The sequence below is a fragment of the Blennius ocellaris genome (genome assembly GCF_963422515.1).
Source record: "Blennius ocellaris genome assembly, chromosome: 20".
In the NCBI taxonomy this organism is placed as follows: Eukaryota; Metazoa; Chordata; class Actinopteri; order Blenniiformes; family Blenniidae; genus Blennius; species Blennius ocellaris.
The window spans coordinates 15,618,800-15,873,499 of NC_137669.1; the positions used below are offsets into that span (position 1 = coordinate 15,618,800).

At 43.1% G+C, this 254,700-nt stretch overlaps 14 protein-coding genes across 16 annotated transcripts; 9 read left to right on the forward strand and 5 right to left on the reverse strand.

The window, feature by feature from the left end:
• The first annotated feature begins 1,178 nt into the window (after positions 1-1,178).
• On the forward strand, positions 1,179-3,849 carry LOC308144399 (receptor-transporting protein 4-like). Its single transcript, XM_080515509.1, has 3 exons — positions 1,179-1,257; positions 2,488-2,671; positions 2,953-3,849. The coding sequence occupies exons 1-3, from the start codon at positions 1,248-1,250 to the stop codon at positions 3,314-3,316; spliced, it is 558 nt and encodes a 185-aa protein (XP_080371635.1). The 5' UTR covers positions 1,179-1,247; the 3' UTR covers positions 3,317-3,849.
• Positions 3,850-5,303: 1,454 nt separating this feature from the next.
• LOC308145063 (ankyrin repeat and IBR domain-containing protein 1-like) lies at positions 5,304-24,036 on the forward strand. The gene is made up of 21 exons (XM_080516394.1): positions 5,304-5,457; positions 9,161-9,510; positions 12,580-12,751; positions 12,884-13,015; positions 13,237-13,428; positions 15,509-15,626; positions 15,761-15,981; positions 16,111-16,199; positions 16,286-16,430; positions 16,667-16,827; positions 17,112-17,200; positions 17,405-17,535; positions 17,630-17,764; positions 17,897-17,983; positions 18,085-18,151; positions 18,471-18,616; positions 18,789-18,967; positions 19,140-19,191; positions 19,362-19,418; positions 19,587-19,710; positions 20,009-24,036. The coding sequence occupies exons 2-21, from the start codon at positions 9,323-9,325 to the stop codon at positions 21,463-21,465; spliced, it is 3,942 nt and encodes a 1,313-aa protein (XP_080372520.1). The 5' UTR covers positions 5,304-5,457; positions 9,161-9,322; the 3' UTR covers positions 21,466-24,036.
• Positions 24,037-24,622: 586 nt separating this feature from the next.
• On the forward strand, positions 24,623-26,546 carry snrpd1 (small nuclear ribonucleoprotein D1 polypeptide). Its single transcript, XM_080516596.1, has 4 exons — positions 24,623-24,731; positions 25,286-25,362; positions 25,529-25,720; positions 26,207-26,546. The coding sequence occupies exons 1-4, from the start codon at positions 24,718-24,720 to the stop codon at positions 26,281-26,283; spliced, it is 360 nt and encodes a 119-aa protein (XP_080372722.1). The 5' UTR covers positions 24,623-24,717; the 3' UTR covers positions 26,284-26,546.
• A 1,736-nt stretch (positions 26,547-28,282) lies between these two features.
• Positions 28,283-30,802, forward strand: ggcta (gamma-glutamylcyclotransferase a). Its single transcript, XM_080516501.1, has 4 exons — positions 28,283-28,626; positions 30,088-30,233; positions 30,348-30,480; positions 30,579-30,802. The coding sequence occupies exons 1-4, from the start codon at positions 28,513-28,515 to the stop codon at positions 30,702-30,704; spliced, it is 519 nt and encodes a 172-aa protein (XP_080372627.1). The 5' UTR covers positions 28,283-28,512; the 3' UTR covers positions 30,705-30,802.
• Positions 30,803-32,776: 1,974 nt separating this feature from the next.
• adnp2b (ADNP homeobox 2b) lies at positions 32,777-39,203 on the reverse strand (the record flags this gene model as incomplete). Its single annotated transcript, XM_080515614.1, has 5 exons — positions 39,107-39,203; positions 38,087-38,208; positions 35,756-35,863; positions 33,644-35,629; positions 32,777-33,559 (listed from the first exon to the last, which is right to left on the reverse strand). The coding sequence occupies exons 2-5, from the start codon at positions 38,192-38,194 to the stop codon at positions 32,777-32,779; spliced, it is 2,985 nt and encodes a 994-aa protein (XP_080371740.1). The 5' UTR covers positions 38,195-38,208; positions 39,107-39,203.
• Positions 39,204-41,737: 2,534 nt separating this feature from the next.
• On the reverse strand, positions 41,738-48,027 carry azin1b (antizyme inhibitor 1b). The gene is made up of 11 exons (XM_080516196.1): positions 47,881-48,027; positions 46,545-46,688; positions 46,214-46,411; positions 45,903-46,076; positions 45,482-45,654; positions 45,174-45,387; positions 44,991-45,065; positions 44,723-44,888; positions 44,480-44,589; positions 43,373-43,590; positions 41,738-43,271 (listed from the first exon to the last, which is right to left on the reverse strand). Exons 3-11 carry the CDS (start codon positions 46,313-46,315, stop codon positions 43,196-43,198), a joined length of 1,308 nt encoding a protein of 435 aa, XP_080372322.1. The 5' UTR covers positions 46,316-46,411; positions 46,545-46,688; positions 47,881-48,027; the 3' UTR covers positions 41,738-43,195.
• A 4,088-nt stretch (positions 48,028-52,115) lies between these two features.
• atp6v1c1b (ATPase H+ transporting V1 subunit C1b) lies at positions 52,116-58,408 on the forward strand. Its single transcript, XM_080515780.1, has 13 exons — positions 52,116-52,253; positions 53,319-53,499; positions 53,607-53,674; positions 53,839-53,924; positions 54,013-54,107; positions 54,243-54,334; positions 54,621-54,719; positions 54,922-54,990; positions 56,179-56,271; positions 56,697-56,790; positions 56,884-56,981; positions 57,116-57,239; positions 57,454-58,408. Exons 2-13 carry the CDS (start codon positions 53,353-53,355, stop codon positions 57,550-57,552), a joined length of 1,164 nt encoding a protein of 387 aa, XP_080371906.1. The 5' UTR covers positions 52,116-52,253; positions 53,319-53,352; the 3' UTR covers positions 57,553-58,408.
• A 2,124-nt stretch (positions 58,409-60,532) lies between these two features.
• LOC308144481 (uncharacterized protein) lies at positions 60,533-63,172 on the forward strand. Of its 2 annotated transcripts, none has more exons than XM_080515603.1 (3): positions 60,533-60,774; positions 60,940-61,084; positions 62,836-63,172. In XM_080515603.1, the coding sequence occupies exons 1-3, from the start codon at positions 60,636-60,638 to the stop codon at positions 62,981-62,983; spliced, it is 432 nt and encodes a 143-aa protein (XP_080371729.1). In that variant the 5' UTR covers positions 60,533-60,635; the 3' UTR covers positions 62,984-63,172. The 2 variants fall into 2 exon arrangements, with proteins under 2 accessions (XP_080371729.1, XP_080371730.1); XM_080515604.1 differs by having other exon boundaries at positions 60,940-61,064.
• Positions 63,173-68,251: 5,079 nt separating this feature from the next.
• Positions 68,252-92,199, forward strand: spire1a (spire-type actin nucleation factor 1a). Of its 2 annotated transcripts, XM_080516300.1 has the most exons (18): positions 68,252-68,713; positions 72,675-72,706; positions 80,176-80,436; positions 82,219-82,344; positions 83,615-83,689; positions 83,782-83,946; positions 84,043-84,129; positions 84,609-84,738; positions 86,084-86,131; positions 86,299-86,453; positions 86,573-86,654; positions 86,751-86,893; positions 87,934-87,963; positions 88,700-88,837; positions 88,949-89,019; positions 89,942-89,969; positions 90,081-90,244; positions 90,337-92,199. In XM_080516300.1, the coding sequence occupies exons 1-18, from the start codon at positions 68,347-68,349 to the stop codon at positions 90,605-90,607; spliced, it is 2,373 nt and encodes a 790-aa protein (XP_080372426.1). In that variant the 5' UTR covers positions 68,252-68,346; the 3' UTR covers positions 90,608-92,199. The 2 variants fall into 2 exon arrangements, with proteins under 2 accessions (XP_080372426.1, XP_080372427.1); XM_080516301.1 differs by lacking the exon at positions 87,934-87,963.
• Positions 92,200-95,463: 3,264 nt separating this feature from the next.
• On the reverse strand, positions 95,464-97,533 carry klhl38a (kelch-like family member 38a; the record flags this gene model as incomplete). The annotated part of the gene is made up of 3 exons (XM_080515534.1): positions 95,464-95,851; positions 95,923-96,028; positions 96,178-97,533. The coding sequence occupies 3 exons, from the start codon at positions 97,531-97,533 to the stop codon at positions 95,562-95,564; spliced, it is 1,752 nt and encodes a 583-aa protein (XP_080371660.1). The 3' UTR covers positions 95,464-95,561.
• A 3,817-nt stretch (positions 97,534-101,350) lies between these two features.
• Positions 101,351-126,350, forward strand: fam91a1 (family with sequence similarity 91 member A1). The gene is made up of 24 exons (XM_080516554.1): positions 101,351-101,567; positions 102,523-102,607; positions 102,996-103,147; positions 104,488-104,545; positions 106,993-107,060; positions 107,610-107,723; positions 108,510-108,600; positions 110,036-110,098; positions 111,311-111,417; positions 111,577-111,615; positions 113,243-113,355; positions 113,967-114,076; positions 114,551-114,663; positions 114,877-114,963; positions 115,258-115,387; positions 117,874-118,022; positions 118,696-118,830; positions 120,046-120,159; positions 120,440-120,512; positions 121,571-121,717; positions 122,264-122,365; positions 122,523-122,646; positions 122,735-122,804; positions 124,072-126,350. Exons 1-24 carry the CDS (start codon positions 101,496-101,498, stop codon positions 124,255-124,257), a joined length of 2,502 nt encoding a protein of 833 aa, XP_080372680.1. The 5' UTR covers positions 101,351-101,495; the 3' UTR covers positions 124,258-126,350.
• Positions 126,351-129,499: 3,149 nt separating this feature from the next.
• lratd2a (LRAT domain containing 2a) lies at positions 129,500-130,324 on the forward strand (the record flags this gene model as incomplete). The annotated part of the gene is made up of 1 exon (XM_080516330.1): positions 129,500-130,324. One exon carries the CDS (start codon positions 129,500-129,502, stop codon positions 130,322-130,324), a length of 825 nt encoding a protein of 274 aa, XP_080372456.1.
• Positions 130,325-153,077: 22,753 nt separating this feature from the next.
• trib1 (tribbles pseudokinase 1) lies at positions 153,078-160,202 on the reverse strand. Its single transcript, XM_080515565.1, has 3 exons — positions 159,551-160,202; positions 158,461-158,753; positions 153,078-155,651 (listed from the first exon to the last, which is right to left on the reverse strand). Exons 1-3 carry the CDS (start codon positions 159,869-159,871, stop codon positions 155,177-155,179), a joined length of 1,089 nt encoding a protein of 362 aa, XP_080371691.1. The 5' UTR covers positions 159,872-160,202; the 3' UTR covers positions 153,078-155,176.
• A 34,327-nt stretch (positions 160,203-194,529) lies between these two features.
• On the reverse strand, positions 194,530-200,274 carry cibar1 (CBY1 interacting BAR domain containing 1). The gene is made up of 9 exons (XM_080515615.1): positions 200,137-200,274; positions 199,485-199,719; positions 199,301-199,369; positions 197,981-198,082; positions 197,725-197,775; positions 197,446-197,550; positions 197,148-197,261; positions 195,868-195,987; positions 194,530-194,943 (listed from the first exon to the last, which is right to left on the reverse strand). The coding sequence occupies exons 1-9, from the start codon at positions 200,163-200,165 to the stop codon at positions 194,818-194,820; spliced, it is 951 nt and encodes a 316-aa protein (XP_080371741.1). The 5' UTR covers positions 200,166-200,274; the 3' UTR covers positions 194,530-194,817.
• Positions 200,275-254,700: the final 54,426 nt, after the last annotated feature.

The window sequence follows — 254,700 nt, forward strand, 5'->3', positions numbered from 1 at the left end:
AAATGGGAATGTTTGAAATAACCTTCAACAGCGTCATATTTACTTTATATGTCAGGATGTCATTGTGTGCTTTCTTACTGTTTAAGCTGGGTTACAGGAAAAACCTGTGAGATTCAAGCCTGTTTTTCGATCGCAGTGGAACTAAAAACAACAAAGGGCTCAGAAATGTACTGTTGTGCAGGTGACCTTAACAACATGTCACCGGTGTGGTGAAAAGTCCCATTAACATGTGCTGTGAGTGTATTTCAGACTATTTTTGGATGCTTTTTTTTTTTCCAAAGTGTGACACAATTGGTGTGCTCTTTTGAAAATAATCTCTGTTACTTAAACCTTTGTCAGGTGACAGGGTGACATCAAACTTTCGGGCCTCATCCAGGCTGTACAGTTGATCTTTCGATTCATTGAGAGATCCATCAACATTTTCAGTAAACAACATGCACACATAAAAACCAGAACTTGAGTGATGCTGCTTTCTAATAACATATATTTCCATGTTAACAGGATTCACTAAAACACAGTAGTTGCAGTTTTCTCCGAAGAACTGATTGATCCACTCCTGGCAGACGTGACTGCGAGTTCACCTTTCAGTTTCCTCTTCTGAGAAGCAACACAATATTTACATATACTGCAGATAAAGAACTCAATATAGTGACGCAGTATCCCCCCTGTGACATGTGGGAATTCCTGAATGCTCCTGAAATGGCTTGTTTCCAGTGTGGAGCAGAGGATGTCCTTCCCCCTGGTGTTGAGAGTCGTGTGGTCCAGCAGCTGTGTGATGCTGCCCTCTACTGCACTGAAGCTGGAAACCAAACACAAGTACATGGCCAAGGTCGTCAAATCACTAGTGGGAAAATGTGAAATATAATAATAATAATAATAATAATATAATAATAATAATAATAATAATAATAATAATACATGCATACATAAATAAATAAATAATGATAATTTTGAAAAAGTTTGACAAAGTTGTGTTTCGGTTTTGGTTTTTTTCGAACATTTTAGTACTTCCACTGAAGATCAGGCGGCGTTGCGGGTGTTACATGCCTTTAATTGCGCAGTTGCATCATCTCTGCGTCACTGTTTACACCGTGGTCGAGCAGGAAAACGAAAACTGTGCTTAAGTTTCGTTTTCCAGATCTCCGGCTGATCAGCTGATGTCTCCCAATATAAAAAAGCGCAGCCGAGTCAGTCCATCACGCAGTTTTCCTGTCAAGCTCCTCCAGGACATCACACCACTCGGAACCATGGGCACAGGTAAAATACCACACAATACTTATATTTGCACGCTTTTTGTATCTATATAAAAGTCAAATGAGGTTTTTTTTCCTCATAGTTGCTGTTATTTACAGCATTCATTGCACTGCCACGTTAAAATAATCTTTTTTTTAAATAACTAATAACGGGGGGAGGGGGGGGGGGGTCTTTAGTACACCCACAACATGTTTTATTTTAAATTCTTACAATTCTATTGTTGTATTGTTATTTAATCTCCATGGTGATGTGACTCTGCATACAGTTTATTAACAGCACGGGGCATGTTTTTTAGAGATGGAACAAAGAGAGTATATATCAAAAGTAAAACAATTAATAAATCAACAAATTAATAAAAGCCTTGCTCGTTGAAAACCATGGTCGAGTTCTAACTCTTTACTTCCTGAATCATCTCTAGAAAGCAAGTAAACCTTCTCCCAAATGTACATTTGGCATCATCTTGACTGAACAACCTAAAGATCACTTATTTAGACAGGGGGGGGGGGGGGGGGGGGGGGGGGGTAATGAATGTGAATACTAATACTGTCGAAGCATCTAAACAGGAAATTGGAGCTTGCATAAAGCTGGCAGTCTCCCTGACTGTTTTTGTCTTTGCTCAGTAGCTCCTCCCAGCTACATTGAGAAATAAGACAAAGTCGAATAAGACAAAGAGATGAGTCTTAAGAAAAGGTTGTGCGAGTGCCTGGCATGAGGGCTAGGCCAATAAACATATTGACAATTCAAAAGCATTGTGGGGTTAAAGTATAGAACCAAATGACCATGTACATATAAAAGTCAAACTTCAATGACAGTCATGATTGTCAAACTTTTGCTATCTTAAGGATTTCTGAAAGTGGCATTTTATCTTTCCTGGATATGTTTTTTTTTGCCCTCCTATACACACACATATAAACATGTTATAATATTATGGTACAATAGTGCAGCGAGTTATCCATAAGCCGGATTAAATGTTGTTTGTGCCACACATCTCAAGATTTATCACATAGACTTCAATCATATTTTATTAGTTGGATTTTAGGTTTACAAACTATTATGTCAATTAGCTCTTTTCCACTTACTTTATTTCTTTGTTTCTTTGTTTTTTTACCAGGAGCACTCTTAATGGTTGATGGATATAGTTGTTTGTCTATAATTGGCTGATTAAGCACCTTATATTGGTCTAAAATTGTGACATACTGAATATTTCCCCTCAAATTCTAATCCCCACCCCAGCGACTCACACAGTTTGGACTCCTTCCCTGTGGATGGAAACCTTTAACGACCTTCTGGACGAAGACGAAGAGCTGGACTATGGAGACGTGTGGAATCTCAACTTCAACTACAGCCAGACAAACACAGTCACCAATCAGGAGAGGAAGAGAGGCTGGAAAATCTACAGTCCCTGCACCTTTGGAAAGTAGGTTTTGTTTTTTGTTTTTTATGTTCTCACAAAATCCTGCAGGTACAAACGTAAACTATCCAAGGTAATACTGATTTAACACATTTAATGAATGCGACAAACAAAATGAGCCAATGTTATGTGGCGACCGTGCAATTCATATGCTGTGTGATTGGATTCGTTACCAAGCGCGTTTGTGAGTCATCCTTTTCCAAGTATTTCGCGGGTTACGGGAATGACGACTGACCTGAAAATACCTCTCGGCAGTGGCTTACTCATCGTATGTCTCATTCCCTCAGGTTTCTGTGTGGAAACTGCCAGAATACCTGGTCTTCGGCTCGTGTGGTCGTACTGTTCCGCTACCGGCTGCTGAGCGGCAGGGGGACGGTGATCATGCGGCCTTTTGGCCAGTCTTGCCGACAGTGCCGTTGCGGCGATTTTTACCAGCCGGGCTTTTCCGAGGACACGGTGGAAACCATTTCCGAGGACACGGTGGAAACCACTCTGCTCAATCTGTGTTCCAAAATCCGGAAGAATTGCTACAACGACGAAGACGAAGATGACAACGACTCGCCAATCTGTGTCGCCGAAAGGAAGACCAAACCTCACGAGAAAGCTCTGTGTGAAGGATGCCGAATGGGCATTTGCTGTCAGGATGACTAGACGTGTCCGTGCGGATGGACACAGTATTCATTCTGCCCTGGTTGATTCCTCTGTCTGCTCTCAGCTGTTTCATGAGGTTTCATGTTAACATGGGGACCAGAACAGAGGTCCCAAAAAGGGAAACCATTCCAATTTGAGGTCGCCACAAAGTTAGGAATAGTTGAGCTTTGATGAAAAGGGAAACGTCTGTTTCCGAAAAGGCATATTTCCATGTTGTCATGCCTATTTTGTCCCGTGTGTGTTTGTGCATGTGTGTACAGGTGTGCACATGACATGGAATCACTGCATTTTGAGTAGTTAGTGACAGGATAACCTAGACATTCTTGTTCTGCATATTTTCTTTGATACAAAATATGAACTTGTACTGCATTTTATATTCCAAATAAGGTTTTACGTTTGACCAAGTTTATTTTGGAGATTATTTTTATTATTTGTTAGATTTGTTTGAGAGGCAGGCGATCTATTGAATGAAAAAAATGCATCTATTCACATGTATGATAACATTGACTTATCAATAAAGTTTTTTTTTTACATTTGTGTGAAACTTGTACTTGATTATTTATCAAAAATAATTTCACAGCATAAAAAAAAACACCCCACCAGAATAAACTTATTAGAGAGTTCAACGTTTCAACTTTTTCGTGTCATTGCAATTGAATTCATATATAAGCATCAATAACAACATAGTCTTCTCAAATAAAAAGGTACAGAGTGGTCTGAATGAGCATAAACTGTAAGCTTTATGAAAGAGGAAAGTTTAAAGCTTAACCTTGAAAGTACAGACTGTGTCAGCCTCCTTAACTGAAGGAGGAACTGGTTCCACATGGGAGGAGCCTGATGGCTGAAAACTCTGCCTCCTATTCTACTTTTAGAAAGCCTGGACACAATAAACCAGCACTCTGAACGAGGTGTTCAGCTGGGGTAATATGAAATGATAAGTTGAGATAAGATGGAGTCTGGTTGTTAAGCGCTTTATAGATTAATAGAAGAATTTTAAATTCTATTCTAGATTTAAAATGAAGACAATAAAGACAAGATTATATTGGAGAGCGGCAGATCGCTGCAGCATTCTGAATCAGCTGCAGACTTCTTAACAAGTTATTTGGACATCCTGGTAATAGGATATAACAAAAGTCACATCACCGAATTAACTAAATGCATGGATTAGTTTCTCAGTATCACTCTGTTTTAACATGTTCCTGATTTGGAGCAGGTGACAGAAAGCATACAGAATTGTTTATTGTGGGAGTGAAAGGATAAGTCCTTGTCATATGAACGTGAACATATTTTCTCAGAAATGTCACAATTTAAAAGGCTGTGACACCATGCTTGATCATGGACGCTGAATCCAAACAAGTGACATGTCGAATTTATTCAGCAGCAAAATGCAAAGCTGTTGCATAATTAATTGTAGACGCTCTTACAGACACCCAATGAGAAATGTATCCCACTTAGAGAAGTGCATTTAATCACTGACACTTTTCAAGAGATTTTGTATCATATATATTGCATCTGTGGATTTATCGGCCACTGACATTAAGAGAAATCATTAGAAATCATTGTGTCTCTCATAATGAGCTACATGAAAAGCCAGTTGACAGACATCCTCATTGGAGCAAAAGGAACAAGATCAGCACTTGACCTTTGACAGCATCTTACCCACAATTAGATATGATGGCTTGGAAGTTTATTCAAATGGTGGAAGTACTCGGCCGTGCCTCGTGATTTCAGTGACGGAGTGGATTACATGGAGTAAATTTTAAGTATGAGCAAAGTTAATAATGAAAAGAAAAATCCCCATTCGTATCCGACCAGGAGCGGCCGACCAATCAGAGCGGAGCTTTCAGTGTGACAGGTGGCTGTGCGCATGCGTGGTGCTCCGCTCTCCCTGGCAGAAACAACAACACGGCGCCGCGGAGCAGCAGCAGCAGCAGCAGCAGCAGCAAGCAGCAAGCAGCAAGCAGCAAGCGGCAGTCTGTCTCTCCCTCCGCTGTCAGCAGCATCATCAACCCCGCCGGGTCCCGTGGCACACAGGAGGATGGTCCAGCGGAGCGGCAGAGCGGAGATGCCCGTGACAGTCACACGATAATGCCCCTCGATGCGCGCGAGTTGGCCAGCGTACGACCAAGTGAGACGCCCGTGTGAGTAACAACAGCGGCGGCGGCGGGTTGGACGGTGTCCGGGAGTTGAAAGCTAGCGGCGCGCTAACGTTAACCCGAGAGAGCCGGAGACAGCTGGCTAGCTTCGGTATAACGGCAGCGGCGGCAGGCTGCTTTGGGGTGGTAACGGGTTTTTTTTTCTTTCTTCTTCTTCTTCTTCTTCTTCTTCTTCTTCTTGGTCTTTTCTTCTCCCGTCGGAGGCGCAGTCGGCACCGACGTTAAGACCCACGGAGGTAGTAACGGCGTTTTTTTTTTTTTTTTTGCCGTTTTTTTTAACGGCAGCCTCCCTCCGCCTCGCAGCCCGCTTCTCGGTCGGGGCAGTAATTCACACGGACCGTGTCAGTGTACTGGAACAAAGGAGCCGTAACCGAGGGGCCGCATGGACACAACACACAAAACATGCAGGCAGAAAGTCGCTGGCCGTTTGTTTCTGTGCTCCATTTCATGCTGACACACATCACGGGGGAACCACACGAGGTCTGACCTGGATATCTCGCGGATACACGGTGACCGAGCTAATTTTCGGTGAGCGTTGCCGCGGAGGAAGCGAGAGTCTCGAGCCGTGGACTCGTGTAAGTTTCAATGTTTTGTCTCGGGACCTGGGGGGGGGGGGGCACTTCTCGGGTCCCCCCCCCCCCCGGTCCCGACTGCGGTTTCGCACGCGAGCCACAGCCTCCACACGGAGGTCTTCCCGTCAGCTGACGGCAAGTTTTGATAAGTGCAAGCCTCCCTCTCTTCCACTGCGAGTTTTTCCTGTTTTGACAACATTGTTTACACCAACAGCGGTCCTCGCCGAAGGTTTCCGCTTGAGGTGCTGCCAGCTTCAACCCATTTTGTACTTTTAAGTCAAGTCGACAAACACCCTGATGTCGCCGAGGTGTGACAATCCATTATTTACGTTGTCAAAACATAACTTCTTCTCAAATGTAGTGTTACTGTTTCTCAATGGGTTTTCTGGAGTTTTGTTATTTTTTTTCTTTTCATGTCACCAAATATAGTCGGACAGGTATTTTGGAAGCCTTGTTCCACATTTCAGGTTCATATATATACACATGCAAAAATATGTTGGAAAGTTTAAATGTTAGTGCTCACACTGTCAACCACAACAAGAAAAGCCTGATTTTTTTATGTTTTGTTTTGTTTTGTTTTCTTACTGTGAGACTGCATGTCTGTGTGCCTGAGGGTTGTTGTTTTGTACTTGTTTGATCAATAGGTCACTCTAAAGTTCCCAAATTGTCTTTGGGTGATAAAGTTGTTAAATTAAATCACGCTCTGTGATGGACTGACAGCTGCTTTATACCATGTGCAGGTGGAGATCGTCTCCAGCCTCTGAGGCGACAGGTGTGGAGAACATTTATGTATCTGATGGATGGGGTTGGGGGGGGTGGATGTGTCAATATTGTTTTGCGTGCCATTGCAAATGTGGAAGGTAGTCCTAAGTGCTTCATCTTTAAATCAATAACCTGGTTCAACAGCATCACTTATCACATACTAAGACATGTGTGAAGTTGTCATAAGGAGCAGAAATGCGGACAAATGTGCCCAATGTGTTCATCTGGGAGGTAAAGTTATGGAGAAAACACTGCACAATGCAGTGCTATTTTCTCTTGCAGTCTCGTTAACATTTTTGAGCTATTCAGTGACTTTAGCAGCTTTATTTACACACTTACTGAGACACTGGCACATCACCAATATCAGGAAATATGTAATTAGCCTGTATTGTACTGTTTTATGTACAGGCTATAAAAAAGTATCAAAGTGTGGTTATTTATATATTCTTTTTTTTACTAGTGTAGGATATGTTTGAGTGTTTTTCTTAAATTAAATTTACGTCAATCATTCAATTGTCATTTAAATGTATTTTCACGTCAAGTATTCCACCATACATTGAAATATTGCGCGTAAAGCAAGTTTTTCTTGTTGTGTAAGTGTGCGCACAGCGTTTGACATGCAACAGTGTCTTCAGTTCCTGGCAGCAGCGATCATCAGACAAGATTCATGTGTTTGGGATTATTGAGCTCATGAGTCATTAAGTCACAATTATCACATTGCCTGAAATGGAGAGGGGCCATATGGTACGTGCCCTGAGCTACGAGTGTAACCTAATCGAGTTGATTTCCAAACACAATTCATGAACGTACCAGCATTCCTGGCTGGATTGTGAGACTCAACAGGATGAGCGTCCAGTTAGCAAGCGGTGGAATACTTCCTATGCCTCAATTCCGCCCGGCCCCGGGAATGCCGAGTACGCCGTGGGATTTTTTTGTAATCGTGGATAATTGCCGTGTCACTGCAGAGTGCAAACAACAGGATTTGTGATCCCTGGGATTCCACCGTTCCTTCGTGTTTGGACTCCCTGTCCATGTAAAGTATAGAAGAGACAGAGATATACAGAGGAGTGAAGTGAACTGGAAGTAAACCAGTGTGCACAAAACGGAGCCAAGCAGACAGACTGACCTATTAACTGTAGTCCCCACACACACACACACACACACACACACAAAACCACCTCCACTTTGCCTCCAGAAATATACAAATATACTCGCTCACCATCCGAGCTCCTGCGTGCCTCGCAAGTGCACAACTTGCAAGTCGTGTGCTATTGTTTGTCTTTGTGTGAGGCCCTTATGGCTCAGTCTGTCAGTGGGTATTTTCCCTGTCTGTGTCGCTGTCTGTCACCTCCATAGAAAAGGGAGGCAGAAGAGGGGAGGCAGCCAGCAACGTTATTCAAATGTTCCGGAGGCCGGCCAGCCAGTGGCCAACTGTAGCCGGGCTAAAAGGGGCCCTTTGTGAGGGCCAGACAGATGGCCATAGAATGAAGACTGTAATGATACCCTCAGCAGCCCAACACACAGACGCATGCGCTCATTACGCACTCCACTCATTATAGGATGAAATGGTGTGTGCGTTAAAGACAGACCAAACCATATCCGTGTTTGCGAGCAATAAGACGGAGCGGGGAGGGCGAGGTTGGGAAGACCAGGAAGGAAATGAGGCAGAAAGCATTGATAAAGATAGTGATTAAGTACAATATGTGACAAGAAACAGGGTGGTGTTTTTTTGTTTTTTTTTCTTTCCTCATATCTGTGCCTTTCCACCACACACTGTTATTACTTTTGCTTTGCTTGTTATGTTATTATTGGTGGTGTTAGAAATGCTTCTTCTGCCAGTAAAAAAAACTACAATTGTAAAGGATACTAAGATCATGATTTTGATAAGTTGCGACGGTGCACACTCTTCAGATCCCTGATAATTAGAAAGACCTATGAATGCCGTAAAACATGTAAATTCTTCACAGGCTCAACCAAACGGAGCTCGCCGTGGCCGGCTGTGGACATATCGACTGTGCCTTTCAACAACTGACAAGCAAATCAATTATTTGGTTATCATTAACCTTCCTCATTTGTCCGCCCTCTTTATACTTATCTTTGTTTTGAGCAGCTCTGTTTTCTATTTCCGGTAAGATAACATCCTCGCAGCGGCACATCAGCTGATCGATGGATGGAGCGATTGATTGAGTCTCTGCCCCACAGTCTTTCTACACGCTCCTTTCCTTCTCCCGGCTTCTGCCTTGCTATTTGTCCTTTCCTTTTTTTTTTCGAACCGCCACTTTATTTGCACTCATTCGAGATGTCAGACGTTGCCTTCCTTCAACCCGTGTTTCTCTCCTTTCTGCTCTTTTCAGGGCAGGAAAACGCTGAGCCATGTTGCTGTAAGTTGTGACCAGTGGTGAACGGGGGAGGAGGAAGAGGAGGAGGTGGAGGAGGAAGCGAGACGTTGTAGGCAGGCAGGCAGACGGGAGTCTGTCTCGGCACCCTTCAGGTGACCCAATACTGAACCTGCCGCGATGGGAAACACGGCCACCAAGTTCCGCAAGGCGCTGGTGAGCGGCGACGAGGCCCTGGCCTGGCAGCTGTATGAGGGGAACCCTCAGTTCAGGGACGGCCTGGATCCCAACGCTTCATATGGAGAGCAGTACCAGCACAACACACCCCTGCACTACGTCTGTCGCTACGCCATGACGCGTCTGCTCAGGTAAACCTCCCGTTCCGCGGTCTAAAGTTAGACGACTTTTCAAAATCTGCAGTATATTGAATTGAATTGCATTTTAAAGGGCATATATGGCAGTGAAGCTAAAATGTTTTCGCACAACGGGTCCAGGTAGTTTGACGTGCGTCCGCTCGACATCATTCATTTCAAAGTTGAGTCGAGATGCTGTTAATAGCACGTTTGTTTTGACGCAGAGTTGCAGCGCAAAGAGATAAAAGGGAAAGATTTCCAAGCAGCACATGTTTAAAAAGCAGCTGACACCGTCAGTCTCAGCCACTGAAGGTGATAAACGTCTGTGAGTAAGCAAGCGATAAAAGTCGCATCAGTTGTTTGTCAAACATATTGAATTCCTGTATCTGTTTCCACAATAAAAGAACTGTGATACACAGTCCAGTGAGCCGGCTTGGGGCTGATCTGTAAAATGATCCGTGACGTTTTGAGATTTGTTACACCGCAGACGTCCTGGCTTATTATGCAAATGATGTTACAAGGGTTGAGAATCGGCCGTCACCTATGAGGAACCGTGGAAATGAAATGTAATTAGACCTTTGACAACAGTGGTTTCATAGGATTTGAAGCTGCAAACCAAAACCTCAAAAGTGACCAAGACTATGGGGCCCTAAGGGCGAAGGTTCCCGGTTCGAGTTGCAAGTCGGCGTGATGTTTTCCCTCTCGCTGTCCAGTCATTTCAGGCCAATCGGGGGGACTCTAAATTGCTGGATGGTGCAAATGTGATTACCGGGCTCCTGGTGATTTACAACATGCACACAACCTTGAAACAGGTGCGCTGAGACAGACGAGCAGACTCACAGGGACACATGCTTTGGGCCGTAAAGAAGGAAAACTACAAAGACGAGTGACTTTAGTCCTTCAAAACCATGAAGAAAGGGGTCAAAGTATAAAACATATGCTGAGCCAGACACCACTGTCTGTTTTTTTCTTTTCTTTTTCTTTTTTTTTTTTAACCCTTCTGCAGAGATAATCAGGCGACTGGTCATGATGACCAAGATCCAGTGACTCAATAGCTGTCCTCATCTCCTCCTCCTCCTCCTCACACTCTTCCTCTCTCTTACCCTTTCTTTCCATGATTACAGGGTGGGGGGGTTGGGGGGTGGTGGAAGGTGGGGTCAGAGGAAGCTGCGTTTGAAAAGGCCAGTCAATTATCTGTGCATCTGCATGTGTGCACACGGGCATGTGTATTCGGAGAAGGAAAAACTGTGACTCCACAACTGCTTAATGTGTCCGAGTCCGAGAATATAACGCAATGAATCAATTGGTGTGCTATTTGTGTTCATTCCTGCTAACCTATAATGGGCCATCGAGGCGTGCTGAACGCGGCGCTCTGCCGCTGATAACTATCAGAGGAAATGCTTCTTTGTTCCAGACGTTTTTGTTGGACAGAAGCGAGCAGAGAGAGGGAGACGGCCGAGAAGTCTCAGACAAAATAGAGACTCGGAGAGGACAGGCGTGGGCTGGTGCATGCAGAGTCTGCTTGGGATTATTTTTAACACGGTATCTACTATGTGTGTATTTGCTCTCCTCCGGTCTTTTCAGTGGGTCGGATTGGCTGGGGGAAACTTTTAAGATCACCAGGAGAATCCATTAGAGAAGAGGATGGGTGTAGTAGTCCAGGAAGTGGAAGCTTTCCTCTCCAGTAACTTTGCAGATTGTCTTGGAGATATGTACATAACAGCTCCGACTGGGTGACTTCGCAGGAACGATTTATTTTCTATGGTTTGAGAAAGTAAATGAAGCAACGTTTGCTTTTGGTCCCCCCCTCCCATTCAGGAACTTGGCAAGCTCTTCCTTCTCGTTTTCTTTTGGACTATCGCTTGTCTTCAAGCCGATTTCCTTTTGGGTCACACATAACATGCTAATTAAAAATTTCAGTGTCAACAGTCCGGTTTTAACTCTTCCCCCCGAGGTTTTCCTGCACTGCTTTGGCGCTCCACTGCAAGCAGCTCAACATGTGACCCCCCCCCCCCCCCCCCCCCCCCCCCCCCGTTGTTTCTCATGGACTGATATTGGGGCCATTCATTCTGAACATGGGCCTTTGTGCGTGCATATGTGTGTAAGGGTGGGGGCACAGGGTTGGAGTTGAGGGGGAATAATTAGTGATTATTGCTGTGTGGGTGAATTGGCAGTGCACTGTCATTAGAGGGGAGCTGCAGGGACTCGTAGCTGACAGGATAAGAGGGTCAAAAGTGGGAGAATGGGCTGAAGGCTGCACACTAAGGAAACATTCAGACTGATTCAATGGTGGCTACTGCTGAATCCAGAGCGCACCAGGTTTTACATAATATTTCAACCACTGTGTAAACCACTGGAAATCCTCTGACATCCTATTATTTTCTGCTATTATTGAATTTGCTTTAGAGAAAATGTCCTTTTCAAACGCAACTCTCCTGGTGGTGTAGTGCTGAACCAAAAGAAGCAGGGTTTTCTTTCTGAGTCATATTTATCATACAGCTGCTGTAGGAGCGTGTGCAGGGGGGGGAAAAAAGAAGCGCTGGTGGTTTTTGACGAAATGGTAATGCACAAAGGCAGACGAATGCAGCTTGCGGTGCTAAATGAATGAGTGCAATGGTAATCAGTAAATGGAGGATTTGACTGACAAACAGCAGAATAAAAACTATTTACTAAACAGGACTGCAGCCACGGCCTGGCACTAAGAGCAACTGGTGCATTCATCAGTCACTGTGTGTATGCGTGTACGCACACACCTGTCAGCCAGCATGTCCATTATCTCCGAGATGTTAAACAGGAATAGTCAATATTCTGCCATCTTGCTTCCAGTTCCTCTCCTACCAAGCGCTGCCTATTTCTGTCCATAACAGATTCTTTGATTTCAACGCATCCTATGTACTTTCTTCCTCTTCGTCTGAGGTCTGCGTCTGCTTCACTTTTATCTGCTCCTTTCCCTTCCACATTTCTTTAAAGTCTTCTTTCCGTGACAGTCAGATTGTTTCTTCTTTTTACACTTTATGTCCAAACATCCCTGCGATGATTTCCTTTTTATTTCATCTCGCTATTCTCTCTCTTGCATTTATATAGGTCCTTCCTGTTCAGCAAAGAGGGAAACCCCAACAAGCGAAACGTGCACAACGAGACATGCCTCCATGTGCTCTGCCAAGGTCCCCAGATCCTGCTGCTGCCGGAGGGAGCGCTGTCCCCCCGACTGGCCCGCCCTCAGAGGGACGAGCAGCGGCGGGCAGACTGCCTGCAGGTGCAAACACCGTGTTCACACTGGAGGAACAGTGTCTCTGAATGAAGTGATTACGTTCCACAAAACTCACATCCAAATCAATATGTGTGCACATATTTGCATGCCCTTCCCCCCCCTCCCTCCCTCAATCAGATGATCCTGAGTTGGACCGGAGCCAGGCTGGAGGGAGGCCAGTACGAGAAGGCCAACGTTAACGCCACCGACAACCACCACAGCGCCTGCCTGCACTACGCTGCTGCCGCGGGCATGAAGAGCTGCGTGGAGGTGAGGCGGAGTCTGCGTGGCTTGTCTCTACCGCGCGGAATAGATTTGTCAAAGACGACGTGTTTACAGCCAGTAAAATGTTCACACAGCTTTACAGGAACATCTGCTTTGCATCAGGTCAAAGGACCTTACCTAAGCTTCAATTTCTTTCATCTGTTCTTCTATGCTCCCCCCCCCACCCCTGTTCATATTGTTGTGTTTTCTGTCCTCCCTCCGTCAAGCTGCTGATCCAGAGCGAGGCGGACCTCTTTGTGGAGGACGAGGACAAGTTGACGCCATGCGACCACGCCGAGAGGCACCACCACACCGAGCTGGCCCTCAGCCTGGAGTCACAGATGGTTTTCTCCTCCTTCTCATCTCAGCAGTCCAACTCAGACACACACGGCGAAACCAACCTGCTGCAATACAAAGAGGTGTGAGCACAGTTCCCGTGTCTGTGGGGTCCAGTTTGGCTTGGGTTATTTTTAAGCTTTGTGGTCGCCGCTCTGTCTTCAAACCTTCCACTCCGAAACCGCTACATCAAATAAATGAATCCTGGTCATTTGGTTTGCAGGATACAGCCTTTTTCAGCTCAACTGGGACTAGATTAGGATCCAAAAGTTCAATGACTGCAGATAAAGGGAATTGGCCATTTGTTTTTTTTTTACTTTTTTTTGAAACGTCAAGTGGATTCAACCAACAACAAATTATTTTCAATTTAGAAAAGTAATACATTTTAAATACATTTTCTGCTGCACCAGAAATCCCGGATAAATCATGGTCCATTGTTGAACCATCTCAAGTGTAAGGGTTCACTTCTCTTTCTTTGTTGGTCTGAGCAAAACAAAAAGCTTACCTAGATATTTGCTCTTTCGCCGAAGATGCCGTGCAGTGAGTCTGAAGCAGGTTGTTCCAGGCCAATGTTCTCGTTAAGAGGATTTTTTTTTTAGTAACTCCATCTGCTGGGAGACAAATTTGTTTACCTTTTCAGCCAGTGAACCATTCCTCTCTTGGGAAGGTTTCCTTGTGATAACAAACAAATTATATCTTACAATTGATGTCTCCTTTAAGTTGGGCTTCATACTGATTTTTCTTACATCACTCGGACTACATTGAAAAGTCTCTGCTTCTGTTGGTGTCCTCCCCACCTTTTCTGTTAACTCTTCTGATATGTGGCTCAAATAATTCAGAAACACTGATTTTGGAAATTCGTATTTTGTCACTCCCCCTTATGGAAACGGCCAAATTCACTCATCTGTTGCTTAATTTCAATAAGTGCTCTGCTTGATTTGGATTTGGATGGGGGTCTGTTTTGGTCAAAAAATTTTTTTTTTTAATTTACTTGAACTTTATTTCATTATCCTGATTAGGTTTTAATTTTGAAACAGAGTTCTGCTTAATTTGACATCTACATTTGTTCTCTTCAAACCTAGCTTTGGTAACCTCGGATTAGAGCTAATCTTGGCTGAATATTAATCAATCCAGCCTTAAAAGATGTTAATCCGCTTAACTTCTCATGGACAAGTCATGTGCGAAAATCATTGGCTTGCATTTTACAACGGAATTGTGATCAAGTCACACTGTTGTCCACAACTATGTTAAGTCATGGAAGAAAATTGGATGGAAATGCTTTCACAAGACGCCCATAAATTCACTTTTTATGACGGCGCAAGATCACGAGGTCAGAGTGCGAGCTGCCAGTACACCGAGGGCTTTATCATAACAAACGGATCAGCTGCAGTGTCAGTAATTTGAAATTCTCTCACTCGTGTTGACCAGTGAAGGATTTAGGTTTGCTGAGTTCAGCCAACCGCTAATGTTTAGGTGTTTACTGACGTGTTCTCTTAAGTAGCAGCTATTTGAGGACATATAATCTACCATATGTGTCCTATTGTCTTTGAGCAAACTGTGACGACACGGGAGTTTGACCGGCCCACAGAGTGGCTGCCAAATGTTTGATGTGACTATTGAACTTGCAGTGCAAACGATGGAGCACTACGGCTGGCTTTCACATGTTTCATCTTCTCATCAAAGTTGCGTCTGTGTCTTCAGGATCACACTGTTCGGCGGTGCCTTAAAGTATAGTAGTGTGTGTGTGTGTGAGTGAGGGTGTGTATGTGGGTGTGTCTGTGTGTACAGACACACACCTCACGTCAAGTTAAACCGAGGACACAGACCAGCCATGTATCCGCAGCTGCTGCCAGCTGATAGCAGTTTGATCTTTCTTCCCGCAGCCAAATCCATGCTAATGCATAATCTGTCGTTCCCACCACAACCCCCCCCTCCCTGCAATCACTGCCCCACATCCAAGTTCTTTTCATTTTTCCTCGCATTATCCATTTAACTTCCTCAATTGCATTTCTATCTCTCCTTCTTGTTTTTGCTTTAATACGGCCTTGTTTTTTTTCCCTCCCGTTTCATCAATGTCATGTCACCCCCCCCTCACTCATTTGTCCTTCTCGCTTTTCAAATGTATTATTTCTTCTCAATGTTGCTCTTTCTCTATCTTTTCAGCCTTATGAAGGGTTGAAGCTTCAGGATCTGCGTCGGCTGAAGGACATGCTGATTGTCGAGACGGCAGACATGCTGCAAGCTCCTCTCTTCACTGCTGAGGCCCTGCTGCGAGCACACGGTGCATGTTTGTCTATTAGAGAAAGCCGGCTTTCGCTGATGACCTTTTAGCAAAAAAATCACAGCACCATGGCTCCAGTATTTTTTAGGGGAATTAGATTTAATTAGAACCATTGTTTAACTCGCCTCTCACAGACTGGGACAGGGAAAAGCTGCTCGAAGCCTGGATGTCAGATGCTGAAGGCTGCTGCCAGCGCTCCGGTGTCACCATGCCCACGCCGCCGCCCAGTGGCTACAATGCCTGGGACACGCTGCCCTCCCCCCGGACTCCCAGAACCCCTCGCTCGCCCCTGACACTCACCCTCACCTCCCCTACCGACAGCTGCCTCACACCTGGAGAGGAGGGCCTGGCGACGGTGAGCAGTGGTGGACAGAGTGCAACTTGTTGTTTTTTTGCCTCCATTAAAAAAAAAAAAAAAGAACATGACAGTTTTACTGGTATCGTGCTGTTAACATTGTGGGTTCACGTCTGTCGTCTCTTGCAGTGCGGAATCTGTCTCTGCTCTATCTCGGTTTTTGAAGACCCCGTGGACATGTCTTGTGGCCACGAGTTCTGCAGAGCCTGCTGGGAGGGGTGAGACTTTCACTGAATGAGTGTCGGTGTTCCGATATGTGGCCGGTGAGCAGATCTACTTCAGTGTGTGTTTGTGTTCTCTTTAGGTTCCTAAATGTAAAGATTCAAGAAGGCGACGCTCACAACATCTTCTGTCCAGCTTACGAGTGCTACCAGCTGGTGCCCGTGCACGTGATCGAGAGTGTGGTTTCCAGAGAGATGGACCAGCGATATCTCCAGTTTGATATTAAGGTAGGCCCACATTTAGATTTCATGCAAGTTGTATTTAGCACTTTTTCATCCGAACATCCAACTAAAAAGTTGCATTCTGTTTCTTTGTCTGTGCTCTTTGTTTTCCTCCGTGTCATTTATTCTGTTGGGGGTTTTTTATTTCTTTTCTTTTCATTGTTTTTCTTTCTTCTTGGTTTTCACCTCTTCTATTGACATGCTCAGTCTGCTCCCTGACATTTCTGTGTGTCCTCTTCCAGGCATTTGTAGAGAACAATCCGGCAATCCGGTGGTGTCCTGCGGCGCGTTGCGAGCGGGCGGTGAGGCTCACTCGGCCGGGTCCCGGGGACAATGACCCTCACAGTTTCCCCCTGCTGCCGTCCCCAGCCGTCGACTGTGGCAAAGGCCACCTGTTCTGCTGGTACACTTCCATCTGTTACTCTTTACATTAAATGATGTCTTTACTGACAGTGACGTGGAGAGGAGCAAATATATCCCTGCTCCATATACTTTGTTTTCTGCAAAAACAACAGTATGATTTGTTTCTGAAGCTTTGTCATCAGTGCGTTTCTACACTTTTTCTTTTTTCTTTCCAACACTTTTGCCTGTTTTTCTCAGGATTAATGTCTGTTGTTGTGCCGTTTCTGTGTCCTTGTGAGTATTTTACTATACCCAGTCCTCTTTTATCCTCCTCTCGGTCTCCAGGGAGTGCCTTGGCGAGGCCCATGAGCCGTGTGATTGTCAGATATGGAGGAACTGGCTCCAGAAAGTCACAGAGATGAAGCCTGAGGAGTGTAAGCCTGTCCTGTTGAGTTTGGATTTCTTGGATTTTCTTGGAGCTGGCAGTTGATGGCAGCTGTCAGGACTTCCCACCAGGATATGTCTATTATATTTTTATAACCTTATGGACAGGTGGTTGGGACATTGCTATTTGCCAAATGCAGGAAGGGTTGTTACTCATGTGTGGACTTGCCTCTGCCTGCGTGCTCTCTCCACAGTGGCAGGTGTGAGCGAGGCTTACGAGGATGCTGCTAACTGCTTATGGCTGCTGACCAACTCCAAACCATGTGCCAACTGCAAGTCTCCCATTCAGAAGAACGAGGGCTGCAACCACATGCAGTGTGCCAAGGTGCTCGCAATCACCTCAGTGTGCTGTGTCATCTCGAATAAAGGCATTGGATAAGTGCAGGATATTTGAAAGCACCGCCTCTCTCCCTCTGCAGTGCAAGTACGACTTCTGTTGGATCTGTCTGGAAGAGTGGAAGAAGCACAGCTCGTCAACAGGAGGCTACTATCGCTGTACTCGCTACGAGGTCATCCAACAGCTCGAGGAGCAATCCAAGGAGATGACCGTAGAGGTAGAAACTTGGACACGAAGTATTCACTCAAATCATCACCTGGAATTGTTTATCTGCATGAGTGACTCTGTCACATAAGACATTGATGGAGCATTCAGTGATTTGTATGAAGGAGTTTGATTTTTGTTACAGGCGGAAAAGAAGCACAAAAGTTTCCAAGAGTTGGATCGTTTCATGCACTATTACACTCGCTTCAAGAACCATGAACACAGTTACAAGGTAGCGCAGTCAACAATGACACATTTTTTATAAAGCGCGAGACGAGTGTCCTGAATACCAGCCTGTCGCTTATTCGCGTGATGTCTTCCCTGTGTGCTTAGTTGGAGCAGCGACTACTAAAAACTGCTAAAGAGAAGATGGAGCAGCTGTGCCGAGCTTTTATTTGCCGTGAGTGTCTCGCACAAGTAAAAAGAAATTCCATCCAAATGAAGCGGTATGCTTCCCTGCTGCAAATTACTACTTAGTACTACTACTAAGTAGAGCTTCCTGTCTTCTAAACATCGAGTCTCAACAGTCGTTTGTTTTGGTCCCTTTAATTGAATCATGTCCACATTGCAGTGTTTAATTAATAATTGTTTGAGTTGAACATATAAATACAAAAAAAACCAAGAAACTGTTCCAGACAATTAATAAAAAAACACAAAGCAGCCAAAAAAATAATTTATATTGTCAATGTGTGTTTAATGTTGCATGTTTTTTGCTGCAGGTGAAGGAAGCCCACCGGACACACGATTCATTGAGGACGGTGTGTCTGAGCTGCTGAAGACGCGGCGCGTGCTGAAGTGCTCTTACCCATACGGCTTCTTTCTGCAGCCAGGCAGCACACAGAAAGAGATATTTGAGCTAATGCAGGTGAGCTGCTTCCTCTCTGCCAAGCATGTGAGTCTAATGGCAATAAAGCCCATGTTTTTTGTTTCTTTTCCCCTCCACTCTTGCTTTTAATCCCTCGTTTGGGTCAAACCATCGTTGAAATCCGTTCTAAAAGCCAGTGTCCTGACACTAGGTCGTCTTTGTGTCTTCTCAGACTGATCTGGAGATGGTGGTGGAGGATTTGGCCCAGAAGGTGAACAGGCCGTACCTGAGGACGCCGTGCCACAAGATCATCAGTGCAGCTCGCCTGGTGCAGCAGAAGAGGCAGGAGTTTCTGGCGTCGGTGGCGCGGGGCGTCGCTCCAAATGACTCGCCTGAGCTTCCCCGCCGGAAGTAAATGCAAACACACATGCACACGCACCCCGAGTTAACCTCCGTACAGAGGCTTTGCTAGAAACCCCCGAGTACAAATGAGTTGTAAACTCTAATCCATCATTGAATATTAAACTTTTCTTTTTTTTTCACCGATTTGACACTATAATAAAAATGCTTTTGTTTATTTCAGTTATCCTGGAGGCTCATGGGATTGGGAATACCTTGGCTTTGCCTCCCCTGAGGTAAACTCATTTCATCACATCACACAGTGAAACACTGACTCTTGCGCTCTGCCGAGCTTTTTTATTTCAATTTTATTTGTGCATAGTCGATGCTCCTTCCTAAATCTGTGTGTGTATGAGGTGGTATCAATGCATGAGCAGCAGCTGACAGTTTGCTTATGTGTGTTAAGATGGGAAGTCGTCACTCTGTGCTGGGAGCCGGAGATCAAAGAGAGAGACAGTCGCAGGTAATGCACCGTTGTTTCTTGGCACATGGTACTCAAGCATGGGCTAAATTCTGATTAATTTGCCTGAGATTGTGAAGCTGCACGATTCAGTGGAGTTGCAAAAAAAAAAAAAAAAAAACTGCTTGGGAGTCGAGCCGGTCGTGACCTACCTCCAACGTCTTGTTGCAGGATTATGCTGACATCCAGTACCGGCGCAGACACAGGCCACGGCGCAGGGGAGACATGCTGAGTCTGCACAACCTCCGGAGCAGCAGCAACACGCCAGAAACCAGCAGGAGGAGTGACAACTCAGGTCTGGAAAACACTTCACCAACACTCTTTTATTGCTCATCTATCCTCCAACTTTGTCTGTTTATTGGTACACCCCGCTCTTCTACTTGCACAGACTCTGCAGTTTTCCTCTGCCTCTGATATTTCTATCCATTCATAAATTAGAGCGCAGTAGACGGCCGGCGAACGGCATTTTGACTTTTACTGCTCCATCCATCTGGTCCGGTCGAACGCAAACTGAGGCATTGATCACTGGGATCAATCTGTAATCAAGCCACACAAAACCGCTCCTTGTTTTAATGTGACATTTTGTGTTTCAGAGGGCACAGAGCGGCCTGAAGGTCGCAGAAGAGCGCTGGGCTCACTGGATGAAGATGATCCCAACATCCTCCTCGCCATCCAGCTGTCGCTCCAGGAGTCCCGCAGAGAGCGAAGCCTGGAGGGAGGCCTGGAGCTGGACCGCGGGCCGGACCGACCGGACAGGAGGCCCGGCTCCGCAGGGGACCTGGTTGACGCTGCACTGCGCTCTCTGAGCACAGAGGGCGCGCCAGGAGCCAGAGGCTCGTCTTTCCCTCCTTCCCTCTTGGATCCCCCTCGCCCCCCGAACAGGACAGACTCCACCTCGCAGCCATCCATATCCAACTCCCTCCCGCTGCCTCCCCCGCCTCCCTCCCTCAGTGCAGAGCTGCTGGAGCTGGGAGACAGCCTTATGAAACTGGGAAGCATAACCGCTCCTTACGACCTGGACACACACACCCAGGAGCAGCTGTGTTCCCACCACACGTACAGCCACGGCACCCACGCCGCTCCTTTCGCCACCGAACCCGCTTACAGCCATAGACCAGACCAGAGCTCGCTGGCGGCGCCCTACATGCTCGATCACATTGCGATCACGAACGCTGGTTATGACAACAAAGAGCAGAGTTATTGCCACCCCGGTGCTTATTTAGCCGAGGCTGAACACAGTGCCTCCTGCACAGCCGAGCGCACTCAACCCGCCGCTCACGCCACCTCGTACTCGCGGGAGCAGGCGGCCGCGTACAGCGGCTCCCCGAAGCCAGACACGTCCTACACCCCCTGCCCAGAACACAACAACTCCTACACCGCAGAGCGTCCCGCCACCTACGCTCTTGAGCGGCCCCCGAAGGCAGACCTCCAGCCCCCCGCCCAATTGTGCCTCCCGTCTCCCGAGCCGGAGCCCGAGCTGCTGCTTTCGCCGGTGATCCCCCCGGGGGGCCCGTTCACCCCCAGCGACCCCCAGAGTCTGGAGGCCTTGGACCCCACCGCCAGTGCTCAGCTGCTGGACAACATCATGGCCTGGTTCAACAACAACATCAACCCCCAGAACAACCCCCAGAGTCTGGCTCTCATCCCCTCGCCCCCCACCACCGAAACGGACTCCTCCCCCGACACGCACACCGAAACCGAGAGCGAGAGCCAGGCCTCCCGGGAGGTGACCCCCGCCCCCGTCTGGCAGCCCCTGGAGGGCGAGCCCGAGGCGGAAAGCGAGGCGGACGGCCCCGCGGGGCCCGAGGCCGTCAAGTCCTGTCGACCCTGCACCCTGGAGCTGGACAACAGAGACGCTGGAGGAGACTGCGCGAACGCCGGGTGTGTGGCCGACCTGTCGCTGGACGAAGCGCGCACACACCCGGGCTCGCAACGCGAAAACTGTCCCGCACACACTGCCTCTGCTGCAGAGACGGACTCGGACCTGGTCCTCCAGTTAGAGGAGGACCGGTCGCCGGAGGAGTGGGAGGAGCAGGAACACCTGGTGTGACGAGAGGCGAGAGTCTAAACAGTGAGAGTAGAAAGGGCAGGTGAGTGTTTACTGTGTGTATTATACTGTATTTAGAGAGTTCATACAGCTCTACTGACTTGGTCCATTCAAGATGATGTCATACACATTCAGAGGTTTTTTTTGGGGGGTTGTTTTTTTTTTTTTTTTTTTTACTGCATTCTGTCTGCTCAAAGAACGGACGGAAACAAGCGGGAGTTTGACATCACGAATGGAAGGCTACTGATCCCACCACACATGAAAAGCTTGACGGTTTTCTTTTTCTCTACGTTATTTATTCCCCTGGAGCTCGTCTGTGTCTCGTTCGTTTGTTCAGGGTGAAGTTTTGGTGCTTTTCATGCTGAGATCCAAACTTGCCTCATACAACCAAGACTTGATTACCACACGGACCCAACCACAAGCCTGTCTGCGCCTCCAAGAGCCAAATCCGACGAGAGCAGGGACCTTGGAGCCCGTCTTAGCGTGCTGTACAATCAGAGGGCCTAATTCACATTGTTTGGACCTTCATGCACACGGTGCCTGTTTTTGTTAGTGCCAACACACTACTGATATTTCCTCCGGTGTAGGAAGCAAAGAGAGAAGCAAACACTGGCCTGCTGTAATGTACTTAAAGCGATCAGCCCCCCCCCCCTGCACATCAAGGTCAAAGGTCAGTCACGGGTGCAGAACCGCACCTTTCAAAACCAGTCGAGGCGGAGCGTCCTGCTCAAAAGCAGCTCTTTAACACCATGTGCTTGTTTTCAGGTGATTGAACCAGCTGCTTTCAGACATTCTCTCACCGTCGGAGACGAGTTTCCTCGCCGTCGTCTGCGCGGTGCCGTGCTTTAACTTTGGCTCGCCGTTTCGATTCCGTTCTGCAAAGCTCCTCGCACGAAACGCTCCGCTCTGACTCTCGGAGCGACGTCTCACAGAGTGCCCAAAATATAAGCGGCTTCCGAGTGAGATGACGACGCGACGCTTCGCACAGAGACCGATAATTCTCACGTGGCGCGAAACCGTCAACCAAATCATCAAAAGAAATCTTGCAAAACATGCGAAGTGTCAGACGTTAATGTCCTTGTATTTGAGGATCGCTTCACAGAAGCGAAGTAAGGAACTATTTATGCCTCTATTGGAAACACGTTTCATGGTTTGAACCACAGGGGAGATATTGTAAACATCTTCAAGTAGCAGACAATAGATATGTTGTAATCTTTAAAATGGGGGGGGAAACTTGCAAACACACATTAAACTGATTGTGTGTATTCAGTGAGGAACGGTGAGACCCGAGTGTGTGCGAGCTGTTTGAGATTTGCACACTGAATCTGAGCCAAAGCAAATATTTCTTTAAAAATTGCTGTAAATGAAAACAAATTTAAACGGTTTGATCAAACCTATTCCACTACTGCTAGCTCCGACAGCGTGCCGTCATCGAAGGGACTCGAGTTGTGTTTGTAACTGTAATTTATCCCCTTTTTATTCATTTCTTGCTTATTATAGACGGTTTTACTTCCACTTGAGACCGGAGCTGTTGGGTCTGTGTGCCTTTTTTGTTAATTTGCTGTTTATTTGTCGATATTTATTTGTGTCACTGCTTTTGAAACACGCTACAGAGGGGGGGCGACGGAGAACACAACACTCTTTGACACTGAATTTCATTTGTAAGAATTCTTCAGCTGTACCTCACTTCACGTTCTCCCCAGAGAGGCAGGTGCCACAGGCTTAAGCTCGTTCAGCTCGATCAGAAACGGCTCTGAAGGAAATTAATTCACTTTATCTGACATGAGATTTCATATGAGACCCTTCGAAATGTGACTTCTGGGTTTGTTGTTCAGGCTCTTTTCTTTAACACTTTTATCGCCCTACTATAACGTTTACAAGGGAATCGAACACTGCCTGCTGTGATGAGAAGTGATTCAGTGCTTTGGGCTCTGGGATGATTAGAAATGGCGGGTTTTCATGTAAAAGCGACTTGTATTATTTTTAAAAATATTTCCTTTCAGTTCCAGATCTGTTGTATGTTTTGAGTTGGAGGTTTGACACATTGTGAGAGATGGGGGGGGCACTCAAACAATAACGACACATTTTCGTCTGTGCATTGAACAAGAAACTGTGAATGTGCTGAGTCATAAAAATTTCAAGAAGCCAACTGACACTCGTAACATGAAATTGTTCCCTGAAGCTGATTTCCAGGCCTGCACTGAATCGACAGTCTTTATTTTGCACAAGTGTGGTGTGGTTCATGTGTTGCACTGATCCAGTGCTACGAGATATGAAGGACGGACACATTGATTTCTTTTTAAAATTCCTTTCTCTTTGTATTCTGTAAGATTGGATTAATGGTGTTGAATAATTTGCTCTTTTTTTTATATATATATATTACTTCAACATTTATTGTTTGTAATTTAATTCTCCCACAAACGACAATTTCAGAATTTCATAAAAGGAGAAATTGCACTCTCATAGATTATACTTGATACATTCCCAGCTGGTCAAAAGAAAGGTTTGATGTGTGGCCAAACTTATAAATGAAAGTGCAAAGTTTACTCTCAATAAAAAAACAAGCTGAAAGTGTGTCGCTGTGAGGTTTGTTTTATTGCTCTGATTCCAAACCTTCTTTCAGGAAATGAGAAGACGGAGCCTCTGTTGCCTTCTTTGCTGGATCAATATCACTTGCAGAGCATCATGAACGGATGGATAATGAGGATTCACTGTCACTGTTGATGTACCTTCCAGTCTGTCATTCATACAACACACGAACACTCTTTATCACTGGGATTAAAACAATCTCTAAATGCACTGATTTAACAAAACAACCTGGTTCTAGTTTTTCTTCTTCTAAAGTGAGATTAGTTCAGGCAGAACTATTTCATACTATGGAAACCAACAGTCTAGAATCTCTGGAAATGTATGTCTTTGCTTATTAATTCCCTATTCATGTGGGAAGATTTCCCTCTTGTTCTCTGATCAAAATAACATCTAGAAATCGAAAAATTCAGTATATCTGCATGAGTAGTGACTGTTTAATTACAGACCATAACTATTATTAGTATTATTTTCATTAAAAAAGGAAAAAAAAACATGTTCCTCCTTTACCTGTAGGGGGCGATGTTGTCACATTGTGGAGTTTCTTCTGCCTCGTCGCTCTCTTGATGACGTCAGAAGAACGCGCTCTTTACGTAGCGGCAGTGATCACTCCGTCGCTATAATTTTTTCTCCTCGGTGAAGGATTTGAAACTATCATCCGTCACCATCATGAAACTAGTCCGGTAAGTGGCTGCGGGACGTCCCGGTGTACCGGCTGTGTCGATGGCGGAGGGTTAGACGTGTGTGAAACGGGCGGATGGAGGTGGATGTTGACGAGGCGGGAAGCCGCCCGGAATGAATGGGCTGTCCCGGGTTCACGGACTCGGGAGTCTCTGGCTCTCACGACTCCACATGCTGTTTTCCATGTTCGGTGTTTCATTATGTTATAATTCCATCACTCTGCCGCTGTTTACTGCGTCTTAACGCTTTGAAAACAGGTTTCAGTCAGTCGTGTGTCCACAATGGCCGCCGGCCTCTTCACCGCCTCCTGCAAGACTTTTTTAACATTTATGTTCAAATGCAAGCTTCACAAACGGAGTGATTATTCTCCGTGCACGCGACATTTCCGTTAAAGTTGAAGCGAACGGTCTCGTTTTGTTGTTTATTCCCCAGCAGATCAATTTTATGTCAGGAGGTGGACCAGGAAGCTAACTGGCTAACAAAGCTAGCCTCTGCTGTGCTCAGTGTTTGAGTTGCTTCGCTCCTTCTAAAAAGTGCTGTTCAATCCATCCTGCAGGTTTTTGATGAAACTCAGCCATGAGACAGTCACGATTGAACTGAAAAATGGCACCCAGGTCCACGGCACCATCACAGGTAAGATCCAGGGTATATTATTGTTATTCACAGTGTTAACAGGAAGTTTTATCTTGTATAGGTCGCTCCAAACAACAGAATGATAACACGAGAGACTCAACCCTTCTCAGGCTCAAACATTATTGTGAAACTACCGAGATTTATCGTCGTTTCTCCTCTCCTGCAGGTGTCGATGTCAGCATGAACACTCACCTGAAGGCGGTAAAGATGACCCTGAAGAACAGGGAGCCCACTCAGCTGGAGTCCCTGAGTATCCGTGGGAACAACATCCGGTACTTCATCCTGCCCGACAGCCTCCCGCTGGACACGCTGCTCGTCGACATCGAGCCAAAGATCAAGTCCAAGAAGAGGGAAGCCGGTGAGGAAGATTCAAAGATCAATACATTTGCTGCACCTGTTGAAATTTTCAAAGCTTTTTTTTTTTTCCCCATTTGAGCCTAAATATGAACTACAGTGTGGTTTCTGATGTATCAAACGCAATTTGGGATGATTCTAAGGTTTTCATCTCTCGGCCCTGCGCATGTAATATAGCATCCTATTTTGGACATTGCTCGCTGAAGTTTAAACGATATACCCAGGGCTTCCAGACTGACATTTTTACTGCCACTGACGATAACATCCAGACGAGATCTGTCTTTAGAAAAGAAACTTTCGCTAACGTGTGGTGGGCTGGAGGTGGTTTCAGGTTTTAATTTTAACTACGTGTTCACGTTTGACGTCATCAGAGACGAAGGAGATTGTTCTACAGACACACATTGAAAGTGGCAAAAATAAATGATTGGTGTTGTTAGTTATTGAACATGTTTGGTTAAATGTGCTGACTGACTGGTGGGTCTCTCTCCAGTGGCTGGCCGGGGACGGGGCAGAGGACGTGGACGCGGCAGAGGGAGGGGACGAGGCCGGGGCGGCCCCAGGAGATGATCTCCAGGCCGTCTGCAGCTTCTCATCATCCATCCCGCTGTTTGTACAGGATTTTCTTTTCTATTGTCTGGGAGGAAACGACTTGTTAATTTCAGTGTGTTTGTTCTGTATCTTTAGTTTTAGTTTTTTTTTTTTTCTTATTTTGTACATTAAAGTGTTCCTGAAGAGGATGAAACTTCTCCTGAGTGTTATTTAGTTTCCACGATTGGTCGAGTTTCTACACTTAGTTTGATACGAACCTAAATAAAAGTCTTTGCGTTGAAGTTGTTTTTTAACTGGATTATCTTGTCTCAACATCGTCTCATGCTTTACTTCCAATTCAATGAAACATCTATAGAGAACAAATGTTCACCTGCATCATAATGGTAACTCAAAACCCCTGCAAAGGTTCCCTTCGCCTTTAAATGGTCTCATTGACACCGTCCAGACTAACCCTTACCCACATTGTCAAATGTACCAAAAGCAGGTTCAATGACCGTGGTGTTACTGCACTTCATTGGCCAGCAAGCTGGCCTGACCTGAACCTCCTAGAGCATCTGTGGTCTGTTGTCAAGAGGAAGGTGAGAGACACCAGACCAAACAATGTAGACGAGCTGAAGGCAGCGATCAAAAAGCAACCTGGGCTTCCAAGTGCAGCTGAGCAGTGCCACAAGTTGATCGCCTCCACATCACAGAGCATCGATGCAGCAAGTCGTGCAAAAAGAGGCTCAACCAAGTATTGGGTGCATAGAAATGCACGTACTTTTCATGATCACCAACCTCACTGAGAGCAGGGCTGTTTATTTGAGCACCTGAGTAAAATAACAAAAACCAGAATGTGTTTTGACCATCAAAATCTGGAGGGACTTGAGGCTGGAGGTTCCACACACAGATTCTCTGTTTACTGGCTGCAATTCCAGCTGTGTTTGGGTTCATTTGGAGTGTTTTAATTCATAATTACCTGCTTTTAAGGTCATTGTAGTCCAACAGTCACTGGTCACAATGCTGAGATTTACATCAAGCGATGACAACCTCCCACCACAACTTAAGAATGTTTAACACCAAAGCATTAAGCCACATCAAAGAATGAAAGGGTGCAAAGCATTCAGGTGGTCATACTTTTTTTAAAAATTTGGAACATTTAGCCTCATGTAGACAATTCACTTTTTTTTTTTAAATTGTAGTTATTTTACCATTTGGCTCAACAAGTTGTTTTTTTCTCTCTTCACAATGTCCTCCATGGCAGCTGACACCACTGGTCTATGTGTCTCTGACAATGTATTGTTTGACACTGCTGAAGCAGTGAAAAGGTGTTATAAAAAGTGAAAAACATTTCCCACAAAGAATAATGCTTAAACTACAGCTGCATCTTGACAAATTACAATATACCGTTTCAAAACTGTAACATGCTTCTGTTTTTTCCACATCTATCACACAAATGGCAGAATATTTCATCGGAGCTGTCATTTTTTCCCCATTTTATTTTAAACCAGATACAAGTTTTTATTTTCTTTCAGTTTTATTGTGGATATAGAAATAATTGTAAACTTTTGTATAAAAATTGAATGAATGAATATTGTTTGCTTATGTGGTTTTCCTTACATTAATACACATCACACAAGTGCGTGTATATGTGTGTGTGTACAGTATTTCTGCCTGCTCAGTAAAACGGCTTTATTCGGTCTGTAAATTCCCGGATGTTGAGCGGCTCACCAGTGTTTTGGGTTAACTGGTTTCCCCGTTAACAGGTGACCGACTTCCTTTAGCGTCACAAGCATAGATATTGACTCTTCAAAGGTAAGACAATTCGAAAATGTGTTGTGAATGCGATTAAATGACGTTTGACGGGACAGCTGTGGATTCCATGTCGAGTTTTTGAGGGTTTTTAACATCTACTGTTAATAGCAGCAACGACTACGCTTCAGGAAGTCGGTCACCAGGTAACACGAGAACCAATTAATTCAAAACTCCCAGAAACAAACAAAAAAAACCCCAGTAATATTTACAGTCACTGAGTCATTATTTTCGCAGGCCACCCTATCGCTACTCGGAGACTAAATATATAAAATCATAGTGGTGAAATTTCGTAATATAATCCGTTACGCATTGGTTGCGCGTTGACTGACGTGGTCTCCAAAGCGTCGACCTCCGGCAGCAGAACAACCGCCAGGTTCAGTCGCGTGTCTGCCTGCCGAGAGGAGCCCACAGGAGCCGCCAGGAGCCCACAAGAGTCCACAGGAACCCGCCAACATGTCGGTGGCCGCCGGCTGCTTCTTGTATTTCGCCTTTGGAAGTAACCTCCTGAAGGAGAGGCTGCAGCTTGCGAACCCTTCAGCGGAGTTCCGCACCACGGGCCGGCTCAAGGTTTGAACCCGCTCCGTTCACACCGGACCTTGTTGAGGCGTTCACGGAAATAGTCGTGGAGCGTCAGCAAGTGTTTTAATAAATTGTACATTTATGAGTCAATTAGACTCATTGGCTTTGACAGCAATTGACTGCAATTAAAATACATTTGTCCCACCTTTACGCAGTCACGCCTGGCTGTTGGGGGAAATACTCGTTACAAGCTCGTATTAAAATACATTTTCAACGATACATTTAAACGACTTCATATTAATTTCTTTTTAATTTGATTTTTAACCGTCCCTGGTTGCTGTAGCAACCACGAGGTTGATTATCAGTTTATTTATTTCCAACAATTCATGTGTTGCAACTAAATCTTTGATCCCAGATTCTGCTTCTCATGTAGTTTATAGCAGGAATAATCCTTGATAACTGAATATATTTTATTTACATATACCACATTATTAGGTTGCATGTAAACTCATAGTTGGGTCATGAAATTGATTTCACCTACTGTAATCATTGTGAGGGCCAAAAACATGTGATCGACACTGAGAGGTAGTTAGAGGAACAATAATAATAATAATCCCCATGCAGTGTTATTTATTCACGTTTTGGCTCTACCAACTACTGTATATGAAAATAAGTTTGACCAACTAACTTTGATCACATTTTGTGTGTTTTTTCATGATAAATCAACAGCAATGCTCAATAATCCACATTGAAGTTCAATTGGAAGTTGTTACTCATTTGCTTGTGCCTCTGTTGTAAAAAAAATATGGTGATATTTGCTTAAGCCTTCCCTCTGCTTTTGTCATGGCATGACCTTTAGTCTCACATAACCACCACTGTTCAGTTTATTGGGTCACCCTTAAATCATTGGATATGATGCAGCGCTAAAGCTATGCTATCAAGTCTGCTTTTGCAAAGGTAATACTGTTTTTGCTTGAGAGCTTCAGATTAAAAAAATAAGCATATCATTTGGTGAAATGGTATCCACTGATCTGTAATGGCAGTACTGTACAAAGGCCAGAATAATTTGTCCTTATTGAAAATGAATATGTGATTTTGTTTTCTTGCATCAGTGCAATAGTGCAACTCCACACAACCACGTTAAGATTGTACAGCTGCGTATTCCAGTGCACTCTGGGTCTTTGAAACCATGGAAAACACGAGTAAAAGCACCTTAACTTTGCCAATTTGCATAATATTATTCTTTTTAATCTGTTCACACACATACGCGCGTCGCTGCCTATATTTCGCTGAGCCAGCTGTAACAACAGGGTCCGAGCGTAACAGCGGTCCGACTGTGCAGCAAGCAAACATGTCCCACCGGGGACGCGACTGAACTCCCAAACAGCTCGTCACTGTGAAAGAGAAGGCATTTCGTTTTTTGTTAAACATTCACAATGACTTGTTGTTGTACACGCTTTTGTCCCGTTAATCTATCACTACCCTACCTGTGTGTGCGTGCGTGTGTAGGACTACAAGCTCAATTTTGGACTTTGGGAGCAACAAGTGGAAAATGCCTGGCACGGCGGCGTGGCCACGATTGAACCCTCTCCAGGTGCCGAGGTGTGGGGGGTGATCTGGACCATGAGCAACGACAACCTCCCAAGTCTGGACAAGTGAGACACGGACACACACACACGGTGATGTTTAGCCATGTTGAAGTTAATGCGTGCCATTTTTAACCAGCATTGTTTGTGTGTGTGTGTGTGTGTGTGTGTGTGTACACGCAGCCAGGAGGGGGTGGACATGGGGCAGTACTCTCCTCTGGAGGTCTCGGTGGAGACAGACGAAGGACCGTTGATCTGCAGGACGTATCAGATGAACAATTTCCACGCCTGTCCTCCGTCTCCTCAGTACAAACAGGTGTGCACATGCAAACATGCAAACACACACACGGATCCTAAGATGAGATAGTTAAAAAAAACAACAACAATTGTCTCTGTGCCATGTTTTTTTGTAAGGTGGTGTGTTCGGGTGCAGAGCAGAACGGACTCCCGGAGGAATACCTGAAGAGCCTGGAGGCCGTTAAGACCAACAACTACACCGGCCCCTCCGTGCTCGACCAAATCAGAGCAGCCAATCAGTAGAGATCAACACTACGTTCAAGGCCATGCCGTGATTTCTCTGCTAGAAAAAAAACCAAACGCTCATTTGATATCGGACCAAAAAAAAAAAATCTTCAAAACTTCTCAGAACTCTTCTTTTGCAACATAAGTTCCACAGCAGTGCGACACACTGAACCGACCACTTTCAGAGGAGCAGCTTGTCGAGTCTTGACTTGTACCTTTAATGTGTGAAAATGACTCAAATAGAACAGTGAAACAGTATGAAGGTGGTTCGGGTGTCAGGCATTCTCAAACCCGAGGAAGTTCTGGCCGAATTTCCAAGAAATTTGGAATCTCATAACCTAACTTTTATTGTGACTTTATGAGCAGGTAGAAAAATCAAACCCCTCCGAGATCCTCGAACTGAGTTTTTAGAAACTTCCTGTGATGTAGGAAACAGTGAACATGAAGTAAGTAGAAAGTGATTTTTCTACTGATATTTGACTTATTTTAAGCACATACATTATCTGGTCCAAAGATCTGACTTAAAAGTTTGAAAAAAAACAACAAATGAGAACAAAAATGAATAACAAGCATGCAAATGCAGAACCTGATAATCTTTTGGCTTAAATAGTCACTTCAGCCTGTTTTTCCTGCTTGTATTAATTGTATTTAATACTGTTTGATGGTAATGTTACATCATAATGAAACCGGTTACATGTGGTCACACTGGACTGCCTCATATGAAGACACTGGCAACTCTCTGTGGTCACATCTTAATAACGCATGCAAAACACACACCATCTGTAACAAACTATACTTGGAAAGCAAAGTGTCTGCAGCAGGTGGATGCATGCCGACGTGCAGGAGTTCTCCAGGTAATATTAAAAACACCCTTAAGACATTATTACACTCGCCAGCCTTTTTATTGAACCGCCTTTATTATGACTTTGACCAGTAAATGTTGTGCTCTGGGATTGAAGAGACAAGAGTGGGCTGAAGTTTTCATTTACAGATTAATGAAATGTACATTAGAATCCTTTCAGGCAACTTAATTAAAAGTTAACAGTTTTTATTACAAAATAAAAATAAAAATGGATCATTTATGTAAAAGGACACCACTTTTTTAATTTTTTTTTTACAACACAGTGGCCTTGGACAGGATGAAAGTTTCTCCTCCCTCCCCTCCTCTCTCTCTCCCAAACATCTTTTATACTCTAGGAATTATAGAAAATACAAGTACAGTACAAAAAAACCAGCTGTCAGGAGAGCAGAAGCTATATTGGGTACACCCAGGAACATGTTTCAACATCTGTTAAATCTCTATGTTAAATAACCACAGGTCTATGCAAACGTGTTGACGTCACAATGGCACAAATTATAATTTCATCAGATAATGAAACTGAAGGCTCATGCAAGCAACATGGTCCGTAACTGGCTACTCGACAACCGGACGACCCAGACGTTTGTACATTCTTCAGATTTTGGCTTTGAAAGTGGAAGATGAACATTCATCTCAGTAAAGCAAGAAAGAAAACGCCCCCCTTTTACCTGCAGAAGTGAGTTGAAAGGGTAAATAGTTTTAATGTTCAAAGTTATATGAAACAAATAAAAAATCCCACACCAACATTGACGTACGGAAGGTGTGCGCAAAACAAACTTGATTAAATCTAAAGGGGAGCTCGTCTATAATCTCATCTGAATGAACGTCTGTGCTGGAAAGAGAGTTTGTACAAAAAAGGTTTAAATTAAAAAAGGAGAAAAAAAAAGGTGCAAAAAGCAGCTATGTGAGCAAAATATTGTGGCAGTTAATGTCTGTAATATGATGAATAGATTGTGTTTAGTTAAATACTGTTATACAGTCTGCATCACAATATTTCCTCTGCATCGTCTTTCAAAAGGAGCAACGAGAACGTGGCTTTGAGTTACTGTTAGGAATCGAGATATGGATCACCGACAACATACCGAGTTCAAACAAAACGCTAATAGGGAAGGCTACATCAACAAACTGCCCTCAGTTACTTTAAGTTGTTATGAAGTACGTAATTTAACGCGTCAACACAAAAGGCCATCGTTACCCAACAGTTTGAAGCCACTCGGGCTAATTTGTCGATTTAAGAGTCCACCTCCATCGGCTCCACATCCGTGGTTTTGTCGTTCCCGCTTTCATCCATCGGCTCCGGTCCGTCCCGGTTCCCTCTCTGTGGCAGGGCGCCGGCAGGAGGCGGGTCTGGAGCGTCGGCCGCGGGCGTCCGGGACGAATCCACAGCCGGCGGCTCTGCGATCTCCACGGGCTGCTGCACCGGGATGAGGAGGTTGTGCTTTACTTGGCTCAGGGCGGCCATGTTGAAGCCCAGCAGAATGGCCGACGTGCTCTTCTTCAGGCTCTTGATACATTTGATGCGCTTCTTGCTGAACAGCGCCACCACCTCCGCCTTGGTGAGGGACAGCCTCTTGCACAGCTCTTCGGTCTCGGCTTTGGTCGCGTACGGGTTCACGTTGAAGTACTTGGATATGAATTGTTTGCGCTCGTCGGTGCAGCGCCGGTCCACCGGCATGGGCTCCAGTAGCAGCTTGACGGCCGGGTCGCTCGGAGCCTCGGGCTCCGGCGCCGGCACCGGCGCCGGCAGGAGCTTCTCGTGCACTTGCCTCCGTCGCACGGCTGCCCGCTCCTCCCGCTCCCGCTTGTTGGTCTCCATCACCTCCCTCCACGCCGCCTCCAGCCTCTTCTTGGAGAGCAGCTCTGCTTCGCTTTCCTGACGTTGCGGTTTGGGCGCGGCGGGGACCGCGCGGACCGGGGCCAGCGTCTGTTTCATGGCCAGCCCCGGTGGCATCTGGAGAAAGTAGAGTCCGGAAGCTTGGCCGGCTTGTTTGGGCAGCGAAATCAGCTGCGGCTGCTGCTGCTGTTGTTGCTGCTGCTGTTGCTGTTGTTGTTGTTGTTGTTGTTGCTGCTGCTGCTGCTGCTGCTGCTGCTGCAGCACAGCGGTCGGCTTGGGTGCAGGTTGTGGCTGTTTGGGCGAGCAGCGGCACCGCTGAATGTGGAGCATGACGGCCTGCTGCGTCACCTTCCCCGTGTACACGCCGTTGCAGTAGATGCACTTGAAGGCCTCCGTTTTGAGGATGGCGTGAATGGTGGGCGCCACAAAGTGCTTCTGCTTGAGATGCTGGAGGTGGTCGGGCTCGTGGTGGAACTTCTCATCGCAGAAGGGACAGTAGGAGCTGTTGATTTTAGCGGGCGCCGGGCAGATTTCCGGCTGGCTGCTGGGCTGCAGCTTGAAGAAGATCAAGTCCAGGGAGTTCGTGACGAGGGCGAGGTTGACCTCCGTGTCGCCCAGGACCTCTTTGGGCGCGGTGGTGTGGACGTCGAAGTAAGGGAAGAGGATGCCCCCGGCTCCTTTAGAGTACACCCTGTACTTCTGCCTCAGGAAGTCACAGTAAGCCTTGCTGGCGGGATTGTGCTGCCTCACGTGCTCCACAAGCTGTTTGATTGAGAAGAACAGTGCCGAGCAGTACAGACAATTCAGGCCGTGCAGCAGGTGCTGGAAGACGCTCTTCTCGGACAAGAGGATTTTGCACGTTAGACATTTAACGGTTTTGTCGGGCATCTTCTTCAGGAACGCCGCCCGCGCCGCCACGCTCTCCGACTGGGCCGTGCTGGATTTAGTCTGGTGGGCGACCTCCGTGTGCATGTCGAAAACGTTGGAGGGGAACAGTTCGTTGCAGAGCGGGCAGGTGATCCATTTCTTAGTTTGCGGGTTGGAGCTGCTCATCTGCTCAACAGTCTTGGGAAGGGTGTTTGTGCTCTGGGGCATTGCTACTTGCAGAGGAGCAAAAGTGTAGGTGGGCATGCCGTTCACCCTGTTGCCGGTCGGGATCAAGTGATTTAGTAGAGACTGTGATGTCAGCATTGTGCCTTTCAGTGCGCTTTGGTTTGTTGCTGTGTTTTGTGGGACGGCAGGGGGCTTAGGTACGGTCCCGTGTCCGGCTGCCACGCTGGCCTGCACTGCGGATGGGAAAACGATCTGCTGCGCGTGACTCGCCTGTGGCTGAGGAGTCAACGTCACCGGCGCCTGTTTCAGAGACACGTTGGACACCGACGGCAGCTGGACCATCGAGGTTCCTTGGGGTAAAGCACTTCGGAGGGCTATCGTCGCCCCGGGCTGGAGCAGACCTTTAGCCTCGGCGCTAGCGAGCTGCACGAGCGCAGACGCTTGAGGGGGCAGAAATGCCTGGTTAGTTCCAGGGGCGCAGATCAGAGTGGCATTGTTTCCGGCCCCTTGGAGCTGCTGCACAGCCAAGACGGTGCCGGTGGGCTGGCCATTACTCGGCAAGACCAGAGACTTGCTGTTGAACAGTGGAGGTTGCTGTGGTTTCGGAGCGATGCTGGGGAACGCCACAAACATGCCAGTCCCATTGGGAGTCGGTTTGATGGTGAAGGCCTTGTTCTCATAAATCAAACTCTGCACCTGCGTGCTGACCGAGTAGTGCGCCGGCTCCATCAGCAAGTGGTGCAACATTTGGTCGAGCGTTCCGGCGTTGACCTTACACGCCTTGCAGCAGTAGACCTTCACAGTCGAGGCTCCCTGAATCTGCAACCTGTAGCCGATGTATTGCTCCGCCACATTGTCCAGGTGCTTCAGGATTATGTGTTTCTTCATCGCGAAGATGGACGCCACGGGAAAGCCACACTTCCGACAGTGGTACCTCTCGTTCCCGCGGTGGACCGTGGGCGCCGCCGGCACTTCCCTCGGCGGCTGCGGGAGGGTGCCGATTTTGCCGTGGAAGATCAGCATGTGTTTCTTGACGGCCTTGGGGTGGCCGATGAACAGGCACTGAGAGCAGGTCGCCAGCGCACAGTACGCCTGGATGTAGCCATGGCAGCGGGACACGTGGCTCCGGAAGTTGTAGATGTTCTGTGACGAATACTTGCACACGTTGCAGCACAGGGATTGAGAGCGATAAGGCCACTGAATGGAAAGGAAAAAAATTATAATTTAATCCTGTGTTTGTGTTTTTATGTTGACCAATAAGTGAGTGCCGCCTTGTAAAGGAGATTAAAACTGATTGAGCGGAGTTGTGTAAAACATATTCACCTTCTTCTGCTGCCGGCCATTGAATCCCCCTGTGAAATCATACCACTCAGTCTCCTGGAAGGCCTCTTCATCATCGTCAGAGTTGTTCTCAGTGTTTTCGTTGAGATCCTGCACAGACACAATCGTTATAAGACACTCATTCAAGTTTGGTGGCGATATATTTAAATCCTTCACACGCAGTCAAAGCAGCTATTGTCCGTGAGCCATCTGGTTCCCAACTTGTTGCTCCAAGGGGGTGTGTTGGAAAAAACATCGTCTTAGCAAGACCGGGGGCTGTTTTAGAGACTTCCCAATGTGCCGATCTTTATCTTCTGTTTGTTTACCGCACCGAATGAAGTTGAGAATCGATTCAAGAAAAATATTTATCATGGAAGAACTTTAGACAGGGACGATAAAAGCTTCAAGATTTACATTTTTTTTTTCCCCTAACACAATGAGAAGATTTCAAAATGTACTTTATTTTCCCCACTATTGCGTGAAACGACCATCTAGATCCCTGTGGGTGATCTATAATTCATTTTTCACAGTCAACTCGATATAAATAGGGGGAATTTATTTCCATGATGGACCAGAGCAAAGTAACATCCTTTTTATTATCTTGTCTTTTCTTTATCAACGTCTCAGTTAATCAATTAGTTGTTTGGTCTTTGAAGTGTTAAAATGCTGACCAACATTTCCCGAAGCTCGGAAAAATTCCTTTAAATATCTTACTTGGGCCTGAACATCAGCCCGCAACCCGAAAGTTCAGTTTTGTTTTATGAAAGGCGTGAAAAAAAAAAAAAAAATTTTTTTCACATTCAGAAATACTGATGAGTAGGTGTATAAAACGATTCGCTTTCAAAAGTGTTAGTCAAGAGATCAGTGATCTGATTTTACCTAAATTGCAAATGAGTGGAATAATAAACCAGCTCATTGAAAATGTGGAGACAACTTTTTAATGGCTCGCAAATCGCTTCAGGATCTATTCTGGTCCCGTCAGTACGAGCAGGTGAAGTGGCAGTAACCGTTGGTCTGAACTCTCTCGTCTCCTTCCTCCCTCCCTCCCTCTCTCTCTACCTCCCTCCCTCTCTCTCTACCTCCCTCCCTCTCTCTCTCTCCCACACAACAGATCAGAGGAAGGAAAGCGGTTGAGCAGTCGAGGCTGGGGGCGGAGCCAACGTCCGAAACCCTCGCCGCTCCGCCCCACCCCCCGACTGTGCACATGTTCTTTACCCAGAATGCATTTGGGAGACAAAAATGGCCGTTGGTGAAAATCCCATGTTGTCAACTGCTTTTGAGCATAAAAAGAATCTACTTCTGCGACATCATTTATTTCACATTAAAGTCTTAGGACATAAATGATTGAAGTTAGTAACCACAATGTAACAATGACTATGATATTTAGTGCCGACTCATGCTTCTTTTAGAAATCCATATGCAGGCCAATAGGCCTTTGTTCAAGTAATATTGTCGACTTTGTTCTTCTTGGACGAACAGCACATCCACTAGGAAAACAACACTTTTCTGCCTTTGATTCAAGTTTAAAGCCAAAACCTACTCAGCAAAGCTAAGAAATAAATACGTTTTCCACTATTTAGTCACTTGAATAGTTACCACATTCCATCATAAGGTCGGATCATGTTGCAAGGATTGATTGAATATCTAAATAATTAATGTGCTTATAATAAAACACTTGATATGAGAGGACAATAGAGAACCAAAAAGAAAACACTTTACTAATCCCAGAGGAAAATTCTTAAAATCAGGACATTTTGGCCGATAAGACCACACACAAAAGGTTTGAAATAAATTAAACTATACATCCCTGCTTATAAATGGATCGTGCATGCGAGCACGGTATGACAAACTGAGGGCGAATTATGGGGTGACATCATGTAGTACAACCCCACCTGTTGCCATAACAACTGAGAAGAAAAAGCCGAACAGCTTTCATCTACAAGTCGGCCATGGATTAAAATGATCGTATCAGACATAAACATGGATCATATTTTCACAAACTATCACGCTTTTCATGTGAAACACTGAACTGCAGTATGGATGTCAAGACGAAACACAGCCGACGTTTTACAGTTCCTATTTTATTGTATTTAGGAGCTAAAATGCTTTTCAGATAGTTGGGTATTAGATGCCAAGATTCTAATGACTGTGTATATAACAAGCTTAAGAGTAATATTTCTCTGAAGTAGACACATGGCATCAATCACTTATTGACTATTTTAAAACATCTGGCAAAATTATGAACATCTAAAGCAACCTGCTGTTTTGAAAGGCATTTAATAAAGTATTTCTATTTTATTCTATTTGTGAACCACTTTAGAAGATGAACCATACCTTCAGCAGGCTTTGACAGTCTTCCAAGCCGATCTCACTTAAGATACTTTTGACCGCCTTGCGGGCCTTCCGGATCTTCTCGATATTCCCAACTGGAAGCTGATACATGTTTCCACCAAGGCCTTTAGAAGGAAGAAAGGTTTCATTTGTGAGGCGTTGTTTGACACAGAGCGATATCAACATAAAAGAAATACGTGAACTCCATATATTGAGAACTGCATATACTGGCAATGAAAGTAAAACCTCAATAAAAACTGCGTATTTATACAGATTAAGTGATGCTTAATTCATTGAAGTTGCTCAGAGACAAGCATAAATTACAGAACCTGTTGGTTTTTCAGGACAAAGCACCTGTATTAAATACATATTAAACCAGCTTTTGACTAACAATTAAGCAGCTTGTAGATGGAACTGCAAAAGAAGCCAGAATAAACACAATGCAACCCGGTCCTAAGGCATTCAGGGGTTAGTTACTACACCTAATTTTAGTCTTGCATCTGAATTTAAATTAGTAGACATTTCCCAAATCCTCCCAGATGCAAACGTGAAATCACAGATGATGAAAACTGTCACGAGAATAAAGAATCAAATATATGCATCAACAATATGAACTTTACGTTGTTTTGAACAAATCAATGTCATGACGCACGTGGCTGGTCGGTAAACCAACGCGCCTTTATTAACACTTTGTAGGGAATGTGTGAGATGTAAACCCTTACACACACACTGATCATGGATATTACATGTGGACGAGCGGTGTTGATAAAAGCGGTGCAACAGCTGACTTGTATCTGAATACACGCGTCCTCCTACTGGATGTGTGTGATTTTATTTGATCCGTCTCCTCCTCTCTCTCTCACACACACGCACACACACACACACACACCACAGACAGTCTACAGACACACTAAAGTCATGGAGAAGCCACAGGCAGCAGCAGCAGCAGCAGCCCGGGTCACCGGGCGCGAGCCGGCCCCGCAGCGCATCTCCACTCAGCCTCCTCCTCGCGCTCGTATTTACCTCGTCCAAATTTCAGCACAGATTAACGTTAGTTGTCGCTGTGCCACCTCCGATACAGCTTCCCACTTCCACCGGCCCGCAGCTCCGTGTGTGTGTGTGTGTGTGTGTATCAGTGAGCTGCGTCCGCCGCCGCCGCGCCGCTCATCCGACCAGCATCCTCCGTCCTCGCGCACCGCCGCCACAACACCGCAAAACACACGCGAAAGGCGCCGCGTGAAGGAGCCCCCAAAATCCGCGGATAAGTTATTTTGGGTACGCTTTTGTCCCTTTCTTCCCCCCGATGAGGAGAAAAATGGCGCTGTAGTCCAGGATGTGACGTCGACTGCCTCATTTGCATACCTCTCAAACTGACCAATGGGGGACTTCTCCTCCTTAAACCTGAATAACTTTTTATTCGCCCCTAAACGCTGCCTGAGTCCCCCCCAGTTTGCCCAGGTGATGCCTGCCAGGGTCAAGTTTGGGGGTTTCATGCAACACCTGGGCTGTCAGGTGAATACTTTGAAATACACAGCAAATGGCTAGGTAGGGGGCGTGGCCACGTCCTCCCCCCACCGGCTGTCACGTGGTACATGGCTGGGGCTAGCCAATAAGCTGTCGAGAAAATGAGCTAAATGGGTGGTCCCTGGGTTGTGACGTCATATCATGCAACTTTTTTCAACCAATTATAGTGAGCCCATATTTGTTTGGGAGGGAGTGAATCTGATTGGTCACATAGTTAATTGGTTCCTGCGCTTTTTGAGTGCAAAGCACAACCATGGCTAGCTACCACTGCAGAGAAACCTACACTCTGCGAAAATTAACATTTACTTTCACGCAATACATACGTGTGTGAATGTCAAACGTTTTTTTTCGTGTTAGTCACACGAACTTCGAAGTGGCAAATTTTTTCACATTTGAGTCGGTATAAACAGTTTGACTTGAAACAAAATTCATAATCAACTTGAAAATGCGACAGTGCTACACCCTTGTTGACCTTTAACCCACAGTGTATTGTGCGAGCGATTATCTGACACTATCAACTCAGATGTGGCTTCGTTCTTTCCTCAGTGGTCACCACAGGTCGCCGACCTTTTCTCGACTGATGTGCGGCGAGCAGTTTGACACCGGACTGATGAGGTCACATTTACCACCAGCTTTTGCAAAGCACTACAATTTGATTTTCTGAGCAAACAGTACCTGGAGCCACAGAGCCACCAAATGATGATTGCACTGCAGCGGATTTTACACTGCAGCATTCCTTATTGAGGCAGACCTCAAAGGCGAGACTGACGAGGGACAACCAACACAGTGATATCGTCACTGAAGTGGTGTTTCACTGTCATCTCCTCTGAACAACACAAATTATTTAATGAAACAAATGAGTCTGTTAATCGACGGTGTAAATTCGGAGGAGTTATCAAGGTCTAAAATCAAATCTTGGACTCTAGTAGCAGCCTTGTTTTCTTGGTTATTCGCCACTTTGCATTGCTACACTGTCCGTGCAGGGCTGTGTGCTTTTCCCAGGCTGAGTCAGCGGTTTCGGCGTTATCAGCACCACCACTATCACACACAATGACAGTTTCTTCACTCCGTGGTGTAACAACAATGGACGGGCACATGTCCACCCTCTGCTGACGCGCTCGACTTTTAGTCAACTCGACATGTAAAGTATTAAGTTGATGTTTAGACAAATAAACGTCCAACTTGCTTTGACTCACGTTGAACCTTTGCCAACGTCAGAAGTGTCAGCAGCTTGTGTTCATCTCTGGTAACGGATGAATATCAATGATGGATCACGCCTGGAGTTTCTTGGAGTGTGTGCACAGGGGGCAACTTTGGGTCTTCTTTGCCAAAGGCAACATGTTGGATACTTTCCACACCGTAATAGACATCAGTCAGACTATCTGGCCCCTCTGGAGCTCAATTTTCATCTTTTTGAAGTTGATGGGTCTGCAGCCAAACTGCATCAAATGCAGCAAATGGGGGGGGGGGGGAGTCCACCATCTAATTTGTTTTTCTTACAACTCTCTTACAACTCCGGGATAATCTTCCAGTTAATCCAGCGAAGATTGAGGACTGAGGGCCTAAGTAATTGCACTGTAATAAAAGTGTTTAACACATATGTCTTTGTTATGTGGATTCAGGCACACGCTGGCTTTCTTTATACGAGCACAGCAGCAGCTGATCTCCATGATGAAATGCTGCTTTTCCAGCCAATTGTGCAACGCCGTGCCATCAACTGTCAGAGCCCTCCATCCCTAAACCCTCCTGGAGAGGAGACATGAATAAAACAGTTTACTTTGGAAATACTTTTTTCAAAAAAGGTCAGTTTTCCATTATATTGGGCATCATTCATCACTGTTGCCAGCCCCTTTAACACCGCATGGTACTACTCTGTTCAATAAAGGTGATCACAATCTATGAATATCATAATGAATATTAACTTTTTTAACCATGTTTTTCCTCATTAAACATTTGTTTCCTTCACAAGTTAAATTATAAACTGCTTTACCATGTACTTACTAATGTAGTATTTCTGTAGCAGATCAGAAACGTCGTTCTAAAACTGGAGGAATGCTGACAACATGTGCAGAACAGCATCACCTCTAAATCCAAATTCCTCATCAAAGACCACACATGCATAGGGAATGATTTCAGTCAGAAATGTATTAAATTAATCACTTTCATTACTTTAACAAGCACAATTTACAGTCATAAAACAGGCTATGGTCCATAGTTGCCTCAGACAAGTGAGTAATTAATACATTAGTCACTTGTAACACACAAGGGCAGGATTCTTTAAAAACTGCTGTTAAGGCAGGTCACCTTCAACACAGGAGACTTGAATGATGTCTGTCAAAACATTAGAGACGTGAGGAAAGGTCTACAATTAAAAAAAAACAAACAAACAAACAAAAAACAAACAAAAAAACATGCATGACCCCAGTGAGGCCTGTGTACAACTAACAAACCTTCCAAATACAAATAATTTCTGCTTCAGAAAAAGATCAGTTTTCAGGCTGTGGGAAAAAGAAGTCTCTAAATGAGACACACTGATGTAAAGGTCTGAAAAAAAAAAAAAAAATCAGGGCCAAAATGTTGAGTATCACAGTATATATATATTTTTTAAAACTACAAAAGATTTTGTGCATTTTTAACCAGATTTAGCCTCTCCTTGTTAAGAGGCGAGCAATGAGTTGGTATGATACTTCGACGAGCAATTCCTCATTCCGTTTTGAGGAGAGAAAAACCACTGTGGTCACAAATGGCAAACACAGTACATGTAACCCATGTAGGATTTAAAAACCAAAAAAAAAAAAACCCAAAACAAACATCTTTTGAGGAAAACACTGGAAGGGCCACAGCAAAAATATCTGTGTGAAACACATTGAAAAATGGAGCTTTGAATGCGCCCCAGTAATAGCTGATCCAATAAATAGAAATGCAATCGAGGTGAACTGTGATAAAGAAATAGGTTACATCACTGTCATAATTTCAACTATGCAAAGTGAGGGGTCCAAGTTCTAGAATCCACACAGAGCAATCCTTTAAACACGTCAAAAATCATCTACAGACAAAACTGTGGTGGTGTGGTTTGTTAAACAGACACAGGATTTACACAACTGTCAACAGGTGATCGATAGAACACGATTTCATTGATTTAAATCAATTGTAGGATTTGTAAACTGAATTTTATTTAGGAAACAAGCCCCCTCCCCGACCGATGTCGGGGAGGGGGTGAGAGGGGAGGGGGGGTGCCATCTCCAGAGAGTCGTCCATTTTGTTGCATAATGTCATTTGAGCTTGGGCTAGAGTTCTTTTAGCGGACAGGTTTTTTAGGTCCTTCACAGAGAGGGAGGAGTAAAACCTGGGATTATCTTCCAGGTACATTTTGAGGTATCAAACAATCGACTATTTCCCCATTTCTGGAGGTAAAAAAAAAAAAAAAAAGAAGGTCAAATTGTGGAAGAAATAACAGGACTCTGCATTTTTTTTTTTTCCGAGGTGGCTGGAATGTTGACCACATTTAGCCTCTTGTCCCAAATACCACGCTGACCTCTCCTCTGAGCGCAGAGGACGGTACAGAACGGGGCAGGGGGCCGGTGGTGGCTACGCACTGTACTGCAGCATGGAGAAATTCTTCACGGCGCTGTCCAGCGCCACGCCGGCCTCCTGCATCTCGTACCTGAGGGGGGGGCGACAGGACAACCATCAGCCCTCTCCAAACCACTTCTGACTCCACGTTTTGTTTTTGGTTTTTTTGCTTCCGAGTCACTCCGCACTCACCAGTCCGGGGTGGAGACGGTGTAGTAGATGGGCAGCTGGGCGGAGCTGGACAGGCAGCTGAACTCGTCCAGACCGCACACGCCCATGTTGGAGAAGAGCAGCCAGTCTCCCACGCTCAGCTCCGGCAGCAGGCAGCGCTCCACCACTTGGTCCAGCTGGTCCAGGGACGGGCCCCACAGGCTGCTGGGATACACCACCTCCTCGCCACACAGTGCATGCTGGAGGGAGACGGACCAGTCAGCATTGACCGAGCTGAGACGGCGCAATGTAATCCCAACACTGAAGCTAAACTCGGTTATGTTTAGCGAGGATGAAGCTCGCGTTTGCGTGGTCGTAAAGTTAGAGTAACCACCCAGTACGTGTACCGCAACATTATAGCAGCCCAGTTTGAAATAAGACTCGAGAGGTGAAATGTTCATTTTGGTTGAAACGTGATCTTATAACAAGATAAGACCATCCCCACTGATTTACAGCATTTGCCAATGACAATATTAACTATAATATTCCGCAAAAGCTTGTTTTGTGTACTTCTAGCATGTGTGCACTGTTAGTTACAAAGAGCAGAAAGGGTTGAAAACAGTCCACAGGTGCAGACCTGATTATTTGGGATTACACTCGGATAGTCATAATCTCAAAGGACCACATGACTGGAGAACTAAATTCCAGCTCAGAGATGATGCAAGTTATTATTTATAGCTGAGAAGTCACACAAACAGTCCTATGCATTAAATGGACTTAATAGCTTTGCACTGTTTTTGTATTTGGGACATTTGTTATTCTTGTTGTATAATTAGTAATTTACACCATTTCAGTGAGCTTTTCTTCCAATACAGAATTACCACTAGTTTCAGGCAATTAATTATGGTTAAAAAAAAAAAAATCAGCCCATCACCAAGATAAGCAAAGTCAATAGCCAATTAAGGCAACAAGCTTCACACAGGTTGTCTTTTAAAGTGTCAGAAGAGTTCATAATCGAATCTGTCATTTTGATGCTTGCTCCTTAAATAAGCACAATACATGGCCCCCTTTTCCCGCTCACTCGACTGCTATTGCAGGCTTTAATCGGCCCTAAATGGGGCCGACTCTCTTGGGCAGAGGCCTACTAACCTTGTGCACTGATGGGGCGCTGATGGAGTTTCCCAGAAGCTTGCAGCTGAATGGACCATAAACACCTTCATTCATGTGGTACAGGAACTGCGTATCCTCGTTGTTCTCTCCTGCGTATCCACACACATACAACAACGTCAGGAATGTGGAACAGAGTGATATCTACAAACGGAAAGGTGTATAGCTGCTTATCAATGAAGTGTTATGATGCACCAAAGCATCTAAGAGAATCAAATGTCTGACCTGGGCCGAGGCTGTCCAGGTGGCGAGTCACCACCTTCTTGCCGACGACGCTGACGGCCAGGCTGAAAGCTGAAGCTACGTAGAAGTTGCCGGGCTGGGCCAACACTTGCACACCAGACAGTTGGGTGAAGTAAGCGTCAAGCAGCGGCTGGACAGCAGACTCAACCTGCAAAAATCAGCAGAAGATGGTTTTCGTATCAATGGAAATCGCGACTCCAACTCTTGACATCTGACTGCAGCGTGTCCAATAACATCCAGGCCCGTTTACCTGCGTGAGCTGACTCTCTGAGCCAGTGAAGCCACCACCGATGTCCAGGATGTTCATATTAAAGCCCAGATCCACCTGAGAGAAACCAACAACGTAGAAATGTAATAAAAATGTACAGTGAACTGACGTTCATCTCCAAAAGTCAAATAGGCTAGTATCAGATTAAAGTATTAAAGTATTCACCCCCATATCAAACACACAGCGGGCATCGGACAGCGAGCGCGTGTAGGCCTGCCGCAGGTCCTGACAGGAGCTGGGGACGTGGAAGGTGACTCCCACCACGTCAAGTCCGAGCTCCTTGGCCGCCTCCAGCAGGTGCCGACAGTTCTTCAGGGAAGAACCAAAAGCCATGCTGGTCTCAGCCGCGTGGGCCTCGGTGGCCAACTGCAGCAGCAACCTGATCAACAAGTGGGCACGGCGTCAGTGTTGGCAGTCAAACACAACGGAACAAAGATTAAAGGGAGAAATAGAAACCCAAAACACTCATTTACTTTGCATTCGGGTGCAGACGGGCAATCTTTGACAATTCGGCTTCACTTTCACACACCAGATGTTGAACGTTGTTTTTAGCAGCGTGCTTGATGAGCGTCAGCTGCTTAAAGACACCCAACAGAATGATGTTTTCTGGCGGCACGCCATGCTCCAGTACCAGGCTCAGTTCAGCCTGGAAGCAGGAAGAATCACGCATCAAGAAAAATCTATGCAATTAAGACCAAAAATCCCCATTAACACACTACAAATCTACCAAGTGAGTTGCATAACTAGAAAGGAAAACAGCTGTCAAGTAATCAACTGAGTGCTTGTAATGTGATTGTCCCAGACACCGAATGCTTTCGTAAGAGGATGAAATGCTGCGCAGCTTAATGAACCATACGACGGCTCAGAGCCACCTGAATTGGTTTCAAAGCTCACCTTGCTGGCACAAACAAAGCCCAGGCCCAGGGAAGCCAGCACCTCGATGACAGCAGGGCTGCTGTTGCACTTGACTGGGTAGTAAGGCTGCAGCCGCGGCGCCGCATTCTGCCAGCACATGTGCTGTCGCATCAGGGCGCCGAGGTTGCCCACCACAAATGCATTTTTCTCCACCTGGAAGCACAACGGGAGTCAAACCCAACAGCTCAAACAGACATGGGCTGCACACAAGACGCAAACAATTCCTGTCAGCTTGTTTAAGTGCTGTAGAAATCGGCGACAACCAAACTACTTCCGACAGCCAGACTAACCAGAGTCTGTTCACAGATGTGCCCGTCAACAACGTCTTCCAGGGTCACTCCTCCCTCCAGGAGCTCAATCATGTAGTTTGGTTTGTCAGCGAGTCCTTTCATCTCAACCGTATTCCGCTAATCCGACAATCATAAAGAACAGATAAACGAGTCAAGGGGTCACGACTGAGCCAATGGGTCCTGCCGGTATGCAACAAACTGCAAAAAAAAAAAAAAGTTGAGAGGAAAAACATGATTAACACAACAGTGAAGAGGTTTTCTGAACAGGTAATCAAGGAAAACGCTGAAAGGGACTGGAATTATTTACGAAAAAACAGAAGGAAGCACTTACATGGACAAGTCAGGAGATGGACCTGTCCCACTATCAGCTAGGATCCCAAGGCGGCTCAGCGTTGAAGTCAAACTGCTCCCTGTAAAGAGCCGCCCCTAGGTCCTCTGGATATCGCTCATACACCTGTGCAGAGACAGGGGAGCCCTGTGGGACAAACACACATATCAGATAAGATGTTCCTTTACAAGTTTCACAGCGGGGATGTCCCAAATGTTACGAAATACAATACACGAGCGACCAAGGTACGTGGCAGAAATTCCAAAGTCAAGGTGACATATTTGCCGTCTTAATATGAAACACAACAAACCTTCATGCAATGGGTTGTTATCCTCTAGACTGCACCTATACTTTTCGTCATTAACAACACTTAGCAATGATGTCCAGATTGCAGATCACAACATGGGTTCTTTTGAGGGTCAGTGAAACTACCACTGTGACCCGAACGGATTTGATTGTACTTTCCTTCTTCCTGAAGCCTCTTGTCTTAATCTCCATAGCCTTTTAGATGCTTATATATCAAGTGTAGATAATGTATATAAAACAACACAATCAAATAAAATGGAACGTTCATTTGCTTGAGCATAAACGGCTCACTTGATTACATTCATGGTGGTATAACACTCCAATCCCAATAAAAACAGTCAATCGAAGTCTGTCACTTACATCAACTTTGTTTAGACTGAATAATCGGCGGATTATTTTCGGCCACAATTTCAAGCAAAATAGATACATTGAATTACCTCGGCATTAGTTTACACAGTTTTTCCCCCCCACGGTGACTCAAAAACACCTGTTTTTTTTACGTTATTTCAGCTTCATCGCAGGAAACTGCGATAACTGGCTTCATAAAACCCGCGCATGCGTCGTAACAGTGAAAACAGTGTCAACTTGATAAATGAGATGTCATGACAATGCGTCACCAAAGCAGAAAGAAAACACAACTTAATCACACGGGAGTTTAGATATAGTTGTGCGAGCTTGTATTAGTGGAGATAAACGTAAAATGGGGCGAAAGGCGCCGCTGAGAACAGCATGGCAGCCGGAGCCGCTAACACTGTCAGCGGCACGGCGGAGGAAGACGCTTACGTTATAGCGCTCCATTTCAATCAACCCCCCTCAAACCACCATTTAAACTCCCGGCAGACACGTATAAACACCACGACGCGGCGGTAGTTTGGCTTCACAATCTCACGGCGGCTTCAAATCTGCCACGGAGCCGCCTGAGAGCGACAGAATTAAATGAATCGGTCTTCATGTGTGGCAAGAAGGCAGAAAGAGCAGCCCGCCATGTTACGTCCGCCCGCTGAATCCAAGGAACTCGCTCCGCTTTACTTACGTGAGATAACGGCCAGAAGGTTTTGGAAAATCGTCTTCTCTTTTTCGGCGGAATTTTTAAAGAGTAGTGGGCACAACGATGAAAGAAAGGAAGAAGGCTGTTTTGGCCATATGTTTGGATGAGGACCGACGTCGATTTCCACGGAGTCTTCTCTCTGAGCGGGTGGGTGGTGGACTACTGGAAGCTCGCGCTGGGAGGGAAGTGGAAAAGGTAATCAACGGCCAGGGGGCGGGGCTTAAGCCTTAAGCTCCACCAATGAACGCCTGGCGTCTTCCAGCGCGTACCAAATATGTATTTCCGAACATCAGACGGACCGCGGCGGCGCTCCGCTGTTTATTCACGTTACGTAACCGTAAACTTTCCATAGAAGGCCACTCTCAGTTAATCGGTCCAGACCACCGCTGCTGTTTTGATCGCGGGGACCTGCACCACTTGTTGCAATAGTGCAGCTGCTATAATGCGTGTTGAAACTGAAATAAAGCACTCAGCTCAAGATCAGTTTTGATAGTGGTATACAAAAAGTTTTGTGACCACTTTTGCTAGCATTTTTTGTAACTTCTTTCTTCATGCAAAATTACGGATATTTCAAAATGAAAAAATAAAAAAGATTGATTAAAAAAAATCTGTTATAAAAAATAACTTGTGCAATCACTTGCTATAAAAATGTGCAATGCACATTACATTGCCAGAAATAAGCTACACAAGATCATGTTTTGTTGCTACCACACCTAGATAAGACCATGTTTAGTGGTGAGCAATCTTAATATTGACAATATTGTGGGTTTGAGCTTCTCTGCCAGTTTGTATGTTCTTCCTGTGTGTGGATTTCCTTCAGATTGTTCCACAATCCAAAAACATGCTTTTAAGGTGGATTGGCAACCCTAGATTACCCATAAGTGTTGATGTAATTATCTGTGTCTTCTTGTTTGTCCCATGAGGTAGTGACTTGTTTATTTACTCTACACTGCCTTCGCCTCACGAGCCTGATAAGGCGTTGGAGGAGATGGATATGTGGATGAATAGCCTCAATATCTTATTGTCCGCCTCTCAGTTGTCTTCATCTTGACATCTCCCAAAACAAGCATTTCCCATGGGGTGTTACATCTATTAAAAAAAAAAAGAAAGTTATATGGATTGCTTTTTTGGGGTATTTTGTTTGATATGTCAACACCAGTCAAAAATATTTTAGCCAGACAATCACCCGTTGTATACATGGCCACCCCACCCACACGCTTAGTCAAATTTCCAAAGTTCATGTACAATAACAATTTATCAAAGTGTGGCTCTGACTTTGTGTCCTGGTTTACTCTCGTGATGAGTTTATTGCTGATTGTTGTTTTGAATACAAATATCTGAGTTGAATTTCCAGATGCCACATGCAAAAGAACCCCCCCCCCCAAAAAAAACAAAAAAACAAAAAAAAACAAAAGAAACAAAAGAAACAAATATACATTGAACCATACATAAAAAAAAACACACTTGCATGCTTGCCTCACCCTTTCAACATGTTTTAGATCACATTCTGGCTTTGAGCCAAATGAACTTGTACCTGCAATAACCAACTCATGTTTGAGGTCACTTTCTGGTGATAAATCACTTCCGCCGATATAGAACAGTCGAGCGCCCATCATAAACCTCAATCTGAGAATTGTTGTTTAAATGTTGTTCCAGACTGTGTTCATGAGCCTTGAAGACCTTTGTAAGGTCATGAGCACAGGCTGGGGGAGTCATGAGAAAGTCAGTGGGTCAAAACTTTTCTACTTGTGAATCCACCCACATGCTTTTGTTTCAGATATGTAAGACAATTAAAGTACACTTTCCTCCAAAAGGTATATTTCTATTGGGAATCTGAGCCATTTTCATTACACAGAAAAGATAAAACATACAGAAAATACCCTCGTGGAGGGTCTCAATATTCAGATATCTACAGCATTATTGTCCAGGTCTTGGGGAATGTGGGAGATTAAGATTCAGAGCTTATTGAATTTTTGGTTGATTAGTCCTTAAGCCCCTGTCACACTTGATTCCGGCCTTATTTCGGCTGTGGCAATTTAATTTAATTTGCAGTTCTGCTTGATAGCAATAAATTAATTCAGCAAAATTTATTTCACCAAGCGTGAAGTTCAGCTCAATGCTAAATGACTGGTGAGGTGAACACAAACAGTCAGCCTGCAGCCACCTTGGTCATATGACTTGTGTTGTGTTGCACTGGAGAAACATGCCGCTTGACTTTATCTGTTTGTTTGAGTATGTGTTCCAGCTCTTATCTGTGCTTTATGATACATTGTTGAACACAATATGGCCTAGAAATATCATAATCTAAATGACAAGGCAAGCCTGATTTACAGGCGCCATGACATTTCAAAGGCTTTCAGCTGATTGGTTTTCTTGACTGTACTTAGAGGCTGAATCAAATGTTTAGATTCATGCTGTACAGTCATGCGAATGGCCTTGAGGTAAACCTTACAGAAATAGCTAATTAAATTGGGCCATGTGCTGAAAAACGGAAATGGGGTGTCTATATGTAGCGTCTATATCACTCAGGGCAAATTTGTCATGTAAAAAATAAAGTTAAATATGTAATTTGAGGGTCACATTAGGATCAGTGAGGACAGGAGTAAATTAGATTTTACGCTTCAGATCCGACAAATTTTGTTCAATGGCTTCACTGTTTTCAGGGAGGAAATACAATTTGCAAAGCAGCGTAGAGGAGATAAACAAAACATCCATCAATAATCAATTTTACATTCTTCCAGAACATCCACCAATGCAAATTAAAAACTTTTCAGATTATCCAAAGTTCACAAAGCTGAATTAAAACATATTATGGGAGAGTGGTGTTGGCGTAAAAACTAATAGTGTGTGTTTGAAGATTAATTAGGTTAACTGATACAGCAACTCTATTCTTGGTTAAGGAGTGATTTTTGAAACTTGTCAGCTGGTTTTCGCTTTTGTTTATTACATGTCGGATTCAGGAGATATTTGTTGTCAAAGAACAGGTACTTCTAATTAATCCTAAAACATTAAAACATTTATTTGGCTTTTTTTTTTTTTATTGCACAACTGTAAATTGCCCATAGATGTGAATGAGTTATTGTCTGCTCTTTGTGATTACACTATATGTATGTGAGTTTATAATGTATGTATACTAATATATATTCTATATTAGATGATCTCACTCTATACAATTATGTATATAACAATATATAATCAATTCAGAAAGATATGTTTTTAATATTGAATATGATAAGTTAATAGTAGGAGGATTGTTATTTCTAAGACGTATATTTTTCTTAGCTCAGCACCAGTGTACACAATGTGCTTGGAAACACGGACATAATCCCTGGCAGGAAACAAATTGACTCTGATATTACAGTTAAATATGAAGGTGAAACAAAGTTTATCGTTATTTTATTACATTTTATAAAACAGACATGCCGTGTAGATATAAATATGAGGTGTGTGGATTTGTCAGGGTGTAAAAACAGCTGAATGATCTGAAACTCTTAGCAAGTTTCTAGACTTTCACTGCCATCTAAAGGCGGTAGGAGTAACACACGCAGTGACGCATTACCATGTTGAATCTCATGCTTGTATGCCTAACTAACTCACTCAACGAATGAAAGAATGAATCAATGAATCAATAAATAAATAATTTAAATAACACATGTCAACATTAGTGTAACTAACTATATATAATGAAAGTATCTCAACTCCTCCTCTAAAGATGACCTAATGTGAAAAATATTAGCAATAATATAATACTCTTGCAAACAATTCTTCTTCTTCTTCTTCTTCTTCTTCGTTGTGGTAGCATTCTCAAACACGTTATTTACAGAGATAACTTGCTACATTCACATAACATATTTTTGGTGAACACCAGAGTTCACCAGGGCCATCGGATGAATTGGATCAGCAAAGCTTGTGCTGGATCGTCAATATTGGGTTAAGCTATAATAGTTCACTGCAAAATATGAAGTAATCCTTGAACTACAATCAAAGCTAACAAAAAATCAGACAAAATTAATATTTGAAATATCATGAACATAAAAAAGGGAATCCAAAACGGCCTCATGTTTACTTTGTTAGATATAAAACATGCGTAAAACATGATCAGATTTCAGTATAGTTTGTACATGTTTTATACACACTGTTTACTTCCCAGCTTTTGGATCACGTGACGTCGGCAGTGCGCAGCAGCCTGCGCGCATGCGCACACGTCCCCTCCTGATCAGCTGACTGTGAGTGAGATGCTCTGCTGAAGGTCCTCTTGAGCCCCAAACCCGCCGTTATCCGCGCTATGTGCGAGGAGCTCCGACCACTCCACTGAACCACGCCGTGCTGAACGAACACCGAAGCCCTCGAACTCGTCGGTGAGTAAGGAAACGCTTCGAGGGTCGGGAGTCGTGACGGCGTTGTGAAGCCGCCGCAACCGTAAACAAGCTCGTGCCAGCTGCAAGCTAGCTGCGACTCTTAATCACACACCGTGCGCGTTTTCCTTCTCTGTCACTCACTGTCCTCACCCCGAGAGCGATCTACAGGTGAAAGATCAACGCTCCTGTAGTCACGTGACGTTTATAGTGTTTAATGAAAGGGGGGGGGGGGCATCAAGCAGCCTCCTCCTGATCGATCATGTGACCGTCAATCAGCAGACATGGAGGCTGTCTGCAGTGACTGCTGCTCTCGGTCCTCTGACCGGGTTGTACCAGGGAGGAAGTGGAGTGTGTCAGAGGGAAAACAGAAGTCAAATAGGGAACAAAGCGATCCGCAGTGTGACTCTCATTCATGTAGGGACAATGACATTGGAGCGCCTGTCTTTCATAAAGTTGTTTTCATTAATCAAAATCACGCTTACTTGTAAAAAGTCACGTCATCAACAATTTGATTAAGTCCGTTTGTGGAAAAGACCTAAAACATACAAGTCCTGTGTTTGCAGGCATCTATTTGCACAACCAGAGATTAAATGCACTACTCACACAAAAAAAAGTTAGGATGAACCTAAAATGCACTATAACTTTTACAGGTGAACTTAATGTGACCTTCTCTAAACTTCACATGTCCACCTGTTCAATGTTTCAGTATTTCTAGCACAACTTGCTATTCACTAACAAGGAGCTTAACTGCAAAAGTCACAACAGGTGTTTGATCCTTGAATGGACCAATAGAGTCCCTGGTTCAATTGGAATTGGTTTTCAAACAGTCCACATCATCATGCTGTTAACATGCTGACATCATGAGACTATGGCAACATTGTCATCTTACTCTCATGATATAATATCACTGCAGCGTCAACGTTTTATGTTTTCCATACATTTCATCTAAAAGCTAACTATCTCTAACTTTTTGAACTGAGTCGTGTCTATTAAAACATGTTTGTCATTATAATTTGGCAAAAAAAAGAAAATAAATTCACTAACAATCTTCATTTTTACCCTCAGTTAATTTTCTACATCACCGACCAAGTTCGCAACCATGCAGGCAGCAGCGATGACAGAATTCTGGTTGATCTCGGCGCCGGGGGAGAAAACATGCCAGCAGACGTGGGACAAGCTGATGGTGGCGACCACGCGCACCAACAACCTCTCCGCTAACAACAAGTTCAGCATCCCCGACCTCAAGGTGAGCAAATCCAATGGCGATCTGGCTTCTATCCACAACTCGTGGCTGGAAAAAAAAAAAGGGCCGTTGTCGACTGTCTCGCTGATCGTTTTTTATGCCTGGAACAGGTCGGTACACTCGACGTTTTGGTGGGTTTGTCGGACGAGCTGGCCAAACTGGACACGTTTGTGGAAGGGTAAATAATCCCGACGTTTCTCGATTGAGACTCGTTAAGTTATTTGTCTAATGTCATATTCGAAGAAAACCACACTGACTGGTTTTGTATTGTGTGTTTTATTGACTTCCTTTGCTCTGGCTTGTTTGTTTGTTTTTGTTTTTTTTAATATCGTTGGGCTTCAGTGTGGTGAAGAAGGTCGCTCAGTACATGGCCGATGTTCTGGAGGACAGCCGAGACAAAGTACAGGAGAATCTGCTGGCTAATGGAGGTAAAATCACTATAAAGCTGTGAAGAAAAGCGAAAGCCTTGGCGATGGAGAGGCTTGATCACTGTTCTCCCGTGTGTATTCGTTACAGTTGACCTGGTCACGTATATCACCAGATTTCAGTGGGATATGGCGAAATATCCAATCAAACAGTCGCTGAAAAACATCTCAGAAATCATCTCCAAGGTAACTTTGTAAAGCAGATTCAGTCAAAACATTTGCAGATGTATAAGATTTTTATAAAAAAAAATGTAATAGCTTTTTTTAATGGTTTTCCTATTTTTTCACAATAAAATGCAATTTGTCCGTCTTGTCTTCTAGCAAGCAACTCAGATAGACAACGACCTGAAGGCCAGAGCTTCAGCCTACAACAATCTGAAGGGAAACCTGCAGAATCTGGAGAGGAAGAACGCGTGAGTAATTGTTGCACGCAAGATTAAAGAAAAGCAAAAGTCCAAAATGTTGCCTTAATTTGAACACAGACGCCTTGTTTATCCCGGCTGTTGATACTATTCCATCTGTGTTGTTGAATTGTTCAAACAAAATATTATACACAATATAGATTGGATGTAAAAACAACCCTTTAGTTTTTGTTTTTTTTTGCTAACTAAAACATCTAACAGTTCTTTTTTGTGAGTAATTCGTTTAATGTAAATATATTCTTGGAGCATTATTCCTTGTCTTTTCGCCTCCATTCAGAGGAAGCTTGCTGACCAGAAGTCTGGCTGACATTGTGAAGAAGGAGGACTTCATTCTGGACTCGGAGTACCTGATCACCATGCTGGTGGTCGTCCCAAAGTACGTAGAGCAGCATCATCATTTACATGTGGTCGGCTCTCTAGGATATAGATGTTTGGTCTTTATAAGTACTTCTTTCTGTTCTTTGGTTTTGAATTTGCAGAATATTGAGATCTTGTGTCGTTATTTTGGTATCGGTCTAAATTTTCTTGACACTCCCACATCTGATGAGCTGAAAGTCTTTTCCTTCCACTCTCTCCAGGACAGGCTACACTGACTGGCAGAAGACGTATGAAACACTGGCGGAGATGGTTGTGCCGCGCTCCACCAAGTAAGACCCTGCCAGGAAACAGTGGACAGAATCAGCTGGAGGAAGAATTTGCTTCCATGACTCGTAACACATATATAGGATGTATTTATGTATCTAATATAACAAAAACAAAAAAAGTCACTAAGCTATATACCTCAGAGTAAAACCGCATTACATATCCGTGTTGGTACTCTTGATCACATATTCTGTCTTCTGTTAGTCGACTTTCAAAATGTAAAATGTTCCTGATTGATCTCTCGAAGGCAATCGACTCTTATAAGAAAGCGTCCTTTGACCCAAAAAGCGTCCACGAGCCTCCGCCCCCTATCCGCTCTGAATGGGATATTGAGTCACTTTTAAACTAAATACTACATTTGCAGGAAAGTGCATTTTAAACTGCAGTTAAATGGGAAATGTGAGTCTATGTAAACTTCAATATTGCACGAAACTCTGAATCTCTGAATGGTCTCGCCCTGCTCGAAAAAAAACCTTAAAATTCTTGTATCTGGCTGTTCTTTGGGTCATGACATGTTGAGATTTACGACTTACGACCGCGTTACTGCATCTGCATGTCCGACTCAAAGACTGATCTCGCTCTCTTTCCTCCCATCATTTAAGAATAACGCCTAAGAAACACGTTGTCCTCCTCCTGTGTGAAGTAAAAGACGTTGAGTTTCATTCAAGGCCTCTGCTGCCGTGTGTGTTTTCACAAAGCACATGTGAATGGATTCCGCTGTGCCACATTGTTACGTGACCGGCTCCTCGCGGTTAACGATGTGGACGAGGACCACGGTGCAGTAGAAAATAGACAAGGATCACACAAAGCACAACAGCTGCTGCGGATTTAATTATCTTTTGAGTCGTGTTGACACTTCCTGGTGCGACTGATCAAACCAGTATGGCAATTTTTACGCGTCAACCACAAAGGCTTGAACAACAATATCTCCTGTTTGTTTGTGTGATCGTGAACGAAGGATCGTGCCGTGTGACTTTGTCAATTGCTTTGCATGAACACACACACACACACACACACACACACACACACACACACACACACACACACACACACACACACACACACACACACACACACACACACACACACACACACACACACACACACACACACACACACACACACACACACACACACACGCGGCGAACGTGCTTCAGGCCCGCTCAGTCCTCTTGCCTCTGCCTCTTCTTCAGGTTGCTGTTTGAGGACCACGACAGCGGCCTGTTCAGTGTCACGCTCTTCAGGAAGGCCGTCGACGACTTCAAGCACAAGGCCAGAGAAAACAAGTAAAACTCCCTCCCGTTTCGCTTTTTACCCAAACACGTTTTCGGCTACGGCCGGATATTTCTGTTCCATTTTCAGGCATTAATGGTTCCCTCTGCAGCCTCTTGATATATTTGTCCCTTTTTTTTTTTTTTTTTTCCACTGAGTGATATTTATGTGTAATTTGGGAAACGGATGAATGAATAGAAGTTATAATATCCCATCATCCAAAGAGGCTGCTGTTCTATAATAAAGAGCTGTTTTGTGGGCTCTTGATAGCCCCTCCAATTAGCACAACAGAGGGATGTCCGTGTGTATGTTGTAATTACTACACTTTCAGGAAGTGTGTGTGTGTGTGTGTGTGTAGTAGGTGCTTCAGGACGCCCACGCACATCTGCATGTTTGCTAAAAGCTAATTGCCCGCTCGCCGCTGTGCATCCCGCCTCAGGTTCACGGTGCGTGATTTCCAGTACAACGAGGAGGAGATGAAGGCAGACAAAGAGGAGATGACGCGCTTATCCACCGACAAGAAGAAACAGTTTGTGAGGCGACGCTAACAATAACACCAGAGGACATTTTATGTGTCGACTGCGATGAGAGCTGGATTAAAAAAAACCTCCGTGTTGTCCATGTAGGGCCCGCTGGTGCGGTGGCTGAAGGTGAACTTCAGCGAGGCCTTTATTGCTTGGATCCACATAAAAGCCCTGCGTGTGTTTGTGGAGTCGGTGTTGAGGTGAGACCTGCCAGCCGCCAGTAAAGCACCTTTCTCACTGGACTGGGACTGTTTTGTGACGAATTGAAGAGGCAAAGAAATACAATGGTGTCTCGAATGTTGAGCTCTGTTCATGTTCCTCTCTCGTTTTGCAGATACGGGCTGCCGGTCAACTTCCAGGCCATGCTGCTCCAGCCGAACAAGAAGAACATGAAGAAGCTGCGGGAGGTGCTGTACGACCTGTACAAACACCTGGACAGCAGTGCTGCCATCATTGACGTGAGTCTCAACTCTGGATGTCTTTTCTATCTATCTTAATGGGCAAAACATTGATTTGGAATCATTAATAGAAGTGGGGGTTATTTTGCACTTAATGTCTGGATTGTTCCTGATGTGTTCAGTAAAGTGGATACTAAACGCACACTCAGTTCTACAGATCTTATCAACCAGTTGCTGCTTTAACTGTAGTGCAACTCTTATTATCTGTCCTCAGGCCTCTATGGACATCCCAGGATTGAACCTGAGCCAACAGGAGTACTACCCCTACGTTTACTACAAGATCGATTGCAACCTGCTGGACTTCAAAGTCTAAAACCATCGCCCTTATCATCACGTTTGTGTTATCTTGCGACGTTTTCACATCCTTGAGCTTTAATTTATTTCCACCCTCGACCTGTTCTCTCCTTGTTTTTACTTGTTGTGTTTTCATCTTCTTCTCTTTTTTTTTCTTCTTTTTTTTTTGTCTCACTCTTCCTGACACATTCCTGGATCTTCACTGTAAAGTTGTTAAAGGTTGGAGTGCTGATTCGCGATTCGGTGCAAGATTAGAAAGATTCTAGTGGTCGGATGGTTTCCAACCATCTCTCTTGTTCTAAAATACTTGAACATGGACTTTTTTTTTTTACATTTTTGGTCATTCCCTGTTTGTACCACACTGAAAGTGAACGGCTTTCCAGGTTCCACACATCAGACTGGTCGACTCATGGCATCAAACAACATGTAAAGTACTTTGTTTTTATTGTCAATTTCCTCCTCTTCCTACTTTATATAAAGTAACACGGCAGAGACATATGTGAGGAGAAAATGAGATAAAGTGTATGTTAAATATATATTTATTTTACGCCTCTGAAACCAGTGAATTTGTTCTTTGTTGAGTTTTTGAAGGTGATGTGTTTTTAGCTCCATGTAAGGAATGCCTGTTTACAAGTAGATGTTGACCATTGTTTCCCTTTCTCCAGCTATAACCCTGTGAAAATCCTGAGACTGGTCATTTTACGGTACAAAGAAGCAACATGTTTGCTGATTGTATGCGCCTGTGATTTCTGTATATTATGCGGTTTAAGAAAAATGAATTAAGTATTTGTGCAAATACTGTATTGTCAGTAAAACTGGAAATTGAACTACATATTTAACATAAATGTCAAAATAAATACTCTATGTGAAATATACTTGGGTTTTGTGTGTACATATTACATTTGAGCCTGTTCAAACAAATAAATGCAGAAATGGGCATAAAAGCTGGTGAAAAAGGCACATTTCTCATGATTTTCTCAAGATTTTTTAGAAGGTTTGTAAATGTACAAATTTGGCTTATGCAATAACTTTACAAGATAGTACTACAAGTTTTCAATTAAAATGCCTCTTACATTTGTTCTCTGGGGCTGGTAAACACACAACATGAAGAACCAGAACTGAACGCCAGACGGCAGCAATGTTAATAAGAAAGTCAGTTACCTTTCTGGTGGAGCACTAATATTTGAAGTGAAGGTATAGAGTGAGTTTGTGAAATGATGCACACTCAAGGCTGTTGCTTTAGAGACGAGCTGGGGGATGGAGGATTTAAGATTTTAGACGTTTCAGATTTGGAATTGCACTTTATAAGGATAGAGTTTATGCAATATGAACAGTTGTTGATTGCACTTATACTTCACACATTTGAATTGGTCATTAATTGCAGGTCTATATGTTAAGTTTTGAGTTTACTCATCCAGTTTGAACCAAACTTAGCTGTATGCGACTGCTGAACTAAAATGATTTGGGCACCACTGTTTTGAATCCTGAGCAAGTAAGAGAAAAACCCTGAGGAAATAAAATGTGCCTTTGTTGTCGGAACGCGTGTGCGCAATGAACCTCATACTGTTGGAAAGCCTTCTTCCTTTTCATTAGGGCTACATTTGCAAAGAGCATGCATTTGTGCGGTAAATAGCTGAGTAACGTCAGTTCAAAAATGTTTGCAAATCCCTGATGTGCAGATGTGGCTGATTTGAACCTTTCTTCACCTGAACTTTCTCTCTGTTTCATCATGTCATTTCTGACTTTGTACTCCATATAAATTGCAAGGAATGCCTATTGGTTCTTCACAAATTAAATATTGTCTTCGTTTGAGAAATACAGATCCTACAAAGGGACCTTGAAAGACGCATGAATCAACATTTCTGGCGCTTTTGTCAAGGCACACCTTAAACAAAGACATGACATGGCCTGGCAACCTAATTATACCTTTTCATATTGATCAATAAAGTATTTAGAAACCATTCATCAAAGAGTCCCTCTTTTTTTTTTATTTTTAGATCCTCATATAACATAAGAATTTAATTATAGAATTATTTTGTTGACAGTACAAGTGATTAGAGGTCGAGTTTTAAACTATTTAATGAATTGTCTTATTTTCTTTAACAACCACCACCAAATGCATAATAAACAACACCAACAAATAGCCAGCTCAGATAAACAATAATAAAAATAAATATGCATATGTATACACACATTAATAGGAGGTTTCAGGGAACAAATTAAGTTTATATTTTATATTCAGGGGATTTCTTGTACTGCAACTGAAGAAAGCTCAGGTCCAAGACAGTCCAGGAAAGACTGACAAACTTGGCAGGAATGGTCTGCTCTGCTGTGAGAATATTTCTAAGACTGTCCAGAGGAAGTAAGTCATATATGACCTTACACCAACAAGTTGTTTTCCCCCGTAACAATATATCTTTCCTTGCCAGCAAAAGTAATAGTGTTTCAGTCTTTTGCCGGCCACAGTCGTTCTATTCCTATTTGGGAGTCCCAGAATTTTAGGATCCATGTCAGCCTCCAGTTTTGATGTGGTTTTGGACCTTGCAGTGTCTGGGTGTTGCATGTTCTCCCTGTGTGTGCACGTGTTTTCTCCTGGTTCCTCCCACTGGAGGTACAGATGGTTGAGCTTAACTGGAGGCTCTTGGACTGCTGTGGACGTGAGTGTGTGTGAGAGATGGATAGATGAGATGAGATGATGATGATGATGATGATGATGATGATGATGATGATGATGATGATGATGATGATGAGAGCTGGAGTTGATGATCCTCACAGCCAATCAGGTCCCAGGCTGCGTGCGGCTCCAGCTCCCTCCTCCTCCTCCTCCTCCCCGGGATGACGCAGGTCTCTCCGGCGCGCTGCTGCCGCTGCTGCCGCTGCCGCCGCCGCTCCGCCGCTTGTCTGGCTGTGGAGAGCAGCGTCCACCACCAACCAGCAGCAGCTCCCTCTCGACCGACGAGGGCGGGAGAGGGGGGGTGGGTTGCTTTGGAAAGGCGGATGGAGCCGCAGTAGAGATCCGGGTGGAAGGATGGCGCTGCGCGCTTCGTGCGTCAAACCGAGCCGCGTCTAGCCCGGCGACAGCTCCAGACGCAGCTTCCGTGGATGCGCTTCTCGATGGGTTGTGGAGGGAGTCGGGCGGACGCGATCATCGAGCCCAGGTACCATGAGAGCTGGACCAGAGAAACAGAATCGACGTGGCTCACCAACACGGACGTAGAGACTCCTCTGCCGGTGGCAAACAGTAAGAATCATCCGTCATCTTCTTTTGTCTCCAAATGAAAAAAAACCAAACAAAAAACCAAACAACAAAACACCATCAACCATCTCCCACACTGCAATCCTGCAGCAGCTCCATGATCTGACAGTATCTGCAGTGTTTCTTGTAATCGTGAACTGTTGCCCCCAGACAAAGCTCTGGAGGCCAGTCTGAGGGAGAAGAGGATGGTGAACACAGGCACCCAGTGTGGCAAGCAGGCCCTCAGCACCTCGGGCTCCAACCACCAGAGGAGAGCCAGACGCTCCTTGAGTGATGTAGGTGTCCCTGGTAGCAGGTACTGACCAGTCCGGCTCCTCCACATGCACCATCACCAGCCTCCATCTGTGCACACCATGTCCAGCTGCATGACACACTGCCTGCTGTCCACTCGGAGAGAATCCACAGGTGGAAGTAACACAGTATAAATACTCTGTTACTGGGGAAATGTATACTTTAAGAACACCCCCCCCCCCCCTCAAATATGTAATTTTACTCATACTCACACACAATTTACTCAATGTAATATAGAGTCCTACTTTTGGATTTAGATTAGAATCTTTTTTTTTTTTAATTTCCAACTTCCAATCTACAGAAAATAAACTCAAATCAAAAACACATTTTAAAGGAATGTACAACAATCTCATTATTGACAACTTACCTCTAAAAGGGAGTCGAAAGAGGAAGAACTACCATGTCTAAGCCATTTCTGCTATGTTTAAGTGACTCAATCAAGATGGAAAACATTATACCACAACACGCATCAACTATTACACATACGATCACCAATACATATAAAGGTTTTAAAGTGCTTTAATGTTTTGTTTTATCTTGTTTGTCAAAGACACCCAAAAATGTGAAATGCATAAACTTTTAAGATGACATCAATCAAAATGTTGTTTTAAATTAAATCAGACTTCTGATCTAACTTCAAAGTAAAATCGAAAGCTTGTTTTTGATAATGCAGATACGTTGTGCTGTTACTGGTAATTGATTACAATTGAGAACAAGTATTTCTAGCTATATGACAGTGTTAGAGCTTTCTGCCTCAATGTTCTGCAGACTGAATTCACAGCCGTCAGTCAATCTAAAGAACGATTAATATAAAGAGCAGCAAATGGTTGAATTGTATTCATCACATAATCTCCATGTTGTTGCAAACCTTAACAAGAAAGGAGCATGGCCAACCCAGGAGCCTGAAGAGTTCAGGTGTAATGTGTAAATGAAATCAGGGAGCAGATACAGCCACTATTCTGAAATGTTGGTTAAAAAAAACAAAAAAAACAGTATATAAAAACCGGATGCAACAGCACACCATATGACACCATTAAGACATTTACTTTTTAACCAGATGAGGCAAAATCACATCAAATGTTTTAAAGTGAATTTCTTGGGAAAATATGATTCTTTTCAACATGTTATGGAAAAAAAATGACCATTTAAAATTTTGGACCTTTTTCAGAACAATACCTACTATATGTAGTATTTTAGGATCAGGACTAAAGGCTTTGTGAAAACAATACTACCGTAATAGAAATATTTAATATCTAACATCTTGCCAATCAAAGACAGATTTTGTTCTGGAGCAGTAAGCTTTATAAATACGTTTCACATGATCTAGGATCAGATGCAGCACCTATTTTAATGGGATAAAAAAAATACTGCAAAGACTATTGTCTTCTCCAAGGTACAATGTTTACCTGTAAGAATAGAATGAAAATAGAAGAAAGAAAAAAGGACACTTGGACTGCTTGTTTTAGATTTTTTTGTGCATTTTTTTTTTCATCATGAGCTGCATGTATTTGTGTAATTAAAAAAAAAAACTATGAAAATGAGTCTAACTGATCTTACACATTCTCAGAAACTTTGGCTGTTGTTCAGTGTTGTTCATGCATCACTCCCCATCCAGCAGGGCTTCAGTGACTCAGGTCTCTATTGGCTGTCTTTGCCCACTCGCTTTCTGTCTGGTGTGTCGACTCTTCCAAATAACATGACATTCAAAATCCCAATTGTTTGTTTTTTTTCTGGGGGGGGTTTATGTCCCCACAGCAAACCACTCGCGACTCCAAGAGGAGGGCATCAAAGGAGGCCAGTGCTCTGTCTAAGGATGGGCAGCCCGTCAATATCAACAGTGATGGAGATCCTGAACCTGGAAACGTGTGTGACGAAAGATGAGAAAAAAGCCGGGACTCTGTGAAGGCTGAGGTCACTCCCAGTCCACCCCCCCACCACCACCACCAAAAAAAAAAAAAGATGGGACGGTGATTTTTGAGAGCGCGGAAGATTACTGCGAGTGACTGAGCACGAGCCTGGCTTCCAACATGAGCACCCGCATACGTCTACATCCAAAGATTTCTGGATGCTGCATCTTTGTTGTGCCATTGCATGTGTGAAGAAGAGAGGGAGTGGGGGTGGGGAATGGTGGGGTGGGGTGGGGGGGTTACAAACATTGTCCACACTCTCCTCTGTGCTTTTCTCCCATGCTTATGGTGCCAGTCAGGGAATGTGCCACTGTGTTAAGCTGATTTTTAAAAGAAAAGAGGGTAAAAAAAAAAAAAAAAGAAGAAGAAGAAGAAGAAGAAATTGTCCCATATGCACATGATAATCACGATCTGCACATTCAGCGTTTTCTGTGTGGGGCCTTCCTAAATGATTTGCTTCAGTTCTTTGTGCAAAGTATACTCCTTCTTTTTGTGAATGAAACATAATAGTATGGGACCCAGTTATGATGCTGTATAATCTCAGTAAATGCTGTAAGTTATTTTCATTTAAAAGAACCTGAAGTGCTGTTTCAGAGCTGAGATGTGGAGGTTTGAAGCTTAAAGGCAACGACTGACTTTTCCAGCCTTTGCAAGATAAAGAAACAAACACACCCGCATGTGCCTACAATTCATCTGGATTTGAACTGCTGTTGTGTTGACGTTGAGATTCCGTTCGATGACTTTGTCGTTACTGTGCCGTCTTTTCTGCAGTTCCCTTTTTATATGTTCAGTTATGTTGAGTAGTGGATACACTTCATTACATGACCGACATGTCATATTCTGGCTTACACTGATCTCCATGTGTGAATCAATGTCATATTGATTTGGCGTTGGTGGGAGGAGCTTCTGCTCAAACGGAAAAAAGAAAAAAAAAGGGTCAAAACTAAGCCATTAGATATGAAATATTTTGCCTACCGAGCACACGTAAAAGTAGAAATACACTCAGGAGGTACAGTAATTCAGGATGTGGCATTATGGAGATCTGATCCACGACCAGCAGATGGTGTTGTTAACCAGCTGAGGGTTTGTGGACTGGAAGCCAAGAGGACTATTATTATAATAGAGCTAATAAGGGCTGTTCACGTCAGCTCTGCGCGAGAGTAAATGAAGGACAATCTATGGGTCTTTTCTCACCAGTAAATTCAGAGTCTGACTTGAAGTTTGTATCTTTGTGATAATAACTGTTGCTTGTGAAGAGTTTTTACTGATGCTCCCGGATGATAATGTGTGAACTGTCAACAAGGCCAATCTTATTTGTGATGGCAAAAAACAAACAAACAAACAAAAAAAAAACAACCCAAAAAACTTCACATATTTACAAACAACCAGGATTTATCACATTTTTTGCTTCTTTACATTAAAATTTGTTGGCTTCTTAAGTTGTAAAATTAAAAAATGCTGAGTTGTGCAGTCATTTCTCATCAGGTAACAGGACATATCAACCGATTGATGCCTCGTATCATTTTACCAACCCGTTGATGCATTTAAGTATTTCTAGATGGATGGATCCCTGTTTACTGGCTAAAAGGCCATTTATTTTAACATTAAGTATTTATATATTAGAGGTATAATAGAACTGTATTTTAATTCCTCTCACTGTAAGACTCATCTGTCAGTAGCCTGTGCATGACAGGGATATATCTAAATATTCTGGTTGTTTCTCACAATCCTATTGATTGTTCAATTAGTTCAATTATCGTTCAAAATTGTCCCAAGGGGTGAATGTGTGGGTGATTATGACGTACCATTCCTTTATGGGACCTCTCAGAAGTTGATCATATTCTCAAGGGGAAGTTCCCAGTTCAATTACTTCCATGCGTATTTTTCCTCACAGGAAAGTGAGTCCGTCAACACTTATTCATGAGCACACCACAACCGCCATTGTCTTAATTGTGACAATAATTGATTAACAAATATGATTTCTTATAGACGCACAGATGCAGCGTTGCTGAGTGAAGCCATATTAACTTCTGTGCGTTTTTAGGAAGTCCCCACTTTCTTAATGGGAGGCTTCCATTTGGACAACCTTCAGACTTATTTTTGCACAAAGATGAATTGGTGTCAAGCCAGCCCTCACTTCTGAAAACGACGTCAAGCCAGCCCCCACTCAATTTAGCGGTGCGCGTATACGCCATGCATTACTGTAAGAGCAAACTCGGACCTATTTCAAAATAAAAGTGACGTTTCAATGAACGAAATATCGCCTTCATTCAGATAGTTAATGAAACACAAATTAATACTCTAACTAATAACAACAAAGAAAATAAATTACTTTATCATTGATACAAACTAATAAAATGAAATTATAAAACTATTGCCCACAGAAGCCAAAAAAAAAATATTTTTTATTAGTATTACTGTTATTATAATACTATAGATAAGGATCAGCCAGATCTGATTAGAAATTTCAAAATAAGAGCCATTTGAAATACCATAACTGAGTAACATTCATGCCAACTTTGAAGTGATATAAAATGGAATTTCCACGTTATCATTTCACCATTCCAATTCAGACTGATAGTAGGACACCCCAAGATGCCACACACCAAGTATCAGACCAATCTGATGTGGAATTTCAAAATAAGAGCCACTTGAAATTGCTCATCAGAGCACCTATCACACCAACTTTGAATTGATATTAAATGGAATTTCCACGTTATCATTTCACCATTCCAATTCAGACTGATAGTAGGACACCCCAGGATGCCTCTCACCAAGTATCAGCCAGATCTGATGTGGAATTCCAAAACAAGAGTGTACTGAAATAGCACATCTGAGCACCAATCACTATCTTAGTCTGATATCCATCCATCCATCCATCCATTTTCTGCCGCTTATCCAGGGCCGGGTCGTGGAGGCAGCAGTCCAAGCAGAGTTGCCCAGACTTCCCTCACCCCAGACACTTCCTCCAGCTCTTCCCATGGCATCCCAAGGCGTTCCCAGGCCAGCCGAGAGACATAGTCCCTCCAGCGTGTCCTAGGTCTGCCACAAGGCCTCCTACCGGAGGGACATGCCCGGAGCACCTCCCTCGGGATAGGGAGGCGTCCGGGGGGCAACCGAAACAGGTGCCCGAGCCACCTCAACTGGCTCCACTCGATGTGGAGGAGCAGTGGCTCTACTCCAAGCTCCTCCCTGGTGACTGAGCTCCTCACCCTATCTCTAAAGGTGACTGAGCTCCTCTCCCTATCTCTAAGGGTGACTGAGCTCCTCTCCCTATCTCTAAGGGTGACTGAGCTCCTCACCCTATCTCTAAGGGTGACTGAGCTCCTCACCCTATCTCTGAGGGTGACTGAGCTCCTCACCCTATATCTAAAGGTGCGCCCAGCCACCCTATGGAGATCTCGAGGGAGGCTGGAGACATTGAGTCCGAGTGGACCATGTTCTCCACTTCCATTGTCGAAGCTGCTGCTCAGAGCTGTGGCCGTAGGGTCTCCGGCGCCTGTGGCGGCAATCCCCGAACCCGGTGGTGCAGCAACACTGTTTACAGTCGATGTGGGGAGCTGTTGACCTCAACTGGGGATGTCGTCGGGCGGTGGAAGGAATACTTCGAGGACCTCCTCAATCGCACCACCACGTCTTCCGTTGAGGAAGCAGAGGCTGGGTTCTCAGAGGTGGACTCGTCCATTTCCCAAGCTGAAGTCACCGAGGTTGTTGCAAAGCTCCTCGGTGGTAAGGCACCGGGAGTGGATGAGATTCGCCCAGAGTCTCTGGATGTGCAGGGACTGTCGTGGCTGACTAATCTCTGCAACATCGCGTGGCGGGTGGGGACGGTACCTCTGGACTGGCAGACTGGGGTGGTGGTCCTTCTCTTCAAGGAAGGGGTTCGGCATCCTGGGGTGTCCTACTATCAGTCTGAATTGGAATGGTGAAATGATAACGTGGAAATTCCATTTAATATCACTTCAAAGTTGGCATGATAGGTGCTCAGGTATGGTATTTCAGAAGGCTCTTATTTTGAAATTCCACATCAGATCTGGCTGATACTTGGTGTGTGGCATCTCGGGGTGTCCTACTATCAGTCTGAATTGGAATTGTGAAATGATAACGTGGAAATTCCATTTTATATCAATTCAAAGTTGGCATGAATGCTGCTCTGATATGGTATTTCAAATGGCTCTTATTTTGGAATTCCACATCAGATCTGGCTGATGCTTGGTGAGTGGCATCCTGGGGTGTCCTACTATCAGTTTGATGTGGATTGGTTTGATGACAACAGGGAACTTCCATTTAAAATTAGTCTGAAATCAGAGTCATTCAAGCCCAGATAAGCTGTCAGAGGGCTCTTATTTTATACACCTTATCAGGTCTACTATCAATCTGATGTTAAATGAGTCGGAATTTCTCCAAGACCTACTGTTCTATTGGGCCTTTAATTTTAGTAACGTGATCAGAGTGGGTTTATATCTATAGTATTATAATAACATTAATACTAATAAAAAAAGTTTTTTTTGGCTTCTGTGGGCAATAATTTTATTGATATGTCATTTTTATTAGTTTGTATCAACGATAAATTAATTAATCTTCTTTATTGTTATTAGTTATAGTATTACTTTGTGTTTCATCAACTATCTGAATGAATCTCGTTCATTTAAACGTCACTTTTATTTTGAAATAGGTCTGAGATTGCTCTTACGGTAATGCATAGTGTATACGCGCACCGCTAAATTGAGTGGGGGCTGGCTTGACGTTGTTTTCAGAAGTGAGGGCTGGCTTGACACCAGTAAAGATGACGTGAGGAATTCATTCCTTCCCAGTTATTGAAGAACGCCCATAACTATTTTTACTAAAATTATGAGATCTTTCCAACTTTACTGGGATCACATTTATTACTGACAAAAGAATGATTGATAAATACTATTTCTCCTGGAGATAAGCTGTTGTGAATGAATTCACAATTGCTTCTGGGTGCTTTTAGAAACTCCCCAGTTTCCCAGTGGAAAGCTCCCATTTGGCTAATGGGAAGATTTATTACCACCAATATAAATTTAGTTATTGATCTATTTAGTATTAATTTATTAACTTACTGAAAATTTGAACGACAACCCGGAAGATGCGTGATTTCTACCTGACGTTAGTGGGCGGGGCCAGGCTGAAATGGGGGCGGGCTTTGCGGCAAGGGGCGTGGTCAGGGGGCCGGGCGGAGCTGTCAGTCACTCTTGAGCCGTTGGTGCTCCTCTGACTCTCGCCGCACGGGAAACCAAAAGGCTGACTATGTAGCTCCGTCCCCGTCCGAAATATCAATCCACAGCGGGCTTTCGGTTTATTTCCTCTCCTCAGACGCGGCGATGACGGTGTGACGATGGCGGGCCGAGAGGGGAACGACGAGGAGATGTTGACGTCGCCGACCATTCTTCTGCGGGGATCCTCCGCCGCGGATCTGTGCGTCGGGGACGTGGACATGGACTGCTGCGAGGGAGCCGAGGACGTCTCCCTGGAAGAGATCCTGACTCTGTACAGCCAGCCGATCAACGAGGAGCAGGCGTGGGCGGTGTGCTACCAGTGCTGCCGGACTTTAGCGCAGAACCACCGGAGGAAATGCTCCAAGTCCGGCGGTGCGCCTGCGGGAAGAGGAGGAGGAGGAGGTTTCCCGAGGAGGATCGCCGGACCCGGGGATGTGAGGATCGGCAGGGACGGGACTGTCAGGCTGCAGTTCGAGGATTGCACAGGTGAATCAAACGCAGACAGGCGTGTTTACTGTGTCTCATTTGACTTAACTGCGCAGTGGAACCGCAGGGGTGTTTTCCTAACTGGGGTTTCTGTTCACCGCGGGCCATGCGCATCCTCACAAAGAGGCCTTATTGTTGTGGCTGCTGCTTCCAGCCATGTGGTCGATCTGTTTACAGACGCTTCTTAATAAAACATCACAGATCAGCTTCACACACTCAGAAAACTGCATCATCAATTATTCACGGACGGGCTTATTGGTTCATTGACACGGATGCTCATAAAACTAAGCCCCTGCAGCAGTTCCAGTAAACAATCAACCATGTGGTGTGTTGGATCTGCACCTTGAGGCCCAAGTCCAAGCTGATGTCATCAACGTCAAGGTGAAAAGTGGGGAAACGTCAAAAGCAGATGAGTCACAGATATTAAAAGGCCCATCAGCTGTGTGTGGGGGATTTAGGTGAATTGTGGAGGACAGGAGGCAGATGTCCAGTTAAGAGCAGGTGCAGGGTGAGGGCTTCAACACCTGAGGAAGAATTGTTAAACATTAAAAGACTGCATTTTACACCTCACTGCACCGATAAGGAATCTGTTTAATTCTCTCCCAGCTTTATGAAAACGTGGTCTTGGCTAAAAGACTAATTACCAGAACTTGAAAGAGTTCTGAATATTGGAACTCTAGCACGCCTAGTATTCAATTGTTTGTTTTACTCCATTACAAGTTAAGGTAATGCTCTTCAAAATGATACAAATGCAAAAATAGCCAACCAATTGGTTGTTATTCAAACACAATTGCCTAATAAACAGGAAACATTCATTATAGTTTTCAAATTGTAAAGAATGATGAGATATAAGATGTAAAGCTGATTAACATAGTAAACTTGTTGGCTGCAAACATACAGATACCAGTTTCAATATTAATTCAACTCGATGATTCCAGAATTAAGTGATTTCTTTACAAGATGTAATGTGTGATTGATGTCTCTGGGTAAAATTACCAAGTACTCCAATGTATTACATCAACCTTTACAATATGCATAACAGAAAGTAAACAGTGAAACTTCAGACAACAAACACTGTTCAGACTGAAAGGGAGTTTTATTGACATAGAATTAAATGGGTTTTTTTTATAGCTCAGTTTCATGTTTGTGCACATGGACGATAGTAAACACTGGATCAAATGGTTATTTTTACTATTCTGTCTTTTGATCCAGCGAGGGGACTGGCGTACACGTTATGCTTGCTGACGAATTTCCCTTCACATTTAATCCCACGTTAAAGATCTAACAGGGCTCCGCAGCCAATTTCTTATTCTCGTTATTGAAGTATTTTCACCTCGTCTTGCGGCAGAGCTATTTCTAGTTCGCCGGCTTTGTAGAAATGTGTACATACTGTCTTTAAGCCTTGTGGCTCTTTAACTGCATTCCATTAATATGTGAAAGGTAGAACTGGGTGTGAGAGGTGGAGGAGGAGGTGTGTTTCTGCATGGCCTTGGGCACTGACGTTACCTTCCACTCTCTTGGGAACCTATTAGTGGCCTTTCTTCCTAACCCCCACCCCCACCCCCACCCCCATCCCTTGTTTATTTATTCCCCCTTCAGCTCTCTGTTGTTAACCCTTCAGTCTGGGGTTGTGCTTCATCTCACTCTCTTTAGCTGTTCAGTAACGGCGTGGCTGGCAGTTGCAGGAAAAAAACAAAAAAACAGATTGCGCCAATGCTGCCAGGCGTCTTTGCACTGCCAAATTTAGAACAGATGTCATGATTACTGCAAATGCACAGACTTTAGAAGTCTGGGCGCACACGAGTTTTAACGATTACAGCAGAGTCCTTTAGTGTGGCTCGTAGTGGAGGTATTTGTGGGACGGCATGGATCCATCCTGATTCCTATTAGGCTTGGTGATGAGAGAAATGTGAGACCCATTAAGCTTTCAGCAACATGGCAGCGAGAGGAAGATGTTTGCACCCCACCAGAGAAGTCGACGCTTACGCAAGAAGCGCACACGTGATTCCCCAACAAGGTGGCATCACTTGGGCGGCTGCCAGATCCCCGACGCTGAGATCTACTATCGCCCTCATAATTGAAAGACTGTTGCTGAGCTCACCTCGCGAGTGATTGAGAGTGTTTTCGATTCAAGCAAACAGAATTAGGCTAATAAGCAGCAGGGAGTCCGAGTTAAGTCGGTTTTGTTTTGGTTGAATTGATACGAGATACAGTGTCTGATCAGTTCATATGAAACGCGGGGGAGTACTGAGAGGAGGGCCGAGCCCGAGCGCTACGTCAAGACGTGACACTTGTTCACCACGTTCGGTGATTCATCCCGGAGCTGCTCGCAAAGAATGCGGCATCTTGCTTTATATATTGCGAAAAGAAAACGTTCCAAATTCAATCTGAGGTCACGTCTCGCAGCGAGCCCACTATTGGGAGCCGTTCTGCAGCTCAGAGGGCGTCTCTTTCAATAGGATAGTCAGGGTGACGCCGTTTGCTGCTCCAAATATGTCCACTGAGGTTTACTTGCTCTGGGAGAGACGAGCTCGTTGGCTCAAGCCACCTTTCCTTTGCAGGGACGAACAGAGGTTCCAGTGTTTCCCTGAACACGGCAGTTGGATGAATGTTTTTCTCCCGTCTGTTTACTGCAATTTATACTGACCTGAACAAAAAAAAATGTTCACAGTGACACAAGTATTTTCCAAGAATGAGCCCTTGAATAGGTAATCCACTGATTCCTTCCATTAGCTTATAAACATTTAGAGTTTAATTGACATAATTTTAGTATTTGGAAAGATTGCAGATTGGATAGAATTTTCTTTTTAAATGGGCCTCTTTGTTGTGTCGCGGCCTTATTTTACACTTTGGACCTCTAAGGTGTCCTGCTCTATCAGTGTGTACTTCAGTACTTCAGTCTCTGACCTCATGTGTTGATGTGGCGATCTCCAGTGGCAAGCTGTGAACCGTTGAATTTAAAACTCCAATGACTGGTGGCTTTGTTCAGTGGCGAGAAATATGTCGCTTTTGATCACCCATTCCTAATAAAGGACTGATTTTCAAATGCTCTCGGTTTAGAGAATTGGCTATTTTTCACAGGTCGGACTATACTTTTTGATATTTCGTGAGGGAAAAACAAAAACATGGGAAGGCGGCACCTGTGGCCGGAGTGCACCCAATCATTACTGACAAATAACCAGCAGGCTGAACAGTAGTGAATAAAACCTCAAGGTAATTGTTGGCTGCACTCTTGCTGAAATGACATGATTGTCCATTAAGGGAAAGCAAGGAGTGTGGGAAAGTGAGTTGTCTTGCACCAATCGGCATTGTCACAAGTGAGGAACACACCTGATAGATAAGATTGTAGATAAGGAGTTTATGCTTTTTTGTCCACAAAGGAAAAGACAAACATTAGCTTTCCGGCAGTGTTCAGAACTTTAGACGTATTATTTTTCATGCAAAGATCACAGCCAGGGTCAAACTTCAGCCTCCTTTCATTTTTTTTTTGTTTCCGTCTTGAGAAGAATAATAGTTACGTCTTCTTAACACGAATGAACAAACGTCTCGCAGTGACGAGCCCCCAGTCTCTACTTTTGACACCTCCGTTTGCCTCAAGGCAGCGTGCCGACAATGTGCAGCGACTGTGGCGAAAACATAATGATTTATTCAGTCCTGAGTTCAAGCGGTGCCGTTGAGTAACCGAGTCTTCCCCGCTTGTCGACGTTTAGTCTCCATTTGTCTTTCCGAACACGTTGTTGTTTTAATCTTTCATGTCCCGTGTCGACGTTTGGAATGTGGGATTTCTCCGCTCGCTTACAAACGTCTTGTATATCATCACTGCCGTGCTGATGTTTGTCCACGTGCACAATTCTTGAGGTGTGCTTCGCTTTGATTGCGACAAGCAACCGCTTCCAGAATAGGTGGCTGTCTTTTGTGGTTTACGAGCATGAATAACTCCTTTTTTGCTCTGTCATTACAGATAAATACCAGTCGGCAGCCACGTCATTAGAGGTGAGTTCACATCACTTTCTCATTAGTCATTCTGTTTGCCATTTTCGGAAATTGGTTAATTTTTGACAGGAAGTGCTGGTTGAGCAGGATTTGAAAACGAGCCACGTTCCCTCCACACCGATTATGAGCTCTTTCTCTGCAAAACGTGTGAATTCAGGCTTTTCACAGTTAACTGTAGTTTGTTTCACTGATCGTCTGAAGACATACAAAACTATCTGAAGATCTTTTTTTTCATTCCTGTCTACCATTCACCACAGGTAATATGGAATCCTAATGTGTCTCGCCTCCTAAATTCAGAAAGTTATTGCTTGGCCAAGTAGAGTAGAATTCGACCTCTTTGCAGGGAGTTCAGCTCAGACTGGTGTTCCACTCAATTCACATTTGTGTACAAATCACAATCTCTCCCCTGTCATGAATCCTTTGGGTGTGTGTTGCTCTCAAAAGCATTTAAAAGAGAGCAGGTTGTTCCTCTTCTTCCTGCTATTCACAGATCCATTGTTTTTTTGTTGTTGTTTCTTTCTTCTCATTGTCACGGTCATCATGAAAAGCACACGAACATGGAGCCAGTGTGTGTTTTGCTGGGCGTGTAACGTCGGGAGGAGAAGTGTTCTCCCTGCGCTTCACTCTGTGTACACAGACTAATTACACCGAGTCGGAGCGTCCTTCGTGTTTGTCTTGAAGCGCATGTGATCCCAGGCATGCGCAGCACGTGTGTGTTTTGCGTGGCTCGCTCCGTAGCGAAATTCTTTTTGCTCAGCTGACAGTCCGCCGCAGATGGAATCTCACGGTGAAGCTGCAGCTCCTCGGCCTGACGGTGCCGGCCGCTGAATCGCCGCAACGAAAACATGCAACACTACTTTTCTATGAGACTGGTTGAGTTTAAATGAAGTCGCGGTGTCTCTCTCTCGCCGTTGGCCTGGTGCTCCCCGCCCGTGATTAGCTCTGCTTTTGAGTTGGTATAAATAACCCGTAAAGGAGGTATGTTTTCCTTGGTGGTTATTAGTGGTGAAGCAACGACTTGCACAATGGTTTGGTTCAGTTCTTGCAACAGTCCGACGCAGTCAAGTTCGCTGTTAATTCGGTTTGAGCCTGTTGTTTGGTATTTGTCATGCGTTACGCCTTTTGTTTTTCAAACTTTTACATTTCTACTAGGAAAGGTTAAAGTTCCTCTACCAGAATCCACACTGGGGGGAAATGAACAATTTAGTACCCAGTTTTGGTTGTTGATGTGCATCTCTCATGGAGCTGCTGCGACGCCATCTTTAAATATCCCAGAAACTCATGTTTTCACAGGTGATGCCAGACAGTAAAACATTTACACAGATTCATGGCTACAAATTCCGGTTTGTTTGTATACATATTGACATTTTTGTGTGATCGATTTGGACAACTGTGGATTGGAAATTTGTGGAAATGAGTGGTGATGGTCTTGTTTCCGTGTATTGGTTTATTCTCTGTACAGAAGTGATAACGTTGAAGTCTATTTTAAAGTTGTTGTTTCTTTTTATAATGGTAGCGTCACTTTAATGCATTTTGGGAATCGTTTCTCACACTTTGATTTCAAGCTTACAGTCACGAATGCTCCTTCAGGCTGAGATGTGTTCAGATGATTGCAAACACAGTCACGGTTAGAGCTGTGATGAAGAATAGTTTCTTTTTATTTGCTTTAATTGGAAAGAAAATACCTTTAATATCCTTCTAACCTAAGCTTGGTCTTACTTTTACACATTGGACCTTTCTATCTATATCAGCAATACCAGCGTTTACTTGGTGTCACATTGGAAAGAAGCTCAGTCACATCACTCATAATTATTGCCTGCTAAACACAAGTGTCTCATTATTGTCATCATGTGTTTACTTATAGGTTGGAGGGAATATTCCACTTATCTCAGTGTGATATCTGCAGCCTCTAATTACCTCGGTTGATTAAAATTGTTGTGGTTGCCGACTTATAAGTCTTACTCTGAGACTTAAGTAATATCACGAGTTCAGTCGGTAAATAAATACACACCTTTTCCATAATCCTGTCCATCCCGGGGCTTTTTTTGTTTGTGTCTCAGCCCCTCGTGGAAGTGACTCATCTGCGTCGCCATCCAGTCAACCGGTAGCACCTTCACCTCCGTCTGCTTCTAGTCTTTCTTTCTAATCACCAGCCGTTGTCGAGCTGAACCACTCGGCCTCACGTTCTCCACAGAACCTACGGTAAAACGGAATGATGAGAAATGTTCGATTTTTCTTCTGGCTTTGTTTGCTGCCTTCTCCTTATTACTACAATTTGAAGACGGCTGTATGATGCATTGTGCACCTTCTCTCATGGCCAACAGGACGAGCTTAACCTAATTTACAGCCTGTTGGAAGATTAAGGTGAGATTAGGTGTAATATCCTATTACGGGTTCCTCAATTTGCCAGAACTGCTCAGCTTCCTGTAAATCAGTTTGGGGTCAAGAAAATTAGTTTTTCGGCGTCATATCTGAGCTCAAGCCGTGGATTGTGAATTAGATGCTAATAGACTAATAGTCTCAGTTTCTAATCGCTGTTAATTTAATCTGGGTTCAGGTTTTTCATTTTCCTACCGCCAAATCATTTCGAGTGACGTTTGAACGTGCGCGTCAAATCAACCGCAAGACGGAGAAAGGGAATGCTGTCGCATCTGACTTCAGTGTTAAAGTAGGACTGAATATATCAACAATAACATGCGGTGGGCACAGAGAGGGGCAACCTCCTCCTTGCACGTCATCCATTTGAATGAATTTTGAAGCTTTTTATTTTTGTTAAAAGTAAAATAATTCATGGTTTATTTGGGGATTTTGCTGAGATTGGAAATCATTTTGCATGTCAGTATTGACAGCCACAATGCAGCTGTTTGAATAGCGCGTGCGTGCGTGCGTGCGTGCGTGCGTGCGTGCGTGCGTGCGTGTGTGTGTGTGTGTGTGTGTGTGTGTAGCTGATGGATGCCTCTCACCAGTCTTTTTGAGCTCTGCCTCCACACTCTCTCTCTCTCTCTCTCTCGTGTCAGCTCTGATGTCAGGCTGTACATTGCAGGAGCAGAAACAGGGTTGGCATGGACTTACTTTTATTCACTAATACATTTTACTTTTTTTGTGGGTGGACTCTGATATTTGCAGCCGGATTTTTTTGGGCAATGCAGTTTTTGAATTCACACCCAGGAGTGACACGCTGACACTCACTGGTGTCCATCATGTACCACTGACCTCATTGTGTTACATCCCGCTTTTATCCAAACCAATCAATTGATTATTTTATGTGTCACTTAAAGCAGCAATGCAGATTTTTTTTTTTTTTTTGTTTGTTTTTTTTTTACAGCGCCCAAGGTTGCGCTGATGTCTATATTAGGACCTTCACGAGGAAGCATTCTGGTGAAACAGTCAATTTATTCAGTGTATATCTATTCCTTCTGATTTCCTGTCTCACCGAGTCCCAGAGGATGTATTTTGTATTCCTCCACAGTCTGTGATGTGAAGTTATCAGATTAGGATCCACAGATGTTTTGATAGCTATGTGAGGGCCCTGATGATTTTTGAAATCTAAAAAATCCAATGTATTAAGCCTGTTTTTCGTCTCCTCGAAAGACGCTGCCTGTCTGATTTGTGTCACAATCTGAACATTTAGGTCAAACCCACGAGGAGGAGCCTTTGTTTCAGTTAAAAAGAAAAAATGAAGACTTTTTAAATGTCCGTCATGAATGCGGATTTTAGTCCAGTACGTATGTTCTGCCACAGGGGACTGCTTGATGCAGAGGAACAATGTTCTCAGGCCTCAGCAGTTTCCACTTGACTTCATAGACGGAACGCAGAGTCGACAGTTTTCTGACCAGAAGATATCCAAGAGCAGTGATGCTGTGGACCGTCGGAGGCCGCGGTGGAAGACCTCTAGATTTAGCCCGTCTTATGTAACCCTCTGTGTTATGATGGCTTTACTCTACGACTGCAGCACATAGTGAAAGCTGCTAATCTGCCTTGTGAACTGGTGGAGCCACTCTGATGCCTTGGGCTGCGACTGCAAACACAACATAATGTCTAGATTTAGTCTGACATTTTTGTCTTTCACATGTCAAGTAATTCTGTCTTTACACTTGCAATAGGCAATGGATTTACTGTACAGTATTGTGAATGTGTTTAAAGCTTAGATGCGCGTTTCTTTCTGTTCTGCAGAGTAAATAATCCCAATCTGCAATACCAGTTATACCAGCTGAGCACCTTGTCTTATTCAAGAGAGAAAAATTCCACATACATTTATGTCTTAAAAAAAAAAAAAAAACCCACACAAAACTCAACATTAGTTTGACTTTTTCTGTCTCATGTGCTGGAGTGAGTGTTGATGCTGTTCTATAACACAAACGGCTCATTCATTGTCCATCTGCATGCTCGTTGAGTCACCGTTGCGTCCCCCCCCCCATCTTGGTTGCTCCTTTGTACTGCTTTTCACTTTATGCAACTGACCATATGGCCACTTTATGTATGTCATAGAACCCTGGCCACAGTTGTTAAAAATATGTTGTACACAATGTTTGTCTAAGAACCTTTGCTGTCGTAGTGATAAAAATCTAAAAATGAAAATGCATACGTACGAGTTTATCAAATAAAAATGTTTTCCCTTTTTTCATAGGTGTTTTGATAAAGAAATCTACATGTAGGATTAAAAATTAAGTTACCCCTTTGAGTTCTCGAGATTTATGAGTTACAAATGCATTTGTTTGCATTTCTGTGGAGTTTAAACAGACAAATGTTCTTAATTTTGTCTAAAAGGCCAACGATAAATCTGAATTTGACTTGTTTTCACCAGCTAAGTGTGAACGTTGCTCTAAAGGTCTGGGGGCGGAAAAAAAAAACGTTTCTCGAGTTTCCATGTAAGTTAGAGACAAAGCTTATTCACGAGTGAAACATTTTCTTCCTATTTGTCAGTGATTGTCAAGATGATCCCTCTGACGTGGGGAAAAGAAGATTTACCCATATGAAACAAGTCTCTGTTGGGAAAACAAGTCCTTGTTTTCCAAGGCTGTGATGTCACCATCTTTCGTTGTGTGTGTGTGTGACCCATGAGAAAAACAATGGAGCACAACTTTATGAATGGTTTTGCTCCACAGCTCTGTGTTTCCTGACCTGATGTCTCAACATTGACGTTGGATTGATTTTTATTTTTTTTTTTATGCTATTTTTTGTCTTCAGCAGTGAGATGACTCATCTTGCTCAGTTCAAAATGTTCCACTGCGTGCTCCCTGTTGTTAGACTGTACAGAAGGGAGCATATATACGTTGCATCCACCATGCCAGGCATCCACATGCCCACTTTTGTTGCATGGTTTTTATTGGCCTCAAGGTCTGGAAGTTTTCCAGTTTGACTGTCTGCAGAGTTAACAAAACCCTTAACTCCTCACTGTTGCATCAGAACGGGTGTCCAGCATAAAACTTGTTTCGAGTATGAAAACATAATTAGGATTTTCTGTTTCTCTTTACCAGCAAATTACTTTTCGAGTCCTTCCTCGTTCTTCCTGTTGCTTAGCCTCCCTGCATTTTCTTCTAAGAGTAACTAAAGTAAAAAAAATTTTTTTTTTTTTTTTTTAATTGACTTCCTGCTTTTCCTTTCATTTTGACTGTTGATACTCATGCTTCATCCTTTCCCTCAGTCTTTCTCACTGGTAGCAACTCCTTGTCATTCCTCATCGCCATCTCAGAAAAGTCCTACATTTTATCTGCTGGTTTTTGAGCTACGCTGATGCAGTCGTGTCTGTGTTTATGCTTTGCCCTGCTTAAATGGGAACACAAATCAGATCATTGTCCAGAGAGTTTTATTTAATGATTTATTGAACGGACACTTTGCTATGCAGGCATCTGTTGAATCAGGTGAATTATTAAGATTTTTATTTTTTTTATTCTGTTTTGCTGGGTGGCTATTACATCTATCAGGATTACAGATTTGTCATTTTTTTTTATTGTGACTGCAGATTGGGCATTTCTTTTGGTTACTATAAATTGTCTAACCTCATGAACGAGATCCTGCCACCCTTGACACGGCAGCAAGGTTTTCATTCATGGCTCTAACATTCCCTGATCTCTCCAGCCGCAGCACCGCGTGTTGTCCTACAGATGGATTATAAGGTTACATAATAACATACTAAGGAATAGGATATTTATTTTAGCCCAGGGGCAGGATTATCAGCCACACACAGCAATGACTGATACATGATAACACGAGAACACTTTGAATCTGAACTTTGCCCGGGAAGAACAGGACGTATTGGGAAATCCAAGTTGTTATTGCTTTGTTGGTATTTCAGGAAGTTGTTGTTCAGTTTTTTATGTATATATATATATATATACACGGCCCCAGGATTCTCCCTTCAAATGCCATCAAATTGTTATTCTTTTTTAAGTGTATTTATCGAGTCAAGATGCATTTGATTGGTTATGTGCCTTTTAAAAATAGTTCTGTGTGAATTCAAGCAAGTGAATATGATATCTTTCCTCATTTAATTAACGCAGAGGAGAGACTTCGATAATTCCACTTTGCCCCAGTTTGAAATGAATAAAAATGAGATTGTAATTCTGATAATCCCAGACTCCATTGCGAGGCGCTGGACTCTTCGTGGCACCTCGCCCCAAGCAACAGCCAGACATGCCCATCAACATGAGCTTCACCCACATGAGAACAGTTTTCTTTGGACGCCTCCCTTTTTCAACAATGAAGTCAAACCTGTTTTATCGTTGTCCTGTTAAAGTATACATGTACCTTTAAAGATGATTAGGAAATTGGAGAACTGGACACTGTTGAATCTTTACTGGGTCAGTCTGAGGGCAGTGGTCAGATTAGGTCGTCTGGAGAGCTGCGATAAACAAGCCGTCTAGTTTTTGCCTGGTAAGAGTTTCAAACATTAAGATGAGTTTAGCCGAGATGGAAAAGATGGGTCATACCCTGCTTACTAATGAGTGGAAGCAGAGATGAAATGAAATCATCCCCAGATTATCATAATAATCTTCCCGTGTGGAGGAACACCATGGCCTCGTTTCACACTGGATTTGGGGACATAAATGGTCTTTTTGTCTGTTCAGGTGAAAAGAGTTTGTTCCAGAAGTGAGAAATAGATGCTGTGACACTGAGCCGGTTCCATGAAGACGTGCTCTTGTTTCATTCATTATGGAGCAGGAGGGGGAAAGGGAAACAAGGAAATGAGCATCGTCTGTCAGCTGCAAGGAACATTTTCAACAAACAAAGTTAACAGGCCAGAGATGTTTGTGTTGTCATAACCGAATCTGATAAGACCTGAAGTTGGAGCTTGAAACACTGTACATGCTCGCTGGCTTGAGAAAACTGATCAAAGTCTGAGTAAAAAAAAAAAAAAAGTCTTTTACCTATTTAAAGTAGTTTAAAGTAACAATTGTAGCTCAGGCCGAAACCTGTCAAACATTGTTTATTCTCCGAAACGTGATCTTAATCTGCTCCATCCTTAACAGGTTATTGACTCCCTGGGCGTCATGATCTACAAAGCTCTGGATTATGGCCTCAAGGAAAACGAAGAGCGGGAACTCAGCCCTCCGCTGGAGCACCTGATCGACTTGATGACCAACCCTGAAGGAAAGGAGAGCGACTCCTGTCCTGACGAGGGCTACGAGGCCACGGAGGAAGAGGATGAGTGTGAGGAAGAAGAGGAGATCGTCTACGCTACATCCAGCAGCACCGTCAGCAGCGTCCAAGGCTACCGGGACATCATCAAGGTGGGCTGCGTGGGGGAGCTATGGGCCTTACAGTACACCCTCTGAGATTCTGCTCAGAGGTTCACATACGAGTTGGTTTGTCCAAATTGCAGCGCTCTGATGTGCAGCATCGGGAGGTTAAATCCACCACAGCTTGAATGGAAAATGATCCATATTACAGTAATGGTCAGTCATGAGGATGTGTTTTATATGAAAAGAATTGATATCTTAGGTTCGCCGCCTTGTTTCCATGGGTACCTTTTAATATACTCGGAACAAACAGAATCCTGTGCGGTACTCCCAATGATGACCGCTAATTCACTTCGGCGCCTTCGTCATAGACCATCACTCAGTCCGTGACTGAATGAAAAATTAAGTTATTCTGTTCTCTGAGAATATTTTCTTCTTCATCCTGCACATGTCGGGATGCACACGTTTGACATTTCTCCCACAGTTCTACACCGGGACGTTGTTCACAAAGCAGCCACACCGAACATATTCCCTTGAAAACGGTGCCGTCACACCGTTAATTCCCCCAAGTCGCTTCTGAATACCACACTGGTAATTATAGCTCTGCAAACACACTGGTATTTGGGGAATAGGCTTAGAAATGTCGACGGCCTGTTTCCTTCCGTATAATGAACTCGTTGTAGAACACAACTGTTTGGTTTGTTTTCTGCCAGCGCACGTCTGCCCCGGCCCCTAATTCCTCACACAATCGTGCTCTTGAGGGTAAAGCGCGATACGTTGGTGTGACACGGCTGCGTTGGATAACTACACATTCTTACCTGACCCCTACTTTTCCGTCGCTTGATGCTACAGAGGGTGGCGAAGTGAGTAAAGGTCTGACAGGGTGTAAAGTGACGGAGGATGACATCCCAGATAAACACCAGTCATTCCTGTAGTGTGATGGAGTCAGCAGAGGAAAGGCTGTGGATTTTGTCCCCCCCATTTTTGTCTTCAAACGCAAGTTTAGTTCCTCGTGCAGTTAATTGTTTTTGCTCATGTGCAAGATGTGTTCAATTCTCACTTCGCTGGAAGATACCGTTTGCTGAGTCAGACATTCTTGTGGCAAGCCAAACCCATCGCCTCAACAAAATGTTGTCTTTCTGGTTTTCTCGTCTTTGTTTTGCTGTCGACGATTTGATCGAGCGTCCATTGCTCTGGCTGGCAGCTTTTGTTTTCATTACAATCACACTCAATGGTGTAAAGTTCAAAGCTATGAACGTGACTGGTGTTACTTGGGTAACGTTGGCCAAACTGGACCATCTGGTTCACCACGGTGATCGTCGTGGTTCACATGGCTCAGGGTTTTTCAGGGTAGTGGATATGCATATATATATATATATATATATATATATATATATATATATATACAATTCTTTTTATGAAACCACAGTCATATCATCATCAGAATGAATTGTCACACATTGTGTTAAATGTGTACAGCCTGATGTTTAAGTTTTATACTTTTATAGTTTTAGTGGGAGTGCACAATATCTACTGAATGTAAATGTAATGTGTTGTTATTGCGATATCTGCACGTGCTTTTATTTATTGTAAATCCTATCATTATTACACTACTATGTTATTTAGTATTGTAGCCCATCATCAACTTATATTGCGCCAACCTATATTGTTCTTTCTTCTTTTTTCTGTTTAAAAGGAATTGAGGCCAGAAATTGTTTTGCAGATTATGGACGAACTTGACATGCAGTGGTAGACAGTTTTCTATGGGTCATTTTTAAGATTTATTATTCCTTTAATCTTATTTTTTCCTTTTCCTCTTTTCTATCTCTACAGCTTTGTTCTTCCCACCTGCCCAGCCCTTCCGATGCCCCGAACCATTACCAGGCCGTGTGCCGGGCTCTTTATGCCGAGAGCAAGGAGCTCGGCACGTTTCTGGAGAAAATTAAAAGTGCCAAGGAGGTAAGAAATGTGACATGAATAGATCCAGTGTGGGTAATTTCCTCCTCCTCAAATATGCAAGTAACATGTGTGAACCTCTTCTCCTCTCACTGGTAAGCTTGTGTGTGCTAACTGGATTTAAGCAGGATGGGGCCATGTGACTTCCTCTATGGTGGCTTGTCGGACAGCGGGGCTGTACTGTACTGCAGTTATGGTCTCTGCACCAGACCTGATTCATCCACACATTCTTATGTAATATCTAGTTGCAGAATCAAGTTTAGTCTCATTACAGTATTTTAAGAAGCTTACAGGATTGTAGCTCTGGGCTACAGAGGAACTCGCTGTTGTGCTGAATGTTTTGGGATAATTGCTAATAAGCAACCTTACATGGTACCACACATGCTTCCAGGAGGTTATTAGGAGATCAATCAATGAGCCTTTCATTCAGCTCTTTTTTTTTTTTACTGTGGCTGGTTTTCCTCTCACATGTTGTAGGCGTGTGCCATCTTTTCAGCTTTGATTCCTCCCATTTGCCAGTGAAATTAGTGGTAATTAATAAATATACCGCATCAAGAGTGAAAGGGATACTTTGCAGTTTTTTTTATGAAAAGAAAAGCGTTCGATCAGCGGAAAAAGATGCTTATGACGAAGGAAGATTCTCCAGTAAACATGAGGGTGTGTGGGAAAGCATGAATAGATAATGTTCAAGGAAAAGCGGCTGCATCTGTCAGCAGAAACCCTCTCGGCTTTCTTTCTTTCTGATGTCAAAGATAATTTCTTTCAACATCAAGTGACCTTCAACTGAACTTGAAATACGAAAACATGTCTCAGCCTTGAACGTGCTCTTATTACTTTATAGAGCAAACTTGGAGTCATTATTCATTAATTAAACAATTTGTGAAAGTGCAGTCCACATCCTCATTGAGGCATCTCCTCCACTGACATATAGGGGCAAAAGAACACAAAACATGAGTACACACAAGTTGCTGGTTGACTGTTCAAATTTGTCAAATGCAGCCGACCTCAAAATGTTGTCCACACTGAATGCATTAATTGCAGTCATTAGCTGATTATTGACTTATTTAGTTTTCCTCGGGTACACTGTGAGTGCAGGATTAGATGGATATTGACCTGCTCGTGTGAAACGGCATCTATCGATTAATTAACCGGCCTGCTGACAGTACAGGCTGTTTGCCTGTGACATCCGCTGCGAGTGCAGGGTTGCAAATATCGGAGATCATCATGTCACTTCCATTTTCCTCAGATCTTTCCATTTCTCTCTCTTGCCCAGAACCTTCGAAAGATGGAAGGTGACACTCTGGAGCAACCGGCCAGAGACCTTGACGAGCTACAGAATGCAGACTGGGTACAAAGACTCGGCACAGCACATTGCGTTTCTAAATATGTTGAATGCATTACTAAAAAAGTTTTTTTAAATATTATTTCCATTGGGATTAGGCACGGTTCTGGGTGCAGGTGATGCGAGATCTCCGGCACGGTGTGAAGCTGAAAAAGGTACAGGAGCGCCTGTACAACCCACTTCCTATCGAATACCAGCTCACTCCCTACGAGATGCTAATGGACGACATCCGCTCCAAACGCTACAAGCTACGAAAAGTTATGGTGAGGGTCACCAGTTGTCTCAAATAAGTGATGTGGGGAACTGTGACCTGTGTGTGTGTTTTTTTTAATGGGTTACTAAATGAATGTTATTTCCAGGTGAACGGCAACATCCCCCCACGGTTAAAGAAGAGTGCTCATGAGGTCATTCTTGAATTCATCAGGTCACGACCTCCGCTCAACCCAGTGAGTAGTTCAGTAATCCAGGACTAAAGTCTCAGCTCATTGAGCCTATCAATTTTTTGCTATTAGCGTATTATTATTATTACAACAATGGTGATCGCTGATGTTTTCATGAGAGCAAGCATGTTGGTGGATGGCGTGAATATTCGGCATAGCTGTGAAACCACTCAGCCAGTGACAACAATGTTTGTTTGCCACTTGTGTTGTTGGTACAGTGCACATTCACAGCGGGGCGGATACCAGATGGTTGGGTGTGAATGATGAAGAATGTATTGATGCGCGCGCACACACACACACACACACACACACACACACACACACACACACACACAATGCCGTGATTTCATCAGCAAAGCGCTAAACTTTGACGGACGGGACTTATCCAATGACAAATGACACTATCTCTAAAGGGAGGTGCCCGGTGAATTTTCACTCCAGTTTCCATGGCAACTGAGCGGCGATTTCTGCGTCTGTCACAACAGGTCGCAGCCCGTAAACTGAAGCCCCGCCCTACGAGGCCTCAGAGCCTCCACGAGCGACTGCTGGATGACATCAGGGCTGAAAGGAAGCTCAAGCCAGTTTCACCCGACATGATCCGCAGGAACCGGCTCGGTGAGACACCGATCCACGTCAAGACGCATGAGAACCAATGGTTTTTACAGCACAAATATGTCAACCAAGAATTACTCTCTTTCTGAGACAAAATTCACTTTCAAGTCATTTTTATGCTCCGTCAGCCGAGCTGTTCTTTTCTTCTTCTGTATAGCCGAGCATGGCTGTTAACTCTCTGGCTGGCTGCTCTTTACGACCCTAACCCCTCCACTCAGGGCTAAAACCATTACCCATGAGTAATCTTTCGAACCTAACTGCATCCATCATGATTAGTATAAAAGCCTTCTCCCTGCATCGATCTGATAACTTAATCAAACGTGTTAAAGTGTTAAACAAAATGGCAAAGCCTGATGAGAATTGGCCATATTAACAAATCTGTGTTAAACGTGGATTAATCATTAACCTCATCACTCATTTTAACGTTTTCTTTGTCTCCTATTTGCCTCCATTTTCTTTTCCTCCTAACATGGACATATCTGTCAGTCATGCGACCTCTTAGCATGTCTTACAGTTTTGACTCATCAGGTAAAGTTTGTGTCACCCGTTGTGATCGCTTTGTTGTGTTGACTTTTTCATTCCAAGCTATTTGTAGTGGTAGTTCCTGATTCTTACTGGTTGGACCACGCACACCTTCTTTTTTTTTTCTTTCTTTTTTTATGCACTGCTTTTGTTGTAGTCTGATGTAATAGAGGCGAGTTATGAGTAGAAATGGGTCAGGGTAAGAATTTGAACGGTGGACCAGAGGATCTAAAGGTGTGAAGGGTCTGCGTACCGCTAACATCCTGGTCCCAGATACCACAGCACACAGTATCTTTGAGTCACAGCAAAACGCCAAATCAGAAGTGCGTGTTTTCTGTCCGTAGTTCAGTTGACGAAGGGGCAGCCATTGGGCCGGAGCCAGGGATGTCAGATTACGATTTGTCAGTCTGCTCCCCTGCAGTTAGTCTGCCCTGCTGGTCACCCTAATCCGCTCTCCCCGTGGAATGTGAAAAAAAAGATTACATAATGCTGGTGTCGGCATATTACCTCAGAGAAGTCGTTGAATGGCAGATGATGGTTTAGATGTAGCATTATGTACTGTACACAAATGACCTTCTGTGATGTGGCTGCACTTCATCGTCTTTGTCTGCTTCCCCGGCACACCCCCTTAATGACGCCTCCCCGTGTGCTTTTAAGCTACGCAGAGCATATGCCTACGTGAATGTGGAGCACTATTACATAGCAGCCCGTTAATTCACCCCCGCTCTGTCGCTGTCAAGTCGTCCCTGTGGTGACGGTGTTATCAGGAGGGAAAATCTGTGTTTGCACTTTGGTTGAAGGTTTTATTTCCCTCATTCATGTGCAGGTGCAGGAAAAAGCATCAGCACCCCTCAGGATTTGTTCCGCAGCTCAGGTAAAGTACACATGAAGCAGAGTCTCATAGAAATCTATTTAAGAAGATAGATTTGAGGATTGTCAGGAGATGTTTGCTTGTAATACAACAACACAAATCAAAACTCTTTTCTTTACATTTCAAGTGATGTGCTCTCACCCTTTAACTGAGCCACATTTAATCCACAGACACTCCTGATGGGAAGAGGAAGCTGGCCGCCAGCACCCAGACCCTGGCCGGTGCCATTTTGGAGCCCAGTCAGGGTGGAGGTCAGCCGCTGAGCCAGAGGAAGAGGCTGCTCAAAGCGCCGCCACTGGCCGAGCTGGACAGCTCCGGATCTGATGTGAGATTTCGGCAGATGATCGGATTTATGTTACTGTTGTATTGTGGTGGTACATTTAAAATAAACATTAATTGCAATGAACTAGCATGATGTTATTTGTGCAATCTGGTGTTTGGCAGGAGGAGCCCACACAGAGCAGCTCCAGTTTGTCTCCGTCACTAATGGAGGACACGTCTCCCGAGTCCGTCGTGGGGAAGAAAGGTTCAGACTCTTTCTCCGACAAGCTGTCTCGTATGTCTCACCACCTTCATTCTCAAAAACCCGGTCATTTTATACATTTTTGTCTCACGTTTCCAGCTCCTCCGAAGTACCGGCCCATTTCTGTCACTCCTCAACCGGACAAGCACCAGTCGCCACAGAGGCGGCACTCCATCGAGAAGGAAGCCCCCGCCAGCGTCCGTCCTTTTGCCCCACCGTCCAGAAACCCCTCCAGGTCTTTGGTATGTTTGCATTAAGAATCCTATTCCCACACAAAGAGAGGTCTCTTTCCATTCCTGTCATAACAAAGATCTCTGCAAAAACACTTGGATGAAAAAAAAAAGGTGTGCATGAAATACAAAATATGAATGCTCAAAATGGACATTAAAATAAATTATGACGGTGTGTTGTGAAATATATTATTGGATTATTTGATTCCCATGAACCTGGACGGAGCCCGTGACACCCGTCCCGCTGTGTGCAAGTTATATCAGATGTATTTATTTGCGTCCTGTGACTTCTCATTAGCAGACAGTGAGCTCACTGGCTTTCTGAGCTGGTCCTGTGATTCGGGTGGAGTTGATGGACGTAATTGAAACCACAGGACAGCTGCTCCGTATGAGCAGGATCGACATGGAATTGGTTTATTTTCGCCACTTGCTTCTTTCAGTGGCAGACGCCCTGAGCCAAGCCACAGGCACCAGCCGTTCCCAGGCTGCGATGTCAGATTAGAAGAATCAGACTCTCATGTGATGATAGATTTATATTTCACATTTTCCGGATGTTTCTTAATCAAAATAAGTGACATGTTGCAGTTGTTCCATTCTGGCTTTCATGCTAATTGAAGGAGTTGAACCTGTTTTGTTGACCTGAAAGCACCCCGATATTGATAACATGTTTATTAAGTTATAGCCGTCTTATTTCTATCACTGAATTGTAGTCATTTCCTCTTTTATTATTGTGCTGGAGTGGATGACTTGTCTTGGTTCCAATGTAACTTGGCCACTGTCCTGTTTGTCTATTACCTTCCTTAAAATAAAATGAAAAAATACATAAATTAAAAAATACAATTTATGGTCATTAGAAGTCACGATAGCTGCAGTGATTGTATACAGTGTTGTATATGACGTTTCCATCATGGGGGTGGGTGATGATGATGCAGCCACCAGACTCTTATGGATTTATGCGGTATTGAATTTCAACTTATTCTTCCTGGTCAGCTTGTTTGAATCTGAGGTCCTATTTCTGTTTCATTGTGCTGTTCCCTCTTTGTGCTGGTCAGATGGAAGCGGCCACTGGTGCTCAGGGCACGGTACGTTACAAAAACAAAACGCCATGGTGAAAACATCCATATAACTTAGTGTGCTTGTTTCTGGATGAGTGGGACCATCTGTTGTGCAAGAAGTGTACAGTGTGGAAAATATCTTGGGGAAGGTTACAGAAATATATATTAAAAAAAAAAAAAAAAGTCTATGAATGGCAGCAACACTGTCGGTGATGAACAGACGCCTTTCCTGAGAAATTTTCACCTCAGTTTGACTTGCAAAATGTGAGGCGTCACCTCGGTTTGCAAGATGATGAGGGTCAAAGCACTGACATTCAATTCATTCATTCATCTTCTGTTCCAGCCAGGGTGGAGGGGTCAACTGGCTTACAGTCAATGTTGTTTGGTGGCATGGCGTCTCCAAAAGGGCCATTAAAAGATGCAGCTATAAGAATTAACACGACAAAAAAAAGGCTTTATCTTGGCAGGCTGTCTACATCTTGTCTTTAGTGGGTGATATTGACCCAAGAATAAAGAATGAAGGAAACTTGAATAAGCTTGTATATGTCGGTGATATACACGTCTGGTATGTATTCATCATTGGAGGTGCTGTTTGTGTGCACGCTACATCTCACCGCATGTTCTGTCTCTGGGTGAAGTGTTGCTTTCAGTCTGCATTCGCCGAGTTGAATTAGCGCTATGATGCCATCACATATTGCTGTAGAATACTCCTGGTTTCATCCGCTCTCTTTACCGGCCTGTTTGCCCCCCCCCCCTCCCCCAGGAGGAGTTCTGTTACCCTGTGGAGGGTTTGGCCCTGACGGTGGAGGAGGTGATGCACATCAGGCAGGTGCTCGTCAAGGCCGAACTGGAGAAGTTTCAGCATTACAAAGACGTCTACAACGCTCTGAAGAAAGGAAAGGTAGAAACGCCTCTGGAGTTCATCTGCAAATTGCTTTTTTTTTTCTGATTTGTAAATTTTTTTTTAGATCCGTGCACTTTTCCCACCTATTTGTTTTTTAATCTTCTTCAGGTTTGCTTCTCATGTCGGACCAAAAGATTCTCCTTATTTACCTGGTCCTACACCTGCCAGTTCTGCAAAAGGTAAACTCAATCACTGCTGCAAATAAATTGCATACAAATAGTAAAGCCTCTTGGCCATCAATCTTATCCTTTAGTGTCTGATTAAAAGTTGTTTTGGACGTCTGGTTCCTGAATACTGACGGTCAGGAATGGAAAGAAATGGAATGAAAAGTGGAGAAAAGTTGTTTAGCAAGAAGATTCAGCAACTTTCTAATGGGTGTAACTCAAATGCTCATCTTTGCTCATTACACAAATGCAATTTCTTTACAAATGTAGAAGCAATAAAAGGACTTCCAAAGACATAAGGTTTATAACCCCGCAGGAAAACAAAAATAAGATTTACCAAAGATTTCCTAGCTTTTTATGTGTACTTCTCTCCTCAATTTGAAGAAGAAATAGATCAATCTTGTCATAGTAAATCCTGTTTGGGCAACTTTTTAATTTTTACTGTACATGTAAAGTTATGTGAGGCCTCTAGAGGGCACTGTGTGTTTACCTTTACGCACTGATCTCACTTGACAGCGACATGAAATACCTATTCTTCTAAAACAAATGGTGTGATGGGAAAGTTATTTTTAGAGTTAAAACCTTTTTTCTTTAGATATTTCGCTACAAGTCATGAAAAGTTTGTTTTAGTCTCTCAAACTGCCATGATAATTCATGAGATCTTATTTTCTCTATTGTTTTAAGTAGATGTTATCATTGTGGCAGATTAAAAAAAAAAGCTTTAAGGATTTTTGTTTCATATGTTGTGACTGAAGAAATTACGAACAAAGCGACTGACTTTTAAATGATACTCAATTTTTGAGATGCATCCGTATCAGGCAATGTATCTGCCATTTATTTTATTTGATTGCAGTGGTGCATTTCAGAATGATTTAAAGGTTGTGAGAGCAAATGTTTCATAATATCCAAACTAACCTTGGATCTTTGTCCTCTGCAGGCCTGTGTGTTCGCAGTGTTCAAGAAAGGTAAAGAGGCTTTTCCTGTCATGATGAGCATGCTTTGTATCTGTTGGTTATGACATTAATACTCGATACTAAAGCAATATAATTTTTTTTTTTTTTGTGGTTTTGATTCAGATGCGGCTTCCATCCAAGCCCTATTCAACCCTGCCCATCTACTCTCTGGGTCCCAGTGCGATGGCTAAAGAAGGCGGAGGTGCAGCTTCTGCTGCCGCTGAGGCAGAAAGGAGCCCGTTTGGGTCTGGACAAAGCAGGAACAGCCTTCGCAGGAGTGTTTACAAGTACATAAAAATCATGTTTCGACACATGCTGTAAATTTGAAGCGAGTGCTTTGCTTTGTCAACGTCTACATTCGCCTGTTCTCCGTGTTCAGGTTCAAGCACAGCAGCAGCAGCAGTAGCAGCAAAGACGGGCCGTCGCTGGACGAACCGGAGTTCCCCAGGGAGCTGACCGAGGACTGGGTCACGATGGAGATCTGTGTAGACTGTAAGAAGTTCATCACGGAGATCATCACTTCCAGCAAGCGTAACTTGTGCGTGGCGACCAAGCGAGCCCGCCTCAATCGCAAAACCCAATCCTTCTACATGTCGTCGTCCAGCTCGGTCAACTTCCGGCCCTCGGAGCGCAGCATCAATGAGGTGTAGAGCGGAGAACCCGCCCCGTTGCACTTTTATCAATGCTTTTCCTAGAGTTCACTCACTAAAAATAATATATATGCAGTTTAGTTCTGACACAAACTGGCTCATTGCCGTGTATTACAAAAAAATAAATAAATGGGGATTTACATGAAGAAGTCAGAAATGACGATGAAGCCGGCCCTTCCCACCTTGAAGTTAGTGTAGGCTTTCACACTTTATCCCCCCCGCTCTCAGGAAAAGTTGCTGTAGCCAGTCAGAGCTGCTCTGGACGCCAGATGACAAAAGACAGCCGAGGTTCTCTCGGTGGAGCTGAATATTCAGGGCATGACGGACGAAACCAGCTGCTGATGTCACGTTTGTAGAGCAGGACGGAGCGAGTGTTTAACGTGAAACCGGGATCAAATCACACAGAAATCCACATGTGGCTGTCATATCATGTAAATAGTACGGAGGCCCAATCTTGGTAAGTTTTCCAGTTCCTGTTTACCTTTTGCACTCAGGAAAACAAAAACAGCCGATTGTCTCTTGACAGAAATGCACTGTAGCTCCTCCTTGTTAGGTCTGCTGGGGTAGATCTCCATCGCTCTCCTGCTCCTTTTCTTATTCTTCCAGCAACACGTATGCCAAATGTCACGTCCTTCATTTTTAAAGCCAGTTTTAATTCTAGTATTTCATGTTGCTCTGGCAACATGTTGGGATGAGAATAGCTATTTTTTTCTAGACGGGGGTTTCTGTTTTTCGCTCAAATGTGTATATTCAATTCTGTGCCTGGTGCCAAAATGTATTTTCTTCTCTGAATGCCTTTGTAGTTGCGGACCTACTGTACATATGTGTGATAAGGTTAAAAGGGGGGAGGGGCACGGTTTGGCTTTGTGCTGTTTTTATGCTCCAAACTGGACTATCGAAGCACAGACACGTCAGATTTGTGAATGTGTACATGCTGTATATCTTAATTGTCCCAAAAATGAAATTTTAATATAAGAAACTGATTTTAATCTAAGTATACATCTATCATGTAGCGCGTTTTCTTTATTTGACATTGTTCGTTTAATATATTTTGTCTATGTTGCGTTCAGATATTATTTCTGCTGTATAAACTCCTCAGTGTTATTCTGGCTCTCTAAACTGCAAATCGCACTTTCATCAGACCAATTTATTGTTTGTTTTTTTTTAATTTTATTTTTGTCTTAATAATCTTTAAACATTTGTTTTACAGTGCCATTTCCCCAGGGTTCCTCATGAATGAAAATGTGTGTGAATGGCTGCCGGTTGTTTCTACGTAAGGAGTAATGACTAAAAGGAGACACTTCATTGAGTTGAATGTAGGCATTTGACCCACCACTGACTATTGCTTTGTGAACATTTTAACCCGTTCAAATGACTCTGCTACTCAGTCATGCACAGATGCTCATGTCGGTGTTTTGTGATGGTTACAACCAAATAAACACAACCAGCCTGCTAAATACTGATGCCATGTTACAATGAAAATGTCCATCTGATCAGTTTGACTCTTTAAGGAATGTGTGCATGCTGTACTGTGTCTGTATCTGTTTGTTTTTATCAAAGGAAGAATTATAATAAAATCATCATGATTCTTATGTGTGGCTCCATTGGAAAACATACAATTCAATTATTCAAATATGTGGCGTTACACATTACTCTTGTGCAAAGCCATAGTAAAGCAACAGGGGGCGACAGAAGCACCAAGCAAGAATTCACGTTTAAAGGCATCGGAGACTCTGTATTCCTTGTGTTTTATATGATACAATAAGACAATTGATTTATTAAGTAAGCTGGCTAATTGACCAACTGTCCAATGGAGAATAACTGTGTTGCATCAAATTATGCCAGAAGTTACCGCTTAGATCATTGGCACATTTTTTACATGTCTTCTTCATATCACTTTGTACCCAAATGTCACATCAGCATGAAATGTAAACCACTTCATGTGTTTGTTTGGGTAAAAAAAACTACACAGATGACAGAATCTTTAATCATTTCAATTTCACCTCCTCCCCGTCTAGGTGTAAATCCTCCTAATCCCCTCATCCATCACAATAACACGGGAGGGTGAAGTTGCAGACTGGCATTCGGCCTTCTCGTATGACACAGCAGGGAAACCCCTCACTCTGGTATTTAAAAAAAAAACTACTCCAAACATGTGTGCCTGCTTTGAAACCAGGACATACTATATGTATGTATATATATATATGAGTTTTTGAATTTTTCTGTTTAAAGGACATCAGTGATTTGCAGGAGTCTTCTCACTAGTTCTCCTTTGTTTTGCACGTGATTTTAATCACCCGTTATCAGGATACGTTTGTTTGACAAAAGGGAAGCATACGGAGTGGTCTGATAAACTATATTTATAGTCAGCTTTTTTCAGGCAGTCAGTTTCCCTTTCGGGGGAATATTTCAGCACTTGAACCCAATTCCCATCCTGTTTGTTTGGCAGAGATAGTTAAAACATTCTGTCTTGATCGGTGCCTCAATCCTGATATTGTCTGCATTCAACTTTTGCTTATAGCAAGTTGTTTTTCCAAGCTCATATATAAGCTTATTGTTCGTCTCGCCACAGTCACAGCATGTGTATCTGCTCACACACAGAATAGGCAATGAAATGTCATCCTGAATGGGTTGGTAACAGAGACTGAAAATAACTCGCAGGCTCACAGCTCTGCAGGCGGGTGACCCTCACACACACACTGGTTTCTATGGGAAGGTAGCAAGCAAACATATTTAGGTGCTGTGCAATTAAAATATAAGGGAGGCATTGGTTTAAATACTGCACAGGATGGCTGATCTCAATGAAAGAATAACTACAGCAGAGTTTTAAGGTCAGGGTAAAGACCCTGCTGGCTGCTATGTGTCCTTCTGTATTTGTCCTCAGTGAAGCATCAGTTATTGAATGTACTCACTAGACTGAGAGTTGGTGTGAGGCATTCAGAGTGAGCAGGCTAACAAGGAGCCATTTAACCCAGTGACAGTCTGAGCCTGCTAATGCAGCGTGTGATAAAATTCACATTTGGTCACTGCTCCTGGGCAAGTTTCACTGCTTCCACACTCATGGACGTGGATTAAAATGCGAAAAGTGAAATCCAATCCCAGATCTCTTCTCCCTAAAGTCAACTCTACTGAACGGGCGACTTACAAGTAGACTCCATAGCATGCAAACAGTGAGCCTCTCTGAGGGACACGAGTAACCGGATATTTCATCTACTCCTCATACCAGACAGGCTGTATGAAAGGAATGTGACCTGAGAGGTCAAAACGTCAAAACATGTCATCCACAGAGTATCGTGTGTATTCATCAAATACCCACAACTTCACACTGAAGATGAACTATAATTGCATTTTAGAGGATGTTGCACATGATGTGTGAATTAAATGTATTCCTATCAACAAACATTAAGTGAAACTGAAAGAAACTCCACAGATTCAGTCAGCTGCTTTCATGAGTAAGGAGATGTGTAGCAGTAAATTGCAAAATATAAGCAGAAAACAAACACTTTCTATGTCAAAACATTAAAACTATGCATATTAAAAGAAAGTGTCTAAGTTGTTTGTGTAACAGCATCATACAGTCAATTAGGACCGTGGATCTCTGCAAGGATGCATACCACAAATTATCCAGGAGGTTATCAGGAGGTTACCATGGCGATGGTTTCCAGAGCCAGGGGCTGAAGCACAGCAGTGAACATTTGCTTTGTGAAGGACAAAAAGGTTGCGGGACAAAGATGGACGTACACCGATAAATGTCCACAGCTGTAAAGACGATTCCTCTCTATAGGTTTATTTCCGATGCTTTGAGCTTGCAGATTTGCCACATGACAAGGGGAACCTTGAAAACACATTTGAAGCTTCATTTCCACTTAAAGGTCGCACTTGGAAGGTCGCTGCAACACCCCTGGGCACTTGAGTTCAAATGGAGCATTGTCACATGTCTTTACATTAATGTGCGACATCAGGCCAAAGGAAATATACTTTGTGGAGCTTCGCAGGAATAATTCAGGAAAAATGTGGACTTATTTTCATTTGTGTGAAAATGTTCTTCTTTGCAGCAACACATAAAGCACTAACCACTTTAACAGAGTGGTCTGTAAGATAAGGCACAACCAAGTGAATATTTATCTAACAAAGAAAGACATGGTGACCAACAGTTTCAGGTGACTATTTACAATATCTTATATACAGCGTAATCAAGCTGAAGCCAACCCCAGTTGACTGCAGGCGAAGGCAATCACACACATACACATGTAGGATAAAAAAAACACATACATTCAGAACAGAATCAAACTATTTCCATGTGAGGCAAGAAACCACTACGCCCCTGTGTGATCCCCAATCACAACATGATTTATATATCAATAAAATTTTTATTTCATCAGTAAATTCCGCTAAATCCTTCTGATTCGTCCTTCAACTTTGCTTTCTCATGTATTTGTCCTCATCATGTACTCGCATAGACACATGTGCTTCAAGTAGGAATGTATTCTTTATTATCTATAAAGTGCACATCATTGGTCGTGTGTCATTCTCGGTGTCACAACACATTCAGAGCTCAGGGAGTTGACGTGCAGCCATGCTCGCCATTCCCCATGTGTTTAATTGTGACAGAAACAGTAACTGCACCTGAATGTTTGAGTGGTGACAGCATCATCTCTTCTGATCATCCCCAGCGAGTGCAGCCATCTGCAGAAAGAGATTTCCGCATATGTGCGTGAAAAGCTGCTTGTCGTTCGAGTGCCACTGCCTGCAGTCACCACTGGTTTGACCCCGAGCGCCACAGAAGTGACACATCTTTGATCCAGATGAGTGTCAGCCTGGTCTGACGTGCCGTGGGCTTGTAGTGGTGACCGAGCCGCGTGAGGGAATGCACTCTGCCCGAAATGATTTCCTATTAGTGGCTAATAAATCACTGCAAAGAGGAAAAAGATGGAGAGGCAGACTGGTGGATGGGTCATGGCGGGTTGGGTCTGTTGGACACACAGACCAGTGGCAGGGAGCCGTGGTCAAACAGCTTGTAGGGCAAAGAACCTCTGGAGGTCCAAACGTCTGTTTTTGGGTCGTAGCACTCGAAGCAGTCCGAGTCCTCGATGACATCGTGGCCATTGAGGATCCGTCCGCCGGTGACGTAGAGCTTGTTGTTGACGACGGTGGCGCTGTGGTGCATCCTTCGCTCCTTCAGGTTCTCACACTTCACAAACTTGTTGGCTTTAGTGTCATAGGCAATCATGCGTCTGGTGTACCCTGGAATTGAGACAGTCTTTAACCCATCTTAAACATTTCTCTCATCGTACAGTATTGTATAATGTGCTCACCTCCTATGATGTAGATTTTATCTTCAATGACGGCAGCGGGAGCACAAACATTTTTCACCGTTCTTGTCTCAAGCCTGGACCACAGGTTTCGAGAGATGTGATACACCTGTTCCACAACACAAACATCAACTGTTTATCCTTTTCTTGAAACAGTCAATACTATAATTCATCAAATGTCTTGGTGACACCTTAATATTTCTAAAGTCTTGTTTGCAGGTGTTATCCCTCCCACTGGCTGTCAGATGGTGTTTCTACCTGAATCAGCCTGACGGGGTTCTGCATGGCGTCTTCTCCCCCAAAAACATAGATCCTCTGGTCGCTGGCTGCGACGGCTGGGTGAAGCACCGCTGTGGGCATCGGGGCCATGGCCTCCCACTGATTAAACATGCTGTTATACCTCTCCACTGACTGCGAGATCCGCTTGTCTATGCCAATGCCTCCCAGCACAAAGATAAAGTGTAGATAGGACACGCTCTGGTGGGCGTATCGAGGCCCCAACATGGGCTCAGCAGTCCTCCACTGGTTGGTTTTGAGGGAGAGTGTGTACACTGTGGAACTGACTGTGTTGTCACTGGGAGACTTGCAGAGACTGAGTCCACCGAGAACGTACAAGATGCTGTGGATACAAACATATGCAGCTTTGTAAAGACGCAGGGGGAGCTTGGCCAGCCACTGCCATCGATGAGTCCTCTCATCGTACAACAGCGCCTCTCGGGAGGTCTGCTCATTGTTCTTGCGTCCTCCAACCACCACCAGCGTTTCTCTGCAGGTGTAACGTCTTGGCGTGGTCCAAAGAGGCTTCAGCTCTTGGCTGCACTTGGTGCTGACTGTGAGCATGAGTCGGCGAACCGACTCGATGATTTCGGTGCAGAGGGTGGAGGACTGCACCAGGGGGTCATTGGCAATAAACTGGAAGAGATAAGTGGGGTGGATGTAGCGTAGGCGGACCTTCTTGAAGAGGTCATGGATGGCACCCCGCCGTGAGAAAGGGTCGTGGTGGATCCACGCCAGGAGGGTCTCAAACACCTGCTCCTCCTCCGCACAAAGTCGGTCGTCTTCCAAGTAACACATGAGCTCAGGAAGAGAGAGCTCACAGAAGTCCTCGGTTGCGGCAACATCCGAGAAACACCTCACGGCCATCTCCTTGGCCTTCTCCCTCAAACTCTCACAGTGGAGGATCTCCGACAGTCGGATCATGCTCAGACAATTTTCTGGGCTCAGCTGCTCCTGGAGGAACACGGAGCAGGCCTCAAAGAGTCTGCCGTAGTGCAGCATGGACGCCGCCTGCATGAGCGGCAGCACATTCTCCATGTTGATGGTGATGCAGCCCGTGTAAACGTAGTCCACAATGCCAACAAGCACGTTCGAGGTGATCCCCTTCAGATTCACGCGGGCCTGGCTGCTCTCGAGGAAGTTGCTGCAGAACATGGCACGGAAGTATGGACTGCTGGACACCAGGATGTTCCTGTGGCAGGGGATCTCCTGCTCCTCGGTGCAGAGCAGCACATCGGTCAGGATGCGCTCCTGACGCAGGATGTTGAGCTGAATCAGCAGGTGGGAGGGATGCTCAGAGTCCTTGAAGAAGAAAACTTCTCGTGGTTTACTGGCCATTCTGCAAAAGGAGGAAAACATTTTTTTGTATTATTGTAGGTTCTCCGATTTGTATATGGCCAAATAAAGGATTGTAATGACTTCAACAAATGCTATTCAAGGCAAAAGTACAAACTGATGCTTCCTCAAATAGACTTTAAACAATACTGACTGAGAAACAACAACAAAAAGCTTTGACACTGTATGAAGTTTCCTAACATATTTTTTCACGTTCATGCTTTTAAAGTGACAAATATTCAGTCTCATCAAACTGATGACATACATCTGAAAAACAGTCTTTCTATCATTAGTTTATAACAAATGTTTTCATTTACTAGATCCACTGTCAAACTGTTAACACTCACGGAGCAGCTGTCTTTAATTTGAATTACTGACTCACAGATTTCTATTTTCAACCACATGTGAAATTATCTCCATGCATCCATGTACCATTAGGCCACATCTCTGTTATCAAGATGCCTGTCACTGCTATCATTACTAAATCTGTGTCGACAAACCATCTGTGTTTGTCTCTCCATCTCCTCTCTGTCCCTCACCATCTCTGTGGCTATTTTACGTTTTTCCTCGATCAGATTCTTCCTGTTGCCCAGATTAACTAACCTTGCATGGAGGGTTTATGACTCTTCAAAGAACATTTCATTGGGCTATTAGCAACATTGAGTCTTCTAATCATCCCTGTGTCAGCTACTGACTTACTCCCACTTACAGGGAACAGCCTGCCTGTTATATTTAGTCTGCTAATAATTATTGTATATTATTAAATGCCAACGTTTGTGAGTGACATTTCACAAGTGCCAGTTTTACCACAGGCTGTTAACAAGTCCTGCGGGGAGAAACTTGATTCTTCTTTAGCAAAATGCTGACCTCCAAGTATGAAACAATTCCTTTGTGTCAACCAAAGAATTTAGAATTTTAAGTTGCTATTACATGTAAAACGTCTGGAGAGGCTCAAGCAGGTCCTGCAGCCGTTTGGATATTTAATGTATAAAAATGCATTTTATATGAAAAGCTAGTCATTTCCATTTGTAAAAATAAATGAACCAGAACACTGAAAATCACATTTCAGAAAAACAACCTATTTCTTATAATCAGAAGTTAAACACTTGATGTTGAGGATCTAATCATCAGTGATCTTTGAATTAACAGTTTGAATTATTTATTTAATAATAAAACGTCAATAATAAATGTGTCAGAACTAATTTAAGAATTTTAAAAAACAAATAGAAGTAAATATAGAAATGTATCCAAGCGCAGTGCATCAAGCCTGACTCAATTAAACTTGAACTCAAAGAGCAGTTGAAATAGAGACTACTGTGTCTAACTGAAACTTCACAATAACTCCGAATCAAACTGAGAGGTCTTTCTAAATAAACCTGCCAGTCAGTTTATTGGCACATCTTCTCAATCCTTACCTCTGCCCTCAGAGAAGAAACAAAGTCCAGCTTCTCTTGACAGTCTGGCCAGAAAAAGTAGATCTCACACACGAGGGAACGAGAGTAAAATCATTATCCAGGGAGAAAACGGCCAGTCAGTCAGGAAAGGGGCATGACACAGAGAAACGTCAAGGCTTTCCAGTTAGGCGCTGTGGAGATTGCCATGAGGCCACTGTGTACATTCCTGCTGCTAAGAATAGTGTCCCGGGCCACTGTGACTCCAGCTCCTCTCATGTGACAACAGAACTGTTTGGTACCCAGTTGGCAGCTTAACAGCTCCGCCAGAATCCAGAGGAGGCGGCGTTTACATGAGGCATCCTGAAGGGCCCTGACTCAGCCATCGCGCCCACCCAGGCTGCTGTTTAATCAAAGTGTCCCTGAGCGGCTAAACCCTTGTCCATCTCCCTGCGCCGCTGAGCGTGTCTCCCTGCTTCGCTCTTCTGTGTGTGTGTGTGTAACCCAGGATGAAGGTAAATATAGACCAGAGCTGATGGGCCTTCCTGATCAGAAGAAACAGCTGGTTTTCTTCTCCTCCCATGTGTGTTTCAATCATCCAGTTTACAAACAAACACAACTGGGGATGAATGATAATTCTGCTCCAACTCATCTCTGTTAAAAAATCCAAAGATCCTCTTTAGCCTTCACCCTCCACCCTGCTGCGTGTGTATTAAACACTGTATATCGAGAATGGTGCCCTTTAAGATATAGCTTTAACCGCATGCTTTTTTTTTTTTACATTTAGAAGGTAAAATAAATATCACTTGCTTTCTCAGAAAGAGACCTTTTTGATAATATATCCAAAAACTTTCACCTTTCATGCCACCCCAATAGAAACACCAAGGTTTCCAATCATACTTTTTCGTATTGAAATGTTGAAACACAAACATTACATTACAAAAATCTTTATTACTGAAAAATAACAGCCACAAATAGTTTATAAATCGGACAATTAGAAGAACAGTGTACAAGTACTAAATGTACATGAAAGGATACGTTTAACAATTTAGAAAAGAAACTTCCTGAAAAGGCAGCCCGAATCCCATATTGAAACTCAGATTTTCTTGGAAAGAAACCTATTCTGCAATATTTTAAAAAGATCCATCCACCCATCCTGGTTGCTGTAGTGACTCTTTTAGTGGTAATCAATAGTTACAGCTGATAGAAATAGGTGTTTGCATCAGTTGACCCAAACAGCGAATAAAGACTCAAAACACTGATGCTGAGCACATAAACTGAAATGATACACATCCATTTTCTTTCTCTAATGCATTCCCTCAAATGCCATAACATTTTACTTCACCAGCGTGTCTGCAAACCTTCGGGATGTGCTTTAAACCTCCTTACAATTCAAGGATCTGTCATTTCTTTTCTTCACCGGTGGCCTCGTCTGCAGCCGCTCTCTGAATGCCAGGCAGCTCGTGTGGCAGCAAGATGGATCGCTCTCGTGTTTGTTTAGCTGCATATGACAAGGAACTGGAGTTACGTGAAGACAGATTGAATGACATAGCAGCAAGAAGCTGAGCTGTCAGCGGGTAGGGCATCCTGACGTGCGAGCACACACACCTCTGATGGGCTCTGCCATACAGTGAAATCTCACACTGATACCAGTTAGTAAGTGACAGCATCGTGTTTACAGATCACAGTATGGATTCTACACTCCTGAGAGGGGAAAGGTGGAAATCTGATCCGTCATATCCCATCAAAGGGGTCACTGGCTTGCTTGCCCCACAGTAAGAACATCTCAGCCTTGAGGTCTTGGGCTTTTTGTACAAAGGTTTTCATATTCTTATTGTAGCAAGCAGGGCTCTTCACTGGGTACTCTGCCTTATTCTCATTGACCATAAAATGCATTTCAGTTTAACCCACTTGAGCCTAAAAGCAACTATCATTGTTGTTTTATTGCAATATTGTATATTTTTGATATATAAATGCTATCTGAGCAGATTGTCACAATGATGATGCAGATTTCCCCTCTTCAGGGGGTTTCTGGGACTCTTAGGGTTATATGTGCTGGGGGGGGGGGGGGGCTTTGTTCTAATATCAGAAAAGAGAATAACAAGTAAGTAAAATAGACAACTAATTAAAAGCTAAATTAGTGGGTATAAAAATCACCAGCAGTCTCTACGGCCCTGAGGCTGTTCCACAAACGTGGGCAATGAGGTTTATTACAAAAACAACCATCAGTGGGGGATTTTTCTATGGGCGAAGTGGGCAGCCGCCCAGGGCAGAAAACCAGCCAGGTCCGCCACTGCCTCCACGTCCCCGGCTCATTCACCTCCTCGGCCACGCCCCAACAGGACGTGACGACAGTGGCCACGAGCGTGACGAACAGTTGGTTCGAAAATACAACAAGGAAGTGGCCGTTTATTGTGGAGGAAAATCATTCCGAGATCGAACAGCTCTTCTCCGCGGAGGTCGCGTCGCTCGGCTGCTGGGTGTCGGGGGGGCTGAAGTCACCGTGGACCTGCCCGCGAGCCCGTCTCGAGTCGTCTGGAGGGATTCTGCTCGCGGCTTGCTAGCTAGCTAGCGATGAACACGGACGTGGAATTCCACATCAGGCAGAATTATCCGTGGAACAAGCTCCCAGCTAACGTCAAGCAGGTACCGAGCGTCACTGCCGCCCGGGGCCGCAGGGGAGGAGGGGAGGGGAAGGGGAAGGGGGGGCGCACCGCGGTGGTGTCCCCGGGGGTGAACCTGTCAATGTCACCGGCGCTGCCCTCGCTGTCATTCAGCCTGCTGTTCCCCTCTGCAGAGGTCCGACGGTCCGGCCGGAGCCGTCTCCGACCACCGGGGTCCTCCGCCTCCACTAAACCTCACTGGCATCACATGACAGCTCGCTTTAATAGGTGGCGCCACATGATGTTACCGCGTGGATATGACCTGCCAAAAAAAAACAAAAAAACAACTGCATTCTTCTCGGCAAGGTCGAACATTTCTGCAGTGTTATTTCACGAATAACGCCGCAGAAAGAAAAGCTTCCTCCTGCGGTTACTATGTGCCTTTACGCCAACACGTCGTGATGAAGAAGCGGAGGCGGACACGTCACGTGACGTGCTCTGCTGCTGCCTGCATCCCTCTCTGCATCCTCAGCAAACTTTCACCACCAGCGACAAAACCACACAACTTCATGCAGTCTCGTTTTAGACTGTCTGTCAGCCAGGTTGTGCTGTTGATTTGGGAAAATAATGTGGATGCATCAGATTTTTGCCAAAAGCAGCTTCTTGTGGCACGAATACCCATGATGCTTGGACCCATTGTTGTGTATTACAGAGTTCTCGATTGGTGCATTCCTAGGAAATCTATATATCTTTTTTTTTTAACCACTTTATCTAACTGGGGCTTGCAGTGCCTCAAGCCAATCCCAGCTGTTTATGAGTGAAGACAGACTCATAACTTTAGATCAGTGCTACAGGCAATTTATAGTCGGACACCGGAGTATCCAGAGGTAGTTTATTTATACTAAGTGTTTCTGTTTATGTGTGAGTTATGACTTTATATCTGTAGGACTCCCTTCAACATGAAAGAGCTTCACCTGTGTGCTTTATTTGTTTTGCAGAGTTTGGGGAACTCTCAGCGTGAATATGAGAAGCATGTGCTCCTGTACAGCATCCGCAATCAGCTGCGATTCCGCAATAACTTAGGTGAGTGTGTTTGTCCCACACACCTCTGCTGAAAACTCGACTCACACGGTGTAATGAAAGCAGGAGCTTCAACTTTCTTTTTTGTTTTTAACGATACATTGCTGCCATCAATGGGAAGTCGCTCCTGCTTCATTCATGAGATATGACTGAAGATTGATTTTTACATTATGATTTCATGGGAAATGTATTTGAACCATGCAATAGTTACTAAATAGCTGTGTACTAGCTTATCTTACCCACCCCATGACCTTCTACAAATTACTCTGGATCCATGTTGCTTTTTTTTAACCTGCATTGATCGGGTATTGACAAAAGTGTCATTTATTGAACACCCACCTCTCACTCTGACCTGCCCCTGTTGGGTGTGTATGTGTGTTTGTGCGAGCAGTCCGACATGTGAGGAAGGATGAGCGCAAGTATTACGAGGAGCTCCTGAAATACAGCCGGGACCACCTGATGTTGTACCCCTACCACCTGTCTGACATCATGGTCAAAGGGCTGCGCGTCACTCCCTTCTCATATTACATCGGCATCATGGAGGTAAAGCACAACTCACACTTCACTTTACTCCCAGAACAGCATCCTGGGTCATCTCCGGTGCAGCAGCTGTCCATCATTCTATACTGCTTCATACAACTGGAGGTGACGTGGCGCTGGATCCGATGCCAGCTGACTACGGATAAATGCAGGTCACACCCCGGGCAGGGCAAACCAGGAGACACTGAATGTGCACTCGCATTCACACAAGGAGGCGATATCAGAGTCAGCGGTTAGACTTAAATGCATATTTTTGGGATAATGAGAAGAAACTCAATCACTCCAGATTCATTAAGCCATTAAATGATTACAACTGCTTTGTTGTTAAAGACTTGGCTTGTTTTTTTTTTTTCATTAAATCAGTGACAAAAGTGTATATCTCTTTTAAGGAGTGACGATTTAGTCCCAAACAATGACAAATAAACTAAAAGTGTACACATATTCTTTTAGTGAACAGGTGAACGTGGTGTGTGGAGTTGCCACCAGTCTGGCACTAGGTGTCAGTCAGTGTCCAGTAATGCCTCTCAGAGCAACACACCGCGAGCTGATCCCAGGAACAAACACTCCCCGCGAAGTCCGTCGGCGTTTGCTCTGCGGCCCCCGGTCGCCGTGAGCTTCGTACTGAGTGGCGGCTTGCACCGTCGGATAAATCACAGCCGGGCTCACAGAGAAGCAGTCTGTCAGAGACGTCGAGCAGCCGGGTTCCCCTTGACTTCTGACATTTTCAATTAGAGGGAAAAGACTGAGCCCATGTGTTCACACAGCTGGAAGCATCGCTCAGTTGGAAGAGGCACCCTTACTATGGCCGGTCGTGAAACAGCGATTCGTTAAGCATAAACATTGCAAACCTGTAACACGTAACTCCATCTTTGTTGTTGAAACGACACGCCCATTTGTGTAAGTTCTTTGTGTTCCCATGACTTAGCAGCTCTGTTTGCACATGCAAATGCTCGCTGACGCGTCGGATTCTTCCACATTGTGCATACTTCCCTTTTCCTCAGGGCAGATGTTGGCGAGCGACGTTCTCTCGCTTTGCTTACAAACATGCACAAAGACGAGCCATCTTAGTCTCTAGCTCTCCTCCATAAAAGCTTTACTTGCTTTAATTTGCATACTAAACTAAACTTGACCGAGCTGCAGTTGTGAGCGCTACATTGCTGAAGGCTGTGTCATATTCTGATAATCCGTCTTAAGCACTTAATGAAAACGAGGAGAAGAAATTAGCATGGCTGCCCAGATCTTCTAATCCTGTTATTAATCAGAGGCAGCGGACACAGAAAAAGGAGGAACAATTTGTTGGATTCATCTTTCCTCTGCCCCCCCCCCCCGTTTTGTGCCTCCAGGACATTATGAACAGTGAGAAGAGTTACGACTCCTTGCCCAACTTCACTGCTGCTGACTGTGAGTTTTTTTTGTGCCTTTTTTATCATCTTTGTTTTCCTCTTGTCTCCCACCATGTTGAAATGACTTCGTTTGCCTCCCGCTGCTACTCCCACGGTGCCTCTGGTGTCTTCCCCCCCCCCCCCCCCCAAAAAAAAACTTTCTTAGTCATGTTTACAGGATTGGAATGCCTTCATTATGAAAAGATACAGGGTTTTCTGAAGCCCATTGCCTTTTTTTTTCTTTGACATTTTTGTCAACAACTATTAACATAAAAATGCAATATGATGGACAACAAATACAGTGAAAAATACCATTTGAATATATTTGCACCATTCTCACTGTCGGATGAGATATTTTGATACTGGAAAATGTCTTAAAAAGAGATTTTCTGAACTTTTTGAACTCTAAAATAGGTCATTTTGACCCACAACACAACAGAAGACTAAAGTCCATCATCATTATTTGACTTTGCTGACGTTCGTCCTGACCAGCAAGAAAATTTGAGTAAAATTCTGCATCGTTTTAACTGACTGAAAATTAACGAACCGCTTTTTAAATAATGAGCAAATTATGTAACGTGTTTTCTGTCTCTGCTGGGGACTTTCTGCTCATGTCTTTATCGAATACATTAAATCTTCTTGTATACAAGCGAGTTATCAGTAAAATAATTGGCAGCTTGATTAATTATTGCCGTTTTTTTAGGAACACGCTTTTTCAATTCAATAGACAGAATAAACCCACTTGACAAAGTGATTAATTTTTTTCACAGAAAATTGGGCTGTTTTATTTTGGGTAAAATGTTAAAAATGAAGACTGGCAGCTTGTTTTGCAGGGTTTGTTTGTTTTTTCTCTTACATTCTATGTTGTGGAGAGATTTCTTGGAAAGCCTTCCACTTTAAGCCACACTGTGATTTTTTGTAAGTGTGCAAGCAAAATGCTTTGCCAACCCATTTATAAAAATATTCCAATAAACACAAATTAATATTTTGTGTGTTTCAAGGTGTTTTCCAATGCTTTGCGACTGGTGGATGTAAACCACATTTTGTGGTGAATTTAAAAACCTTTTAATAAGGCTTTTTCCTTTCTCTGTGCCGCTGGGATGACGAGTGGCTGTTTTCATCAGACCGTCGTCATTCTTGTCGATGTGCAGGGGAAGTGTTTGTGTTGTTGAGGGGTGGAAAAAAGGGTTTTGCTCTGAGTCCTGGCAGCTCAGGACCTTCATGCTGTGGAGACAGAAGGCTGCCAGCAGGCTGCCATAGCCGCACTCGGAGGAGCCTCTCCTCACTAATCTCCACCGAGGAGCCCTGGAAGCGTGTCACTCAGAAGTGGGTGGGTGGCGAGGCGGCGAGAGTGGACGCGCAGGGCGTGGGTGGATTTTTTTTGTACGACGTGTCTGCGTCTCTGTGAACCAGCAGGACGCTTATGGAGGATTCTGCAGAACGCAAATGTCCCGTACTCGTTCCTGTTTGATTTGGCGCCAATCCAGACGCATATTGCTGTGCCCATTCCAGACCTGTGCAGCACAGGCAAGAGGAGGGGACAGGGTGGGATCTGGAGCTCGTATACCTCCGCCTGTCTCACTAATGTGGTCGAGTATAGTCCACTTTTCAGAAATATGTCAAGATTTCTTTGATAAACTCACTGCCTTCAGCGATCCCTCTGTTTATGTTGATTGACGCTTTAGTGCAATTCATTTTAAATCAAGAACCACATGCAGTCTCATATCTTTGAAGAACAAATACTAGACTTCAGTTTATCTCTTCAGATTGAGAGACGAAGCGTCGGAGGGCCGCTTCCTCGGTCATCACAGTGGATCATGGGATTTGCATGTTTGGCATGTGTTTTACGCCGGATTCCCTTCCTGACGCAACCTGAGCCGTTAAGAGTTAAGGGGTCAGTCTGATGTGGGGGTCTCACCCAGTGAAGCATTGGCTGCTTGGTTTACTCAACTCGCTCCCATAGTATGGCTTTCATGCTAATACTGGTTTTCTAGCAATAAGCTCCCCAGCTTTCACTGGGTTGGTACCATCTGCTCTTCAATTTCTGGATCTCAGTGTTGAACTCATGCCGCTACTGTACTCTCACTGACCGTGGGCACCGAGTAAAAGCACTTGCAGTTTTGAAACGTAAAACTATAGCATCTTGCTTGTCGTTATCTGGGCCCCGTTGAATCCCACTGAAGATGTGTGAGAATGTTCCTTCATAACACAGTTGGATTTGTCATTGTCACCATGTTAAACTTGTGAGGCTCCTTCATTTATAGAAATAACTCTATTATAAAGTGAGAACCCCCCCCCACTAAAAAAAGAAAGTCATTCTCGTTCTTTATTCTCTGCCGAGGTGGTAATTGGGGAAAAATAAATAAAGGGAGGCTTCTGCTGCTGCAACCACATTTATTTGCCGCTCCTGACTGTAAAAGGTTATTGAAAAACAAGTTTTTACTGACTTTTGCTTGCGTTCGTCAGGTCTGAGGCTGCTCGGCATCGGGAGGAACCAGTACATCGACCTGATGAACCAGTGCAGGTCCTCCAAAGTACGATACGATGATGAAATATGTGTCAATTTATGTCTGAAACACGATTATTGGCGAAAAACAAGTGTATAAATGTAATGTTATATAAAACATGAAATAAACAAAAGTGTAAACTATACAGAAACTTGAAACTAAAAAGTACTTTTTAGAGAGGACAAGAAAAAAAGGAAGTTATTAGCCGGAATTTCAGGGTGAATAAAACGGGGATAAAATTGAATTGAATCATAGGTTTTTAAAAATGGAAATGCATTAAGCCCACGAAACTATAAAATTCAGAGTTTTCATTTAAAAATGCCACCATAATAGGTGTTTAACATAGCATACTTGTTTGTCCCTTTTCTTATTATAGGCGTGTTTTATGCATATGTATATTATAAAAATAGTTGTTGCCATTATTGTCTTTCCGGCAGCATAATAAGATAAAAAAACAAAAACTAAGCTTCGTTGCTTACATTGCTGAACATTTTTCAAGTTTTGACAAGGAAAAGTGCTGAAATCTTTTAAATCACCTCCTTTTTCTTCTTCTTCTTTTTTCTTTCTCTTGTCCAGAAATTTTTCCGCAGGAAATCGGCACGCGACCTGCTTCCAGCCAAACCGGTGGAGATCTCGGTGGAACCGTGGTGGGTGGCGCAGACGGGATACATCACCGAGGACGACATCAGGGTGCGACGCCACTCCAGCTCCTGAATTCAGCCACACACGTCACATCTGTCTGTTTTTATTCGCTTCATTTATCAGATTTGATTATGAGTGGGGGAAAAATGCTCGCTATATGAACATAAAGGAGTGAAAAGTAAACCGTATTTGTTTCACATAAACACTCTGAAAACCGATTGTAAGAAATGAGCGAGGAGAGGGTGAGATGAATGTCGCCATGTAGTTTAGAAGCTGTTGAGCTATAAGGACAATAAAAATATATAGACATTTTGCATTAGCTTGTTGATGGGACGAAATTCATTTTACTGTAAGATCATAGATTAGAGATTGAAAATTGTATGTCATTTTATTTAAAAATAGTGATTTAGTTTGAAGACCAAGTTCACAGTTTTAAATGAGTACTATTGAGATCTGGAAAGTAAATGTGAGAATGATGCCTGCTGGCATGTCTTTCATTAAAATTCATGCACATTACCTACCACGCTCTGACTGTTCGTCCCACGAGCCCTTGCATTTGGAGCTCCCTTCTGATTGAAAATCAGTACCTGCAGAGTCATTCTATCCATCCGTCATCTATCCATCTTTTATAGCAGCTTCGTGTTGCAAGGGCTGAAGACAAAACCACACACAGTAATTCTCTATGGGTTAAAACACACTGGGGAGCAGTTGGGGAAGCCACACAGCAGACTAGAATATGGTGGCTGTTACTTACTGGAAGCCATTTGTGGCAGTTTAATGAGGAAGCTTTCATGAACAACAATGTTTTAATGTTCTCTGTGGTCAAATTTGCAGATCTGTTCCCCAGCAGAGAAGAAATCCATCGATAAGATGATCGATTCTGGTCCTCAGCTGGGTGGATCAATGGAGTATAATGTGGTCTTAAGTGAGTGTCGTATCCAATCTTGTTGGCACTTATTTAAACTGTAAGTGAGCCTGACATCTAAGTCCCAATCACCAACTTGTCAATGGGTAGAAGGAAAACAAATGATATGGGCATCGGTGACGAAACTGCACAACTTAGAGCAGAACCGCAGCAGGAACTCCCAAAGCTGAAGCAATACAGTGGCAACAATCAGGGATGGCAGTCTTTGTAGCAACAGAGGGTGACTGACTATTTATGGCAAATGTAATCGAAATTTCAGTCGATGCAACATTGGGCTGTACAACTTCACAAACTGAAACCATAATAAAACAGTCACCATTCAGAAATGTTCTGGCACAAAGTATAGAAATAGTTTGGGATTTTTTTAAAGCATTTAAACCAGGGGTGTCAAACATGCGGCCCGCCAGAGGATCTAATGTGATTTTTTTTTTTTTTTTTAAGTATAAATATGAAAACTGACAGAGGCTGATCTAAAAACACTAGATTGGCAAAAATGACATTCAAAACCGCCCTTGGTCAAAATTAATTAATACAATCTGTGGGGGTCACATAACGCAACACCTTTCACAATAAAGGTGTCCAATTTATGTGAAGTGATACTTTAGACACGTAAACTCAATTTTTTTTTCCAGATGATGATAAATTGTTTTAATACTGAATAAAAATACGATATCCAGATACAGATATTGTGTTTTTTTTTTTTTACAAATATAATATCTGATTAAATTTATTATGTAAATTTCAGAATAGACTGGCGAATTCTTGCAGTTACAAAAGGATCAAAAGAAGGAAAGACTTTGCATTTGTCCATATCTGCAGTTTAATGTGTTACGTTTGACTTGTTGGGCCCTCCAGAGGTTGGATGTGGCAATTCAACTGAAATGAGTTTGACACCCCTGATATAAATCTTTTTTTTTTTTTTTTTTTATTTACTGTCATTTTCACTAAAAATGTCAGTATTTATGAAGTTCATCCTAACACAACATGATTTAATTTATGGCTTGAATTTGTGGTGCCCTAAGTTAAGATTGATATAATTTATGACTTTCACATTTTCTTTACTGACTAACAAGCAAATAAAGTTTAAAAGTGCAGAATGTTTAAGATTGTGTGTCTTTTTCATAAGTGAATTTATGAGGTGAAAACCAGTGTCCATGCTGTTTAAATGTTGATTGGAAGTTAACATTGATGAGACTCTGCAGTGTCGCTGCTGAATGAGAGGGAACAAATAGTTTTTAGTCCGAGGGACAAGGCGCATTCTTCACAAGTTGCTCTTTAAAATGACATTTTATTGCGCTGAAAAATCTTCCTTGCACTCCTCGGAGTTAAATGTCAGATTTTTTTGTTTTTTTTCTCATCGTAACATTTGATTTGAAAACAGCAATATCAATCATGACAGCTCTTCTCATAAAGTGTTATTGTTCTTTCACTTTAGGTTTGTATAATCGGGGCTTCATCTACTTGGATGTTCCCATATCCGATGACAGCTGCATCTCAGGTACGATCTCGTGTGTTTGTGTTGTAGTTCTCTACAGTTTGAAACTCTGACTTTATGGATCGTTATGGCCCTGTGGGAACTAAAATCAAATCCACATAAGAACAATGATTTAATTTCAAGGTTGGGCCATGTTCTAATGCAAGAGTGTGCAGGAAATGGGTCTAAGCCAATGCAATATCCTGACATAGGATAAGTTTGTGTCAGTGTGGGTGAAACCCCATAATAACCACAAGATTATGATGACTTTATCATTGTTCGGTTGATTATGTCACTTAAAAGGCCCCACAAACGTAGAGCCTTGCGTATGTATGTATGTAGAGATATGAGTCTCTATCGTGGGCAAATCACTTTATTTTAAAGAGTTAAGCAAGTAGTACTTGGGTTACATTAAGCCTGCAGGAAATGAATGGAAGTTATTGTCTCAGTTAAGGTATGAAGACACAAAACATATGTGCACGGGCAGTCTTATGTTTCTTTTTGTATGAGATTTGAAGACCAGATGCATACATGACTTGTGTCGTGGAGCCAAAACATATGTCGAGTCCCCATAATATTACAGTATGCATTATGATAACTGGAAGGCTCTGCAAAGATAGATTGTCAAGCAGGAGTGTAAGTGTGTGTGTTGTACCAGCCATATCTGTTAAAACACACGTTTTATTAGTACTTATCCTATATTGAGTTAATTTTAGGTTATTGTTTAGCTGAAGACTTCCATATTGTACTTATGAGGGAAATCGTCTGAGAATCAATGTAAATCATTGCAATTTACCCAGAATGCACAAAAAACCCCAAATCTGTGTGTGCATGCAATCTTGTTTTTCTCACTTTACGCGACCTGAAGACCAGCTCCATGCTTGGTGTTGGCGTCTGGGTTACATTGTGGATAAAACCAAACGTCCTGTTGAGAGTTAAAGAAACCCCCAAAACATTATGTTGTCAGGAGGCCTGACAAACAAGCTTTTCTGTGTGTCTAATCATTCCCGCTGTTCATCAGCCTCCCCCCGAGTGGCCATGTTTACTAAACACTTGCATAAATCACATGTCGCAGTCTGAATGAGCATCATGGTTAATGAACCTTACACTGGTCTGGAGCGAAGCCTTATGGAGCAAATTACAGGTGCTTACAGTATTTCAAAGAGGTTTTTTTTGTTGTTGTTTTTTTTAAAGAGATGTCTGCAAAGTTTGTTTCTTGTTATTTGTGTCTCGCAGTTCCTCCTCTGGAAGGTTTTGTCATGAACCGAGTCCAGGGTGATTACTTCGAAACGCTTCTCTACAAAATCTTTGTGTCCATTGATGAGCAGACAAACGTAGCAGAGGTAGGCTTTAGAAATAATTGTGTGATTATAAGTCTGCCGCTCTCCTCAAATACAGTATGACGGTATATATATTTAAGTGTGTTTATTGATTACGTTTTCAATCGATCCCTGTTTTCCTTTGTTTTCTCCGCTGCTCCTTCCTTCCTGGGCTCCTCTCAGCTGGCGAATGTGCTGGAAATCGACTTGGACTTAGTGAAGGTTGGTATACTCTTGCTCACTATATAGGAGACATGTTGTAACGTATAGACTGAAAAGCCGCTTTTAACCGGTGGGAAAAAACGGTAGATCGGTGGGGGAGCATGGGTTTGCTTTTAAAAACTGACGCGGAGAAATAGCGGAGGTCATATTCTTTGGCTCCCATGTGGCTTCAAAAGACGTTTTCAGGGATTCCTCTTTCGTCTCCGTTTGCCTGAAAGCAAACCATAGCAGCTTTTTGTTCGGATTTTTTTTTTTTTTTTTTGCAACTTGATGTTTAGAAAATTGGCCTTCGGTGAAACATGCTGCCAGAGCTGTGTTTTGTTGTTCTGGGTATTTAAAAAAATAAATAAAAATAATAATAATAATAATAAAAACTTGCTGGAAAAATCTCTCTGATAATTTGTACACTAGCTAGAAGATATTTCAGCACATTCTCGCTGTTTCATTTTGGGTTCATTTTCACAAAGACGTATACCTTGGAGGCAGTCTGTGACACACACACACACACACACACACACACAAAGTCACACTCGTGTTTCATATCAGATCCATCGTGCTCCACGACTCCACCAGAGGGCTGAGCAGCACCATTCCAGTTAATTTGGTGCTTGAATGTGACCCAGTTTTCCCTGGCAGTTTTCTGTTCACTCTCTATCACACATGCAGGCGCACTCCTCCTCAGTGCTGCGACCTCCTGTGTGGATAGTCCAACTCCCCTCTTTGCTCTTCTTTGCCACTGTAAGCAGCTCTTCAGAGAAGTGGCTGAAGGCGACGGCTCTCCAGCAGGAGCCCTGTAACTTCAGAGGTCATTGAGATGTCTGAGAGCGCTCCTTTGTGCACAACTTTTCCCATCATGACTGAAGGTTGAACTCCCTGCGCTATGAATACCTCATGGCCCGAGTCATTGCCGAGACATTTTCTCACAGAGCTGCGTTTGATGTGATAAGGGGGGGGGGGAGGGGGGGCTGGTTGACCTCGGCCTGCACCTCCAGGGCGTTGAGGTGTGGAAAGCAATCAGGCCAATTTAACTGGCCCGGGGTGGGCTGGTCAGTCGGAATAAAAGACTTGACAGCTCAGAAGGTTAACGACTGTATAAGTGAGGGAATTAATGAAAGCAGACCGCTGTTATTTTTATTTATTTTATTTTTTTCATTTTTGTATCTGGTTGAGTCAGCAGATCTTGATAACAGCTTGACACTGACGGTCTTGAAGAGCAGTTCTTAGACATTTTAAGACTCTCACAATGGAAAAAGCTTCCTGCTTTGTCCATAGAATTATTTTTTTTTTTTAATGTATTAAGATAGAAAACAAAGCCAAAAAAAGTCGTTTTGTTATATTAGATTTTTGATACTGTTCTATTTATGATATTAAATCAGTGTATAAATCAAATGTTATAATTGCAAAGGACTCCAACCTTCTTGTCATCTGAAGGATAAAGAATATTGAGTTGATTTCATCAACGCGTTATGATGATGAAGTGTAGGAAAGGGAAAAGCTCCAATGATATAATACATTTTCTTTTTTTTTTTTACTTATTTTTTTGGATTATGTTTAAACAAAAAAAAGATGAACATGCTTTTCGAAGGTTTTACTTTGTGAATGAACACGTTTTATCATGTGTCATCAGAATGCAGTGTCGATGTACTGCCGCCTCGGCTTTGCTGTGAAGAAAGGTCAGGTGTTCGGCTCAGAGCAGCTCCATCCCACCTGGAAGAACGCCCCATCCGTCAACAGACTCAAGTATGTGCAGTACATACTCCGCAGTACATGAACTGTCAGTAAACGCATCGCCCTCCCTGGCATTTCCTTTGCTTACATCTTTTGCATTCAGTCTCTTTGATTTTAAATGCACTTCACTTGCAGGTCAAACAAATGTCTTCATCCATCTTTCATCCACTAGTCAGCAGCACGAGGAGCAGAGAGGCCCAGACATTCAAATGAAATGACATTTTAACTGTGTAATTGGGTTTCTCACACATAAACCAAAACACAAATTCTCGCGTCGTCTTCAAACACACTTGAATAGGCGGACAGGTAGAGCTGGAGATTAAACACCTATGAAAACCCGCTCCTCCACTTGAGCCACAGCATAAAACAGTGTTTACATTCGTAAATAAATACTCACAGAAATTGTACATAATTCATTTCATAATTAAAGAATCAACAACAGCCCCACATTGGTACTTTCAAATGCAGTCACTCGTCACCATCATTTTCTCTCTCTCTCTCTCCCCCTCTCTCTCTCCCAAAGGGAAAAGATATATCCACTAATTGTTCATTAGGTTGAAGGGAGAAGTCTAATTGTGCTGCTGTGGTGACGGTGGCCTTTTCATTTGCTCCTCTGGTTGCAGAAGCACCATGGATCCCCAGAAGATGCTGCTGTCTTGGGAGCAGGGCAGTCCTGTGATGGAGGGAGGCTCCTCGGCCACAGACACAGACACCACCAGCCTCGAGGACCAAGGTCTCGTCACGAGCACACCGAGCGGCATTTTCTGCACGACATGCAAATAAATACACACACGCTGATAGATTCACACTGGGCTCTTTATGAATGCTGCTTCTGAAGTTTTGAAGCTGTAGCACTAATTAATCCCTCAGAAAGCTCAGTCGTGGTTCTGAAAGTCATTCTCACATTAATACGAGCTTGTCTAAAACCATCTGGTTTTAATCTAATTCTAATGCTGTTATTAATATTTATCTCTGACTGTTGAGTTAACACTTAAATTGATATTATTGCAAGTGTCTGTCGACCAGCTGCATTTACATGTAAATCAGTTTTGAATTCATTTGTAGGAACACGATTCTGGTTGATCCATGTAAATATGGGCAATTTAAGAAGACTACCGCGCATCCATTGGTGCCGAAGCATTTACTATGACGACGCTGAATTGACTTGTTTCTCAGTCTTTTGTGTTGGTCTTCTGTGTCCGTGCAGCAGACACAGCCAGCGTTAGCAGCCTGAGCATCCCGGCCGCTCCCACCAAGAGGATCGCCTTCCTGTTTGACTCCACGCTCACAGCCTTCCTCATGATGGGAAACCTGTCTCCGGTTAGTGGCGGCATCCCACGGACATCATCGGACACTCAAACTCCAGTTCTTTGTGCACTCAGAATTTAAGCTTAACTTACTAAGTCAGGATGAACTAACCGTCATCATCACAATTGTTTTATTATTTCGTGTGCACAGACGGATTTTTAGTCACTGTGAGAAATATGTTGTTGACAGGAGATCTGAGCTCCTCCGTGTTTGTTGTCCCACCAGAACCTAAAGAGTCACGCGGTCACCATGTTCGAGGTGGGAAAACTGTCTGACGAGACCCTCGACAGCTTCCTGGCTGAGCTGGAGAAGGTTAGTCCAGTCGTATAAATCTGTCACAGTCCGACTAAAATGATCATTTGCATTTATTCAACACAATAACCAACATTGTATTCGGTTGACGTCCAAGGTAACCTTCATATTCTTGCCGATTGAAGTCCATAGTAGTTATTCTTACTTCTGCTTTAGTCACGAGTGAGAAGGGTGCAGTCAAGTACTGTTGTATTTAACCACATTGTACCATGTAGCAGCGAGTAAATCTGTGGAAGCTCTCATGTAGCCCTGCTGCAAACTCAGATGCAACTTCCTGTTTCGGTCTCCCATCAGGTGGAGAGCACAGCTGAGGGCGAGGCCCAACGCTACTTTGACCACGCTCTGACCCTGAAAAACACCATCCTCTTCCTGCGCTACAACAAAGAACTCACTCAGGACCAGGGACCAGATATCCCAAATATAGGTATTTATGCACTCGCACACTGTTTCCAACAAAAGGTGGGCAATTGATTTCCTCAGGAGTCCAGATGAAAAGTTATGACCGCTGTCAAACCACTCGAGTTTAGCTCAATATAAATATGTATAATAGAAAGCAGTTTGTCACCTGTTTTAATAAGCTAGTGTTGCTGCTCTGCCTCATAATGTTATGTTATTTATGTGAAACATTGGCAGCTTGCTTGCCCGCTTTGGTTCTAGTTTTTTTTAAGCATATTTTAGGTATAAATTCTCTTGAAATGTGATTTTTATGGTTTGTTTTCTGCTACCAGTCAATATCAGCTGAGATTTATTCATAGTTGCAGGTGACAGAGTGAATGAGGAGGCGTGAGCGTGCACAATACAGCACAAAACACATGTTGATACACATGATTCTTGATGTTCTTGATGTAACACACCTACAGATTAAATTATGTTTTTGACTGATGTTTTTTTTTAACTGCACTCACTTTTGTGAGAGGATTTTCCTTTCACTGTGCAAATGTTAATAGGTGGACTATTATTGCTAACAATTTCAGTGGAAAAACGGATCAGTGAGTCATAAAGAAGGAATTAAAAACCTTGAAAAACTCTGAAGGTTGACAAAAAAAACCAAAAACCTCAAGGTAACATTTTGAAATAAATGCAGCTAATTTTCACAAAATCAGCATCTCTTTGACGCTTCTATAGTTTATTTATTTAATTGTAAATTTCGGCTCTGTGTCGCTGAATAGAAGTTCTCATCCGTCATTGCCACTACTGTGGCAAACAACTACAGCAAATGATTCCCATTCAGCTACTTAAATATTTCTGTGTATTCACAAAAATCCGTAAGTAATCAGGACTTTGTTTCATACATACGGCACCGTGCAGAAGGTTTCGGGCAGAGTGACGCCACGTTTTAATCGCTGAGCAGAAGGAGAAGTGAATAAACAGAAGCGAGATCTGCATTTAGACCCTTACAAACATCTTTGTAGTTGCACCTCGGCTTGAAACTTTTATACGAGGCGCATCTGACAATATATCTTCTGTCAGAGCAACTTTGAGTTTCTACGTAGCGACTGCGGTGCCACCAGATGCTGCGTGTTTGTTTTGGCTGCTTGCCTCTCTTCTGATTGTCTTGTCGCTCAGTCCTCCTCAAGCTGCCGCCCTGAGGACTGTGTGCGGCGAGAGCCTGCTGGCACAGGCTCAACCCAGACCCCGATGATGCAAGAGTTCACTGATGACTGCTCGTTTAGGATGTGAAGTGTAGTCGTGTTTCCAATAGAAATAGCTTTTCTAAACTGGTATGAGGTCATTCTTTTGCTGCAGCTTGTCAAAATTGAACACGAGAATCCATTTTGAAGTTGGAAAGTGATATAAAGGTGTTGCAAATTCATATTTTATAATAATAGAATGAACACTTCTATGCTGTGAATGGTCACAGCATACTGGGATAATCTATCCAACGTTTTGACAGAGAGGGACTCCCCTTAACCCCGATGGGCAATTTTGAATTGCTGATAGTAGGAGGAAACTGGAGTACCTGCAGGAAACCAGTAACGCGCAGGGAGGAACTGCAAATTGCACACAGAAAGGCCACAAACTCCAGACTCAAACTGGGACAGTCTTCATATGAAGCGAGAGCACGACACCACAGTACATATAAATACAGTTATTTCTCAAATTAAACAATCGAGACAATGTTAACTACTTTTGTTTACATTTACTAAACCCGACTTCTCATGTAGAGTTGCCCTATTTAACTCAAAAATTATTAATTTGAAGGATGCAAAGTTGAAACTTTTCCCTTTGAGGAAAATGTTGTACTTGACTTGAAGTACATCCGATGAATAAATGAGAGGAAAACTTTTAAGTGACTTGCGTTCCACTTTCTTTCACCCTTGGTTAACGCTTGATACGTTTGATCTGATTTACCTTTATTTTCCCTTTCCTCCACTGATTCTTTTTGTTTGAATAGATGAAAAAGAAACTGTTTCAAGAATAATACTTGTATTCTGTTTCCTGGAAGTTAAATGTGAAGATCGAGAAATGCCTTGTAGGGCACCTTCTAAAATATTTCTACTCTTTTATCAGTCAGGATGAAAATAAATTATTATATTATGAATCTTTTGTGCATTTTTGTAAAATTGACTAAAATCTCACACTTGTCACAGTTTAGAGAGGCTTGTCTTATTCTGTACATTATTTGGTCCTATTATCTTATAATACCACCCGTTATTCACAAGGGGGAAAAAATGTATTGGATTCATTGGGTGTATGCTTACTATGTATTTCAGTTCATTATTGTCTGTGTAACAGAAAGCATAATAAAATGAAAAAGTAACCTAATTTGACTACTTGCTCGGTAAAGAGTCGGTAGATGAACAGCAGAAGGTTCAATATTGAAGCGCAAGGACTCGAAATGGGCCCCAAATTTGCAAATGGGCATTTTTTAAATCCTGTTTTTGTGTTCTCTCCTCTCCGCCTCGCTAGGTTTCCCACTGGACATGCTGCGCTGCGAGAGCCTGCTGGGTCTGGATCAGGCCACCTGCAGCCGCGTCCTCAACAAGAACTACAAGCTGCTGGTCTCGATGGCGCCGCTTAGCAACGAGATCAGACCCATCAGCAGCTGCACGCCTCAGGTGGGACGTTTGGTGAAATGTCTTGCGTGAAACTGCTCTGTGTGTTCTGTGTTTGAGCTGAGAGTGTTGTTTAGTGTGTGTGTGTGTGTGTGTGTGTGTGTGTGTGTGTGTGTGTGTGTGTGTGTGTGTGTGTGTGTGTGTGTGTGTGTGTGTGTGTGTGTGTGTGTGTGTGTGTGTGTGTGTGTGTGTGTGTGTGTGTGTGTGTGTGTGTGTGTGTGTGTGTGTGTGTGTGTGTGTGTGTGTGTGTGTGTACTTGGTTAAGCTTCATGTCTGTCTTGTGTGCACACACTTGTTGATATGCGACTGTGTGCATGCTTTGTGAGCGCTCAGCCTGCAGTTGCCCCAACAACAAGACGACACAAAGAGAGAGGGAGAGAGGGAGGGAGGGGAAGCAAGGCGCATGAGTAATTCCTCTGCCTGGACACCCTCGGCTCAGAGAGACGAGGGAGAGAAGTTACACTCTTGTTGCACCTCGCACGCTGCTGTTTATTCTCGCACTGCTGCGACTCAGTGGAGGGGAATTTGATTAATTCTTCTCGTCGCATCTCTTAATAGCAGCTCCAGTTTCCCTCGCACAAGAATTCTCATCTGTTTTATTCACTTGAAGCATTTGTACTCCTGCATAGGTTTTCATTGCTCCTGAACTCTTGCATATGTGTGTTTGTCTCTGCAGCACATTGGGCCGGCCATCCCCGAGGTGAGCTCCATCTGGTTCAAGCTCTATCTGTACCAGGTGACGGGCCAAGGCCCGCCGTCTCTGCTGCTCTCCAAAGGCTCCAGGCTCCGCAAACTGCCCGACATCTTCCAGGTGAGGCCAAATTAACGATCGATCAGGCGCTCAAGCCGAAACAACGAGTTAAATGATATGGATGCACGCTGAAGAAATCTCTTTCAAGTCAGGTAAGAAAAGCCTCAAATGCAGGCTTTCTCCAACTGGTGGACTGTGCTGGAGCAGATTACACACCGGAAAGGTCGCCAGCCTGACAAATACATACACAGACGTGTATAAATCTACTAATTCATCATATGCAAACTCCACGCACAGCTTCTTGAACCTGGAACGTTATTGCGGTGAATCGAGCGTGCAAACGACTCTGCCCCTGTGCGGCCGCAAAAAAACGCCTCATGTGTTAAAACACCGCTGATCTGATCAGCCGCCGGCTTGGTTACCTTTTGGCTTCTACTATTTCAAAGTCTTGACCTTGCTGTTAGTTAGAGACAGGTAACCGGAGCGCCACTGCCTCCTCCGTTTCTCCATTTCTTCACAATGCGGCCGTTACATCACAGTTGTTTTTCATTGTGCAGCTGCATCTTTTTCCCTCTGGGGTTCCCCAGTCATCTTGAAAATGTTTAACCATCCTGGGAATGTGAAAAAGAGAAGCTGATGCAGTGAATTCACTTGGGACAGCTGGCGATTCTTGAAGAAATGGCTCCCTTCATGAGAGCAGAGTAACTTTTTCTTTGTTTTTCTTACTATCTACGTCTAAATTTGCTCATTGTTTGCCAGGGAACGCAAGTACTAATACCAAAACTGTTTATTACTTCACCACTTTCAGAGCTGAAAATGATTAACCACACAGAGCGAAAACACCTTAATGTCGTCTGAAAGCTCCGACTCAATTAGCCACTCAGAAACCTTGGCATGTAAAATCAGCGGCGGGTTGAAACTTTAATTATTGCAAGCGGTTAATGTTGACATAGTGGGAGGCTGACAAGATGACGTGTCAATTAAAGTGGAAACACGCTGTTTCTTCCCCCCACTTCTTTTTGTTTTGCTGCTCCCCTGCATTAAAGCACTTTCAGTTTAAATTGCACTCATGAAATTACACCTCACATGTAGACCCTGATTACAAGTGTTACTTTTGTTGGGTGTGATCATTATTTATAAAGCTTTATGTGTGGTGATTAATGCTATGCTGAAAGATCTAATTCTCAATTCATAGTTTGCTTTGTTAAGCAGCTGAAGGAAAATTAAATTCGGTCAACAAATTTAATGTTTTTTTTTTTTTTTTCCCCTCTTCAGGTTTACGACAGGCTGTTGATCACTTCCTGGGGTCACGACCCCGGAGTCGTACCGACGTCCAACGTGCTGACAATGCTAAACGACGCCCTCACACACTCCGCGGTTCTGATCCAGGTAAACCGGCACAGATGAGATGGATTTCTCTGAGAGGTTTTAGGTTCTCTAAAGCCTCATTTGGACGAGATTAACACCTTGAAGGGATCAGAGGGGTGAAACGCACCCTGGGATCCTGGGATCCTGCTCGGTTTTACTCATTCTGGCTGCAGAATACGCCCCGGGAACAGCAATATTTTAAACATGCAACTGAGGGAATGAGATGCCTTATAAATTATAAAATGCTGTGCTAAATGACAATAATGTTTTGCATATTACAACAATTCCCACTTCCCTTCAGGGTCACGGTATGCACGGTCACGGGGAAACGGTTCACATCCCATTTCCTTTTGATGAGGAGGACTTGAAGGGAGGTAAGAAAGTGTCAGATCCCTGACGCCACTTTCCGCTGCAAAAACACTACTGCAAAGACGATAAATATGCAGCTTGTGAAACAACGATTCATATGGTCATTTGTCTGTGAGTGTAGTATTTCCCCGACTTTCTCTTTTGCTTTTCTGGAGTGGAGTCTTTGATACTCGGCTCATCTGTGAGCTCCGAAGACAGATGAGATATGCGATCCCTCTCGCTCTCTCTGGGCTGACCTTGGACTTTCCAACCAGTCAGAACTATGCAGAAATCATCCAGATCCATCTTGGCTAGATGTTCAAACAAGATGAAGTGGTAAAACACGAGGCAAAGCAACTTTATTTGAAGACCACATTTCAACAACAAGGCAATTCAGAGTGCTTCAAAAAGCATGAACGGCAACAAATGCAGATAAAGAAGGAAGCAGAATAAAGGCAAGGAAGCTTAAAAGTCTGAAAGCATTAATAAAAGAAAGGGTCACGGGCAGACGAGACTTATTGATGCACATTGCGAGTGAAGGCTGACCTGTATGTTAAAAGTACACAGTGTATGTAGAGTAAAAGGGAAGCATGTATAATACCAAGCCATTCATGTGGTGTTTATGGCTAATTTGTTTGTAACACTGAGATCAAGAGAGGAGGTTAAACTTCTCCTTGATGAGTCGTATCAGAGAATGAACCGACAGTTATGCACCAGTGTTTGACATTTACGCTGCACGAGCTCCGTCAAGCTATGATGTTTGACTCAAATATTTACTGTTATTGACTTTGAGGGTATTAATTCATCAAACATTATAAGAAGGACCTGAATCCTCTGAAATCCTTCATTTTGTCAATTTGTCTGTCAAGCTTAACACTAATATTTATTTCTGCTCTTGAAACGCTCACTGCAGAATGAGAAATCCCCCCCCCCCCCCCCCCCCCCCAAGGTTCTCTCAGTGTTGTGCTGCAGATATTTGTCCCTGTAGTTCTTTTTCATCAGAGTGAGTGGGTGCTTCTGTCTGTGCAGACTTCACCGCAACACTCGAATGAAATTAGACGTGTGGTTTGTCTCCCCCGTGCAGAGTTCTCCTACTCCAACATGTGTGTCCACAAGTCGCTGCAGAAGCTAAAGGAGCAGGTGGACCTGGAGCACCAGTGTGGCTACATCACCATGCTCAACTCCAACAACAGGCACCGGCGCAGGCCCAGCGACAGCACTGAGTGCAGGGGTGTGTGTGTGTGTGTGTCTCAGATAAGACATACAGTCAAATTAGTGAAAATGTTATTGCTGTGTTGACCATTACTACTTAATGATACACATTAAATAGATTTTGCTCACAGTCCAGTTTAATTATGCTCTTTGTCTGCATAATTGAAGCCCGAATCGAACACGCTTGGCCTTTAGCCTTTTATTTAGCCGATTACAGATTTTGCTTAACGTCACAAATCTGTATATGAACATTAGTTTCATCCAACATCTGCAACGTTGTGCTTCTTTGGAGAGCGTTTTGCTACATCACAGTGTTTCAAGAGAACCAAAAGCCCACGTTAAAACCTCTGTTGCAACTTCATAATAAAAGTTTCCAGTTGTTCCTGCAATATTTAACTCTGCAGGAGGAATCAATGATACTATTCTTGTGTTGTTTTTTTTAATTATATCTGTATACATAAGTCACATTTATGTAATAATGTTAAGACAGAGGGACGGGTACATCCAGACCTGCTGGAAAGTTTATACTCACCCAGTAACCTTAACCTTGTTGCTCGTCTTTCAGGAGACACTCATCTGGGTGGAGGCCTCGACACCAACGGCAGCACCGAGTCCTTTGAGCTTGTGACGGAGGAGAACAACGGCGACGGCAAAGTAAAGACGGACGGTAGGTGTATTTGTTTGGATCAATGTCTTCATTTAGTTTTTCATTTTGAGGAAGTTTTGATATGCGAGCGCGTGCAGACCCGGGTCGATCATCGTTGGTACTTGGTGGATTTGCCGCCGCCATCCTTCCGCTCTCACTCCGAACATCTTTCTTTCAGCCCTTTCGTGCGAAGATGAGTGGGTCCCTCTTGAGCTGTGCTTCGGCATGCCCCTCTTCAGCTCCGAGCTCAACCGCAAAGTGTGTCGAAAGATCGCTTCGCACAAACTCTGCAGCACCGACAGGTAGCAAAATAAACCCAATAGAAATACATGCTTAAGTCATGTTTAAGACACTGGTAGGAGTCGTAACTAAGCCTTGCTGTCGTTTCAGCCTCCAAGAGCTGCTTCACTCGAGCAGGAAGCTTTCGCTCAATGTGTTGAGCTTCGTTCAGTCATTCCAGGTAAGAACTCTCAGCTCCGTTTGGTCTTATTTATCTAAAAAAGACGTTTCTCAGTCTGACTCGCCTGCTCCATCCATCCTGCTCTCCATCTTTCTCCTCTTTATTGTTCCTCTGTTCAACCGTTTAAATCTGGGAGAGCGATGTATTTTAAGTCGAGGCCCAACGATGCATAAATGCAATGTTACTTTAGGGATTTTAACATTTACAAAGAACAACAAGCATCACTTGTGTTTCTTTTCTGGAGGATGTGACGGGTTTATCGCAAACAAAATATCACTCTAACATTTTGAAAGAATTTCCAATTTGTGCCACATGTTTACTCGCTGAAGGATTAACTGATTGAAACTTGATTAACTGATATGGGCTTTTCAAATAACAGAAACATAACAATTATCTGTAACTGGGACTTGGGCCACACTCATCGTATTCTTCACTTTTAAATTATGCATCCACTTTCTATGTCACATAATGAATCTAAGAATACTGAATAGTATTTCACATACTGTATTATTTTGTCTGAAAAATCAAAGAAGTGAAAGCATGAACCAAGGAAATGACACAGTAACAAAGTATTTTTTAGTTTATTTCTGCAACTTTGTCTACAGTTTGGGTTGTACAAGAAATGATGGCCCTTCAATAGTAAGTTGGAAAATAAAGTGCTTTTAGTTTTAAATATTTCAAAATTCTGCATCTTGAAACATCAGGAGAGGTTTTTTTTTTTAGTTTTTCACTGGGGACGTTCAGAAAGATCGTCTCTCTGTGTACCGACAGTGTATTAGTTACTTATCTGAAACTGTCAAGGTCTTCTGCTGATAACTGGACACATCTTATTTTGTTATCCAATATAAACTGTACTTGTCTTTGCATTTCAGCTATTCACTATTCTGCGTCCTATACATATACAAGCGCTTCTCAAAAATAGGCTATTTCCTTATTCTTAACATAACAACTAGAAGGTTTAAACTATATTTATTTCCTGCAGTAAAAAATTTTTTTAATGAAGTATTGAAATATTTTAATGTATTTTATTTTATTAAACTAAATGACTCTTGGTTTTACAATTGAAAAGGGGAATAGAGGCTCACTATGACTCCTAAGCTTGAGAGAATAAAACTAAAAAGGTTTACATATGTGAATTGGAATGTGTGTAATGATCATAATCCAGAACATATTCCGTAGTTCCCTTGTTTGAAGACAATAACCTTGGCCGTCGTATCGCCCCCGCTCCGCTCTGTTCTGGTCCCTCACTCTCGCCCTGCGTCGGCAGGATGGCACCCAGACCTCTGACCCGGACAGCGGCGTGACGAACCCTCTCAGCCAGCCGCCGGCGGAGTCCGGCGTCCCCCTGCCCGCCCTCAACCTCCTCTTCAAGGAGGGACAGCTGAAGGAGTGGAGCGGGCGGGCCCCCCCTCCCCTGGACATCTCAGCCCTGCAGAAAGACCAGCCCACATAAGCCGCCGCCAAAAACGTCGGCGTTCTGTCAGGAGGAAAGGAAGCGACAGGAAAGGGGCACCAACCCTCGTCTGCGGCGTCACAGTCGCCTCGCGGAGGAATTTTCTTATTCGTGGTCTAATTTGTGCATCTTCATATCACACAGAAAAAAAACCCCGCACGCCTTCATGTCCACCAGTATCCAGACGTCCGTTATTCCTCGTATTTGTAGCAAGGCAGTGTTACCTGTTGGAGTGGTGCTATTATCACAATATGTAACAGCGATGCAGGTTAAACAGCATTCGGCTGGAAACACAAGTGCTGCCCCCCCCCTCATCCCCAATCCCCCCCCAGGTGCCCTCTTATCAATGGATGTGTTTGTGAGAGCAGAGTGTTAAAGTGGTTGATAATGTATAGATGTTCTTAAAATGACCCGCAGGATTAACAGTGAGACGTGGAACAGACTTCTTCAGGAATCATTCGATGATATGCACACACTCTCGGACCAAGTCTCTGGACTGAACCAGGTTGAGTTTCAATACAAAACCCTGCTGCCTCCTTGTGTTGTCACATGTTAGGTGATCTAATGCATGATACTGTTGCACAACTCCCCACCATTAAAAACAAAAAACAAAACAAAAAAACAACAACAAAAAAACTTTCCTCTTTACTTGTAATCAACATTGGGGGCATTCATTATTTGCACTGTTGCAGGATTTCTCCAACCTGTGGATGAAGTAATGTCATGCAATGTTTTGTTTTGGGTTTTTTTTTTAACAGTGAGCACATCATTTTACAACAGAAGGAGGTTTCCCCACGTGAAAACTCAGACAGGTTAAAACTTGGGGCATTTTTGAAACTGCAGTCTTTTTTTTTCATCTTTTGTTATTCTTTCTCAGTCAAGGACACCAAAGACTTTTTTTTTTTAATGGATTGCTTTTCCTTTATTTTGCCTTATTGTTTGCTCGCCAATCAAAAACAACCAGGCCTGAGATCAGATCTGCTGATTTGATTTGCTTTTGTTAAATAGTTAGTTTTTTTTTTTCTTCTTCTGATTTATGTGTGTTTGAGTGTAAATGACTAATACGTTTCCCAGCAAGTCGCCAGCGAACAGGAACTGGACTCGTCCGGCCTTCAAACGGTTTAGATTGTGACCAGAGACCGACTGCGTGTCTGACCTCAGTGTGTAGTCGTCGTTTCCTGCCAGTATCTCTCTCTCTCTCTCTCTCTGGACCGACTCCAGCTTGTGTGCAGTGCGGCACACTGTTGGCCGGCCCAGCACACTCTCCATGGGATTCTGCTTACACCATGTTTGGGGGAGGGGGGGGAAAGAGAAAATGTAAAAAAGGGGGTTTGTAGTCTGGAGGAAAGGGAACTGTGGAGTCTGTGGTGGACCCACGGGATGGAGATGCTAATGTGTTGCCCGGCTTCTGAGATGTGGTCCCCCCCCCTAAAAACAAAAACAACTGAATCATGAATTTTCTGTGGCTCCAAGAATAATTGCATTTAAAATGGAAACCCACTTTTCTTTTTTTTTTTAAGGAATATACCTTCTGCAGTTTTTGACCCACTTGTAGTTGTTGTTTCTGATATCGTGATGCTGAAATAGATTAAAAAAAAAAAAAAAAGAGACTAAAATAAGGTCCTGTTGACGCATGATGACTGTGTAGAGACTATCGCGTGTATGTTATGTATGCGTGTGTATCGTACACCTCACCGGTGTGTTTTAATACGTACCTTCTTTCACAATAATCCCTCCCCACACCCTGCCTGGCTCTTATCTAATTGCAGTTACTCAGTCATCCCAGAAAAGCCCCCCCCCCCCCCCCCAGCTCCACCACCGTGTTTAAAATGCTAGTTTTATATGTCAACCTATATTTTAGGAAAATCTTTGTTGTAGCTTGTTGAATGGGACTGTGAATATCATTGACCGAGTTCATAATGACCATGATCTTGTAATTAAATGGTTAAAAAAAAGATGAAGAAAGTGACATTCCTTCACTAAGGACCCACCCCCACCCCCTTCATCTTTCCTCTATTTTGCCTCTACTCCGGATACATATTACTACAAATCAACCTGTAAAAAGTATATGAGAATATAAATAAATATGTAATAAGAACAAACTTTTTCCTCCTTAAAATTGTCATACCGTGTCTCTTTTTAAAAAAAACAAAACAAATCTGATCTCCATGTATAAATGTATTGACTCGCTGATTCCAGCCTCTACCAGCTCTGACTTGTAGCCAATCACATAACGGGACAGTCGGCCACGAGATGTTTTTTCCAAGCCAGGTGGAACAGATGGTGCGCAAGACGCAGCGGTCCGGATGCTCTGTCCATCTGCCTCAACTGCACACTTGTTCAGTATGCTTTTTTGCAGATTTTAAATGGACGCTAAAAAAAAAAAAGTAACACAATGTGTGCTCCACAGCGGTGAAGAACAGTGAAAAGCCCACATTTTGGTGGAGGCGGATTAAGGTGTCACTCTGTGGCTGGCTGTGCCCCCACTGGACAGGTGGAGCCCTGCCTAATTGACTGTGTCTCCCAGGCCTCCCTGCTCCACTAATTTCCCAGCACCACAAATTACAGTGTGTTACTGGACGGGGTGGGGGGGCACCAGGGGCATAAACTGGGTCATGCCACCCGAGGACATGACGCTCCCAGGAAGTGGTCAAACCGGTTGCATGTCACCATTCTAACAGTTTATTTCTCTCCTAACACTTTCATCGTACACTAATATAAAAAAAACCTCCTGCTCAGGAAAGGTGGAACTCATCGGCTGGATTCACTCTGCACGTTTGTTATTTCTGACTTGGATCATATGTGGGAAATATCTGGGAAAATCTGGGAGTGCTGCAGGGCTTCATGCTGAAATAGGACAAGCACTGGGAAGGGAAGGAGGAGAAAAAGAAAAAAAGCACATTTACAAGGTCTGCAAAAACTTTGAGCCAAACCTGATGAAAGGATGGTGACTGGTGAAATTACAGCGGCCGTATTGCACATTGCATCCAGCCACTTTATCAATCTTACATTATTTCAAGCGAAACGAGAAGTAGGCGATCTTCCTTTGAGTCGCGTTGCATCATCATCAGGCCAGTTTGTGATTCTTTATCTCTGTGCTGGCTGATCTCTGAAGCACACTCTCCTATTGAATTTACCTGCCGGAGCATGTCTGTGCTGACAAAGACCACGAAAAGAGAAAAACAAATCTATCTGAGCAAGATTTGGAGACTCTAAAACTCAGAGTAAGCCACTGTGTTTACACCAAATCCTCTGAGCAGCTTTTCTCAAATTTCACTCAAAACAAGAGTGAACCATCGCGTTTCAGGAAAAGACACGCAGCCATCCACCAAAACAGATTTTGGGCCATATTCTGAAAATGACAACTTCCTGTTTTCATCACCTTGCTTCTCACCTTCCCAACAAAAGTACAATGAACTCTGTGACCCCAGCTCAGTCTTACTAAGTAGAGAAAATACTTTGTGCGGATTACACGTATTTACGGTGAAGTAACACAATGTGAACCTGTGCAGCTCTCCGAAAGCCCGGGCTCTTAATTAACCGGATACTCTTAAAGGGAGCTGCCGAAGGCCTCTGCGCTAATCTTTTGAGTCCCTTGTGTTTGGCGAGGCCGTTTTGCCTGTTTAAAATACACAAGCTACTGAACTGGATGATGCTGCTGTCATCGACTCCTCTGGCGGGCGCTCCCTCTCAGCGCCCGGGTCAAACTGAGGCTCATCCACCAAAATGAACCACGGTTTCTTTTCACAGCTCTCTCCTTCTCCCCCCCCCCTCCCCGCTCTGCCTCCAACGACAGGTGTCGTCGCACACAGGCTGCCGCAGTGCCTGTCATTTCGGGCTGCACTGAGCATATTCCCCATGCCAGTGGGATACAGTGGTGAGAAAATAGCCCATAACTAAAGGCAAGTCCAGGCAGGCCGTGAGCCACTACAAATGTAATGGAGACATTATGGTCCCACCAGGAGATGAAGAGCCAGAAAATTACTACGTGGCTTCAGTTCATTCAAGGACAGACAGGTGGCCAGAACAGTGTAAAAAAAAAAAAAAACAACCAGAAAAACCCCACAGATGTTGGACCCCTCATCATCCTCTTCGCTGTAGAGTCTGTGATCAGGAAGCAGTCACATATTAGTGGACCAAGATTTAGTTTGCCTCTGTGAGCTTGATGTGGATATAATAAAAATTGGAAAAGTGAATAAAATAAACAAATGTATATGAAACTATAACTTATTATATAATAGGAGATAAAATTGTAAAATAAAATGACAAACAAACAAAAAAACAATGCTGTGTCGATTAATCTGTAAATACAGATAAAACAGACAATAAAGACAAGGAATGAAAAAGAAAAAAGCCAATCCCAGCTAACTGTGGGTGAAGGCAGGACGCACTCTGGACAGGTCAGTAGTTCATTTCAGGGCAAACACACAGATAGAACCCCACACACTCACAATTTAACCTCATGTGGCAGTAATATATAACGAGGATTCACTGTGCAATAAAAGTGAAACAAGTTTATTTATAACTATAACATTAATAAAACAAGATGTAAACACATTTGGGAATATCACTGCCCAAGACAAGATGAAATAAAAAAAAAAGCTGTTTATAATGTATACAAACAAAAGGAAAAAGAAATACATCAGATAACTTGTCAAAAATACAAAAAAATCCTTTCCTTTATTTAATTTATTTTTTTAATCAAAGGTGTGTATAAAAACGTGGAAGTGAAGCGTCAGTGAAGTTTCCTTTCTGGAGGCGAGGAGCGGACGTTAAAGGCGCAGTGATGAAAATTACGCGCACTTCCGCTTTAAAAGCGGCGCAGTGTGTTTGTGGGAGAGTCGCTGTTGATGTGTGGAGAGACGCCGAGTCTCTGAGCTGCAGCCCCGCAGCTCCACAGCCCTCCGTTCCGCTCCGAGAGGGTTCTGGTTTCAGCCGGAGCTCCAAACTTTACGCAGGGAAACAGCAGGTGAGTCTCCGAGGCTGAACCTGGACGACATATTCCTGCTGGCCGGGACTCTGAACGTGCAGCAGGTATCCTCCTCTTCCTCTTCTTCACTCCACTTGTTGATGGGGCGCTAAAAACGCCGCCGGAGTGCTCGCGAGGCGGCGGCAGTTCACGTGCGTAATTTGGATAACAAGCGCATCTGTTCAGCGGCAGATGGTGGGGATGTGCCGCGGCCGGTAGCAGCTCCCGGTGTCGGATCGCGTTTCACGCGCTGCCTCGCAGGTGAGCAGCGGCATGGGGAACCAGATGGACAGGCTGTCTCATCTAAGTTACGCAGAAGTTCCCACGGTGGACCCCAACGGCGTGGACACGGAGGACGGACCGCGCATCGGCGTCTCCTACATATTTTCCAACGACGACGACGAGCTGGAGGACGGCTGCGCCGCCGACGGCACCGAGAAAGACTCGAACCAGGAAGAGAAGCACTACGACCGGCGAGACGAGGTGGAGTGCGCCGTCTATAACCGGGACGAGTGCATCTACGAGAAGCGCGCAAAGTGCGCCAGCCTGGAGGTTTACTCTCCGGAGAACCTGCTCAACAAATGCAAAGCGGGAGACCTGGTGGAGTTTGTGGCCACGGGGCAGTACCCGCACTGGGCCGTGTACGTGGGGGACTTCCAGGTGGTGCACCTGCACCGAGCCGAGGTGAAGAACAGCTTTCTGACGGACGCCAGCCAGGGCAGGAGGTGTCGGGTCGTCAACGACCTGTACAGGTTCAAAGCCCTGGGGCCGGATATGGTGGTGCAGAACGCCATGGAGCAGGTGGGTCTGAAGGACCGGGAGCTGAGCTGGAGGAACTCCGAGTGCTTTGCAGCCTGGTGCAGGTTCGGGAAGAGGGAGTTCAAGATGGGTGGGGAGATCCGGATAGGGAAGCAGCCGTACCGGCTGAAGATCCTCATGTCTGACAAACACTCGCACATGTTGGAGTTTCAGAGTTTGGAGGACATGATCATGGAGAAGAGGAGGAACGACCACCTGGGTCGGACAGCCGTGTTGCAGGAGCTGGCGACTCATTTCAGCAGCGTGGAGGAGATCAAAAGTGAGCCAGGAGCTGAATGACACCTTTTGACTGATTTTTATTTTTCTTGCCTTTACTGAACTTCATCCGTTAGTCCACATTCGATCTATAGCAAGCCTTCAATCATTGCGTTTACTTTCAAATGGACCACACAAGTGTCATAATTTCCACTTGACTTGTCATTTCAACTGGATTTTTCAATTGATGTATTTAGGAGTTCATAATAGTGCAGCAGATGAGTAAAGGCATATCTCAAAGCACCAAATTCAGCTGGCAACATTGCTCAAAGTGTTCTAATACTTGGATACAAGATTCTTTATTTGGATTTAAAGTATAATGACACCAAATATGACCGTTTGGGATACAGGGGGTTAATGTTTACCACTCTTCCACTGTCAAACTTGACGGTTGTGACTGTAAATAAGAGAAACTGGACTCCTCCCTCCAAAAACAAACTCTGATGTCAAAACTAAATAAACCAACCAGGAGTTGAAACAGAAGTAAATATTTGAAAATGCAACAAACTGAACATTTGAAATGCATGAAGATCACTGAAATCTTCTGTCCATTAAATTAATTGAAAAAGCCATTTGAAGTGGCCAGGATATTTTATTGATTCTAATTTCACACATTCACTCAAATATGCATTTATCGGCTGCACTATTGATACTACGATCCTGATGATATTGCCTTAAAATCAAAACGTTCCCGGCCTTAGCAATCATGAATACATTGATCTCAGATGAAGAGCGAGGACTGAAGTAGCAGTTTGTAGCCCGCGAAAGCTCCACAGAATGTAGTTTTATAAAAAAAGAAGCTTTACACAACCTGTCTTTTACTGCCATGAATCGGTAGGTAGAGTGACCGTTTATATATATATAGTCCGTCTTATGTCCTGATCCTTTTGTAGTTTGACTGCATCTCAGACAGCAGGGTACTTTTCTGCCTTGGAGGCTCAGTTTTCACACCAGCACATGAAGGAAATGTGGTGGGGGCCTGTTTTTCTTTAAGATTCCCCCCTTTGTCACACGGAGTGAGATCTGTGTCAACTGTTCTTAGCGTTTGAGTAAACCGTGTTGTTTTCTCTTTTTGAAGTGGCTCATGGTGTCCGTGCTCTTGCAGGAGGAGCTCTCGGAGAACAGTGACGTTTGTTAGGACTCGATTCATGTGCAAGGGCTCATTGTGTCTTCATGCCATGTCAACGTCTCTCCTTGAAATCCAGATTCACCCCATTAAGGGGACTTGTCTTTCTGCAAGAGAAGTTTCATCTCGATTTAATAAAATTGGAGAAATTCTGAATTTCCACTTCTATTAATGTGTTCCAGTTTGACAAAATGCAAAAAAAAGTGCCTGTTACCTTAAATTATATCTTTGTTCATGTTTGTCCTGGAGGATTTTAATTGTCATGTATGTATCGACTGTTTTCTGATTTAATTATGAGGCTTCCCAATGTTGTGACTAATCCTGTTTGTCTGTCCCTTCCCCTTTTGTATCTTTATGATTTAATATTGCTGAATTATCACATGAAGCTGACATAAACTCCTTAAATGTACACGTTTTTGTTTTTTTCCCCCTTGTTTTTGTAAACATGACAAGAGTTTTTTGGGGGGATTATGAAAAAGCTTTGCAGTTCATCACGGTACTTGGGCCCCACTTTTAATAGAGGTGTCACCATGGTAACCTGAACTGCAGGGATAATCTACCCTGCACCGGTTCTCACTATCAAAATGCCTCCCTCCTCATTAATCAACTCCCTGCAAAATGGAAAAAAAAAAAAAAGGGCACAATTTGTGATGATCCCAGGTTGAAAGTGGTGCGGAGGGGGAACAAAATCTGCATTAGGTTTGCCGAATAACGGAGGGTTCCTCCTGAAGGGAATGTCGCTCCATTTCCCTGAGAACATGGAGGTTGTGGCGAGTGGCTCAGCTGGAGACCTGTCGGGGTGGAACCAGCGCCGGAATAACGCTGCTGAAGAGACGTGTTTTACAGCAATGCAGCAACAGTCTCATCTACTCCTTTTAAAAAATAATAATAATTTTAATCGGAGTGACAATTATTACTTTTTACACCATCTGTCCACTTCTGTATTAAACAAGGATTGCAAAGAAATGGCAGGTGGTGAGTAGAAAAAAAAAAACACCTGTTTTTGCATATAAACTCCACTAGATGTTTGTAGGGATCCAGGTAATGAACAGTTTTCTTCTGCAGCCCCGAAGAACACGATGAAATGACTGTTAGGCAGTTTTCAGTCTCACTGTGATAATACCACTTAAAGACTGCTCAGTCACCATGAAGACGCTGATTAATTTATTTAGTCGGAGACCTGCAGAGGTTTATACGGAGCAGCTTTCCCCCCTGTTGGAATTCATCCAAAGCCTCAGTGGCAAATATGGTTACTTATATTGGTTAAGTTTTGTTTTGCTAATTTTTAATTTGATTCAGTGTCTTATGGCCCTTGAGAGAGCTGAAATGTTGCTCTGAGGGGAACACCGACTTTCGCTGTGGAGTTTCTTACCTGCTTTGAAAGCAAATGGAGGATTTTAACAATGCGGTAGAAAGAGGCAACAATAAACAGTTTTTGCAGTTTGCTTGTTTCTCCAGCGCTTGTGTGGGATTTCTCCAAGAGACCAATTGAAGACTGTAGGTGTCAAAGTCCGGGGGGGTGTATCATGTCTTTTCTCTAACCTGGATCAAGCAGCGCAGAAGAGGGTTGGCTGGAGAACGTCGGCATTGATGAAGTCGATATCCTTCACATCAATCTGATGCTTTTTGCTTCAGCAGTGACTCTAATTGAGATCAGTGTTTAATGAAAGATGACTTGACTTGTGGAGGAGAAGCTAAACCTTTGACTTATTGTACTTGTGTGATTGGAATAGACAGATACAGGTGAATTTATCCAACCCGTCATAATCAATTTAACAGACTAAAATGGATTGGCTGCAAACTGTTAATGCTGCTAGATATTTAAGTTTTGAGGGGTTTTACTGATCTCTGACCTCGCAGGAGATAAAAAATTAGGAAAAACTTTATTTTTTTCAGGTTTTTCCCATTGCAGCGTGCAAAAACGACTGTTTTTCAGCTCTTAACCCTTGAATATGAACAGATCGTGTCCTCAGTGTGGATGTGAGGCAGGAGCGATACTCCCTCAATGTTTGGTTTGAATTCGATATAAGAAAGTGATGGAAGATGCCGCGGCTCAATGCCTGAATTATTCTTGCAGAGACCGTTGTGTCTTTATACACGTCTCATGGTGAATGTGGAAGACGCGCCGCGCTGCCACTCTGAAGCAGCGGTCGTCCGACATTAGCCCTCTCCTTGGCCATTTGTCTTGATGGGATGTGAAAGCCTGGACCTCGCTGAGACAACCCAATTATAATCAGCTGTCGGCGCTCGCCTACATGCACCTTGGTCTGCCGCCGCCGCCATGAGGGTCTCGCTCTCACATGATTCTGATGAGTTGATGAGATCAGTTGGACTATAGGAGCAATATACCGAATTACAACCATAGTGGCTACAAAGCCAAAATATAGTTATTTTTTCTCTGTGGATGAGGAATATAAAAAATGAAACACACTGGTTTTCTCACAAGTTGCTTCCCATCCCGTTTACTGTCTTCACTCTATTTCCTGATGCACATGAGCAGATTAACGGCTAATAACAGAAGTTCCCCTCATCTTTATCTTGTCATTATCTCCACGGGGGCAATTAATGTGCCAAAAAACCCAATGTATTGTTCTTGCTACAGATATAGTTGGAACTGGAGAATAACGTTTTGTACACCCACGTTATGAAGAGCACCTATGAATGCACTTTCTAAGGGGACAACTTAGCATATTAACTTCCCTTTCTTAAATATAAAAATCTTTTGGAATGACAAAGTGTCCTTATTTTCAAGAGAAATAATCCCCCAAGTCGTTTTTGCAGATGATCTGTCTACTGATCTGTTTCCATCCTTTGTGCTAACATAAGAATACTGTCTGCCGACTGTCGCTTCGCATTCATACTTCTGCAAATTGTATTCAACTTTTTATCTGAATCTTGGCAAGATAATGAACCATTGATTTCCTGAAGATGCCACACCGCTTGTTAAGCAATGAACAAAATGGCAACAATAGAGAGGAATCGGTTCCAGGAAATATATTGCTACTTTAAATAAAGATTTAAGAGTCTGAATCGCCGCCTCCAAATAAAAATGATTTCTTTCCCAAAGGCAGAAGAGAAAAATACCAACATGAACAAACTCAAAATAAGCCAGAAGAACCGTAAAATCTGGGTGCAGACACGTAATCTAGGGTTATTAAGAAGTTTGTACTGCGACAGAACACATTTGTAAACATTTTGGTGTTGGAGTCCCGCTCTGTGAACAGAGGAGGGGATGCTGGGAAAATGATTGTTGATTCAACCTGCCTGGCCAGCAGTGAGTAATAATCCGTCACAGAAGCAACACAACAGCCCTTTGTGTGTTTAAAGTCGGGCCAGCAGCACTCCAAAACCTCCCGCTGGTGCCTCCAGGACATTTATTACAGCGTGATGTCGCGTTTGAAAGACGACCGGGGGAAGAAAACATGACTAAACTGTATGCTCCAGCCAGAAAATCACCTGCGAAATGGTGAAATGTTGAGGATCAGTTATTCGGGGATGATCGAACATTGGATGTGGAGCAGGAGCGTGTAATATTTAACTAAATGAGCCCTCCAGAGGGCCCAAACTGGTTTACCAAGGACATAACTCCACTGTCCTTAAAGTTTGCGTATTACAAACAGGAAAAATGTAAAAGTGCAAAGATTTTCTTCGCATCGGAACATCGGCTTTAGTGTGGTGGTCCTAATCTGAAGTGGTCAGCATCTATTGAAAGCTGTCCAAGGAAGGAAAAGTAGTGGCTGAAGCTTACTGGGGCGTTTTGAAGAGTTTGTGTGGTCGGATCCAAAAGAGCTCCTGCAGCTCAAAGAAGTCGGTTGATAAAGTTTCCAGAGTGCATCACAGTTTAGCTGGTCAGTGTCGCAAACTTGACTCAAACATCCACTTCCAAAAATGTGTTTCATTACAAATATGTATGTGCTCCATCACCTGTTTCTTCTAAACTGTTTTTATTTATATTTGTTTTTCACAAATAAGGTATATTATAGCTTGGAATACTGAAATGAAAGCAAGCAATGAATTAAGCTTGTAATTTATATCAGATTAGATCAGACGTTATTAATCCCACATGGGGAAATTTGGTAATTTGTTGTAGAATGATTGCAATAATTCTCCATTTGTACCCATTTATTAAACCTGAAATGGTCTGTGAATTTTATCTTAAGAAAAAAAAAAAGAAGCTCAAATCGATTGAGTCGTTTCAAACGATCCCTGCTGGCTCTGCGGTCACTCTCATCAGCTAAGCAAACACTCCATTAGAACGTTGAAGCTGAACTTCTTTTGAATGTGGTCTCCGGTGTTTACCTGTGACGCCATTCGTGGCTCGCGTGTCGCCACCGTTTCCTTCGAGGTGTGACGCGAAGCCCCGGGGGAAATCAAAAGCAAATAGTGGAGCTCTGGCCTGCGGGCAGACAGTCTGCTGTGGCGATGTATTATAAGGCCACTAAACTGGAGGACAAAAGGCACGCTGAGCCAGAGAACATGGTAGCCCGTCGAATTCGTCTTTATTAGTCTCCTTATCTGTGTGCACAGCTGTGTAAGCAGCTGAAAAATGGGAACAACAAACATGTAACAACACTTTTTTTTTTTTCCTCCATTGCTCTTGGGTGTTTTACATGGACACCTGTTGCTCCACTTAAAAAAAAAAAAAACACTATCCAAACAGCTGCAAGGATATTTTGATTCACTTGGCAATAATTTCAGATTTAAGGTTTAATTACTTCCTGATTGTTTCATGTCATTAGATGAGGATGTTTTTTTTCTTTCTTCTATTTACACGTTTTCCAGTTTATCCTCGTCAACGGTCCCTTTACTGAAAATGTTCCCTTAATTCTGCTGAGCCGGACTCGGATTAGTTGGTAATTCTTCTTCGAGCGTGCGAGTATGAATTCCAACTCTAAACTTGAACAATTTACATGGTGCTGATACTGAATAACACCTCGGATGAATTAAAGCCCTGAGTCATGGACTTGTTTCATGCATAAACTCCAAATGTGCGAGGGGGAACATGCATTTAGACTTTGTTCCATTTAAATATCTGTGATCTGAACCGAGCCCTCTAAAGCTACTTATCACTGTGTCTCTTATACATAACCATGCAAAGTGTTTTCATGAGTTTGCCACTATCTTAGGGACGTATTACAGCCGCACTGTGCTCCTCCGGCTGCATCCTACATTTACATCCTCATTATGTGGCAGCCGCTGTGCAGAGTGTGCACGGGTTTGAATCCCTCCTGGCTGCGGTGGCTCCGCCGTCTGAAATAATTAGCCCCGTCCACGAGTCTTTAGAGGCTGTTTTTAAAGTAAAAGAAAAGCTTACAGGGCAGAGTAACGAGCAGCGAGGCTGAACTCCAAAATCGATTTGCATTCTGTCGCGACAACTTCTCCCGAACAAATAAATTAACAGCAACTTTCGCGACGCTGCCCGGGTAATTACTTGACACAAAATGTGATTCTGCTGAAAGAGGAACAGAAAAGTGGGCTGCATCACAATGCCATGTTTGTTATTTCAACTGGTGCATGTGGGTCTTTGTAACAACGGTCATCTGCTTGCAGTTACATTGAAAGTGAAGGTAGTTTTCACAGTTTTGCTCGGTCCCTCATGCTATTTCAGCGGCCTTTTGCCCCTTTTGTAAAAGTGATGATGGATATACCTTTGAACTGATTAAATTATAGAAATAAAAAGCGCCCTGTCATTATCCTAGAAAGTAGCAAATGTTCCTTTTTTCATAGGAGATCTGGTGTTTTTCAAGGTTATTGCCAAAACATTACCCGGCTCTTCGCACTCGGTTTTATTGGATTGGCTCACGTGATGCAAATAGGCCATTATGGGATATTCTCTTGAGCTCCCCTGCTGAAACGGAGCATATTGGTCATATAATTTTGATGGCCGTCTGAGTGTGGGAGACGGATCAGCGGTAGAGGACCGCCTCTCGGTGCCGGGCGGCAGCAGACAGCTGAGGGCGTGCTCAGACTGGCACACGCCATCTGTCTGGAGATCTGGGGACCAAGGTGTTGCTCCAAATCCGTGTCGCTGTCATCTTCATAGTGAAATGAGAATGAGATGGCAATCGATCACTCTCAGAAGCTGAACTTGTTCATTCTTCACTTCAGCGCTGGAGGTTAGGACTCAGAAAGAGGAGAGCAACTGGAAGGTCTGCAGATAGAAAGCAGGAGGCTTGATTTTATTTTAGCATTGATAGTCATCTGGGATTGGGGTTTCCCCCCCCCCTGTGACTTAATCAGCTTCAGGAGCTCGTCACTCTCATGTTCCTGCAGGGTTAAGGGCTTTACCTTACCTGTCTCTTCAGAGAGGCCATTTGTTCGGAGAGTGTCAGTATGCTGAGCTTCCTGTGCTAATGACTCCACAGACGGCGATGTGGTGCCACTAACAGCTTTGCCAAAAGAGAGAATTGACTCCTCGGGTGTCGGTGCAACGTAATTCTGCTGAATCCCGACTACAGGGAGGTCATCCCGCATGTGGCACCGCGTATCAGTATTCATGAAATTTTACCCTCTCCTGTAAACCCCATGGCGTTCCCTTGCTCGATCTCGAGCTGTGTCAAGGGAGCATATTAGGCCAAATGAGCATCGGCACACTAATTGCTCCTCATTTGCATAAATGTGTGGCTTCCAGATGCAACGACTGTGACAAGTATGGATAACATCTGGCAGGGTCACCTCTCCAGAATGTGTTGATCGAGCTCCCGCCCTTTTGATTCGGCATGAATGTATGCAAATCATAATCGATCCTTCCAATAGGAAAAGGTAATAACCTCAACCCAGGAGCTGGAGGGGATTGTAAAATGTAAAACAAGACGGTGCAAATCGGCTAAAACTATTAAGTTAGAACAACATGACGTCTCGGTAAACCTCGAGGAAGCCCATGCAAACTCCATGAACAAACGTTTTCAACAGTCAAGCCAGGAAATTCTCGGCGAGTTGATTGTGCATTGCCAGATTAGATACATGCTTTTAAATTCAATTGCAGCAGTACATAAAATGACATGTTGCAGTAAAAGATTAAAATGTGCACAATCCCCCCCCCCACCCCCAAAAAAGAAAACTGCTGGTGAAACATTTTTTCTGCTAATTAGGTTAACCACTATATCCAGTGTTTTTATATAAAGTAGAGACCACATATTTTCAAAGTTATGGTCCACATATTATGACAGGTCTTTAAATTGGAGGCATATATTATTATGATGAAACTGCATAAAGTAAGAAATGGCATAATTTTGGACTTTATGAGTAAATTTTACTGTTTTGTTTCACTGTCACAGCTGCCAGAGCCTCCCCCCCCCCCCCCCCCCCCCCCCTCTCCTTTGGCTGACAGGTTTTTATGCAAAAAGCTCTGGAAATTAACAGTACACTCGCTGCTCGCCACCAAACAACAGATGATGTTTTTAACTATCCGCTAAATAAAATGTAGCACCGAGCAGCTTAAGAGTCGGGACTTGGTAGAGACCAAACACGGAGCTGAAAGTGTGTGAAGGCCTCCTAATGGATTAACTGTATAAGGCCAAAACAAGAGAACAAGGTGATCTTACATTTATTGATGGTTTTGCAGCTTAAAGCAAAGTTGGGGGGGGGAAAAAAAGAAAATCATGAGGAGAAGCTCATTATATCTGAATCGTGACTCGTGTAGACCCCATTTTCTATTTGTGCCTCTGGTACTCACCATGTGGTCCTGCGCCTCTGTTACAGTGGTTTTGAGGCAAGTGCAAAGCTTTAAAAAAAAAAAAAAAAAAAAAAAAAATCTAACCTTGAAACACATGAGTAACTCAAGGCTGGTGTATTGGAGAAAGTGAGTCCAACAATCAAGATTTACCTGAAGAGAAAAGAAAAGTCAATATCTGCAGGTTATTGCTGACATTTTAACAGTGGATGAATAGAAAACATGAGCTAAAATCCAAATGTAGATGTTTCTAAAGAAAGTTAGGGAACACTTGGGGGTATTAGTGAGGCTTAATGGAATATTATGTGTTGTAGTTTCACAGCGAGCAGCTTTGGATCGACTCTTATTTGCCCCAAAGATAAATTATAAACTTGAGAAAACGGCGTGAATCTCTGGAGTGTTAAAATATTTGCATCTCTAATAATTTCTGACTGTAAATTGAAGTGTCCCTGTGTTTACTAAAGCATATACAACCGCTGAAATTACTGTCGAGGTCAGTATTGGAGTAATAAATAAAGCGGGAGGAAATTGCCCAGCAGTCTTGAAGTGGACCCAAACTGAAAAAAAAAAAAAAAAAAAACCCTCAGTAAATCAACCCTAATTCACTTTGGTATTTATCTGGCGTCATGTGCTCTGCCCAGGAAGGTTCGCTCTGTATTTGTGTTCACAGTGAGGGCAAAGCTGAGAATAATGAGCTCACTCTCATGAGGAGCGTTTTCACCACACTCGGCCCGGCGGGTCGGCCAGAGGAGGGGACATTCCTGCGCTGCGACGGCCTTTATTGCGATGGAAAACAAAAGACGCGGTCGTTTGTGCGGAGAGGTTTAACACTCTTATTCTGACACAGAGGTGTTTTAGCAGCGTGTAACACCGCAGTGGAAAACGTCAGGCAGCCAACCACGCTGCAGCGCTCGCATAGTGAGTGTGATTATGTGGGCAGAGTTTGCATGTTCTCCCTGTGCATGTGCCGGTTTTCTCCAGGTACTCCTGCAGGACTCTGCTGTCACCATTCGGGACCTACAGCATGAAGGTCCCCCCCCCCCCCATTGGATTCTGGGATTGTGGTCGCTCTTGTGTCAAGGGTTCAGTTTTGTGTGAGACCGTCTCTCTGTTTGGGATGTTGAGGCACGAGTATCAATGCAACTGATGGTGGAGCAGATTTTTTCCCCCCACATATTTCATTGACTTATTTGAAATTTCCGGCTTGCAAAACACATCACTTAAGTTTTATTTTTTCTCCTTTTTTCTCCTTTTTTTTTTTTTTTTTTTTTAATACATGGCTCGGAGCCTGCAGGCTTTACTCCCACTTGAATGGAATGCAGTTTAATCAGTATTTCTTTCTTCACACAGGTATCTGTCCTCAATAGAGCCTGTGCACACTCCTGCCAACTCTGCGTTCAGTTCACATGAGCAGCACACTTCACAGGTCTCTAATGAAACCCGTCTCCATGTGAATGAATCAATATAATAGCCTCTGATGAACAAGGCCGGGTCAAAACATAATCTGTTTCAAGCTGCAACTCAAACACTTGCTGCTTTCGATTTGAAACAATTGCTATTAATTTGACATCAGCGACTCCTGTGCTGACCCTGCTGTTATACAAACTGTTGCTAAACCCGAAAGATAAAGAAGGAGGAGGAGGAGGAGGTAGTGTTTGCAGGGTTCTTGGAAGATTTTTGAGATTAAGTAACTTTACTCCAACTTGTGTACAATTTAAACGGATGCATGTAATTTGCTTTGCAACATTATATTTCTATGAAAAATATAATTTGGCAGTTGATTTTCTTTAACATGAAAATCTAATAACCGATAATTTGAGAAGCGTACTTGGTTCTTTTGCGTGTTTTTTTTCAGCGTCACTTTTAGAGCATGTTTGTGTCCTTCCCTTGATGAAACTGATAACCCTACATTTGGTCGTCCTCGCACTGACCCGTCCACATCGTGTCAACTGTCACGTTCAGGGCCTCTTCCTGCTGCGGTCGTAACTCACGGTTTGTCAGGACGACAAACTCTCGGGCTCAGTGGCGTCGCAGGTTCTGTTATTCGGGCTGAGAATGTCACGGGGCCAACGTCTCTGTGGACGGCCCACATGAGGGTGCAGGAGTCGTGCTGAGCCGAGTGTTATGAAGGAAGGCTACCTGTCCTCGCCTGCCGGATGCTGTATTGGGGATAGGCTGCACGCCCTCCACCACAACTCATCAACCTCTCCCTCCGCGGCAGGCGCTCGTGTCAACGGCGTGAAGGTCCCAGTGTTTGCCGAGGTCAAAGTCATCTGTCAAGTCGACGAGACGGCTGGCTGGTTCCACCAAGGTAATTGGTAGCAAAGCTGCCGTCGAGGAGAAGCCTGGTTGGGGGAAGGAAGGAAAAAAAATAAAAAATCCCAGCGTGTGTCAGGGAGGCAGGTTTGTTCTGGGAGCCGGGGGCTCTCGGCCCCCCAGGGGCTTGCTGTGTGGAGGAGAAAAGACAAAAGCTGAATGCAATAGCGGATGGAAAACCGCTACAGCTGTGACAAGGAAGCAAACAATAAGATGTACTTGAGAGTTCACACTCCACCTTTTCAGTGTATCTGCCACTGAAGTGGCGAGCCGTAGTCGCATGCTGTGTAAATGCGAGTCTAATGAAGTGTGTGTTTTTGAGGAAGGCCAGGCGTGGCGTTTCACTGCCGTTAACAACGGATACCTTTGACTCGAGAGGCGGTTTGAAATGTGACATATTTGTGTCTTAGAAATCACCCCTGGAGGTGTTTTTCGCTCCAGGCCAGGGATAACCTCCAATCATGTTTCCAGGCCAGTTCGGTTGTTGCCAGGAAACGGGGGCCTTCATACGCGGAGCGGATCCAGTCGGGCTTTATGAATACAGAGCAGAGCCAAGTAGTGAAAAACTCTCCACCGCTCCACTAAAGAGCCTCTGTTCATGTCCCTTTTGTCTGGTTCCTTGTCAATTAGTGGGATATATCAGGACGTGAAACTCGTACAGAGCTTGGAGGTTGCAGCACTGACCGAAGTGGAAATGATTGCTCAAGATTAGCAGTAAATATTCACTTATGCATTATTCTGCTTTGCATTTTCTTCCACATTCCAAAACCATATGCACATGTTGAATCACTCTTCACTTGGATCTGACTAAACACTTTTGCCCTGTCGGAGTGGAGAAAAACCGAACGGGGCTGGATTTTCCTCACTAATTCTCATTTTTACAAGAAATTCAAGCTGGAGGCGGCTCGCTGTAGAATAACATTTTATAATATAACACCACTGCTTGTGGCAGAGACACACTGGTGACTCTAATTATGCAACTGACAACCGCTACAGATCCATTGAGCTGGTTATTCAACACTGTTGTCGAAAATGGTGAAATGAGCTGCTGTCTCTCTCTGTCCTGCTTTAAAACTTAAAAATTAGCCAAACACCTACTTTTTCCTCATTAATCCTCCTCAATTCCTCCTTTATTTTCTACAAAACTACAAAAGAATAAACAGCAGAACATTTTCAGTGACTTCCTAACGACTCTGTGTAGTGATCCTAATAATAGCAGACACTAACCGCTCAGCAGTTTGTTTTATTCCTGTCTTGAGGCGATACGTAGCATGACGGTTTGTGCAAGTTTTTTGTGTACAATTAAACGAGTTGTAATGTAAAAAAAAAAAACCCGACCCGTATGTCTCACTTTTCCAGTCAGACCTTTTAAATTGTCACAGTTTCTTTCTTCAGTTCAAAGCTCCTCCAAACCGAGTGGCAGTTTTTCCTTTTGCAATGTTTCAGTGAAGTCGCCTCCAAAAAACCTAAAATGAAACATTTTCAAAGTCACATCTCTCCTGATCAAAGTCAGGTTGGGTTTGTGTCTCTCAGCAGGAGCTTCAGGATGGGATCAAGGCCTTGTCAGTGTCCCGCATCCGGGAATGACCGAGTGCAGCTAGGCCTTAAAAAGCGTCAGCCGAGTCGACTAAATCTGTCCAGAGAACATCGCGGCGCCTGAAGTCATGAGAAAAGTTACGTTTGCTCAGCAATGGATGAAATGTATTATGGATTTTGCCCGAAGCTGAAATCTAATGGAGCAGATATCACATGAGATGAACTTCAATACTTTAATCATGCTGTTTTTCTTCCTGCTTGATTACTCGTGTTTTTTTCCCCCTTTATTTGACATATATGGTGAAAAATGGCTAAAAGAACAGAAGCAGATATCAAGTATTTCTGTCCCCTGCAGAGACGTTCCTTTCGCTCTGTATATGACAGTTTTCTGAGGACTTTGTGTCTTTGGTGTGATTGAGGAAGAGTCCCAGCTCTTTTGCTTTTGCTCAGCGGGCAGGACTGTGAGGTGAGGGAATGGGCCTTGGCGGCCCGGAGCAGCTGAGAGCGACGCGACCTTCAGACGTTTGCACGCCATGGTCAGAGGATGCTGGGAGGTGGGCGCCCTGGGCAGGAGGGGGGCAGTTATTGGAGTCAGGCACGATGAAATGTAAAATGTTATGGAGATTGGAGCAAGGATTTGAAAAAAATGGTGGATGTTTAAGTACGACTTTGAAATGGCTGCATTGAGTTGATATTACTTGATGGGCTGAAATTTTTAAAACAGTCAAAATTGATCATAATAAAGGTAAAATCTGTTCTCAAAGTAGACCGCAGTGAGTGGATTGTGGACAGAATGACTTGTAAAACTTGGAAATTCAACATCTGCAGATTAATTACTGACTGTAGCTGTGGAGGATGTGGCTGCGATGGACTGCAGGTTTTCTTAATACGAGTAGGGGAAAAAGAACTCCTAGTCAATGTTGGGCCAAATTGTTATAAAATATAATGTAATAAAACCCAAAATGTAATAATTGGGCAATAATGTTACAAGACGCTGAGCCCCAAACTTTTCAATATTGCATTGTGGTTTCCCCTAACAGTGTATTAATTTTCTTACATCATAAAATGAGTCGATGATTTATGGATTAGAATTACACTTGACCAGCTTCAATTTAATAACACTAAAAGAATGAGAATGTTTTGGAGTATTTGTTTTTCCAAGTATATCTAATATGTGGTTCTTAGTATTTATGTAGGATTGCTGTTGCTCAAGTCATTTAAAGTCTTCTGTTCTATTTGTCCAATCATCAGTACAAAATAATGTATAGTCATTGAACGGATCACATTTAAATTCTTGTAATTTTTTAGGTTCTATTACATTGTATTTTATAACAATTTGGCTCATCATTGCATATTGGGTTCTAACAGGCGTCGCGATAGGAAATATGGAAAAGAATACAAAGTTATGTGAGTTTTATGTCTGTAAATATGAACCACTTGCTTTTAAAATTCATTTTAGATAAGTTGTTCCTAACTTGTTTTTATAGACCCAGATTATTCCAAACCTCTGGTGTTTGAGACATTCCGGGAGTCACTATCAGACGGGAAACTAAACTAAATGATCTAAAGTTCTATGATGCATCCCTGAACCTGTAATGTGTTAAAAAAAAAAAATGCTGTGATCTTAGATAATGGTTTATTTCAGGATCTCAAATGAAAGCATGCTGCAACAAATGTAGATGCACTTTGAATTATTGAAAAAAAAAAAATAAATCTTGTGTTAAGATGAAGGCTTCATTCTCTACTTCAAAACTTTGTCCATTGTCGTACGATGACTGCACTTCCACGGCGGAGGAAGTTGGGTACGCAAAGCAGAAGTTCCCTTCGTCAGCAGAAGCATTAAGCGTAGTGTTTCACAATGTCTGGGTGATTTTCTGCTTCTATTGTGCCGCCTCATTATGAATCATCACACTGAACCGAGCAATCAATTCTGTTAAAGGACATCGTTTCATTCTTCTGCTTGCAAATAGCCTTGAAGACTGACTTTTTCTATAATGAGAACAGATGGGAGCCAAAGTAATTAGGCATAAAAACAAGAAACTAACACAAATAGCATTATTTAACAGAATCCATGGACATACTGGTCTTAACCTTGGAGTGCTTCTGCAGCAAGCAGTTCTGGCCGGTCGAGTGGTCGGGCTCTTGGATAATGGCTTTGTAAGCTTTGTGACGTGCTGAGATGCTCTTCAGCGCAAACATAATTATGGCCTGACAGCAGGCTGAAGTCCTCACAGAGACTGGCTAATCCGAGGCTGGTGATCGGAGCGTGTAGATCACGACCAGGAGAGAAGCGGTGACGCCGAAAAGTAATTAAGGTCGCCGGTGGCGCGAAGCCACGCAAACTGCACTCCCCTTCTCGACTCCTCGCTGTTCTGTTGTTCGCTCGTCTCCAAGGCTCATTCTTGTTTCTCCCACAACTTGCTGCTGCTGCATTCTTCTCCTAACCTTCATCTGTTCTTCCTGGAAAACTCCCGTCCTCCATCTCTCTCATTCTGCCCATCAGTTGTCAAATGCTGCTTGACCTTATGCACGCCGACATAGTGATTCATGAATGTAGCTGCTACTCGGTTGAAGCAACAGATGAAATGAACCGCGGGATATTTTAACTCTGTATTGTGCACACATCCTCCTTACGGGGCCATTATGACAAAAGCCATCACAGATATGTATTATATCTGTATTATTGGACTGAGTGTTAGTTAAAAAAAAAGTACTGAAACACCCCTGTAATTACAATCTTTTATATTAAAAAAAGTATGATAAAAAGTACTAATTTACAATCCTTTATTATATTTCATTAAGCACAAGAGTCAGGATCCACCCCAAAATCCTTGGTATCCACTCATTGCATAATACACTACAGTGTTTATAATCCTCAGTTTTAACGAAGTTATAGCAAAAATACAACCATGTATATTATTTTAGGCTGTAGTTTTCTGCTGAGCTGGGCTGCATCGTCCATTTCACATTTCAATTTTTTAAATGACTCAAGTCACCAGTTCTAGTATAAATTATTTCCTGTTACTGCCCCCCCCCCCCCCCCCCCCCCCACACCTTGGTGAAGTGCTTGTAGCGCCGATGCAAGACAAACACGTCTTAATCTTGTTCTTTTTGTGCACATGTGTGTTTCTGCATGTGCACTTCGTCCCTCTCAGATCTCCCAAATGTGTGACTGACTCCTCGCCGTAATATTATTTGCCGTGCGTGCCGCAGTGTGTGAGCTTATCGCCCGCTAAGCCTTTGTGCTATGCAAAGGAGTGAAAGATTACCTCTTTCTCTGCTCCCCTGTTCATAAACCCTCCTGCTCACCCACAAGGAGCTCAGTGCAAATGAAGGGAATGGAGGCGGGCCGCCATTGTTCAAATCTTTTGGCACAGTTCAGGCAGCTCATGCAGCGCCAAGACACATAGGTGTTATGGAAGGTAACGGTAGCTCCAACACGTGGTCACGCCTTCTCCCGTTGAGCTAATGAGGCGGCGGACACGGACATGAGACACCGATGAGCCGGTCGCACGAGCATCAGTGGAGGATTCAATTAGAGTGCAGACAGACGGCGTGTTTTTATTCCGGTTTATTGCCGGCTCGGCAACTCTGTGGCGTCTTACTTAAATATGGAAGACGCACTATATGGAACGCAAGCAGCACTGGAATCTTTATATACATAATGGCGTTAAAAGAAACCTTTACAGATGTGTTGGCGACTCGCACAATAAGCATTAATGTGATTTCTGAGTTTTCCTGAGTTTAAGTAGTGCAAAGTCATGCCTGTTTTTGATGGCGTGCCACCCGAGAGCTTCGAGATCAAATTCATCAAATATTGAGCTTCAATTGTCCCTTGAACGCAAATATTTTAATCTTTTCTTGATATTATACTCTGTGCAGCATCTTATGTCAGGAATGTTTTCCTACATTGAGGTGAATCCCTCTCGTTATTCAACACTCCTGTTTTACGCTCGTGATTCTGACTTGATGTCATTTCTTTAAAAAATTCAAGCGATTCAAATAAGAAGCATTTACCTTTTCAGCCCAAAGCCCTTTAGTTATATTCACACAGCAATGGCGTTTAGTGTCCTGCTCAAGGACACTTCAGCAGGAGGTGAGAGGAGATTGAACTTGCAACATCACAGTCGAAACACAAACCACTTTGCCACCCGAGCCACCGCTGCCACTCACATTTCGAGCTACCGTTACCTCTTTTCCCCTTTTCATGGGTTCTGCCACCATATTGAAAATGAGACGATGTCGTGCTTTGCTTTGAAGCCTTTCGTTGGCCACGGGACAGATTCACGTTTTCCTCCGGGGAGTGTTTTCGGGTGCTGGAGCAGGACAGGGGTTAATGCTGCTGCTGAGCGCGTACGGTGTCTCGAGCACAATGGGACCAATGTGCTCAACTTCTGATCCATGTGGCTGGAAATGAGCCGCAAGTTGGCATTTTTAGAGAATCAGAAACGGTACAAAGCTTCAGTGCCATGAAAGGCTGCTGCCACAGTCACTGTACACTCATTTAGTCAACACAGGGCCGAGTGGCAGAGCAAATCCCTTCACAGTGTTTCCTTTGTTTGATTTTGAGCTAATCTCTTTGGCCAATGCACTTTTTTTTTCTCTCTCTCGCTCTCTCTCTCTCCTGCGCAATCAGTGAGAGAATCTGCTGATTTATCATATTTTCAGCAGGACAGGAATTAAGCTGCTTATATAACCCATCCAATGTGCAAACAAATACATACAAATGTCAGGGCTCCCCGTTCCTGGATTAGCATTTAAATAGTAATTCGGAATTTTGATGTCGCTCTGTGTAAAGTTTCCTAAGTTTGGAAAATCTTTTATCTTCCTTCAAGAATTAATCCACTCCTGGCTGGGGACAAATACCACTTCATGCCAGGGGATGATGGAAAAAAAAAACCCCAACACAAAGTCACTTAATTCCTATTCTCTTCACAGACGTGGATCTGTCGCAGAGAGGGAGGGGGGCAGTGGGGGTGGGGGGGCTGAAAAGATGGGCATTAGCTCGGTTGACACAGTGCCTTTTCAAAACGCCAGCCCTGAAAGCACAAGATACTATGTGCCCCTTGGTGCATGAGTGACATGCATGAGAGTGTGTGTGTGTGTTTTTGTTTTTTTTGTGTGAGTGAAATCACTCTGCAGGGTAACGGTGGAGGACTGCTTCATTTCAGAACCTCCCGTAAGACCTCAAACATAACGGCACTCGGGGCGTGAAGACAGCTTGAACATTTTGCTTTGCCTTGTTGCTGTTAGCCCTAATTTCACTTTAAACTGAACCTCTACAGTCCATGTAGAGTCATTTCTGTCAAATACATAGCATGTGATGCAATTTTGAGTTGCTTCACAGCGACTTTACAGCCTCAGCTTCCAGGATAGCTTATTAGATTATATTATTTTGTTGGGGTTTTTTTTTCGGGGGCCCCTCCCAATGCACCATGGGAAATACCTAATGAGAAATAATCAGAAGTGGCTCGACAGGCATGCCGTGTCAGAATTAAAAGCGCAGATCGTTAAAAGCCGTCTCTCAGCATGAATGGCACACAGCTTTCAGGTGACGCTCTGGTTCACCCCATTGTCTCCATTAGCAGCATGCATGAGTCAGTGATGTTGGTGTCAACACTGCAGCCTGAGTGCACCGAGCCGCTGGTGAAATTATACACTTCTGGGAAACATATGGTGTGGAGAAACATGGCTGAAAGGAGAAACATGGCTGAAATGACATGCGAGCCATTACCTACCTTGCAGCACCTTTTAGAGACAAATGGTGGGAAAAGAGAGTCCTCGGTGGAACATGATGTTCATGTTTGGCCTGGTTTTCCTCGAAGAGAGACATTTATTATAATTAACCCATTATGGTCAGTACTCAACATACTTTGATATTAATGGGAAAATCCAGAAGGGATGTATAAATGGATGTGAATGTTTAATTAAGTTAGAAGACATTTGATCGAGTTAAATGCAAGCCAGCTATTTAAGTTTCACCACAAACTAAACAAACACAGTTGAAATGGACCTTGAAATTGGTGAATGGAGGCCTATTCAACTCTCCTTTCTACTCTTTTGTTTACAGGAACAAACAGAAATGTAAAATCTTACATAAAGCCATGAGGTATCACAATTCCTTTTGCTCTTCACATTATAAATCCAGGTTCATAAATACTCTCACCTAAAATGGTAAAAAAAAAAAAAAAAAAGCATGTTTTTGGGGTAATTACTAGCTCATGCTTTAGATGCCACCGAGAATAATTTGAAGGAATTTTAATTTTGAATCTCTAATCTTTAACTGTCTGAGCAGAGGCCAAGGAGGATTTAATAGCAAAACAAGTTGGCCTGTTCCGGTTTAAGACCCCCAAACCTAAAATATGAGGTTGTTTCATGCAATTATAACCTAAACTAATAATTGAGGTGCGGATGCATGAGTGTGGCACCATCTACTGTAGACACAACAACAAACTGGATGAAAACCTGACAGTGATCACTGCTTTAGTCTCCAGACCCCATCAATGTATTTTGTATTCAGTCGGAGCCGTCTATCCATCTTCTACAACTTTATCCAGATGAGGGCCATTGGAGGTTAGACGATTCATATTCATTCAGCTACATAATAATTAGTAATGATGAAAATGTTCCTCTGCAGGTCATTGTGTGACTTGTGTTTTCATCCAAACCCCTCCTGCCTCCACACAGCCAACAATATCTGCTTAATTAGATTTGGGAATGAGAAAGAAAAAAAAGAAAGGGAGAAAAAAAAAAAAGTCAAAAGTGATTCATGCATAAAAACAGCGTCCTCTCGTGGTTTTCTGTTGTTAATGTGGCTGCTCTTGAGCTCAGTTCTATCCACAGGTGTTTGTTCGTGACATTCGATTTAAACTGCTTTATTTGTGCACATGGGTAAAACTACATACGAGATGGTTAAATCAGGTTTCTGTTCTGGTTCTGCCTGTTTTTATTTTAGGACAGATTTGATGCCCCTGCCATTATTGATTAGACTGATTGCCATACATTTATGTCAGATTTCAAATATAAATATACTTACAAAATAAATACGTTCAGTTACATCACCCGATCAACAGCTGGGCTGGGATTTGCTTCTGAAGAGAGGCAAATTCAGAATTACGCTGCTCTTAAGCAATCATGGCTGCATTCAGGTTTTTAGCCTTCAGCTGCCGGGACGTTCTTATTCTGAATTGATTAATCAAGACATTTTCTCTCAAGACATGTGGCCTTTAAAACAAATAGTTCTTTGTGTTTTTGCTCCAGCAGACATGCTGATGGCAGAACAGTGACTAAAGACCAAAACACACTAAGTTTACTTCTGGTCTGTCGATGAAGGAAATTGTCCAAACTGTTATGTAACGGCACAGGCTGTGAGTTTTCTGAACCGTGACAAAAGTGATTTCTTCTTTGGTAGTTGACAAAATACTGGTTTTGTGTGTGTATGCCCTCGGAGTTGGTGAACTGGAAGGCAAACCAAGTACCAAATTATATATGCATAACACCTGAACATTTTGGTTTTTTTTTCCTCTATAAAAGATTCTTAACAAAATAATTAAAAAAAGAGAGACTAGAAGGTACAATTTTCAATATTTTAAACCTGACTTATGCTTCTTATTTTTTGTGATTTATTTATCAGGAAGTAAAAAGAAGATAAAAAAAAAAAAAAAAAAACCCTGTTGGATGACATATTATGCCAAAAATTATAATTCTGTTTAAATAATTATAAAAATGTTTTCCGGCAACTCGGTTGATTTTCAAGAAACGTTCACATTTTCAGGATGTGTCGTCATTCCGTCTGGAACAACTTTCTGCCGTTTCTTTATCCTGATTTATCTAATTAGAAATACCTTTTTGTACATTTAGATGATTGTTGGACGACTCTGCCTGAAAGGAAGACACCGAGCTGTAGTTCCCAAAATCTCCACAAGGCAGCAGCAGAGGCCCTCGCTTGGCTGTCCTCGCTTGAATTCCAGGTATGCCTTTGTGTGATTTTAAGATAAACAGTGAAAAATACCATCCTCATTATGACAATTCAGTCTCTTCCTTTTCAGCCACAATAAGCAAAATTCCTCTCGTTCCTTCTGGGATTTATGAAGCAAAGCAGGTCAACGAGTCATTTCAACATCAGAGGCTGTTTCCATTACATCAGAGGAGTGCTCAGCCAGTACATTCCAGGAAGAAGTACAACGCTTGTTCTCATCTCAGAGCAGACACCTGAGCAGGTGTTTTACCCTCAAATGTCAAATCCGCTTCTTCACTTCCTCATCAGGCTTTTTCTGTAACAAACTAGACACCAACTATATTGATGTCACAGGAAAAAAAAGAAATCTAAACGTGTCCTAGTATACAGGATCAAGGAAGTTTGTGTTGATGCGTGTGTGTGTGTGTGTGTGTGTGTGTGTGTGTGTGTGTGTGTGTGTGTGTGTGTGTGTGTGTGTGTGTGTGTGTGTGTGTGTGTGTGTGTGTGTGTGTGTGTGTGTGTGTGTGTGTGTGTGTGTGTGTGTGTGTGTGTGTGTGTGCGACAGCTGAACAGGAGGACACACACGTCATGAGGAAAATCCAGTGAGTTATGTTGTAGAATTACTTGACTGGGAAGGTTTTAATGGGTCAGAAGGAAAGACTTGGTTTACTCTTGTGGCCACGGGTCAGGATGAGCTCACACGTCGTACCTGAATGGATTTCTCAACACCTAACCTCAATTTACTATTGCACACACACACACACATTAACCAAACAATAAACACGTCAGACCGCAGAATACTTTCCTACCAGGAGTTAGATGAGACAATAAATATGAAACTTTTGCCAATGGCCTAACTTGGAACTGGAAAAATTGATAACCCGAGACAATGACAAGAGTGCAATACTTAAAAAATTATATCTGTTTGGTAGATTCGTGAAAGAGCTGTTGGGTTGTTAGGATTCAGCTCTTCGTTTCCGTCTTTTTCATGTTTTTGAAACAGCATCATCTCACACATATGAATCGATTTTCATACCAAACTGTCAGCGTGAATGTGAAAGAGCCTCTAAACTATGAGCTATCCTGATTAAAAGATGAACTTATGTGGCCACGGAATGACGGATCTCTTCAATCCCGTCCCAAACAGTCTCTTTCTCACACTTGCACATTTCTCCAGGTATTTATTACTTGAACTAAGACGAGCTGATACTTTTCAGGGGCGCTGCCGTAGACCCCGGAGGAGCCTGGCTCTGGCGCGTTAGGCAATCGCTGGTTTGGTCGCTTCCCGGCGGCTGAGACACTCCAGCTATCCTCTTGATACCTAATCTGACTTTTGTGCTCGCACGCAGGCAGGTATGCACACGAACACACACTCTCGCACAACGCTTACGCAAGCCCCGGCCGGCCATGCCTAGGGTAGTCATAACACACCGAGGGTGGAGACATGCCAAGCTCTTATAGGTCAAACAAATGATTCACAAGTAAAAGGTGGAGTGGATACAAAAGAATCCACGTATTTTGAGTTTGAACAGCGTCGCTGTTTGGTATTTGATGAGTTGACCTTGATTTTCCTTTGGTTATTATTGGAGCTGGAGGATAAAAGAATGAGAGCAGCGCTCGTGTTCCCTCTTGCGTTTTCCAGGAAAAGACACTGACCCACTATTGACATTTGTCTGTTTGAGGAGCTAAATGTTACATTATGCAAAGGTCAGAGAAGAGTAAATGGTTAGAGGCAGAGATGGAGAAAGAGAGAGTTGTTTTCCTCTCTAAAAGGAAGAAATTGAAAGCCGAGAGGGAAATGAAAAAAACAAACTGTTTTGTTCCCTCTTGTGGTGATGAAGAGAGAATTTGTGTGTGTGTGTGTGTGTGTGTGTGTGTGTGTGTGTGTGTGTGTGTGTGTGTGTGTGTGTGTGTGTGTGTGTGTGTGTGTGTGTGTGTGTGTGTGTGTGTGTGTGTGTGTGTGTGTGTGTGTGTGTGTGTGTGTGTGTGTGTGTGTGTGTGTGTGTGTGTGTGTGTGTGTGTGTGTGTGTGTGTGTGTGCGTGTGTGCGTGTGTGCGTGCGTGCGTGCGCGCGTTGTGGTGGGGGACCTCTGAGGCATGCAGTCGAGCTGCACAGGTGTTTGCACGGTTGTGTGTGTGTGTGTGAGAAAGATGGAAAAAAACAAGCCGTGTGAATATGAAAAAAAACGTGATCTTTATTCAACAACTCCACACATATTTCAAATATACATATTTACATATTTTGTACAGCGACTATAACTCTTGTGTGTAACCTGCCTGGACTAATAATAGCCTCAAGGCTCTGTCACAAATACATAATTCACAGTGCAATATGAAGATTGTGCACCCGTGTCAGTTTACTCTACACGTCACATGAACGCGTCACTCGCTCTACATGTATGAACCAGATATGAAGTCAGAAATTACTTCTCTGTAAGGAACAAGTCGGATTGTCATGATTTTTTTTCTCCCCCTGTCTAAGTATCACAAGCAGATGAAACAAACAAAAAAAAACAAAAATTCAACTTAAACTCGTCATTTATCATCACTTGACAACTGCATGACTACAAAACTAAGCACTTCTCAGATATGCCAGATTCAGCATCCTCGTCATTCTTTGCTTCAGGACGCAAGAGGTGGCTGCAGTCCTTGGATGTCATTCAAGCTCTATCTGCATGTCAACGTGAAATATATATTTTAGAGGTGCATTTAGAATGTGGCACGTCGTGTCTCGAACTATGAAGACACATCTCTATGGATCCACAGCCTCCAGCCGGAAAAATATATAAAAAAATTTGAAATAAGGAAAAGGGGAAAAATAAGTACCATTAAAGAGGTAAAAGAGTCTGAACAGATTCTTCCGGCCAAGGTCGGGACCATTCTCTAAAGACGCGCTCGAGTGTTGAGTCATCAACAGACGAGCAACATCAAATATCGCCCGACTGCCACTGATTCAGTCACTCGATACGAACACTCGGCACAGCTCGGCCTCGTCCAGGCAGAACAGGCTCAGCTGCTCAGCTCACAAACTCTTCATTGTCTGTGTTGTGTTCAAGATTCAAACCTTAAAATTCTGCTCGCTTCAGTAAAATGCATCACGAGACTCGTCCATGCAGTGTTTTTTTTTTTTTTTTACCCCGTTAAAATGTTGTTGTTTTTTCCTTCAGGCGTAAGAATTATCTAACGACCTCTGCTACTGAGGCATGTGACCGCGTGTGAACAACTCCCAACTCTTCACCTCAGACCAGAAGCGTCAGTGTTCGCTTTAGCTCATGAGACACAGACGAGCTAAACGCATCCATCTGACTTGTACTCGTGACATCAGAGCAAATACTTCTTGTTTGGAACCGTTTGGATTTTAACAAGCTTTATAAATGGTAAATAGCTTCTTTTTTTTTTTTTTTGCCAGCATCTACAAATGAGAAGATTACTGAGAGGTAACATGCTCTGTTCCCCATTTACAAGTCACTTTTTTTTTTTTTTTCCTGGTGTCACCGCTTGCTGCCGAGTGCCTGTGACAACCTTTTTTTTTGTGCATTTTTCTGCAAGTCTTACACCAGTAACACTCTGCCTTTCTCAACCTTCTGTGCATGGTGTGAGATTTGTAAATGCTCTCCATTTGCTGAGACGCTGCCAGATTGGCAGTGAGACACCTTCGTAGTGTCCCGCTGAGTGTGACACGTCAGTCCTCCGCTAGCCATCTTTCTCACTCTATGTCACTGCCTTGCTTCCAGACGCCGAGCTCGTGCTTGGCCTTCCTCGACTTAATCGGTGAGTCAGCTTGGCGGAGCCTGCAGCCTGGTCAGAGAGTGAGAGGAACAACATCCTGGTCTGCTCGCCTCCCGTCTCAGAGTCGTCTCCAGCCTTTTGAGGCCTCGTGAGTTCAGACGGTGACGGCCACCGTTCGCCAAGGGGTTAGATTGCTGTGATACATGTAGAGAAGCCTGCAGAGATTATCTTCTGGACATAATCTGCCAAATTCTGAATTATTGTTATGTTTAGCACCAAATAATTCTATAAACGCACATATAGAGACACAATGAGTGATCATTGTGAACAATGCCCTTAGCAAGTAACATATACGACGACACAATACAGTACAGTAAGTTCTTGTAGAAAGCTTGAGGGTGTATGTACACACGACAGTACACAAATGAATTCTAAAAAGTGACAATGTAAAAAAAAAAAAAAAAAAAACCCCAACAACAATGAATCCCCCGTTGCCAGTTTAGTTTTGGTCCCTCAATCAGACTTGGCTGAATTGAGTCTGTCAGCAGAACAAATCGTCGTCTTCTTCCACCTCAAAGGACGGGACCATCTGTTCTGCCGAGCTCACTTCCTGTTCTCCCAGGGCCACTTCCTGTGACGATGGCGTCAAGTGGAACCACGGGTGAGCGAGCACCTCGGCTGCCGTCAGTCTTTCCCAGGGCTCTTTCCTCAGCAGGCTCTGCAGCAGGCACTTGGCTTTGGGTGACAGGCCCTCGGGCAGACAGCACTGGCCCCTGCGGATTTTGGAGAACAGCGTGGCCGGGTCCGGGTCGTGGAAGGGGTATCGGCCCACCAGCATGGTGTACAGCATGACCCCCAGGCTCCACATGTCGGCCATCTTGCCGGAGTAAGGTGTGGAGCCGCTGAGGATCTCGGGGCTCACGTAGGCGGGGCAGCCGTGGGTGTCCGACATGGAGTCGTCGTTTGGGTCTTCGAGAACGCGGCAGTCCTCCAGGCTTTCTAGTCTCACCTGGGTCCTGTGAAGAAAAGTTGATGCCACGTCAGAAACTTGCAGGGTGACATTTATGGACAGAGACAATAACAATAATATAATTTATAATAAACATGATCATCTCTGTTGCTTTTATTTCTACGACTCCACCACGACTATGAGAGAGCAGCTTTATAAGTGCTGCAAGTCAGGCTGAGTGTTAAGAACATCCTTCCTTTAGCCTTAATCTGCACAGCAGACAGATGGACACATAGTGTAGATAAATACAACACACACACATGCACACACACACACCAACCACTGAACTCACAGTGACCTAAGTGCACCACACTGAGTCCAGTTTAAGAAGTAGAGAGCTGCCTAAGCAAATTTCCAATGACTTCCTGGCGCTCACATGGTCACATAAACACACACATATAAATACACTACTCCAACAGTTCCCTCCTCCTCCTTCCTTACTCACACACACAATGCTATATTTAGCCCTGTTAATGACAGGACGTACATTTAGTCCTGCACCAGAGCAACTCGATTGTGAGAGTGTATTTGTAGAATGAGATACTTCTCCATGCGACGCTCTCACGCAAAACATAGTGCAGAGGATGGGAAAGTTGACCATGTTCACGGAACGGCCAAATATGCCAAAGTGATGTGTAATCGGTTTATAATTCAGGGTTGAGGACTGATCAAGTGCACGAATGAGAATCACTCCAGATCACCTGAACGGTCTGACAGAGAAACGGTCTGACCGTCAGAAGGAAGCAAACGATATTTCAACAACAGGATAGTGGAGGAGATAAGTCAGGAGAGGAGAAGGAGAGATAGGGACAGAAAAGGAAACAACACAGAAAGAGTTAGAGGGGTGGAGAGAGTGACTCATCCTTCTGTTGAGAGTACATATCTTCTCCTCCTCTTCCTCCTCCCTCTCCTCTTTCTCCAGCCGAGGCTATCTGCACCTGGGTCCCACACTTGCGGCGCCAGCCATCCCATAATTACCCTCAAATGGCTGTTGCCACATCAGTGACGCACGGGAAGGCTGGCTCGACAGCGAAGCTCCGCATGCCTCACAGTGCTAGTCACCTTCCCTAACTGGCTTTTCCAAGTGCAGTGCAGTGCAGTGTGTGTGTGTGTTGGATTTTGAGCTAAGATAGCGTTTGTCAAATTGTTGTGACTTTGTGCGTCCCAAGACGGAGCGCTGCATTGTTGGGCCGGACGTTGCGTCACAGCTCGTGTGCTGGGGCTTCAAAGATGTCTGATTGAGAATTCTGAGGACTGCATGACGGGACAAATGAGGTCATACCACATTTTAGCAGTTCAAGTGAGATGTGTGCCGACGTCTGCCTGCGTCTGATCTCCGTGTGCGAAAAAAAACAAAAAAAACAACCCTTTTTAGGAGATAAATGCAACCAAATTCCATGATGTCACACAGCTGTTTAATGTTATCGGTGAAGCCTGCAGCTTTGTTTCCCCAAGTTACTTCAGACAATGGCTTTTGTGACATTACACGATGTCATCAGTGAAAGTGCACAAAGAAGTGAAAAAGATGCTGTCATCACATGATTTCGCAGGTCAAGTGGACAAACAAGGCTGTTGTAAAACCGTCATCTGCTGAAGCAAATAGTTGATTGTCGGCACAAAGCCATTTCAGTCTGCAATGGACGGCTGCTTTTAAAGCACTCGATGTCTAATCAGCACGCATTCATACGTGCATGTATGGATACACACACACACGCACACACACACGAAAAGAAAATGCACTCTGCAGCTCCCCCCCCCCCCCCCCCTGCTCTGCACATATACACTGTGACTCATCCCTCTGCAGCCGTATAGCTATCAGAGGGACGCAACCAACTTCAACTCCTCTCACTGGCTGTCTGCTCTCATTCATCCACAGTGACCCTGCAAACCCCAGAGGTCACGGCTGGAGAATGTTACTGTTGAGAAGTCACCATTAAAAAGAGCCCTTGGAGAGCTAAAGCTGGGGGGGGGGGGGGGGTTGTGTGGGATCAACGGGTGCTTACAGGAAAGAGAATGACGCAAGGGCAAAGAGGCGACAAATAGTTTCGTAAGTAGGGATTTTGTGTGTCTTCCTGAGTAGAATGCAGCATTCAGAGATGAAGACAGTAAGGCATGTATGTATGCGTGTTTTCTGTGTGTGTGGCGGGGGTGTGAGAGCGAGGTCAAAGTATTGTGCCATGAGAAACTTCTTTAGGGAATAAACTCCATGTGAATGAAACCTTCTCATAAGCACCAGTGACTCTGCAGCATAGTGAAGATGTAATGTATTAATAAATAATGATTATTACGTGTATTCTAAGATATAGACTGCAGAAGTGTGAGATTGTCTCATTCATCAGCCTCGTCTCGCAGGTCTGCCAAACTGACACCCACCACGTCGGTGCACACGCTTCGAAAGAGAAGCACACAACGTGCATACAAAGAGACACATCGAGAGTGAGAACCGGAGACAGACAGAGAGGGCGAAAATCTGGGAAGCGAAGCAGTCTGCCTCCACAAGTACAGAACCTCCTACTCTATCTGTGCCCACGATATCTGCACACATGGCCTGTGTGCATCAGCTGCTGCTATGCTTTGCTCCGTGTCCTTACTGGCATGTGCCACTACACTGAAAGTGTTAAAGTTTGACAGCGTCCAAACAAAGTTGTGTCCTTCTGTTGTGGCTTGATCGCACACAGAGAGAACTCGTCTGAACAGGTGTGTGTTTGTGTGCGTGTGTGTGTGTGTGTGTGTGTGTGTGGGGGGGGGGGGTTCAGATGTCATCGAACACTGCAGCAACATTTAGAATTTCTTCCCCTCAAAGCTGCTCATCTCACCTTTTCTCGTCGGCAAAGACAAACTTGCGCAGCTTGAGGTCCCCCAGCACGATGCCTGCCTGGTGGCAGTGTGCCACGGCCAGAGCCACCTGACGGAAGAGCCTGCAGGCGTGCTCCTCGTCCAGCCGCCGGCAGCTCTTCACCAAGGTGTGCATGTCCCCAAAGTCCTTGTCCAGGAAGACGTATGCCCTTCGTTCACCAATGATGATGTCCCTGATGCCGGCCACATTATTGTGGGCTGGTAGAATCCCATAAGCTCGGATCTTTTCCTGGTATACCCCCATTTCAAAGACCTGCGAGAAGAATGAGAGAGAGAGAGGGGTGGTGGTGCAGGTTGGATATTGGGGATACAGAGGAAGGGAAGAGGAAAAAGAGTGGCTGTGAGCAGGAGGAGGCGGCAATGGGTCAGTGTGTTCTTAATGATCATCTGAGGAAACAGCCATGCAAAATTTGGCAGCGAGATAAATGAAAAGGCGGAGGATATGCTTTGATTCCAGCTCAATGCACGGCTTTTGCAGGAGCATGACAAATGAATCACCGACGCTGAAGCGATTAACTTTATTAATCAACAAAAGACAAACGCCTGCAGGTCTGTCATGCAAAGTAAACACACGGATCTGAGACATCAGAGGACCCTGTCTTCACCCAGACAGATTGTGATCACGGTAGTCTCTTTTGCATGTTTTCCTGTTATTTTTTTTCCTCCTCTGTGTGTCACAGCGTGGCGTATTGCAGTGACGTATATGCAAATGAGCCCAGTTGACAGACAGTCTGAAGCCTCACTGCCAGTGAGAGATGGATTTCAATACGTATGATCCATTTCCACAATATAGCACTGACTACATGGGGGTTACCTCCTCTCTATTGTAAACAGATCCTGAATAACCGAGCCCCCAGTTCCAAAATAACCATATACAGCTCTCCTGCGGTTGCGTAAAAGGTGACACGTTTCGCGTGAGAGTAACATTTGATGGAAAAAAAAAAAGTGAGCTAAATACAGCTTGACACGTCAGACGGGACTATTGAGCAAGACGGCGTCTTGAAACAGCGTCCATTCAAAGAAATTGCACAATGAGCGGATTGCGCATACCTTACACAGCAGCTCATCGCCGGTGTCGGTGTCCATCGCGCTGTGCGTGCTCTCCCGGTCCGCCAGAGGTAGAAGAAGAAACGGTCCTATCCGGGTCGGACCCTGGTGGGTGGCGGAGACCGGGGGTGAGACCGGGGAGACGGGGGAACCGGGAGAGGTGCCGAGGAGTCCCTGCGTGTCCCCCGCCTCGGCGCTCAGCCGCGCGCACTTGGCCGGCGGCTGATCGTCCGAGTCCAGGCGCTTGTGCGCGACTCTCCCGGTGCGGATGCACTGCGCCGGTCTGCTCCACTGCAAGTTCATCTTCACAGGCCGGTTCACCATGGCAGCAAAAACAAAAGATAAACTAGAAAAATATATATGGCAAAAAAAATTAAAAATGCCTTGTTTAGGATGAGTCCCTCTGATGGTTAGAATAAACTACAAACTGCGCGCTCCATTTCCCCGCGACACTCGTGATAGTTGATGTATAAATGAAACTTCAGCGGATTCTTTGGTAGTAATCCAATCCCGGCTCCTCTTGGAGAGTGACTGCTCTGAGGTCTGTGTTCTTTTTGGTGAGAGAATTCCGATCATCAGAGCCCCCAGTTAAAGAGAGGGAGAGAGAGGGAGAGAGAGGAGAGAGGGAGGGAGAAAGAGAGAAAGAGAGGCTGCCTCACACTCGGCTGAGAGTGAGTGAGCTCCAGTGATGTTGAGCTCTGAGCTCAAACACTCCGCCCGACCAGTCCAGCCTCCTGGTGACACAACCATTGAGCAATCCTGTAACGGCACCGACTCCAGCTCAGCCTGCGGCTCTGATGACACAGTATTACCTTTCACAGCAGACCAGTGAGCATATGGTTCAAACATCAGTTTGTGTCCACCCCCCCCCCCCCCTGCTATGTTCGTCAGGGTGTCATGATTCTCAACATTCCTGCTTCTGAGATTATGCTGATACTAAAGAACCTGAGCAACCCGGAGGAATGAAGAAATCATCTGTTACTTATCACCGCTTCCTCATCATGCACATGGTTTTAGACAATAATTAACGATCTTTAAAACTCATAGCCTGACTCAGTTGTTCCCCAATGTTCAGTTCCTATTGCTTTTTATTACCGGTTGTTTCTCCGCAGGCCTCCTGTACTACACCTGAGGTGTTTGCTCTTCAAATATAGACCTGCAGTGTGAACCAGCCAGTACAAAACACCAGTGTATGAGCCTTTGCCATCACTCAGAATTTTTCCCATGCTGGGCCTGTTTGTAATGTGGACATGACTCACCCCTATAAAGCTGTTGTGGTGCCAGGTTATAAGCATTCACATAAAATATGCTAGTGTGGCTCCGCAAACAACATCAGAGCCGCCGAGGCTCCCAGAGACACCGATTCTAAGTTGATACTCCTTGTATACCAAACACTGCTAACAAGCGAGCCAACACTGTGCAATCTGTGCCAGAATTATGCAATATTCTCGAAAAATATATTCATTGAATTACTGTGGAGTGTTAATGCAGATTGCAAGAAGTGGAAATCAAAGGGTGAATTATATTTTTGCAGTCAAGTCTAAAAAAAAAAAGGAAGAAAAATAAATCATTCCTATGATGATGAGAGTTGAGATGAGCCGACGGTACAAAGTAATTATAAAAGCGCATGTTTGTGTGTTTGCCGGGGTGCGTGTGCGGCGCACACGCGTGACCATGTGCACGTTGTGCAAGAGTTCTCTTTTTTCCCCTGCTTTATGGCGAGGCGAGCACAGTGGCTGCAGTTATAGAGGCTCACCGAGCATTCACTGAAACACAGAGCACCAGCTGGCCTGTGTGTGTGTGTGTGTGTGTGTGTGTGTGTGTGTGTGTGTGTGTGTGTGTGTGTGTGTGTGTGTGTGTGTGTGTGTGTGTGTGTGTGTGTGTGTGTGTGTGTGTGTGTGTGTGTGTGCGCGTGCGCGTGCGCGCGCGCACACGTGTGTCACCTCTCATACGGCCAAACAGAAGTGTGTCGTTCCAAACCCATTCCGTTTTTTTTTTTTTCACATTTCCAATGCAGTTCCTTCCGCAAGAGGTCACGTACTTAAACCAGGTCACAGCAGTCGGGGCTCAGCTTGACTCAAAAAGGTCACGCGAACCTGTTCCTGCAGGCTGTCCAAACATGGACGAGCTGCGGATTCCATAGGAATGATGGCTGTTATTTTTAGGCCTCGCATTCTTTCTTTGTGCAGTGGTCGTCCCACGAAAAAAAGGTGACTCACCAAACTGATTGATGTGTGCGTCTCTGTGAGCAAGTGTGTTTGTCATGCTGCCAAGCAGGCACAGCAACAGGTTTCCTCTCCCTCTTTCTCTCGTCGTAGAAGTTAAAAAAAACAACCTAAAACCAAAACAAAACAGTATGAGCAGTCGCTGTGGGCATCAGAGGGATTGAAGGCCAAAAAGGTTTGTTGTTGCCTGACATCAAAGTGATGACGCCCGTTTGTGGCCCGTTTGAGGGTGACGGCAGTGTTTCCCGGGTGAAGCTGGCTTGTGTTGGCTGTGATTAAACGGAGTGTTTGCGTCCCTGCGTGATATGGCGGATTAAATCGACGTAACTGAGAGTTTATGTTGCAATCATCGCACAAGGTCACACCACGACTTGTGTGCTGTGTATTGCTCTTACACAATGTAGATTATCTTGCTTAACAGCTCGTTGTGGCAATATATAGCTGGTCAGCAGTATGCGTGTGTGTGTGTGTGTGTGTGTGTACACAGAGGCCGTGGAGGAGTGTGATTTGAATCCTCCTGCCACGGCGCTGGGAGAGAAAGCAATATTCAGGGCATGCTCTCCCTTGTTATAATTAGCTGAGTCACTCACCACTGGCAGCGGTAAAGAGAAGCTGGGAATTGATCTGCTCTGAGAATAGTTCAGGTCTGATCTGGCTGACAGCCAACCTTCACTGTGAATTATTCTTCATTTAAAGGAATCTAGTGGCACACGCACACACACCAGTGGCATTTAAGTAAAACTCCTTACTTAAAAGGAAACTCCTTTGAGTGACATGTCAGTGAAATACATTTAGAATAGTTTTACTGTAACAATAAATGATCCAGTTTTTATAGACATAAACTCTACCATTTTATACAAAACATACAGGGACTGGCCGCAAACTGTTTGTATATTTGTGGTTGAGCGCAAGATAATTTCTACAATTTATTTTTTCAATAAAGGACATTTTACATTTTCTCTTGATTTAAGCAACACAACAAACCCAAAACCTTTCTCATCAATGAGTCAGTATGGCATCTCATGTCTCGCTGTGTTTCCACAACCAACGTTTTGGCTTGCTCCGGTAGAAAAAAGAAGTGCAGGTGTTATTTCAGCAGTGACCTCTTGAGCTGCGTTTACAAACAGAACGAGAGAACCAAGAAAACAAACCACTTCGTCGGATTTCGGAAGCTTTCATGCATCGCTCAAAGACGGTTGTCTGGTATTCACAACGTTTGATTACTTTAATTATCCTCTTTTGCTCCGATAGTTTTGCTCGACTTTATGAATAGCAGCTACATACCAAGAAATGGTCAATACTCCGGTTTTAATTAACAGAATCACAGATTCTCTTCAAATGAAGCGGTACTCAGCCAAACGTATCGTATGATGTGTAAATCAGTTCAACTGTATTGGGCAGGTGTGAAGTGGTTTGAAGAGTCTCCTCAAAGCCAGAAGACCTGATGTTTACACTGCTCGTGTTGTCCTTTATATTTTGTATTTCCATGTTCAGTTTTTCATTTCCTCGTTTCTTGTGTTTCACGTCTCAATCGTGCTTTGGTTTATTCATGTTCAGATGCATTTCTAGTTTCATATCTTGACAATTTTCGCGTCTATTAGTACGCGATCTTAACCTGTTTCTTGTTTGTTTTTAGCTTATTACTAAATATCAGTTTCTGAATTGGCGTCCTTCACTGCCAACCGGCACTGATTTAAGGGTTCCACCCTCCGTGTGGCGCTTTAAAGTTCAACTGTAGTCTCTCCCGCTTTCACCCACAATCAATCGCAGGCCTGTCAGCTGAGACGTTGCCTCTAAATTGCCCATAAGTGTGTGGATGACGGTCTGTCACTCCATTTTATCCCTGTGATGACCAGTCCAGACTGTTGGCTGAGATCGACTCTCGCCCCAATTATATTAAAGCAAATGTAAACGATGGCGTGATCAACTGGAACAAATGCACACCATCCTTTAAAATCGTTTCATTGCTAGAGCAAAGGTATTTAAAATATGTGAAGTATTTTCATGATAACAGGACTCATACAATACTTCAGCATCTCAAGAAAAAAATCACTCGAAGGTGCTGAATCCAGCAGTAGCAATTTTAAGTGTCCATCATCTCCTTCTGTTGATATGAACAGCCCGCGGCTGCGTTTTCTTTCAGGAATTCTGTAAAAACCGAACTTGTTTTCTCCAAATGTCTGGTGGTCTGGAGTTACCATTGTGTCTTTGGCCAGCTGACAGTTTACTGTGAATGTTGAGTTAGAATGTTGGACGTGTGCGCCAGTGGATTCTTTTTTTCCCCACTATACGCTTGCTGTAAAGATGATTAAATTTCAATTCTGTTAGGACATAAATTGTGGCTGCGGAAGAATGTCGGTCCCAGGAGTCGTCCTCCGTTGTACCGTATATCCTGACATAAGCTGCTAGACTGCCCGAACTCTGTGAACTGGCGCGTTGAGGTCTCATCCAAAATTAGTCATCAGCCCGCAATAACCACCTCTCCTGAATACGCTCTATATTTTAACAACCTACGCTGACCTCGAGGACAATCAATCAAACCAGGAGCAGATATGGAGGTTGTTTCATGTGGAAGGACTCCAGACCGTTGTCTGGCCAAATAGTCCCCCCCCCCCCCTTCATTTGCGAGTTATCCCAATCTGTCCATCATCATTTCTTTGATCTCAAAGGTTGAGACGGGGGTGGTCGGATCAGACTGATAGGCTTGGCAACACTGATGTGTGTGAATTTTAAACCCCCAGCTAAGCGTCGTACGCTCATTCTTTCAAACATCACATCAAGTTGGCGTGCTCGCATTTTACAGCACGGCCACTAATTGATTTGACGTCGGTGAACGCACCTAGAACATTGTTCCCCATTGATTGGATGTATTTGTTCTCACACAGGGGAGTTGTCATGTTTGCACACACTCAGCACAAAGACTTCCCCAAAAGCTCTTTTGTAGAAGCTTGTGAAGCTCTAAGCTGAAAAATACTGTTATTTATCTGACAGCTAATAGTATTCTGTTGAGAAATGTTAAGATCTTTGGTGGCTCTTATTAACATACCACTGCCAGAATTGGTGATATGGAACAGAAACATAAATGCATCAGTGTGACAAGGAAAGCCAAAGAGTCCGATCATATCAGTACTCGTCGTAGCAGTTTTAAACTTTCTGCATTTATCTTTTTTTCACTGATAATTATAACTATTGCTTTATGTTGTGACATTATTACGTCTTCCTGGAATAACTCACACGCATATTTCCACTTGAATTATGAAACACTTGAGCGCTGAAGAAACATCGAACCACATGACAAGCTTGTCACTCAACCTCCAAAAGCGCCATAAACACATCAGTGGCTCCAGGTCCGATCAGCAGATTTCCGATGGCGGACCATCTCAGATCTGCTTATTGCTGATATGAACTCGGGATACGAGCCTGAAATACTTTATTAGCGGTTTACCTTAAGACACAAAAGTGATCAGCAAAGCACTGTCTGCTCACAGCAACATAATTCTGGACTCAACTTCAGCTCAGAGCTCGAGGCAACTTTTTTTTTCTTTTGCTGAGTTTGCATGTGTCTTTGCCTTTTCTCTGGTTTCCTCCCAGAGCTTATGTATTTCCAGCTAATTTTGACTCTCCGGCAAATATCACAAATAACAACCCCCGCAAAACAGGCTACTGTAGATCCCATCCAGCGAACTGAAGTGGTCAACGTACACTCAGAGTGAAACTGTGGAGTTTTCCCTTCTTGCAATGGCAGGAGCTCAGTTTCACTGGAAAAGGTCACATATGTACCAGGCATCCCACTCACTTCTCCATCAGCACAATTTAATTTGAAAAGATCAGCTCACTTTCCTTCATGTCCCGAGAACATCATTTCATAACACCGTCTTTATCCGCCGCTCTTCAGCACATGATTTTACTGAAACAGTCGCCTTTATTGTCAGAGATCCACTTCAGGATGACTCAAGGGGATTCCTGTTGCGAATGGGAAGTGGATGGCGTCTGTGCACACATTACTTTGTGTGTATGCATATATGTGTGTGTGTGAGAGAGAGTTGCGCACACACACACACACCATACTGTCACCGGCCCATCACTGAGGTTACACAAGCTATCCTTGCTCAAACAGGTCGAGTCCATGATGTCACCGTCGGTGGAATGAGAAAACACGCACTGAGAAATAGACACGAGAAGCGACGTGAGTTTATCAGCTTTTCTCTTTTCATTGTTTCATTTTCATTCTTTTGTTACATTAGGGAAGAGGTTTGTAGATCAAAGTGTGAATTATGATCACAGTCGCTTTGATGGATGTCTCCCTCCACATCAGCCCATTTCAAAAATGTCCTCAAGGAGCAGTCCAACATAAAAATCCCACCTCATGTTGTGATTGTAAAGAAATAAGCCAGGGACTGAACTTTACTTTGTTTTACTTCTTTACAGTCTGTATCCAGATCAGTAAATTCGCTGAAGTTACTGCAGAGCTTTTCATTTGACCAGCATGAAGAAGAGAATTATGACAACAATAATGAGAAGTACCTTAAAGGACATGTCTGTGAGTACAAAGATAGATTTCCAAAAACCTGAAGTTCATTTTAAATGACTTCCAGTTTTTGCTCCAGCACATTTGGCATACAGTATATTAGCACTAGATTTCATAATCTACTATATTTATGTTGCTTCTTTGTCTTACATTTCCTATTGAATTCTGTTACATTTTATTTTATTTTTTTAATTCATAGCCTGTCCAGAGTCTGGACTTTTTTCACCCATTGTCAAGTTACATTAAGCGATATAAAATATGGATATATGGATGCAATTTGATATTTTGATTAGAATTAATCTATTCTTCAGTTCTTCCAGATTCTTGCAGGCATTTCTATATTGTGTTAAAAACTCCCAAATGAATTTTGCCAGAATTTTTATGCAACTGGGAACTCGCTAAGATACCACTTTGGAAAGTCCCATTTTCCACTTGCTCGTGTTCACATGATGACCAAACAACCCTGTGTAAATGTCCAGGTAAATAACACAGGTGAAATGTGTTGATTTGATTTATTGACATAACTTCTAAGCACATGGAAATACTGATGTTTGTTGCGTAAATACGGTCTTGTTGACTGATGCTAAAATAAGTCCCGGGAGCTCTCCGAAACTTCCCACTTTTCCAGTGTCAGTTTCCTCAGTTAAACTGTCTTTAGACTAATTTTTTCCCCCATTGAGAAAGTATGACAGTATATTTTTGCATTTAGTTTTTCGTTTTCACTTCCTTTTGTAACAAATCAAGTAACTTCCTTGTAAAAAAAAAAAAAAAAAAAAAAAAAACATTTTCAGAAAGTTTGGTTGAATTTAGTTGTTCCAGTTGCTCTTATGTGAGCACAAGTGCCATGTAGCATTTTCTGTAAACTCAACACATGCAGCTTTTTGTATTCTAACAGAAATTCGCTCAGCATAGTAAATATTTTCCCTACAGTTTAGAACAAATGAAGGAAATGTTCTGTTCTTAACACTGACTTGTGAAATAATGCTCTGTGTTTTACAACTTCTGCTGAGTTGTTATAAAGCAGATAAACACTGTGATTTCAGGTGTATCAAATAGTGAAACGACCTCAGCAACATGATCATTTCCAGCAGATTGTTTTTGTGTAAATAGGGCACAAGCATGCAAAACCTCCCATTTGAATACTCCTGTGTGCGAGTAATCACTCGCAGTAGTCGCTCATGGTTTTATACCCAGTTGATCACCCACAACACACATGCCGACAGCGAGAGCGATCTTCTTACATGAGCGTGTAACTTAGCGGGCTTAAAGAACTTAGTGGCTCGGTCCCAGTGTATCAGCCATGACCACAGTATTGTAACGTATCGACTTTATTGTTGCAGAGATTTGTTGGTTTTGCAATAATCGTTGTAAAGGCATGAGGGTGGTTCGCTACAAGATTTGTACTTGTCTTATCTTTCTTTATTGTCGTTGCTGACTTGCTTGTCTCATTTTCCCAGCATTCTATTCAGCACTTTGCGGTGGTTTATACTGTAGAAATGATGCTCTTCAACCGAAGTGTGATTATTGATTGATTAATATCTATTCATATCTCAGATTTGCTTTAATCGCAGCCTGCTTTCACTTTACCTTTGATTGTGGTTGTTTTGAACAACTTTGCCCCAGGACACTTTTTTGCACTTTGTTGTGAAAAAGCCCCACTAAAACACCCAAACTTTAATGTGTAGGTAAACCTCGTGCAGATCAACAGACTCATTCAGATTCTGGGGTTCTATAAATGTTTGAAGAACATTTTTTTTATACAATGCTGTTGCTGAGGTATTTCGGCGTGAACCAAAGCACCGGCCTTCCTGAGTGACAGACCGTAGAGACTCGCTGCTGGCTTGGCTAAAAATACGTCAACATATTTTATGGCTTGTTTTTCCGCTTGTCCGCTCTCTTCTTGATGTTCTCCCTCGCACTCTTTCCCCCGGTGTCACTCGCTTTGATTTATCCTATCAGTGGTGTTAAAAATATTCTTTTACAAACAGCGCCTTAGAGGATGCCACATGAAAATGTCATCCGACATTAATCTCCTCCGTGATGCTTGATGAAGGATAAGCTACAGCCCGCTGTTCAAAAGGTCTGCCAGCTTTTAACGTACCTGCACTAAATTATCTTCCCGGGTGAGACGAGCCTCCGTCACTTTTCATTTCAATAACCGCGGACGCAAAGTACATCCTCGAGCCAAAACATGAGAGGCTGGATCATCATTAATGACACTTGGAGCAAGAGCCAGATTTGCAGAAAAAAGACCCCTCTTACTTGTTACCAATCCCTTCTACAAGTCCCATAACCCCCAACCTCTTTCCAGAGTGAGTCAACCAATAGTGAATTTATCAAAGTATGCGAGCGCGAGAGGGAGAGAGGAGCTTAGCGTTTGGAAAAAGCAATTAATTGCAGGATAATACCCCATGTAACAGGATTTCAATGACTGTTAGCGCTGCTGTGCTCCAAAAGGAGATTTATTCTCATAATCCTGTGATGAAAGGGATGGCCAATTATTTCCCATGCTTTGGAACACACTGCCTGAACCAGGGCTTGGCCGACGGGAGAAAGGGGAAGGAAGAGACAAAAAAAAAAGAAAGTATTTGTGTGTACACACACACTTAGCCATTCAGGCAGCAACAACAACCTGTCACTCTACAAATTACCTAACACGGAGCCTTTAATGATATGATTGCACTACAACTCACGGGAGTAAGATGAAAGCCGAGGTTTGCTCCATTAACTGCAGACTGTGTGGCTGCTGAAAATTAGGCCCCGCGTTTCTTGGCGTTTCATCAGTTTTGAAGGATGTTGAAAATGTGGGTTAACATTCATGAAGTTTGTGTTTGAGTTTCAACAGCAGAATGTCATCATAAAGGAGTACACATGATGTTATTGAAACAGGCACTCAAATCTTTCAAAGGAATGGATCCATAGGCGTTTGTCCCCGGTGAATCCTGATGGTACAGCTTCCTAATTAAGAAGAGATTCTAGGTCGAGTCGCAAATTAAATAAATAAAAAAAAAAAAACAACATCCTGAACTGAGGGGAAAAGAAAAAAGCTGAAAACTTGTTGATTCAGAATTGGATCAAATATTTGAAGGGCTTAACCAACTTACCTCGAAGGCAAGTTTTAGACTGTGGGAGTAAAATGAAAAAAGCTGGAGGAAGCCCACACATGCACAGGGACAACATGCAAACTCCACATAGTTTACTTGAAGTAGGGAAAAAGAAAATCTAATGATAACAATATGCAAAGTTTTTTTCTTCTTACACGATTTGTGATCATCACTATAATTGTTCTGATAATCATACTCCTTATACAGTTGATATAAATGGACTGAAAGTTCTGACGTGACATCTTGGATTAAAAGAATATTTTTGAATGGAAATCATTGACGGCGAGGTCTTTGATCCCTTTCACAAAGGCAGTTTGCGAGCGCTGCGGACATGCAGATCAGAAATGGTAGCAGCACATCATTGACCAAATGAGTTGTCACTTTCGTCACATGGACCACAAATATTATTTGTTTTTACTGCTCGAATGTAAATACAGTAAATCAAGTGGAGGTTCTTTTTATTTTTTTTTTTTAAGTCGAAGTAAATCACAGATATGTGGGACACATTGTTTGGAGGTCTTTGTGAAGATGAGACGAAACATTTTTGAATATTTATTGAGGTGAAGACATGTTTATGGTTAGTGTAATCAAGTAAGGTGGTTTTGGCTCGGTTGGTAGAGCGGGCCATTGTTTGTGGTTCGATACCCAATTTCCAAGTTTTTCCCTTTGACAAGACGCAGAACCCCAAATTGCTCCCAAATGTGGGCTTCAACTAATCACGTGAAGCTGTAAAGCCTGCATGAAATGCATGTAAACTTGATGTCCCCATAAGGCTGACAATTGTGTGTGTAGTATTCTCTGGAAGAATATCTTGCGTGTATTTTTTTTTTCAAATGTCTCAAAACAGGAGTAAGAATCTCTTGTTCACATATATCTTCCTGGGAACCAGAAGGACTTACTGGGAAAATAGGAACTGACCATTAAACTGTTGTCAGCAGCAGTTCCCATCAATGTGTGTTTCCTGTTTTTGCCTGGCGGCCTTATCAGCCAAACATCAGATAAGCTGAGTAAAGTACGTGAGGTTTACAATGTTTTAGAACAATTATTGAGTCATTCATAAATCTTGAAGCAACTTAACCCTTGCAGGTATGATTAGCATTTTTCCTCACGTTTTTGAATGTCAACACATTTTTTTTTCTTTTTGTTGCAAACTGCTTTTGGTCACGAGTGCTTTCACTCAAAAACATGTTTAGTGTGCAGTAAAAAAAAAAAAAGAGTTTTTTTATGAGCTTTCACAAGGGTGAAAAAAATGCATGAAGTCATCATGTTCGGTTGGCTGTCTTGAATCCTCATGTTTCTGCCTTGTCATACGCGTTTATATGCTGGCTTCCAGATTTTTGTACGAATTTAGCAGTTTTAAAAGTTAATTGCTTGCTCCGCAGTGTGATGAGGATTTTATAAACTAGGGTACGAAGTTGCCTTTCACTGAATCAGTGGTGACAACAGCGATGATGCACAGCAGTACACAAGAATGATAATGACAAATTGCTTAGTTTTTGGCTAAATTTCCACGGTTGTTAGGAGTAGTAGCTCAGTGGAATGAGATTGCCATCATTTAAATTAATATCAGAGGATTATGCAAGACTGATAGTCATGTGACACTTGACCTTGGTTGTCCACTGTATGAAAATGGACCAACGACTTTATTATCAAAGTTCAATTGCCCCTCTCATATCTGAGAGAGACCAAATTGCACAATGTACAGCCAGTGTCCAGTTGTTAGAATTGCTGGGAACATTCTGAAATCGGTCTGAATGAGGAGCTTCAACTTGCATATGAGCAGAGAAGAACCTGAATCACCACTCATGCAAGCTACCGCCCTCCATAAGACATCGATGTGAGCTTTAAGTTTCAAAAATACCACTGTGACACTGTACAGTACTGCTGGCTAAATGTTTTGTGTCCTTAGTAACTCAGGATGAATTGTGTGGGAACACATGCTCTTATTTATAGAGGGCTCTGTACAGGAATATAAAAAAAACCCCACATCCCAATCTCCTGTACTGCAAATACAGAGAAGGAATTAGAATGGGCTTAGCAAGATATCTGACACAGCACTGTCAGGATGTTTTTATTCTGAAGCTATGTTGAAGTCCTCACTTTACAGAATAAAGGATACATACAAAAAGAGGTATAAAATGAGTTTGTGGTTAACTATTCATATGGCACTGCGGGAGCTGTTCTGTGATGGAAGAATAACCCGGATCATATTGTGTAGCTTTGATCTTGCTTTAAACATTTGTTTGAGGCTACAAAAGGAGACTTTCCCAGTTGTTATTTAGGGTTTACTGTAAAAACAACATGGTGAGCGTAATAGTGTCAGGCATCATCCATATTATATGAAAGCTGATTATTCCAAAGGGTTTATGTATCATCTGAATTGCCATCCAGCCATTATAAAAAATAACAACAGCATGTACTTTTACACATTTCAGCCTCCAAGTCAGTATTCCCCATTGAGATTTAAGTCGGGGAGAATTTTGTTGAATGGTGATTCATTGCGCCAAATTTAACCCTGTCAGTCAGACCTGCAGGAAACAGGTTTTGTCTTCAGAGCTGCACATTTCAGCGAGCGCTGAGTCAGTGTGACAGGATCACTATGGATGCGTGACGGCCGAGTGAACAGCACGTCCTGCAGTGTGCGGACAGGGACAGACAGCAGCTGCAGTTACTTTGTGTACGTACCTCAGCCACTGTTATGGGTGTCGTTGATGTGCTCCCTCCACAGGGAGAGTGTGTGCGTGTTGATGTGACAGAGCTCCTGCTGACTGAAAGTCTGCATTTGAGTGCGTGTGTGTATGTGTATAGGGTGTGGGCGGAGGTAATTAAGGTGTCAGGAAACATGCATTATTAATCGTAACACGACATAATAATGGAGTGGCAGCGTGATCTGTCATGCCCGGCTGCTTTAACAGCCCTGGGCCGTGTGTGTGTGTGTGTGTGTGTGTGTGTGTGTGTGTGTGTGTGTGTGTGTGTGTGTATATACATCAAAGTTTCTCTGGCAATAATGAACACACTGCACGAAATCGACATGTGTTATAAACGTGCTTCATATGTGTGTTCATGACTGCTGCTGTAAAGTCTGAAAAACAAAAGCCAAAACCAAAACATGTATGACCTCTTTCAGCACAACTGCTTTCAACATGATCTGCTCCACTGCTGATACTGGTTCGGGTTAGCTGCAATGTCACATTCTGCCATTTAAGCCACAACAAAAACACGCTGCATGCGGCTCGGTAAGTGTAGTCGTGACAAGGCCATCACGGAAATCAGGACAGGGATGTGCTATTTGTAGCTCAACGGGCTGAAGAGGAGCCATGCTTGTTTGTGCGACAATGCCGAGGCAGGGCCGGGGTGTTAGGCAAGTTACCGGGTTGTGACTCAGTGTTCAGTAAGTGTTGATTTTCCCCCAGTATTTTCGTGTTATGTCATTTTCCCTCCGGGTGAATACTGATGGGGTTAGGCTGATCCGGTCTTTTTAAATCCAGGTTTTGCAGTAGTAAAACAAATGGAACAAATGATTAGTGAAAGCCTGGGGAAAGTTGTTTCTGCAGATTACAAAGTACACCAAAACCCACAGGGAAAAAAAAAAAAAAAAACAGGATGCAAGTTGGCCTTTGAAATATTATCTTTTTTTTTTTTTTGAATGGAACAAAGAAACCACATTGCTGCTCTCATGTCAGTTCAGGGGCAAATGAAAAATGCTTCTATTGATTTCACAATTAAAACCAGCATTTCAGTGGAATAAGTCAGGCTGAGTGGAGAATGGGACAGGCAGCTGGCCCTTCCCTTACATGCATCCCCATGGAAATTGCATGTTGTTGTGGTGCAGCTAATTGTGCAAAATTCCATTTTACTTTTTACTGATGCTTTGTAAAGCTACCATCAGAGGAGCTAAGAAAATTGGGGTCGAGCTCATGGATCCAGCATGGTTACTGCACTAAACAATGTTTAATTGTGATGAGACTCGTACCTTGGGGAGACGGCTGCCCCTGATTGTAGTCGTCATTGAAGAACACAAGTAAACTAAGGCTTTTCCCGTTGCACAAAAGTGTCCTTTCTGCGTGCCCAAACATTTAAATGATCATTCCACTCCCGTTTTTACGTCAAGGTATGCATAACAACAGCTACGACGGGAGGTAATTCAACGGCTTTAAAAGTGAATCATAAATGCTTTGGATGGGCGTGAGGTTGACGTGCTTTGGGAGAAGCAGGTGAAATCAGAGCGTCAGACTGATGTCAGCTGGCGAGAAAATTAATGAAGAATAGGCTGATAACACCCTAGACTTTAAATTAAAATGGATTGCATGTGTCCCGACTCCCGATGTGTGTTCATCTGTGTTCTGCTAAACCTTTTTCCAAAATTGGTCGGACTCATTTTCGTACCAGTTAAAATGAAAAATTTGATCTATTGACGGTTTTGGTTATTAGTTTTACAGTAAAGAGGATATGACATTCTAAAATGTCTTATGTGAATAGCAACATATTAATGCTGCAAAAGTAGCATTTTCCGCCTGAACGTTAACTTGTAAGCATAACAAGGTCAACATGAACCCCCCCCCCCCCTCATGTTGTCCTCTGATCCTGAGCAGTAAGCAGCGGTTTTGGCACTTCATAAATTCAAGAGGAACTGCGAGAAAATCTTAAAGTGTTTTTCCACCCTCAGGCGTGTTCCATTTTCTGTGGTCTGCGCTGTTGTGAGCTTCTTTGACACGTTATTATTCTTTACCGCGCCTGGCTGTGCATCTGAGAGCGCGGCTAAAACCTGCATGGAGGTTTGCCTGGAAATGAGGGGAGTGAAGTTTTTCACCATGCGAGCGAGAGAGGAAGGAGGTGGAGGACGGAGTGGCTCTCTTCAGGGATCCCTTGGAATCAAGCAGAGCTCCTGAAGTTCTTAAGAAGACAACAGTTTATATAGTACAAGAATGTCAGAACTCTCTCCAAATGAGATGCGAAAGATTTTAATAATTAGTTAATTGCTGAAGAACTAAAGAACAAGTGTTTAGTGTAATTGTGCAGCTATAGACTGAAGATTTCTATGGTTTTTCTGTCATGCATCAAGCTGTCGGATTTCCAGTACATTAGCACATTTTTTAAATATGCAAAAGGATCAAAATTTATTTTTAGCCTTTTCACAGCAGCAGTGAAGTCACACTTCTTCTTTACAGTGAAGAAGCGTTTTATTTTTCTCAAAATTATATTTTGGCTTCCTGGCAAACAAGCCTATTTGCTTCCTCACCCGGAGTTATTTGCGTTCGATACTTTTCTTCCGTTTGAACTGCAAATATGAAGCTTCTCCCCAGCAGTCAGTTCACTTAAATCTTTGAGGGCAACTGGAAAAACAAGTGGACTGAGAGCTTCTGTCACCTTTTCAGGGGTGATAACTGGATTTTACATTAGTATGGCAGCATTCTTACACCTTGAATTCCTTCTTACCAACACCTCGAAGGATTCCTTGTAAGGAAGTGATGAAAGGGAGGAATTAACGGTGTGAAAATGTTAGTTTGACTCGGCGAGAAAGCATATAAATATACTTTCCGCAAAAAGCCAAACTCGTCTTTCAGCTATTCAAAAGTCCCAAAGCCAAATTTACCACTTCACACTCACACTTGTAATTGGCAAGTGGCTCCGATTATCTGTCTAAAGCCTAATAAAACTTTTGGTTCACCCTCGTGCAGTGAAAGTTGTCACACACCAATTAACCACTGAAGTCCATTAAAATAATCATGAAGTGAATCACTATTGAAGGTGTATTGAACGCACTGACCTTTCTGTTTATTTAAACGCCGTCTTGAATCCCACTTGCCCAACCATGTGGTTAGCTTGTTCAAGTGCAATGCCAGACAGAGAGAAACCCCAGAGCTTTTTCCCCAGCGCAACAAACATGTAACACACACCTCATCTCAGAGGGAAGCAGAGTGTGTTTCAGTAAGGGGGTTTTCACTGTCTCATCATCTGTCCATGCAATCAGGTACGCGCGTGCATCATTGACAGAGGAGGAAGTATAAAGTGTACATGCATGTGTGTGTATGTGTGCGCAGGTGTGTGTATATAAAATGCTGTCTGTGTTCTCCCACAGGGGAAGTTTTGCTGCAGTGAATCGCAGCACACAAGCCACAAACTATTCTGACAAATAGCAGAACCGCACACAAAATCCGGATCAAGTTCGTTTCCATTCAGAGGACTTATCCAACCTGAACCTTTTACCCAATACGAACTGCTCTGACCTTTGATAGGATGTCACCTTTAAATGTAATGACTCACGTTAGGAGGATCTTCCATTTTGCCCCTCGGAGAGGCATGTCCCCACAACGTGACTGCGTGAACAGATTTATGTCCCCATAATATGAGCAACACACACACACACACACACACACACACACACACACACACACACACACACACACACACACACACACACACACACACACACACACACAGACTGCTGAACCTCGTCTAACACAAGCCAGATGCTTCTGGAACATTGTCGGAGATGGAAAGTTATCCTCTTCATTTTCGGGAGTAAATATTATTCACCGGTTGAAAGGTAACTGGAAACAGCCGGATCCAGGAGAAGAAACGAATAACACAGATAGAGACGCTACCATCATGCATTCGCACACCCCCAATAATATTCAGGTGCTTTGCACATAAAAAAAATACAAGAAAGGAAATGCAATACAGTCTCGCCTGCTCAGTGCTCACGATGAAAGAATGAGGCTGATTGTAAAACGAGACCACCGTGATTGCTCGTCTTACCTTCACGCAACCTTTTTTTTTCTCAAGTTTTACAAGCTTTTTGACATGTCCAGTCCTGTGCAAGTGAACATAGTCTAAAATCTGTATCATAAAGTTCAGGGTTGTTACAGTCTATTGTTCACAGTACATTTATTTTTGTATTGAAATGAAGGCCTCACATAATTTGTGGAAGGACTTAAACTGTGATGTCGGATCACTACATGTGTGCATGTGTCTCATTTTATGGCCATAGTGATATAATAAAGTGTGTCTGCTCAGAATCACTTTCAAAACAAAATGGAGCCTTGCTGAAATCAAATAGTTGTGATTTTGTTTAGAATTTACATAATGCAGAGGAAAAAAAGCTGTACACGTGGTTTTAAATGCAGCAGCTGGATCCCAACTTACTCCAAATGGTAGGCAAATACCTTGCATAGCAGTCATTGCCATTAGTGTGTGTTTAAATGTGTATGGATGAGTGAATGTGACGGATCTTGTCAAAGCGCACCAGGACTGCTGGAGCATTAGAAATAAGTGAAAGTTGTTATGAAGACACGTGCAGCCTGCTTCCTACTGCAGCAGCTACACTTTGAGCGGCATGAGCACTGAGCCCAGGCTCTATCACACAATGGACCTCCAGATAAACACAAAACATAAAATAAATATACTTTTATTTAAAGGTACTTGAAGTAAACTTTTTTTTTAACCCTGTGTGGAAATATTGGGACGACTATGAGAGTATTGCTCATCAAGATTTTAAAGCTAATAGCAAAGGAGTTTGAGTGATAACATTAATGAATACATTTCAATATTTGTAAGATAACAGTTGGACAGTACATCATCATGAGTTTGACTAGAGGCTTGTTTTTTTTTACAGATATTTTCAGGGAGGTGGCAGCTGTCAGTTTATCATCATTTAATTTGACATGTGGAACATCACCATGATGGCGTTTTGATTGAAAATGATGGCTTTTGACTTTATTCTTTGATAAATGAGCTGGCATGTTTAACTTTATGAGGCCAGTTTTCTGTCCCCAGTGAAGATGGATGTACTTGTTTTGACGACTTTTTAATAATTTAAAAAGAACTGATCCACTTGTTATATGTTGTGATTGCACATAAAACTGGAAATGTGATGCAAGCAGTACTATTTCGCAACGTAATCATAACTTTGACTGTGAAACTCATTCTGATGGTTTGACTACTCATCCCTGTTTGTATAGATCACAGTAATTAGCTTTGTGAGTTAAAGGTTATTATCGGCGCTTGCATGGTGGTTGAGCTGTTAAGACTTTCTCCTCACAACCAAAAGCACAGACCTGGTTGCCTTGGGTGTCTTTCAGTTTGGAGTTTGCTACGTGTTAGGTTCATTACTGACTCCAGTTTACCACGTGATGCTCATTTTCAGCTGGGATTGGCTCTCGATCTGACCCCAACAGGGACAAAATGAGACTATAAGATGGAATTGATAGTTATTGAACATGATTGATTCTATTTGGTTATATTTTAAAACAAATTGTCATTCACTCTGAATTTTCCAGCAACATATGTCTCTGGAGGAAGGACTCCCTGGCACACACAGACATGGGATGAGAGATCTGTAGTTGTGCTGAATCTGTCCACATGCAGTACCCCCCCCCCCCCCCCCCCCCCCCCCCCCCCCTCTTGTATCCTGTCCAGCCCAAACAAATCCTCTCACTGGGAGAGCGGGATACTCGACAAATCCTCATATATTCCTCGGTCAGGATATTTCATTCTGGCTCAGTGTCTCTTGCTTCCTCTCTCCATCTTTCTCTCTCTCTCTCTGTTTCTCTCTCTCTCTCTCTCTGTCTCTCTCTCTCTCTCTCCTATTTTCTCTGGTTATCCTCTGTCTTCTCTCATCCTTGCGGTTTTATTCTCTCTCGTCTCCTCCTTCCGTTACCTCACTTGTGTGAAGGGCATTTGGAAAAACGTTACGCTCGGGGGATGTTTACATCACTGAATGATTGATGGGATGTAATGAAACAATCTAACCTTGAACTTGTCGTGGAGAACATGTTCCAAGCGGTCATAGATCAGATCCACACTTATGTCCTCACATCCAGTGGCGTAGGAGAGCGTTACACTGTGAAGGATATAATACAGGCAAGAGGGCAGTCATAGCTGGACAGATCCAACTTAAAGTGGCGTTTGAAATTTTGTTTTTCCACCTTGAACAATCTTATTTCTTGTATGTGGAATATCTGGGGGGAAAAAACAACCCTCAACAGAGTTGGGGAAAAACATAAATAACAATTTAACAATACAATTTATCCTCCATAATGTTAACATTACCTGTTTGGCATTGAGCACTGCACAGCTAGAGATTTGTTCACCACAGTAGTACTTTGTAGATCTGTGTCCTGACATGTTGAAATAAGATATTGCGAGTGGACTTTTGACCCTGGGGAAACATGAATGAAGTTGTGATGAATGATAGCAAAGAGAAGGGTTTCTTTAGGTCATACCACCACCAGCCTCGGCTAAATGTGAGAAGGGGCAATAGTGGTGCTTGAAATTGGGATTTTTGTTCTGCTAACTTGCATATTAGGTTAAAAGAAATCAGTACTGACTTACTTACTTACAACAGTAAACCAACCTAATCTAACTCTGGCCTTCCTCAGCAGACTAAGTGTGTATGGGCGAACAATGTGAAATATATTTGGAGTCACTCTGTCAAGCACGCCATTATGTCATCTGTCTGGTGTTGTCATTTCTAGGAGAAATAGGACCTGACATCAGGTGACTCAGAGGTTTATGCAATAAGAAGCTATGCCTTAAGAAATCTTGACTTCAGTTCCTTCATGTGTTTGATTTCAGTTTGCGAATTGTATGAACCAATGTTTTTCCCTTATAAAACCTCACGCTTTATGCATGAAAGAGAGATCGAGTCAGTTGCTGTGCTTGCAGGAAAGGTAATCCAAGGATTTCTTTTTTTTTTTTTTTTTTTTTCAGCAATGTAATATCAACACAAATGGAGGCTTTCATATTTAGAGAGCTGAGTGAACCTCTCCAGTCTCCTGCAAATAACACAGAGGAAAAGGTTTGACAAGAGCAATCCTGTTATTAATATCGTGACAATTCATCCAAACACAGCAGAGATTAAGGTAACGGAGAGACAAAGCACTAACTGTAAGAGACGCCTCCTCATGCCAGTGTGGACCGTGTAGTAGGAGTCTTGAGGCTCCCGCAGAAGAAACTCTGCTGCTGGTTGAGCTGAAATAATCTATTGTTTAATGTGGCACAGCGGCTCTTTAGGGTCACTGTTTCTGCCCATCTGTCCTGTTGTATACAGGACAACATTCCAGACCTAATATAGTCGCGGGTTGTCCGAAAAATGTTTGCAGTGACACATTTGTCAAGATAAGATGTGTCGAAGTGGAATCTGTATTTCGGATTGTGGACATGTTTCCCAGTGTTATTATTACTGTCTGCATGCAGATTGTCCATTAAATGTTTATGTTTGTGCTCGAGAACGACTGACATGGGAAGACGAGTCAAATGTCTCATTTGTATGCAGTGGTAAGATACACTCCTGTTGTTGGAAGGCCTGCGTTATGACTAAACCCTGTTTTATTCATGGGGGAGTGTTGATGTTGTTTTGTGGACAAAGATGTGTCTTTGTTGCACACAGAAGTTTATTGTTACAGATATGTTCAAAACTGTAGGAAAAAAGCCAAGCGAAAGATTTCACAGAGGCGTGTAATGAAGCCTCGAAGAGCCAAATGTTTCTCGCAGTCAGATAATGAATATAATTTTCATGGATTCTGATGATGCGAAGTAAATGACGCTCACTTTGAAGTAACCATCCACAGTTGCCTTGTGATGTGCTATGATGATTCAGACATGCCTGTTTTCACAGACAGCAGCATGAATATGTATGAAAGGAAAACAGCCTGTTTTGACCTGAAACATGCTTATTAAGGAGAAAAATTCCGCCGCTCCCCCTCGTAGTGTGTGGTCTGGGGCATTAATCAAACAAACAAAAAGGAAGAAGAGAACATTTTTACATTTCAAATTTGCTGCATTTGAAAAGCTCCACTGTGTGGGTTATGCCGTGCATAAGGCTGGCAGACAAAGGACTGCACAGGGCACGATGACTCAAGTGACAAATGGGTGGTTAGGAATTTGCTCAGCTCAGAAACCCATCATTATTGGGAATATGAGAGTATTGGAGCAACACTACAGCCAATTAAAATGTGACCTTGGGTTTTCAGGGTTCCATGCGAGACATTTTGCATCATATGCTGAATAATTGAAAGTGTGGAGTCCAACCCTGGGCAGGGATACGCTACTAACAATTAGCATTTCATCAAAGTGGGCGCAATTTATTGCGGTCAAGCAAAAGGTAAACAATATGAAGATGCCACATACGCACGCAAACATCGGAAGCCGCCCACCTCTTCATTGCACCGTTACAAAACATATGACTCAATAATGATGCTGCTCAACAGGTTCAGTCGTTGTTTTAAACACGAGGCAGAAAGATCTGTACAAATCAACAGGAATTTGTTGGTTTTAGTGCACATGGAACAACTGAAACGTACATTTTCCTGACAACAAACATATTATTTTTCTGTTGTGCAAAACTGCAGAGACCAACAGCAGTGGAGCTTTAGTGCAGCTTTCAAAGCCATATTCTATAATTACACTGCAAAGCAACCGTTGCTCATTTGTGCACTCATTCTCTTTCCTGAAGCCACCCAGATTTGTTCCTCCAGGACGGTAATTATGAACATGTGACAATTCAACAGGATGACTTTCCAACAGCATTAGACTGAGCAGAGGAGAACCACTGAACAGATGACCGACTTACATCCTGATTATGGGAGGAGCAGACATCCGTATGTCATCGCACGGGGAAGTACACTGACTAATAGGCTGACATATGTATGCCTAGTGACTGTAAGCAATCTTGGTACCAGGCACTGGCTGGTGTTTGCGTGGTCAGTAAACACAGAATTCCCATTGGCGAAAAGACTCTGTTACAGCAGCTGAAGGCCAAGCGTATTTAGATAAAGTCATCACCTAGCTAATCTGAAGGCAGCTTGGTTACAACAATCTTTCACAGTGGGAGTGGAAAGACGGATCTGAAATCAGAGCCTGGTTGGTGTTCCCAACACAAACCCACCTCCTCTGGCAACAACCTTCTGGTAAAATCCCTCTGGCAGTAAACAGAGGTTTACCAGAATGGCACAGAGGATATTACCCCGCCGCGAAGGCACACGGACGCATTTATACACAAATACACACATTGCATACTTCATTGTTGACAGGGTTGCCTTGTTTCTAAAACATCTGTTTCATCATTCATCATATTTGTCTTTCGACATGGCGTTCCTCTTTCCTGTTTGCTGTGGGTGAGTCAGTTTTTACTGCAGGTTCAAATAAATCAATTGAGAGGTAAATTATTGAGACTTATTACACTTTTTTTTTTTATATTGTTTCTTTTGTAGATGTATTTCTGTGCATATTCTGTATGACATCCCAGAGTTTTTGGTGTTCAGTTGCTTGTTGTTTGTGTAAAGATTAGATTTTAGTTATTAATATGTGTATTTGATATCCTTGTGAAAACAGTGGATTATTTTTGTCAGATAGCATTTTCTTTTTGCAAGTAGACTCCTCAAGGCGACCCGTGGCTTCCAGAAGTTATGGTTATGCAGGAATGCAAGCAGACTTTACAGGCTTTTACAAGTTGAGCCAACACCTATTTAGCGAGGCATTTTTGTAAACCAGATGACCTTTTCAAATATCGCAAGAACCGCTGGTACCCTGTCATTGTACACTATGATTAAAACACTATTAAAATGGCTGTGTGCATGATTCACATCCAAACCCCAGTGTATTTCAGGGAGGTGCTTTTCAAAGGAGTACCACAACTGTTTGTGATCGTTATCACAATGTTGCTCAACATCAAATGAAACAGAAAATTGTGCAAACCCTGCAGATTGAACGCAAATGACATTGGTGGAAAATGGTGAGGAAAAAAAACTAAAATGTGAAAAACCTTTGCAAAGCACAACCCCCCCCCCCCCCCCCTTTCCTCTTTCTTAGAACGTTGTTATTTGCTTTGGGCAAATGGGCCGCAGTTGCACAACTGTGCAGCAACCAGGACATCAAAACTTCACACACACACACACACAGACAAACTGCAGTAAACACTCAAATCTAGCCGAAGCAATCCGCTGCATTACAGGATTGTTTTTCCATTGAGATCAGTTTAACAGCCACCCCCCCCCCAAATTGGAAACACCTTGTTTTACTGCAGCAACCCTTTTCACACACCTATTCATTTTATTGAACTGTAGCACAAGGAGCCCGCAGTTCAACTAGAATCCACCACTTGCTGAGTCCCAAAGCTTGTGAAATTGTATGGCCTATAATCTTAACTCTTGGTTTTGATCAGAGGAATCGCTTTCAACATAATGCGGCCTATACTGAAATATGCATTTGTGAAAATCTGGTACTCCTTACATGCAGCGCTGGAGCTTAATAATGGGTGGTCTGCTGTTCCATATTTCATGCTCAGTCTTCAGATTCGGTGAGCCGCTCTCATTGTTGCTTCAGGGGATATACCCCCGGTGATCCACCCTGGATTACTAAGTAAGAAAAGGGGGGGAAAAAAAGTGAAGTTACTTTCACAGCAGTTCTCGGGGAAGTCCAGACTCAAGTCATGGGGCCTTGTATGTCTATCTAGTCTGTGCTCCCTGTGCTGGCATTACTTGTGGTTATGATATAAATCCCGCTGTGGAGTTATTGCACCATCCTGTGAGCAGGTTCAAAGAGCAAGTCCAGAAGTAGTGGAAATCCCCCGGAGATAATTATCCGATTAAATTCACAGTACTTTCTTTTCAGAAAAAAGAAAAATCTCTCACATATTCACTTTAATCAGAAAAATGAAAACCATACCATGAAGTTTCAAAACACCCTGTGAACAATGTTTTTTTTTTTTTCACTTCCACCTTGAAGTCCACACATTATTATAGCCCAACAAAGTCTATAGAAAATGCTCTCTGTTCAAACCAAAAAAGGAAGAGAGAAAGTTGCTTTATCTAAGTGCTCTTCAGAGATTACAAGTTGACCCTCATGCTCGTCCCGCCAGCCTCCACGCGCTCCCGTCCTTGGACAGAATAGGCAGTTTCCCACCCCAGGGCCTCGCCATATGTGAGTGGTGGCTCCGTCCCTCATGTGAAGGTCGGCCCTGACGAGTGATGTGAGCCCTGGATTGTCACCTCTGGGGATTAAAAGCAGGGCTAATTGACTTCAAACAAGGCTGCATGGACACAGTAAAGGACAGATTTCATGATGTTGTCACATCATGAAACTTCAACAGTATGAAAGTGCAGGAAAGAAGGTGGTTTTGACAGGAGGACGCAAGATGACAAAGACGGGGCATTTACTCCCTGGTAATTCCCCTGCAAGTAACTCAATATGGACGAGTTTGTGATTTTGGGAAATATGTGTAATTGTTTTTTTAACCAAAGGTTAAAAATCTACAGAGGTCCAAGCCCACAGCAGACAAATAGCATGAAAAACTGGGTGCAGTGGAAAAAATGATGACTTATATTTATATAAAGGCAAATACATCTGAATTATAATGTTTCATGAGAGGTTACATGTAATTCTAAAGGTTTTAAATGTGAGTCAGGCTTGTGTTTGCGATTGAAAGATATCAGTAAGATTACAATGGGGAAGAAAAAATCCCATTGGTCTGCTCAATAAATGCAAACAACATGGCGTTAAACAAATTGTCCTGTCAGCAGTGCAATTTTCGCATCTCATGAGCTCACAGTCCATTTCAAACCGTAAACCTCGGCTTTGTTAAATCCTCATATGATCCTTATTGCGCCGACTCCCCTCCACTTCCCGTGCGCCTTTCATCCCCGCTGGGCCATGTAAGGACAAATCATCGCGAGGAGGCCACTGCATAAACGGTGGTTAATGTGGGGTTTGATGAGATGTCCAGGATTTGCCCGCTGACGGAGGAGAGCCAGGGAGAAGCGTTGTGCAATCAGTGGGCTCGGTTAATTACAAAAGATCAAACACAGGCTCTATGGCAACCCCTGCCACAGTTTCCAAAACAAAGACCTGGAAGGCATTCAGCATGCACGGCCACGGTGACACGGTGTTACGCATGGCTGACATGGGGACGATCAGCAGTGGCCCACTGTTTACTCGTCAGGGAGGGTTGCACCGTGGCCACATGGCATCTCTTGTACGGTAGACATCAGCAGGCAGGCTGTGCTGCAGACCATTCATAAAAGCTCTAATAAATGACAATTACCAGACCGCTGTAACTAAATAGAGAGTACTTGATGTAATTCATTTTTAGCCACACTCGCCTTGTGACTCTGCATCACCGTCGTTCCCCCCCCGGGACACTGCTTTTGTCCCGGCTAACATACAGCACCTCAGCAGCTGTCGGGCTGTGATTACATTTATCCTCGTTTTTCCTGGTACTACCCACAAGCAAGGCGAGGAGAGTTTCTTTATATAGCACCATTCAGACTCCAGGCAATTCACAGTTCTATACAAGGAAAGAAAATAAATACGTTAAAACAAAGTCAGTGAGTTGTGTGTAAGAGCAAATGACAGGTCAGATTTCCTCTGTGGTGCTTAATGTACTCATTGTTCTCCAACACACCTGAGTCAAAGGAACGGGCTGTTGTGTGGCCTGTGCAGAGCTTGATGACAACCATTTCATTTAAATCAGGTGGGTTGGAGCAGAAAGAAATGAAAAGCATGCAGGACCAGAGGTGAGAAGCAGGGCGGATTGCAATGGAAATTATGCTCCGACAAATCCTGATAAAAAAAAATCCTGTTCATGTTTCAGCTTTGGCCACTACTAGATCAAGATTTTTAGGGAAAAAAAAAAGAAAAAAAAGAAGTTCAGCAGTCATTGAATTTTGATGTCAATAGCATCATCTGGAAGATTGAAGTGCAAAACTGTCTGAGCAGCTGTGGAGGCAGGTTGAAGTTCATCTCCCACTGGAACTTTCCATAGTTGAAGTGGCTGTAGTTTTAATTGTCAGTGATGGTCACAGATGGCAACTCCACAGACATTTATCACTCATGCAATCGAAAAGACAAAACCTCCTGGTCAAACTGTACTCAAGTCGGATGACGTCATTGTTCAATACGAAACATCCTGAAAATACTAATTCCCTTGAGGCAGGTCATTGACAAAAACATGCATGAAGTCTGATATGACTGAATATAACTATCTTTAACGGCGTTCAAATGTAGTTTAACAAGCGCTTCCAAAATACATAAAACCTTTCTTAAATAACATTGTTTGGATATAGTTATTTTCCACCTTCATACTCACTCCTCACTCTGATGAAAGTTATTTCATCTGAAGATTTCAGGTGTTCAACAGACTATTCCCCCCTCGCCTGAGCTATCTATAACAATTCACACATTTGAATGAGGTAATGATTAAAGCATTTGGAATCTAACTTTTTCCAACCTTTATTGTGTTTTCTCAGGTGAATCCTGTTTAACAAAAAAAAGAAAAAAAAGTCTTTATCAAAGCTCTACGTTCCATTGTTGTTTATGTTCATAGCTGAGGGAAGACTGGGCACTTTTGAGTCATATATTGACACTGGTCCACAACAGACTTCGTCTGTAAAGTTAGTCGTCTCCAAACTTTCGCTCGACAGCAGCGAGCTCGCTCGTTTGTGCCGTGAGGGTGTCTTGACCGTGACGGACACCCATGCTGTCTGTCTATCGGCGAGCAGCAGGCGTCATGCGCAGGCCACCAGTGACGGGGTCTGTGCGCTCCAGACACGAGGTCTGTCTGAGTAGACTCACTCTAAAGTTGGCTCCTCGGTCCCCATCGTGAGCCAGCCCCCCCATGAACAAATGTTGAGTGCAAATAAAACTCCGAGATTCATGTCCTCGTAACTCAGTCTCCCTCTGACCCCTTGGTGCCCCTGTTTATTTATTCCTCCTCCTCGCTCTGTTTTCTCAGCCCGTTCTTCCTGCCTCTGCTCGCTCTCGTCTCAAATTAGTGTCAAATTCCCCAGTGAGCCCGTTATGTTTGTTTCTAGTGCCGTACCTGCCATGTTACAAGTGGCCTTTTCTTGGATGCCTTCTATCAATTCTCAGTCATGTGTAAGGGGGTAGCCCTGGGACTGTGTGTGTGTGTGTGTGTGTGTGTGTGCGTGCGTGCGTGCGCGTGCGTGCGTGCGTGCGTGCGTGCGTGCGTGCGTGCGTGTGTGTGTGTGTGTGTGTGTGTGTGCGCGTGCGCGTGTGTGACAGGGCAGGTCAGTCATGAGAGCGGAGAGCCTGCATTCCTCTGTGCAGTACTAAATCCTCATGGGATAGACCTCATTAGTGGACTCGCAGTTCCCAGGCTGTCTCATAGCTCCTGCTACAGTGTGTATGAAGGTGAAATTATTTGTTTATATGTTTAAACACATTTTTCTTTTTTTCCCTTGTGAGTATTTCATTCTCTCCTATGTCTAATTTGGGACGGTCCTTTTTTACTTGGTGTGTACTTTCAATCGATAGGGGGGGGGGTTGCAGCTGCATGGCTTCCTGTCCATGTTTTGATATGTTGTGTGATTATCAGTTTGAGAGCTCAGGAAGGTCAGTCAACTCCGCAAGGGGATGAGGAGCACCCCGAGGGACTGGCCTGCCTGGACGGGACGCTCCTCAACTCGGGAGGAATTGTGAATGTACACAGAGGCACACACATGCACCCTCTCTTCACCATGTAACAAAGTGTCCCTGAGAGACACTTAGCACATCACTCAGTCACTCGCTGGTTCCAGACATAGCTTTGACCCTCGCTGTTGACCCTCGCTGGGCCTGACAGCTTCTCATGTCACATTTTGTCTTTGGTTTCACTTTATTTTTCAGCCTGGGGAGCGAGAGAGAGAGAGAGAGAGGGAGGAGAGTCAGTGCAGCATTAAAGGGAAATGTGCTCTGTTCAGATTTTTCAAAATGTGGAAGGAGAATGCTGTCTTTGTTGTGCAAGAGGCCAGACAAATATTTTTTTCCACTCCACATGACCCGGTGTGCACACTCAAGCCACTTCACACATTCTTGTGAGTTATGACTTACCTGAGAGCGCAGCAGCGTCGGTTTCGAAAAGACACGGCCAGAAATCATATCTGTCTCCTGGACTCTAGCATTCATTGTATTTCCTCTACGCCTTGGCTCTGTGGGTGAATGTAGGATACACAGTCAGACAGAAGAACATGTGTTCTCCCTGTCTGCCTTTCTGCTCGCCGTCGTCTGCCACTGACTCACATGAGGATCTGTTGCTGAGTGTTCAGCAAGCACCAGGTGGCCGCGATCACATCGACTTTAAGACGAGTGCCAGGACAGGTAGCATAAAGTATATTCTTCTGCTGTGCCTTCTTTTCTGTGCCCATGTCTCTCTGTTGCAAAACAACTCATCCAAATGTTTAAGTCAATTGCTAAATCAGTCCGACGGCCAAGGTTCAGAATTGTTTATGGCATTAAAGTTCATAAAGATAGCCGGGTAGTGTAACACAGTGGAGAAGAGATAAAGTCAATGGTGCATAATGTTGTCACCTCGGATGCGATTGGTTGACTGTAAACACATTTGCTGGCCACCTGAGGCCCAAAAAAGGCTGAGTGACCAACCGATACCAGGCAGCTGGCTGGTGAAATTTATAGGATAGATAAACAAGGTACGCACGCACGCACGCACGCACGCACGCACGCACGCACGCACGCACGCACGCACGCACGCACGCACACACACACACACACACACACACACACACACACACGGGCAAGAGTAGAGCTGAACAGCCAAGGCTAAAGTGACACTGAGCTCCTGCCCAGGCCCATGCCAAGGCCTCCCTCGCTGATCATAACACTGCGCGGTCTGATAAGCTCATTGAGCAATTCATACATGGTTTTTTTTCCCTGTTGATTTGCACTACCAGCAGAATATTGACAAACATTATCAAACCATGACGACAAATACTTATTCTATTACTCTGTACTAATCTTTTCAACAACCTCAAGGTGTTTAACTCATACCTAATGTGGCTCTATGCTGTATCGACCTCTGGTTTGCAAATACCTTGTTACACTAATCCTTGTTTGCTGCTTTAAGCCAGAGATCCCTCCTGAACATGATCCTTACTGCCCTCAAGCCTTATGCAAGGGGTGCTGAAAGTTTCACGTGACATTTGGAAAATGTCCAATCCCCCCCACATCTCAGTCTCAGTCTGCCCGCTTGCCGTGCGATGGACTGGTGATCTCTTCATGGTGTCGATACACTGACCTTCCTCCAATGTCAGCTGGAATTGGCGCCAACCTCTGTAACCTTAGGTTGGATAAAAGTGGGCACAGAAGATGGATGGATGGAAGTTTGACCTTATAGGACCATCATATATGGATCGCTGTATTAGTGACATCAAGTGTTTTCACACACATACTGCAGTTTTTGTTTTTCAACCAAGCACAAGACCAATACGATGAAAATCAGTCCGTTCAGATTTCAATATTTGACGGTGTCTGTTTCCTTTGCAAACGACAGGACCAGCATGTGGTGGGTTTTGGTTGATTTATTGTTTGCATATACTCACTGTCTACATCGGGTAGCTAAAAGCAGCAAAAATAAAAGCTCACTGCTCTTAAAATGCACTCCGCAGTAGTACTTCCCAGTATGTGGCAACACATTGCTCAATGCAATAGTCGGCCTATAAATTCATCTGAGAGTAGTGGCGTCCTACCTGCGGCCTGATAGATGTTGGGTCTAAAGTACCCCTGGTGGTGTCAAATGAAGCTCGCGGGGCCTGCTTAGGTGCTGCTGCTGCTACATAAAGACGGAACGGGAGGAGATGAGAGTGCAGGTATGCCCCATAATGGGCCTTTCAGAGGAGGATTTACTGGCTGCAGCAGTGTTGTCAAGAAAACCAGTATCTCATTTTAACAAGCTTTCACCATCTCGGTCATGTTCACTTTAAGGTTCAGAGCAGTGAATATTTTACATATTTGTTTCTTAAATACAGAATGTCAGGTTAAAGCCACGGTAACATCGACCCCTATATTTGACTTATACTCCTGATACTACAGGGAGTGTCCTTCGCAGGACCTCTGAACGTGACCTGTGGTATGTGGAGTCAAGACGTTAAAAACAGTTCCTTTCGGTCCCGTAATTGGAAGAGGGTAGCTGGTGTGGATGTAACTTGTTACTGAACACTAATCTATCGGCTCCTTCGTGAGCCACTCACATCATCGACTTTTCCCTGGATTGAATATTTTGGCTACGAGCACGCACGGTTAAAACTTTCACTTGTCAAAACCTGTCAGTGGTTAAATACCTTGGGCTAAACATTTTATGCAAGAACTCCTCCATAGATTTTGGACACTTTCTTTCTTTCTTTTTTTTTTTTTTTGATGATTTCAGCAAACTCTCCAATGGAGAGTTTAGTTTAGTAAGTCGTTTTGCATGCAGGTTCGTGTTGCAGTAATTTGAAGCCCATTACAGATGAGTATGAGTGATTGGCAGGGTACAATACAATCACATACCAGACACCTATGGACAATTTACAAATGAACCTTCTCACTGCTATATTCTGTTTCTGCTGACAGGAGCTGGCATGCACACTTCTCTTAATCTTTACTCCCAGACACTTTATGATTTCCATAAAAAAATTCAAAAACCGCCAGAGGGAAGAAAAATAGAGCTTTGTGTGCACATAGATTCTCCAACGTGTCTCACATTTGTAATATGAACATGTCAGAACTGTCTAAAACACACAGTAATGATGAGGAACTGACAGATCATGAAAGTTAATTATATTGATAAAAGGGGGCAGAAGTATTTTCTCAATGCACATAAACTGAATTTCCTTCGTCATGAAAGGGTGAAACCGAGCAAGCAGATTGTAGGTGTGAGCCGGAAGAAATGCAAACCGGCAACAGAGTCACACCGTTTGATTAGTTTTAAAATCGCATTCATCATAAGATTTAAAAAAAATATAGAAACATTTCAAATATTGGCTCACTTTCACTTCAAATTCTAATTTTCTTTCTTTCTTTTCTTTTCTTTGATTAGTTTTAAAATCGTATTCATCATAAGATTTTAAAAAAAATATAGAAACATTTCAAATATTGGCTCACTTTCACTTCAAATTCTAATTTTCTTTCTTTCTTTTCTTTTCCACTGTAATTTATATTTGAACATATATGTGGGTTTCCTCTATGCGCGCTGGCTTTTTACATGCAACTTTTTCCCACATCTTTTACTAATGTGAAGTTTTACTCTATTACAAAATTGTTTAGCTCAGAATGGGGAGAACCCGCCGCCGTCTCGCTATCACGTCAGGCTTTTCCACTTCCTTCTTGTTTTTCGTAAACAGTGTTTTATGCTGAGTGGGAATATTGAAGTGATGACGCTACGAGACGTCTGAAAGTAAATTGGAAAAAGTCACTTTTCATCACATGGTGCACCCACGCAGCATTGGCACATACCACTGCCCCCCCTGTTTAAAGCACAGACATCCATAATTTACGTTTGTACCTGTGATCCTGGAATGCAAGACGGATACTGTACAATAACCGTTATGACTTACTGCCCCTGACAACTGGTACGCTGCCTTTCATGTTGGTGCATAAATCAGGGAAAATAGGAGGACAAGCTCCTGCTGTATAGATGTGAGTGAAATACTGAGAAGCAGCTTGAGGTCTGGTCCTTCACTAATAACAAACATGTGATCGCAAACACTGATACCAGGATTCTATTCCAACTGGGAGCTTATAGATTCAACTAAACACACACGCACGAGGCCAATGCACTGCAAGGAATACCCAGACGGACAATATATTACTTTCTTAGGAGAAATATATCACTTTAAGTCCCTCTCGGTATCATTTATATTAAGAATAGAAACATTCGGGATGATAACATACTGCAATGTAACTGGAAGCAGATTTCTGAACTTTTCAAGTATTAATGTGAAATATCTATCAGAATTTATATTACAACACCAGCTTTTTTAGAACTTTAACACTCAGTATCCTTCTGCAGTTGTAAATGTTTTAGCTTTCATCCACCGACAGTTATAGTCCAAAGATATCTGTCAGTACAGAATCAAGCAAACCCCTTAAAAGGAAATTTTCCATTTTAGGAAATATATCCACTGCCACTCAACTATGAACCAATGAGAATTTACTGTCCAAACGTTAAAATAAAAGCTGTGCTTGTCACATTTTCAGAGGCTCATACTTACACAGACACAGGGAGAACATGCAAACTGCTGCTAAACCCCACGCTGGCCCCCATCTGGTTTGTTTTCATGTGTATTTTTCTGTGAATTAGCTAAGGTGAGAATTAGATTTATATGCCCCCCCTCCCTCCCCTGTGTATCTTTTATTAGATGTAATATGGGAGTGCCGTCAGTGTCTTTTGAAGGACGTTTTCCCACATTATGGACGTATCAATCAGATTTATCCGGCCGTGCTGTGATAGATAGGCTGCAAACTGTTCAGATTGCAAACACCTGAGCGATTAGTAAGCTTGTGTATCGTGTCTATATTTTCTATATACGTAATTGCATGTTTATATTCTATTTATTTTTGCTTGTACCTGTGAGCTGTCAGTGTGGCATGTAGCTGCTCTGTCAGAACGTTGGACATGCGTATTGCATATGCCGCCGGAGGAAGGGGAAAAAAAAAAGAAGCACACTTTTCCTCGTACGCACATAACCTTGTTTGCCAGTGTGAAATCAAGGGAACGTGGCAGGGTTCAGAGTTCTTCGAACACCAGCAACACACTGCAAGTCTGCCAGAGCAACCATGGAGTGTGAGACATTCTCTCCCTCTGTCTCTCTCTCTCTCTCTCTCTCTCTCTCCCCCCTCTCTCTCTCTCTCACACGCCATAGCAGTGCTGTCAGTGAGTCAGTGTGTGAGTCACACTCCGGCTATGCTGCTCTCAATTTTATAACAGCCGCCAGCACGGCACTGTATTTAATATTCCAAACAACTGTAATGTGGGACTCTGTGGAGCACATTGAATTACATTCATATATATTGCCACGTCTGCAGACGAACCGCTCGCGTACTGTAACAACATTATTCTTTTATTACAAATATTTCTGCACAATTTGGATGGGGAGATTCTATTGACACATGCACGGCGAGCACACCCAACGTCATTACCCTTTCTTCTTCTAAACGCACACAAACACAGATGCAGGCAGAGGCACACTTGTCAGTGGGGATGACTCCGGTTGACTCAGAAGGGGGAGAGGAGGGAATCCTTCGCTCTCTGTGATCCAGATCTATAGAAGAGGCAATAACAGGCTCTTGCACCACAGATACTGACTCTATTAGATTTGACCTATGAATCATGCCCATATCCTTTCTCACAGGAGGATGTACAAAGCGTGAACTGAAAGGGAAATATGGAAAAAGGCCGTCCCTGAAATGTCAATCCGTGTCGGCCTCTGAGGTGGAATAGTGAATCTCCACCTGTTTCACAGCTCCGAACTGGCAAAGCAGATGCAAAACATTGGCTGCTGTGGATATGGTGAATACCAGGCGTGGATCAAAGGAGGCAAACCAGTAGAGTCTAACCAGAATCAGCCAGTCTGGATACCTATCAGGGTGCAAGACAAAATTAATTCAGTTGTGAGCTCCAGCTTTAAACGCCACATCTGGGTGATTCTTTTTTTTTTATTATTATTTTTGTGCACTTGATGGAAGTTTGAACCCTCATGTGAGACGTACAGTGCATTTACCTACTCCTTTCTGAAAAGAACATCATGTCTCCCTATCGCAGCCTCTCACACTGAACAGCACAGGTATGAGAACCATTAAATATCACCCTCTGGTGGTGTGAGGGGAAGCTGAGCACCCTCAGTCCCGGTGGCACCAGTAAAAAAAACCTGCTCTCAAACCCCCCCTGGCAGAAGTAATCATTCACTTCTCAAGAAGCTATAACTTGTTTTTTTAGTGAAATTGGAAGTGGATAAATTCGGTGATAAATGAAAGGTGTTTTTTGGGTTTTTTTTGCAAAGTGACACAGGTGGCAAGGCGCTCATGGGAACGCTGCAGCTTTCCAGAGGAGCGAAGCCGTGCAGCAGTTGACATGTGCTGTGGGTGTTGGACTTGATAGGAGTGGCAGGACGCCGACGGGCAATGAGTCACAGTCAATGATAAAGACTTGGAGCTACAACTGCCCTCTCTCAACTGTCCCTTCTTTTTTTCCCCCTTTTTTCTCCTCGTTCCCTGCGATCTTATCCTTTGCATCTTGCTTGTTTACATGAGTAATCGTGTTTATTATTCCCACTTTGTTTTAAGAGAGTGACTCACGGCAACTAACTCTTTCCTCCTTTTCGGGGCGAACAGAAGATCCGTCCGTGCCACATTTGCTCGAATCACATGCCCCCCCCCCCCCCCCTTTAAAAGAAAGAAGAAGAAAAAAAAAGACATTTCTATGCAGATCCATTCTCCTCACAAGTCAAGCCATCTGCAGTCTATTGCCCTGATCAGGGAGTGGAGCCTTTAGGTTTATCTGCAAGTGGAAAAGCTTCTCTGACTCACTTCGCACACAAACACACACTTTATAGATGATGACTCACTGCAACACAGGCCATTCAGATCCAGAGTACACAAAAGTCAAACTGGTATGTGAGCGTGTTTTAATGCGCCCGTGTTTGCATACACATTAACCTTTATATGCATTAAGGTGCTATTGCACAGAGGCTCATGACACACCACCTACACAGCTTTTATCTCAGTCTCCGAGATAAAATGTTTTTGTTTTTTTTTGTCGCTGTAAGGGAGGTTTAAGTTGCCGTCCTGTTTGCAATATATTGTATAATAGATCTGTTTTTGTTTTTTTTGTGCTTGTGCGGTTGTCGTCGTTGGAACAGATGCGGCTGCAGATGTGTACGATTAGATTTAGCGTGCGTAAGACCAGAGGCAGAGAAGAATTCATCATGACATGGGCAGCTGAGGAATGATAAATGTGTGGGGTGACTCATGCAGGACAGAGATAGGAGCCATCAGCTGACACCGGCTCCACTGTGACAGACAACACACAATCTGAACGTGCACATCAGTAAGTGCCACATGCACACACACACTCACACACACAGGAGAAACCCTAAAGTCACACACAAAAAGCTGCAGATGAACACAGACAGCACGGTGCAAAGTGTTCCCGGCTTCATTTGTACAATTTTTTTGCATGTCTCTGGAAGGGATGAGTCACTTTTAACTGCAGTCGTCACCTAACTATTGTCACAGACTGATTCACACTCTCGACAATTTCGAAAAAATAACAATCAGCCATCCTCCCAGCGCTTTTATGCAAAGTGACTGCGGGTACACTGTGTACTTAATATAGAATAGAGCGACACTGAAACCATGGAAAGCACAAAAAAAAAATCTTTTTATTTCTTTTTTAATTCACCTGTGACTAAACAATGCACATTTTCAGACTGTGCAATAAAAAAATAGTTAAGACAATCGTCAACTGCAATAAAAACAGTAGTAAGTAAACCTTTACAATGCAGAAGAGAACTACAACACATTACTACTAAAATATTGCTCGGACCACCTGGGACGTGGTTTTGGCAATAGCGGTCGATATCACCATCCGCTGTCGTTTTCTTACAATCCCATAGAGAAACATGAAGAACTATCGTCTATGAAAGTTTAATTTTTATTATATGTGTCCTCCTCCTCATCATCCTCGTCATCCTCATCGTCATCTTCCTCCTCGTCCTCATCGTCTTCCTCCTCCTCCTCCTCTCTTGTCTGGCGACCGCTCGCTCTCTGTTGCTGTGGTAACAAATAAACAGTTACTATGCAAATAAAGAGCGTAGCAGATTGTCATCAGGCACCATCAACGCTTTCCTGGAATTTCTTCACTCTTGAACTTGATTCCCATCACTGTCGTGGCGTTTACGAGTTGTGACAATGCAGGTGAGCAACTCTGAAAGGTCACATTCCTCCAGCTGACTTCAGTAATTATAGTACCGTATTACGCAATCATAATATAGCTTGTGTTGAATGAGGCTTCTTCTGGGAACTTCTTTTGTTTCTTACTTTCAGTACCTCCCTCCAGTTTTAACCTCCATGCAAACTGGGCCAGCGATCCGCTTCTCCACCTCGGGCTGTAAATGTATTGTTCAATCAGCTGCGATTGCAGTTTCTCTCAAATAAAATCTAATCTAATCTAATCTTGTTGTCGCATTGCTGCGACAGGTGTGTAACGGCAATCTGTGTCTGGGGGCATCTTCGTGAAACACAATGCACTGTGGGAAACCGCAGGAGCAGTGGCGCCTCGAAATGACGAAGCGGTATTCGTCAGACTGTGAGGGATTGAACCGGACATATGTATAGCGCAGGTAAAATGGCGGGGGGGGGGGGGGAGCTGTGCATGCAGGAGGAGATGCATGATGTTGCGCGCAGACGATGATTGATGGGGCGATGCCGTGCACAACCTTAACCTTTGAAAATATGAGACAGGAATTCAGAATTTAATCTTCACATTGAGCCTCGTGCAACAGCCAATGGAAACCCTGCGGCACTCGAGCTACTTGTGGGGACAGAACCTGTTTTAAGATCGATTTGTTGATGTTTTGAAGAGTGTCTATCTTCTCCCAGCACTCTGTGCTGCATTTTCTTAGAAATATAGGTTGATTTGATTCCAGAGGGCAGAAAAGTGTTCAGTGAGCATTCGGGTTTCTGTCTGTTTCTTACCTGCAACGTCCCTGTCGTACTCAGGAAGGACCCGGTCTGATCAAGGGAGGTTTTGGAATTTGCTCGCACTATGTCTAAGCGTGAGTGGTAGTCAGGGGGGTGCAGCGAGCTCCTGAACACCTGCCAAAGACAGTAGGAGGCGCTATACTTTTCACCACAAACAAAGAAAAATGGAAAACGGCCTACACAATGATGCACAATGCAGGATAGATCCCCACAAAAGAACATTTAAAAATTAAAAAAAGCGGAATACGTACGGTTGCACAAATGTCATGTTTTGAGAATTTCATATGAAACTTATGTCATGAGTTTCAGAGGAAAACACAAAGAAGTGAAACCGCGCGACCGGGGATAGGCGGCCGATCAGAAACTAGGCCGACGGTCGTCTGAGGTCATGCGAGGCGACTCAAAGTGTCACTTTATTCGTAGACGGGACGGACGGGAGTGGAGTTAGTTGAGGGCATCGCCAGCGGTTTCCGCCGCGTGGAAAAACAAATTCAGCCGTGTCCCTCGATCAGGATTATCTACATGCCTGTCATTGTGCCCGTTTCAGATGATTCAATCTCCTAAAGCTTTTGTACTGTGAGTCATTGAAAAACAGCCTTGTCTTGTTGAGGAGTTGCGCCTCGATATGAATGGAAGGGAGATGATTCAGTGCTAAACCACACAGATGAGATGGCGAAGGGGTGGAGGAAAAATAGCACAAGGCTATCTGCGGGAGGAGCCTCGCTCGCTGGGAGTTATTGATCTTTTGTTTTCTCACTACATCCTGTCGGTCTTAAAATAGTGCGGCGAACCTCTCGTCAAAATTGTAAACAGAAGAAAAGGAGCTTCGGTGACTAAAGCGCCGAGCAGGTTATTTTAAAGATGCAGACGGGAAAGGGGTGTGAACAAAAGAAAACATGCATGACGAATGTGTGTGCGCCACTTAGAATACGCTGATTATGTGGAGTGATGGACGGAGGGTGTGAGTGCATTTATTGTGGGAGTCGACTCAAGGAAGCTTTCATAATTAACTTGCATTTAAATGCCTTTATTCAATCAAAAACTGGTTATTTATGTAGCTCTTCAGTTTACTCTCTGTCTACAACTAGTAGTTTTGTACTTTTTCTCGATATGAGTTAAACATATGCTCATACATACAAACTGTACTCGTCCTCAACTAGTATGATAGAATACAAGCATAGCAGATCTTTCTTTCTTTCATTTTTTTTTTTTTTTTTTTAAAGCAGACAGGCTATCAATGCCCAAGTATGCAGCTCATAAATGTGTGCTCTTACCTCCAGGTCCTCCTCCTCATCCACACTTTGCATGCTTTGGTAGGCCAAGGTGTACATCTCCACCGCCTTGGCGTGGAAGCACATCTCGACCGTCACAAACTCACAAAAGATTTTCTGCGTGGAGAAAAGACGAGGTTGTTTTTCAGTCTGGTGACACACTGTTCATCCATCCCTCATCTAATACCGAGCTATTCAGCTGAAGGTGGCGGAGGCTGCAGCCGACCTGAGAGGATTCGGTTCACTGTCGCAGACTCGTTGCACAAAAAAAAAGACATTGATCATGCGAGGCAGAGCAGACCTTGATGTCCCGGATCTTCTGCTTCTCAAAGTCATCGATGGTCTCCTCCAGCTGCTTCGTGGTCCGCGTGGCGTCCATGGTGGCTCTCTGGAGCTCGCTCTCAGCCTGGCGGCGAGAAGTTGATCAATTTGCAATTGACTTTGTCAACAACGAGATGTTTTTGCCCCCCCCCCCCCCCCCCCCCCCGACAAACTGGATGATATCCTGCAAATGTGGACAGTTTATTCCAGTTCCAATTCATCTTCAAAGTAAATCTGAAATCAAGTTTCTTCTCTGTTGTTTTGCATCAACGGTGATACGATGTTCGGATTCCATGTGACACACCTGTGACTGGTGGCTCGGTAAAGGAAACAAGAGAAAAACCGAATTCTGCAGCTAATTCCTGAACAGTTCCATGTAATTTGTATTTACCCGTTACAACATTAGAGGCAACTGATACAGGCAGTAGTAACAATTACAATATCTTTGTATGTTTGGCGAGAATACGTGTGTCTGAGAGGTATCTGAGAACAAAAGAGGACGAAGACAAGGATACGATGATCTGCCTGTCTGAAGGGTTTCTCTGTCTGGTCCTCTCGAGCTGAGCCATCTGTTTGGCTTCTCTCGCTCTGGCACTCTGCGTCGCCTTCAGATTGTCCTGCACAGGAGACGTGAACACACAAGGTGGTCAGTGGAAAGCAACTTGTGTGAGGCTGTGAAAAGATGGAGAACACACAGTGTTTGGTGCGCCTCAGTGTTTCGCAATCGAAGTCTCAAGTGGAGAAAAGCAGACAAGATTCCCTGTTTTTCTTTTGATGCAATTAGCACTTTTGAGTTCAATTTAATTTGTCGAGGAAAATAAATGTGGCATTCGCAGCCTGCAGGAGTTTAATCATAATTTAAAAAAATTTTTTTTACATTAGCATTACTATAGTGCTCAAGACAACAAACAAAGCTACAATGTGTGTTGTGATATTTCAGAACTGTCGGCAACATGAAAACAAAGAAGAAAGCAAAACAACTATTTGGATCTTTTATTGCAATTGCAGCAATTCATACACTGCGTGATGAGGAAATTTATTTAGCCCAAACAAGATAATCATCTTGTGAAATACCACAAGTGCCGCAGAGAAACAATGGAGTTTATGTTGATCCTCCAAAGCAGGGCAAGAAGTGCCACCGGTGTCAGTGTGATATTATCACTAAAACAATACTCCCCCCGTGTGGACAAGCAGTGGTATTGAAACATTGCAACGCAACAGTACATTTGTAAAGAGTGGAAGAATAAACTACTTCACTGCACTGCCTCTTATCTAATGTGGTTAAATGCTGGACTTTGTTATATTGCTCAGATTAATAGATACTTCGGCTTTAAAGGCAAAAAAAACCCCAAAACACACAACTGCTTTAGTGCTAATGGGATTCCTTTAAGTCTAAAAATGTGTTTGTATTTGGAAGATTCCAAAGCTGTGAATGAAACATTTTTGCACTAAACACAATTCTTTGTCTCGTTAAAATATTTTGAATTTGCCTTCGATTTAATAAGATTATATTCTGAAAAGCTACATGAAATATGAAACTATGACCACCAGATTTTTTCGTCTACCTCCCAGGGAAGGCCAGCACCACACTTTGTAAGCCACTGCTGCTTCCATTATAGTGCAACGGTGAGATTGGTGCAGCCGTATGTATTAGATTTCTCTTTAACTGTGTCTGAATTGCAATTTTCTCAACAAGAAAAAAAAATGGATTAACAAAGAATCCTATCTGCTTTTGATTCATGTACAGCTCAGCGTGTGTGTGTGTGGATATAATTACCAATAATGGTACTGAGCAACAGTTGGTACATGTTGGAGTTGCAGCTGGAGACACTCACCCTTTTAAGCTTCACAACAGCTCCGTAGGTTTTTAACGGCTCGATGACTTTGGCCTCGAGGCGTTCCACCTGTAAGGCACGACTTGTTGTTAGTCTCTGTCTTCATGCACAAGTTCACACTGAGCTGGGCAAGGATCATTTATGGCAAAAATCTACATCTCAGCCATCCAAACACAGCCCTGACCTCAGCGTGCCGGTAGTCTTGGACCTTGGCCAGGTGGTCTGCAAACTGCTTGAGGCCCCTCTTGAGGTTTGGCGTTTCTGTGTCAGCGTACACGCCGATTTCCCGTACGAGGATGTCAGATTTGTCCCTCAGCTTGGCTGTTCTACGGACGTAGGCGGCAAACAGCTGGCACATGTCCCCAAAGTGTTTCTCCACGTTGGTGATGTTCTCCTGGATCCTCCTGGTCTGGCTGTCTCTGCATAGGGGGACACGCCACAGTGAGGATGTAGCCTTACATTACTATATTTATATAACAAGGCCACGGCAAAAAGAATCTGCTTTCACGGTTGTGTGTGATGTAATTTCCAGATTCCGTCATGAAGCCTGTTAATGATGCATTTATACAAATAAAACTGTAGTATAGCATCTTTATTTGATCCAGACTGGTTACTTAAATTAATACAACAGATATTGTGGGCAAATTGTTGTTAATTAGTTTGAGGCTCAAGACAGACAGACGTATTGCTTCTGAGTTATTGTCAATTATTTAAAAATGTGGTTTTTAGCTGAATCGAGGCTCTCGTCTCTCGTGCCGGGACTGATTTAGTGAAGGTTAGCTTTTCGTATGCTACTAACACATGGTACTACTTAGGGGCAGTTGAGTGTTTCTTACCTCGCTCTGGCATCCGGTGTACGACTCATGTTTACCGATAGACAAAGATAAACAAACAGTACAACCTGTTTATCTGCAGCCTGGTTTGAAGTCGGCTAGCTAGCTGTGCTGCTCTGCCAGCAAGCCAATGCGCCGTTTCCATGGAGCCCACTTCCGGTCGAGAAAGGCATTCTGGGTAATGTAGTCGTTAATAACTATTTGTATAGCACTTTTCAAAACACGGTTACAAAGTGCTTTTACAGTAAATGTATGTATTTATTATTATATTGTATATCTATTAACAAATATACAACAATAAAATGAAGTTCCATATACATAAATACATTTATGTACTTATCAGCGAACAAGGGGCACCGTTCTCTGACCAATATTTCTTTGAAAATGTAAATTTGAATCAGTAATATTTGTTGAATGAAATTAATTCGAGTTAAATAAGGTTACTTGACCCACTGTCCTATAATTATAAGTTGTCCTGTTTGAGTGTTTCAGTGATATTCTTTAGTTTTAGGCTCATTAAATTAGAAGGGAGGTGATAGTAACATAATGCCTCGTACACATTTATTTGTCTCATTGATTGAGCGCTTGTCTCTGTTTATCTGTCCTGTGACAGACCTGTTTACAGCATACCCTACCTTTTTCCATTGTCACCTGAGTATGGCTGTAGCTCCTTGTGGACACAGTAAAATACTTTGAAATTGGGGTACTTAATCAAATTTTTTATTTTGATACTTGAAGCTATGCATTAAATTATCTGATTGTCCTTTAAGTTCTACCACAAAGATTATTTAAATATCCAGTTTGCATTGCCAACAAAAGTCAAGCTGTAAAACTACTTAAATGTCGTATCCAGCCAAGCTTATTATAGCTAATAACCAAAATATTTGGTAATTGCAAGTGCTTCTGGTGATGGGGAAATCCAAATATTTGGCAGCTTTCTATGGTTTCCCTAATTCCCCAAATAGATTAAGGTACATTGCAACAAAGAAGGCCACAAATAGTCCTTTTCAACAACAGCTTGACTGTTTTTGAACCGGTGCCAAGAGCAGACTTTGTGATCACTGAAATGAATGGAGGCCTCATTGTAATTCCCCCCTCTGTGTTTGGGAATGCATGAATGTCACCAGCTGCCACGTCTGCTCCTCTGTGGAAAATGTCCAAAAACCTTAATTATCACGCTTAATCATCCATGGGATTGAAGCAGGGGAGATCCCACTGTAACAGATTGGAGATGTAAAACACGGTCATTGCATTGAGCAGTGTGCTCTGAATCCCTAGAGGAGCTAGTTTATACTCTCAGTTACAGCTGATGCTGGTATGGACCCCCCCCACCCCCCCCAGCCCCCACCTCCTTTTCATTTGATGTTTGTTTTCTTCCCTTTTTGTACAAATACCACCATATTTTGAAATAGGAAGAAATAAACCCATATAGAAAAAGGAGAATTAAACATGAGCTCATCTTTATTGCCATTTATTACAATCAGTGTTTTCAACAAAAAAGGTATTTTTGTACTCAACATTTTGCTTTTCAGTACAAATATGCAGATTTTACAAATATATATATATATCAAACATTTCTATATAATCAAACATTTGTTTATGTATGTCAATTAATATAATTTGAAGAATTGAAGAACTGAAAAACAATAAAGTACTTGGTGTTTGTTTTTCTTTTCTTTTTTAAAATTCCTTCACACAAAGATAGACATAGAAAAACTACAAAGTAGAAAAGTTCAATTACAAAGTTTTCTTCAGAAGCTGAAAGGGCTTGAAATCATTCCAATCCCCACAGCAAGTCATTAAAACATGTACAACTAGAATGGGCACTTGGTAGAGCACATTCTTTTGCCAACGCCACATTTGTCACCGTGGAAACCATTAGATTACAAGGCTATTTGATTCACCATTCCAATCCTTCCATCATTTGTCATGGTCGTTTGAATTGCTTCATATTATAACAGTTTGATGGTGATGTACACACATTTTACAATTCTCGCGTGACCCCCCCCCCCCCCCCCCCCCACTCCCCGACCTTTAAAAAAGATGTATATCTTCATTTAAAAAACGTATTTCAAATGTTGAGGAATAAGCCTTCAAAGCTCATACTTACACGTCCATACGTATGAAACTGATGAATGGAAGTTTAACGCTGTGACAAATTAAAACTTTTGCTCACCCCGATGAATATGTGTGAAGGTCTGATCACAAAATGTAAAAGATTATGAGACATTCAAGGTTTTGTTTTAGATATATATGAAATTAAACAAGAATCTGCTTGTTAGAACATGGAGAGAATGAGCGAGTGTATATTTCTTATGCAAATGTGTAGATGGCTCCTGACTTGTGGAGCTGGAAATTGTTCCATAAATTTTAGTTTTGAGCTCAAAAGTGTGTAATTGAGGGATAAAGGGTACGAGCCAGCCTAAAACCTATTATAATTATCAATATATGGATGGATGATATTAAGATGGAGTTGAAGAGAAGAGTGATGAGTCAATGAACAGACTTTCCTCATTATTCTAATTTTGAACTTTTTTCACACTTAAGTTAATCTTTCATTTATAATAACTTCTATAAATTTCAAGATTATCATTTATTTGCACTGAGCATCTTTCTTCAAACATTTTGAATTTTTATTGCAGACCAACTGTATTTAGGTGGTGGATATTGAGGGTGAGTTTGTTCCTCTGAAACCATTTAGAAACTGACAGCAGTTCATGTTTTTGCTTGCTGGATTAGAAAATGATGTAAGGATAGAGTTTTGAAACCATATTGGTGTTCAGGATCTTGTGCTCAGTATTTCAAATTTAACAGTCTTGCACCTACAAGATTTTCCACAATTTTGAAAAACAAGGTAAAATGGAGAGGGAAACTGGTCACCTGATTGATTTGTAACAGAATATGGAGGTGAAACACAACAGACGGACAGAGAAAAACCTATTTTTGAGCAGTTTAATGGCTGAATAAAGTTACTTTCATAACATCGCTTCTAATCTATTTGTTGGGTTTCTCTCTGTTAAAAGCACCTCGAAATGACTGTGTTGTATGTGGTGCTATATTAAGGAAGTTAAATTGAATTGGATTTGTTTTATTCTATTTTAGAGTTTCATGAGTAAGATGCAAAATTCGGTGTTTTCACTTCTCTGTGCTTCCACTTATTTTAAAAGGATGCAAGTCCTTTTGCCGCCCTGCTCCAGTGTGATTGCATTACTCCACCACACGATGGCAACCTGCTTCCATTTCTGACTTCTTGTAAATAGGACTCTACATGGTTACAGGTGGATTTTAAATTATTTCGTCCTCCCTGCCTTGTTCATTCAAACACTCCTCTCACTGCACCACTGCATCTTCATGTGTTTACATTATTCAACACATCCTGGCTGGAACCCAGCGCTACACCGAAAGTCCCTAAACATTAGAGCAAATATAACAGATGCCTGTCTAGATGGTGTCCTACAGGATCTTTGTGTTGAAAGAAGCCCGGGGCTGTTGAGTTACTTGCCTTGGCTGTTGGTAAATGTATTCAGGAGCGGTGGCATCTTCTTTATACTGTGCATCTGACTTCCTTAAAGAACAGATGGTGTTGTTTCCCAAACTACCAATTAGTCAGGAAAGGCTAGCAACCACAAGCAGCAGTTGTCTCTGCCTTTTTTTTTTTTCATGCTCTCCTCTCTCATTCGCTCGCCGTCTTTGTCCTTTTTGCATCTCCTTGTTCAGTCCTCAGCTCTTTCCTCTCTTCCCTCCCCTCTGAAGCCCTCCACTCCACGGTGGCAGTGTGACACGGCGGAGATGTGTGGCCTGCTGAACAGATTGGGAGTGACATATGTCAGACGTGGGGAGACTTAGTGGGGCAACCGAGTGTGTGTCCCCCAGCGTGTGTTTATGTGTGTGAGAGTACGTTGGTTCCCCCCTTCAGGTGCAAGTCCTGGTGTGAAGACCCCCCCCCCTCCCCCCCAAGACACAGGCACGACTTTAGAAACCTGGTTAATAACCGCAAGGAGTCTGTGGGAGGCGTGTGTGAGCGCTCAGGGACGTTGGGGATTATGAACAGTGTGATATCTTGTTTGCCACTTGGTGCATAAAATGAAATTACAAGCCAAGAGTCAATATCTCATCATGCTGATTTTTGGCTAACCTCACTCTCCTTCCTCTAACTGCCACATTCCTCCCATTTGGCAGAGGGACACTGCACTGCTCTCTTGTAGAAAATAATATCCAGTGGGAAATATATCCATCCTATCTCCATACTTCAGGCTCACTTTTTTTTTTTTTTATTGTTTTAACTTTGAGATACTCGCTAAATTAAGAATTGATTTGTTCTCAGGTGCAATTAAATGCTGCCCTGGTGTGTGTCTTAATAATAAAAGCAGAATTCCCAGATCCATCGTGCAAACAGTGAAGATGTCGGTTTATCTCAGGCGAGGTTTGACACGCAGCTTGACTTTATTACAGTAGAGCTCTGAGTAAACTGCATTATTCCAGGTGTAGTCACAGTTCCAGGTTCATTTTCTACGTGTGGTCTTTATGTATGCATGTTTATTAACTGAAAGCCATGTCCCAGATTCAGATCGATGCAAACGCTGTGTCTGGGTAAGTGCTCGGTGAGTCACATGTTTCAGTTATGAAATTCAGCGCTATATCCCTTTAACTTCTGCAACCTTGAGCAAAAGTCCTCCCTCTATAGTTAAGCGGGAGCTTGAAGGGCAAGCCAACGCAGACACGGTCCAGTGCTTTTATTGACCCAATGAAAAACCTCTCTCTGTCTCCAGGGGCTTGGAGCTCAGGTTAGGGTCTTTGTTGTCTTCGTTCATTAGTGTCTCCTCCGCCATCTCACGCTCTCTCTCTCTCTCTCCCTCCCTCCTTCCTTCCTTCTCTCTTCCCAGACACCTCTTTTTCTGACTCTCTCACTCCGTCTCTGCTGCACTTTCCCCCCCAAGGAGCTGGTGAAGAAAATGTCACCAGATCAAATTAGTGTGAGCCTCCAACACTGCCTGTCTGCCTCTGCCTGTTCCACAGTGGTGGCGTCACTCATGGAACTTTCAGGAAGTTTATTTGGGTCTTAACTTTACCTTCCTCAGGTATGACTCTCTACCTCCAGTAATACTATTTTTTGTTGGGGTTTTTTTTTTTTTTTTTTTTACAGTAAACCAAAAACAACCTTTTTCCAATACCGTCTTTTTTAATAGGGTAAACATAATAATTAGGGTGCAGATACACCTATATATCTGGTTGCAATGGTAAAAGAGACTGTGGACTCAACACGGTCATTGGATATTAGCAACCTCTAATGATATTCATGAGAAATTATGAGCCAAATGGAAATGAGCATACATGAAGCATGGGATACAACTTGAAGGTGTCTACTTTGTTTTTCCACTGTGTGTATTTATGCTCTTGGCTGAAGGTATTTAACCATTAATAACTAACAGAAGATGTTAAGAAATACATAGTTTGGCTGAAGCACAGCAGGAACAATAACTTATCAATACCAAACATAATACTGAGTAGAAATTATGACTCTGGCCTTCACATTTGTCTTAGTTTTTAATGTGGCTCCCTTGGCATATTAGGTAGCTATTTATATGCAGGTAGTTGTAACTTCTTGCTTCTAATAGATCTTGGCTGGCTTTCTACCGCAAAATATGAGTGTCCTTCTACATATATCTAACTCTTGGCTTGGAAGGGATGAGAGTGCTTTTCCAAATGTGACACTATTTCCTGGCTGATTGAGGACCCCAACACACCTTTGTGTTTGGTAGAAGCTTTAAATACTGCAACCGTTTTCTTTTTTTTTTTTTTTTGCTGTGTCACCACCCACACATGTCACTACCCACACATAACTTATTCATAGCACATTTCATATTCATAGCCTTCTTTACTTGACTGCAACCGTCAGACATAGTGATTTCTCTCTCGGCTTGGCATTATTTACCTTAATGCATTTTAGTGGAGTGAGGAAGAGTGTAGCCAGACATCTATCCGTGCAAACAGATGACTTTAATGCATGTTAACCTTGGTGGCAGTAAAAGAGCTCGCCATTATTGCTCTTAAACCATACAGTGTCTATCAAGATCCGCTGGGATGCAACTGGAGCACTTCCAGGACTCATCACCAACCGACCACAAAAATGCCCTAATTGAAAATGACTTCAGACTATTGAAGAAGAGGGAGCGGCTCGCCTGCCAGTGCAATAGTGTACATATTTCAGAGTTTAAAGACGTGGGGAAACAATTGTGCGGCTTCATGTTAGGCGGTCTTAATCATCACGAGGTTGTAAGCTCAAGGTGAATCAGTTGTGAGAATAGAAACAGGCTGGTAATAGCAAAATCAAGTGATCCACGGGAAGAGTGAGAGGAACGCACACAAGTCCATTTTCACAGTGCTTCATCACAGCCGGATGAAAGTGGCCACTGTCCTTCTGCCATCAATATGCAAATGGCAAAAAATGGCCCTTGAGTGCGAGGAGCAGTTCCCTCAAGTGCATTCATTAGCCACTATTAGCATAATTGATTCCCAGTCCTGCCATAAAACTGGTCACTCCCTGCGCCTCTCGCTCCAGGGGAGCCTCGAGGGACTTCACGGCCTAACTTCAATCATAAATCATTAAAGGACACTACTAGCCAATGGACTGAGCCAAGGCCCCAGAGACGTTTGAGCAACAGTAATACTGTCACTGACGTCTAAATCATTGGTGTGACATAAAGGCGCCTACAGGCGGACTTATTCTGCACGCCACCACCCTGCCCATATTGCTTAAGCTGGTGTGCTAAGAATGTCCATTTCCCATAATTAAGCAACATGTAGCTCAGTGAAAAAAGTGCTTTTTATTTCTTTAGATTTTTATTAAATTAATGAATTATATTAACGGATGGCTCAGATCTGCTTTCCTCCCGTATATAACCTTAAACCTATATGACACAGAATGACTGCAGGCAAACCCCTCAAAAATATTTCAAAAGGAGAAAAAAAACCAACTTAAAATGTCAATAGCATATGTTTAATGTTGAAATAATCTTTGATATTTGACGTTTTTATTGGAGTGAAATAACTCTTATATATATTACTGTTGAATAGGCTGGTGTCCAAATGGGTTTTAAGGTTGATAATGATCAGTCACATTCATACAATTTCTCACAAAAAAGATGATGAATTAGACAGCTTAATACAGCAACTTATGGTTTTGTATCCATCCATCCATCCATCCATCCATCCATCCATCCAAATGAATTAAAAGATAAATCTGAAAGGCATGCAATGTTTTGTGCTTCTGTTTTGTGTGCACAACCAGACTAAATTCGTGGTAAACTCGATGAGTATTCAGTGAGGTGTTCCTCAGTCATAACTTACTTTGGTAATTAAATGAACATCAGGACTGCAGACTAGTTACTGCAGAAGTCATGATAGCTATTAGCTTCAGCCGTATTTCTCTCTCCAGCATCACCATTCAGAGCAGGTGTGTGGCTTATTAAGGCTCCTATTAGAGAAAGAGAGGGAGAGAGGACGAGAGAGAGAGAGAGCGAGTCTGTGCAGTAAAGGATTTTTTTTTCCTATTCTCACCATCCAGCCTTCCCTCCATCTGTCCAGCAATCCATCCATCCATCCCTCCTCTTTACAGTCTAATTAAACTCATCAAGTTGTGCAGTGAAGGTTCCCAGCATCTCTGAGAGGCAGAGAGTGAGTGAGAGGAGGGAAAGATAACGGCGTGCTCATGATGTATTGCCACCTCGCAAAATAAAACATATTCATAAAGAATATTCATTACCTCCACCAGCCATCCCACAGATGGCCAGAAAATTGGCTTTGTGTTGAGATGTGGATTCGGGCATGCATATTAATGGAAGACAGATGTAAACGCATATTCATAATCTTTGGCTCCTCGTTTTTTTGTGACAGACAAAATGATAATGCATCCACTTAGGAGAGGGGAAAAGGGGCTGCATCCGGGAAGCAATTCACCTCTAATGCGCCGGTGGCTTATTGGCTTTTTGTGAGACTGCCAGTGTGTGTCCCGATTTGTCTTGGTGTGTATTTGTGTAGAGTTATCCCGTCCATGGTTTGTGTGCACTCTCTTTCCCTCTGCATTTCACAAACAAGCACAGACACACATGCACACGCAGCTCACTGTGTAACTTTGTGGATTTCAGATAAGAAAACACTATTCTCAAGTGGCTATTTTGTCATTTAGCTTAACCTTGAGGATCTCAATGGCTTGTACAAAGTAATAGGGGCCCAATTTTGCATACCACAGTAGAAATTGTCAGTAACGAATGTGGCATCCTGCAAAAACCAGCAGTTAGCTGATTTAGTGGCTTTCTGAAACAATTTAAACCAACCTTTTAACCTGCATATAGAGAGGATTCATCACGGAATTGGTTTATTTTACTCAATCTGTAGAGGGAATGATAACTGAGTAAAGAGGCAATTTGAGTGTCAATGATAATGTCATTAGTAGGTATCAATCCCCACATTTCAGGGGTATTTTTGGATTCTTAGATTGGTTTGCAGGTAATTCTTTCCCTTTTGTTTTTAAGTTTCAACGAGTGCCACTAGAGGGCAGTAGTGCTCTCTCCACCTGCTTCAAAGCCACAGCACTAAACTCTTCCAAATCACCTTTGATGGCTGTAAAACTCAAACTCAAGCATTTATGACTGGTAAATCGTTTTATGTTTTTCTGTTTAAAAAAAAGCAACAACAGGTTTCTGGATCTACAATTCAGTAAAGGTCGGGACGGTGTGTAAAATTTGAATTAAAAAAGAAAAACGGGTTCAAAAGTGCTGCAATTGTCATGAATCCACAATTAATTGGCTTAAAATAGAGAAAATGTATCAAAGGTTGAAAGTAATGAATTTTTTTCATTTAACTTTGATTGCTACAAGACTTCTCGAAAAGAAGAAAGACAAAAGCAAGGCTCATATTAACCATCCAGTCGGATCTGTTTTGTGATAATGATCCATGAGCGCTTGATATGTTAGGATACCAATGGTGTCAGTGTGTCTGATTCTTATATTGGGTTAAATCAGGTGCTGGATCTTCTTATTTCCCAGTTTCTTGTTTTCAGAAATATTTGTTTTTTATTGGTGAAAGGTCTGGAGGCAGGCAGTCCTGGACTCGGCTGTGAGGCAATGCTGTATTGATGGATGAACCATGTGGGCTTGCAATGTTTTGCTCAAATGTGTGTGGCCTTCCCTCAAAGAAAAAATGTCTGAATAGCAGCAGATGTCACTCTCAAACCTCTATAAACCTCTCAGCATTGCTGATGCCTTTCCAGATGTGCCTTAATCCTGTTGAATATAATCAGGGATACAATTTCACTGACGATTTCAGGGAGCGTCTCTAAGCACAAACCACAATCACGTCTGTTCTTAATGCAGTGCCACCTGAGGGCTCTGAGATCACCTGCATCTAATATTGATGCTTGGCCTTGTCCACTATGCAGATATTCCTCTGGATTCTGCCGGGATTGTTCTGCAAATTCACATTGAGGAAGATTTATTTAGTTATTTATTTTTTGAACCGTTGTACTATTTTACTTGTATTTTTCTGCAAACCGTTAAACCCTCTGCTCTGCAATATCACTGACAGATTTCCAATTCCCCCGACATGGGCTCAAAATGGAAAGAGAATTTGACTTCATGATAATCGATAGCTCTTTCATTGACATTTTGGAACTAATTCAACCTCTTAGGATTTAGGGTAGCATCTGTTGAGATGTTTTAGGTATTCATCAGCATTTCTCATGTATTTTATTTTCCTCTAGCTGCTGGTTTTCTTATACTCATCAAGTAGATGTGAGGGCCTGCCGCCCATTTCTGACAGTAAAAAGAAAGATTATCTTGTGTTTATTTATGAGCTGGTTTTATTTTGCTGTTGTTATTTTTTATGAAGCCCAATTATATCACTGGTAACTTGTGATTCTAATTATTTGGTCATGCAAAATTGTGCTGACAGCGTTCATGTGTACAACACTTTTTCTCAATATATAATGAAAGCATTCCTCTGATAGCTATGAATGTACGGCCCAATAAGCCTTCCCCTGGCTCCCTTATACATATTAGATCTCATCTCCATGCTACAGCCTATATATGTCACAGTGAGAATAGGGGAGGTCTTTTTTTTTTTTTTAATAGAAATGGCCTCATAAACCCTTAATCCTGTTACAGTGCGCTGCTCAATTGGAATAAAACCTTCTTTGTGTAAGTGTGTGCCAATATGGAAAATTAAAGCCAGTTAACTAAAAGAAGTGTTAAATCAATGGAGGCTATAAAAGTTACAGGCTGATATTAAAATGTGGAGGACGAAGGGGAGTTTTGTGGGGGGGGGTTGGGGGGGAGTGGCATTAACACACTGGGTCTGAATTATCATGTTAATTTAATATCCAGTCTTCAAATGAAGCAGAAAGCCCAATAAAGGTCAATTAAGCAACTAGCCTCCCATTTCCATTTAGACTTTTACGATCTCCTCTAAATCACAGGGCTTGTGCCTCGTCCAGGGCCCCCGATTGGCTGCCGGAGACCTCTGGGACCCTACAAGGGTACAAGCTTTTAAGATTTAAGTTCATGTTGGCGCATAGTTTGAACCGGGACTGCTCTGTGATTGTAGCCCCACCTTACCCCCAGTAAGGGCTTGAATTATAGATGTTATTCTTGCCGCTGCACTCAAGAGCAAGGTTAACATTTCTGGGGTCCTATTTTATGCCGCCTAAATGCAGCTGTGGGACACACGGGAAAGAGGTATTCATCATTTCAACTTTCTGCCCATGTAAATGCGACTGGCGACCATATTTTTGCTCCATTTCCTCTGTGCTGTTGCGAGCGCAGGAGCTCCTCACATCTATCTGGTTCCAGAAATAGGATTTGGTTTTTTTGGTTTTTGGTTTTAATTTTCCTGCTCAGTTTCTGGCTCCTGTGTGAAAACAAATTAAGCTTCTAAACTGAAAATTTGTGTTTTTTATGTGAAAGAGAAACAGTAACTGAAAACAGTTGCAGCTTCAGAACGCTCACAAAAAGCTAGTTCATACTCTACATTTGCAACCTTACAAACGTTTTTTCTATACTCCCATATGTCCACTGTGATGGGATGAATATTTGGCTATGAACACACCAGATGATGTCATGATCAATTACCATACGGGACAAAATGTGTTTTGTTTTTTTTTAAAGAGAAGAGGCCATGTTGCCCCATATACTCACTATTTACACTCCTCTTCATCATATCTTCATCACAACCAGGGTTGAACTTTGAACTGTTTTTCAAAGACTATTTTATATCCTATGCAGCTTTCTAATGTGACTTATGGTGGAAGTCCTGACCTCCACTCTGAGAAGTCTGTAAAAGCATTACCGTTTCTTTATTTCCTTTTCATCGTTTCTCTTTACAGAACATTAAATGTTCAAATCAAACACAAAACCTTGCACTAATCCTTGTCGCTGATTCATCCAGTTCCGGGTTGCAGAGATGATAACTCTTGCAAAGGAAGGACTGGTCACCAGTTCATCAAACCTACGTTCACCTTTACGTGCATAGTTTGAACTCATGACCGGTGAGGTAACACTGGCCCGAAGCACAAACCAATATTTCAAAGAAACAAATAGTACATGATCTGTAGAGAGCAGGTGGAGGGGAGCCTGGAGAAGTTCGGGTTTGAGGAACGTGTAAATGTGAAGGAGGGCAGTGAAACTGAGAGGTGTGATGAAGTCAACCGTTTCAATCAGTGTTAGACAGAAATGAAGAGTAGGATCACACGCAGGGTGGGCTGGAGTATCACGAAGGGTTTCAGCTGTGTTGACGTGGACGTTCTCCAGCTATGTTGTATATGTTGTATAGTTTGAAGACGAACAATGGTTGATGGATGCAGTGAGGGAAGACATGCAGCCCGTCAGAGACGGAGGCTATTAGAAGAAGACGATGCTGACAGAAGATGCAATTCATATTTGACCTTCATCCTAAAAGGATTGAAGCTTCTTCGGTCCAGCTTTTATTCACATATATAATTGATCAGGCTTCCATTATTCAAATACAGACCAATAACTTGTGTTGATCGCTCATGCGTGCTGTTCTAAATCACCTCCCCATTGATATCCGTCTTCATGAACACACAAGGTTCTTCAGGACAGAACCTCTGATGTCCCACAGGACGCGGTTATTGATTAAGTCAATATTAGCGCAAGAAAAATCCTGCTAATGTATCAAGTAGCATCTGAAATGATGACGATGCACCGATCATCCCCACTGCAGTACGAGTGGTAACTGAAGTTTAATATTGATGTGCAATGACATGATGTCAAAAGAATGATGAATAATTCTCCCGTAAGCACATTATTCATCGACCATTTATTGAACTCTTTAAGCTCGTCTGCCACATTGACATCGCTTTATGCAGATCCATAGTCTAATGAATAAATCATAGCCAGCTAGTTAGAGCTCGTCTTTCACGTTTGCACTTGATAAACAAAAGAAGGAGCAATGTTGTTGTGTGACCTGAAACACAATGCCGTTTTAATTGCCTGCGGAAGCGGTGACAAGCCGAGGATATGGACTCCTATGAACAACTCTTAATGACCACCTTTGACTTTAATGCTAGCTAATTAAACATGCACACAGATATCTTCCTAAGGCGTTGTTTATACGTGGCCATGGAGCTCACGCAGAATGTTTTATTTGCAATTATTCAGCTTCTTGATTAAGTGATTAGATAACTCCAGCAGTCGACCCTTTCAGTGTCACAACTCTCATCACGATTCAGTTTTTACACATTAGAGTTGAAATAAGCATCTACTTTCTAGTAATGCTTAATATTTTATTAGTTATTCACTACATTACTTTTTACACTAAAGTATTTCTGTATAAAGATACATCATTACAAGACAAATATATGATCACATCCGTTGCAAAGTTGCATAAAACTGACTAAAATCACACATATGTCACTACTTCTAGTCAATGATCAAATACAAGCTCAAACCTAGCAACTGCAAGTTGTAGTTTTTCAAGCACAGTGTTATTTTATCTTATTTTTAAGATGAATGCGTCACTAACTGAGAAGCGCAGATGCTTTGCTAAAGCAAAGAGGCTTAACACTGTTTGTACTGTGATATAAAAAAAAAACAACTACATCTCAATAATTAGCAGTAATTATTTTACTTTCCAATTCCATGTTTTACAAATGTTAAATTGTTAGTTTTAGATGATAACCGGAGTGCACAAGATAACAAATAGAATCACTTGCCTTAAAAAAGCTTTAAACAAACAAACAAACATACCCAGGACTAATCTTCTAGTGAGTGAATATTCACTGGTTTTCACAAGCTTACATGAAAGTAAACTGAATACTGTAAAATGCTTTGCCAGCTGCAATTATAACCGCAGACTCTCTACTGTTTATTGTAATATTCTGTACATTGGCTACTTGTAACCGATTCTTTTTCTTTTGTGGAAGTTCTTCATGTTCTATGTCTCACTTGAGTTACTTAAATGTGTCTGTTTATTATTAGCCTGATATAAAGACCTTCGGTATTAAGATGTGCCCCTAATCCAGATTGTATGACATTAACAGTGTCCTTGTGTTACATCCAACTACTATTTAGATTGAAGTCGGAACATCAACACATCTTACAGCATTCATTGAAGGAATCACAATCCATCAACATTTATATTTATCTGTATGAATGTTGATGCCATGCCGACTGTCCAAGCTGGTCAAAGATTGCTATCCCGTCTTGAGCCTTTAGACCCAAAGTGTAACTTCTGATTTCAATGCTTCGCTGAAAGGTTAAGTAGTATAACGAATGTTAAGCCTCCCTGAAACACTCTCACTGAACACAAAACAGCAGCTGAGATGCACGTCCATCCCTGCACTTCCTGTCTGGGAAGTGCTCCATACAAAATGCATAAAACGAAGCATTCCGGCTAAACGTTACGGAGGAAAGTGAGCATCCCTGCTTCTCTCCACATGCTACACATCTGGATGGTGTCTGGGCACATTACATGAGTGAATGGGTTAGTGACCCAGATTCTCTAATGGGATTTTAGGTGTTTTTGTTTTTTTGTTTTCTGTTTAGTTTTAACCCTGACAGATGTTTCTCTTTGATAATTGGATAACCCTTGAACTAGCAGGATAGTGATGTGAATAAATGTCAATAGATAAATCTTACAACTGTACATATGCATTAGCGAGGATGATTTTTGGTAGGATGTTAAGGTTTGACGATGTTCTATTTAACTCTCGCGTGACATATTAATGGAATGTTTATTTTGTGCCCTTGGCTTCTACCTGACTGCTTAAAATCCGACAAATTTCTGTATGAATTCAATGAAGTGAAATAGATGAGATATCAAATAATCCTTCACAGCCAGAAAACACGCACACTCACACACACACACACACACACACACACACACACACACACACACACACACACACACACACACACACACACACACACACACACACACACACACACACACACACACACACACACACACACACACACACACACACACACACACACACACAGTCTGTGCAGCCTGAACCTGCCTGTGAAGCCGTGCTGTGCTAAAGGCAATCTGTCTCCCCCACCCATAACGACCATCTGTCATTAGTGTAGATCAATGGAGATGATAGATGGGGAGTGCTTGCTGTGCCGACAGAAGCACAGAGACAGGAGTCCAGAAACGACCACAGTTCTGGTGCGTGGTCTTGACCCGGCACGCGAGAGCCCTGATGTTAATTTTGCATAAGTGCTGAGGCTGGGTTGATCCGGGTTTGGACTGTCAAAAAAAAAAAAAAAAAAAGAAAAGAAAAAAGCTACAAACTGACTTTTGAAAACGCAAATCCATTTCAGTCAGTTTTCTGGGTGTTGCATATGTTTGTCGCTCTCCCACATGTCTTTACTCTCGTGCCAAAAGTGTTATAAATTCACTCCAAATAATCCATTTTCCTAAGCACTTGGTGGGTTACTCAGAGCATGTCGTACCAAGTCGATGTAAAACAAGGCAAGGAAATGGGCAGAGAATGGACTGTGCCGCGTCTCCCTACACACATCTCAGAGCATGACATCCCAATAACCAGCCCAAACCAGTTTGCATGCACCGGCTAGAACCAAAAGCACTGGACATGATTTGATGAAGCCCATTTCACACTTGCTGAGAGAGATGGACGGTCCAGGGCCAGTTAAAGTCCCTCGGGTTTTGCTCAAGAGCATTGGAGGATTTTCAACACCAGTCAGTCTTAACACAGAGGAGTAGACCAAATGAAGGGCTTTTCTCCAATTTTACCCACCAAAATTGAATTCTGAGGTAACAGAGGCTCCCCTGTGGGATTTGTCTCTCGTCTCTATTCCATCACTGCTCTGTCACACAAATTCACTTTCTTTTGTCATCATACATCCTTTTCTATGTTTTGGGCTGGAAACTAATAAGAAAATGTTTGTGCTGCCATTTTTAGTTGTTAAATTTGAGCTGCTTAATGTATAAAAGAGCAATGTGAATAATACAAATAATAATAATAATATTTAAAAAAGGACGTATATGGTATATTTAAACTATTTGACTCTCTTTCTCAATAGTCTGCTAAAATATATTGATATAGGGAGACAAACCATTCCACTAAAATTACCTGCATACAGTCTGGCTTGTGCACATGTGCTGACATGCTCACACACGCTCACTCACACACACACACACACACACACACACAAACATACACACTGTGGAGGCTGCACACACTTTCCTCTCTTGTACACCCGGGCAGTGGGGATTGCTTCTGAAAAACAGCACCTGCTCCTCCATTTGAAAACTATTTAGGGAGGCATCAAACTCTATCAGGGCAGGTCTGATTGCGGTCGCCTCTTCACAGTCCCCCAATCACTCAGTGAGTCAATTAGCCCCCCTCCCCTCCGTGCGCGCTCACTCAGGCACACTCACACACACACTCACACACACACACACACACACACACGTGGTATGCACAACAGACTCCCATTCCCCTCCGTCCGCTCACGGCTCCACCGGGGAATGAGAGTCCATCGGCGGCCTTCCAGCAACACCTGAGCCACTCCCCCCCCCTCCCCCCCTCCCTCCCTCCCCCACCCCCAAGTAACCCCACCACACCCTCTCCCTCCACCCGTAGTCAGCTAATAGCGGTGCTCCAAGGGCACCCGAACCACAATGGCATTCAATTCACCCCCATTGTACCCCTTTTACCAAGCCTCATACCAGGGACTCAACAGCTATTTAGCAGATGATGGGAAAAGAAAGAGAGTGCAGAGAAGAGCGAGCGAAGTAGGAAAAGAGCGATGCAGCAATGGGGGTGATGCGTCCGCTCACCTCTGGGATCATTTACTTTGTTCAGCCCAGGGAAATCTCATTGTGGCACTCGCTGTGCATGTGCTAGTGTCTGCCGTTTGCGAGTAATAAGAGTGTGTTTGCAGGGATTTTTTATTTTTTATTTTTTTGTTGTTGTCGTCGTCGTCGTCGCGTGTACGTTTACCTATCTGAGTGTGTGTGGAGCCTACGATCGGTTGACTCTCTGGGCTAGCAGGCGGCGCTCTTTCCCAAACGCTTATTTATTCAGGGCCTTTTGAAATAATCGAGTTGACACATCTGTCAGATGGTGAGAGGAGGAATGCTAAAAGGTCACCGGGCGAGGTACCAGCTGCTCCCACACCAAACCTTTCCTGCCTCCAAATAGCACAGTCATTACACCACAACAGATGGGACTCCTGCCTTTCATTTCTGCCTCGCTCGCACACGTTCACACAAAGACACGCGCACGGACGCAAGGGAGCGCACACACACGGACGTGGCGAGCGCCCGTCACACTTATCCACACATGAACACATCGACACAGAGGTGCAGTCACACAAGACACTCGTCACAGACAAGACGGGCAAACAGGCAGAGACATGTACTGTACACATCTGTGGACACACACATTTATTCCCTTCCTCTGTCACTGTCTCTCTTGCTCTCACCTGCTACTCTCTGTACTGTTTCTCTCCAGGTCTGATTTCTGTGTACAAGGTCAGTATCAGCTGTCTGCAGGGAGCATCGCTCCCTCATACCCCCGGAGCACGACAAAAGAACAAACGCAGCCACAGAGGACAAATGGTGTGGGAGACACTCTCTCTGCACTCTGCCTCTTTATTTCCCATTCGACTTTGATTTTTTTTCCCTTTTTTTTTATTATTATCTGTGAGCTATTGTTTAATGATATCAAACTCGCAGAAAGTGTAGAACATTTTGGCCAAGTCATGCATAATTCAAACCTAGAGAGATGTGGCAGACCATAACATTTAACCTACTTATATTGTGGACCAGCATTGTTGGCTGGAAAAGTGCTTGGTATTGTGAAACCTACAGAAAAGCCCGAGGCCTTGCTCTAAGTACTGTCTTTGATGGAGTTCTGTAGATTCAAGTTTGGTTGAATAGAAAAAGTTTGGTGGAATTAAAAAGACATTTTTTTTTTTTGCTGACTGCATTAAAAAAAAAAAAAAAAAGCTATTTCCTGCCCTAAGCAGTGAAACATATGGCACCTTATAAGAAGTCCAAACGAGTTCAGACATGTTGCTTCGAGTGTATCTGAAAGATGACTGCTTACCCGGTGCAGCTGTCATCGATTTCTCCGCATGCGTCATCGGATCCTATTGGAAATGTTGATATTGTTTGCACCTTCAAGTTCAAGTGAGGTACAGGAAAGGGACTTTCATTTACCTTACAAAGGGCACATTGTCGAAGAATATGTAATTGTTCCGCAGCCGATCCTGCAGTCATTTGTTGTATTTGCCAGCGCGGCTATTGTTCCAGTTAATGAGCTTGCAGGCGAATGTGGCTACGCTGGAGAAAGCAGGGCTATGATGCGGTGATTTCTGCTGTATGTAAATGTGCTGAAAGCAAAGATTTAGTGAAGTCGTGCACAGTTCATTAGTAATTAATGACAACGCTATGGTTTAATGTACAAAAACAGCTTCAAAGGTATATTAAGGATAAGCCTGTATCGCTTTACTAGGTCATGCGTGAGACTGAAACACATAGAAATTGCCACATACTTTTTGCAGGGCATTATATGTGGTTTCCCTTCCCAGTAAAAGGATATTGCAGCAATGCAGAATGTGTGGGCTTCTATAGAGCACTGGACGACAGGATGCATTAAAGAACTAATAATGCATAAATCATGTAAATGCACAGTTAGGATATAGCCACTGATTTTTATGGCACACTATATGGGGACTATTATTCAGACGTGGCTCCCACAGCAGATTGAAGTATTACGTTTCCATCTCTGCTTTGTTTGTATACACCTCGGCGTTGTAAAATAGTGATACCTCTCAGGGTGGATATTAAATCTACTCTGCTGTTAACGGAATCTATTGTATATTTTATTCATGACGTTTATGGGCTGAAGCAGAGAATTGAAGTACCAAGCATTCAGGAAATGTCCCCGCAATGGGTGAGGATGAAATGTTTTTGATGCACACAACACATTTAGCCTCAAATCGATGCCCTCTTATGTTTATACCAGTGTAATATTAAAGCAGCCGTTCCACTCAGTATCCACTCCCTCAAGTTCATTTGTGACTAAATGACATCAAACAAACTGTAAGGTCTGACGTGACAGACAAGCTCTCACTCACAGTGACGCCAGACGCCGATCTGCGCGCAACTATCAACTGTTTGTGTCACTTCAAAGTTAATTTGTCACACCCATATGCGACCCATTAACATAACCATCAGAAACGGTTGTGGCGGGAGACTTCACAGTAAACTCACCCGTGCCCCGGAGCGCCTCGCTGTCCACGCACACCAAGCTGCAGATGTCAACATCATGAACATGTGTATGCATGAAGCAATGGGGAATGATAATAAAATGTGATTTGACAGATGACAGGGTGCTTCTCTTGTTTGCACACGCTGGTGCCTGCGTTGCTCTACTGTCCTAATGGGCAGTATTAATAACTGCGACTCTTACTGCTCCTATTTTAAGCTTCCTGTCTCCCTTCCTCCTGGCCGTGTGCATTTACATGTGTGTACACGGATGTGATTGATGGCCTCTCCTTCACTTTTCCACTGCGCCCATTGAGATTTAATGTCCCCAAACTCCCTTCATCCCCCCACCCCCCCATCACAATGCAGCTGATATACTTTATGGAGCTTGTTCCCGAGACTCTTAGAAGATTTACGGTCATTTTGCTGTATTAGCTGGTACGAGAACGAGGTGGGTGATGATGACGGACATGCAGCTGGTCATGGAGGGAGAAAAGTCCTTTACTGGCAACTTTAATGGAGGCGACAGAACAGTAAACGGGATTCAATTAAAAGTTGCACTTGGTGGGATTTCATCACAATGGATTGAGCTATATGGCTGCATTGAAGACTATTTCAAGGATGATGGATTCTTTAAATTAGGGAATGTAATTGGCTTCCCTTGTGCAGTTTTGCATCATTGAGGACATTGAAGAAAAGATCCACGTAACCTAATCTCATATATGGAATTCATTTAGAGCTCTTTAGCGGGAAATCATCTCCTTATATTTCACCTCAAGGAGCCTCTGGGTTGAAAGATAAGACGGTCATTTCAGACAAACATGACAACATTGCATTGAAGTCCATGTTCTTCATCAGCTTTTTCTAATTGTTTCGTAAATGATGTAATTTAAGCGAGACATGATGCTTGTTCTGATTAATAGACTGAGTCTATAAACGTAAGTCTCGCATCACAATCAATCACCTGATCAACATGAAATTAACATGTTAGTCCATCTAAATAAATCTTATTCGACGCATGACCCTGATATTTAAACTGAACCTAAATGCTTTTTTATTTGATTGGTTTGTAATGTTTTAGTTAAGCTCCTTTTACAGCCAATGAAACCATTTAAAGTTTCTATCTGTTATACTAGAGTTACTTTTATTTAATAAACTACTGTTTCATTTGCCATTTTATCTTTTGATTGTTGAGATTAATGGTATTGATTACTTTGATTGGTTGGTTAGATTGGTGATTGGCAAGAAAGAACAATAGCCTAATATATTTTATGTTATAGTAATTCAACATTAAAACAAGCATTAAAAGATGTATAACTTATGGAAAACACACACACACTAAATAACTGCCCCGCATGGAAAGTTTGTCATCCTGGAAAAAAAGTCTATCGTTAGAAATAAAAAAATTTTTTGACAATCTTTAAAAACAGAATTGATCCAGTTGACTTGGTAGTAAAAGGATCGGCCAGCAGCAGCATCGAACATGAGCAGGATCTAAATATTGTCAGCAGTTAATTAACTATTCCTGAACTTTTACAGACACAATCCCACAATAGTTGATATTATTTACTTTTCTTTACTTCAATCAGGTTATATATGACATAGTCTCAGTTTTTGTTACACAGCGGCCACCTTCAGTTCTAAACTCTATCAGTAGATCAGCTTGAGCAGCAGAAAAGATTCTATTTTGACTTTTAGTCAAATCTGTCTCTATTGAACCAACGCAAGCCGGTTGTTGCTATAGCAGTTGCTTTTATACTGTTGGAAATCAAATTCAAATTGCACTGCTGAGGCTCCTCTTGAAAAAAATAAATTTTTAAATGAGCAGTTTGACTTGTTTCTTCTGTTTCGAATCTTTCAATAAAAGCAATCTGAATCAATAGCAGATTCATTTTTATGGTTGTAAATCTCACACACAGCTATGGTGCTCATCCCACAAATGCATATTGCCTTTGGATTTTGGCACAATTTGAAAATAGAAAAAAACAGATAAGACTTTCCATAATATTCCAAACATATATTTCTTTACTTTTTGTGCACAAAAGGTTTACTTCTCGACTTAACTCTGCAGAATTTCATGAAATTATATCACAAATATCACAAAATCGATACGTGCTTACGCTCATCAAAAACCTGATTAATGATCTGGCTTTGTCAAACAGAAAAAAGTCAATGCATCTTCTGCCATTTCCGTGAGTTTTTACTATTATTGCCTGTTGGTCAAGATTCAAAGTCTGTACACACTCTGCAATAACGGATCAATTTGTTATCTCGCACATTTAAGTCTGGGTTTTCACAACTTGTTGTGAGACGTCATCTGTCTGCAATTGTGTGATTAGCCAGAAATACAAAGTGATTGTGGTCAGTGTCCAAAATGTAACCGGCCACATCGACAGTCACTTTATATTTTCCGCCACCTCCTCCCACTTGTTCTGCACTCGAGTTTCCCATGAAGCATGGGCAGAAGTAACTCTTTTTTTTTGCTCTTACTACCTTGAGAAAACAAATACTTTTCTTTTTTTCTTGCAGGGTATGTGTCCACCTTTAACCTGATGGACCAGCACATAAAAAATTTATTTAAATGTGATTTTTTTATTTTATTTCACCTCACCCACACAAAAAAATAATTTTGTAAAGAAATGCTTCTTTTATTATCAATTAGTTACAGCTGTGACCTGAATAGTCCTAAACAATCAATTTTATTTTGTCAATTTTGAAAAGATTAATCAAATTAGTTAAAAATGAATAGATAAATGAGACCTTGCCAAAGAAAACGTTTGCTTTAGTGGGATAAAAATGCTGCTTTTGATGATGTGCTTTTCATTTTGTGCTTCCTTTTATGTCTGCTGTTTGTTTGCATGTTTATATTTTGTAATTCTGAGGCATGCGCTCCCACTTCTCCGAGTAATAAAGTGGTTGAAATGGGAAAAGTCTGCGAAAACACAAAAATCACCAAATCACCAGCTTCCTCCCAAAGTGCCCTGCTCATCACAAAGTGGAAAGTTGTGCTGCGGTGGGTGTTAATGGTGCAGAAAAATGAAGCCATTTATTAGGGAAGGCTTTTACATTTATTTTTTTCCAAATTGAAGGTGAACAGTTAAAATGCTCCAGATGCGTAAATATATGCAGACATACATACACATAAATGACTTTACCATAAATATGTAGCAGAGGAATGGTTGTGTCGAGCCTCCCCAGCAACTCTGCAAAACATTTAAAGTCTTTTGAAGATAATAATCTTTTCTCCTGCTCTGTTGCATCAGATAAAATCTTTTCTTGCCTGATTACTTCTGTGCTTGAGGGGATTCAAGTCACTGCTGGGTTTTGGGGACTGGTTTCGAGGCCATTAGGACTTCAGGATCTTGTTACCAGCGATCAGTCAGTATCGGTTTGACGCACTATGACAGTTATTAAGAGCACGATGCCTTCAGCAATGAGTGTTGATCAGTGCAGTTTAAAGCTTATGAGCTGCAAACTACAGCCTGTCAACATGTAGGCCGCCTGGAACGTACACATTGTTGGGACATTTTCCATGCTGAAAAGACAACAGAGCATTTTTCTCCTCATTTAGGCCAGTCTTCTGTCAGCAGCACCACTCTGTGTGTTCTCTTTGTGTCTCAGGCTCCCCCGTGACTCTGCCATCCTTTCCTTGCCATCCTTTCCTTCCAGTCTGTCCTTCTTGGAGTGAAGATGGTGACAAAAATCCTCCCTAATAGAAGATGACAGGCCCACATAACTTCTGACATTAGCTTTTAGCCATCACATTTTTACACCCTCTGGTCGTGACGGCAGATTTGTCGGACGACACTGGTGGCATTGACGGTCTCTTTTGCTCTCCGTCGGGCTCGTTCTCTCTCCTAATGTCTCCGTGACCGTGGCAATCACACACTCTTCATTACTGTACGAGCCGTAGTGTTCCATCATTTTCTGCTTTCCAGCTCACAAAGGCACATTTCACATTCACGCTTGTCCCTGAAAGCCCCCGGGGGTCACAGACTGATGTGGGAGCGCTGAGGCACAGAGAGAAAAGAAGCCAGATACATAGAGAGAGTTTTGTGAAGATCTGCAGGAATAGTTTCATTTGTTTATTTTAAATTTTTTTTGCTGAACGGTTGATTGTTGTCCTTGTGCTGCACACATCCAAAAAAACTGAACAAAAGTTACTTCATTCCACCAAGAGCCAAGTTAAGCAATTCAATCCATGTTTTTAGTTAGAAAACTTGATGAACACAATCAAGTAAGGTTTCTTTGACTGATGTGGCTCGGTGTTGGCTAATAGACTGCGTAGTCGAGGTGACATACCAGAAGTTGCTACATTCCCCACATTCTCTGTCAATTTCTTGTCCACTGTTGTCCTGTACTTGTGAAAATGTTGAAGATAATTACAGATTTTTTTTAAATGAAACCTATCAGATATTTGGAGAGGGCTTGTCTATTTGTGTTGCTTAAGTAAAAACATATGAAATTAAAATTAAGTGCTTCTAAACGAATCGGTAACGAGCAGAAGGCAGGACAAGGGCCCAGAGTGGGTGTATCATGAAATAAAAGCCTCGCTGGAGCTGAATTTAAAACAATGTGGTGATGTTTCATGCATAGATATCATTCAACAGGTCTAGTCTGTTGATCATGCTGTGGTTGTAGCAATGTGTGGTGGTATGGATGTCCATTCAATTAATGATTGAAGGAATTAAAAGAATTCCTCCCTCATTTGTTAACCTGAATTTGTTGAGTGCTTTCAGGACTTGTTCTGAACGTAGGACCCGAGGCTGAGTGGCGCGTTTAAAGCTGTCAGTGAAGCTCCAACAGGGGGATGAGGCATGGAGAAGGAGTTTAGGGGATGACATAGAGGAGCGCGGGGTAGCCATATGGCCGCTGACAAGGAGAGGGGGCAAAGCTGACAGGGCAGAGGGAAAAGAGATGGCAGGAGGGAGGCAGAAGGAGGAAATCACACTGGAAGGACAACATGCTCCCCTTCTGCCAAGGAGGAAAAGCAGCACCAGCCTGTACACGCACTGTTAGTGCATGCACCATTGAGTGACAATGCTGCTGATTGAATCCAACGTGGAGGCCTGTGTCCTGACAGCACTGATGCCACAAGCCTGGACACGGCCTGGAGTGTGCGAGTGACTGAGAGGGAGAAAGTGTGTGTATGTGTGTGTGTGTGTGTGGCCCAGCATGGGTGTCAGCCAACTAGCCAGTCAGAGTCCTCTGTATGCCTAAGGAGCCTCTCTACCAGCTGGGTAAGCCAGGTGCTTGGTTGCCCCCTCACGCCCCCTGGCCCTCCCATTACTGCTGCCCCCCAGGCCTGCTCAGTCAACTGCCACTTGCTACCAGATCAATATTATCTCACACTGAGGACAACATGTCATTCCACCACTGAGGGGTCAGACAACCCACATTGTTCTGCGACATCAGGTACAAACTGTTGGGAGAGGACGTCGTATCTTCATTGCTTCCCCGCAGATGAGACACTTGCTTTCACCCCCCCCCCCCCCCCCCCCACACACACACACACACACACTTTTAATAGATTAAATTAAAAATATATACTATTAACATTGCTTTAATCATGCTAGACATGCATTATTTATGAGTCAACTAAATGTATTGAATTTGTGCATTGTGTCCCTGGCTTTCCAATATTGACAATGAGAAAGTGCTTCTTCCTTTCTTGTGTGTAATCGTCCTTTATTAGCAGGCACACCATGGCAGTTAATCAATGCTTCACACAGCTGCAGATCCTGACAAGAATGTGTGCTTTTAGCTGCGGTGTTTGCATTAATTGATCAGCAACGAACACGGCTAAATATGCGTTTTCCATAATAATAACTATACAGTCTCATTGAGAGCGACTTGGCTGCAAGAACACTTTTGCTGACAAAGCTCCAAGGACACAGATGAGCTGAATGCTGAATGTGCAGACCGGCAGTTCTGTACAGGAACGGCAATTCCAGCACCAAGATTGTTTTCATTCCTGCTTAAGTAGTGGCACAAAAGTGATAAGTAGGTAATGACTTCTAATTAGCGATGTCCCAAAAACATATCAACAATAATCAACGACATTCCATAATGTTTCTGAACATCTGCGTGAGGCAGAGCATTTCATCAGTGCACATTGAATGATGGCCTGTTTTAATGCGGCATCAAACTCTTAATAGCTGCTTTGTACCTTTTCACGTGCGGGTTCACTTTAGAGCCATCTAATTCAAAACAGGGATTCTCAATTATGCAACGTCCCATTTACATATGCTAATTAGGATCATATTAATTATCTTGAAATTGGGTAATTAGCCAATCTCAATTAAGGCATTGTTCATTACACTAAATGCACAGGAAAGGTGTTTGAAGTTTTTTCCCCGTGCCTTTATTCATTTCTGCCTGTGTGTCTATGTGTGTGCGTGTGAGAGAGAACTGGGCTGCCTGCCACATCTGAATCAAGCCTCAGTGGTGTATTTAATAATTTAAGCATCCCAGCTCATACAAGGGATGCACCCACAGCTTTCATCGTTACCAAGCATATGGTTCTGTAATGAGCCTGCTTGCTTGTAAAATAGTAATGCCAGTACAGAGCAGAATAGAAGAGACAACAGCCAGCCTTTTCTCTTTTTAGCCACTCAAGCTACGGTGCCAGCGGTGGCCAATGCATTATACAAGCTTGTTTGGGTTCCCATGTTGCTAAGCTGACACGAGGAAGGCCAATTTGCAATAACCATGAAAGGAAATGAAGAAAAAAAAAGAAAGAAGGATTGGAAGAAGTAATGGCAAAGCAACAAAAGATGTCAAATGCATCTTTCTCCACCCAAAACAAACAGTTTACCTGGGGGTGGGGGGGGGGGGGGGGGGGGGGTAAATATGGCTGTAAAATGGCTCACAGCTGTGAGTTGCATGCACAGCCAAGGTAAACATATTATCATAGTACCTGACGGCTTGACATCTTTTGTTTGTTTGGCAGACAGATACACCTCACGGAACACGGAACTGCACATGGATTTTAGATTCAAATAATAATAAGAAAAAAAGATTAATAAGTAACTCACATGCCATTGTTAACGTCTCTTTGCTTTCCAGAGCATTGTGTGAGTACCCTGTGGCCACCAGCACAGCCGGATTTTACTTCCAGCTGGACGTCTGAAGGCGCTTCCCGTTACAGAGCCTCCGGCGTTTTGGGACATGAGGTCCCTTTCTCACTTATCACAGTCTTCTCCACCTCTTCTTCTCAACTCCTACAGAGATGCAGCATCCTGAATGAGTGTGTGTGTACATGCAGGGTTACGCGAGCTTGTGCATGTGTGCGTGTGTGTGTGTGTGTGTGTGTGTGTGTGTGTGTGTGTGTGTGTGTGTGTGTGTGTGTGTGTGTGTGTGTGTGTGTGTGTGTGTGTGTGTGTGTGTGTGCTTTAGTCACAGTCACTGCGGGGGATATCATCTTCTGAGCACGAAGGAAAGATGATGAATGATGTTCTGCCCTTCAACTGTACTTGAATAGTAAATTACCTCTCAAACGGCTCCGGATAGAAAGAGAAGTCCTCATTCAGTGATGCTGAATAACAGGCGCGATGCAAGCAAGGTCAAAGGTTTAAATGCGGCGACCTTACATTCTTGCACATGTCTATAGGTGACAGCTGAATAATAAAAAAAAATAAAATAAAATACAGCGCTGATTGACTTTCAAGGCTTAAGGCTTTTGTGTGTGTGTGTGTGTGTGGTGGTGTGTGTGTGTGTGTGTGTGTGTGTGTGTGTGTGTGTGTGTGTGTGTGTGTGTGTGTGTGTGTGTGTGTGTGTGTGTATTGTGTGCCAAACAGAAAATGAAGCAAACACTGATCCCAGCCTTGTCACATCTGACACAAACAACCTCTGAACATAAAGCAGCACATGGAGCAGAGCGGGAAGTCATTTTCTCACGCGAGTGCCGAAGTGTTCTATTTTCAAAAAGCTTATTTAACCTGGAAATGTCTCTGACCTGTTGGGACCCTTTCATTTTTGTAATATTTGGCCTTGGTGTCAAACTCGAGGGGCACTCCAGATAGCCGAGTGTCCCTCTGACTCCGCGCCCCTCTTGTTTGTCCAAGTATCCCTCTGATCAGCCGAAGTGCCCTTCTGCTTGTCCCAAATGTCCCTGTGTTTAATGCAAGTGCCACTTTGGTGTCACCCCTCAGGGCAAAATTGAACCCTGTACATGGAAGAAGCACTCTCATGTGTTTCCCTCTCTGCTCTTCATAAAGCCTGGGAGTGAAGAAGAGAGTTGTTGTGATGGCAGTTTTTATTTATATGCAGTGTGAGTGCTGGAAATTATGTTCTGTTAAAATGTGCAATTTAGAATTTTTTATATTGAAATGTAAATGCTCCCTTGAACAATTTCAGCTGTAGAATTCTGAGTTAAGACTGATTATCTCTGCTGATTCACATTTGTAAATAATTTATCTAACCCCTTTAACAACCAACTGTCACCAACATTTGACTAAGTTGTGTGTGAACCCAAGAAGACTTTTGACTGCAGATAGAGCTGACTCGATTTGTCCTATCCACTAGGGGGAGCTGTGGTATACCATTACAGGGTATGCATGGTAATTTGGCAGTCTAATCAAGGCCTGGGAACTGCTTGGGGAGTCTTGAAACATAACATAACATAGCATAGCATAGCATAACATAACATAACATAACATAACATAACATAACATAACAAAACATAACATAACATAACATAACATAACATAACATAACATAACATAACATAACATAACATAATGATTTTAAGTATATTGTATATGTATCTAGTAGTATAACGCAATAAACATGCATGTGAGTGTTTGCTGCTTTGAGGAAATGGACCTTGTTCTGTTTTCCATAATTGCTGTTTCTGTACAGCTATCAAGGGGAGATGGACCAGTGTTTACATTTTGATCTGTGGGTTTAACAATAGGAGAGGGAAAAGATGGAGAAAGTGAACTCCGAGGTAACATTTGCCAGTGGCAGTCTGTCGCTCGCCTGATTGACTTCATGGAGAAAAACGGTGAGACTCCACTGAGGTGATGCTTGAGTGCTTCTGATCTTCATTTTCCACCGCCCCTGTTATTCTCCCTTTTCCATTTTTCCTCTCTCTCTCTCTTTCTCTCTCTCTCTTGTCCCTCTCATTTCATTGGACTCAGATCTCCTCATAGCTCTAACCTTTCATTATGACAAGACAAAGCTTTAATCTCTCACAAGCCATTTCCCCTTGTGACAGGCAGAGTGAGCAGTGACAGCTATGACACACACACGCACACACACACACACACACACACACACACACACACACACACACACACACACACACACACACACACACACACACACACACACACACACACACACACACACACACACACACACACACACACACACACACACACACGGGAGATGTGTACATTTGATGCAGGTATGCCCACAAGTGACTGGAGGCAATGTGCCACATAGTGACAAAAGAAGAAATCGAGAGGAGGAAGTCATAAAGAGAAGGTGGTGGAGGAGGAATGTGCTGCACTGCAGGAAAATCGTATTCACTTTTTTTTTTAGAGGAATAAAATACATTTCAAGCATATTTAAATGTCTCCACTGTTCCCTCAATATATTGCTCCAATTAGATACATTTACAGATACAAAAGAAACCCCCACTGTCTGCTTTGGTCAAGGTAAACAATAATCCTTTTTTTCTGTTCTGAGAGATGAAAGCCTGGGAAAAATCTATGAACTGGTTAAGTTCAAAGCCAGCAGAACAGAGGTGTTATCAGTCATCATATAAAGATTACATGCACATGTACATCTCCTAATGTGATACATCAAACAATAAGCGGTCATTCAAACAGTGTGCTATCCTGTCCCATGCTTGCCCCGTCCCTTATTTTGCATAGCAGCCTAAGAGCCACACTTCATAGGGACTTCATAATCACACCCCCTGCTGAGATGACAGCCTGATTGGATATCTGAGGGAGGCACCCGCATGAATTTGCATACTAATTGACAAATATGTCCCCCTCCCCTCCTTCACGCTTACACACCCTTATCCTTTTGTCTCCTTTCCTACCACTCAGTAAGTTAACGTCATGGCTACGAGGTGCACAATCATCGTGTTATATACACACGTACGATATCGAAGCAAGGCACACACTGAGGCCAAATATGAAGGGAGATAAAGGTGAAGTGAAAACGTGCAAACCCAGTGAGGCCGAGGCAGAAGGCACGCGGCAGAGATAGGGCATTTTATTGCCCTTTCATGCTGATCTGAGAGATGGTGGCAAAGAACATGTTGGGAACGTGTTAAGTTTGCAAAACAAGGCGCCCTGGGACTTGACACCATGCTGAACTGCTGCAGCCCGAGCAGACATTCACATCAGCGTGCTCCCACGCCGGCGGAGGATATACAGCACAATAAACGTGCACACATTCATACGATATCTGATGTGTTGTTGTCAACATACACATGAACCGCTCATGTTCAGTAATCCCCTGCGTATGCATTCACAGAAACACACACACACACATGTACCTGATTTCCATTTCAACGGTCTCTGCTCTCTCACAGCTTGTCTATGCTTTCTGCAGTTTTAATAGCGTGTAGTGTGAGTGTCTGACCCACACAGCATCAAACTTCACGGTAGTTTGCATGCGTCACCAGCGTTGCATGTAAATAGCCCTCGGTATGAAACGGCCAGCAAGCAACAGAATTCTTTGGGCCTGATGCCAACATGATTTTAGTTGTATTATGAAACAAAGCTGCGGAGAGGTGTGGAGGGGAAAAGAAGCATGGTGAGGCAGAGCGGCGGAGTGAAACTTGGGGGAGATTTAATTATTTTTAACCAGAGGCACTTGGATAAAAAAGGCCACAGACTTAATGACTTAATTTAGACGTTTAATTAGTCGAGCACGTATCTCTTTGGCTTATGCCCTGCGTAATGTGTGATGAAGACTGTTGTGAATGGTGTCAAACCTGTCTCCCTGCCTCTGCGTCTCTCTCCTTATCCCCCTTTTCCTTTATCTCCCGTGTTTCTCGGACCACATAAATAATTCCCATTGCTTCTCTGAGCATGCACAGAGCAATAGAGATGAAATATGTATGGATACACGCCATGGTGCTTTTGAAAAGAACTATTTCAAAGGTACTGAGGTCTGCTGAAATCTTCATGAGTGCCTCCTCTCCCTCCCTTTTCCCTGCCAGACAGAATGGATTCTCTGCAAGGCTGCATCAGCTCCGCAACCCTCAATAAATAACGGCACAGATATGAGAGCATGTTCACCAAGATCGACTACATTTCCTGTGAAAAATACCTAGAAAGCCAAATGTACATAAACAATATGTATATCACAAAGTACAAGGTTTCCAACAGTCGTGACACAGTGCAAACATTCTAGTATATAAAACTGTATAAAAACGTCAAGAGCAACATGTGGAGGAGACAGAAACCGTGGAATTCATTGTAGACGCTGGAATGGAAGGGGGAAAAAAATATAGGAAAGACGTGGATGTGTCATCTTGTGCATCACCCTTCATACAGCTGCAAGAGTGCACATCTGCTGCAGCGAGCTAAAGATAAATCACAAGTGTTTCTGTTTACTATGAGCGCATTGTTTAGATGGCACCATCCAGTTCGGGGAAGCTGTGCGCTGGAGCTTGATCCCAGCTGACTGTGGGTGAAGGCAGGTTAAAGCCTGGACAGTCCAGCGGTCCACGACACTGACCACACACAATCACAACCAGGAACAATTCAGAGTCACGAGTTCCTCCAGTGACCAGAGAAAACCCAGAGAGAACGTACAAGCTCCACACAAAAATAGTACGATATGGTATATTATATAGAAAAGTAATGGCCTGTTTGCGTTTGATACCTTTGAAGTTTATATATTGCTCTTAGCATATTCTCCTTTTGCATTCTACGCTTCATTACCTTATATTCTAAAAGCACTGGAAAGAAAAAGTAGCTGATGAACTCGTGCTGACATCCAAAAAAAGTGGGACTTATAGTCCAGAAAACAAGGTAGTTCAAGTGCGTGTTCCCTCCTCAAGTGTTTATTGTTTCGAATCCTGTTTCTTGGCGATTGTCTGAATTGATGAAATTACTTGTATGATCTCGTCTAGTAGTGTAGAAAAAGGTAAAACAAGGCTGGGATTACATTTGATCGTCGGTTTTTGAAGAAAATGTGTTTATTTATTTTAAGAGAAGTTCCTTAATGTATAACAGGTACATGGTACAAGGTTTGTTCTCCGCAGCCATCCTGAAGGAGCAGAAGTTTAAGGGTTTGCTCCAGATCCACTCTGGTGTCGATTAGGCTCAGATATTTCAAATCGCCCACGAGAAGGGATTTGAACCCCAGTTCTTGCATTTATAAAGTAAACTTGATAAACCTCTACGTACCCACTGCCCACCTATGATATAGTATTTCCATTTTCTTTGCAGTCTTTCGTCCTCACTCTAATCCTGCAGAGTTGGACTGTGCTGTAATAAAAAAAAAAAACCTACCATCAGACACTTTTTTTTTTTCAATAAACGGCTTTCATTCTGTCAGTTTCCTCCCTCTTATTGCCACTACATTTTATTGCGTTCACATTCTTGAAGACCTTGACAACAAACAAGCCCCCCCCCCCCCCCCCCATCCACATCATCACCTCCTATATCCACTCGGTGGCTCATCTCCCTTCCCTGACCTCTCTCTCCTCGCTCTCCTGCGCCTCCTGTACTTCTTCTTCTTTCTCCTCGTCCCACTCTCAGGGGAGCGGCAAGAATTGGTGTGAACCTTTGTGTCACATCTCCCCTACTGGCTTTTTTTTCTGCCTTGTTATTTGTTTTCGTCACTTCACTCCACAAGGTAAAGGAATGTTTCATAAAATAGGACACTTGATAATGGGAGGGGGGGGGGACACAAATGTTGAAGCGGTGGTGCAGCAGTTTTTTTCTCAGTGCTGTCACGGAGTGCAGTGTCCTTGAACCTCAAAAGAGAAGAAAAGACAGAGACAGATGTAAACAGACGCATACTTTTTGCACAACACAAATGCCTTTGGCTAACAGCAAAAAAAAAATTTTTTTTAATAATAAACAAATGCACATAGTGTAGAATTCTCAATATTCCTCCGAGCAGGCAGCAGGCTTGAGGACACGGAGGAGTGAGCTCCAGTTGTTGGTGTTTGGTGTGTGAGCAGAATGCTAAACACTTCCTGGGTCATGGGGGGGCGGGTTAGGGGGGCGGGGGGTGGCTGGCGAAAGCATGTTGAATTTTAATGGTGCCCTCTGACTTGGCTGCAGGTAATGCTGCAGGGGGCCAACATCCTATCCACACTGGAGAGAGAGAGAGAGCGAGAGAAAGAGAGCGAGAGAGAGAGAGAGAGAGAGAGAGATATTCTCATCACACTTGAGCTCCAGTCCGTGTGGTCTTGTGTCTGAGTGGGTTGTCTACACTCAAGTTACAGTGTTTTCTGTAATGAGACTTCTGCAACTCTACAGTACAGTACACACACACACACACACACACACACACACACACACACTGGACTGTTGTTTTGGCATTGGAAGGAGGTAAACAAGACTGCAGGATGATGTCTGGAGGGAAACGGTAACTTATTCAGCTACACCTCAGTGGAGGTGACTGTCGATGTGAATTCATCTCCAAAGAACCAAACATGCTTGAGTGTGAATTAATCTTAATCAGACTGTTATCACTTGTTCAAAATAGTGGAAAGAATCTGTAGAGAATTTCTTAAATTTTTTTGAGTGGGGGGGAATACTTTTTTTTAACTCTTTTTTTTGCATTTGTTTGATGAGTATGTGGGTCATTCCTGCAAAGGATTGGCTAGGTTTTCACTAAACTAATTGAAATTTTGTTGTGAAATTAGATGGAGGATGGTGCGTTCAATGAATCTGCCAGTAGACTTTGGATGGAGAACAAGAATGATGCTATTGCTGCACCTTTGACTAACATTTGACAATTTCATGCAATATTGAGTTTAAAAAAAAAAGACTGCCAGCGATTATGTTGATTAAATCACATTCACTTTAGTTCGTGTTTGAGTTTGTACTCAAATAAAGTGGTACAGACTTTAATAATTCATGATTTCTGTATCATTACTGGCATTTTGTTTGTAAAAGGTTTGCCTACTGCATCTTATTTGAAATGCAGATAGAAAAAAATAGAAAAGTGATCAAAATATTTACACTGATGCTGTTTAATAGTGTTTCTAATTGGAGCCTGCAAAAAACAGCTTTTCAGAGATATCTCTGCTAAAAATCAGAAGTTCGAACCCTGGGGCAATATAATAACTCAAATTATAGCACTTGGTTTGTTTGTTTTTGTTTTGTTTTTAAGAAAAAAAGAAGCTTCTTATAGGTTCAGATGGGCTTGACTCACATTTGTTCGAACGTGTCAACATTCAAGTGACGTGTTTGTGGGGAAACTGCAACATCTTGCAAATGTGTCAGGAAGATATTTTGAACACTCCTTTGTCAATTAAGTTAGAAATGTCTTCTTCCCATCATCCCCAGTGAAAACCAACACGGCAGAGAGACACACTAACTTTAAGACAATCAATTTCCCAGTTCGGGAAACTTTGACAGCGAGAATTTCTGCAGCATTCTTGGAGTTGTATCGCCTCCGTTTCCACATTGTAACAGCCTCAAGGAAATGTTGTTGTTGTTTTTGTTGTTGCTGTTACATAGCTGGATTAAAATAACGATCTCAACGCCGAATAGGATTGTTTTAAATGGTTACTCATGTCCCAGGTGAAGAATCTCTTGACAGATTTCTGTTTTTTATTTTCAATTTAGGAATTTTTTTTTTGGAATTCAATCGTTCTAAATTTACAGTCATTCCTGTATGAATAGTTTGGCCATATCCTGCTTTAGATTGTTGGTAACTGCAGCAGGGGTCTTCAAAGTGAGGCTCTGGAGCCCGTTTATCTGAAGTGGATCTCTGTGGCTTTCTCAAATTCGCATGTTAAAAAGCAGTTATTGCTGCTTTGTTTTCATTTCTCATTTCTTTCACTCGCAGGCAATCTTTCAAAGTGACTCGAGGTTACAAATACAAGACGTATGTTTTGTTATTTCAGTGACTAAAAAGTGTGTCACATTGAGTTATCTCACCTGTGGGACACTTTTCTCTGCCAGGGATTGATGTTGAATCTTTAACTACAGCCCTGGGGAGATTAACCATGGGAAAACCCCCAAAAAGTAAATTCTGTGAATAGAATAGAGTTGTTCTGCTCTGTTGTGTCGTAGTTTGCAGTCACAGAATATCCCAGGTTCCAGGGCATGTGTGGGTTTTTCTCCAAGGTATTTCAGTTTTCTCTCACAGTCCCAAAACGTACATTTCAGGCTATTTTTCCCTTGTAAATTACTGGTAGAAGTGTGTGGATGGGTCTCTTTATTTGTTTTGTGATGGACTGGCTACCTGTTCAGGATGTTTCCTATTTTCATCCACTGGATGTGCCGGGTAAAACTGGAAACATCGATTCAATGTGGAAAACATCATTTGATTTCATGCTCAACAATGTTGGCTTACCTGTATGGGTTGGAAAAAAAATCACAAACAAAGCCATGTTAAAAGAGCTAAACGCTCAAAACAATAATGTAATATCAGTCATTTTTAATTGTTTTTTTTTATTCTTCCTCATGCAGTTTCATTTTGCAGGTTGAATATGATTTGTTTCTCCAGAAAAGTTTTGATCCATTTAATTGAGATGAGCTGCCCAACTTTTCAAACTATAATCCAACTTAATACTGACTGTATAGACAAAATCTCTCACATGAGTTATTCTCCAAAGTGTTTTCCTCATCTCTCCCTCCCTTTCTCTCTCTTTCTGACTGTGTGTGTGTACTTTAATGTCTGATGCTCATGAGGGTGTGTGTGTGTGTGTGAGTGTGTGTGTGTGTGTGTGTGTGTGTGTGTGTGTGTGTGTGTGTGTGTGTGTGTGTGTGTGTGTGTGTGTGTGTGTGTGTGTGTGTGTGTGTGTGTGTGTGTGTGTGTGTGTGTGTACGTGCGCATGTCTCCTCCTCTCTTTTATATTAGAAATTCAGCAGCTCGCCATGATATTGTTCCCCCGCTTGGAGCTCCGGGGCTTTCGATGGGCGGGGGGTTGGCGTTGTGTTTGCATAGCAGAGGCTGTCCTCTCACTCATGTCGGCCCCACGGGGATTTTCTTTGACACTGTCAGCCCTTTGAACTCCCTGTGACATCAAGCATCAGGTCACTTGTGTACAACCTCCACACAAAAAGCGCTCGCGCTAATTGGCCCGCGCGCACCTGAGAGACAGTCGGGACATCAAAGTGCCTGGCGGCCCGGTTGATAGCAGCTTTGATGGGGTGACTTTGAGACCGTAGATTTGTGGTTTGTACACTAAAGAGCTGCGGCACGTTAGCTGTTAGCTGTGCCTTGCTGTTTGTGTGATCTTGAGGAGGAATTAGTTATGTATGCCGCTGTGAGTCTGTAATCAACTTCAATAACTTTACAGCAGAGCCCGATGGGACAATGACATGTCGTTATTGTACAATACTGTCTGTGTGACTCCATCCTGTTTCTTGTGTCCTTTGCATCACATATTAATTAAAAAATTCTGTATTATACACAGACATTAAAGGAGCAGATTCACAGCTTGTTAAAAAAAAGTGTGAAAAATCAATTTAGCACAGAAACCAGAGCAGCTTCTTAGGGTCACATTTTGCCTTCCAGACTTCTGGAAGTCCACTGTGTCTTTGTCTGACCCTTCATCATCTGGAAGGTGGACAGGTGGCGACTACTGGTGGGCCTGTAGGGTCCTGTCAACCTCATACAGGCCGGCAGCTGACCACAGAGAGAGACGGAGTGAGAGAGGAGTGGCTGGAAGACAAAGAAGCTTAGAAACGAGAGGGTAAATAGATGAGAAGTGATGGATGTGGAGAGAGCTGAGCGGGAGAGCCTCATGTCCCGAGCAGGAGCGAGCGATGCCCGCTGCCCATGGTTTCAACAGGAGGCTCCGTCCCCTCTTGACTCCAACAGGCATGGCAAAGCGATTGGTCTCGCTCCAGTATAATGGCCGGCTATGAATGCTGAGTGCGACTGCGGGGGACCATTAGGCCCACAATGGTCGACAAGACACTAAGCACTCCCCAGAGGTCTGAGGGGCCCTTTCATGCCTGTCCTGGGGCTGGGAGGGCTACTCGGAGCTGGTGGCCAGCTGGGTCTCTGGCCCCAGTGCAGCCTAATGCCACAGGGGTGCAAGGTCTGTGCGACAGATGTTTGCGAAAACAGACATAAACGGCTGCACCTGTTTTTCCTAATTTTAACCAGAGCGTTGCTGGACGGTCCTGATGCTGCAGCAGGAAGCCGTTGAGATACATTTTTTTTTATTGTACGTTCAGATACCCGAGTTTAATAATATAGCTGATATTCTTAAAATAATTTGAATCAAATTGTTTTTCCAGATTTTAACATTTTGTTGAGGGATTCAGCCTGGATGATTACACAGATCGGACGATCCCCGCAGAAATAAACGGGTTCAGAGGTTATCTTCAGAGCACCACGAGGGGAAAAAAAGACCCATTGATGCAAATGCTGTCACACTTAATTCAAGTTGTTTCAGAAAGATGCTGTGACTGCTATGTCTTCCTCCCTCTCGGGTCCTAAATAGCTCGCTACCGCAGGCGGAAAACTTGTTTTGTCGACAGCCTGTTTGAAAGGCAAGCGTAATAAAAGGCTTTTCTTTTTGTGCCGGGCGGTGGCAATTTCATAGAGCCTTTCAGAGCTGAAAGAGGGCGAGATAAAGAAAAGTTTTACTAATTGACGTGGTAGCAGAAATTTAGCCGCTATTTCAGTCAGCCACGATGAAAAGCCTATTAAGGGACGTTTTGTCAATTACTTCTGCTCACTTCTATATGCCGAGGCTCTTTTTAGAGGAACTCATTTGTGTCTTATTTATTTTCCTTGCTGGCATGTTTTGCTGGCACTGCACACAATGACAAATTAAAGCTTTAGTTTCATGGCAATGACATGGAAGGCCTCACGCTTTATTGCGGGCTTTGAAAGAACACCAGGAAAGTCAGTAGTTGATAGCTCGTCCTTGCTTCACCGGCTCAATTTTGCTTCGATTCATTAAAGCATCCATTGAGTTCCAGTCAAGGCTTTTGCTCAAGCCCACGTTTACTTCAGAGCACACCTGTAAAAAATTATAGTTAAAAGTAAAATGATACAACTCAAGGCGTCTGCCAATGCAATTAATGTTGTTTACTGTGGCACCTGAACAAAACTAGTAATTTACAATAGTAAATAAGTCTTTTGACTCAAACGCATGTATTCATGCAGTCATTAGAAAAAAAATAAAACCTTCATTGATACACAGCAAAAGAAATCGTCATAAAATGTTTTACACAATAGTGCTTTGCACGCCGAACTCTGACAAATGTGTTACCTTCGGTTTTGCCATTTCACATGCAAATTCATTTTAAAGGAGAGTAATTTTGTTTGAATTTGTCAAAAACGGGTACGTGGTAGTCGACTCCGACGAAGGAGTGCAGAGATCAGCAGTTTACTTGAAATAGCATCTTATTTCATCTGGGTCTGCCTTGTCAGAATCGACTTGATGATATATCATTGGTTCCCACTCTGGCGCACACTGACAAGTATCACTTAACCCCACCATTCTCATTTTAAAGAAATATTTTTTCAGAGCTTTTATGGTGGAGTTTCTTTGAGTCTCCCTCTTTGCTTCTATTGTGAAATCCATCCACCCTTGAAAACACCTCAATAGAAAATTTTCTGCTGGAAAATTGATTCCCGGCTGTCCTTCAAACATATGATCAGTTTCCTGTGAGAAACCTTGTGAATACACACACACACACACACACACACACACACACACACACACACACACACACACACACACACACACACACACACACACACACACACACACACACACACACACACAAAAAGGGCATTTTCACTGCGATGCATTTTTGTTGAGACTGAATGAGACATGATGGTTGATAAAAAAAATAATCATGCCTGAGTTCAGTTGGAGAAGAGAGCTCGCTAAATGTATCAGAGAAAGCATCAGCAGACAGACTGATCTGACAGAGGTCAGCTGATGTCGAGGTACATTGGTTTTATGAACCCCCCCACCCCCCAAACCCCCCTGCGAGCTCACTGCCACTCATGTGTTAAATGGATCTTGTAGACAGAAGAAAATGCCTTTGTGCTGGAATAAATGGTGGGGAGAAAATGGGGTTAAGATGAGTCCTTTGAGGTGCATCAACCTACATCTGTTCACCTCCTCTCTCTCTCTTCAGTCTATTTTCTTCTCAAAAAAAAAAAAAAAAGAAATCAGCATGTAACTGAAATCTTTATTGATATGAAGAACAGACACAAAATTCCAAAGCATTCGTCACATTTGTTACAACTTCCTGTGCTACTCCCTTCACCGCTGAGAGGCATTGACATGCATCTCTCTCCTCAAAAAAAAAGAAATTCTTAGAACATTCGTGGTGTCTTGATATTTCAAAAAACTACCAGAAAGCAGAGAAGCAGATCTTTGTGCTCATATGCCAATCATGACCCGTCCAACCACGGATACAAGTTCTCATAGTAAAAAACATACAGTAACTTTGAAGGGGCTGCCGGATACTCACTGCATGTTGCTATACAATAAAAAAATAAATCCGAGTGTCCATGTTGTAAGAGGGTTTAACTATCTAAAACAGTTGACTGTCAGTTGATTTCAGTGATAAGAAAGATATAAAGATGTGGCAGGGTATGATGTTTGTGCTTGTGTAAAATGTCACTCTTCTGCTAAAAAGCCGCATATAAGATAAAGAAAAAGAAAAAAAAAAATCAATTTTCATTCCAGAAGAGATGAGTCGACCTGAGAGCAGGCTGTTGTGACAGACGTTGAGCGGAGAAAAACAAGAACGGTAGCAACACACACACAGACGCACAGCGTGGACACTTATGTATTTTTTCCTTTTTTTTTTTTTTTAAACATAATTTTGTGCACACAACCGCTGTGTGAAAGACCACAACCCTGCAGGCACAAAAACACACACATGCATGAGTCTGAACAAACCTCCTAATTTACTCTCTGTCCTCCTTCATGTGCACACTTTTCTCTTTCTGTCTCTCTCTCTCTCTCTCTCTCTCTCTCTCTCACACACACACACACACACACACGAACGCACGCAGACGAAATTACTTTGAACTTGGTGTCAGGCAGCATGAATGCAGCTGGGAGCAACAGGGTCACAAAGCTCTTTGAGAGGTGAAATGAGGTCCAGCCTTTCCACTGTCCACTGTCTGCCTCCGCCCTGATGTGCTGATGGCCGACAGGGGTCGGGCAGCCTTTTGGGGGGGGGTCTTATATGTTAGATCAGCCCTGGTCATAAAGCTCCCTTTGTCACTGGTGGCACTTTGCCACTGCAGAAGGCTTTGATGCAGAACGCATTTACTGTTGCTAAGTTTCCAAAAACCTTTCAAATCTGACAGTTTCAGTTTTGGAATTGCCATGTTTCAAGGTTTCATTTTTATTTATCTATTTATTTATTTATTGCTTTTGCACTGGGAATAAATTGCTGAAGTAGTCAGGTGTTGATTTAAAAAAAAAAAAAGTTTTTATAAAACATAAACAAAACATCTCCAGTCCACCACAGGACAGATAACCACTCACACTCACATTCAATCAGTGCATGTTTTTGGACTTTTTTTTTTCTTTTTCCGAAGAAATCTGAGTTAATAAACATAACCCAGAAGCCTTTTTGTGATTTTTGTGATATTACATTATTTCCCCCTTATATTTGTATAGCCATCTCGTGAAACACTTCACCACTTTGTGGCCGTCTTCTGATTGTAAAGACATAAAATGACTCCTAATGGTGAGATCTCAATCATAAATATTGACCAATATCAGAGCAATTCTTCTAAGTGACAATATTTGATTAAAGATGCTGCTGCCTTGTGCAATAAGTAACGTATGACTTGCCTTTTCTGTGAGGTACCGTAAATTAACCACGACTTTTAATTACAGGATTGCAACAAACAAAAATACAATCAAATTGAAGACTTAATTGATTTCAACTGTGAAAAGTTAGAGTGTGTCGTTCCAGGGTTGGTTAGCGGAGCTGGAACTGCTGCCAAGACGTGTAATCATGTTTAATAAATTGCAGCAGACAAGACTGTATCTAATCTATTAATAGGCCCACATCATTGCATTGTGATTTGCAACTGGAAAGAGTCCAACCACGGACACACTGCTGGCGAACTGAGCTGAAATTCAATGTAAAAGCGAGCAGCCTTATCTCAAGGAGTGGTGATACGTTACCAACCAAGGGGGGATGGAGGCCTGATTAAAAATAGCAGACTCCTAATGCATTATCTGCTGTAAGAGTAGCATTTAAAATAAACCCACATCGCCTCTGTGTGTTTATGCGTATGCAAAACTGTAAAGCATGCAAATAGCCGATTTTATAGAACAATGTTGTCGAATGAAAACACAAGGCTGAAGATTAGTGGGGCCAAAACCAAAGGGAGCATCCATAATAAAAAAAAAAAAAAAAAAAAAGAAGAGGCACACATATGTGTACACACAAACACACACACACACACACACACACACACACACACACACACACACACACACACACACACACACACACACACCCTGATTAATTGTATTCTTCATTCATTGTGAGGCAGCCTGCTGCTAATTAGCTTAGGCATGGTTTTGCATATTGTATTTATTTAATTTCTTCACGAGCTGCACCAAAAGAAGGTGCAATTTGGGCTGAGAAAGGGGCCATTTCTTCCCATGGTTTGTACACACAAAGGGCTGGAAGTGCTGCGGCTGATTGCCGTTGCTGTGAGGATGCTTTAAATCTGTGCCAAATGTAAAACAAAACCATAACAACATCCCACTGCTGTTTCACTCACGATTCTTGGCATAAAAACAATACTATAAATCTAATGAACAGATTATGTTTACAGTTTCTATTTCATTGCATTTCAGATTAATTTTAACGACACAGTTCTTCCCCACCCCCCACCTCCCCCTCCTTTCTTTTGTCTCTTTGTGAAGTTGCATTTCAATAAAATTTGAGAGGACAGATAGAGCAGGACTCTTTGGAGGTGCATATGAATTTGAAACAGCGGCAGGCAGCGCATCAGAAGATGGAATATATTTTCCTGGATATGGAAAATCAGCCCTTAAAAGTTATTTCTCGGGCTGAAGTTGACAGTTTTGCTGAGGCATGAGCAGACACCTTCAGGTGATTGGGCATCCAGCTGGGCTTGGGTGAAAACACATTCCATATGTATTGAGTCTTTTCACTGCGTACGCTAAGCTGCTCCCATTTCTATCAGATTGCAGACATCAGACGTCAACTCCTGTTGAAGCTCGTCTTTGCATCGCTGCGTACGTGTGTTTTCCTGAGTGCATTTCTTTGTTTGACATATGCGCATACTTTGCAAGCATGTTTCTGAGCACCGTGTGTACTTCGACATGTTCGCTGACGTTTATACATGTATCAGATGTTTGTTGTCTGAGTAACATCTAATTGAGAACATTTTTTTCCAGTCATGCTCACATCCTGCTGAAAGCGAGCAACAGATGGCAGAACCGGGCTCAGTGGCCGATTTAGTCTAGTTGTGTTTGCTAGGAAGTAATTGTGTTTTAACCTGGAGAAAAAACTGAATATTACAGTCGCGCAGGCAAACAAATTATAGTCACCTCGCTGGCCGGCAGATGACTTTATTTGTCTCATGTCCAGATGGAGTTTGAAGAAAATAAATTGGTCCATGCTGCCGAATGGGCACGGTGTGCGTATATATATATATATATATATATATATGTGTGGATCTCACTGTTTGCCCGGCTGTTTGCCTTCTTTTCTACCTGTTTCCTCACTTGTTTATCTCCTCAGCAGCTGCCTGTCTGTTTCCTCATATATCAGCCTGTCTGTTTTTGTGTTGTGGCATATGCTTCAATGCTGCAGGTCCTACTTACCCCCCCCCCCCCCCCCCCTCGCAAAAAAAAAAAAACAACAAAAAAAAACAACTGCGGAAGTGGATTAGAGCCATACACTCACTTAGCATTGTGGCACAGATTGGCTTTTGATGCTAGACACTGCCCTGCGGGGACGTAAATACTCACTAGAGATTCATATGGTTACATTGTAAGCGTTCATTAGCATGAGCGTCAACAAAAAAGTCTGCCACGCGGATCCCTCCCTGAATGAAGTCACTCCGTCTGTGTCGCACGTCTCCCCGATTTTCAACCCTCGCTGCTTATATGAAACATTCCTGAATGAAAATCTTCATTCACTGTCAGTTCCCGCCCCACGTGCCAACTGTACGCGTCAGGAAATCCCCTGCAATCTTTGTTTTGGCGAGTGTGAGGCGGAAAGTGATTACCCAGAGTGCTTTGGGAAGTTAATGTTCATGGTCTGCACAGCGGGATTCTAGGGAGTGATGATGGAGGAAGTGCCCGAGGGCGAGCGTCTCTTCCCTGCCATCTCACTTTCACTGTTTCTGACAACACGTTTACCCCAACAGATGGCTCCAGCGCGCACACGGAGACACTGCGAGGCGACGAGGAACTTTGCGTGGGCCGATGCAAACACAAAGATGTGCGAAGAATCCAAGACCAACTGGTGTGTATTAATGTAAAATCCACTAATGAGATCTAAAAAATAAAAAAAAACCCACATTATTTTAAAATAAAACAGATAAGGTGTTGAATGACGTGGTCAGAGGGCTCCTTTATGCTCACTTTTAAATGAAAGCAAAATCAGAGATCATATTCCTAATTTCCTGATTGTTATGTCATCTGTTTATTCTCTTCGCTAGTTCATCATTTTCACTTTTTTGAAGCAGCTAAAAACTGTTAAAAGGCAAAGCAAAGCACTGGAGGCAAAGCAATCTGCAGGAAATGTGTCTGCTGGAGATTTTTTGTTGTTGGAGAATCTATCCATCCATTGTTTATCCTGCTTCGTCCAAGTCAGCAGCATCACATGGCACAAGAGCAAATCCCTACTGACTACGGGGGAAGATACCAGAACACCCAGAGAGACTTCATGCACAAGGAAAACATGCAACTCCTACACAGAAAGAACCCCAAGTCCAGTTATGGACTCAACATGGACTCCAGCTGAAGCTCTTCTTGCTATGAGGAGAGACTGTCAACCACTACACCTCTGTACAGGTCATCATAATGATGGGATGCAGGATATAGATTTTCCAAACAGATACACAATCCAAGTAAAGTTTCATTATTCTCTCAACCAAGAAACACCCCAGTTGATAAATCAAGGTTTGCAATTTTCACATTAGGTGTATTTGTGCTGGTGGAGATGATAATAGAGAGGGTGTAGATGTGACCCTCAACATCTCAGCATACTGATATCAAAGACATGCATTTCAGGTTAGTTATAAAATGACCATTGTTGTGAAAGTGTGAGTGATATTGAAGTAAGCTTGAACATTTTTGATACAACAAATCTGCAATATTAATTATTTTGGTCTATTTCTCAACATTTCCTTTAATTGAAGCTACACTCGGCTCCTTTTACCTGTGTAATGCAATTACAGTGAAGAGTAGCAGATGTAATGTACCGAGGATTCAAAGTGAATGTGGGCAACATCAGCCTGCTGTGAGTTGCAGTCTGCTGCACTCATAGATGACTAAAAATGTGAAAACCATCTCTTTCTCTTATATACACACTTACAAGTTGTTTAGTTAGAGCACAAATCACATCAAAGCAGATAAAGAATGACACATTTTGAATGTATTGGGGTTTTACAGTAAAAATAGGAATAATAGCTATGGTGCACTGTTTAAACATAACATTTTATGACTATATTGAATGAACTTTATAGCAATGACATGGTCAACAAGGTCCAATGAGTTTCTGTCCCTTTATCCAAGGTAACATGAGCTTTCAACATATGATGGTTGGACTGAGTTTTTAATGCTATCCAGAAGCTGTTCTTATCAATTTGTGACATGTTAGTTTGTCTTTTTCTGCATTTAAACAGTTTTTCTTTGGGGCGCAGTCTATTACATCTTACTACTTTCTGGTAGTTGTGACATTTTTTTTTACAAGTTCCTGTCTTGGATGTGGGCATATCAAATCCTGTCAGAAGCAACAGATAGGAGGATATTGAAATAAATATACTGTATATAAACAAAGTCTGCAAAAATTTAAAATGGATCCTTCAAAAAATGCTATCATTTTGTTCTTTTCTATTATTCGTCACAAATGACCCCAAATTAACCTCTTGTTCAGTTATCCACAAGACAAAAAGTTCACATAGTTCACAGACAAATGGAGCTGTTTTTGTCTGAGTGGCTCTCGAGGATTTATTTTAGTTTTTTAACAAAACAAACAGAAATCAGACAAGGTGACATTTTTCTCCTGTACGGTTGATTGATCATCACTGTGTGTGTGTGTGTGTGTGTGTGTGTGTGTGTGTGTGTGTGTGTGTGTGTGTGTGTGTGTGTGTGTGTGTGTGTGTGTGCGTGTGTGTGTGTGTGTGTGTGTGTGTGTGTGTGTGTGTGTGTGTGTGTGTGTGTGTGTGTGTGAGTGAGCAGGTAAGTGGACATCCAGGTTATTGGCTGGCAGCAATGCCAGCTCCAGTGCATCATTACCTGTGCACTTTGATGGGGGTGACATCCCCCCCCACACACACACACCCCAAGTCCCTCAGGCTGCCTTTCACACTAACCTGGAATCCTTTCACAGGGCCCAGTGGAGCGTGCTGGTGTGACTCTACTCTCGGGCTCCACTGACGGAGGAAAACGCTGCAGAGGGTGAAAAAGAGAGAAGGTGGGTGGCAGGGGTGTTAAAGGTTATGGTTGGCACATGCAGAAACATTGGCAGCATTACTATTTCCCATTGGCATTTATATTTGGTTCATTGTGGACTTAAATTTCAGCATCTCTACTTTTTATTGACCAATAAAACATCACTTTTATAGCCGTTATATGTAGAGTTATCAAATTACTGCATGTCTTCTTAAACATGTGTCACTGGATCATTAATCATCATTACATTTTATTTCCTCGTGATTTCTTTATGGGCAAACCAAATAAGTACCGTCCAATGATTCAGGTTAGAATCATTTAGCAAAGTCATCCGATTGTTAAAACAAAAGTAACATCTTGTTCAAGAATCCACAGTGAAGACGTGTAGGCACAAACAGGAAGCGTCTACTTTTAAAGTACATGCACAGTAGTATGCATACATCATGTGAACAGTCAGTCGATTCACAAATTCTCTAATATTTCACCTGGGTCAGTCGGGGACAGTCCGTATGCAGTTTGTGGCCGAGAGGCAGTGAATTGTCCAGGTGTTTTTGCGAGCGTATCCATATGACTTAAGGTCAGCGGGGCGAAAGCAAAAGGTCATGAATCCACCACATCCACACCGATTTACGTCAAACTAACAGAAGGAAATCTACATCGGTTTGTGGAGGACATGCAAAGATGCAATAAAAGCCTCCGAAGGCCAGAGATGAACTGGGGGTCAGTCATGCAGACTGAACAATACATAATGTTTAAAAATCCCCAAATTAACAGATTAATACATTTGAGTTCCAAACATTTTTCTCATGACCATGAATGCTATCTAATGATAATCGTCTTTCTTATTTCTGGGCTTTAATAGACAGATATTGTTTTGATGTTTTCTCGAGGCTTTTCTGTGTGGAGTTCACCTGCTCTTCCCTTTTTTGGTAAGGGAACCTCCTACAGCAGTGGTTCCCAACCTTTTTTGACCAGTGTACCCCTTGAGCTGGTTTCCATGTGAAAAGTACCCCCTCTCTCGTGTGTGATTATTCGCCTTAATGTGTACTTATATTTAACCCTTTGTCTTTCTATCTATCCAACTGCTCATTTAAATAAAACAATGATTGTGAGTGTAAAAACATACCTTTTAATGAGACACTTGCGCTTGCTTGTCTTTCATAAGTCTTTCATAATTCCTTTTTTCACTGGGCTCCCCTGTGCCTGCGTCCGAGGCGACGGTAGCAGTAGCGGTAGCTGGACGTTTACTCCTGCCTAGCCATGCATCCATGTTTACAGTCGGTATGCAGCTAGAGTTAGCTAGCTTCGTGAATCGTGCGCGCCCGCAGCAAGAACGTGAACCTTTTTTTTTTTTTTTTTTTAAAGCGCGCCACTTTATAGTCTTTTCATATTATGTGCATTGTAGTGTTACAATCACTGTGGACGAACTGCTACTCATGGAAAATAAACGTATGGCCTTACTAAAATTCATGATATAATACAATATAATATAGTATAATTTTTTTTTTTGTGTGTGTGGATACTGTAGGCTAATTTATAATCTTTCTGCGTACCCCCTGCAATACCCTCGCGTACCCCTAGGGGTCCGTGTACCCCCGGTTGGGAATCACTGTCCTACAGCTCAAAAACATAAAGCTAATTGGTGACTGTGAAACTGGCCATAGATGTTAAAATGACTGTGTATGTGTGTGTGTGTGTGTGTGTGTCTGCTTGTGTTTCATGACTTCAGATGAGAAAATCACTCACAACTGACCCTCTCTAGAGTGAAAAAATAGGAATAATTAACCTTGTACTTCTGACAAAATCACGCAGTAGTGCGAAGCGTCGAGAACCAAAACCTACGTACTACAGAAAGTGGACATTTGCTAAAGAAAAAATGTTTGAGCTGTAATTGTGCTGCCTGTGCACTCTCTCTGTGTGCGGCTATCGCAGGAGGGTCAGTGGCAGCTGTAATTATTATACCTCAGCTCTTTGTTCTCAGTACCATTTTAGATCATTATTGTTACTTGCTGTGGTGGAATTGTTCACATCTCAGTATGGCCACATTGCATTATATGTATTGCATGTGAGTGGTGACATTAAAAAAAGGCAGTATTAAATGAGCTGCAGAGACATAGACTTTACTGACTGTGTTATGAATTTACTTATTATTGACTGTTTTTGTTGATCATGCATAACTGATTTCAATTCCATTCTGGATCGCTTTTTTCCAACATATGCTTTACCATATGCACATTACAATTCATAAAAAATGATTTTATTTTCTTGTATTGCAGCCAAATTTATATCCTATTACTTGCCTCATTTCAGTTTTTTTTTTCTCCTATTTTATATTTTTTTTTTGCATGACTAAATAAGCCTTCGAACTGGTTAACCGGCCTGAAAACATTGCCTATTATGGTAAACAAGATTGTACTTTCTCCTATCTCCCCCATGTCTCTGCCCCTAACCAAATTAAGACCGTCATTTGCATAAGCGAGATGGATGAGATAGGAGGAAAATACTTTCTCTCTGGAAAATAAGAGCACAAAGTGGGAATCTCAGATGAGACGCCGCGGCCTATTAAACTGGCCATTCTTCATCATTTTTTTCCCATTGTATTAATGTAATAGGTCTCAAGTAGCATCTGATAAAAAGAATCGACTGATAAAAATGTTATTGTATAATAGTTAGTGTCCATGGTTTTGTCTTGGCTTGCTTATGGGAAAGCACTTTGCAAAATCATAATTTCAATGTATTTGAATTTTTTTTTTAATATATATTTACGAATTGTGCAGTATTGCAAAGGAACACTTCTACTACACCCAAAGTTCCTCCCAAAATATTTTTGCAACAATATATAAGCATAAAGCAAAAAAAAATAGATCCATCCATTTCCTGTACTATTTATCTATTTTGAGGCGGCAGAGCCGACCCGAGCAGGTTACAGATGAAGGTTACAACATGGGCCACACACCAGGACATTCGCATTCACATCTCGGGTCCCCATTTAACCTACCTGGAGAAAAATCCATGTCTGCATAGTGAGAACATCCAAGCTCCAAACAGAAAGGACCCAAAGCCAGGACTCGGAACTATGAGGCGAGAGTGTGTGAACCGCCACTGTGCGACCCGAAAATAGATAAAACACTAAAATCTATCGTGTCTTGTTCTTTGTACATTTAAACCATAAACCCAGCACACACACACACACACACACACACACACACACACACACACACACACACACACACACACACACACACACACACACACACACACACACACACACACACACACACACACAGCCTGCTTTTTCCACAGTCCCACTCAGTGGACAGAGCAGCCAGACACACAGTAAGGTTTGTTTGTGTACTAAAAACAGCACCACAAATTACTGCAATCAGACAGTGTGTATGGGCCAGGGCACCTGGGGTGCTCTGTGTGTGCTCCCACCCTGCAGAGAAATTGCTGTCAACACTTTCACCCCCCACCCCCTCCCCTCCGTTCCACCTCCTTTCAGCAATAGTAGACTCTGGTAAGAAGCGATGCCCTGTCCACTATCCGCCCCGCCCCCACCGAGACAAACACCAGGCTACAACAACTCACAGCTCCACATTTACAACCTTCAGATCTTGAACGCTCGTCGAGAAAACTGCAGTGGTTTTCTTTATGCTGTGCCTTTGTCTTCGCGCCACGCCGTCTTTCATTTTCTGTTTATCGCTCGCACTCGCTTGGCCAAGGACTGCACAAAACTAGGTTTTGATGTTGGAGCAAATTGCTTTGACAGCTTGACTTTAGTTTGCAAGTAAATTTGTAAGAGGTGTCCTGTAAAATCTGACACATGATTTTTTTAGGTTTTTTTTTTATGTCGTCGCATCTGGGAGCAGGTGCAGCCACTTCTACCAGAAGAGCAAAACAAATGTGGGAAGATGTTGTGTTTTGACCGCAGCAGCTTGCTTGAATTTGATGTAATTAAGAGACGATTATTTCCTGCTAACTTTGACGCGACAACCTGTGCGATTCTGTGGCTTTGACATGTTTAAGAGCAACCCATTGATTCAGACCATTAGTGATAATGTAGAGCAGACAGCTGTCGAGAGAGAGAGAGAGATGGAGACATATAGGAGGAGAGGAAGAGTGAGCTCCTCATTTTGCACAGCACCGAGCCCCCCCCCCCCCCCCCCCCCTCCCTCCCTCAGGAGAGCAGAAGCGATGTCATGAATAATGCATCGCTGCTTAATTTATGGCCAAACTTTAAATAGCGCTAAAACGCAGGAGGTGCCACAATATGAAAATCCATCTTGCTACGTTATTTGCTTACTGGTATGCTTTGAAAACTCATCTAAGACACTGTAATTAAACGACACCCAGCCATTCATAAACAGAATGACTTTGCATGCGGTGCGTGTCTTGTTCTGACAAACTCCGAGCTGAGATATGAATGCTTTCATATTATTCTGCTATTCTATACATCACTTTATGTTCACCGGCGTTTTCCTGAGAGGCCCGGAGAGTGAAAACACTGAAACAACCAACAGACTGCCGGCTGTAGTGACAATGATCTAGTGTGCATACCAACACACAGCATCCACGTCAAATCACCACTAACCCCCTCACCTGTCAATTCAAGGTTACGAATTCAAACCGCCCTCGTCAAAATGAATGTTTTTGTATTTTACACGTCGGCTTATAGGTAACTTTTATTACCGGAGGCTGCGGAGCATGCAAAAAACCCCAGAAATAAAAACCCCCTCAAATGTGATATGTGGTGCGTGAAAAACAGCAACAGGGAGCTGATTGCAGTCTGTGCAGACTACCTTCACCCAAAGCCGGCTCCTCTCCTCCATGGTAATGAGGCGATGAATGGCAGCATGTCTACAGGCAGGGGAAGCAGATGCGGCATGCAGCTGTGGACTCCTACGCCTGAGACTACGCACGCACATTTCTTTCCATCCCTCGGGCTCTCACCTGAGGGCCTGGTACTTAAATGGCAGAGAGGTGGAAGTAGGTAGACCGGCTAGGTAGAGATGCTGATTTCCTACAGGGAGGAGGAAGAGGAGGATGAGGAGGATGAGGTGTTATTATGATACGTCACCTTGCGTGCGTCCATAATGCTGAACAATTATTCCGAACATGTGTGCATTTATCTGTAATAGATTGCGAGGCAGATGCATTAAAGCAGCATTTTAGCCCTGGAAAGACTGTGATTTTATTTACCTCATGCTTGATACAATTAAAACCATGAATGCTGTCAGAATCCCAATTCAAATCAGTCATGACGTCCAGCACTGAGAAGAGGGAATTTGCAGTCCTTTATCTTTCCTGTCACTTCAGGGTTTCCTATAGCAGTTGTGTTTTCCATGAAGATTGCCATTAAATTACTTTAGTTTATTGCCTGAGGACAACATGGTTTGACTGGCGGCAAATCTTCAATGAGAAATTAGGAAAGTAAAAACTTTGTCTGCATATGCATTTTCAACTGTGTTGTTATTCTGCATGTGGCAGCATTGCAGTTTTCCCTTTTCAGTGTACACACAGTAGTTTCTGATTGTTACATTATACTGAGTCATCATCAGCCAAAACTTAACAAAATACTTTTCAATACACTTGTTCATATTGAGCAGAGAACGAGTTAAAACCTATGGTTTGTTATCTCCCCGTCGTCCCAGCTTTTCATAGTTCCCGCGGAAGAATCTGTTGGCCCCACCCGTGTTAAGGATCTATTTTTGATGCGTTTGCACAAATCCTGCAGCGCCTTATCCTGTATAACATACAGGATAAGACGTGGCAATACTTTGTGCTCCAGATGCTGTGTTACTCAGGTTATCCTGTCGCATTCCACCTGTAACTGTTGAAGGAAAAGAGAGGACTTATGAGGAGCCAGTAGCCAAACAAGTAGTGGAAGTCGTCACAGAAAGAACCGAAAAATGAATTTCCAAGTTATTATTAAGAAGTCCAGCTCATGGCTCAGCAATGGCTTCAGGAGACATTTCAGATTTTTTCAGTTTAACTGCTGCTTGAATTCTTGAAACCAGCAACCATGCCCATGGTACTGTGCTCGTTCAGTTTACTTTTTAAGTGTTAATAACTCGTAAAGTTATTTACGTAAAGTAATAAACGAACTCTGATGCTGATTCTTGTTTTGACCTCTCGTTCATTCAAACTGATTTTCCCTCAGTCTGTCTTCCTTGGCTTTAACGCTGCTGTGTTTCGTGGCTGGAGGTGGAGCGAAACATTTAAGCAGCACATTGTGCGACGGCTTTCTGTGTGGACGCAAACAGTCCGTCGCAAACGCTGAATTCAATTATTTTTCTTGTTTAATTCGAAATGTTTGAGTGCTGTCATGATGTACGACGGGAAAAAAACAGTGTCTTCCCTCACTTGAGACATCTTTTGTTGAACTCGGCGTTCAAATATGTGAGAATTCAATTATATTCCAGAGCATCCTGAAACATCTTTTGATTGCATCACATCAGTATTACTGGATGACTGTCAAAATCAAAGACAAAAATATAACGAACGAGAGAGTTTTAAAGCATGTTTTCCCCATCCATGTGTGCTGCCTTCAATTTCTTCCCACAGTCCAAAAATATGCGTTACAGATTAACTATGATAAATTGCCTGTTGTTATGAATGTGTGTGTGTGTGTGTGTGTGTCTGACTCGGACCTGTATGTCCTGCTGTCGCCCACAATCAGCCGGGATCAGCACCGTCTGTAGCTGTACGGAAGATGGATGAATACAGAACTGAACAAGCCTCAAGAGCTTGGCGTCAAACACTTCTCACTCGTATATTTTAAGAGATGCGGAGCCTCGTGAGACAAATGGAAACATTAACGCAACCAATCAATTCCTAACAAACAAAACTTGTGTTATTTGCTCACAATCAACCCACAAACAGCTTGAACTTGCGGAATATGAAGCCAGGCAGATGTTGAATCTAAGTGAGCTTTCTTTCTTTTCTTTTTTTTCGGGGAGTCTTGATAAAGGGATGAGTTACTCCTTCTTCTGACAAACACTGCATAACGGCGTCAGCTGCGAGGATGACAGGCAAATCAAAGAAACAGATGGAAACTTTAACAGTTCAACAATAAATACATTGATAAGGAGAGATTCATGACAAACCTGTCTGTCAGGGAAAAAAAAAAAAGCCCTCTTATCTCACAGGCACTCTTTTAGGTAAATATTGCATCAAAAGCTACACCCACCATAAATCAAACATCTCAGAAGTCATCATATTTTATACACAGCTCATTTTTTCTCTACCCGCCCCTCTGTCTCCCTGTGATGCGTTAAAACACAGGATTCTCCGAGGGAAAACCTGTGATCTCAAAGAAATATTTATTTTCTCGTGCTGTGAAGCAGTTCATCTGAGATGTTTCAGAAGATTGCTTCTATTCCCCGTCAGTGGAAAAAAAAATAAATCTAAAGACTATATACAGCTTGCTGCATTTCAAAATCTATCCCCTGTGGGCTTTTTGACCACTCCTGGATCCCTTAGTTACTTTCATTGTTTGTGTTGCCGTTAATATTTCATAAAGATGTTTCAATATTTATTCATCTTCCTCCACATAGATAACCGTCTCACTAACTCCCTCGTATCATACATTTTAATGCACTGAGTGATCGCGTCCCACAAGCGGTGTGTGAGAGTTTCTCTACCCCTCCCTCTGTAGTACAAGCTTCTTCATTAATAAAAGATAACAGATGCCACTGCCAAGACACACTCCAAATGTTCAATGATCGTTCTGTACAATAGACGGGCATAAACGCTTGCATCTTTTTTAAAGTGATAATGACAGCCATCTTCTGCCTATTGTCATCACACAATCAAATAACTCTTGGAATTTCTTTAATTGAATATGTTGTTGGTTTTATGAAATCACAAAGTATATCATTGAAATTCTCTTCTTGATGTAATGCTGTGGCAGACGAATATTGAGCACACAGCCAGTCAATGTTAATAATAACACTGTTGTTTTGCAAAAACATACTTTACAAATTGTAAATGAGCAAATTGGCTGAAGATAATTGATCCGTTGTGAGTCGTCCATCTTATTTATACTTTTAGTGGTTTGAATAATGAGCCGAGATAATTGGGTAAAAATTATTTGAACAGTCTTTTTGAACTGATTTCAAACTAGAATATGTTTTTGTTGGCGTCTGTTAGAAACCAAAGGCAAGTAAAAGTCCGAGCAGTGCTTTAAATGTTGAATCATGTTAGTAAATCCTTATAAATAGACCTGCAACTGTCATACCAGTAACACCAGTAATTCTTGGATTGATTGACTGAGTGACTGATATTTATTTCAAATATTTACTTAACAGAAAATGAACCCATTTCTTTTTAACATATCACCAAGTCTGTAAACATATGTGCACATAAAGTATGGCAATAATTATATAATCTATTCACAAGATGTTTGCCTGTAAGCATGTGCACGAGTTATTTATAAAAGCCTTAATTAGATCATGTTTTCATTATTGATGTTGCATTCATGAAAAAAAAAAACCGTTTTGATAAAATAGTCCAAAACTGCACTCAATACGCTTTCATTATATAAAAAAAATTATTTGTTGTATCTTACTCGCATTTCATCAATTAGGTTGCAGAATTAGCTCCTCATTAAATTGACATTTTTCTTTCAAATTTCAATTTCATGTGTGTATTCCAGTAGAGATGCCACAGCCATGCTTTCTGTCAGCTGCTCCAGGCGTAGCCAGAGGAGGCACACAGGACAGATATTGTACTTGTTTGCATTTTTGCACAGTCCCGGATTATCTCCACATCTTCCTCCCCCCCTTCTTCTTCTCTGCTCCTCTTTGCCTATTCAACCACCACAGGACTCACTCATGGTTTGTTGTGTTGTGTAAAACACACCTGGCTGCTGGATAAAAACAACTATTCCCGCTTGTTGAAAGGCAACACAACAGCACATCTTCCAACGTAGCTTTACTATCTCTTCAATATTTAACTTGTTGCCCTCATACATGGCTTGTTGGAGCTAAATCTTTCATACGTGCTCAAAAGCGCACGCCGCAACGTCTCGCACAGGTTTACAACCAAATATAGCTGAGCTGCATGTCATGCGATGAATCATTAAACCTCGTAAGGCCCTCCCCCAAAAGAAAAATGAGGGTGCATCTTTTGTAAAGAGTAGAAAACGTCAGAAACAGTCTTGGATGAATTATGTTTTCCAGACCCAACCGAACAGTGTAAGTTTAAATAATGGAATTTGGACAAATCTGAAATTAGGCCTTAATAGGTGAGGAGAAATACCTACCTTTTTCTAAATGAATGGTTGTCAAATTCAGCTAAGAACCCTTTTGATTACCACTCTTATTAAATCTTAAAAAAAAAAAAAAAAAGTCAAGATTACAATGACAGGCTCATTGTTAAGAATTAATCCCGTTAATGCCTAAGCACTAATCATGCAGGAAACTTTTGACACAAATGGTCACTCTCTTGACACAATGGTTATTGGAGAACAGAAAAGGAGCTGATTGTAAATTATCTGCGGCCACTATAGTTTAAATCAAAGGGGACTCAATCATTTTGTTTATTAGAGCAGCCCGCACCAGCTCCCGCACGGTTCCCTGGCCATTAGCCTAAGAAATATGCTCTGACCTCCTCCGCTCTGTAAAAACTTCAGGAAACTGAAGTGTGAGCACTCAAGGAGGAGAGAAGTTTTTCCTGCTGCATGCCAGTCAGGTGGTGTGAAGGAAAGGCAGACCCTCGGGGGCTGGAGGCAGCAGCGTTATCCTGCTGTTTCCTCCAAACAATCGGCTGCCGAGGGATTATTTTGTGCCGGATGTGGATTGTTGAACAGGTCAGTCTGGTATATTTTCTCCTCAGATAAGTCGGCTCAGTAATGTTTTTATTTGTTGGTGCTTTATAATGTGAAACCAGCAATGATGAGGGAATGATCAATGCAAGGTTGATGTAAAATACCCTCTATAGTGCCTCTCTATCTTTGTTGCAGTGCAGTGAAATCATGTTGATTTTTTTACAACCTTTGTGGTATCAGAATATCTGCACTTTGCTTACTT

Excerpts from the sequence above, each read along its gene's own strand:
- LOC308144399 (XM_080515509.1), top strand. Across the intron at positions 2,672-2,952 it reads AGTCCCTGCACCTTTGGAAA|GTTTCTGTGTGGAAACTGCC; the intron begins GTAGGTTTTGTT and ends TCATTCCCTCAG.
- LOC308145063 (XM_080516394.1), top strand. The coding sequence starts at position 9,323 with ATGGGAAACACGGCCACCAAGTTCCGCAAGGCGCTGGTGAGCGGCGAC. Across the intron at positions 13,016-13,236 it reads GCATGAAGAGCTGCGTGGAG|CTGCTGATCCAGAGCGAGGC; the intron begins GTGAGGCGGAGT and ends CCCTCCGTCAAG. Across the intron at positions 16,200-16,285 it reads TGCAGAGCCTGCTGGGAGGG|GTTCCTAAATGTAAAGATTC; the intron begins GTGAGACTTTCA and ends TGTTCTCTTTAG.
- snrpd1 (XM_080516596.1), top strand. Across the intron at positions 25,363-25,528 it reads GGTCCACGGCACCATCACAG|GTGTCGATGTCAGCATGAAC; the intron begins GTAAGATCCAGG and ends CCTCTCCTGCAG. Across the intron at positions 25,721-26,206 it reads GTCCAAGAAGAGGGAAGCCG|TGGCTGGCCGGGGACGGGGC; the intron begins GTGAGGAAGATT and ends GTCTCTCTCCAG.
- ggcta (XM_080516501.1), top strand. The coding sequence starts at position 28,513 with ATGTCGGTGGCCGCCGGCTGCTTCTTGTATTTCGCCTTTGGAAGTAAC. Across the intron at positions 30,234-30,347 it reads AACCTCCCAAGTCTGGACAA|CCAGGAGGGGGTGGACATGG; the intron begins GTGAGACACGGA and ends GTGTACACGCAG. Across the intron at positions 30,481-30,578 it reads CGTCTCCTCAGTACAAACAG|GTGGTGTGTTCGGGTGCAGA; the intron begins GTGTGCACATGC and ends TTTTTTTGTAAG.
- azin1b (XM_080516196.1), bottom strand. The coding sequence starts at position 46,315 with ATGAAAGGACTCGCTGACAAACCAAACTACATGATTGAGCTCCTGGAG. Across the intron at positions 45,388-45,481 it reads CGTCTGCACCCGAATGCAAA|GTTGCTGCTGCAGTTGGCCA; the intron begins GTAAATGAGTGT and ends CTTGTTGATCAG. Across the intron at positions 43,272-43,372 it reads ACCGTCTCCACCCCGGACTG|GTACGAGATGCAGGAGGCCG; the intron begins GTGAGTGCGGAG and ends CCCCCCCCTCAG.
- atp6v1c1b (XM_080515780.1), top strand. The coding sequence starts at position 53,353 with ATGCAGGCAGCAGCGATGACAGAATTCTGGTTGATCTCGGCGCCGGGG. Across the intron at positions 54,991-56,178 it reads GTTGTGCCGCGCTCCACCAA|GTTGCTGTTTGAGGACCACG; the intron begins GTAAGACCCTGC and ends CCTCTTCTTCAG. Across the intron at positions 56,791-56,883 it reads CCGACAAGAAGAAACAGTTT|GGCCCGCTGGTGCGGTGGCT; the intron begins GTGAGGCGACGC and ends TTGTCCATGTAG.
- LOC308144481 (XM_080515603.1), top strand. The coding sequence starts at position 60,636 with ATGCGCTTCTCGATGGGTTGTGGAGGGAGTCGGGCGGACGCGATCATC. Across the intron at positions 60,775-60,939 it reads TCCTCTGCCGGTGGCAAACA|ACAAAGCTCTGGAGGCCAGT; the intron begins GTAAGAATCATC and ends TGTTGCCCCCAG. Across the intron at positions 61,085-62,835 it reads GTAGGTGTCCCTGGTAGCAG|CAAACCACTCGCGACTCCAA; the intron begins GTACTGACCAGT and ends ATGTCCCCACAG.
- spire1a (XM_080516300.1), top strand. The coding sequence starts at position 68,347 with ATGGCGGGCCGAGAGGGGAACGACGAGGAGATGTTGACGTCGCCGACC. Across the intron at positions 83,947-84,042 it reads ACAAGCTACGAAAAGTTATG|GTGAACGGCAACATCCCCCC; the intron begins GTGAGGGTCACC and ends TGTTATTTCCAG. Across the intron at positions 87,964-88,699 it reads CCACTGGTGCTCAGGGCACG|GAGGAGTTCTGTTACCCTGT; the intron begins GTACGTTACAAA and ends CCCCTCCCCCAG.
- fam91a1 (XM_080516554.1), top strand. The coding sequence starts at position 101,496 with ATGAACACGGACGTGGAATTCCACATCAGGCAGAATTATCCGTGGAAC. Across the intron at positions 107,724-108,509 it reads TCACCGAGGACGACATCAGG|ATCTGTTCCCCAGCAGAGAA; the intron begins GTGCGACGCCAC and ends TCAAATTTGCAG. Across the intron at positions 111,418-111,576 it reads AGCAGACAAACGTAGCAGAG|CTGGCGAATGTGCTGGAAAT; the intron begins GTAGGCTTTAGA and ends GGCTCCTCTCAG.
- trib1 (XM_080515565.1), bottom strand. The coding sequence starts at position 159,871 with ATGGTGAACCGGCCTGTGAAGATGAACTTGCAGTGGAGCAGACCGGCG. Across the intron at positions 158,754-159,550 it reads GCGATGAGCTGCTGTGTAAG|GTCTTTGAAATGGGGGTATA; the intron begins GTATGCGCAATC and ends TTCTTCTCGCAG. Across the intron at positions 155,652-158,460 it reads GTCTTTGCCGACGAGAAAAG|GACCCAGGTGAGACTAGAAA; the intron begins GTGAGATGAGCA and ends TTTTCTTCACAG.
- cibar1 (XM_080515615.1), bottom strand. The coding sequence starts at position 200,165 with ATGAGTCGTACACCGGATGCCAGAGCGAG. Across the intron at positions 199,720-200,136 it reads ACACCGGATGCCAGAGCGAG|AGACAGCCAGACCAGGAGGA; the intron begins GTAAGAAACACT and ends CCCCCTATGCAG. Across the intron at positions 199,370-199,484 it reads AAGACTACCGGCACGCTGAG|GTGGAACGCCTCGAGGCCAA; the intron begins GTCAGGGCTGTG and ends CGTGCCTTACAG.